Source organism: Anomalospiza imberbis, chromosome 23, assembly GCF_031753505.1.
Source record: "Anomalospiza imberbis isolate Cuckoo-Finch-1a 21T00152 chromosome 23, ASM3175350v1, whole genome shotgun sequence".
Taxonomy (NCBI): domain Eukaryota; kingdom Metazoa; phylum Chordata; class Aves; order Passeriformes; family Viduidae; genus Anomalospiza; species Anomalospiza imberbis.
Window position 1 is genome coordinate 542950 of NC_089703.1, and position 271238 is coordinate 814187.

The 271238-nt window shown below is 52.0% G+C and overlaps 4 protein-coding genes and 2 long non-coding RNA genes across 13 annotated transcripts; 5 read left to right on the forward strand and 1 right to left on the reverse strand.

Moving 5' to 3' along the window:
* Nucleotides 1-19255: 19255 nt before the first annotated feature.
* LOC137461803 (uncharacterized) lies at nt 19256-21978 on the reverse strand. Its single transcript, XR_010993489.1, has 2 exons — nt 21605-21978; nt 19256-20646 (listed from the first exon to the last, which is right to left on the reverse strand). It is a non-coding gene; the product is annotated as an uncharacterized lncRNA (long non-coding RNA).
* Nucleotides 21979-43261: 21283 nt separating this feature from the next.
* Nucleotides 43262-45337, forward strand: C1QA (complement C1q A chain). 2 transcript variants are annotated; one of them, XM_068171361.1, is made up of 3 exons: nt 43262-43382; nt 44084-44272; nt 44393-45337. In XM_068171361.1, the coding sequence occupies exons 2-3, from the start codon at nt 44110-44112 to the stop codon at nt 44959-44961; spliced, it is 732 nt and encodes a 243-aa protein (XP_068027462.1). In that variant the 5' UTR covers nt 43262-43382; nt 44084-44109; the 3' UTR covers nt 44962-45337. The 2 variants fall into 2 exon arrangements, with proteins under 2 accessions (XP_068027462.1, XP_068027461.1); XM_068171360.1 differs by lacking the exon at nt 43262-43382 and having other exon boundaries at nt 43952-44272.
* Nucleotides 45338-46348: 1011 nt separating this feature from the next.
* Nucleotides 46349-48492, forward strand: C1QC (complement C1q C chain). The gene is made up of 3 exons (XM_068171800.1): nt 46349-46504; nt 47128-47317; nt 47534-48492. Exons 1-3 carry the CDS (start codon nt 46484-46486, stop codon nt 48088-48090), a joined length of 768 nt encoding a protein of 255 aa, XP_068027901.1. The 5' UTR covers nt 46349-46483; the 3' UTR covers nt 48091-48492.
* An 896-nt stretch (nt 48493-49388) lies between these two features.
* C1QB (complement C1q B chain) lies at nt 49389-51864 on the forward strand. Its single transcript, XM_068171801.1, has 3 exons — nt 49389-49525; nt 50692-50851; nt 51160-51864. The coding sequence occupies exons 1-3, from the start codon at nt 49508-49510 to the stop codon at nt 51726-51728; spliced, it is 747 nt and encodes a 248-aa protein (XP_068027902.1). The 5' UTR covers nt 49389-49507; the 3' UTR covers nt 51729-51864.
* Nucleotides 51865-53534: 1670 nt separating this feature from the next.
* Nucleotides 53535-206128, forward strand: EPHB2 (EPH receptor B2). Of its 7 annotated transcripts, none has more exons than XM_068212811.1 (16): nt 53535-53607; nt 117037-117101; nt 121365-122049; nt 161347-161502; nt 161842-162177; nt 181929-182053; nt 189087-189249; nt 189831-189939; nt 190087-190202; nt 192241-192363; nt 192738-192985; nt 193642-193857; nt 196465-196614; nt 200602-200795; nt 201620-201775; nt 204832-206128. In XM_068212811.1, exons 1-16 carry the CDS (start codon nt 53568-53570, stop codon nt 204938-204940), a joined length of 2991 nt encoding a protein of 996 aa, XP_068068912.1. In that variant the 5' UTR covers nt 53535-53567; the 3' UTR covers nt 204941-206128. The 7 variants fall into 7 exon arrangements, with proteins under 7 accessions (XP_068068912.1, XP_068068913.1, XP_068068915.1 ...); XM_068212812.1 differs by having other exon boundaries at nt 53536-53607; nt 190090-190202; XM_068212814.1 differs by having other exon boundaries at nt 53546-53607; nt 190087-190154.
* A 30491-nt stretch (nt 206129-236619) lies between these two features.
* Nucleotides 236620-240948, forward strand: LOC137461779 (uncharacterized). The gene is made up of 2 exons (XR_010993480.1): nt 236620-237090; nt 240781-240948. It is a non-coding gene; the product is annotated as an uncharacterized lncRNA (long non-coding RNA).
* The last annotated feature ends 30290 nt before the right edge of the window (nt 240949-271238 follow it).

A 271238-nucleotide genomic window follows, 5' to 3' on the forward strand; every position in this document is an offset into this window, starting at 1 on the left:
TGCATTGGCAAAGCTCGTGCCTCAGTGTCTTCCTGATGTAGGACTGACCTGCTCTAGGGAGAAGGTGTCTTCCCTGCCACTGACCCGCTGGCACCGCAGAGCTGGGGGAAGCTGCCTGACAGTGCCCTTGGTGCCAAAATGAGTCAATAGTTTTGGATGGAAAGCTCTGGGAGCCTAGGAGGTGGCTTCTGCCTGAAAGCAGGCTGCAGTCCCAGGGAGACAGCAGTATTGTACAGGGGGCCCCAGATTTTTCACTGGTACATGCCTGCACTCTACTCTTGGAGCTTCCACCACATATCTGTTCACAGCAAGGAGCCTGATTGGCCCTGGAGCACAGCTCGAGGGCTCAGGACACCTGGCTGGTGGCCAAGACCGACCCTGGGGAGGGCAGGACCCACCAGCTGCCACTGAACTGCAGGAGGATCTCTGCTGGGTTTTGTGCTCCTGACAGAGGCTTGGAGTAGCGGTGAAAGTAAGGCAGGGTTGGAATGGGGGTGTGATGGATTTCTCCTCAAGCTGGGTCTTCTGCGCTCTCAGAGAACCTATCACACCCGAGATAGCTCAGCTACCTCGAATGGCATAAAATTAGCAGGATGGCTTCTGAGGTAGTGGTAAAAACAGAAAAAGGTTTAATAAAAGACAAAATAACAAAGCTCTTACAAAGAAAAACTGAGCCAGGGGCAAGAGGTTCTTGCTCCTGCTAAAACAAACCTCAAAAGTGATTATTTCCTTTGTTCTCTTCCTTTTCTACTGAATTAGTTAGGTGGGACATTTTGGCCTCTGTCCAATCAGACAGCCCCAGGTCTGAGGTGAAGTCCCAAAAGTCCTATGAGGTGTCTTTGTACCAAACTGGGAGAGAAACTGCTGGGCTTTTTGCCTTTTTAAGCAGACAAAGAATAATTTGGTCACTCCATAAACATGAGGCACATTCCGACAGTGGTGGGATGGATGAAGTGTCCTGCAGACAACCACGGGTTGCTCTGGGCCAGCACCAGTGATATTTACACCACAATCAGCTACTTCTCCACGCAATCTCCATGGCATCCCTGAGCCACGTGGAAGGATGAGATACGACAGGAAACATCCTCAAGTTGGGCCAGAGAGGTTTAGGTTGGATATTAGGAACAATTTCTTCCCTGAAGGGGTGCTGAGGCATTGGCACAGGTTTCCCAGGGCAGTGGTGGACTCAGCATCCTTGGTGGGATTTAAAAGATGTGTGAATGAGGCACCTGGGGACATGATTTAGTGGTGGAGTTGGTAGTGCTGGGTTAATGGCTGGACTTGATGGTCTTAGAGGGCTTTTCCAACGTCCATGATTCCGTGATTCTATGAAAGGCCAAAGTAGAAAGTACTGCTGGGAGTTGGAAACCTGGCACAGGAAAGGGAAAGGCAGCAGGCTCTCCCAATGACAGGCTCTCGCAGTGACAGGCTCACCAGCTGCCACCAGCTGCTGTACTGGTCTGGGCATGCTGAGGAGAAGCACCAGAAATGGGCCAAGTGGAGCTAAAATGGGAGTTTCCTGTCTTGTTCCTCTGTGCCTTCTGTCAGAGCGCCAAGAGGAGTGGGGATGGCTCCCTGCCCATTTGTCAAACTTCCAGCTTGTGTGTTCTTTAATCCTGCTTTATCTCTTCCTGCTTATCAGCTTTCATCATGGGTTCATCAGCCTTCCCTGCTTGCCTCCCTCCATCATTCCTGCTGGGAGTTTGCAGCCAAGTCCCCCCACAGCTACTCACACACAGAAACTGCTCTGCTGCTGCACAGTAGAAACTTTGGACTCGTGGAAACTCTAAGGTTGGCAAAGCCCTCCAAGATCATCAAGTCCAACCACTAAACCCAGCACTTCCAGGGCCACCACTAAACCCTGTACCCAAGTACCACATCTGTAAGGTTTTTGAAAACTTTCAGGGGTGGTGACTCCACCACTGCCCTGGGCAGCCTGTGCCAATGCCTGACAGCCCCTTCATGAAGAAATTTTCGCTAATATCCAACCAGAACTTCCCCTGGCACAGGTACCTTGGAGCAGAGCCTGACCCCCACCTGGCTCCAAGCTCCTTTCGGGTAGATGCAGAGAGTGATGAGACCCCCTAAGCCTCCTTTTTTCTAAACTGAGCACCCGAGCTCCCTCAGCTGTTTCTATTCAGGCTTGTGCTCCAGTCCTTCGCCAGCTCCATTGCCCTGCTCTGGATATGCTCCAGCACCTCAGTCCAGCTCCTGCCATGGGCTGAGGGTCCTGCCTGCAATCTGCCTCAGCAGCACCAGCAGTGACCCTGTGCCTGCTGATGGGATCTGTGCCCCACACCCCACCTCACATCAGGAGGGTCCCCCACAGTCTCTTCCAGACAAGGGTAAAGCCCCTAAAGAGATGCTTTAGGGAGGCAAACAGACCTCAGTCATTGTCTGTCATAGGTGCTGCCTTCTTTTCACCTTGCTAGCCATGATCTGCTTGGACTTCTTTGGGCTCTCACCCACCTCTAGCAGCACTGAGGAGCAACTGCCCAAATCCAGGGGCCAGGAAAAGCCTTTAACAGCCAAACAGCCACAGACTCCCATGCAACCCACTTGCTTTGCTGGCCTGCAGAAGCCAGAACCTGAATTGGGTGAGCACTGACTCAAGCTTAACTGGGACATCACTGACTCGCTGGCAAGTCCCTCCCACAGCCCCAGCCCACGTGTGGTTCAGCCCTTGGCTCCCCTCTCCCCTGGCCATTCCTCATGGTCCTGGGGCTCTCCCCATGCCAGGCAGGGCTCTCCTACCTTTTGCACCACGCTTTATGTTGCCAAAGTGGAGCAAAGCATGAAATATGAATGAGGCACCGTGGCCTGTCGCGTGCTGCTGGGTTGGACCCGGATTCAATAAGGCCTGATGTTTCTTTCATGAGTGAGAAGCCTTTTCCTCTCTGGAGCTCTGTTCTGTGAGCTCGGAGCTCAGTCACGGAAGCAGCCGGCTGATTAACCACCCGCTGCTGCCGCCGGCTGCTCCTGCTGCATGCAGCCCGCCCCTGCTCCCTGCTGCCCCTGGCCCTGCCACCACTCTTCCCTGCGGTCTCCTGCAGCTCTGGAGTGAGCTGGCATCTGCCTGCCTCCCTCTCCCTAAGCTGGCATTCCCTGGGCTCATTCCCACGCCAAAAGCAGAGGGGTTTTTCACCACGTGCTGGGACTGGGCATGGTTGGACATGGAGCAGCACTGCTCAGGAAGGGGTGGTTGGACCCTTCCTGGTGTGGAGGATGCAGTTCAAGGTGTGCAACCAGACCTGCACCAAGGACACAGTTCCTGCTTCTGCTCCAGGGACACAGGGTCGTCTCCCAAACAAGCTGATAAATGCTCTCTCTTCAGTAAGATCCTGATGATTTTCCTAATGACCAGGCCTGGCTCTGGAGAATTCCACTAGGCTATTTCAGGCAGCTAATTGTACCTAGCAAGGACATTCCTACTGTTCAAATTTTCACTTATCTGGGACAACGTGAGTGCTAGCAGCTTCCCAGAGCTGCTCTGAGGGGCTGAGAGAAGGGGACACAGCAGAGATTGCAGTGCTCTTGTGCCTCTCTCTGTCCCTGTGCTTTCCCAGGGTAACCTTGGAGCTGGTGTGTACCTTCAGTTTTGAAACTGTGCATCCCAACTCACGTCAGCTTTTCTTGTGCAGGAGCAGCCATTCCTTCCTAGCTCCATCCACACACATGAGAACATGGCTCATGCATGGCAGGACCTTGGTAGTCTTCTTCCCAGGCAATCAACTGCAGTAGGAATCCAAGGCACCAGAATTTTGCACAAATGTAAATCGCTCAATTCTCTGAAAAGGGATGGGTAATTTTGCAGGTGAGGTGAAAACCTTCCTCTGCCTTTTGACCCCCTGAATGGCACCTGTGCTGTTAATTGTGTGCACATGTAAAATTTCCAAGGCAGTGCTGGTGAGGGCCAAAAGATCTGCACTGGTGAAGATTTTCAGCTCAAGGGCAGTCTTGATCTAGTTTTGAAGTAACCGTGCTTGGAGCTGGGGGCTGGACTGTGGATCTCCAGGGAGCCCTTCCAACAAAAATCTTTTAGTCCTGTTTCACGACATCCCTAGCACCACAAACCCCCTGGAGTGTGTGATTTGGTTCTTTCTCTGCTGGAACAATCCAGTCCATCCTCTCTAGAGTTTATTTGCTCTGGGAAAAGCTCTGGCCTTTCTTACAGGTTGACTCATTGGCCTTCAACAAGTGCCATTCAGAGACTGCCAGTTGGCTCCAGGGATGGTTCTCAGTCTACCTACGTGTGCTGTGACAATTGGGTGCAGCTCAAGATGTGGCAGTAGCACCTTTAACATGGGGGACCATGTCCCCCAGCTCTCCATGCCCTCAGCCAAGGGCACAGGGCTTTCCATGACCTCCTGCCCACACTCTGAGGGGAGGTGATGTGCTGGAGCAGGAATGACCTCCAACACACTACAGCTCCAAGCCAGTCTGCTGGAATAAATGGAGCGATGACAGGATGAGAGCTGAGATGAGCAGCCTAAATGCACTGACCCACTTCTTCCCCCAACTCCCACTGCCTCCCCTGGCTTGGCAGGGCGGGCTTTGGGAGCATGTCACCAGTTTGGGGGAGCCTGGCTGTGCACAGGGCTGCAGCCCCGGCTGCCTCCCTGCCCGGCAGGTGGGCTGCCTGCGGAGATGCCGCTTCCAGCCCCTTTCCGCTGCTCTGCCTCAGCCCCGCGCGGGGCGATCCCGCAGCCCCGGGGAGCACTTGACACGCGATTCCTCTCGCACAGGCAGCGCTTTACACGCTATTGCTGCCACAACACAGCGAGCGGCCAGGGGCTTCTCTGACACACACACGCTCGCCCTGCATCTCCCAGGGCTTGTCATCCTCCCAGCCAGCATCCCGCAGCCAGCGGGGGCTGCTCGGGCAGCGCAAGGGGCTGTGCTGGGCAGGGAGCAGTGGCAGAGCAGGTTCAGCACTCTGCCTCTCACCCCTCACTGCCTACCTGCCCCGGGCCACTGGTGAAGCCTTCATGGCTTTCCTTCTGCAGCATCTCCTGGACTGGTGTCACTGGTGGGAGAAGATTGTCCCAGCCATAGCAATCCCACCTTACCAGTATGGTTTAGATTCTATTTCAATTTGAATGTGTGAGTCTTAGGTCTTGTGGCCAGGCTATAGGGTCTGTCTGTCTTCTTCCAGCTGCAGCTGACAGCGGCTGGCATTGCTCTGGGCTAAGAACCATTGGGTACAGTGGTCCTGCCCTGAAAGCTGCAGCTCCTCGTGGTCCCTCACCCATTCTCCCAGACCCAGCCTCGGGGGTGACAAGACTCTGTCACAGGGTGTTCCCAAATCCAAGGCTATTTTTCCATCTCCTGCATTTCAGCTTGGGGCCATTTACATGCACAGAGGGCTCACTGTGTGTTGTTTTGTTTTGTTTTGTTTTGTTTTTTTTTCTCTATGCATTTGTGGTGCAGTTCATTTGCATGTGCTGGCCATGCACCACACTCAGCCAGGGCTCCCCAGCAAGCTCAATTTGGGGCTCAGAATTCTGGGGAAGAGAGACCCCCCTGCAGACAGAGTGACTCTGCCAGAGGGCCACCTCTCCATGCTACAAGTGCTGGAAGTAAAGCACAGCAGACACACTGGTGAGGCAATACCAGCAGCAGACACCCAAGCACAGGAGATGCCCCAGAGGTTCCATCTAGGTAGGAAATTCAGGGGTTTGGAACAGGGAATGTTCTAACCAGAGGGGAAGCACTATCCAATGTGGCTGATGTTTGTGTACCAAAGGAGAAACAGCTGGTGTGTGCAAGGGGGTGACCGGAGGGGGGACCTTTGGTTACCCGTATCCAGGCTACCAGAGTAGAGATGTTCACCCTGGGACATGCAGGACACTCCCTCTGTGCCCTGCAGTGGTCAGAGGGGATGTCTGGCCAGCCCCACACAGGCTGTGGCTGCAGAGGATCTCACCTCTCCTCTCCTCTCCTCTCCTCTCCTCTCCTCTCCTCTCCTCTCCTCTCCTCTCCTCTCCTCTCCTCTCCTCTCCTCTCCTCTCCTCTCCTCTCCTCTCCTCTCCTCTCCTCTCCTCTCCTCTCCTCTCCTCTCCTCTCCTCTCCTCTCCTCTCCTCTCCTCTCCTCTCCTCTCCTCTCCTCTCCTCTCCTCTCCTCTCCTCTCCTCTCCTCTCCTCTCCTCTCCTCTCCTCTCCAAGGTTCGGACTCCATCTGCTGTAACAAAAGTGGAATTTCTGTAGCTTGCACCGAGCTCCATGTGCTGGGGGAATACGCAGCGCTGAGCAGGCAGAAACAAGAACAGGCAGAGATGAACTGGGCTGTGGATGCAGCCTTGGGAAGCCCGGGAATTTCCCAGGAAGACTGAAACTTCCACTCAGCTTGATTAGAAAGAGTGCCTGGAGCGTTCTAAGTCAGCAGCAAGAGGGCAGAGACCACTCGGGTTGGTCCGTCCAGCTCCGCCCATGTGCATCAGAGCACTTTGCAGCACCCCTGTGACAGATGAACATTTTCTGTGCAGATGCCCGGTGCCCGGCACTGTGGGGCAGAGCAGCTGCCACCCCAGTGTGCTGACTGGGAGTGCCCCATCAGGGCTGCAGGTCTATGGGTCCTGCATGCACGGTGGAGGCTGCACTGGAACATGCACAGGGCACGGCTGCAGGGCTTTACTTGCAAAAAGCTGCTGTCCCTTTTCCCAGCATTCTGCCCGGGGAAATTAGGGGCCACGTCTCCAGACGGGACACACCTGCTCCTCTGCCCACACCCCAGGGCTCTGTCCCTCCCTGTCCATGCCCCGCACACCCTGCATGTCAGGAGTCTGTAGCCAGTTGTGTTTGCTGCAGAGAGAGGGGGAACAGAGCTGGATGTGGCTCTGACACCCCGTCTGTCCCCTTCTCCCTGCTTCCTGGAGCTGCCTGCTCCTGCCTCCACTGGCAGGGACATGTGGGCAGCTCCTGCCCATTTGTGTGTGAGGAAAGAGAAAATCCAGACCGGTGATTTTCTCTGGGGGGCTGAGCACAGATCAATCTCACTCTGTGCTCTGAAGCCTAAAGGACACCTTGAAAACTTCTTTTGTCAGGAAAGAAGCTGATTCCTCACTCCCCGAGGCTCCTTGGGGACTTCCCAATAGATTTCCAGCCTCTGAAAGAGCATCTTCCCTATGCCCCCTTCCCCAGGCACCCATGGCTGTCACCGAGCCCGAGCAGGGGATCCCCGGGCTGGGCTGGCATGCAGGGAGCACCATTGTCATGGATCTGTTTCTTCACTGGGTCATTGAGTCTCTGTTTTCTGTGGCCCCTGCCCAGGTGACCTCATATCCCCAGGCTGGGGATGTGCCCAGGGAGAGTTTCACTCAAGTCCTCCAGGTGCTGGCAGAGGCAGTTGGGTCCTGGGCGCTCTGCCCCTGTTTGGCTCAACAGCCAGGATGGAGCCCGCAGGTGGATGCAGGAGTGGGGAGAACTTTGCAGATCAGAGCATTGCAGCATCCTGTCAGCTGGGGCCAGACCCCCACAACGGCTGCATTCAGGAGGCTTCCATGAAACAGGAGTGTGTCCCTCTCCTCCCTTTCCACTGTGGCAGCTCCCTCCACCCCTCTTGGCTCCTCCAGCTCCCACGCCTGGCTGTGTACAGCAGAGTGGGCAGGAATCCCCATGCAGAGGGGGAGCAGAGTGTGGGAGTGGGGGGAAGGAGTCAGCAGACACCTCCCAGCCCCCACATCCCCTTGCCCTCACCACCAGCTGCTTCTGGCAGCCCTAAAGTAGGGATGAAAGGTTAACGGGACAAATCTTCATGGAGGTGACAAGCAGCACTTGGGACTTCTCCAAAACAGCCATGACAGCTCCTTGCCCCCTACCCTATGGCAGACATAGGTCACCCCAGCCCTTACTTTGCATCAGGTGGGAGAGCTCACCACAGGCATGGGAATGTCCCCATGTCCCATCAGCTCCAGGCAGGGCACCTCGCTTTGATACTGTAATTTAGCAACACAAAAACAGTTGCATTATGAAATTAAACATACAAGGAGCTCTCCTTAAGCTGGGGAAATTATTTCCACATCATTTCAAATTTTCTGCTCTATTAATTTCCCTCTAGTCTGTCATTTTCTTCATTTGTCCCACAGCTCCTGGGGTCCAGCAGAGCCAGCACTAGGCGTGATGCTTAGTCCCTTCTCCTCAGGCTAAATCATGGTGGCTGGCTGGGCTCTCTGGTTCCCTGGAAGCTCAGCTAAGTCCTGGATTTGCAGGCCAGTGCTGCCTTGGGATAATGGATGCTCCTGTAGCTCAGCATCAGCTCCAGGCCTTCCAAAGGCACCGGGACATGGCGCTGCCTTGGTGCCTGCCTGCACCAGGAACCCCCAACAGTGTGTCCCCCCACAGCAGCTCCCACCTTTGCTGCAGGCTGCAGGGTGCTGAGAGAGCCTGGACTAGGATGGCCAGGACTGGCCTTCCCACAGGGGTGCTGGCAGTGCTGAGAGCCGCTGCCACCTCTTGTCCTCTCCTAATACTCAGTCTGGTGGCACAGAGAGCTGGAGGTGGCAAGGGGATTCAGCCTGCAGGGAGCAATTTTGCTCCTAAGATCATGGAACAGTTAATGTTGGAAAAGCCCTTTAAGATCACCGATTCCAAGCATTCCCCCAACACTGCTAGGTTCTCCACTAAACCACATCCCCAAGTGCCACATGGTTTTTGAACACTTCCAGAGACTGTGGCTCCACCACTGCCCTGGGCAGCCTGTGCCAATACCTGACCAACATTTCAGTGAAGAAATTTTCCTGCCTAAACATCCCCTGGTGCAACTTGGGGCCATTTCCCCTTGTCTTGTCATTTGTAACCTGGATGATCTTGGAATCCTGCATATTCAGCTGGGCACAGGGCAGAGCACCCTGAAAATAAACTAACTTGCCTCAGCTCATCCCAGCTCTGGTCCCAGGGCAATTCAGGAGCACAGCTCTGTGCTTTGCCTCTCTCCTCAGCCCTAGGGTTCACGTACAGCCATTGATCATCACATGTTTGCTTGACAGCGTGAGCCCTTAAAACTGGGAATCAATCTGAAAAAGTTTGACTTCAGCTCTTGCATTGCATCCAAGCTCCAGCCCCTGGTCTGGTTTGCAAGATCTTCTTGGTAATCAAGAGGTACCCTGGCTTCTCACCTCTGCCTGCACTCTGGCCCAGGATGGCAGCCTGCAGCAGCCCAGGGCTGGCCCTGTCACCATCACTGTCTGCTTTGGCCATGTCCCAGCTACTTTCAAGGGCTTCTCTGGGGAGTGGGGAGGTCCCAGCTGCTCTGCAAAGGGCCATGGCACTGAGGTTTGGGGACTGGAAAAATTCTGGAGGCGTTGCAATCAGAGGTTGGTGCTGCAGAGATGTGTGTGTGGTAACCTGCTAGCATGCAGCCCCAAATCCTCCTTTTGGGGCACCACACCGTCCCAGCACCCAGGAAGCACAAGGTAGGAAAGGTCCTGTGCTGCAGCAGGAGGGGTTTGCTGTCCTGTGTCACTGACTTGGGTGTTGCAGGGAGCTTGCTATTTGTAGTCCATCTTCTTCCTACATGTGTTTATTTATCCAGCCACTGATTAGCCTGGAGGGGGTGAGCACTGAGGGGATTTCTGGCTGTGCTTGGGTGCAGCACTCTGCTCACACCCTACAGAGACCCTTCCATAGAGCCCCCAAAGCCAGAGACAATGCAAGTGCCCCACACATTGACATTTTCATCCTTCTGCCCCACTTCCAAGCTGCTCTGCCCAAGTGATCACAAATGGTAACTTCTGCTCTTCAACAGCAACGTGCCTTGAACAGCCCCTGCAGCACTGACACTGCACTGCCTTTCCATCCACAGCCAGCACTGAGGGATGGGTGCTGACAGGGCTGGGCTTGGCTTCTTCAGCCTGCTGACGCTCTTGTGTAGAAAGTAAAGGAATGTATTTCTCTCATGTCCTTATGGGATCAGAGGGTGACCAGTTTCAGCTCTTTTCAATGAGAGGCTGAATAATACCACACCTGCCCTGCAGCCTCTGTGTTATTAGTGACGGTGCCAGGACAGCAGTGGGCAGGGGGAGCCCTTTGCCTTTCCACAGGCTGATACCTGTGTTGGAGCTGAGGGTGGTCATGGGGGATGTTCAGCACATGTAAATCTTCTTCAAAGTTGTTTCCAGGTGCTGCCCTGGAGCTGGTCTCTTCCAAGTGTTGCTCAAAGGAATGTTTTCGGAGACCCCCCCTTAGTACCCACACTCCCTGGGCAGCCAGAGGAGAGCAGTGAGGCAGAGGCAGGTCAGATGCCTATCCTCAAGTGGCTCCTGCCTCCTGTCAAAGGAACATGACCTGAGAAGGTTGTTCCTGTAACCTGTCCTCAGACTGGTCCCAGGGCTGGAGTAGGGTTCCCACCCAGCACCCCCCATGACTCACACTCTTACAGAATTTCATATGCTGGTATGTAGGACAACAATTTCCCACTCCCCAAGGTGTTTTCTGGGCACCTGGCAGCAGGGCTGTCTCTGCTCTTTGCCCCTCCACCCGATCTGTTGTGTCCTGTCACTGCAGATGTTACACCTGGAGCTAGAGCTGGTGATAGCCAGGCAGAGAGGGTGGAGCAGAGCTGGTGAGCAGGGGACCTGTACTCCTGCTCAGCCCTGCCTGCTCCTCACCTGCTCCAGCTCAGCTGAGCTGGGTGTCTTTGATCCCAATGCCAGGTGTTGCAAGTCCCACCTGCCCCCTGGGGCCTGGGCTGGCTGTCCAGTCCTGTCCCCTCCGTGTCCTTGCTCATTCCTGCCATCTCAGAGCTGCCCACACTGGCTCCTGGCTCCAGTGCTCAGATCCTTCCTGCCCTCATTGCTCAAAGTGACTCTTGCAGACCTCTTGTTTCAGGATTGGGGTGGAGGCAGCCTGGGCTCTGCCCTGTGCTGCAGATGAGCACTGGATGCTCTTCAGCATCAGGGGCTGCATTAATCCCCCTCCTCCCCAGTCTTTTTGCATTTACTTCCCCCTGGTGGTCCCTCATTAGCATCCCACTGCTGTCCTCCAGCTGCTCTCCCTGTTTACATCATTTCCAAGACTATGGTAGGACTTTATGAATCATTTATCTTAAGCAGCAATTACTGTACAAACAAATCATAAATACTGTGTCGATCAGCCAGCTCTGAACACCCGAGACAAAGAGAGAGGCATAAACATCACAGGAAATGGACTGGGAGAAGAACTGTCCCAATTACAGGAGCCCACTCATCTTCTCCCCCCTCACACAGGCAATTTCAGGGATGCCTGGGGTACCTGGGCTGAGCTGGATTCCAAGGATTTTAACCAAGGGCAGAAGGCAGGAACTGTCTGGCTGGAACAAGGCAGCAATAAATAGGCAAAGTGTCCATCCCAGATATTAGGAACTAGGATGTTAGGATAGATATTAGGATATTAGGATTAGATATTGGGAAGAAATTCTCCCTTCTGAGGGTCATGAGGCCCTGACACAGGTTGCTCAGAGAAGCTGTGGCTGCCCCTGGATCCCTGGCAGTGTCCAAGGCCAGGCTGGATGGGGCTTGGAGCAACCTGGGACAGTGGAAAGTGTCCCTGCCCATGGCAGGGGATGGAAAGAGATCAGCTTTAAGGTTCTTTCTAATCCACACCATTCTGGGATTCTATGGTTGGTCCTGTAGCCCAGGGCATGCAGCTGAGCATGATGTCATGCCATATATTAATATAATACATATATATATGTGTGTGTGTGTGTGTATGTATATATATGTATGTGTATATGTTTAATACAAATATAATATATAAATATATACGGCATCTATATATAGCTATATCCTGGAGTTTTTGCAGGGCACCCCAGGAGAAGGGTCAGCAGCAGATGCTTGAGAGGGGTGTCAGGCAGCCTTGTCCTGAACATCCCCACCTGCCTTCTGCAGTGGTGACTGAGCCTCAGGAGGCTGCGAGACACCTTTGGCTGCCCAGGCTGAGCAGCTCCTGCAGCACCATCTCAGGGAGAGGACTCTTGTGCCTGGATGGGTCCCTGCAGGGCCAAGGGGCATTGGAGACTTTGGAAGTTTCTGGGCAGGATCTGAGGAGGACAATGCTCCAGCATGGTGCATTCCAGGGAATCTTGCAAGGAGCAGAAATGCCAAGCTGTATGCGAAAGAAGGCTTTATGCAGGAGGGTAAACATCACAACCCTCAGCATCTGGTCAGTGGGGAAAACTTCAAACTGGAAACAAAGCCAATTCCATCATAGCTGCAAGTCCTGCCAGGATAAATGGTGTTTGCACAATCTCAATTACTGCAGGTACTTTGGGATATAGTATACAAGCTTTCCTGGTGACAACTGTCATGGCATCATTGCTCTGCCCTACCCAGCACCTGGCAGGCACAACCCAATCCAAGCCCTGGGAGAGCACCTGAGTGCCCTAAACCATCTCTGGGAGCAGTAAGAGCCCTGTGGGGAAGGTACCCTAAGTCAGGCTGCCTTGGGCTTTGCTGGGAGTAGGACCGGTTGCCAGGAGATGGGCCAGCCCTTAGGACTGATCAGCCTTGTCCTGACCATGCTGAATGAACTAAGGAGTGCATGAAAATCATAGAATCATAGAGTTGTTAAGGTTGGAAAAGGCATTTAAGATCAAGTCCCACCATCAACCCAGAACCACCACGATGCTCACCACTGAACCTCAAGTCTCACATCCACATATTTTTTGAACTCTTGCAGGGATAGTGAAACCACCACTGCTCTGGGCAGCCTGTTCCAATGCTTCACAGCCCTTTCTGTGAAAAAAAATTCCCTTATATCCAATCTAAACCTCCCTTGGCACAGCTTGAGGCCATTTCTTTTCATCCCATCCCTTGTTCTCTGGGATCAGAGCCCATCCCTATCCTGGCTGCAGCCTCCTAACAGGGAGTTGTAGAGGACGAGAAGGTCCCTCCTGCGCCTCCTCTTCTCCAGGGGTGCAGGGGGCAGGTTCAAACAAGTGAAGCATCTCCGTGCAAGGCAGGGAGCGAGGAGCTTTGCCTTCCTTCCAAGGAACAGACATGGGGCTGGGAGCGTTGAACCCCTGGAGAAAGGCTGGCACCAGGGCCAGGTGTGAAATACAAAGCTGTGTTTCGTGCCAGGTAAATAAAGGCAACCTGTGTAGTTGTGGTTATGAAATGTGTGGAACACGTCCATGGGACAGCTATAAGGATGAGTTCTAATAAACAACTGAGGAAAGCATGGAAGAAGGCTTTTGAATCAATTTTTAATGTGCAAATAACAATTATAAGTCTTAAGTTGTTCTGTAATAAGAACTTTTGAATTATAACTTTAGAATGTTGCTTAGTATTAAGGATATTAAACTATAGTTCTAGAATGTATAAGTCTTAAGCTGCTTTGTAATAAGGACTTTTGAATTATAACCTTAGAATGTTGCTTAGTACTGAGGATTTTAAACTGTAGCTTTAGAATGTACAAAGGATTTAAACAGAAAGGCAAGTGACCCTATCTCAAGCTCCTGGAGAAGGAAGATGGACATCAAGATTGCTGATTAGTGACTTCAAAAGGGGAAGTTGGACATCACTACCATAGATTAATGATCCTAGAAAATAGAACTTGGACACCACCATCTGGACACACATCCTGGGATACACAATAAGGTATAGAAATTGGAAAGGAACCAAATATCACCATCATAGATTTATGATCCTGGAGTACAGAATTGTGATATTAAAGGTAGAAATGGAAACTGTCGAGAGCTCACGTAGAAACTGGGAAAAGATTATGAATATGCATGAATATGATCGATAAATACCACCAACTGGTGTGCAGTCGGAGGGGAAACCCCCCACCACTGTACCCAGCATTGTCTTTGCTCATACGCTACCATATTAATTAATAAATTGAATTGCTGCTTGAGCTATTGGCTGAGTCAAGTGTCTCATTCCTAACACAGGGGGAAAGGCAGCCTGTTGGAATGTGTGATATTTTAAATGATCCCGAGATTGTAAAGTCTCTGTCTTTCAGCCCCACTGCCAAAGAAGTTGTAATTCGTCTGTGCTGGTTTTCAAGGATGTTTATTCTTTCCTATTTACAATATTTTTTCTCTGACCTGCAGCAGGTCTGTCCTGCAGGACAGTGTGCGGGGCTCTGCCCCTCAGTGGGATGTTACAAACATTATATACTAGAAACTACGTGTGCTATATTTACAATAACATGCCAATATTCATCACCCATGTTGAACAGTGTGTCCCCAGCCCAAACCAACAGAAAAATGCCAACACCACAGTGAACCATGGAGGGCATGAAGAAGAAGGACAAGGCACGCCCGATTTCCTCCATCTTGGCCCCTTTGAACCCCTTACCTAGAATCCTAAAATTCTACTTTCGCACCCGTGCCGCACTAATGCATGCTGTAAGACTGAAAAATGTTTTGCGTGGACAGAGATCAGAGGCAGTGTCTCTCGGGGCTGTGTACAGGGGGGTTCCTGACCCCCTGCCAGGGTCCCAGCCCTTCCAGGGCAGCCAGAGGGATGCCCTGGATTCCCACAGCAGCCCAGCGGGCTGCCGGAGGTGGCTGTCCCTCCCGGCGAGCCCCGGTGCCGTGCGAGCAGCCCGAGCGTGCGGCAGGGCGGCTCCGCGGCTGCGGGCCGGGCGCGGGGCTCAGCGGAGCTGAAAGCGGCCGCGTCCCGCAGCCCGGCCCGGCACACGCCGGCCTCTCCCTGCAGCCCCCTCGGGGAGCGGCCGCCCTCGCAGGGCCCCGCTGAGGCTGAGGCTGCGGTTTGCAGCGGTGAGAGTCACGCAAAAGCTTTTTTAGTGACTCCTTCAAAGCCGGCGTGTGCGAGGCCGGGGTCACCGCGAGGCCGTTCCCCAGCGCTTCTCCGAAAGCTCTTGCTCCAAACACACAGAGCTGTTTTCAAACGCATTGAAACGAATCACGTCTACTCCACAGACAAACTTTTCTCCTCCTCATTCTCCTTTGAAGAGTCTCACAACATGTTGGACTTATCGAGACTAATCTTAGAGAAAAACAGGAAAAAAATATGCAAACTACAAATTCAGGCCCCTGAAGACTAAAGCACTAAGAGCGCTTCTGAGGAGTGCAGATGCAGCGAGGCTGCCTTATCTTGGAGTCAGCGCTGAAGTGGAGAGCCACGTAACGAGGGACTATTTCCCATCTGCTGCATAAATCTAAAGTTACTTCAGGCAGAATGAGGAATCAGAAGATACTTCAAAGGCATTTGAGCTCTGTATCTGTGTCAAACCGCAGCTCTAAGCACCCTGCGTTGCCCTCCTATTAAAGATGAACTTTTGTACTCTGTTAGACATCTTAAAAAGCATAAAACATAAGTTCATTTGCTTTTCAAGTACTCCCATCCCCACTCCCCGCTCAGCTCCCTTGCAAAACAGAATATTTGCGAACAAACAGCCCCAGTTTTGCTGCAGAGGTTTCATCTTTCCTGGCAGGATGGGAGGGGTTGGCTGGGTGAGCTGCAGCTTTCCAGCACCGAGGGGAAATGTCAACGTGCTGTCAGTTCACAATGGGACCAGGCACTGCTTCCCACAGACATGTCCTCAGCATCCTCTGGGCTGGAATTGTCGTGCCAGGGGAGATGCAGCTCTGCCCTGTCAGAGATGGGGGAGTTGCACGGGAGGAGAGCAAACAGGACTGACTGTCAAGATAACCCTTTTACTTGTGGAATTTGTGGCTTTATCAGCATCTTTTGCAGAACGAGATGAAATGTGAAGGGTTTTCAGCTGTGAAAATTAATTGCTTCATTCTAAGCTGGCACCAAGCCCCATGGGCTCAGGTCCTCAGGAGATGCCATGGCATCCCTGCACATGTCAGTGACCATGCTGCTCCACAGGACTCCACAAACACTGTGGGAGATGCTGGCTGGGTGATGGGAAAGGGAGAAGAGAACAAAAGGCCCCTAAGTGGAATCAATTCATGGCACTGAAACAAAAAAAAAAAAAAAGGGCTTTGCTGTTTCCACAATCCACAGTGTATTTGCCAGCAGCTCAGCTCCCAGGGTCCTGTCCTGTTCTTTACAGGGCATTTCCTGACAGGGCTGTGGGTCTGCTGCTTTAATGAGCCCCAGCCTTGTTACCGATGGGGCAGCAGGGAGCAAGGGTGGTCCCAAAGAAGTGGAGAGGGCGGGTGAGGCAAGGCCAAGCAAAGCCTTCAGAACCTCCAGGATCTGAAGGGAATATTTGTCAGGAGCAGTGAGGAGGAAGAGTATGAGAAGAGAAGGAGAAAGTGTTAGGAAGAAAGAGAAGAAGGCATGGGCAGGGCGTTGTACAGCGAGATCAGAGGAGGGCAGCACAGTGGGAGTAATTAGGGGTTTGTGATTCAGGTGCAAGACAAAAGGAGGGGAACGTCCACAGGGGTTGGGGGAACAGAGAACAAGGAGAATTCAGAGCCTGGCAGCAGATGGACAGGAGGGGGTGAGTGCAAAGGCAGGAAGGGAACAGCCAGAGGAGCTGCAAAGGAAGGCACAGGTACAGCAGACTTGAAAATGGCTGTGACAGTAAATTTCTGCCTTAGAGAAGGTGGAGTTCCTGGCAAAGCCCGCAGAGGTGAGATGGGGCATTGGATAAGGCAAACCAGGTGTCTGGGACACAGCCAGACAGAAACATCACTGTTTAGGAGAGCAGAGAGGCTGAGTGGGGATGGGGTAGAGCTGACAGAAGGGATGAGAATCAGGAGTACAAAAGATACAGGATTTCAAATTAGGAATTAAAGTAACATTCACAACCATGACTTAAAAGACATGGAGCTGCTGTTCACGTGAGTGCACAAAGTCAGGGAAGGGGGCAGGACTAGGGCAGGTTTGTACTGGCCATTGGGGATGCCCAAATTTTGGAACACCTCCTGTGCCACTCTGGCACCTTGTCCTGGCCAGCTCAGGGTCTGTGAGCACAACAGGGACAGGAAGATTATTTCTGGCCTGTGTCCCAGTGAGTGTGCCCTGGCTCCAGGGAAGATCAGGATCCATAAAGAAGGTTCTTGAGGGGTCTCTTCCAGCCTGTGAGTAGTTGTCCTGTGCCAGCAGCAGCTTAGATCAGATCGGACCCCTCTCATGTGGAGCCCTGCAAACATCTTTGTCAGTCTGGGATGGTGCTGGTGCATCCCAGTGTCACCTGGAGGGGAGCAGAGGCTCCGCAGGTTTGGCAAGCTCCATCAAACCCAAGGCTGAACAGATCAGCCCTTCTCTCCTGATAGCAGTTTACGATCCCTTCTCTAATTTTCATTATCTGCAGCAAAGGAACAATTCAGGGAATCAATTTTCTAGCAAACTCACTGGCTGGATTTGGCTGGACTGCTGCCTGCTCATGGTGTGTGTTTTCCCAGTCCCTTTCCAGCTCATGGTGGGGCACTGAGCAGGCTATGGCTGCCTGCCCAACCTGTCCCTCATGCAGCAGTTCAATCCAGGACCAGCATGGAGCCAACAGGCTCTGCCTGGGCTGGGCCTGCTGCTGCACACTGCAGGTGGCCACAGCAGCACAGCTCTTGGCAGGACAGGGACCCCCAGAGCCAGCACCTCACCTTTGGCAAATCCGTCCTCCAGAAACACATCCCTTCCCAATTCCAGCTGACAGCCCTTCATCATCCCACACCTGGCAGGACTGCACAGATCTCCAAAGCATCCCTCTCCCTCAGCCTATCTTCCCAACCCTCCCATCTCTCTTTGTGTACCTGGTCTGCCTCTCCCACCATCCCACCTCTCTCCTTTGGCCCTGTTTCTGTTGTAAGAAACCAGTTTTTGGTGCCAAGGCCAGAACTGCCTGTGCTGTTCAGGTCACTGGGGCTGTAGAAAAGTTTCCTTATTGCTCTCAATATTTTCCCTCATTAATTTCCTTTCTCTTTGCTACTGGACAGTTTCAAGGTACAATCGGGGAGCTTCATGTAGCTCCGAGATTCTTTCAGTGGAGCCTGTTATTGCATTCAGCTTGGGCTTCCTTTCCACCTGAATGACTTTGTGTCTGGGGCATGGACTCAGAGTCATTTTATCTCCATGCCAATCACTATTTTGCCTTTCTTAGCAGCTTTTCATATTCTCTTTCACATGTGAACATTCTCAATAGATTTGTATTGCTGCCTCAGCTTTCACCATCTCCTTTGGTTATTACAAACATACTACCAAGCCTGGGACCCTGCCAGAATTCCTGGGCCTGATGCTGAGCTCTCCCATCATGAAACTGGACATCTCATTCCAGTTCTGGTTTTCTCTCCTTCAAGCTCGTTATCAGTCCACAGGGCTGAGCCATGGCCCCTTAGCACAGGAGTCTCTTCTGCGGTACCTTGGCACAGAGATCCAAAGACGTGGTGTTGTCCACCTAGTCCTCCACATTCCTTTTCACCACTTCAAAGATCTCTCCAAGGTCTGAGAGACCTGATTCCCCTCTAGAGAAAATCTCAGGCATTTTCTTAATAAATTCTGTTCATCAAGGTGTCTATTCTGTTCCTCACTGCAGTTGCCCCAGTTGCTTGGGGTGACACTGAGGCCTGCTGGTGATAAGCTGTCTAGGTGGCCACAGAGAATTCTGTATGGTTCAGTGTCACAGGTCACCTTCAACACCCATTTGAGGTTACACATTGGAGCTTGTAGCTGATTTGATTCTTCTGGAATTCTTGTCTGAGTCCCACATAGTCCTGACTGTCTGGGACACATCAGGCACATTCTGCTCCAACACCTCCTCTGACACTTCTCTGAGGCAGTTTCTTGTGTTTATCCCTTGGAAAAGCCCTTGTGGTGCAGGAATCTCCTTGATCAGAGGGTGTTCAGAACACCATGCAAAGGTTTAACTTTATTTTTCTGTGGAGCCATGTGCTCCCACTGTACTCTACTAGAATGTGACCAAGGAAAGGTGACACTCCTGACTGCCTGACCTCCTAATATTGTGGGGGGAATTGTATTCTTAGCTGCTGAGTTGCTCTTAAAATATTTAATTCCATTTATAATGGTTTGACACTTAATTTGCCCAGGTCTGGCCACAATTTTCTTTTCTGCATTCAGACCTTATTTTCTTTTAATTTCTGTGAAACTGGTTCACTCTGCATTTTAAGCATGGTGGATGTTTCAAACCAGCAATGCTGTGGTGCAGTGTTTAAAAGAGCTTTTCTTCTCCTTAACATAGAGCAGTGCAGAAGTTTTGCAGGTTTTTAAACACTCCTTCCATTTATAGGTTTATAAAGCAGCCTGGTGCTGCCCTAAAAGTGTGGTTTATCATATTGAAAGATAGCAGAGGCAGTTATGGACTAACAACCATGACCAAGACCCCAAAATGGATTTACCTCATTTGAGAGGCTTTTCCATTAATTTGTTTCACTCCAGGCAAATTATATGTGCCTCTCAAATCAGGCTTAGTGAAGATCTTAGTCACAAACAATTGGTCTCAAACCTCAGAGATCAAGGGTAGTTGATATCTCTTTTTTCCTCTAATCTAATTTGATTCCCAATAGTCTGTGGCTAATGCGGGCACACAATGCAGCAGACAGAGCGTTTGCAGCAGACACAGGGACGTACAAGGCGCTGTTAAGATCTTACTCACATCATTATCTCCAGCTCTGGCGCTTGGCAGCAGTGCTGGGAGGATTTGGGGAGTGGAGGAGCACAGGGACCTTGGCCTGACACAACCAGGCTCTAGAAAGGAGATCACCATCTCTTAAATATGGAAAGGGATTATCCGATTTCAGAGACAATTCTGTTAGCATATGAAATCTGCATAAACTGCCTGTAACCACGGTGACATGGAAAATTAAGAGATTCACAAACACACAAAGGGGAATGGGTTCCCAAGCAGGGAGAATGGGACAAAGAGGTTTGGGATTAATTCCAAAGCAAAGGGTCAAGGAAGGAGTCAACCTGGTCTGCATCACACACAGAATAACAGCATCCCCTGGAGAGGCTCAAAGGGATGGTCCATCACTGCCTGCCAGCATCTCTTTGTCAGTTCCTGCTGGCCACCTGCAGGGCCAGAAACCATCTTTTCCTTTATCATTTTTTTTTTCTTTCCCCTAACACAGTCTCTTGCTTCTCTTCCCTGCCAGAGCACTGAAACAGCTGGAATGATGCACAGGTTAAGATCAGTTAGGCCTGACACATCTGTCACTGTAACTGAGGTGTGAATGAAACTCCCCCAGCCAGAGATGCTGTTATTTTCCCTCGGTACTATAGGTTTTGTACACTTTCTCCTGGGATTAACTGGAGTTTTCCACAGAGAAATTGCCTGCTGTCAGTTCTCTTCCTTGATACCTGTCAAGCTTTGCAAAAATATCTTCCTTTCCTTAGTATTTTACAAGTCCAAGTGCAGTGAATGTGCTTTTGGGCAGACATCCATGAGGAGTAGCCTAGTCTGGTGGAAGGTGTCCCTGCCCATTATAGGGGGTGGGAGGAGATGATCTCTAAGGTCCCTTCCAACACAAACCATTTTGGTATTCTGTGACTGCCATGACTGCGGAGAACTGGGCTTAGCTCAGGAAGTCCAGCCTCTCCTTGACCCCTGGTTTCTTGTGTCTTGACCCCTTGTTCTCTTCTGAGAGGGTAGTTTTTGGTGTAGGAACCTCTGAGGGCAAAGGATGACTTTTGGGGGCCTGGATGAGGCAATCAGGGATGAATAGGTGGACAATGAGAGAGGAGAAGTCACATCCACAGGTGGAATAGGGTGGAGCTGCAGCCAGTGTTCTTAGGGATAGTTTCTGCAATCCAAAATGTGGAAGATGTTTAAGGCCTAAAGAAGACGAAACATCAGAGAACTGCAGGACTTGGCTGGGCACACTGAAACTCCAGCCAGCTCTTCCCTGCATCCCACATCTTCATGAGACACCAAAATAAACCCACAAGACCAGGAAGGATCCCCTTGCCAAAGGAAAATTTAGAGATTAGGGTGACCCAAAAACTCATTCTGTCTGAAAGGGTCTGCACCAAGAGTAGGACAAGACCACAGATTGTACCCTGGAGACTGATGGAAGCCAGGGAACTCCTGAACCTTTCTCCTCACTCATGGGAGTGGTTCAGGCATGGAGCCGCTGCGGTGGGAAGGCTCCCAGAGCAGCTTTGTGCCTGCAAAGGCTCCTTTGACAGACAAGTGCTGGGAGGGGGCTGGGGCAGGTCCTTGGCACTGGTGGAAGGGGAAGGCTGTGTTGAAATTCAGCGCAGCACACCTGAGTGCTTCTTCTTAAATTCTCAATTTAGCAGCACCCACATCCCAGCAAATTATATGAAAACCAGAGAGAGCTGTTCTGCAAGGGGAATATTGATGGGCTCTCGGGACATAGGGACCCATGCATCAGCCCTCCTGCAGGGATTCCCTGTACACCCTGAAACACAGGCAATTCAAAGCACGGAGAATGATAAAATCACAGAATTCCATACAGGTTTAGGTCAGAAGGGACCTTAAAGATCATCTCACTCCAACCTCTTGCCATGGTCAGGGACACTGCAAACATGACAGCACCCACTAGTACACAATGGGAAGAAATCCTCCAGCTTCCAAGGAGTGCCTGGCAGTGGAGCAGCAGGACTCAGCACCTGTGTCTGGGCCAGGAAGTCCCATCTGTGACTGATGGATGGTGGCCATGGCACAGCTCTCCTGAGAGCACCAGCTCTTCTGGGGTCTGCTGTGTTCACCTTCATGGGTAAGGCATTCTTTTCTCTGAGCAGTGGAGTAACTTCATACAAATCCTGACCAAGTGTCCACTCTCAGTTACAGCTGTCTCCTACAAGAGTCCTAGGGGACACAGGCCACAGGACACTCCTGGCCACCATGTCAGCACAGGCTGCAGATGTGACTTGCTGCTGTCCTGGCTCACAGCAGGGCATTGCTGAGTATAAAATCATAAAGAATCACAGAGTCAATAAGGTTGGAAAAGCCCTCTAAGGTCGAGTCCAACCCTTAACTCAGCATTTATGTGTTCACCAATAAATCACATCCCCAGGAGCCACATCCACATGGTTTTTGAACACTTTCAGGGGTGGTGACTCCACCACTGCCTTGGGCAACCTGTGCCAGTGCCTGAAAAACCTTTCTTAGAGCCAACCTAAACCTCCCCTGGCACAATTTGAGGCCATTCCTTCTCCTCCTGTCCCTGCTCCCTGGGAGCAGAGCCCGCCCCCTCCAGCTGCTCCCTCCTGTCAGGGAGTTGTGCAGAGCCAGAAAGTCCCTCCCCAGCCTCTTTTTCTCCGGGATGAGCTCCCTCAACTCTCTCCATGGGTCCTGGTGCTCCAGACCCTTCCCCAGCTCTGTTCCCATCTCTGGACACAATCTAGCAGACAGAGCTTTTGCTGGGAGAGCTGACAGCACCCCAGAAAAGCACTTTCCACATACAGCAGAAATAAGGGGAGTGTGATAAATACTCCAGCCTTTAAAGAGGATCCAGAGATGAGTTGGCTCTGGGGACAGGTGGTTCAGTCCATGTGTCATGGAGCATGCCAAAGACTACAGGAGGCTCTCAGAAACCATGTGAGAAACGCTCTGGCTCTTCTCAGCCTTGCTCACAGTCAGAGGCCTTAACAGAAGATGTGTCACACCACTGCCTTTCAGGTGCTTCCTGGTGTTTGTGTCCCAGCACAAACACTGCAGAGCCTGGGGGAATGACAAACAGCCCCCACCCTGGGAGAAGTGGAGTGGTCTCTCATGGAATCTATCCTGGAGAGGCCAAACACCCAGGACGAATGCAATGGCACAGTGAGAGTGATCCCTCTGCCTTTTTCTGCTCCAGGATACACTGCTCAGCCCACTGCAAAGTCTCCACGGGACCCCAGCAGTCATGGAGGGCCCAGATCTGCATGAGGACTAGCCTGTCTCATTTGATTACGAGCAGATGGAGGATGCATGCAAGAGAGAGATAATTAATTAATTGCAACTTTCCCAGCCTCCAGACTTTGGTTTCTATTGATCTTAGTTTTATCTGGAGTAATAGAGACAATTAGGAGGGAACACAGCAGCAGAAGTTAATTACCAATGGAATGGAAACTGTGTCTTTCAATTTATTAAAGTTTTATCACAAAGCAGCTCTGCTGCAGAAGCACAGGCAGAGGCAGCCTCTCTCCCCACATCTTCTGTGTCCTGCAGAGCACTCCCCGCTCCTGACATCAATAATAAATTACAAACTCATCCTGCCCTGTGCAGGGTCCCAGGGAGCCGAGCCCCGAGGGGAGCCGAGCCCCGAGGGGAGCAGCGGGCTGTGGGACAGGCTGCCGGGGACAAGGCACGGCTGCTCCTGTCCCGCAGCCCTGCAGGCACAGCCCCCGTGCTGGAAGAGATGCTGCAGGCAGAGGAGGCAGCACACACAGCTGGGGGAGACCGGCCACCTCCGAGAGCGTCACTGCTCACGGCAGGGTCGATGTGAAAAACGCTTATTTTATGATTGGCTTTTTGCAAATATTAAAATGAATGTTATATGTGTAATGTTAGAAAGTTGTGCTGTATTAATTCTCTTAAGTAGTGTGTTAGATATAGTTTTAGGTTGCAACATAATGTTAAAATAGGAACTCTGCGATGTAGGACTTTTTTACTAGCCCAAGCAAGTGATAAGATAATCAAAAAACTCTTTGCAGAGGTAACAGTGACAGGACAAAGAGTTACAGCCTCCTTATCAGAAAAGACAAACATTCTTCCACCTTCTCTCTGTTTTCATGGAACCACCAGGATTAAGCGGAAGGAGTTGACAAAAAACAGAGAAATTCTTAATTTGCAAGGATTTTATGCATCATGTATGAGATGTATGAATATGCAAAACTATTGCTTTTAAGGTTATTCCTTTGTTCACAAGGAATGGTTTTCGTGACTTAGTGTCTGCAGGCATCCAGACGTCTGTAATTCTTTGCTTTTTATTGTCTTGTAATTGTCCTAACTCTAAATTTTTATTACTCTAATCGTATTACTATTTTTATAACCATTTTATTATTATTAAACTTTTAAAATTTTAAAAACCATGTGATTGGCGTTTTTCACAGTCGAGATGTGCTCTTGGTGTTTCCAGAGCCTCAGGGACACATCCCTGTCGTGTCCTGGTCCTAGCTCCAGATAGCTTTGGGCCGGTAGCAACTATGTCAGAAGTCCAACAGGGCGACTTTGAAGAGAGAGACAAGTGTCCAGTCTAGTGGCTCAGGAACTAAACACTTTAATAAGTGGAAAATAACAAATGGGAAGATGAGTGAGCGACGTGGAAGCACACTGGCAAAGGCTGTCTGAAGCTGGGGGTCCAGGGTCCTGCAGGGGTCCATAGAGGTTAGGGAGATGGGTGGAGGTAAGGCAGGGTCTAAGAGTAAGGCCCAGTAAGAAAGGAGATGGAAAACATTGCAGGGGTGTGTCAACCAATCAAGGGCATCGAGGTAACTGGGAGCAAATCAACTGGGAGAGAGCAGAGAACTTTCTAGTACAAATTTGCATAAAACAACTGGGGAATTCTGGGGCAGACTTTTGTGGTTTTCTATAGGTCTGAGGGGTTTTCCCATGGCCTTATTTCTAACTCACCTTCATCTTGGGCCGAGTCAACCCCAACACATCCCCCTTCTAAACTTACAGAATCATGGAATCCCCAAATGGTTTGCATTGGAAAGGGACCTTAAATGTCATCTCATTGCACTCCACCTTGGCACAGGGACACCTTCCACCAGACCAGGCTACTCAGAGCCCTTAACAATTGGCTCTCAGCTGGGCAGGGCTGCAGCCAGAAGGGGTCCTACCTCTGCCCCTTAGTGCCATCATTCCACTGACCTCTTTCCCTCGGCAGGTGGCTGGGATGTCAGTTGGGGATCAGGGATGGTCCTCCGTTCCTTCTCTCCCACCTTTATCCCACCCTCCCCTCTGCTCTCTCCTTGGTGTCTGGACTCAATGATCTCAGAGGTCTTTTCCAGCCTGAATGATTCTGTGATTCTCCTGCACATCCTGGCCCAAGTCCAGCTGAGAAATGCCAGCCCACATTCCCTGAGAGACCCTCTGAACCTCTGCAGTTGAGGTCACTGAGCACTGGGTCACTCAGAACCCTGGTGAGGGGCTCTCAGAGAGGCTGTGACTCAAAGGCAGTTCCTGCTGCTGTGTGGGCATTGGCAGGGCAGGACTGCTGTGACAGTCCCCTGTGACTCACTGTCCCCATGCACACAGCAGTGAGTATCCCCAGAGCTGGCCTGGGGATTGCAGAGCAGCACCTGGCTCAGAGGCTGAGTTCACTCTGCTTTTCCACAAAACACAGGAGAAAATTATTTGTTCGTTGTCACACATGTCTCTGGAGGTGGTGGCACAAGTGATGGGACATAAGGGCTCTGGCTTGGACCCATTTTCTGTAGCACCACCCTACAAAAAGCTGTGCCTCTCCTCATCTCCATGCCTGTCTGCTGCCTGCTGGAAGTGCTCCCTCCAGCCTGCTGCCCCCACAATGCCCTTGAGGCATCCCCACAGACATCCAGCAAATTCCCACACCTTGTCTCCAGGGCATTAAAGGCAGTGAGTTTAAATTGTTGAGGTCAGTTGACTTCTTCAGCCTGGAGGAGGCTGAAGTCAGACCTCATTGGGGTCTGCAGCTTCCTCCCAGGGGGAAGTGAAAGGGCAGCTCCAATCTCTGCTCTGGTAGCCAGTGAAATGACCCAGGGAATGGCTGGAGCTCTGTCAGAGAGGTTTAGGCTGGACATCAGGAAAAGGGTCCTCCCCCAGAGGGTGTTGGGCACTGCCCAGGCTCCCCAGGGAATGGGCACAGCCCCGAGGCTGCCACATCCCCAGAAGCATTTGGACAGCACTGCCAGGCACAGGATGGGATTGCTGGGATGTGTGTGCAGGGCCAGGAGTTGGACTGGATGATCCTTGTGAGTCCCTTCCAGCTCAGGATATTCCATGATTCTTTTAAATGAGTTTCTACTGCTGGTGCAGGAGCAGTAATTAGATTTCTGGTTTGTTCTTGTTTCTCTTTCCAGCCACTCCAAAGACTGTGTTTGCCTTGCACTCCCCTGTAGAGCTGGAGGACAGCCCTCACTGCTGGCTCAGTCCAACCCAACCTGGCCCACATAGCCTTGCCCAAACTGGAGGTCTCAGCAGAAAACTTTCTTTCGTCCTTTATGCACACAAGGTTGCTCACGTCCTGGAGTGGACCCAGTCAGTAACCTCTCTTCTGATGAAAAATGTCTGTTTAATTGCATTTATTTAATTTGGTTCATTTTCTTTAAGATTCTTTTTTGAAGCATAATGTCAAAAGATTTTGACACGGCATCACTGACTGCTTCACTGGGGTCACAGGTTTAGGATTCATGGTTCCAGTCCTAATGTGAGGTGACACTGCACTGGACTGCAAAGGGAAAGGGCACTCTGGAATGTCTCCTGTCTGATGGCTGAGTGTGCATGCTATTAGAAATTAGGCAGTTGTGGGTCTGACCAGTACTTGAATAGGATACAGGTTTTAAATCCCTTGTATGGTAGGCACAAGCCAATTAGTCATGCTTAAATACTTGGGAGATTGCTGGAGCCCCAAGCCTCAGTGAGCTGTGAGGCTCAGCCCTGATCTGCCACTGAACTGATTTGGAGGGAAGGAGGGAAGGAGGTATTTTCTCAAGGTGAAATGGATGTTCTTGGAGGATATGTGGATTTAAAACAGGTAGATGCTTGGCAGATTGACTCCTCAGCCTTGATTAGCCCTGCTCTGGCATTCCCAGGTGAATCAAAAAATCTACTATCACAGAGATTTGCAAAATGTAACTTTCTGTGGCAGCTCAACCGGTTTGGGTGCTCATACACTCACAGAATCCCAGATTAGTTTGGGTTGGAAGGGACCTTAAAGCTCATCCAGTTCCAGCCGTGCCATGGGCAGGGACACCTTCCACTATCCCAGGTTGCCCCAAGCCCCATCCAGGCTGGCCTTGGACACTGCCAGCGAGGTGCAGTGTGATGCTGCGATGCAGCCTGTAGGAAAGAGAGCCAAAGTGGAGGCAGGGCAGAGGTAAGGCCACCCAGGCCAAATCCTTGGCAGCTTTTGCACCAAATTCCCATCATCCCCACTCCCTCCCAGCGTGGGCCCTGGCTGCGTGCCCCAGGTGGGCAGGTCCAGCCTGGATATGTGTCCCTTACATCCACTTCTGCCAGCCTTTCCCAGGGGAATCTGCTCAGCAGTCTTGTCCCTCCCAGCCCAGCCAGACTGGGGCATCTCTCATTTTCATCACTCAGCACATCCTCCTGCTCACCCACAAGTCCTAAATTCAATCTGATTTCAGTCTGATTACTTTCCCCTCCACTTGAGAGAATTAATTAATATCCGCTCTACTTCATTTTTTTTCCCCAATCGATAAAAGGAGGAAGGAAAAGGTGGTGTACCTGTCATTAATCATCATTAAATTAGTAACTCCAGAATTAGCTTGCCATGAAAGCTTGTGCAGCAGCAGAGCTGTGCTGTATCCCCATGCAGAGAGACCTGGAGCTCTGCTCAGGCAGCAAGAAACAGGACAGAGAGGAGAGACCTACACGTGGGAGTCACAGAAGGGAAGGGATGCAGATCCTCTTTGGTGGCAGAGGAGGGACTCCACCACAGCAAAGCACCTCTATGTGGACAGATGCTTGCAGCTCCAGGTGCCTCAAGCCAACACTCGGGCCAAGCTAGAGCTTGCCAGTCACTGATCAGTGTCACCCACATCTCCCTGGAGGTGGCATCCTGATCCTAAGTGCTGGCTCCAGGCCCAAACAGCCAGATTGATGGCTTCCCTGCACCCAGCACAGCACGTGGATTCCAGCTGCACAGGGAAGATAAACGGTGAGGAAGGGGTTTCCCTGCATGGCCTGCATCCCTCCACCCATCCAGCCGCGGGGATCAAGAGATGCTGTCCCCTGCCCTTCCTCCCTGCCCTCGCTCCTGCCTCTTTGGTCTCCCCTCACCCATCCTGTCCACTCTCTGCTCTGACCTAGAGCAGTAATCATAGAATCCCAGACTACTTTGGGTTGGAAGGGATCTTAAAGCTCATCCCATTCCACCCCTGCCACAGGCAGGGACACCTTCCCTATCCCAGGCTGCTCCAAGCCCTGTCCAACCTGGTCTTGGACACTTCCAGGGATCCAGGGGCAGCCCAGCTGCTCTGGGCACCCTGTGCCAGGGCCTCTCCACCCTTTCAGGGAAAAATTCCTTCCCAGTATCTCATCTTTTCCTGTCTTCTAGCTGTAGGAAGCCATTCCCTCTTGTCCTGGCATTCCAGGCGCTTGTCCCCAGTCCCTCTCCGTCACTCCTGGAGCCCCTTTAGGCACTGGAAAGGCTCTCAGCTCTCCCTGGAGCCTTCTCTTCTCCAGGTGAACACCCCCAGCACTCCCAGCCTAGCTCCAGAGCAGAGGGTCTCCAGCCCCTGAACATCTTTGTGGCCTTTCTCTAGGCCTTTCTCCTTCTCCAACAGGTCCATATCCTCCTTTTACTGGGAACCACAGAACCCCTGGAACTGTTATGGTGGCAGCACGTGGAGCAGGAGTAGTGGGAGGAGTAGGAGTTCACATCACCTGTGGCAGTGGGTGAGCAGCACACAGAGGTTTGTAGGAGCAAATGGATCTGAAGATGAGAATATCTGTATTTACATGGTGTGTTTTGTTCCCCTGGGCACATTCTAGTTTCAGGTCCTTGAGCCTCTTCCTGACCATGTTTCGATACCATTATATGAAGGAGTGCTCTGATTGTGCTGTGGATGAGGTGATGGTAGTGATGGGACAGCTGGGCAGCGGGTCTCAGATCACACCTCTGTGGAGCTGGTGTCTAAGTGACACCTCAGGCAATACCTGGCATCTGCCTGGGTCTGGAGGGTCTGTCTTTATGACAAAATCACTCATGCCTGACCTTCACCAGCCCATCTGCCTGCAGCACCCGGCACAGCACCAGAAACATCCTCTGCTGGACACTGAGAAAGCATCAGCCACATCACATCTTTCTGGGACTCAGTCAGACACGAGGACAGGGAGGTCATTCCCCTCTATGGCACCTCTTACACGCATTTGCCGTGGTGGCCACACCAACGGCACCTCTGTGAGGTGTGCTGTCCTGCAGTCCCCTACCAAGGGCCCTGCTCTCCAGGACACAGGCTGTCTGGCAGGTGTGACCTCTGCTCCCCACGTGTGACCTTGCCTTTGGCCCTGTTGAAATGCCTGTTTGTGAAAAGGAGCACACGTCTGGCTCTCCGCTGTAGATAATGGATCACAATGCTGAGCATGCGGCACAGCCCCCTCCAGCAGCCCCTGCCGTGCTGAGGAGACACCCTCACTGCTGCTATGCCTCAAAGCATTTCATTAGTACCTCAGCAAAGGCCAGAAAAACAAAGCAAATATTCCAATCAATCCGTGCTGTGGGAAGGGTTTGTCATCCTTACAGCCCGGCTCTGCTGGGTCCAGAGCACCTCCTTGTGCCCAGTGCTGCTGCAGCTGCAGGTCTGAGCCTTTCTGACCAACTTCCCTCCTATTTGAGACCCCTCTCTTGTGGCCCATGCATGTTCCCAAAGCCCTGTGTCTATGGGGCTGCAGGTTTAAGCCCCAGTGGAATGCAGGATGTTTCCCACTCCTTCCTCCTTCTCCTCCCTTCCTCAGGGTTTGGGAGGGATGGCTGGGCTTGGCTGGGATGTGCTGTCCCTTCCCTGTGACAGCTCTGGTGTCACTTAACCCACCCTGCTCCTGCTGGGCACCACCACTTGAGAAAACCTTCCAGATACTCCTCCCCTTTCATGCGCAGTGCTGGTGTTGCTGCTGGCAATGGGGGACCAGGCTGGATCATCCCCAGTGCTGCTGGGGTGATACTCCAGGCAAAAAGGGCAAAGCATAGAGCACATGGAGGTGGCCTCCATGGCCGGCCTGGAGAGGGTGGGCATGGACACCCTGCTGCTACTATCCAAAATCCCACCCCTCACCAAATTCCAGTGTCAGGAATCCTGCATCCTTGGGAAGCCATTAAATTTTCTCTCCAAAGCTTCTCCATCAAGGCTTGCTGCCAGGGCAGTCAGGGATCAGGCAGGAAGACAAGCTGTAGGTCAGCTGCCAAAATACCTGCACCAAACACTCTCAGTGTCATGGGCACATTTCCCCTGCACACGTTTTTTGTTAAAAATACAAAACCCCTCTCTATTTTGAGTTACAATCCTCAGTGACAAGTGCAGAGAATGGTAAGTGTTGTATCTGTGCTTGGGAGTGGGTGCCTGTCTGTGCTATACCTGCATTTATAGAGTGTTTGTGTGCCTGGGTGCTACAGCTCCTCCCACGCCTCCTGTTCCCATCACGTATGTGTAGCCGTCCTGCTGCGCCCTGCACTAGTCCCTTAGTCAAGGCACAAGGGATTGGGGTAGCACAGGACCGGGATGCATCTGTGGTACCAGGATGCCCTACCTATGTAGTGGGAACCTCCATGCAGCCTCCACAAGATGGGCACTGGACTGGGGGGCACTGGGGTATTATAGAACCCTTTTTTAATGTGGTGCAATCTGTGCAATGAGAGCTGAAGGGGGCTGTGAATGCTGGAGATGATCTGAGGTGTTCTATGAATTGTCCATGAGCCATCCTTGCCTACAGGGTCACAATGACTCCACCTCTGTGCCCAGTAACTGCAAACTGTGGGATGTGAAGGCCACCATCCCTGCCAGGGTCCCAGTCAAACCAATACCATCCCACTCTGTCTTTGCAGGCCAAGCCTGGACCTGCACTCACAAAGCTCCTTCCCACAAGCCCCTTGCACCAAAGTGGCTAAAGCAGCTGAATTTGCCACAATTGAATGTATTCTTCCAATGAATGTGAGCATGAATTAATAATGGCACTTTGAAGGCTCTCTCTGTGCTTGCTGCATCCCTCCTGCTGCACTCCTGGCTCAGAGCTGCTGAGGAGCTGCATCCACGCTGATTCATTTTGCACTAATAACAGCCTTCCCCTAAGATGGATGAACAGCACGCTGAAGCTTCTGCTGGCAAAATAATGCATCTCCAAATGAACTGCTAAAAATGGTTAACAAAAGGCTATTTCCAGCTCCTCCACCCAGCTGGAGCTGGCTCTCCTCTCTGGCTGGTACTGTCTGCATCTGTCATAGGAGTTACTGGGCAGGGAAGGGAGGCAGGGATGGGCGCAGGCAGCAGGTGAGGAGGTTTGGGAGAGAAAAGGGGCTGCAGGCAGGTGCCTCAGTGTTCACGCATCAGGCACAGAGGGGACACAGGCTGGGAGATGTGTGCAGCTGTCATAGGCACCACCTCATCCTCCAGCTCCTCCTTGGCCACTGGCCCATTAGTGCTGCCAGGTCCTGGGTCTGCAAGGAAAGCAAGTCCCAGCAGGGCCTTTTCCCAGTGCGGCTGCTCACTCACACGGGGGTCCTTTACTTCTGGCTGACAGAGTAAGCACTTGTCAGACACTTCTCTAATCTCAGGTATGAAAAACCTTCCCCCCCTGGCTCCCTCACTCCCGGATCTGTCATGTGAGCCAGCTGTGCACAAGGAAATCACTTTGAATGCAGATGATTTATCTGTCCTCAATCTGATCCAAATACACCCCCTGAGCACGATCAGGCAGCAGCTGCTCCTCCTCCCACAGCCTGGTTCCAGGACACTGTTTGCATTTTGCAGGGATCACAGAATTCAAGACTGGTTTGGGCTTAAAGCTCATCCAGTCCCACTCCCTGCCATGGTCAGGGACACCTTCCACTATCCCAGGCTGCTCCAAGCCTCATCCAGCCATGCCTTGGACACTCCCAGGGAACCAGGGGCAGCCACAGCTGCTCTGGGCACCCTCTGCCAGGGCCTCACCACCCTCACAGCCAGGAATTCCCTCCCAATATCCCATCTATCTCTGCCCTCTGGCAGTGGGAAGCCATCCCCCCTTGTCCTATCACTCCATCCCTTGTCCCAAGTCCCTCTCCAACATTCTTGGAGCTCCTTCAGGCACAGGAAGGGGCTCTACGTTCTTCACTTCTCCAGACTGAACAGCCTGATCCATGATGATCCCATGTTCCTCTGATGACATCATCCCATGGAGGACCATTTAGGACTGCAGCCTTCCCGCAGGGTTCTGGGGGTGCACACAGCAGGGCCCCCTGAGAGCACAGGAAAGTGCAAATATGTCATGAACAGTAATGAAAAGGAAGATGTCTGGTTAAGGCAGGTACCTCAGAGTGCTCCCCTGCAGCCTGCGGTCTGGCCAGCGTTCCCTTGGGTAGATTTCACAGTCATGGTTCCCATCTGTCTCACCCTGCAGCCACCCTGTAGAGCTGGATGAGAAAGCAGCAGGAGGATAAATTTAGATTAAATATTGGGAAGAAATTCTTCCTTGTGAGGGTGGGCAGGCCCTGGCACAGGGTGCCCAGAGCAGCTGTGGCTGCCCCTGGATCCCTGGCTGTGTCCAAGGCCAGGTTGGACAGGGCTTGGAGCAGCCTGGGATAGGGAAGGTGTCCTTGCCCATGGCAGGGGGTGGAATGGGATGAGCTTTAAGTTTGTCTCCAGCCCCAACCAGTCTGGGATTCTGTGACTGTCTGATAGCTCTGCTGAGGATGTGGCTGGGGCACAAAGGCACAGCAGAAATGCTACCTCAGAGGTGCCAGAGAGACTGCGTATTCAGCAGTGCAGCCCTGGGGGCTTGAAAATGGCCACTGGAAAACAGATTTGATTCGAAATTAATCAGCAACTGAAGCAAAGTGTGATATTTAATAAAGGGTGAGGAGCTGCAGCAGAGCCTGGGGACCAGGCTGTCAGAGCCACAGCCCTGAGGCCCAGCATGAGGGAAGGGGCCCCATCCCCACCCAACCAAAGGATGGGGTTGACAGAAGGTCACAGCTGCTGCTCAGGACACATCTGGACCCCAGAGCCACCTGGGAAATGCTGCCACCCTACATGACATCCATAGTCGAGTGTCCCTAAGTCTCCCAGAAATTTAGCAACACTTCTCAGCATCACCCTGGCAGTGCTGGTAAGCCACATGCTCTGCCCCAAACCTATTCCAGCTTCAGATCAGGTCTGAATTAAAAAACATTATTGATTTTGGATTGTCACTCCCAGCTTTTGATGTCTAAGCTGATGCTAGCCTTTTAATAATGTTTTTGAGGTTCTTCCTTCACCAGATGGGAAAAAATATACCTCTTTTAGGCAGAAACCGAGTATTGTGCTAAATGTCATCACTCAGGGAAGTGGAGCCTTTAAAAATACATTTTTATCAGAGTTCCTGAAAGCAAGGGAGCATCCCTTCCTGATTCTTGTCTGGGAGAAGGGAATGGCCAGAGTGGGAGCAAGGATTTTGCTGTTGAGGAGCCAGGTGTCAGTGAAAACTCAAGCAGGTGCCACTGCAGCTCTGCAGACAGCGCTGTCTCACCTCCAGCTCCAAACTGCAGCGTAACTGGGATGCTGAGAGAGGCTTTGCGTGTCACACACGGAGCTGGTGCGATCCCAGAGGAGCAGCAGGATGCTCGTCTCCTGGAAGAACAACATCATGGGCAGAGTTTCTTGGTGATCTCTCCAAAAAGATTACTTTTTGCCCTTCCTGCCTGTACACCCAGAGATGCAGCACTTCAGGGTTGGCAGCAGGGACACAGCAGAGACAAGTGTGGGTAGTTCCTTTGCTGATTCTCAGTCTCTTATTCACTAAATTGTTGGCTTTTTGTTAGTGGGAGCACATCATGCTGGGTCCAGCAACTGAGGGACGTGAGATTGCTGCAACTGCCTGTCCCCAGGTCTATCAGTAGTGAGGCTAAAGATGTGTACAGCACACACCTGTACTGCTGTACACCTCTATATCTGTGTAAGTGAACACCTGGACACCTGCCTGGCCACGCAGCTCACAGACAGACAATCGGAGTACCCACATGAACATCCACAGCACCAAACAGCCTCATCCTGCTGCTCCTGGGGTTGAGCAGGATGCAGGTCTGATAGAGAGAATATAAATACACACACACATGCATGTATGTGCAACACTGATCCCTCCAGCAGCTGGGCTCAGACACCCAGTTTATCCATAATAAGTCAAAATGTGCTCTTCCCCCCATCCCATGTTGGGTGTCACACCCCAGGGCAGCAACATCTTTGGTCCAAAAGGTGACCCTGGGAGCTACTTCCAGTGATGATTTTCACACCTCCGCACTGGAACCGATGACTCTGCTGGGACAGCTCTGGAAAGGGCCATGGACAAGGTGGTTGTTCCCCCGGAGTCTGGGCCCCACCCGTTACTGTGTCTCTGTGCCCACCATGACTTCTGGGTATTTGGTAGGCAGATGGTTCTCCTTTGGGGAGTATTGGGGGAGCCCCAGGGCAGTGTTTGAGCTCCCCCTCCTGCCACTGTCTCTTCCTGCACCTTTGTGGATGTGCAAACAAGCTTTTATCACATCCTCTGGTCTCTAAATTGATAGTTATCTCTACCCTAATTCCCAGGAGCTTTGGCAGAAATCCTGCAGCACGCAGAGAGCAAGTCCAGGGGGCAGTCTCCACGTTCAGACTCAGCAGCAGTTTTTTTGGCAATGCAGGAGAGTCCTTCCCCCCTTAATTCACATTTCCATGACCATCTGCACAGTTCCATGTGTGCATCTGATGGAAGGTCTTCCCTCAGCATCTCAGCACTGGGAAATGTTCCTGGTGCCACCTCAAGTGCGATGGCACTGAATACTCTTTGTGCCCCCTGCAGGAATGTGGACAGATCTTTGCAGGGGTCTGAAGTGCAATTTCTTGCCCACTTTGCCCAGTTCTTCCCTCCAGTGGTTTGCAAAGCCTGTTTTCCACCAGCTCTGGCTATTGGCACACTCTGCTGCAGTGGCTGCACACCCAGAACACAGAGTTTATATTCAGGGGAGTTGCCCTGTCTGGAGCAAGAATTGTCACTCATTTACATTCTCATCAAGCACTTAAAACCTTCCAGAATGGTGCCCGGCCTGGATGTCGAGGCAGCAGGCAAAGGGACAGGTCCTTGTCCCTGTCCCCGCTGTACAGGCAGGGATGACAAGAAGGGTGACAGAGCTGCCATCAATCACAGGGCCTGAGCAAAGGCTTCCGAGGATTTAAATCATTAATTAGGATTAATGAAATGCACTTTGGCAGTTTATTTAAGTGCATGTTTTGAACCTGAAACCTGGTCGTTAATTAGTGAGGGAGACAATTTGAAAGGCTCAGTAAATTCCCTCTTAAGCCCTGGTGAGGCACATCCAGCTGCAAGTGCAAGGATTTGGCTCTACCCAGGGGATGCTACATCAGAGCAGCGTAGGAGACACTTGAGAAGAGACACACATCCCAGTAATATGGGCTTTTAGGGAATTAGGGAGATTCATCCAGGACTGAGAATGGAAGGCACAAACTGTAATCTCCTTGTATCATTGTAGCAAATGAGAGGCTTCATTTGACTTCTTCAAGTAAATTAAATTGAAAAAATTCAGGCATTATTGAAAGGATTAGAGCTCCTTAGAGATCCCACTGCCCAGCCCTGAATCCTCATCATGAAGGCTAATGCAATCAAATATGTCCCATTACAGGATGAACCTGACCTGGAAATAAAAGTGCAGTCTTTTTGTCAGTGAAATGCCACATGAAGCCCAGCTGTAGGGTCCTGCATGTATCACCTTGTGCTTGGCCTCATGCTGGGACCTCTGTGTCCACCAGATCAGATCATGGAATCATAGAGTCCCAGACTGGTTTGGGTTGGAAGGGATCTTAAAGCTCATCCCATTCCACCCCCTGCCATGGGCAGGGACACCTTCCACTGTCCCAGGCTGCCCCAAACCCCATCCAGCCTGGCAGTGGGCACTGCCAGGGATCCAGGGGCAGCCACAGCTGCTCTGGGCACCCTGTGCCAGGGCCTCCCCACACTCACAGGGAAGAATTCCTTCCCGATATCCAGAGGACCAGGACCCATTGTCCAGAGGTAGCCAACTTCCAGGATGCTCTGTGGTTCCCCACTCTGGTGACATACACAGCCACAGGATCACAGTTATCTTCTGCCACCAGTGCAAACTTCCCTCAGGATATAGAGTGTGGAGCTGTTTCGGGAATTTGGACCACCCACTGGGTGGTGTTTAGCAAAACCTGGGGTGTTTAGCAAAACAGTATTCAGAGTGACCTTCCCCACAGTGCAATAAACCAGACACACTTGCAGTAACTTGCATCAATTACAGGGAAGTCAGTAATTAATTAGAGGCTGTGATTCTTCCCATCCCTCATTGGAGCTCTGAAATTAAAAGTCCAGGTAAAGGATAACTTCAGGCCAAGGAGTCAGTGCTGGCGCTCCCACACAATTGCCCCCACATGAAGAGTCAGGAGCAGCCTCTGAGGTGTTGATTGATTTGCTTCTGACTTGGCAGCAAGGACATAGATTTGACCTCTGCATGCGGGAGAGGACTTGGACAAGAGTGAATCCTGAGTGGCTCATGCCACTGCAAGTGCAAGTGTCTGTCCAAGCTGAGAAGGTGCTGTGTCCTTGTGGGAAGCAGTGGAGGTGGCTGAGGAGGGTGAGCTCCTAGTAGAAGCAGAGAGGTTGGGATGTGTCCATGGAGGGCAGGGAGCTGTTGAGCTGATGGAAGTGCCTCAGAGGATGTCAGAAGTGTGTGGGCCACGCCAGGACTGAGGATCCAGGTACTGCTGCCCTCTGCTTGGGGAACAGAGCCACCAGAATCAGAGCTGCTGAAAGCCTGTGTTCATCAGACCAGGGTCTTCAAATCCCAGAATGGCTTGGACTGAAAGCAACGTTAAAGACCACCTCATTCCAACCCCCTGCCATGGGCAGAGACTCCCTCCACTCGAGGTGTGTGGCTTTCAGAGCACAGGAGCGGGGAGGCAGTGTGGCCTCCAGCCTAATGCAGGCTGAACACCTCCCTGCCTGGGAAACATCCATCCCAGCTGTGCTCAGCACTGCTGGGAAATTCTTTAGGATGGCTGACGGAGTCTGCAGCACACGCTGGGGCCCTGCTGGCCACGGGCAGAGGCAATCAGAGCCTCAGGATCAGCAATCAGCCGCCCTCCAAATTGGGCAGCCGACACAAGCGAGCCTGGGAGTTCACATCGATCCAGCAGCCAAGGGCAGGTAGAGGGGAGCTGAGTTCCCAGAAAAGCCCCTGTGGAAAGTGAGTTTGAACAGAAATGAGGTGTAATTGGCTGCAGCCAGCACAGACCTCCAGCTGCCATGACCCAGTTAACACTGATGTTCCCCTGCAGGAAACTTCCACTGCATTTCCAAGGCCTGATGTCAGGGAAAGCAGGTCACAGCATGGAGATAAGTCTGGGAAGGGGGCATGATCCTCCAGTAGCTTTACAGATCTGTCTGGGCACAGGGTGCAGGGAAGATCTGTGCTCCTCCCAGCCAGTGGGGGAAGCCCAGTGGGGAAGCACAACATTGCCACAAACCGGTGTCTGATGGTTCCCAGTCCATTGAGATGAGCACATCCCTACCTGGTGGAGAGATTCCTGATGGTCTCACCATGGCCTAAAGGCCCCAAAGAGTCCAAACCCCACAGAACCAGAACTGAGGCAGCAAAACTTACAGCCCAGAGAGTGGCATCCTGTGCCTCCCCTCCAGTATGGCCATCACATGGGGTTTGAAGGGAATCCCACCATGTCCAGGATGTGTCTCAGAGCCTCATCTCCTGAACCCGCACCATAAAGCCAAGAGGGAAAGGAAGGACAAGAATTGGTTTGTTTGGGGTTTTTTTGGTTGTTGGGGGGGATTGGAGTTTTTTTGTTGTTGTTGTTTTTTTGGAGGTTTTTTTTGTTTTGTTTTGTTTTTGTTTTGTTTTTTTTCCCTTGTAAAAATGGCACTTCAAGCTATTTTTAAACCTTTAGGGGTGTTTAGGAGCTACCATGGTCTCTCCTTAAAGGGTGAACAGGCTCCAGACTCATTGCTGGAGTAGGGAAAGGGTTAGGGTGGGAATCAGTGGGCACTGGGCTGAATGTGAACAAAGCACAGATGAGCTAAACTGCTGCACTGGGGAGAGTGTGGCCAATTAAATGGAAATTGTTCATCCTTATGATCAGCAGCGGGGAGACCACCTCACTGTCAGCCAGAGGAAGGGGACAGTGAGGTGGGAGCTGATCTCTGCTGCAGCTGCTTGGGAATAATTGCAAGGAAACAGAGCCAAACACATCTCAGTGACACCAAATGACATAATTAGGGATGGTGGGCACACAGGGGGCCTTCAGAGATTTGGGATGGACATCAGGAAACATTTCTTTGCCTGAGTGTGGTCCAGCTCTAAGACAGGTCACTGGAGCAATGGCGATTTCTGTCCTTGGGAGATTTCCAGACTCAGGCAGGCAAAGCCACATCCTCCCTGATCTAATGCTGGAATAGTCCTGCCATGAGCAGGGAGCTGGACTGGGGATCCCTGAGGTCCCTTCTGCAGCTCTACTGGGATCCACAGCACACTGCTATTGGACATCACTGCTCTCTGCTGGGACTTTGTTCCAGGTATACCCTGACATGGAAGGGTACAGCCTCTTCTCCCCTGATGTTGCAAAGGTCCAGGTTGGCTCCCTGATCCCATGCCAGCTGTGCCCACTGCCTGCAGGAAGGCCTAGGGCACTTTAATGCCTTACTTACCTGGTGTGATCTTTCTTACTGACCTTGGGATGGACAGAATCTCATCCTGGATGCATTCATTGACTTTTGATGGAGGTGGGAAGATGCCAAACACGATCCATGGTGGCAATCAAATCAGCATCCTATACAAGAGTCCTGAGGCTCCATGCAGCCTGTAGTCCTGTAAACACTTTCCCCACACTGGGCTCTTCAGAGACCAGCATAAGCAGCCTTTGGTCCTCAGCCATGCCCTACCATTCCCCAAAGCCTTTTGCTTCCTCTGTTTGCCCTTCTCCCCTGGGGAAGGGGCCAGCCCTGCCAGGACAGCCCAGCTCTGCAGGGCAGGGACTCCTGCTGCTCACCCTGGGGCTCCTGGTGTGTTGTCAGCACAGCTCAGGGCACCCTGCTCTGACACCATCTTATTTATGGCACATCCTTCCTGTCTTCTCCCTGCTATTATTGCCTGAAATGCTGTAATTTAGATTCCGGCTGTGTTTGATTGCAAACTCCCCCAATCTACAAATTTCAGTGACAAGCACTAGAGCAGCTCATTTACATGCCAAAGTGATCAATCTGGAACTGCTTGTTACACCAGAGAATAAATAAATAACGGATACATTAAAGAATGGGGAACAATCAGCCAAATTAACCAATAGATGTCGAATAATGACAAGCCCTGACATCCTCAACAGGGAACAAGAGAGAGAAAGATGGGACAAGCTTTCCCAGCATTGCCCACGGCTGCTCAGCACTCATCTATCTCCTCTTGTCCCATGAGCCAGCAGAGATGTGCATCAATGACAGGAGACAGCCAGCAAGGGCTGGAGCCTGAAATCCTGGCTCTTAAACCACATACCTGTGTTTCTTCCTCACACCTGCTCTGTGCAAGCATCCATCATAGGAATAACTCATCCCCTGGGACAGCAATTAAAAACATTTCAGGCGCATGGCAGTGTGCCACACAGTGATACACAGTGTGGCAAACGGCTTTGCAGCCAGATTTTCACCTGACATCTCATGAAATCCTTCCAGGGCACCATCTTTCTTCACAAGTCCCTGACAGGAGGATGGATCTAGGTGGGAGTCGGTTTCTTTTCCCAGGTAACAAGTGACAGGACGAGAGGAAATGTTCTCAAGTTGTGCCAGGGGAGATTTAGGCTGGATATTAGGGAAAATTCCTTCACTGAAAGGGCTGTCAGACACTGGCACAACTGCCCAGGGCAGTGGTGGTGTCACCATCCCTGGAGGGATTTAAGAGATATGGATGTGGCATTTGGGGGCCTGGTTCAGTGATGGCCCTGGCATTAACCTGCTGGGTTAATGTTTGGACTCCAAGATCTTAGAGGGTTTTTCCAAACTTTATGCTTCCATAACTCTCTGATTCTATTTGGGACAGCCCAGCTCAACAGCTGCAACATCCATCTGAGTGGTTACTCAGGCACCATTAAGCCACCAGTGGCTGCAGAAAGGTGGATGCTGTGAGCTGTCCTCACCTCCCAGTGGGTGCAGGTGACTGACTGGGATGCTGGTGACTGGCAGCAGAGGCATGTGTGCTACCTGCCAGCACTGCTGATCTCCATCATTGCCTTCCATTCAGGACAGGTAAGTGCCAGCTGCCTGATTCATCCTCCTCTGGCAGCTCCTGCCTGTCAGCTTGGCACCCCAGGGATCCCCAGCAGGGAAGGCAGCGCAGCAGCTTCTCTCCCTGTTGTCTGCTGTCAGCAACTTGTGTGTGCCTGCAGGCACTGGGGACGAGGCTGTGCAGGGGGCACTTCCCTTCCACGAAGAGCTGCAGGGCTGGGAGGGCACGGACCCATCTCGCCTGGCATCCCCAGCTGGGAGAGCAGAAAGAGGAGAAGGAACTGCCCCATGCTGAAAGGAGGAGGGGTGCTCGGGGTAAAAAATCACCTGGAGCAGAGTTCTTAGGTATGCAGCAGTGCCAAGAGGCCGTAACAGGTGCCCTAAATCATGTGGATGCTCACCTGAGTGCTCAGGTTCCCCAAGTACCAAGGCACCATCCTCTTTGGGGATGATTTTGTGACACCTGGAGCTCTATGGAACATCTACGTCCACTGGCTATTCCAAGTAATCTCTGCATTGGGCCCGGCCCCATTCCGTGTCATCTGGGTCCCCTACATGGCCTCAGCCCCTGCTCCATGCTGGAGCCTGGCCGTGGTGCTGCTGGGGGGCTGCGCTGGACCCGCCCCACAGGGAGAAGCCAGCAGGGCTGTACGGGCCCCGCACCTCCCGCCCAGCCTGGTCCCACCGAGCAAACCCCCCTTGTCCCGCAGTGCCCGGGAGGGCCAAACCGCCCGCAGCCTGGGGAAGGGGTGTTTGAGGCCGCTGGGGAAGATGGGTTCTCCCGGCTCCAGGTGCGGCCGGGGGTGCCCGGCAGAGGTGTCGGAGCGGGGCTCGTGCGGCCGGGCGTGCCGCCGGAGCCCCGGGCCCCGGGCCCATCCCGGGCCCATCCCGGGCCCATCCCGCCGGGCCGGGCCGGGCCGGGCCGGGCCGCGCTGCGGGCGGCGGCGCCGCGGTGGCCGAGGCAGCAGCGCCACCTGGCGGCGCGTCCCCTCGCTGCCGCGCCGGCCGCGCCCCCCTGCGCCCGGCGGCGGCCGTGAGGAGCGGGGGGCGCCGGGCCCCGCCGGGCCCCGCCGGGCCGGGGCGTTCGGAGCCCGCAGCTGCGGCCTGCAGGAGCCGCCGGCATGGCGCCGAGCAATGCTCGTGCTGGCTCCCTGCGGCCGGCGCCTCTGGAGCCGCGGCTGTCACTGCAGACGGCTTCCCGCTGCCAGAGGGCAGGGTCACATTGGATGCAGGGGACGAATCTTCCCTCTGAGGGTGGGGAGGGCCTGGCACAGGTTGCCCACACAAGCTGTGGCTGCCCCATCCCTGGAAGTGTCCGAGGCCAGGTTGGACATGGAAAGTGTCTCTGCCCATGTCAGGGGGTGGAACGAGATGAGCTTTAAGGTCCCTTCGAACCCAAACCAGTCTGGGATGTCTCAACTGCAGATCCAGAGGAGGAGTTGCTCAGAGGATGGGAGAGGAAGGCTTAGCTTGACCACAGCAACTCTGAAAGTCAAGTGAGTGGGGCTAAACACTTCTCAGAAATCTCAAGGACCTGGGGGAGGGAACACCTGGACCGACACCAGCTTCCAGGAGATGCTGGAAACCCACAGCCAGCCCCTGTAATTGAACATTTAAATGGGATTAAGGGGACAGCAGAAGACAAAAGACACAGAGCATGAGGACACAGCCATCAATCAATGCTGGATGAAATGATGGAGTGCTGTAATTTGGGCTGTTTATTAAGAAAGGGCAATAGGACAGAAATACAATTACTGTCCAGAAACACCATTTGGTGGAATGTAGGTACTTTCCAACTCACCTGTCATCTTGTCTTGACATGGTGACAGGTCAGGTTGATAGGGTAACTCTGCTGATAAAATCAGATCACATTTCTTCTGGGCATCTGGTTTATTGTGGGGTAACATTTTGATTTAAAATGTGTAATAAATTGCATTAAGCAGGCATCTAGTCAATGAATTAAAGACCAGCTCAGTGACAGATCTCTGTTGGCAAAGGTCTCTGGACTGAGTTTTGGTGATTGCCTTTTTCAGCTGTTTTGGAAATGATACAACACCTCCCTTGGGAAAGAAGGAAGCAAAAGGCGGAGGGGATAGGGGGTTTGTCAACCCCTCTTGACTTCGGAGTCACCCTAATCCCAGGTCTGCTTACCATCCTGTTTCCTTGGATATCCTCCCCTGAGCCCCAGCTCCAGGTCAGGGCAGCTGCCACAGGACTCCTAAAAGGACTCTCAAGGGGACATGGATGAGAACGCCCCTCCTCACTGCCCACTGTGTCCCCCATGGGGTGGCCTGGGTGGTCCCCAGGGTCCCAAGGATGTTCACCTGCTAGAGTCACTGTGGCACCTCCCATCCCCATGTGATGGGGTCTGGGGACTGGTGGCATTTTAGGGATCTTTTTCAGCAGAGCTGAATGTGCCCCCCTGGACTCATTCCCTGGACTGAGTGATAGGAGGTGCTGGTATTTCACTTGACAGGTTACAAGGCCACATACAGCTCCTGGGGTTGCCCAGATCTGGCTGGTGCAAGGCACGGCTACCCAAAGGGAACTGAGAGCATCGTCAGTGCCAGATATCCTCATTTTTTCCCACTCTACTCTACACACCAAGTCCCCAAAGCACTGAAGTGAGGGCAGCAGGAAGGAGATCATTGGGCCACGGACTATCCTGAGTTGGAAGAAACCCCCAAGGATCATCAGTCCCACTCCTGGCCCTGCACAGACACTCCAACAATCCCACCCTGTACCTCAGAGCATTGGCTAAACACTCCTGGAGTTCTGGCAGCCTCGGGGTCATGACTGTTCCCTGGGGAGCCTGGGCAGTGCCAAACCACACTCTGGGGGATGAACTTTTCCCTAATACCCAACCAAAATACTCAAGGCCCAGATGGGCCACACAGGCACTGATGATCCCTTTGCTGGATCCTGCTCCATCCAAGTGCAGTGCCAAGGTGGGCATCTGGAGGGGTCAGCACCCAGCAGCACCATGACAAAGTGACAGACACTGCCCATCATCCAGAGCAGAAGCCTTCAAGGGTGATCTCCTGCCCTGAGCATCCCTTGGGAGGCTGTGATACCTGGTGCTCCCATCACCTGTCCCCTCCTGCCATCTCAGCAGCCTGTGGGCATCCTCCAGTCATGTTGCTTTGTGCCTAGTCACCACCAGCCCCTGCTGCTGGGCCAGGCTGGGCACCCAGTGGTGCTGCACTCTTCCTGACCAAGCTGTTTCCAGTAAAACCAGAGTCAAGCATGGAAAGGGGAACAAGTTTCTTTCTCTTAGCGAGAAAGTGAAACTCAGTACATCCCTTCTCCAACCAGGCAAACTGCAGTGCATGCAAGTTCATCCTTCCCACCCCTCTCCTCTTCCTCCCTACTCCCAGAGAAGAGCTTCTAGCAAACGGAGCTGCCCACACTGCCCTGTCTTCAGCCTCTGCACCAAGGTAATTCACCACAAACAGCTGGGGACACTCTCCTCTTCTGCTACCATTTTCTAGTCCTTGCTCCCTGTCCTCCTTTGTTCTTCACTTCCCCCTCCACAAGGGTTCAAAGTAGAAAAACAGGGAGAAGCTGATATGGGGGGAAGAGGAATCTGCAGGAATCTGTCCTTGCTCTGTGTGATTGTGGACATCACTGGGCTCTGCAGTCTTGTCCCATGCTGAGAACCTCAGGTTTTGGGATAGATCCATGTCCTCCCTCCCAGCTCTGCACGTTGGAGGTTTGGATCCCATTTGCTGTTTTTCCCTTTCCTGTTTATCACTGTAGTGTGTCTTTACATCCTTTCCTCCCTTGTGCTCTCTATCCCATGGGACCACTGCCCTACACAGAAGTTCTTCTCCCCCCAAACTGGAATAAAAATCCTCTACAGGCATCTGAGGTGCCCCTACCCATGCCCAGGACGTGGAGGAAAGGGTTTGTGCCATGGTCCATGTTCTGGGCTTTTCAGTCCCAGAGTTCTGCCATGGGCATGCTAGAGATTTTCAGTGCCATCCGTGATCTCAGATCACACAGCCTCAAAACCCTTCCCTTCATGTGGTGTGTGGTTATCCATACTGGACAATTCAGTAGATCTTTGAATGCACCTGATGAGGGCATCTGTGTATCTGTGACCAAGGTTCATTTGTGTGTTTGCCTCCATCCCCAATTCATCCCTGTGCTGTAGGAAGCAGGATGCAACCTGGAGTCTTGCTGGCAGCCAGCACCCTGGCAGCAGTGCTGGGCATGGCCCTGCTGGAGGATGGAGTGTGTAGGGCACCGGATGGCAAGAATGGCTCCCCTGGCGTCCCTGGCCGGGATGGGAGGCCAGGGCAGAAAGGTGATGTGGGAGAGCCAGGTAAGAGGAAGCCAGGGATGTTGGGGGCCTGGGAGCCTCTTGGTAGGAGCATCCCAGGCTGTGGGAGCAGCTCAGGAGATGCCAGATGTGCGTGAACTCCTTCTCCCCACTTCTCCCCAGGGAGACCAGCGCTGAGCCCGAGCATCAACGGATCCAAAGGGGATGCAGGTGAACCAGGGCCTCCTGGCAAACCAGGCATGCGTGGCCTACCTGGCATTCCTGGCCTCAGGGGGATGCCAGGGGTGCCAGGGCCACCGGGGCAGAAAGGGCAAGCTGGCGATGTTTTGGAGCATCCGCATCCCGCCTTCTCCGCCTCCAGGCTGTCCCCGCCACGCGCAGGCACCACGGTGGTGTTTGACAGGATCATCACCAACCAGGAGAACTCCTACAACCCTCAGACCGGGAAGTTCACCTGCAGCATTCCTGGCCTCTACTACTTCACCTTCCAGGTGGTGTCTAGCGGAGACCTGTGTCTGAGCATCACCAAGAACGGGCTGAGCGTGGTCAGCTTCTGTGACGACAACAGCCACGGCATCCTGCAGGTGAACTCAGGCAGCAGCGTGCTCAGCCTGGCTGCGGGTGACCAGGTGTCCCTGACCACCGACCCCGCCCGGGGCAGCTCCATTTACAGCGGCTTCGAGGCCGACAGCGTCTTCAGCGGGTTCCTGGTGTCCCCAGAGATGGCCTGAGGGAGTCCCACAGCGCCGAGGGGTGTGTGCCTGCCTGGCTGCTCCCCTCTGGGTGTGTGGGATGCTTTAGTGCCACAGCGCATGGGGATCATTCCAAATTGAGCAGCCAGAAGTGTTCTGTGCTTCCACCAGTGTCACAGCTGGCCAAGCTGTGGGTCACCACTGCAGCACTCACCTCCATGCTGAGCCTACCTGCACTGTCCTGGAGGCTGTGGACTCTCATCCCTTTCTCCTCCTGGGCACTCAAGCTCCACTCCCAGTTGTCACCAGCTGTGGCTCTTTGCTCCTGAGTGGGAAATCACTGCCTGCTGCTGCTTCTGCTCCACTAACACTGCAAAAGCCTTCCTGGCACTGGCACACATCCTGTCACAACCTCCCCATCAGTATAAATAAATACTTCTACCACTATTCCTTGGGTTTTCTTTTCTACTCATGCATCTTCCCCAAACTATCAATGTCCTGGTCCCCTTCCCAAGATGACAGGGAGAGAAGTGATTCCAGCTTGTCCCTGGTGCTGCAAAGGCAGAAGGACAGGGAGGAATGGAGTGTCCAATCAGAGCGGACACTTCCAGGAGGAATAAGAAACATCTGGGACAGGGCTATGTGTGTCCTTCTCTGCTGAGCCCAAGGTAGCTGTCCTGCAGGGGAAAACACAGTCAGCAGATCCTGCACCTCACCCACATGGTCCCAAGTTGGCACCCAAACTCTCACAGGAAGGCAAAAAGCAGGTGTGGTCCTCTGGCATTACAGCAAGGAGGGACAGGGACATTGGGACACAGATGGAGTTGTGGGGTGATGGTGGTGGAGCTGCCATCAGATGCCGTACTCTAAGACTCCTCCTCAGAGGAGCTGCTCCACAAACACTGGGCACTCAAATATCCCCATTCCTGGAGCAATCAGGAGGAGGCTGGGTCACCTGCAAGGAGCAGCACCCCAGTAAGGGATCTTGGGGCCTGCGAGTCCAGCAGCCAGCAGAACTTGGTGGAGCATGGTGAAAGGTGCAGATCAGAAACTCAGAAAGGGAAACATTTTCCAGTCCTATTTAGGGGTGCAGCATCTTCCATGAGAGCCAGGCAGTGACCTTGCAGCAGCCCTTGAGTGCCACAGGCATCTCCAGCCCACTGGAGCAGGCATGAGGCTCTGCTCCCAAGATCCCCTTCTGCTCAGAAACAAGGGAAATAAGAGGCAAAGCATGGAATTTGGGGAGGGCTATTCCCTGCAGTGGCTTGGGGGATTCTGCTACATCTCTTGGAGCTGTGTCCCACCTCTGTCCTTCCAGCCTTTCCTGTTGCAGTGGCACCAGTACAGGTTTCGCTGGACAGCCAAGAAAGTGCTGTCTCAGCAGAAAGCATCAGGGAGGAGGATGTGAAATTTGGCAGGGAACAGCTTGGGTTCTGTGTTCGCAAGGGCCCTTTACCCTTTCCTAACACTGTGACTTCCTCCACGAGGGTGTCAGGGAGCCGCACCCACCGCGCTGTGCTGGCAGTGACCACGCGCCCAGCGGGATCGCAGCGTGGGTCCCATGCCCTGGTCCCCACCAGAGGTAAGAGGTGCTGCAGGATCCCTGTCTCAAGGGTGGGACTGGGGGTCCAGCAGCATGGCACACTGCTGGGGAGGGGGAGAATGAGAGGAGGATGTGGATGAGAGAGGAGGAGGAGAGGAGGGAGGCAGAGGCACTGACAGCTGCGCATGTGTGATGGAGACAGGATGCACCAGCTGATGGAAGGGTTGATCCTGATGGACAGAGCCAGGACAGTCAGGCTGCTGCTGGAGGAGGAGGGAGATAGCTGCATGCAGGGAGTTCCAACCTCAGTGCAGCACGGCATGACAGTCTGCAGTAGTGTATGCATCTCCAGGGTTTGGGGACACTGGACTCAGAGGGCTTGGGGCTGGCCATGGGTACCTCAGACCTCATGGCTCCATCTGGACTGAAAATCCAGCTCATGCTGTGCCATCAGGGGCTGCCCTGGTGTGGGAGATGAGCCTGAGCCCATCTCCACATATCCACCTCCCCACTGTCCTGCAGTGTGTAGAGGTGGGACACTGAGGACACACCCATGGCATCCAGGTGTTCCTGGTATATCTAGGCTCCTTTTCTCCATGTCCTGCAAGCCACCTTGCTGTGGCCACTCACTCCAGCACTTTCTTTCACTTTTCATGCTACAGAACACCAAAATGGAGAAGAGATTCTGGGAGCAGCTCTATCTGGCCCTCACCCTCCTCCTTCTGAATCTGGGCTCTGCTGTGACTGTTGAAAACCCTCACAGCTGCTATGGAGCTCCAGGCCTGCCAGGCATGCCGGGTATGCCAGGCAGGGATGGCCGGGATGGGCTGAAGGGAGCCAAAGGGGAACCAGGTGAGTGAGCAAGGAGGAAAACCACATGGGCTCTTGCAGCGGGGCACTGAGTCCTCAATGGCTGGTCTGCCTTGGTTTGCAGGATGTGGAGAGCATCCTCTGTAGTCAGGTGGAAGAGGCAACAGCGCTCTCCTGACCAAAAGGAGGGGCTAGAGAAGCCTCTCCCCACATCCTGCCATTGACACTGACTCCCTTTCATGCCCCACCACCCCACAGGTATCCCAGCTTCTTCTACACAGCTAGGGCCCAAGGGCATGAAAGGTGAACCAGGCCCCCCTGGCCCTCCAGGCAAGCCTGGCCTCCCTGGGGTCCCTGGTGCAATGGGAATCCCTGGCGAGGCGGGTGATGCTGGCCCCCCGGGAATACCAGGCAGCTCCCAGCAGAAGCAGCAGTCAGCATTCTCAGTGACGAGGCAGACCAGCCAGTACCCCTTGAAGAATGTCCCCGTGGTTTTCAACAACGTCATCACCAACACCAACCATGACTACAACACTACCACAGGCAAGTTCACCTGCAGGCTCCCCGGGGTCTACTACTTCGTCTTCCACAGCTCACACACAGCCAACCTCTGCGTCATGCTGCACAAAAACCAGAGGAGGATGGCCAGCTTCTGCGACCACAAGACCAACACCATGCAGGTCAGCTCAGGGGGGTCGCTGCTCCACCTGGCTGCTGCAGACGAGGTCTGGCTGGGAGTGAATGACTACAACGGCATGGTGGGCATTGCCAACTCTGACAGCATCTTCTCAGGCTTCCTGCTCTTCCCAGACTAGAGGATCAGCAGAGCTCACCCCAGCACCCCGACGCCTTCTACCTGCCCTGAACACACTGCTCGCTGCTGGGCTCCTCCTGATGCTCCCAGTTTCTCCACAGGGAGGGCATCAATCCCAGCAGCCAGACCCCCCTCTCAGTCTGGAGTCTGAGCACTGGTAGCTGCTGCACAGGGGGAACAGGCACATCTGGTACATCTGCACCCAGAGTGATGGTGCTGAGCTCCTGGTCTTGCTGGCACTGCCACGTGCATCCCCCTTGCTAACCCCACATTACCTCAGAGATCTCTCTGTGTTTTTCCCCCTGGCTGCCTCAGGTTCAGCCAGGTGTCCTGGCATAGGCTGCAGCAACCCCTTTACCATGACCTGGCTGTGGAAAGTGTCAATAAAACCTTCCCCAGTGCACCCGGTGTAGTGTGTTGATTCCTCCATGTCCTACCTCTCTGTGGTGTGCACAAACGTGCGTGGGGCATCTGGACATCTGCGTGGCATCAGCATGTCCCCAAGCCTCACTGGCATCAGAGACCACCACACACCACCCACATCTGGCTTTGCACAGGGGGTGGGACCCCTGGCTGCTGCAGGAACAGGGTGGTTCCTGTGTCCCCACACCACCCCTATCCAGAGGGCACCAAGACTCATCCCAGAAGGGCCCTGATACTCCCCGTCCCTCCAAAGCTTTACAGGGGCACAGGCTGCAAAGGAAATCCCAACACCATGGCTGGGACATCCCTGGGGTCCCTACCAGGATGGGGCAGGGGAAGCACTCTGGCTTTCCTGAGCCAGACCATAGAAGCTCATGGTTGTGGAGGCTGCAGAGCCCACCAAAACCCAGCAGGAATTTCTCCTGGTGTCACACACTGAAGGGTGGAACAGGCAGTCACCTCTCTGAACATCCTGTACTTCACTTCCACAAGGCAGTAGCCAAAGCAGGGAATGCTTTTCCCACAGTAAAATCACTGCCCATGCACAATATTCAGGAGAGTCAGGGGCATGCACTCAAGGTGCTGAGACCCTGCAGCATCCCCTGGGCCTGCAGAGCTGGAAGCGTGCGGAGCAGCCTGAGGGGTGCTGGCTGAGTGCATGCACTTCTCTGCAGCTCTGGGGTTACCTTAAACTCATCTGGAGCTCCCGAGAGTATTCCTCATAGCAAGCACCCCTGAGCAGGACCCAGGGACCCTGCAGGGCAGAGCTGTGGGCGGAGAGGCTCAGGGGGTTATCTGGGGATGGCTTGTCCTGCTCAGCTGACAACAACATTCATGGAGGATCTGAAACTGCCATTGAAAAAGGACAGGAGCTAAAGATAAAAAGAGGATGTGTCCCAGATCCTTTCACAATAACCCTTGCAGCAAACTTCTGCTTCTCCTCTTGGGCATTTCTGAGAAGGACACCGGGGTGTCCTGCTCCATCTCCCCACCTGATGAACAAGGAGATCAAGGTAAGAGCAAGACTGAGCCCAAGGTTCCTCTGCAGGCAGGAGCACGTGGGGAGCCCAGCTCTGGCAGGGTGACAGTCACCTGCATCGCTGGCACTTCCCTGTGGCCTGGGGCACAAGAGAAACTGGGGGTGGAGGTGCTGGGCCGGGGGTGGTGGAGGTCCCTGATGGGACCCTGACCCCTCCTGCTCCACCCAGAAGAAGGATATCACAAAAGTAGAGATGGCAGAGTTCCAGAAAGGTTATCAGGGACTGAAAGGTGCCCTGGAGGTGCTCTCCTGCCCTGAGAAGCTCTTGTTTTCTGGTGGCTGGGAGCCTGTGGATCGGTCCTTGTACATGCCACACCCAAATCAGAATGGCTGTGGCTGGAGGATCCAACTCACCAATCTTTTGTCCTGCTGGCACCAGAGCTTCAGCGCTGGGAAAATCCACCTGAGGTGGGGGAGTTGTGGCTGGGGTGCTGTGATGTCCAGATACAGCCCCCAAATGCCCAGTGCTTATCCACATGCGCCCACACCAGGATCTGGGGGGAATGAGCTGGGCATGGAGGGCAGGAAGAAGGTAAGGCCCCAGGGATGGAAGCCCAGATAATTGTCCCAGTGAGGGCTTGTTAGATACAGAAATGCCTCTGGCATTGAGCAGCTGTGTGACAAGACACAAGGGGAACCTGTAGGATGAAGAAGGGAGGTTTGGGGCCTCGTTGCCATCTTCAAGGACTAGCACTGTCCCTTAGACATGCTGGTGGAAGGCAAGGCCTGTTCCCTTGCAGATGACAAAAGTGCTCTGACTGGGTAAGGATTTTACCCTGCAAGTATGGTCCTGAGATGAGATGGGGAATTTCTCCCACAAGGCAGCAGCATGGCCATGTTGGACATCAGACCTCTGAGATAACCTGTCCCAAATATTCATGTGGCTAAAGCTGTGAGCACTTGTAAACTGGGGATTTAAGAATGATGAGAGACTGCAAGCCCTGCCTTGCCCAAGGGTTATGGTCCTTTGCTCCAGGGCCAGCAGGAGAGTGGATTTGGTTCTGCAGTAGGATGCTTTCCCTCCCTGATGGTATTACCCAGACTTGCTTGCAGTCACCATCTTTCAGAGCAGCTCAGAGTGCCTTCCTCAGCCCTCCCACCACCCAGGAAAGCCCCCAACACTGTTCCATGCTCCCACAGATGTGGATCGTGTGGGCCATGCTGATCTGCCTGGCTGGAGGGCAGCCTGCCAGTGCCACGCTCTGCAGGACCTACGGCACCATCCCAGGCATCCCAGGACTACCAGGACAGCCAGGCAGCGATGGCAGGGATGGGGAGAACGGCCCAAAGGGTGAGCAAGGTAAGGAAGAGGCTGCAAGTGGGTAAAACACTGTCTTGTGGATTACAAGAGCAGGGAAAGACAGTGCCAGGCACGTGGTCCTGGGAAAGCAAGCCTTTTCCACCAGTTCTTTGAGGTCTCGTCAGGTGGGGATGATGGAGCACCCCAAGGAACCTGGGGAAGGAGGGGGATGACAGCAAAGTGTGTCATACCTGCCTGTTGGGCAGTAACAGGTGTCCACACAGCACAGGTGTCCTTGCTCGTGCTCCCTCTCTGCAGACAAATGGGGCTTGGCTGTGACCACAATGACTCTTCCTCCTCTTTCCTAGGACCCTCTGGCCAGAGTGGAGCAGAGAGAGGGGAGAAGGGAGTCCCAGGACTACCGGGACCGCCTGGGAAGGTCGGTCCCATTGGCATCCCAGGTCCAGTGGGTGTACCAGGTAACAGGGGAATGCCTGGCCCTGTGGGAGAACCTGGTGACTACAAGGTCACCTTCAAGTCCGCATTCTCTGCTGCCAGGAGCATCAGCTCCTACCCCCGCCGGGAGCAGCCCATCCGCTTCGACCGTATCATCACCAACAAGAACGGGCACTACGAGAACCGCTACGGCCGCTTCACCTGCCGCATGCCCGGCATCTACTACTTCACCTACCACGTCACCTCCCGGGGCAACCTGTGCCTCAACATCAAAAAGGGCCAGGGTGCCAGCAGGGGTGACAGGGTGGTGACCTTCTGTGACTTCGTGCAGAACAGTTTCCAGGTCACCACGGGTGGTGTGGTCCTCAAGATGGCCATGAATGAGTCTGTCTGGCTGGAACCAACAGAGAAGAACTCCTTGGTGGGGCTGGAAGGGTCTGACAGCATCTTCTCTGGCTTCCTCATCTTCCCTGAGGCTTAGCCCACTGGAGCCGTGTCTGTGGCCAAGCCCTGCAGTCCCTGCAGAGCTGAGGACTCCCCTGGAAACTCTTTGCTCCCAAATTGGTGCTTGAAGCACACTGCTGCCATTCTTGCACAATAAATGACAACTCTTCGCACTATTGGTCCCCTTCTGGATAGGATTTACCTTTTTCCTCACAAATAATTTTCACACAACCAGGGCACTAGTTCTCGCCCTCTTGGGTGCAGCCCAGGCTCATTAGCATCTCATTACTGCTGAATAGAGCCAGACAAGTCATGCAGTTCCTGCTGCAGACCAGGCCGAGTATCTCCATCCAGAGCCACCCAAAGGGTCCCAGCCCAGGGTTAGGAAAACATGGAGAGGCAGCTCAGCCTTTAGCAGGGGGCAGGACAATGACACAATGACATAGTGGGAAAATTTGGGCCACTGGGTACTGGTGGTAGGTGGGGAGATGCTGGAGAGTCCTGGCAGTGGCAGGATCTGGGGACACCAACCTCTCTCAGACTTTTTTGTTTGGAGTGGTTGTGGTGACAGAAATACCCACAGAAGGTTGTCAAATCTTGTGACAAGGCAGGGCAGGTCAGCATGGGCCAAACAACTGGATACCATGATGGGGGTGGTGGGGAGGACACCCCCAGTACAGCCTCCAAATCCCAGCACAGAACTGTGCTCCACGCCCTGGAGCACAGCCAAGCCCTCCCGGCCTGCTCCTTATCAATGGCAGAGCTGTGGACCCAGGAATGTCCAGATGAATTAAAGCTGAGGAGCCCAGGGACAGCCCTGGCCCCGGGGCAGGTGCCAGCCCAGCATTGCACCCGTGTGGGTGGGTTGCCTGCAGCCCCCAGCCCATCTCGTGGGTCTGGACACGGGACATTCAGGAATTTTTTGTGGGAGTCTGGGATTTGAAAGGGTCTGGATGGAAAGGATGATGATAAAAGGTCTTGGGGAGGTGAGTGTGCTATAGGCAGGATTTAATGGAGCGTCACCCCTGAGGTCTCCAGGTTTGCTCATGAGTCCAGGCCCCCAGCTTTGGGCTGCTCAGGTGTCCGCCCCAGCGCAGGACAGTGACTGAGGCTGTTGTGACCCGCTCGGAGGCTCCCGTCCAGGGCGATTTGCCGGCAGGTGGCACTGGAGACTGGCTCAGCCCTCACCTGGCAGCGGCAGCATCCTCGCTCCACCGGCTGGGCGGGCACAGCTCCGAGGGACGGGGCAGCACGAGGGGCTCAGCTATGCCCAAAAGGTCTGAGGAGGCAGCGGGCAGGATTAGCCCAGTCATATCTTCTCCTCCTCCTCCTCCTTCTCCTCCTCCTCCTCCTCCTCCTCCTCCTCACCACCTCGGAGCTTTATCCTTCCTGCAGCAAGATCTGTGGCTTCCGTCCCCCGGGGTGCAGCCACCCGTGTCCCCAGACTCTGCTGCTCTCAGAAGGTCTGAGCACAGGTGTTGGGTGTTGCGTTCTGAATTCCCCCGGTGCCAGAGCACTGGATTGCCTTTACAGTGCAGCCACCAAACCTGCGGTGTTTCACAGCTGGAGATGCAGCATCACAGATAAAACTGAGCTGGGCAAGGCAGGTGGGGTTAAAAAGCTGGTGTTTGATGCCCAAAAGAGAGCTGGTAGCATACACTGCCTGAGCCTCCTGAACCCTCAGCACGTAGGAGACGTGCCAAGGAACAGAGATACACTGGAGGTCAGGGCTGCCACTCCAAAAGCCCTGAAGGCTGGGAAATGAGCTGGCAGAAACCCACTGATAGAGACAAATGCAATGTTCTTCTGGCATGGGACAATTGCATGTCAGAGGACAGGCACTGGCAGCAGAAAGCTCTGCAGGAAGGGACCTGGGATGTTGTTGGACACCAAGGTGAAGCTTTGTGCCTTTCCAGGTAACAGATATAATAATTTTTGATTTTTGAAAAGGTGTAAGGAAAAAAGCTAGTGTTATCTTTAAAATAGATGTCTGACCAGTACGAGCCAAAAGAGTTCTGGGGGCTTGGCTGTGCCTGGGCAATGTCAGAGGCCAGTGCAGGTACCAGCAGCTATAAGTGTAGCTCACGGTGCTTACACAGCTGGGAAACAGAGGTGCAGAGGGAACTGCTTCCCAGAGGTGCAGAGGGCATAATTTCCTCCCGTGGGTCTCAGCCAGCACCCAGCAATGCCACCTCTGGCAGTGGCCCCATGGGATGGAAGCTGCCTGCTCCCCTGAGGCTGCCACTAGACTCACAGCCCCTGGGTATCCAAAATGGATGAGGAAAAGGGCCCAGAGAGTGCTGGAGCTGTTGTTGGTCCATGAAACACCACCCTTCAGTTCTTCCCAGGCAGCTCAGGGAGGACAGCACATTTCTGACCCTGTAGGAAGCCCCAAAGCCGCAGCCTGCACCCCCTCAGCTGGAGAGGCCCCTTCCTCTCAAGCTGTTACAGCACTAACTGAAGCCACAGCCAAAATGTCCCTTGCCATGGCTCGCGGCACAGAAGCTGGGATTACTTCCTCCTGTGCACAGCAATCAGTCCCTCTGCTGAACACTCTGTGCTGCTCAGGGCCACATTGGGAAAACCCAAAAGCACCTGGGTGGTTGGGTGCTGTACTGGCAGTCCCACCTGTCCTGCCTGGTGTTCCCAGGAGCAGCAGGACCAACCTAGCCCTGCTCCTGAATCTCCTGCCCTGCTCTTTGGGCCGGGATTGATTATTCCATGGAAACAGGGCAATCTTGGAACAACACAACCATTAAGAGGAGAGCTGGAGAGAAACTTGTGCAGGGTCAGGTGCTGTGGGTGGTAAGGGTGGGTCAGGGATGCACCATGGTCACTGGCACTCAGGAAAGGGTCAATTTGCATATTTAATTAATTCCTTACACCTTCCCCATATGTGCCTGAGCCCAGTGCTTCAAGCTGGCATGGCTGCACTGGGGAATAAACCTGCAGGATCTGTCTTCACCCAGGATGGGCAGAGCTGGCCTGGGGCTCTGGGCAGGCTCCTGCTGTGTGTGCTCACTCACCCCTCTGTGCAATTCCCCCTGCCCTGTGCACGCTCCATGCACTCTGTGTGTGCTCCGCAGCTGTCCCCTGACACGCACATTCTGCTCCTTGTCACTCCCTTTGGGGTTTATTTTCAAGGCAGCTGCAGTCCCTCCCCAGGGCCCAGCCACAGCCTTCCCTTCACCAGGCGGTGCTGTGACCCTCACCTGCAGCGTCAGGCTGCCACCAAGAGCAGGGCTGTGCCCAGGCTGAGGCTACCAGATGCTCAGCAGATGCTGAAGTTAGGGCAGGAGGAGTTTCAAGGTGACTTCAGGAGTTTTAGGAATGTCAGTGTTTTGCCAAGAAGCCATGGGGTGCTTTGGTGTGTCGGTGTTGGAGGCCACTTGAACGGGACAGGGAGGGAACCAAGAGTACAGCCATGGGCAAAGACACCAACAGAGCTGTCAGGGAGTTAAAATAAAATCTTCCTGCTCCCAGGCACACAGCAATAGGGACCCGCAAGAAAATCACATGGAGGTTTCTCCTGCATTATCTAACTGGGGGTTTGGAGGTTTTCTCTGTGCCAAAGCTCCAGTCTTGGCATAAGCAGGACTGGAAGGATCCGATGTGGTGGAAAATGGGTGTGCCTGTCAGTGTTCATGGAAATGAAGCTGAGCTGGAGGACTCAAAGCACAACCATGCTGTTTGTCAGTGAGATGGAGCTAGGGATGTCAGTGCCACGGTCTGGTCTAACATCACCAGCAAACATCATGGAGCTTGCAGGGGTGTTGATCTGTTTGCACTGAGCCCAGGAGTTCCCAGTACCTGCTATAACCAAGGAAGAGCCCTTCCTAAACCATCCTTGTTTGGTCTTGTATTGTAAAATGCAGGCGAACCCAGTGGGAAGGAATGCCGATGTCCAACTCCAGTTCAGAAGGCTGAATGATTTCTTTATTATAACTATGCTATAATACATTCATATACTATATAAAGGAAGATACTAAAACTACAAACCTACTTTCTCTAACTACCATATCTAACTACTCACAGCTTGTGACCCTGTTCTCAAGAGTCCAGACACAGGTGGGTTGGATTGGCCATCAGGCTCAAACAATCCTCACCAGAATCCAATCAAGCAAACAATTCTCCAAACACATTCCACATAGGAAAAACAAGGAGCAGAAATGTAAATTGTTTTCTCTTTCTCTCTGTGCACCTCTATGAAAAATCCTGAGAGAGAAAGAAATGAGCTTGTCACAGTCTTGCTCCTTGCTGGCAGCACCAGCCACAGCCAGGGTGCCTGACAGGGCCTCCTCGATCAGCTTCCCATGCCAGCCCCTCCAAACAGCTCTTCTCCCATGTAGCTCATGCCACTGCTCCTCAGCGCAGGGAGGCTTTTCCCTTGGCAGCAGCTCCCTCCTGAACAGCCCATAAGCACTTCCTTCCCTTCAGCCTCACAGCCCTGAGCCAGAGTTGCTGCTGCCAGGCTGGCAGCTGCTCTCCACCATCTCCTCTGCCCTTGGGCCAGGTTGTGGAGTGAAACACTGGGGGATTTTTTTGTGTTCTTCCTTCTCTCCCCTTCTCCAAACCATAATATCCATCAGGAGCCATATGGGAATCCCTGCATGGGTTCAGTGCTGTGCCAAGGTGCTGGAAGGCTCTGGGCAGAGGCATTACTGGGACAGGGCACTGGGTTGTGCCTGCTGCGATGTCACAGGCATCACAAGGGGACACAGCAGCAAATCGCGGCTTAGGTGGTACTGAGGTCACACACAGTGACACATTGTCACCAGGGCGGGAGCTCCCTGCATGGGTCCCCTGGGTGCACTGGCTCCACTGGAGGGTGATCCCAACCCCAGGGAGACTCCTGTGGAGTTTGATACAGCAGAAACCAGTCTGGGACAGGGAAGGGAGTTCAAACATCAGCTCCAACCCCAAATCTCATATCAGGGCTGCTGTTAAGTTTGCTCCCCCCATCCTCACCCAGGCTTGCATTTGAATTCGAATGGGAAGGAGCAATTGCTTCTTTTGCCTGGAGCAACACAGCCTGGCTTCTCTCCCACTTAGAGGTGCGAAGGGAATTCCTGCTTTTCCTGGCCCTCTGCAGGGACCGGGAGCTGGGAGGCTCTGCGCTGGCTGGCCACCAAGGAGTTAAATCTCAGCCCTTTTTTTTCTGCTCTGCCTCCTTATGAGGAACAGCCTTCGCGGGGCTGCAGAAAGGCTCTTTCTTTCCCCAGCAGATCTCTGGGAATGAAAAGTCTGTGTTCCAGATATTAAATTACTCATAAAATAGTTGGCGTGTCCCTGAGGCGGCTCCGTACACCCCCCCAGCCCCCGCCGCCGCTCTGACGGGCTGCTGATGTGCATCTGCATGTCACCTCCTGCTACAAGGTCAATCTCTCCAATTTAAAGCAGCAGCGTTGGAAAGCAAACCAGATTTCAGCCGGAATTAGCTTCAAATGGAGCATTCAGGGGACTCGTGCTGGGAGGGGAGCGCAGGAGAGGAAAGACCACAGAACCAGGGTGGGGTGGGGGCGATCCTGGGGCTGCAGCCCCCCGTGGTGGGGCACCCCACGCACCCCGGGCTCTATCGAGGGGCTTGGATGCTTCCAGGGCTGGACCAGGGGGACAGAGATGCTCCCGGGGTTGGATCCGGAGGCGTAGGAATGCTGCCTGGGGATGAGCCCCGGGAATGCTGCCTGGGGATGCTGCCGGGGATTCCTAATGCTGTGGAGAGGGGTGGATGCAGGCGGGGGTGGGAGGAAGGGCTCAATCCCTGCTTTCGCAGCTTTGGCAGCCTCGGCAGGTGCCCCTGGGTATCAGGGAGCACCCCTCGGACAGTCGGACAGCCCCCCTGGTCCCCCGGACTTGCGCGGCCACCGGTGACCTACAATCGGGCGAGGTTGCAAGGAAGGGCAGCGGGGCCGAGGTTTCCATGGGGATGTGCGGGATGAGAAGCCTGGCCTGGTTCAGCTCCAGGCACAGATCGCCTGGACGTCGGGGCTCGGCTCCTTCCGCTCTGCTTGCCGCTGCCTCCCGCCCTCTTGCGCCCGGCTCCGAGCAGCATCTCCCCGGTACCGCCCCGGCGCAGCGGCGGGAGGGGATGCGGGAGGGGAGGCGGGAGGGGAGGCAGAGGGGATGCGGGACGGACGGGTGGGACCACGGCCTGGGCCTGCCTGGCCCCGTGCCTGTCCTTAACCCCTTGAGGGATGCACCGCAATGAACTCAGATTTGTCCCCCACCCATTAAGACCAGGAGCCATGCGGGATGCTCTGCTGCGTTGAGGATCTTCTGTCACTCTGGGAATGCTCTGATGCGATTGAGATCCTCTGTCATTCTGGGAATGCTGTGCCGTGATGGGGATGCTTTGCCATGATGGGCATCCTCTGCTGTGACGTAGGATCAGGCTCTTGGCAAAATCCCCAAACCAACGCTGAAGTTGTGACAACGCAGGTCTGGGACAGCCTCGTACAGCCCTGCTCTCCTCTCCAAAGATTTTCTCCAAGAAAAAGGAAAGGCAAACGTTTTTTTCTTCTGCTACTGGCTCCTGGCAGTATCCAGGAACAAATCAGTGACTGGGTACAAATCAGTGACACACCCACACTCTCCCCCGAATGCCTCAGTTTCCCCACAGGGGGAACAGCCCTGCTTTGTTCCATACCCTGTCCTGTCTGCCTCGCTGGAGCCGTGTGTGGGTTTCAGCCTCGGTTTGCTGTACAGGCTGAGGCTGAGTTGAGCCTCCAGCCCCATCCCGTCACAAAGGATCCATGTCACCCTGTTCTTCTGAGAGTTTTAAAGTTCTTCTAAAAGTTTCTTATGCCTTCTGATATTTACATATTTTTACTGAGTTTTCTCATGCTATTCATATAAACAATGATTGTTTCACATTCTTCTTTATAAGTAGAGAGAATTGATGGACTGTTGGTTTGACCAGTGTGGTTAGAGAGGTAACAGTTTCACCCTCCAATCCACTGTCACTTTTACTATTGTATATATAGTGGAGTCAATAAATAAAGTTTACTTTTTTAAGTTCTTTCCTTTTGCATCTAACCTACTTGTGTGAGTTATTTCGTGTCACAGTGTAGCAGATCCATGTGCCTCACACAAGGCAGGCTGGAGGCTCACATGAATTATCACACAGGGCATAGGCACCAACAGAAAACACACAAACACTGTGCAGAGCACACACAACACGCTTCCAGCAGTCAGGGCCAGAGCCATGCACCGGGTGGGCAGCCAGTACCCGTGTGGAAGAGGCCAGGATTGCACTCAACAGCCTCACTCTGCCCTAAAATCTTGCATTTACATACAGAGGGGGGAAAATATCAAGTAAGGCAGCTTGAAGCCAACAGCACAGCAAGACACTGCCATGTGCAGAAGAAGGGTCCACAGGGAAATGCATGCAGCATGCATGGACACATACTGGAATTCCCATCTGGTTTGTAAACAAGGAATATCTGTGAGCCTGCTGTCCTGGCTTCCTCAGAAAGAGCAGGGACTGGAGCTCTGGGGTGAGGGCTCAGGTGGCAGCTCCCCAGGGGCTGTGTGGTACTGCCCAGTGCTCCCTCCTCTTCCCATGAAGTGCCAGGAAAGCTTTTGTCTGGAAATGCTGGCATGTGTAGTCATCAAGGTGACAGGCACAGCAATGGGTCATCAGTGCCATTTCCAGGGGAGCCAGGAGAGAGCTGGACAATGCTGCACGTCCCTGGGAGGGAGCTGGACAGCCCTGCCCTTCCCTGAGTGAGTGACTCTTGGGGATGCACCCCTGCCATGGGCTGCATGGCCAGATGTCCTCTGCTGTGTGAGGTGACCCTGTGTCACACATCCAGTCCTGCAGCCTGAGGGTGTCCGTGAGGGCTGGGCAGAGAGTCAGGCTCTGGGAACATGAGGGCTTTGTGCGGAGTTTTGGCTCCTGGAGATCTCCAGGAGATACTTGGCACCAGCAGTGGGAAGCCCCAGCAGCCACTGAGATTGGACTCTGCTCCCGTTATGAAACCTGAGCTCTGCAGAGCTCCAGGGTGGTCCTGCCACTGCTGTCACCAGCTACCTGCAGAGGAGCATGGTCCCTCGGGATGTGGGGGAAGAACATGGGTCACCCTGGGCACCTCCTCCCTGGAGAAAGGCAAGGATCAGCTGGCCCTCCCCAGCACTAGATGGTCTCCTGGGGTGGGCTGGATGGCCAGGAGTAAATGGATTTCTCCTTTTGACATCCATATGGATCCACCACAGTTGTCCAACTCTGTCCGCAGGCTCAGGATGAGTTCAGCCAGTTCTGTCTCAGTCCTTCAATCTCCCCCTCCATTGCACAGGTCCCTCAGGCTGCTGGAGAGCAAGGAGCTGAAACTGTCGGTGTTTGTTCAGACCTGTGTCCTTACTGAGCAGAAAAAGAGAGGAAAGAAAAGCCTTTTTGAAGGAGAAACTAATGCCAGGAGAGTTTGGGAAATGCTGTAGCAACTCTTCCTTCCCAGCTCCAACATGCAGCCACCAATGCCTGTCCCAAAAGGCCGTGGAAAGGGACACTCCTGGCATTTGCCAGGCTGAGACCTCAGAGGACGATAGAGAGCATGACTGAGAAGAAAGAGGTGACCTGAAGGTTATCCAGGAGGCTTGTTCTCCTTCTTTGCACAGGCCTCTTCCTCATCCTATGGCCCACAAAGGATGTGATCTCTCAAGTTTTGTGTGGTTCTATCTCCATTTTTTTCCTGCATTTTCCCTCGTTTTCTTTCACCTCTCATAAAATCCAGTACAGGAACATTGGATGTACCTGAACATTGTGCACTGGTGACCCCAAGGACCTCTACCAGAGCACTCCAGCACCCTGAGCTCAGGAAGATGGAAGCATCACCAATTTATTCTTAACCCGTTTTGGTCTCTGTGACTCTGGATTCAATGTATTTAATTTTAAAAGCTGTTTGTGTGCTGGGTTTTACTCAGTTTTTCTCTCCCAGCATTAAAAGGTGGGTGGGCTTTTCATTGATCCTGGCTTTGCTGTGGCATCTCTTTTGTATAGGAGTGCTCAGAGGGACTGGAGTTACTGTCAGAGGAGACAGGGAATGTCCTCCTGGCTTTCCTTTTGCAATTTTCATCCTCCAGCTGAAGATCACCCTCCAGCCCAATGGGCTGGGTTCAGCTGCACATCTGGCTGCTCACAGTGTGGCACAGGCTCTGGGCACAAGCTGTGAGAATCCATGGAGGTTACAGATGTTCTGTCTCTGTGCAGGACCACCAAAGCCACCTCCTGCATCTGTATTTCTGGTGTCTTTGTCCTGCTGTCAGCATGGTCCTGAAGTTCTCACTCCCTGATGCATCCTCAGGTGCATCCTTCCTGCATGCCCTGTCAGATAATCACCAAATGATTTGGGCTGGAGGAGAACTGTTCCACCCCTGCCGTGGGCAGGGACACCTTCTGCCATACCAGATTGCTTCCAAGCCCTGCCTTGGACAATCCCAGGAAAGGGGCAGCCACTGCTGCTCTGGATACCCTGTACCAGGGAAGCCAAGGTGATCTGCTGCAGAAGAGGCTGTGCAAGAGAGGATTTGGGCCCATGGTCCCTTTTGGCTTGGGACAACATCCATCAGCAGTTTATGGTCCAGCAGTGTGGGTGCTCTGGTGTGCAGTGAACCATACGAAATGTCTCTGAAATGCTGGAGTGGAGACATTAATGACTATGCTCTCTAGAGTGGGTTTTCCAGGGTCTGGTGAAGTATGGAAACTCTTCCTGACATCTTAATACACTTTGGTTAAACAGTGAGCAGCCCAGGCTGTTATTTAGCCTTGGCCACCCTGTCACCCCCCCTGTCAGGATCACCATAGGTCCTGGGGGGCCACCTTAGCTGGGCTGCAAGCATCCCTGGAGCCATATTCTGTGCTTCAGGGTCACTGCCTGTGGCTGCTGCTGCGAGCACTCTGCCTGCACTGGAAATATTCCCAGGCCTGCCACGTGTGTCACATACGTGCCTCCGAGCAGCTGGCAGCACGCATGGGGACGTGTTGGAGCACAGACCCAGAGAGGATGAGAGCGGTGTGCTGCTGAATACCTCCATTTCCAGCCCAGAAAATCCGGGAAGAGGCCCAGGGAGCAGCACCCGTTTCGGGGTGGGCTGGTTGACATCTCGGGGCTGCCGAGGCTGCTGTGCAGCTTGTTTGTGCTTCCCTCTTCACTGGGGGCTGTCTGCTGCCATACAAAGGGCAAAACGCCGCAGCGGGAGGTGCCTCGCTCAAGCCAGGAAAATCCAGCCGACGTTTTCCTCCTTGCCTGGCTTTACCACTAGATGTCATTGGAAAAGCAGCATTGCCAGCCCTGTTCAGCTCTCCGGGATGGGATTTTGGGGGGTAGCAGGTCCTTCACCCACTCCTGGACGCTAAGCATCTTCCCAGCCTCTTCCTCCGTGCCTTTGTCTGTCTGCAGAGCCTCTGGAAAAACCATCGTCGGGGATTCAGGGTTCAATGGACATTGAAATGCAACTGAAACCTTTTTTCCCAGCGCCTGGCTAAGCCGCCCGCTCGGACCCTCCCAGGAGGGAGCCGCACGTCACCCGCTCTCAAAGGGGCGACGCTGTCACGCCGGGACCCGCGGCACCTACAGCAATATGGTCCTCTCAAACAAGTCGGACAAACAAGGCCTTTATAGGCACTTTCTTTTCTTCTGGAGTGGAAGAGAGAGGAGCCGGGGGAGAACTCGGGGGCGTCCCACCGCAGTGGAGCAGCACACAAAGGCTCGCAATGAAAGGGGCACCAGCAAATCCTCTTAGGGGCTTCACTGTGTGCACATTCACATCCCGGCCCCATCTGCCGGGGGGATCCCCGGGAGCGAGGGGGGAGAGGGGCTCTCCCTGCCCCGCGCCGCCAAAGCAAGCAAAGCGCATTCAGGGAGGGAGAAAGGGATGAAAAGGAAGAAAGGCCGAGCCATGCCCGTGGTGCAGAGGCGGTGGGGGGGGGAATGCAGCTCTGCCGGGGATGGGGGCTGGCTTATGGGGGAGGGGGGGAGAGCTGGTGCGGGCTGTGGGAGTCCTGAACATCCCTGGGTCCCCAGGGATGAGATGGGAGGGTGGGCAGGGAGAGAGCCTGGTGCCTCTGGGCAGGAGAGCCATGCTGGCACCCTGGGCACAGAGGAATCTTCCTCGGAGGTTCCTTCACCAGTGGAGACCTACTGGGAACTGGTGGGGCTGCAGGAGCATGGAGGTGACCTGGACAGGTGGGCAGCCAATGAGCTCATAATGGTGCTTGATCCCACATGAGCTGAGTTAAGCCAGGACCAGAGTTTCTTCCTAAGACAGGGGAATGGCAGGGATATTTTAGTCTGGCCTGGAGGAAACACCTGTCCCTTCCCGGTAGGAGGTGCTGGCTCAGTAAATAACATACATTGATACCCAGTTCTTGGTGCTGCAGGATGCCAAATGTCCTGTCTCCCATGGGTTTGCCTCTTCTTTTTCCTGCCCAACCTGCAGCCTTTGTGCATTGGTGAGCACAAGGATGTGTCTAAACCAGGTCAGTCTACAGCAGAAATTCTCTCCTTGCTCCCCCCAGTTCAGAGCTGCCAGGCTGAGGTGCTCAGACCTGGTTTAGCAGATCCAAAAGGTTAGGTCAGTATGGTGGCATTTTTTGGACAGCTGATCCAGAGGAGATGGGAGCCCTGCCTAGTCTCAGACACAGCAAGGACAGAGCCCAGACAATTTAAGTCTAGCCTAACCCACCAGGGGGATGACTGATGTGCTTGTCTAGTGATGCCAGGGATTTGCACACTGCAGCACTGTGGGGGGAGCGGGGAGGATGGGATGTTCTCTCTCATTTGGGTGAAGGATTTCATTACTGCAGCCAAGACAGCTTGTCTCTCCTTCCAGCCTGGAGCAGGTCCAGTACAGGGAGTGGTCCTTGCTCTCCAGTGGCCTGGCTCCAGAAGCCCTTCCAATTCTGCTGTGAGGTGGTTTGGTCATGCACTGGGAGATCATCTCTTTCCTGCAGCTGGGTGGGGGTGTAATGGAAGGAGTACAAAATGCTGGAGAGGCAAAGAGGATCAGGGTGTCCCAGGTCTCTTCAGGAGTGGGGCTGAGCTTGGGATGTGGCTGCTTTGGGCAGTCCCATTAGGGTCCCTCAGGCTTTAGAAGCATGTGGCTGAAGAAACTGTGCAGGACTGAAGCAGTGCCAGCCAATTCCTACCTGGGGAGCTCCAAAGCAGCTCCCAAGCCATGTAATGGGGTTGGATAGCAGCAGGCACATCCATTTTCTGGAGGCTGCTGCTCCCTGCTGCATGCAGAGATGACTCAGGAGCAGGTCAGGTAACTCCTGGTGCCAAGCTGGTGATGAAGGTCAGACAGTCTGTGTGAGGTCCTGCAAGGTGAGACAGTGTGAGACACGAAACAGCGACAGGCCCAGGGAGAGGAGGGTGCAGGGCACCGCCTCTCCAGAGGCCACCACAGGCCACCCACACCAGTGTGTTGAGTGATGCCGTGGGAAGGGCTGCACAGCATATCACCTGAGCTTCTGGTGACATCTCAGGCTCTGGGACTACCCACGCACCCAGCCAGGTGCCAGCTGGCTCCCCAGTACAGCCCAGGCCCTTCCAGTTATGGCAGGAAAGGACTGTGGGAAGGGCTCAGGGGTTTGGCTGCTGCGTGTGACCATCAGATAACTCTGAGCTGTGGCTGGCCTGGCTGCATTTGGAAGAGCCAGCTGGAGCAGTTCTTGCACAGGCAGGGAACAAGTTGTGTTTGTCCCGCCTGGATATTCCAAAAATTTTGTGAGGTGCGTGGGAGAAAGGAGGGGTGCAAGAACATCATCAATGACTCCACTGGGGATCCAGCATTAGTGCAGGGATCAGGGAGGGAATGTTGAAAAAGCAAATGAGGAACATGTGGAGGACATGGCACTACCTCACAGTCTCTGACTGACCATTTCTGCTCCAGTCACTTGTCCCAGCCACCACTTTCTCATCAGCAGGGAGGGCTTGTGATGCCCCAAGGAATGCAACAAACATGCTCGTGAAAAATTGCTGGCATGGACTTACTTTCCAATGTACACAGGTGTCCACATGCATCATGGCCTCGGCTTCCAGGGAAGCATTCTCATAACAGAGCTGCAGGACTGTGAGGACTAATGCCCCGGAGAAGGTGCTGGTCAGGCACAGCAGTGCCCAATGCACACTGGACAATGCTCTGTGCACCAGGAGATCTTCTCTGACAAGGGCAATGTGAGGTGCTTCAGAGTGAGATACAGCTTTTGACATAAACCACTGCCAAGGGAGCTTTTATAGAATCACAGGACAGTTTGAGTTCAATGGAACCTTAATGGTCATCTTGTTCCATCTCCTCTGCCATGAGCAGAGACACTTTCTACGAGATGAGGTTGCTCCAAGCCCCATCCCACTTCCTGCCCATCACCCAGCTAGGAGCACTTGACACATGGGAAAAAAGATTCAACACTCATCCAGGCTCTGGGTTGGGTATTTTTGCCTCTGGTGGAAGGCAGCATATGTGATTATTAATTTCTATTATTCTGAAGACAGTGCTTTGAGCGTCTTCAGTCCCCACCAAACGCAGACACATTTTGTTGATCCTGTGAAGCTCATATCCTGTGGCAGGGAGCTTCTGGGCAATCACTCAGTGTGTGAAAGTGGATCCCTCACAAAAAAGACCAGAGATTGCATCAGAAGACCTCAAACATCCCCTGTTGGAGGCCAGCAGAGCCTCTCTGAGAGCAATAAACACTGCTGACATTTTGCCGTGTGTGATTCCAGCAGGATGTGGGAGGCTGAGTGGGACCGGCGTGCCAGGTGCTGTGCTGGCGGACACACACAGGGCAGGATCTGCTTCCCCCGGGCGGGATGCGAGCAGGGCACTCCGATCCACGATCCACGCCGGGTGCCAAGCGCCGAGTGCCTGATGCTTCCCTTCAGCCCCCCTCTCCCCTCAGCCTCGCAGCAGCCTCTGCCTCGCCCTCCTCTCGGCAGTGTCGCTCCTTGCAGCCGCACGTATTTCTCCTCTTGGCTCTCCTCCCCTTCCTTCGGCAGGCCTGGAGCTGCTGGGAGGAGCAGCTCCTTCCCGGAGCTCCTAAAGGTGGGTGGGATGGGCTTCTGCTGGCAGCCACAGAGGTCTCTGGGCTGCAGAGGGATTCTCTCCTTGCACTCCTGCATCCGTGCAGAGCTGGGGTGAAGGGACAGGATCCTGCAGGACCGGAGCCCGGAATGGGAGAGCTGTAATTGCAATCCCAGTGGTTTCCACGCTGCCTCCGAGACGGACTTGCGGCAGCTCCCGGAGATTTCTGGCACTGGCCATGTCCCTGTTGGCAGCGCTCCTCCCGCTCCGGGGCCGCTGTTTGCTTATCTAGAGCCATGATTTAACACAGACGCAGGAACTCACACACTCTCTCCCAGTCTCTTTCAAATTACTTTATTGCTTCCTGTCAACCAGCCGAGCATATCCTGTTAATATACAATCCCCAACGAGCCGTTTTCACAGCGTAATCCCCCTCGGGCAGATAACACGGCTCAGCTCCCGCAGGATGCCTGGCTCTGTCTGAGGATGCAGGTTCCCAGCACTGGGCAGGTATTTTCCAGCAAAGTGGGGCTGCTGCCATTGTTGTTGTTGTTAAAGATAAACCCCAGTGCTGAGAGAGACACCGGCTTGCTGCCAGTCCTGTGTTATTCCCTGTGTTACTCCATCCCCTAGTGACCTTGCTCAGCCAACACCAAGTGCTGTCCCATGCTGGATGGCAGTGAGGGTTCTGGTGCTGGACCCTTTCTCCCAGCTCCCCCATCCCTGCTCCTGGGATCTGTCCTGCTCCAGAGATACATCTTTATCCACCTGCTGCAGTGGGACAGCAATAGAACCACAAAATCATTAAGATGAGAAAAGACTTCCAAGATCATCAAGTCCAACTTTTGGCTGAATACCAACACTTATCCATATCCATATTGCTTCAGGGACTGAAGCATATCCATATCCATATCCATATTGCTGTAGGTTGTTCCTCTTGCTGCTGCACAACCTGTGTCCCAGGGAAGGTCAGTTCAGGACATACCCATAAATCCTGGAGGTGGCGGTGGGAACATATATGGGGTCTCTGGTCCAACCTCCTGCAGTGTCATCGGCACTAGGTCAGGGTGGATGTGGCAGGTCCTGGAAACCCTCTGGGGGATTTCCTGCAACCCCAGGTTTTCTTACATTGAGTGAGCGTTGGAGCTGACAGTGTTCTACCATCTGCTATGAGGTCCTGTGGACATCTCAGCACCACTTGGAATGTCCAACGCAGGACATCTGCCACCAGTGGCTGTTTTAGGGAACCTGCTGTGTTTCTCCTACACATTTCTGATCCCCCCTACTCAGGTCCCTTGCTAAGACATCTATGCGTCCTGACGCTGCATTTGTAGAACATTCACGCTTCTATGCCCCACCTGGTCTCCTCCAGCCTCCTCATGGGCTTGCTCCCTAACCCTGATGTCCATCTGATGTGCCAGCTGAGCCTGTGACAACAGCAGAACACTAAGAAAATCCCTTTCAGAGAATATCACTGTGATTTTTGGCTCTGTGGTGTGGAAGTGTCCTGAAGACCAGGTCACTGTGGAGCCTGTGCATCCTCTCTGTCCTTGTGCCAGGTGGCCCTGCTGCTCCTGGGCTGCCTGTTCTCCACAGAGGCACAAGGACAGATGGAGGTGGCTTTGCTGTGGAGGGACGAACACCAGGGCTACTGAGTGTGCGTGCAGCTGGGCTTTTGAGCTCCTCCAAAGGCAAACAAAATGGGCAGATGATAAATTTGGCTTCAAGATTCACCCTGCTCCTCTCAGCGCTGCAGACACTGCAAGGCACAGTAGCTCAGGCCCAGAAGACAGCATCCCTTCTCCCTGGGAGCAGAGACCTGTGCTCAACCTCCCTGACAGGATTCACTGCATCTTCTGTGGACATTTCTTCAGCAAACGCTGGGATTTCAGGACTCTCAGGGCTGCTCCCACTTGGCCCCTGGTTGCCAGCTAAAAGCCACTGTTGCTGTCTCTCCCTTGCCATCCTCCACTGGCCCAAGGAAAGGGAACACGGGTAGCCATGTGATGCAGCTGTAGCATGACATATGGCTGTATTTTTGTGGTTCGGTTTCCCAGGTTTTCCCTCGCTCCTGCCCTCAGTACAGTTTTATTGTCTGAAGTTGTTCCTGGAAGTTGAGGACAGTCTTGGTGCTGGTTGTTGGTTTTACTACCAGCTGGATCCTGCCCTCAAGTACTTGTGATTCTCTCTACACTTAACACCTCATTAGCTGGAACATCCACTTACAGAGCACAGCTTTGCTGTCTGAAAAGAAGGAAAATCCTGTTTGACTCAGACGTTACACAGATCACTTATCTCAGAGACATCTGAACAGCCAGGCTTGGAAGTTGAGTCCAAATTAAAAACCAGTTGAGAAGAAGTATCTGTCCTCCCAGGTAAATCAGGGGCTGATTTATTTCCTCCCCAGTATTCCTGCTGAGCCACGCATTCAGCACAGCACCAGCCCAACACATCCATATCCCAAGGCTGGAAGGCTCTGTGCTTGCTGTGCTCCCAAGGCTAGAGCACCCATGAGCATCCCTCAGCTCCCCTTAGAGCTGGCTCCTTCTCCCCTCCTGCTCCCTCTCACAGGGCCCTGTGCCTGCTCCCTCAGCTCCTGCTGAAGTCCCCACCCCAGCACTGGCATAACAACTCCAGCTCTCCAGAAAGAACAAAACACACCTTGAGAAAGAAAAAAGCAAAGTGAACCCAAATTAAAAATCTCTTGGGTGCATGAATGCAACTGGCAGGGATGTGCTGGAGGTCCCCATCCTGCACTGGTGCCATGTTGATGGCAGGGAGCCCCTGCAGTGGTTCAGTGCAGAGGTTGGTGTAGCCCATGGGACAAGTCTCCAGCATCCACAACATCTCCCGAGGGGCCAAGAAAGATTTTAACAGAAGAAAGAGGACAGGCTGGAGGACTGTAGGAGTCCAGGAAGATCTGTGCCGATGACTTTCCAGCTATTTTAATTTCCATGGATTTCCCAGTGTGTTCTAAATTCCTGGATCTCCATTCCAAGGACTTTTCCAGCCTACACTTGAATCCCTGTGAGTTTTGTGTCCCCAGCTCTGCTGAGGAGGTCAACAGCTCACCTTCCATCCGTGTGAAGAATCACCTTCTTTTGCCGCAGTGTCCACCAGCAGTCTTCCTGGTGCTTCCCTGCTGGCTCCGACACCGCGGCTGCAGGGGCCGCCCTTCTGAGCTCAGGAGTGCAGAAGGGATGCTAAGGGTTGTGAGCCCTTTCCTCGGAAGGCACTGCTGGCGATGGTGAGGGAACCGAGAGGAGACAATCCAGGTTGTATAAATCCAAGGTTTATTGGTAGCTCCGGGGAGCTCCTGGCCTCAGGGGTACAACGCTGGAAAACCTCGAGGAGACCGGAGCAGCCCCTTTTCTTAGGGAGTGGAAACAAGGCAGGGGTTTGGCTGTCCACCAACGGGTGGATAGAGGGGAGTGGGACATGAAGTAATTGACAAGCAGGACAACATATCGGGGAGCTGAGGAGGGGATGGCCCCTGGCCCTTGGTCAATCACTTGACGCCATTCATGGAAGCTTCTAGAGAGAGGGGCTGGAGAGTCGAGTGACAGACAAGGTGCCAGGGAGGGGATATGGGGATTGCCAAGGAAATTTCTAGTGATTTGGTGGGAGTGGGGATGGGATTGACATTTAGGGAAGGAGAGACCATTTGGGATGAAACCACAAATGAGGGAAAAACAGGGACAAACCAAATAGCACAATATAACATCCTTTGATCCCAAAACCCAATCTTTTAGACCCTGGCCCTGGACCTCACACAAGAGTCATTTGATGGCTTTGATTTATTCCTGGGAGATGACAGAGAAGGGAGCAGTCTTGTCACTCTGAAAGTGAAGTTATGGATGTTTCCCCTATGGCATCACTTATCCTTTGTCACCTCCTTACTCACCCCTATTCCTGCCACTTCTGGGGCTGTTGGACGTGACAGCTCAGACCCTGCAGGACAGGCTGGTGACCTCCCTCTGCTTACTTCTCTCTGCAACCATCTTTTATGCAACTAAAATGACAAGGAACTGCCTTGACTCTCCCAGGCTTCCTGCTTTCCTTAAAAAACTTTCATCAAAGAACTTAAAGGAAAGCTTTTGGAACCCCCAGCAGATGCCAGGAACAGATGGCACTGACCGTGTGTTCGGCCACTCTGGAGGGCTCTGAAGGGTTGTCAAGCAGGATTCCCCTTTGGAGAGGCCCCATGGACTTTCCTCTGGCAGACAGCACTTATCCAGGGGTCTTCAGCTGCCCTCTAATACATGGGTTTTATGTCTCCCAGGGACTTTTCATATGGCCACCACAGCGCCCCTCAAGGCACACCATCCCCTCCTGGTGCCAGGACAGGATGGTGAGGGCTCAGCCCTAATGCTGTGCTCCTGGTCCCTGCAGGAGCAGGGACACCTCAGTGAGTGCAGGAGGAATCAGCAGTGCCAGGTGCTTATGAGAATCCCCAAAGGAGCACTCAAGGAGAAATTCCACAGGGACCAAGCAGGATGCTGATTCCAGCAGGCCAGCGGGATCCCAGCAGCTGCAAGGACCAAGTCTTGGGGGGTAATCTGCAAAGAGCCTCCTCAATGGGCCACACTGCAGGGCTGGATGAAAGGATGACCTTTGTGACCATCACTGTCCCCTGTGCCTGGTGTTCCTGGCAGGGACCTGTGCCACAGCCTCACCACCATCACTGCTCCATCCTGGTGGTGCCGTGCCAGGGTGCCAGCAGTCACCTGAGCACGCTTTGGCTGGCAGGTCCCTCGTGTTGCCAGGTCAGCAACCCAAAGGGCAGCTGGACAGGCTGTTCCAGGGGCAGCTGTGCTCCATCCACGTCGGTTAACTGGGCAGTGCTTCCTCCCACTCCCTGCCAGAGCCACAGGCAGACATGAAGCAGGTCCTGCTCCTGTGCCATGGCCAGCACTCCTCAAGCCCTGAAGGGATGTGTCCCCTGCCTCTGCCCAGCCCCAAAATGACCCCCTAACCCTCCTCACATTTTGAGTACAAGCCCCTGCCTCTCCCTCCTTGAAGATGTGTCCACCATCTCCACAGTGCTAGTGCATCATAAGTGCTGCCTGTCCCTTCCCACCATGCTCCTGCCCCCATGGCCAAGTGCTTCTTCACCACACCACATCTTCATCCCTCAGATGTCCCTGGGCAAGAGAGCTGGGGGTGTTCAGCCTGGAGAGGAGAAGGCTCCAGGGAGACCTTACTGACACACAGTACCTGAAAGGGGACTGGGGGAAACCTGGAGAGGGATTTGGACAAGGCATGTCCAGGACAAGGAGGGATGCCTTCACACTGAAAGGGTTAGATGGGATATTGGGAAGAAATTATTCCCTGTGAGGGTGGTAAGGACCTGGCATAAGATGCCCAGAGAAGCTGTAGCTGCCCTATCCCTGGAAATGTCCAAAGCCAGGTTGGATAGGGCTTGGAGCAACCTGGGACGGTGGAAGGTGTCCCTGCCCATGTCAGGGGGTGGGATGGGATGTGGTTTAAGGACTCTTCCAATCCAACCCATTCTATAATTCCATGATTCTATGATACCTTGCTGCTAGAGATTATTATTCTCATTAATCTTCAATAAAATAAAAGGTAAATCAGTCAATATCAGAAGCAGGAGCCTGTGCATGCATTTGCTATCACTCTACAGGAATTGTTCCAGTCCAGTCCCATTTCAGCCCAGACCTTAATGATATGGATCTTCCTAGACCCGAAGGGAGAATGGGAAATGCAAATCATAGAGCATGAGCCCCGCTCCTGCTGACTCCTGACCTTTCATCTCCAGACCCTGGCGGGGGCGGGGGGTTGCCTGCACACTGCTTTCTCTGTGCTACCTCATCTCCTGTAGCCTGCTTCCCTTTGGAAATACCTGGACAGAGTCATAGAGTCATAGATTGTTTGGGTTGGAAGGAATCCTAGAGATCTCCCAGTTGCAACCCCGCTGCCATGGACAGGGACATCTTCCACTCAGGGCTCCCCCATTCAACCTGGCTGTGACAACCCCTGTGTTTTCCAGGCTCTGCTGTGGAAGGAGGTGTGGTTGCCTCCTTCAGGTCTGTCTTTCTGCAGCACCTCTGAGGAGGAAAGAGCAGTTTCACACCAGACCATTGCCTCTGATCCTGTATTTGCCTTCTCATAAACCTCTGCTAGCTCAGAGCACCAGGGGATTTTGCTCAGGAGTGCCTTCAAAGTAACACATAATGTTGCATTTTTTCATAGTGTCCATAAGCATTTGCAAAGCTCCTGTGTTTAACACCAGCACTGACTAAACCCAGGTAGTTTTCTCCCCGGTTTCCCCAGTTTCCTATTAAATGCCATTTCAGCATTCTCAATTTCAAGGATGCCACCCTGTAATTTTATAGTATTAAACACAGACCTGAGTTTGACTTTTCAGCTTTTCCACCTTCCTTTGAACAACTTTAAAACTATTTTCTGGAAAACTTCTGGACCTTGGGTTCCGTGCCACAAAACAGCTTGGGTTACATCCTTTTCTTTTACAAACCTTTACAAATGACAGCAATTAAATCGAGCATCCTTTTATGTCATTACCCTGTCAGTAGGTAATGCCTGGCAGTTTTTCATCACAGGTTATCTCCTGGGCAGATTTATTCTCTAACATTGTTATTTCTGGCTATAACCAAGGACTAAAATGAAAATATTTTCCAGAATACAAACCCCATCTTCTGCCAGTCATGCTTCATGGCTGTAAAGTATTTTGGATTAAGTTTCTATATATAACATGACATTCTGGTGAAGGTTCCATCTTTTCTTTGGTGTACATCTAAATAGCCTTTTAATTTTTTTCTTTTTTTTTTTTTTTTTTTTTTTTTTTTTTTTTTTTTTGGGAAACACAGAGTAATAGTTTATATACTTGATTGTCACATTTCTCTACATTCTGGAAAACCAGTGGTACTCAAAGGTTGGATTTGATGATCTTGGAGATCTCTTCCAACCTTAATGATTATATAAGTCTATAAATCAGGAAATCCTTGTTTTTATTTAAAAATAAATATATAATATATGGCTTTATTTAAATTTGCCTTCTTTTAAAATGTTTTTTCCTTCCTGCCTCTCTATGGTCCTGCTTATTTACCAAAACAAAATTTTCAAGAAGACTTGACATCTTTGCAGTTCCCAAGAAGGTATTTTTATGAACTTTATTTTTCCAAAAGTTACTTTTAATTCTGAACCTGGGTTTAAATTAGCTGTTGAACAAAATATCCCAAATTTCCTGCTCAATTTTACAGTTCTAAATCTATTTTGAATGCTTCAAAAGTGCCTCTTCTCTTTAATTTGTTCCCATGGCTACCATTCAAAAGTTTCATTCATTTTCTGAGCGTAGAACTCTCCAAATCGTTACTGCAATCTACCAGCTGACTTTTCCTTCTTAATCTAGTTGAAGGCTCTAAACCTTCAGACCATAGACATTGCAACAGCAAGAGAAGCAGGGTTACCTTCCACTCCTTGATCCTGGATCCTCACCGCAGCCCCTCCCCGCAGAGCTTTCCTCGCTTGGAGCTTCCCTGTGGCTCTGCCTCGTTCCTGGGCATCCCAGCGCAGGACGATGCCCGGCTGCCCAGTGCCATCCTCTGACCTTCCTCCTCTCTGTTTCACCCGCCCTGGTCCCAGGGAGCTCAGGGTTCATGCCCACAGGAATCCCTCATGTAGAGAGCTCAGAAATGCCGAAGAGAGAGCTGAAGGCGAGAGGGAGCCGCTGGTTCCCCCTCCTCCGGTCCCTGCAACAGGATAAACAGGTTGAGTGAGGTGGGGCTGTCCAGTGTCACGTTTCAGCACGAGCCATCCAGGGCCAGGTACCCTCACCAAGCGTACAGGGATGTAAAAGGTTAATCTTTATTAACCTCTGTGCAGAGAAACCTCCCCACCGTGTCCCCGGTGGCGTGGGAAGGGTGGGGGCTGCAGCCAATGCCGGGTGGCTGGTGTAACTGGTAAAGGTGCTGGTTTGCACTGGGATGATGCGGGAGAGGTCTGAGATCCCTGCAAACTGTCGATTTATGGTACAGATCAGAGCGGGTATGTTGAGCTGAAAGGTGCAGGGCAGCACCGAGGGCTCAGCCTGGAGGTGGGGAGCTCCTGCTGCTCTCACCCTTCCTCCTGAAGGAGCAGACCTGACTGTCCCCAGCCTGCAGAGCACTTGGGGTGACTGGGAAAGGCAAGGAAGGACAGAGGGAGGCCCTTGGTGGTGACAGGCTGCAATCACAGATATCCATGGGGTTTCTGGCTGTTCACACACCCTTCATAGAGGTTAGAAAAATCCCCTGTTGGGAACAGTTCCTCCATCCCTGCTGAGCTGGGGAACATTAAATAGGTGATAATAAGCGGTCCCTGAGTGGGAGGGCCTGCTCTGCTCTGGAAAGTGCCACTCCAGACAATTTATCATTCAAACAAAGAGGGGGAAAAGGGTTAAACACTGCCTGGCCTCCGCAGCCAGTGGTGGCTTTGGTTATCTGCAGCATGGCTGAGGGGTTACATGGTGCCTGTACATGTTTGGGGATCAGGAGTTAAGTGTTTAAATGATAAGCGATATCTTAAAAACATAAGTTTAGCAATGAATCTTTACCGACAATACTATAGTATTAGTTAATAGGTGGAATTAACCACTGGCCCGGGACCAAGCCCGTCACAGCCACAGCCAGAGCAGCTGAAGCTGCTTTTCACTTGGGTTTTGCTTTTACTGGATTTTCTGCTGCAGAGAGACTCCAATTTCTGTAAAAATATGCTTGTGTTTTCCTCCTCCCAACCTGCCCCTGTGAGCTCGAGGTTCCTTGGAGCCCAAGGGATTCAGCCAGGACCTGGAAAGCTTTCCTCTTGCATGCAGAGGTGTGACCAAGCGTGTCGATTCAGGACCAAGGGTGCTGATTCTCTGCAGGACATCTCTCAGTGGCCCTGGATATCCCTGGGCTCCCTGTCTGCTCTTGGTGGGACTTTACAGGCAGATTTACTCTAGATGCCAGCATGGGACTCACTCTCCATCACTCCCATCCCACATAAACCTCCCTCTCCCTCAGCTGGGGCATTGAGACTGACCAAGTAGCTTCCTTGGACCAAAGAAGCATCTCCTGAATCTTTCTGGTAGCTGAGGCTCCTTGCAGTCCCCAAAGACCACTGCACTGATCCTTGAGTCTCTGCCTGACAGCTCTGTATCACCACTTGCTGCTTTCCTTTGTGCCTCCCTTGACTCCCAAGTGTCACCTGCTGCACCTCTTTAACCTCACAGAGGGCGAGAGGGAGCCACCTCCTCCAGGTGTGATGAGCCAAGGGCTTCCATGCAAATTACCTTTTTCTTTCTGTATCAGGAACTGAAAATGCAGCATTAAATGAGTCACCATCAATCCTGTTTTAATGTCCCCCTAGATGTCATCTCTCCTGGCCCTCTCAACTTGGGAACCATCTTTTGATGTAAACCAAAATGTGGGTGCAGCTGGAAGGGTGGTTGTCCCATTTTTGTGACCCCCATCAAGGCTGTACCTGATGCTCTCTGCAGCAGGGCTTGAGTGTCCTGTGGCAATGCTGCCCAAGGGTTACTTGTGGGCAGCAAGGACCAGCAAAACCAGTGTAACTTGACCTCCAAGCTGGCCACATCCAAGCTGCCTGATGGTGGCCATGTCCATGTGACACAGTTCCAAGGGCACTTGTCACCAGATGGCAGCAAGGAGAGCATCAGCTCACAGTGTGGCTGAGGACAGCAGTGAAGACACGCAGTGCTCCCTGGTCCATGGCCAGCCTCCACCAAAGCCACTAAATCTGGTGCAGAGAAGGACATTGGAGGAGGTCTGGAGTCACTTGTCATGGCATGGTGCTTTGTGGCATTGCTGGTCTGCTCAGATATTGTGGCATGGTGACCAGAGGAGCTTGTGAGATTCACGTCAGAAAGTGGATACTGGTGACAGTGCCTGCACCGGGAACAGCAACTTCATGAGGGTGGCAGTGGAACCTTGGCAGGCCTTCCCATGGATGCCAAAAAATGCAACTGTCATAGAAAGCCCTTCCTGGGAGCAGAGTGAAGGTGTGAGGTGGGACCAGTGCTCACAGTTCATGACTGGCCATGAAAAGCGTCTTCAGGGCACAAACCAGACTCCAAGGAGGATGTAAAAGCTTCACAGTCGGTGCAGCAGCCAAACAAGTCTGCGTCCATCTCCATCAGCAACAGTCTAAGAGGAAGCCCAAAAGAGAAGAGAGAAGGTCTCCAGTGACTGTTCCCTTGGGACAACATTCCCACTGTGTCTGGCAGTGCAGTCCTGGAGAGCTTCAAGGAAATCCTGAGGGTCTGGGTGGGCACTGATAAACACACAGTTTGCTGCTCTTGGACTCCAGGCTTCCATTTTGGAGAATTGCTGGATTCTCGGGGACTTGGAGGACACAACAGCCCTGGGATCCAGGAGGATTGAAATGAGGATATGATGAGTTTGGAAATGGTGAGTGCTTTCAGACATCTGATGGGAAATGCTGGCTGCTCCAGAGCAGCAGGGAGCGAGGGGAGGCTGGGAGTGGGGGAGCCTGGTACAGTGTTGGAATGGTAGGTACCTACTGGGGATCCTTGAGATTCTTGCCCTGGAGAAGAACACATCTGAAGGAAGGAGAAGCAAGGCCACTGGCTGTCCCAGCCTTCAGCCTCCTTCCTCAATCCAAGAGTGACCCCAAAAGAGCTTCCAATGATGAAAGCTTCTCCACACATGATGGCGCTGGATCACAGGGTTCTCATGTTGGATGTGGGGTCAACCTGGATGAGCAGTAACATCTGCAGTGACAGGAACTCCCAAAGCAGACCAGAGCCTGCAGTTGGCCGCACTGAACTGGGGAAGACCATGTGGCTCGTGCATGTGTCCAACACCATCACGGAGCTGTGACCTCCACTCACCACTCCTGTGGAATCATTTCCTGTGGTGGGTCAAGGCAGAGAACCTAAGGTGCTCAAGCTGCTGATCCATCAAAGGGATAAGGAAGAGCACAGTGGAGCCTAGACTGTTTTTTCCATGTCCTTCCATGGTGAGTTGAGGGACAGGAATCCATCCTCGAAGTCCAGTGGGTCTTTGGCTCCTGGCCTATGAACCTGGCACAGCTTGTGTAGAGATCCATGTGCAGGATGTGACCTCCCTAGGAAGATCTTCCAGGACACAAGTGCTTACTTCAGGATGCACCTGAACCTTCTGCCCAACCAGCAATAATTGGGACACAGCTATGGGGGGTGAGCAGGGGGCACTGCTGGGTACAACGTGGATACTACAGAGGTGAGGAGGAGATGTCAGGTGGCAGGGGGACCTCCCGGGGTAAAGAGTCCCGGCAGCAGCCACATGTCACAGATTCACCGAATAGTTTGGGTTGGAAGGGACCTTAAAGACCATCTGGTCCCAACCTCCCCACCATGCCCCGAAGAAGGTGTGGATCATAAGGTGCCCACAGGGTAGATGTGGTTCCCAGGCATCGGGAAAGTTGGGGCCTGTTGAGTGCTGCGATGCAGAATTGGAGCTGGGTCTCACCTTGCACTTTCTAGGAAGGTCCTGCTTGACCCCAGCAGTGTCAATGGGGCTCGTGACCAAGTCACAACTGCTCCACAATGGGAAGTGGGGGGGATTCCTGTTCTCTCCTGGGTGGCTCCAGGGGGATGGGGGAGGAGAAGGGTGCGGGGGCTCAGGGCTGCTCACAACAAGCCTCGGATTTACCAACTCGTTGGATTTTTGTTCCTATTTATTTATTTATTTATTTATTTTAATCCTGCCGTACGCGTCCCGTTCGATCTCCTCACCGCCCTGGACCCCCGGTGGGCAGCTGCGGGGGCTCAGCCTCGCGGGAGAGATGCCCGGGCCGTGGCCTCGGGCGGTGCGAAGGGCGCGGCGGCGGGGACATCCCCCCGGGACCCCCCGCCCCTCCGCCCCCCTCGCCGGTGCCGGCGGCGCAGCGAGCCCCGGCGAGGCGGATTTGGGCTGAAATCACGGCTTTCTCTGGATGATCGACAGCTCCGGGAGAAACCATCGGCGGGCCGGGGGGAGCCGCCGCCCGCTCGCCGCCCGCCGCCCGCCGCCCGCCGCCGGCCGCCGCCGCCCCCCCCGCCGCCGGCCCCGCTCCGGCCGCCCCCGCCGCCCCCGCGAGCAGCGCGGCCCCGGGGCGGGGCGGGGCGGGCGGCGCGGGGCGTCCCCCGCGCGGCGGCGGCGGTGGCTCGGCCCGGCCGCGGCGGCGGGGCCGGCGGAGCGCTCCGTGCCCGCGGCCGTGCCCGCGCCGGCGGCGGCCCCAGCGAGGGGCTCTGGGCTCTGGGCTCTGCGCTCCGCCGCCTCCATGGAGCGCCGGCCGCGCCGCCTCTGATGCCCGGCCCGGCGCGCACCATGGGGCCGCTGTGGCTCTGCTGCCTGCCCCTCGCCCTCCTGCCCCTGCTCGCCGCCGTGGAAGGTAAGGGGGGCGCGCGGGGGGCGGGAGCCCTGCGGGAAGGGCGAGCCCCCTCCGGGTTTTCCCCGGTTTTTGGGGGATGGCACTTTGCCCCCTGCCCCCCTCCCCGCCGCACGCCCTTCGGAGGGTGGGCGAAGTTTGGGGAAGTGCTATCCCCAGCTGGAGATGTCGCCGCCGGAGCCCGGTGTGTCCTGTATGCCCCCCCCACCCCGCCCCCAGACCCTCCCGATGGCTGGCTGCCCTTCTCCCCGCCGGAGTGGGCATCCCTGGGTACCGCGGAGGTTCCCCCAGGGATGCCCGGGATTCACCGCCCCGTGCCCGCTGCTGCTCTCGGGAGATTCTTTGGGGTGCCCCTCCGCCAGGCCTTACCGGCGTTCTGGAGCTGGTGGCCGGCTCCCCTTTGGCGCCGTGGCGTTCCCGGCTTCCCCAGGAGGAGCCGAGCTCCCCGCCAAGGTCCTCGGTGCTCAGACAAAGCAGCGTGAGGCGGCAGGTGGGGAGCTCCAGGGCTGGGTGTGCGGGGACGGCGCTGGGTGGGAGCCCCACGGTGGGGTCTGTGCAAGGGGAGAGTCGTTCTCCTGCTCCCCAGCCATCCCAGCCATTCCTGCCTGCTCCCACCCGCCCGCTGCATGGACACCCTGGGAAGTGCCAGAGAGCTGGGTTGGGCAGGGGCGAGGGCCAGGTGTCAGGCCAAAAACCGGCTCGTCCTGGAGCGGCATGGTCCAGGGATGCCTGTCCATTGTGGAAGGGTGATGTTGGAGGGGCTGGGCGGCTCCGCTGTTCCTCCGGCTCCGTTGGGCTGGTGGGGGCCAGGCTGGGTGGCAACTGCTGGCCCTGTGTGTGCTGGGCGATGGGAGCCACTCGGACGGTGTTTGTCTGGAACATGGATGAGGCACCATTTATTAAGTTGGAGTTTTGGGAGATGACTCATGGGTTGGCCAGCTATACATCGTGATATTTACAATATGGGAGCTTGGCATAAATAGGACTATTTACGTTGCAGCGGAGAGTGCTCGCCAGCTCTGCTATTCAAATGAGCCCAGCATGGTTTTAATTATGGGGGGGAAGGGTTGGGGTGAGGAGCGTGTTTGTGAGAGCATACGTGTCCATGCAGGATGTCTGGCCCCGTCCGCTGGTGGCCTTGACACTTCCAGCGGGGTCTGGGCTTGGCCAGCGGGGCCCATGCACACTTGACCATGACAAGCTGGTTCTGCCGAGTATGGTGTGCCGGGTGCCTTGGGCGGGGATGGGGTGACACCTCCACCCCTCCTGCTCCTCCTGCTGCCCAAGAGGTGCTGTGGGTCAGTGCCTGGCTCCCAGGGCTCCCGTGCGTGTTCCTGAAATATGAGCGACTTTCCCACCATCATGGCAGGAGCGGCAGGCACTGGACACATGAGTGCTAAGGGATGGGGAATGTATCTAGGAACGAGGGGCTGGCCAGTGCAGGTGGGGTGTTTCACCCACCCGAGATGATCGCTCTAAGGTGTGCTCCTCCACGGATGGAGACGTTCTCCGGGAGATGGTCAGTGGGCTTCCAGCGGCCATTCCCAGCTGGGGCTGACTGTGTTGGTTTGGGTTTGGCGTGGTCTCCCCATGCCCCTGCAGTTGCCTCTTGCCCTGTGTGTGTGTGAGTGTGTGTGTGTGTGTGTGTCTGTGTCGTGGGGCTGTGATGGTCATTCTCAGTGTTGGTGTAGGCAGCCAGATCCCTAATCTAGCCTCCCAGGAAAAGGCTTCTGGAGAGCTGGCAAGGTGAAGATGTGGGATGCAGCTCCTTGGGCGTGCCTCTGCTCCTTCCTTTCTGGAACTGCCTCTTCCCACTGCTTCCAAAGTGCCTGGGTGTTGTGTCCACCTGCACCTCTGAATGCTCTGCGTCCCTTTGGTGTGGACAGATGGACCCAACAGTAGCTGCTGGCCATGGAGGTAGTGGCTGGACCCACCATGTTCCCACAGCTGCAGGGAACCTCCACGGTCGCGATGCCCTCCATCACCAGCCCCAGCATATTCCAGGGCCAAAATGGGGGTAGAAAGGCTTGTTCAGGGGAAAACCACAATTCTGGAGAATCCTGCCTCTTGAGTCCTGTTTTCGGCTCTGTCACAGAGAGCATTTCTGTACTGCTGGTAATTTCACTTGTCTCCTCTGTGCCTCAGTTTTCCTAATTACAAGGCGTAAAATAATCCAAGCATCTTTCCCAAGGGAGCCGCGAGGTTTTGTTAATGAACATGACAAAGTGCTTTGGGATCCGTGGTTGAAAGCGCAGCCTTAGTCAGTGCGGCTGTGTGTGGGGTGTTTATTTATCTACATGCTTTATATTTCTCTGTGCGCTATATATTCACTTGCATTTAACAAACCTTAATTAGAAACAAAGCCGATAGGGAAGGAAATATAAACAGGAGTGTGCATGGAAATTGGAAGTTGATTGCTCACTGGCCAGCAGAACGCATGGTTCGGGCTCGGGAGGGAAGGCTGTTTGGTTAAAACCGCCTCTGTTAAAAGGAAATGTAAAAAGAACGTGAAACATAAATCAGTATGGAAAACAGGGAGGTGGATGACAACATACATAAAGCAGAGGTTAGGAATTGCCTATAGTTGTGAAGGCGGTTGGAAGGTAATGTGTCTGCAGCTGAGAAAGTTCAGGCTGCTCAAAGGAAAGTTTTTTGTGTGTTTTTCAAAAAAATAAAAAAAAAAAAAAAACAAAACCCAAACCAGAAAGTCAAGAACAAAGGAGTCCTGGAAGGGTCTGGATCCCACACCAGTTGGTAACGCCGCTATTGCTAACGGCCCCGCTTTGTATTCCTGCTGCGTAGGCTGCGCGCCGATCGCAGGACTGACGCTCCCGAGGTATTTTGGGGGGAGCTGGAAAGGACACGGAGGTATTTTAAAATCAACAGCCTGGCTAACTCACGTGCAAGGAGGAAAAACCAACCCGATGGCGTTCTTCACCCCAGTGGAGTTAACTTTTCACAAACCTTGCGGTGCTGGCAAGCTTCCCGAGGACTGGAGGAGAGCCAGCCCTGTGCCAAAAATGCAAAAGGAGACACGAGATGGCCCTGCTATCAGTGAGGGTGTGGGCAGCACAGAGCCAGCAGCACGGAGGCAGCGACAGGCTCCAATGGGCGATGGAGAATTGCCCGGCACGAGTTTTGCAAAGAAACAGAATCGGGGGTGAGGGGACTCAATTTTGAGCATCAACCTTGCTGAACAATCCTAGTCCTGAGGCCAGTCTTGGGCTTGGAGAGGGATGCTGGGGCAGGAGGGCTGTATTGGCTCCTGGGTTGGGTATTCCCAGGGCATGCTGTGGCTGAGGTGCTGGACACGGACATCCCTGCCCATGCTCCAAGCAAGCTGGAAACACGACTTCAGTGCTTCTGCATATTTAATAGTGAGTTATAATATATGTAATATTTACGGCACTCTCAGACACATGGTGGGATTGTTAGGGGGTCCTATGCAGGGCCAGGATTTGGACTGGATGATCCTTGTGGGTCCCTTCCAGCTTGGGATATTCTGTGATTCTGTAGTATACAGTATATTTAATTTCACTTCTGCTGTAACATATTGCAATGCTAAAACATAGTCTCTTCTCCTGTACCTATGTTGAGCACCTCCACATGGGGTGTGAGGAGATGCCAGGGACAAAGGGCTGGTTTGGGCCTTTGTGTATCCATCTTTTTGGTGTCCATAGAGGAAGACTTGAGCCATCCCTTCAGGGTTACAGTCACACCAGAGCATTGTTTTGACCTTGGTGCTCCATGGAGATGGATGGTCCAGGTGTGCCAGGACCATGGGAGCTCCAGGAGCCTCCCAGCAAGCCTGGCATGCTCCGGAGGGATGCAGCAGAACAGCAGGTCCAGGGAAAAACACAGCATCTGTCAAGAGCTGATCCGTCCTGCGAGCTTGAGCTCCAGATCTGCAAACACTCTCCTCAGAGCGGGAGGGGAGCAAATGTTCTGGGACAAGTGGGACTGAGGAGCAGAGCAGAGCCTGTGGTTTTGGCCTGGCCCTGTGCCACCCATCTCCCTCCTGCTGCTTTCCCCTCCCCTCCATTTCCTGGGTTAATTTTTGACAAGGCACATTCCTTGCACCCACCTGCCCTTTGCATTATAGGGGCAGCAAAAGGGAAGGCTCCTTTTGGAGCCCAAATAAATCGGTGCCTCCTTTAAACATGCATGTTGCTGCCCTTACTGCTCTGTTCTGTGGCTTTTCCAGGCAGGAGCAGCAGTCCTCTCAATACCTGCTGACTTTCCAGCTTCTCTGGGTGCCGAAACATAGGGAGAAGATGTTGGAGGGAACAGGATCTCAGGGTTGTTGTGGCCACTGATGTCCCCCAGCCCCTCGTGTCACCCCGCAGAGGGTGTGAAGGGAAAGTGGCTGTGCCTCAGGGATGCTGTGAGGGGTTTGGGGCTGTCCCCAGGGACGGGAGCAGCCGTCCCCTTGGAGACAGGCTAAGGACCTGCCTGCACTAGTCAGGGCCCTTTGTGTGCACATACCTGAGCTGCTGGAAAGAGGGGTGGGCACTCAGGAAACTGCCCGAGGAGCTGGGTAAACAGTGGAGGCTGTGACAGCTCCTGAGACGCGATTGCTTTGGTGCAAGGGATGAAAGAGAGCCTGACCCCCCACTCCTGCCCCAAAATGTGCCGGCTCCCCACACACCAGCCCTGCTGGGATAGGAATGAGGGTGGCTCTGGCTGGGAGTGGGGTTCCCATCCTGCCAAAATCCCATTTTTACCGAGGAAGAGCCCCGTCAGTTCCCACCCTTGTTTGTAACCCCTCCCGTACCTGGATCTGGTTTATAGAGAGATCGGGGCGAAGCACAGCTGCCAACTGGATCTCGTTGGGATGGGGGGAGTGGGGAGATGCTCAGAGGCAAAAGTTCAGCCGTTAGATAAGGGAAAGGATGGGGCCTCCAGTGATAAGGGGCTGAGTGCGGCATGGGCTGGGTGGGAGGGAGGGAGAGGCAGCACGGGGCGTTTCGAGGCACTCTGCCCGGCCTGTACCCAGGGATGCAGGGAGCACTGGGGATCACTGGGAATGCTGAAGGTGGGCAGGGACCCCTTGAAGGCCAGGTGACAGCAGGAGGGAGGGTGAGGAAGGAGAGGTGCCTGGGGATGTGCAGGGATATATTGCTAATGTCTTTATGTCAATGTCAGATGTTTCTGGAATGTGCTGGATGGATGGCAAGTTGTGCCAGGGTGCAGACACGGGTGGCTGTGCAGGGCATGCCAGCCCCCTGAGATAATCAGGATAAAGGGGAAGGAGTAAGTGAGGATCATGCTGTTCGCCCCTCCCTGAATTTCCTTGCTTGGGTTGAAGGGAGCAGTATCAGGTCTGACAGGAAGTGTGGCACTGATTGCCAAGCATTAAAGGAAGATGGAGCAGGCCACGAGGGCAGAAAACACAACTGTAACTGGGGCTGGTCTGGGCCTCCCTAAATGTCACATTCAGAAATGATAGTTTTAGTGGCTGAGAACAGATGTGGTTCTTTGGAGAGCTCACAGGAGGAAGAACTCTGGATTTAGACCGGAGCAACCACACGCAAGACATCAGATCTGCTCCACGGGAACAGATTCAGTCTCCCAGTGGGCAAGAGGAGAGGCTGGGGAGCTCCAAAAGTTGGTGAAGCTTTCTCAGCTGATCCAATAAATTATCTTCTTTCCACATTACCTCTCTCAGAGTCAGACCATGACATCCATAAAGCAACCAGCACTTAAAAACACCACATAGTAATGGTCTCTGAGTAAAGCAAAGTTAAGGAGCTGACTTTGTGAAGGGAGAAGCTAAAATAGGAAAATACTTGCCCGTGATGTAGGAAATTAAATTAAACCTCAGAATAAATTCGTGCAGCCACTTAACAGGAGTTTCCTAAAAATAACCAAAAACCAACCAAACTTGATTAAATGGCAAATTGGAGGAGGTCATTGGAGGTAAAAAAATGTTCTTCACAGAGTGCAAGTGGTATCTAAAAGGAGAAAATAAAAAATCAGAAACTGTGGTCTGGTGAATGTAAAGCAGTATAAGGCAGGCTGAGAGGAGTTTGAAAAATAACTTAAGAAATTGTTTGTCCCCCAAGTTTCCCCTCAACAAATGGGCATTGGGAAGTTAAATGTGCAGGATGGAACCTTTGGGGTGGAGGGGGATGACTTCAGTGTCACCCCAGGTGGCCAAAGGGACTCCTGCCAAGGAGCTTTGCTTCCCAGGGCAGGGCTGGGAGACTGTTCTGAAGCGATGGCAGGAGAACTCGTACTTTAAAATAAGTCAATAAAATGAATATTTGAGCCAGAGTAAATGGGACGAGCATCCTTTAAGAAGATCTCCCTGGGTGATCCAGGAGACTCCAGAGCAGTAATTTTAGAGGAAGGGCTCTCTTATGGATTAAAATCTGCTTAAAGAAGGGGAAACAAAGAGTCAGTTTTCCCACTGGACAGGGTCAGCGTGAGGCTTGTGCTGGTGATGTATTCATAAAGCAGAGAGGGCTGGGAATGGGAAGGCGAGGAGTGTTTGCAGATTATACAAAATTATTCAGGATGATAAAAACAACAGTTGTCTTGAAAATATTGCAAAAGGCTCTCATGACACTGGATAGCTGGGCTATAAAGTGGCAGATTAAATGTAGTCAGGGATGAATGAAAAGGGATTCACATGGAAAAAATTACCCTAAACCCATGCATGCACAGTGGCAGTCTTTAAATTACTTATTAGCATTTTGAGAAAGAGATCTTAAAGTCATTGTGGATGGCTCTTTGAAAGCATCAGCTCTGAACTGGGAAAGACTGGGAAAGGGTGTGAAGATGCTTGTACAGGAGAAGTTCAGGGGAGAGGGGCTCCGGGAAAGATGCAGCTTGGGGAGGGAGGAGGCACAGAGGTGCCTTGGACTGTGGGAGGTGCAAAGAAGAGGGTGCAGAAAGGGTGATGATCCTTTATTTTATATGTTTTCCTTCTCTCTGGAGTTCTCAAGCAGAAGGTTTCCCACCAGGAGCAATGGAGGGTGGAGGCAGGGCGGGGTGAAGCCCAGCCCTCCCCATCCTGGCTACCAGGGGCATTGGGTACCCTAGATTCTGGTGTGCTCCTTGAGCATCCTGGTGCACTGCAGGAGGTGGGATGGAAACCAGGAATCCTTTTGGCTCAGCCTCCCGTGGCAGATGTGGTATTTGAAAGGAAACAGGGAAAGATGCCTTCTCTGGGCTCTTACACTGAATGTCCAGGCTCAGTGGGATCTGGCTGGCCCCCAGCTCCCAGTTTGGCTTTCAAGATCTGCAGCTTCTAAAGCAAAGTGCTGGGGAGGTCCACATCGCTCTGGGTGCTCGTGGCCCTGAACCCATTTTGTCTGGGGACACCTTTAACCTTCCACAGACTCTTGATTTTGGCCGGATGGCCAAGGAAGGTCCCTTGGAAAATGCTTGTTGGTGCTTGCCTTTGCAGAAACTCCTCAGAGTTTCAGAGGCCAAGAGCATCTGGTTGGAACTGGGGAGGAGAGGAACTTCCCTGAGCCCTGGGTTCACCTTGGAGGGCTCTTGGCTGGGTTAGGGGAGCTGCTTGGGCCCTTGCCTGGCAGCTGAGGGGGTTGGGGGTGGCGCATGTGGCCGCGTGGGTGAACCTTCCTGGGCAGAGGGGACCCCTCGAGCTGTGTGAACCTCCCTGGGCAGAGGGGACACCTCGAGTCATGTGGATGTCCCTGGCCAGAGGGGACACCTTCAGCTGCTGTGGGCTGGTGCTCCCAGGGCCAGACAAAGGGAACAATGGCCTCGGCTGCTGGGCTCCTGGGTAGCCTGCGGCTGGCTCCAAGCCCCCAGCCCAGGAGAGGAGGGGCAGGCAATAGGTCTGGAATCCCCTCTGCTCCCACCCAGGCTTTGGGGACATGGGGACACCCAGCTGCATCAGGCTGAAGGACAGACTGTGCCCCTGGTGATGCACAGGCTGGGCAGCTCGCTGGCCGTGCCCAGCTGGGCTCTGTCTGTCCAGCAGCAGACTGAGGTGAGTCCTGCTCCATGGGAGGTGTCATCCCAGCTCCCCAAAGTGTGTGGAGCCCTGCTGGAGCCTGGTGAGCTCTGGTTGCATGTCCATGGAGGGACCCGTGTTGGGAGGCTTCTGCAGCACTGCTCTGCTGAGAAGCAGAGGAGAGGAGAACCTGGGGGGGTAAGGATGATCAGAAAGGAGGCTGGACCCTCCAGATCTCTTGTCAGGACCCTCCGTGAGCCTGAACAACTTCAACAGAGGGATACAAGAGGCAGAAGGCATCTCCATCCTGTGTAGTCCTCATGCACAGGCTGTGGGTGAGAAGCAGTGGTGAGACAGTGCAGGTTCTGCCTATCCCAGAGTCTCTCAGGGCAGGGGAGGACTGATTGGAGCACTCTGCCTTGGAGCAGGGGACATGGAGTCCCTGGATGCTCCTTGGTCTCCAGAGGAGATCCTGCTCTTTGAGCCTCCCAGGAGGCCACTAGTCCCTGCAAAGTGGCCATTGAACCCACACACTTTGGGCTGCTTAAGGCTGGAGGGTGGGACAGGATGTGTCTTGGGACAAACCAGGCAGGAACGGGCTACTGAAGTGTCTCCAGGTATGTGGTTGGTTTCACCCTAAACAGGTGTGGGTGTGGATGTGTGTGTCCTGCCAGGACCCATATCTGCCTGCTTCCACTGCTCTCCACTCCCAGGCAGATGCTGGTGGCCCTGGCAGGTACTCCTGGATGGAGCTGGCATCATCGTTCCCTGCTGTTGGCTCCCATCACTTGCTGGTCAATGTTCCCAGGTGATGCCTCTCTGAGTTTGGCTTCAAGCCTTTCTCATGAGATCCATCTTTCTTGAAAGCTTTGCCTTGGCAGTAGACTTTTGGGTGGGAATGATGTCCCAGAAGGGGGGCTTGGTCCTAGAATCATAGAATCATTGGCTGGTTTGGGTTGGAAGGGACCTTAAAGCTCATTCAGTTCCACTCCTGCCATGGGCAGGGACACCTTCCTCTAGACCTGGTTGCTCCAAGCCCTGTCCAGCCTGGCCTAGAACAATGCCAGGGATCCAGGGGCAGCCACAGCTGCTCTGGGCACCCTCTGCCAGGGCCTTCACACCTTCACAGGGACCAATTCCTTCCCAATATCCCATCCCTCCCTCCCCTCTGGCAGTGGGAAGCCATTCCCTGTGTCCTGTCCCTCCATCCCTTGACCAAAGTCCTTCTCCAGCTCTCTTGGAGCCCCTTTAGGCACTGGAAGGCTGCAGTAAAGTCACCATGAAATTATGAGATGCATCCAAAACACCTGTTTGTGGTCTTGAAGAGCTGGGAGTGCTCTGGTCTGACAAATGCCTGTGCAGCTGGTTTGAGGCAAGGTGTGGCAGAAAGTCTGCTGAGGATCAGGACTGGGCCACCCAAATGAGCTGGGTGCTGTGGAATGGAGGTCAAAGAAGCCCTGGGCCACCACAAGTAGGTTTTTGCTGGCCAGGCACACCACATGCTGGGAGTGAGCTGGGCTGGAGCACGTGAGGGTCACATCTCACCGTGCCGAGGTTACGATCGCGTTTCATGATTTGCTTTGCTTGTAATCCTGTTTCCAGGCTCCACAACTGCGACGCGGAAACCTTTACGGTGAGCCTCACTTCATAAATCTTGGCCCTGTTTTGCTTTTAAGCCTGTCTGGTATCAGAGGATAAAGGGAGCAGGAGAAAAGCGTGACCTGGGGGCAGCATGGATGGAGTGAAACAAGATGTCCGGGCTTGATAGAGCCTGCAGGGATGGGGGCTGGCCAGGCTGCAGGGACTTAACTGCGGCATGCCAGCCTTGGGAGGCATTTCCTGTGGATCTCTTCTGAGGGATCTCTCCTGCAGGATCCCACTATCTCCAAGGCTGACTGCAGAGTGCCTTTGAAGGTGTCTGAGCACTGGTTCCGTGTCTCCAGCCTTTGTATGCATATTGTGACACCTTTGTGGTAAATGGGAGCAGGCCTATGGCTCCCTGGGCATTGCTCTGGGAGGGAAAGCGAGCTGGGGATGTTACATTTTCATTGTCTGGGGAGCAACTGAAATATTTTCATTGCCTGGACGTGGGGAATGGCCCGTGGCAGGGTATTGATCAGCCAGTGCTGGAGTGTGCTGAGAGGTGAGATGGAGGTGTCAACTCCCCCAAGCTGGCTGCTGGCATGGGGCACTGAGGGGTTGCATCAGGCAGAGCAGAGCAGAGCAGCCCCACCAGGGCTAGCTTCCAGCCATGGAAACAGCTGCAAATGCATGATTAGGCAAATGCATGGATGGGCAAATGCATTCCCCAGGCAGAGCCTGGAGCTGCCCTGTCCATGCCCTGTCCATTCCCTGGAAGTGTTTAAGGCCAAGCTGGACAGGACTTGGAGCAATCTGGTCTGGTGGAAGGTGTCCCTGCCCATGGCAGGGCTTGAGAGGAGATGGTCTTTAAAGTCCTTTCCAGCCCAAACCGTCCTGTGATTCGATGAAGCTTGGAGAAAGCCCCACTCCTTCTGCTTGCCTTGCAGGGGTGATGGATTGTCCCAGAGGCTCTGGAAGGGTAAACTCAGGCGTGGGTGTGATGCTGTGTGGAAATCCCTTGACACAGACTCACAGCAGGGCAGCGGGGCTGCCATGGGCTAGAGGGGACAGAGTGCCCAGCGCCTCCTGGACTTGTCCCCATCCCCTGTCACCTTTGTTGAACCTCTGAGAGTTTGGACAGCTGCAGAGCAGTCGGGAGCAGGACAGGCACAGGGAAGGTGCTAATTAGGATGTTGGCAGCATTAGCAGGGGTTGGTGTTTGGCTGGTGGGAGGTGTTGAAGAGGCAGCGTGGGCTCTGCTCCATGTCACGCTCGGTACAAAGCTCAGGGCAGCAGGCTGCTCACAAGTCTGCAGGGGGGACAAGGCCAGCTCGGGGCTGATGGAGCCATCCAGGGGTAGGGGGGTGCTGCTTTGTGCCTACCTGGGGCAGCTGGGTGACAGCCTGATGTGGCTTTGTCCTGGGGCTGCTGGGTGCATCCCCAGTGATGGGGAGCTACCTCCTCCGTGTGGCTGCGCTGCTGCTGCACAGAACCAGCCCTGATACACCTGCTTTTCTCCTCCTTTTGGCTTCTCACCTTTCTTTTTCTATGGTTGTAGGTGAAATAGAGAGTAGAGGAGCTGCTCACATTGCTTTTGGTTTTTTTTTAATCTGGTATCAGACTTATGCCATCACATTGAATAGCTGCCATGAGATTTTGGTATGACTGACACCTGTTCTGGCTTTAGTGCAGCAGCTTTTGATGCAAACAGATCCTCTGGAAATGCTGAGTTTACTGTCAGCTGCTCCCATGTCTCGCCTAGTTCCTGTTCCCAGCTTTGGCTAAACCTTGCATCACTCGGGAGGTTGCTGATGCTCTGAGCAGTGGCTAGGTAGGTCTCTTGAGCTCCACTGGTTTATGGTTTGTGGAACAGGCAGAAGGTGCAGGCCCATGCAATTGAGGTGTTGCCAGGCTGGTCCCTCTGGGCTGCTGAGCAAGTGGCTGTCCCTGTCCAACAGGACATGGCTCATGGGTGTGCACATGGCAGGAAAATGGGCACAAGCCAAAAGCTGAGCGAGCCAACTCGACCGTTGCGGCATGCCCTTTCATCCCTGGCTGTTCCGGGAGCCCATCCTTCCTTATCTGGGGGGTTGGGGGTGAAGTTCAATCTTTACAGGCTGGGTCCCACGGTGCTGCTTTGCTTCTCCCAGTTTCTGTTGGTCCCTGCATAAGAAAAGGTGGGGCTGCAGGATGGGAGCTGAATTTTGGACTGGGAAGTAAGGGATGTGTAAGGGCACACTGCCAGGGGCTGTGGTAGGTTTGGGAGCAGCACATTTGGGACCAACAGGAGGAACCATTGGAGCCCAGGCGTCCCCGTGGCGTCTTGGATGGGATGGCAGGGGCTGCCCATGGGGTTTTGTGCTGGGGTAGACCAAGCAGGTCATCCTCCAGCAGAAACCTTGCCCTGTAATTTGGGTGGCCTAAATATGACCTGAGCTCCTGCTTGTGGGTGCTGAACTCTTGGAAAGCTGACCTGGTGTTTTACTGTGTTTGGGAGGTCCTCAGTGTGTGGGCTACATAGGGAAAAGGGAAAAAAATGGGATTTGTGAGGTCAGCCCTGGGTGTGTCATCCACCAGTCCTGAACTGCTCAGTGGCCAGAGGGGTGGAGAAGAGCTCAGCCCTCCATGGGCCTCCTGGGGATGCCAGCAGGTCGTGGAGCTGTGGTGACGTGCCCACCCCATGTGTCACCATCAAGGTGCCCATTTCCCTGGTGGCGTGTCGGGGTCTGTGCTGAAGGAAGAGCCCTGTGAGTGCACAGGCTCAGGTGAAACACCTGAAAACGCTTTGGAATCTCCTTCCCTTTAGTGGCAGGAATGTGCTATACACTTGTCCAGGGCTAAAATAAAACTGCTGCCTAAGTCCCATCTGAGAGAAAAAGCCTGGGGAGAACACATTCCTCTCCTGGCTGTTGTGGTGGGGATGCTCAGTGAGGGGTTCTGAGGTGCTGGTGGTTTTTGTTCAGTGAAGAAGTCACTGGTCAACTGTTGTGCTTGGCATGCTCCAGAGCTGTAATTCTCGAGAGGGCTGTGGGCTAATGTGGGTGGTGAGAGCCCACCTAGGGTGGGTGTGTGGTGGCTGTGAGGAAGACAATGCATCATATCAGAGAAGTGTCATGAGGGTAAACAGACAAACTGATGGATGAGTCAACAGACCCAAAAAATAGAAACAAGAAAAAGGCAAACCTGGCTTCTCTTCCAATTCTATAAAAATAAAATGAAACAAACTTCATGCTTACATTGCCTGAAGAAATCCCACCCACCAGCAGCACTGGGGAGACCCTGCTGGTCCAACATCAAGTGATCACACTCTGATAATGCACATCCTCCATACCATCATCATCATCAATGTGTTACAGCTCTGCCCTTGCTCCAGCCCCCAGGCTTTTCCCTTCCAGCTAAGAAGAGGGTCTGGAGCAGGGCCTGGCTTTGCTATACCTGACTGTCCTCCAGCGTGGGGTTCATGTGACCCTTTGCCAAGCCTGGGCTGGGATTTCCCACCCTTCAAATCTCTACACCTCCAAATCTTTGTTTCCCTCTCAGACAGTTAAATTTGCACACCCTTCAGGTGGTTTGGCCCGGGTGGGCTCGGTTTCCTGGGTCAGTGTCTGCTGGAACATTTGGATGTCCTCTCCCAGGGAGGACTTTGCCCGTGCTGCGGACTGTGGTCTTAGCTACAGCCATGGAGCGTCAGTCTGGTAGAGCCAGCGGGTGATCCACAACTTGGAACATCTCAGTTTAGTGAGGCTGGCTCAAAATCAAGTGTTTTAACCAAGCAGGAAATGTTGCTGTGGGATTCCTCCAGTGTTTTAGGAGGGTGGTGGAGGGCTCCGTGCTCATCCTGGGGCTGCTGCTGGGAGAGGAAGACACTGAACCCCACTGCTGAGAGCGTGGTTTTGTTGCATCTCCTGCACCCACACCAAGTCCTGCAGGGGTGGTTACCCTTTGCCATGCTCTGGGCTGCAGTCAGAGTAAATATTCACTAGAGATGTTTCGTTTTGGTGTGTCAGGCTCACAAGGCCAGGGGAGATGTGAGCGGGGATCCCCAAAGCGGGGCTCGCCAGCCTTTAGTACTTGGAGTACTTCTGCTGCCTGCATTTGCAGAGCTCTGGTGGGGATGAGACATGGCTGGTCTCCATGGTTTTATGTGGCATGGGACTGTGCCAGCAGTTTAATCACAGCTGAACCCTCACAGAGCAGCATAAAAAATGTTGTAGTTGGGATTAGGTTACCCATCCTTCCTATAAAAGACTCTATAAACAGTCCATCAAGCCCCAGCATTCCTGTGTTGGCTGTGAGGTCCTTCGCACTTAATGGGTCTGACATTTGCTTTGACTAAACCTTTTTTGGGGGAGGCAGTGATATAAAGCAGCCCCCAAAGAATGGGTTTTTGCTTGCTTTAGTGGGGGAACCCAACTGGGCTGGCTTGGCAGAGGCGGTGTTGGATGTCAGAGGATTTGGCTGGGAAGGCAGCGGGTGAGAAGCAGCCCAGAAGGCAGTGACAACAGCAGCTCCTCCCTCCCTTCACTGAGGACTTTCTCTGTAGGGATTTGCTCTTCTGGGGTCTGAGGATTTTCCTTTATCTTGGGGCAGGCAAGGACCTGGGACTCCCTCTCCCATCTCCCAGCACACTTCAGACCTGTCTTGTCTCTGCTGTAGCTGAGTAATGCTCCAGAGTTAAAGGTCCCTAAACCTTTTAAAAAACCTAAAGCTCGGTCTGGGGACTAAGTGGTCTCTTTCTAGCTTCAGGTGTGCTCCCACCTTCACCTTCCTCACCATGTCCTTCATGTATGATGCCAACTATGGAAGGGCTCCTAGTTTAACACCATCCATGGACTTTCTTGATGTGCTTTTGAGTTTTGTTCATAATCTGGGGAGCCAAAGGGGCAGGGAATCGATGGATGCCCAGGTAGGAGACTTAGGTGGTGCTGAGGATGTTCCTTATCCTGGTTGCTGCATTGTTGAGGCAGGTGTGCACACCTTGGTCATTCCTTGGGGCTGTTGATTCATGGGGATAATGTAGATGCTCCTGCCTGGGACAGTCACTTCTCTCCTGGAAACCTTAAAGCCATAGTTATGCTCCAGCTCTCCCAGCAATGTAGGGAAGGAAAGGCCCTAATCCTCCTGGCTGCCAGGAGGTCCCAGCTGTGGTGGCAGTCCTGTGGCTGACACCTGCCTGCTTGGAAAGGGGCTGAAGCCATCCGGTTGTTCCGTACACAGCGAACGTCTGTCGGGTGGGAACTGCATCCGTGCTGCGGTGCCAGAGCTGGGCACGAGGGGCTGTCCCTGATCAGTGCCACCATGTCACTGGGACCATCTGGAGCTTTTCCTGCCTGTCTGGTGCTTACATCTGTTGAGCCACACCAGCTCCAGGGCAGTTGCTGGAGGAGATCAGGCTTTCTGATGCTTTTCACCACTGAGTTTAATTAATTTTAAGGTTTTTACTCCCCTAAATTTTCTTTGAAGATGATTTGAACAGTTTAATCATTATCACAAAAATGGGATTTCTAACGTAAGCTGGAAGCAACCCCCTCTTCACTATCCTGCTGAGGGCAATTCAGCTCACCTGCCTAGCTGGCTGATCTCAGTCATAAGCCTGTCCTCAGAGGCCCTTTTCTCTCTGTTACAATCTGGAGAAAATTAACAACTGCATTAAAGTGGGAGCATTATTTTTTCATAGCAAATGCCAAAGAAGGTGAATCCCATATCCTTCACTTGAGAATGCTCTGCAAGGCTGCAAGGGCATTACCCACCTGAGCAGTGGTTTCCTTCATCCCTCTCCATCATGCTGACTAAGGCAGAAATGAATCCAGGGCTGGTTCCCATGGAGCCCACCGAGGTCCAGCACTGGGAACTATTGCTTGGAACCTGACACCTAATCAGTTCTTAATGCCATTTGTAGCATATTTTTTGATCTGGAGTGCAGGCAGTGGCTGGCACAGTGGCTCTGTTCCCCAGGCTGCCCTCACATCTCCTGATTCCAGCACTCAGACACTCCCCTGCCTCGTACATAGCTCCTCTCACCAATCAGACTTGTAATCTCAGTGAAGAATGAAATCAGATTTGTTTGACAAGACCTGTTTCTTGTAGAAGTATGTTGACTGGTGCTAATTATACTCCTGTTCTTTAATTCTTTATGATTGGAATTACATCAGCTTTTTCATTATTTCCCCAGAAGTGATTTCAAACCGAGCGAGACCTTGAGTGCCTGCCATTCCCTCACGTTGTAATCCTGGTGCATCCACTAGACGTGATCCTTCTGCTCTGAGATGCTCTGCATTAGTGTCTTCAAGGACTTCCCAGTTTTCTTCTTCTCCAGGCATCCCCTCATGGGCTCTTGTTTCTTAATCTTTGGAGTCTCTTGGGTCTGTCACTGTGAAATGTGCTGGATTTTCTTAGTTCTCTCTCTTTTGTTGTGCTTTAACCCCAGCTGGCAGCTTATCCCCACACCGGTTTAATACACAGATAGCATTCCCTGGCACAGGCTGCCCAGGGCAGTGGTGTAGTTGCCACGCCTAGCAGTGCTCAAAGGCATGTGCATGTGGCACTTGGGGACATGGGTTAGTGGGGAACTTGGCAGAACTGAATTAGTGGTTGGAGTCAATGATCTTGGAAGGCTTTTCCAACCCTGGTGATTCTCTGATCCCTTAGTCTGTGGGCCATCCCTTTAAGGTGTCCATAAAATGCCCACAATTGCCCAGAAAGTGTCCGCTGAGTTCATGAGGTCTATGACTTTGAGCTCTGTCTATTGTGGTGGTCCCTCAGACAGGAGAGGTAGCAGAGGGGATGGTGATGCTCTCTGGAAACAGTGCTGGAAAGATCTACCCAGGTTTATTCCACTGCCCAGTTAATCCTGCAAACTTTGACCAGTACGGGAACCAGGCTGTGAAGTTTTCTTGTGGTTTTCTCCCAGTTTGATTGTGGCTTGTCCTAGAATTTGATTTTTCATGTCTGTTGTGGAGGTGTCACAGAGGATTTTGATGTGGTCATGGTTTCTTGGGTTTGTTTATGGAAGCGTCATCACTGAAATGGCCAGAAATGAAGATAAACTATGGCTGGGGCTTCTCCCACCTCCACAAGGCCACTGTCTGTGGAGAAAACAGCCGAGTTTGGGCACCATGTGGCCCTGCTGCATCTGTTCCAAAGTCTTAGTTATTTGCTAAATGCTTGCAAACGTGTGTGATTTTTAAGGAATTGCAGCCAGACTTTCCCTGGCTCGTTAGTTATGTATGAGCTAAGGAATCCTGGTTACTCAGGGGAGGAAGCAGCCCTGTCCTCTGGAGGGCTGCGGAATAACATCCCACTTTCCTAATAAAGACACAAACTGGCTGACCACGGCCACCCTTCACACACCAGGAACTGCAGTGAGGGAAGTTCTGACTGTGCCTGGAGTAAAAAAAACCTGTTAATCACCCTGGCAGTGGAGCAGGACTGAAGCAGGACTCAAGTCAGTGACAGCACGTCGAGCCCTGGCCTGTCTCAATGCTTTTCTCTATGTTTCTATGAATTTTAACATTTTTACTTAGCATTTTTTCTGTGTGCTGAAAAGAACATCATCGTAACTTTTTCTTGTCTTCAGACGTGGGTTTTCCAGAGGTTTCTTTTATTCACTTCCTGCCAGTCACAATAAAATATGGATTGTGCTTATTCTACTTCTATTTCTCATGGATTGCCTTTTGTGTGTGTGGCTGTCACAAACACTTTGATCCTCTGAGGCTGGTTTTGGTTGAAGTTGTTGTTTTCCTAGATTGCCTTTATATATATAATAGTTTAAACTTTTCTTACAGAATCATAGAATGGTTTGGCTTGGAAGGGACCTTAAAGATCGAGTCCCAAACCCCTCTGGTTTGCATTTGTACTTTTTGCTCCCGTTTCCTGGTTGACTCTGATTGTAAATTTGATGAGATTTTGGAAATTGATACATTTCAATGAACAGGCAAAGCCGTTTCAGGTTTGGCTTGTTCTCCCTTTGGCCCACACACACTGCGGTCATCAGTGCTGAGGCAACTCCATGCTTCCAGTCCAGTGATTCAGCCCTCATTCCGTGTCATTATGAGGTCCAGAATTGGATACCTCAGGGTCTTTAATGCGCTCTGTGCATTAAAATTATGTAACGAGCCCGTCCTCACCGCTGGCAGGGTGTGATACAGCGGAGCAGTGACAGATATTGACAGGTACCAGTGTCTCCAGGCAGGGGAGAGGCAGAAATGTGCTGGTGAGAGCTGGGTCACGGGCACTGTGTCATCACGTGTTGGCTTTCCATCACATGTGTCATTGCACGTCGTGACAGGCATGGCCTGAGCATGTTTATGATTTATATTGGTGCAGTGGGGGCTCAGCTGAACCAGTGTGAACTGGGGGGTCTTCTCCAGCATCCTCTACTGCTGAACTTCCCAGTTCATGGAATCACAGAATCACTGAGGTTGGAAAAGCCCTTCAGATCACCAGACTCAATCGTTAACCCAGCTCTGCCATATTCACCACTAACCCATGTCCCTTAGTGCCACATCCACATGGTTTGTGAACACTTCTGGGGTGGTGACTCCACCACTGCCCTGGGCAGCTGTTGCCAATGCGTGATCACTCTTTCCATAAAGAAATTTTCCCAATATCCAACCTGACCCTCCCCTGGCACAGCTTGAGGCCATTCCCTCTCCTCCTGTCCCTGCTCCCTGGGAGCAGAGCCCAACTCTCACCTGGCTGTCCTCTCCTGTCAGGAGTTGTGCAGAGCCAGAAGGTCCCTCCTGAGCCTCCTCTTCTCCAGGCTGAGCCCCTTTCCCAAGCCTGTAGTGTAGAGCAGTCCCAGCTGATGGATTGATGTACCAGTGATGGCGAGGGTGGATCCCATCCTTTGCAGGGAGCTGGAGGACACATGGTGTGGGGAGGTGGCAGTGCAATCTGTGGCAGCTCAGGCCAGGCATGCTGGTCACCCTGCACTCACCTCTCTTGGCTCTCACCATCGTCCTCCTCAGGAGCCCTGCCCAGATTTCCTGGTGAAATGGAGAGGGGAGTCCAGGACTTCCTCAGCCTCGGGTGAGGCACAGTATCAGGTGAGCTAATAGGATGTTTTGGGACTGAGGAAAGACCACTGATGGTGGATTTGAGAGGACATGCAATGACCTTTGTTAGCAGGAATCATGTCCTGCTTAGCTGCTGGAGAAGGACCCACTGCCCTGGTAAAACCAGCCTTCACCTGTGAAGGTGGCACCTGTCGGATATTTGCAGATGTCTCTTGGTTTTGGGCTGTGCAAGCCCTGCTGTCTCAATGCATTGCTCCCTCCTTAGAGGGAGAGGTCTTTTGGCACCACTGGAGGGTGGCTGAGTGTCTGGATTTTTGGGATGGAATGCCAAGGGACAGACTCGCTTGTGTCCCTGAGCCTGGTGTTAATCTAGGGAGTCCCTGCCTTCCTCCTGCCTTGCTGGCTTCATGCATCTGCTGGGTTTTTGCTCCAAAACACAATAAAGAGGAAGCAATGCTATATTTCCCCCCACCAAAGTTCTGATATTCAGCAGATGAACATCCTGCATTATGCTGAGGAGAGGTGTTGTTCGTGGGTTGTGGGGGCTCCCGCATCCTCAGGTGGCTCATGGGGAGATGTGTAGGAATGAGGTTCCCAGCCTGTGTTCCCAGACAGCCTTCCTGGGGGCAAAATGTAGATCTGCAGTTGTAGTTCCATTTTCCAGAAAAGGGGAGCACTGGGTGTTTGAATGAGATAGTGGCTGGGATATAGTAGTGATTTGGGATTCTGCTGTCTCTCTCTCACCTTTTAGAAGAACAAGATTTATCAGTTCCATCTGTGATCAGAGCAGATGTCCAGCTCCCGTTCCCTGTCCCCAAGGTCCCCCTGTCCCCAAGGTTGCCCTGCCCCCAGCTGTAGCAGTGATCAAGGTGATTTGGATCTAGGAAGCCATTCCTGGAAACCTCCGGTGCTGGAGATCCCCCAGGTCCCTGGTGGCCAGACTCAAGGCTGGACAGCCCTCCTGGGGAAGCAATGTCCTAAATGATCTGTTAATATCCAACCTGAACACCCCAAGTCACGATTTATATTTTAAAATGGTCTCTTGTGGGTCAAGATGTCCACCCTGGAGTGACTTGCTGTTCTCTTTTTATGGGATGAGTCACTGTTCTTGTTTTATGGGATGAGATCCCTTCTTCGTACTGAGTGTGGGTGAGGGCTGTGTTTTCCCTTCATTACTTCCAGCTTTTTCCTTTACGAAATTGCATCTCTCTGGGAATGGCCATGCTCAGGGTTTTAACCATGTTTTTGGTTCTCATTCTACCCCAGGTGTTGATGGTACACAAATAACTTGGCCTGAATGTGCCAATCCCATTTGACCGTGGATCCCCATTGCCCCAGAGATCCTGTCTCCAAAGGCTGGGGAAAGCAGCACGTGGGAGGAGGTGGGAAAGGAGCTAATCCATAAGTTTATTTGTCTGTAAGGCATGGCTCACAACCTTTCTGTGTGCACAAACTGGAAATGTCTGCACACATCCAGAATTCCTCACCATAATGCTACACTAAACACTGGAAGCGTCAGAGGTTCGGTTCACAGGGGCATGGAGTGATAGGACAAGGGGGAATGGCTTCCCATTGCCAGAAGGAAGGATTAGGTTGGATACTGGGAAGAAATTCTTCAGGGTGAATGTGGTGAGGCCCTGGCACAGGTTGCCCAGAGCAGCTGGGGCTGCCCCTGGATTCCTGGAAGTGTCCAAGGCCAGGCTGGATGGGGCTTGGAGCACCCTGGGACAGTGGAAGGTGTCTCTGCCCATGGCAGGGGGTGGAACGGGATGAGCTTTAAGGTTCCTCCCAACCCAAATGATTCTGGGATTCTATAATTCTTTTTTTCTTGGAGCAGTGATTTGCAATCCTATCCCAGCTTCCAAAATCTCCTGACTCAGATGGGGGTGATTATTTGCAGGTAGCAGAGCTGCCTCCTCCCACATTCCAAAGCATCTCGCACATGGAGGATGCGGCTGTGAATGATGACCAGGTGTGGGAGCAGGACCATCCCAGATCTGGGAATGCTCCCCCCATCCCTGCTGTTACAGCATGGTCTTTAACAGCCCTTTCCTTGTGAAATCAGAAGGATTGCGGGCTGTGAAATACAAATGATTTGTACTAAATGCTGTGTAATGGATTCCACTTGCAGCCTTTGGAGACTGTGTGTTTCCAATAAAAGCCTCTGGAGTGAGGCAGGGGCTCCCAGCTGGCAGGGGTCAGGGTGGTGTGGAGGGTGGGCCCAGCCTGCATGGTCCCCACGAGGCTCTTGGGCATCTGGGCTGTCTCCTGTGAGGTGGAGCTGCTGGCTTGGAAACAGTCAGCTCTGGAAACCCACAGGGTTGGGAACCAAGGGGAAAAATAAATTCACAGAAAGGCTCTCCTAGGGGACTGTACTTTCTCTGTGCTGCCAGTGGAGATGTGGGGTTCACAGAATCGTGGAATCATGAAATTTCCTGAGCTGGAAGGGACCCACAAGAACATTGAGTACAACTCCTGGCCCTGCTTAGGACACCCCAGCAATTCCCACCCTGTGCCTGGAGCTCTGGTAGCCTTGGGGCTGTGTCTATTCCCTGGGGAGCCTGGTCAGTGCCCCAGAACACTCTGGGGAAAGAATTTCCCTGATACCCAACCTACACCTCCCTGACACAGCCTCAGCCATTCCCTCGGGTTCAGATGTGGGGTTTGGGGGAACAGGGCAGCAGCAGGACGTGTTCTGCATCATCATGGGACACAAAGCTGCCCTGAGGATACAGCTGCAGCTCAGGCTGGCCCTAAGGAAGGGGATTCCATGGAGATGTGGGATACGCAGGGCTTCAGCCTGGAGAAAAGCACGTGGGCAGTACCTGGTGCTTTCAAACCAGGGAACAGATGAGTCACCACCCCAAGAGCTGTTGCAGAGGTAAGCAGGGGGTTCACACCTTTAATGTGCAGTTCTGCAGCATTAGGAGTAAGGAGGGGTTCCCACCATGCTCCAGCAAGAGATGAATTTACAGGTGTGTCCTTGAGGGGCTTCAAATTGGCTGGTCAGAGGAAAATACTCCAAGTTTCCCCATCTGCAGTGAGTACCAGTATTGGGAGAGCAGTAAAGGCTGGAGGGGATGGATTGGTTACACCTGAGGGAATTCGGCACATCAGGGAACAGAAGTGGGTCTGAGTATGGCCACACTGCATCTTGAGCACAGTGTGGTCCTTAGCTGTGGGGCAATTCCAGGGCAACCAGGAAATCTCTGGCTCTGAAAACACCTTGGAAATGGGATACTCCTGGAGTGCAAGAGCTGATCAGGTCCTTGACTGGTGAGCCAGGACATACCTGCATGTTCTGCCCTTGTGATACCGAGGCCAGCCCTGGGGGCCTCTGGATCTGCTTCTGGTGTCCACAGCCAAAGGAGAATCAAAATGAAAATAAACCAGTTTAGTGGTCATGACTCAAGGTGGAATCCTGCCCGTTGTTGGCCTTGTTCAGGAGATTGAGGAGTGTCTGCTGCCTTGTCTGCTGGTAGCGGCCTGGAGGAAGGATTGTTAATGGAGAAGGTGTGTTTAATTAGACAGGGCAGGACTCTGTGGCTTGGAAGCTGGACTAATTCAGCCTGGTAGAGGAGCATATTTTTAATAACGTGTCTAATTAACTGTACAGCAGATCACCCAGGGGTGGAGTTGATTCACTATTGCTCAAATCTGTAGATCAAAGCTGCCTGATTTCTCATAAACTGGTTTTGACCCCCGGGGCTCTTCCCTCTGGCTAATGCTCCTCCATCTCCAGCCATGCCAGGCACGTTCTGGCCAGGCAGCCTGGGTCACACCCTCTGCCATGGGCAGGGACACCTTCCACTAAACCAGGTTGCTCCAAGCCCTGTCCAACCTGGCCTTGAATACTTCAAGTGGAAGGCTGGAGATACCTGGCACAAGCTGCTGATCTGGGTTATCCTTCTGTCACCTTCCAACCACATGGATCTTGGCCATTGTGGAATCACTGGCACTTACCAGTGCTGCTCCTGGTCCCTCCCCATGGGCACAAACTGGGGCTGGGTCTTTCCATGCTGAGTATTTTAACAGCAGTATTGGCTGCTTCCTTCTGAAAATTCACCCTTGCCTGAATAACCACGGGGAAATCCTTGCACCAGAGCTGGGCAGGGTTGGAGCAGATGTTCCCCCCTGACCTGTGTGACTTCAGGATCGATGGAGCTGGGAAGTAGCCTTTGTTCCCCTGTCCTTGTGGCTGCTGCTGGCCAGGACAGCCAGACCTGCTGCCAACAGCTCCTGGCCACAGGGGTTTGGGACCTGCTGCCCCTGCCTGGGTGGGTCAGTGCCGGCGCTTCCCTCCCCTGTAGCACAGAGGGGGTAAAGTTGTTTTGTTTATGTATGTTTGGGGGTGCTCAGAGTGGTGTTTTTCAGGATCTGATGTTTCTCTGCTCTGCAGGGAGCAGAAACATCTTGGTTTTTGTGGGACTGGCCAAAGCAAGTGCGTCCCTCAGCACTGAGTGGGAATTTGCCAGCCTTGTGCCATCCCTGTAGGGAATGCTGGGGGGGCTCTGCTTCCAGGCACCACCTGCTCAGTTCCATCCCAGGTGCTACTCCACAGTACCCACCTGGATGGTGGTGGCAGAGCTCTTTGGGTGTCCCCTCCTGTCACCTTTGTTTCTGTAGTGCAACATCTTCTTTGGGAGCTTTGTCACAAGAGTGACCTTGAGCAAATCCATGATATCTGCAGGCAAAAAAAAGTTACCAGGGATGAAAGGCACCAGAGGTCTGATGCTCTTGTTTCACAGCCTCCCAGCTGCTGTGTGCTGGAAGCCAGCTGGCTCTCCAGAGCCATCACAGCTGACTCCTGCAGGGATGCTCCCCTGGCCCTCCACCTCTGCCATCACTCCATGGCTGCTTTCCCAGGCTCCTGGGTGCAGGGTTTGCTCCCTGCACACTGTCCCTGGGATCCGGCCCAGCCTGGGGACATCATGGCACGGGGACAGTGAGTGTGTGGAGCTGAGGCTTGGCATGGCCGTGTTGTGATACAGGGAGTATTAAAGTGTGTGCTGTGCTTGGAGTGGGACAGCTTAAAGGTTTCACCAAGTTCCTTGAATCAGAGAATCCCAGAATGGTTTGGATTGGATGGAATATTAAAGCTCATCTCATTCCATTCCCTTGCCATGGGAAGGGACACCAGAACTACATTAAGAGTTAATTATTTTCTCTGAGCAAAGTAAACAAAGGCTCAGCCAAGGGATTTTTATCCATCTATAAATCCTGGGCAGTGTGAGAGGGTGGAGGGGGCCAGCAGCCCAGAGCATCCCACTGGCCCTGGCGCCTCAGTTCTCAGGCTAAATCAGGAGACACAGAGGGCTGCAGTCCCCTGCAGGAGGGAGGGGTGCTGCTCATGGATCAAGGAGGTGATTTTCACCCCATGGACATGTTTTCCGCTGCCCAGGCTGCTGCAGTGCCATGGGGTGCAGACATAGAGTCCCAGAATGTTTTGGATTGGAAGGGACCTTAAAGCTCATCCAGGCCCACCCCCTGCCATGGGCAGGGACATCTTCCACTATCCCAGGGTGCTCCAAGCCCTGTCCACTCCTGTGCTCCAGTGGCCTTGGATACTTCCAGGGATGGGGCAGCCACAGCTTCTCCGGGCACCCTGTGCTAGGGCCTCCCCACCCTCTTAGGGAAGAATTTCTTCTCAGTATCTAATTAAATCAATCCTGCTGGCAGGGCTGGGACTGGCTGGTACCCCCTTCTCTGCCTACCAAGCACATGGGGTTTGAGGAGCCTTGCCCTGTGCATTTTGGGGTGTGTTACAGCAAGAGGCACCTCCTGTAGGCCTGGCAGCACTGGCAGCCCCAGGCTGTGCTCACCTTGTCAGCACCCTGTCCTGGGGACAGGTGACCCAAGGGTCACATCTGAGCTGTGGTGACACTGCAGCTTCTGGGTTGTCCTCGGCACTGCTGGCTCATCAATGTTTTTGGGGTGTGCTGTGGTACCAGTGATGCCCACACAGGGAGCTGAGTGCAGCCTCCTGCTCTGCCTGGTCTTGAGTACATCAGTGTGGCCACTCAGCCCAAGCTGCACATGATCCTGCCACAAATGCCCTGTGCATCCCTGTGCTCCAGCATCTCTGACAGCAGTGCAGGGTGCTGGGGTTCCCATGGCTTGGCCACCATGGCTGGCTCAGCAGCAGCAGGATGCTCCCAGGGGCTCCAGATCCTAGAAGCACGGGAGAGGATGGGGGCGCTGGGGGCCAGAGGATTGAGTGTGGTGCTAGGAAATGGGGGAAGAGCAGTGTCCTCTTCTTTTATTGCTCCCTGAGATTTGGGTGCATCCCTGGGTACTCAAGCACATCCCACAGGTCCCAGTGTGTCCCTGAGCAGTGGATGGGGCATCAGCCCTGGAGAGATCCCTTCCATCACACTTGTGGGGTTCAGGGATTGCCAGGAGTGCAGCAGCAAGGGGAGGATAAACTTGCTGCTCCCTCACGTGTTTCCCTCCTGCAGACATTGATTTATAAAGGCTGTTTCATGCTGAGTAGGGAATTTGGGGGATGGGGCATTCACTGCACAGCACTTTTCACCTGATTTCCCATGTCAAGGCTGATGTCAGGTAATGCCTCGGTCACCCTGTAAACTAAATTTTGGAAGTGTGGTACTTTTGTGAGGCTCAGGCAGCAAACACTAAATTCTGCAAAGCTGTTAGAGGTTGTCTGGGAGTCCTTTGCATCCTCAGAAGGTGCAGGGATGCTCTCTCTTGGCAGGGTGGGGAGGGAGCAGCGATGCAACTGGAAGATCCTTCCAGGGTCCCCAAGATGCATCCGTGCAGAGTACTGGGGGTTTGGGGTGCCAGGGAGACGCTGCAGACACAACCTGGCTCAAGGACACGTCACAGCAGGAGCTGCAGGTGCTGGGTGTGTCTCTGGGCACAGGCAGTGTCCTGTGCTGGCAGGTCCCAGTGGTGCTGATGGTGGCAGGGGACAGGGTGCTCTAGGCTCACTGATCCACAGCCTGTTCCAGGGCAGGCAGTGCCAGGGGCTCTGTGCCTCAGTTCCACTGACAGCCTCTGGAGAAGAGCAATCTCTCCTCCTGGCAGAGGTGTGGCTTTTAGCCACAGTGAGAAAAGGCAGTGAAAGAGGAACCTTCTCCACTGAGGAATGAAAGAAGGATCTTGCACAGTGGCCCCGGTCTGTCCTTCCCCACCTCGGCTCCTGCCCGTAGGACACTCCGGATGGCCTGTCCTTGCTGTCCTGTTTCTGTGCTATTGGGGGTGGCCCCAGCTATGCAGAGGAGCCAAAGATTCATGGTTCATCTGATACCTCTGCTGCCTGATACTCAAAGCTTGTTCGGGGTGGGGGGTCCATTGCTGCACCTCCCCAAAGCATTTGAGATGCAGAGCAGGGATGTTCCAGTGCAGCCTGGAAGGTGTGAACCACCTGGAAATTGGCCTGCAGAGCTCTCAGCACTGGATCTGCCCTCCCTGATGCTCATTCTGCTATCCTGTATCCTGCCTAATGCCCTGGTCATCTCTCTGGTTTTACCTGGCAGTGTGTTGGCTGAGTTGTCGGGGTGACTGCTGTGGCTTTCACAGAGCTGTTTGGCTGTTTCTCCTCCCAGGATTTGGTGATCATTCCTGGGGGACCAGGATGGATTCTACAGCAGTGCTTGCACAGCCACCGTGGCCTCTCTGCAGGCAGCACTTGGTGCTTTAGGATCCTCCTGGACCAGGAAGGGTTTGCTGAGCAGCTGGATGTGTCCACATCATTTGGCAGCGAGTCCTTGAGCACTGGGACTTCATCCCAGCGCCCCAGCTGCCCCATTTTTGTGGTGGAGATGGGGTTGAACCCAGACCCCTGAGCTTTATTCCACCAGCTCTATGGGATGCTACAAAATCTTTCCCCACCCTGGGAGTGCCCTGTCCCTGCTTGATGCACGGCACAAGGTGTTGGAAGGGGAGAGGGCAGCTCTTGGTCCCTTGCCCGGCAGGTCTCTAGGGCTGACCACAGCACGTTGCTGCTGGAGAGCAAATGGTTGTCTTGGAGCTGATGTGGCCATCAGGAAACAACTCCAGAATTGCTGTCCTGACCCCACCACCTCACAGCCCTTGCTCCTGGGTGGAGCAGGGTGGGCAGCTGCCCATGGCAGTGGGATGCTGCCAGCCAAGGGTCTCAGGTGTGTCTGTCTCTGGGCATCTCCTGGGTACTGCAGGTCCCAGCTGCTCATCCTTCCTGGCTGTGCCATTGTTTTAGTTGGGGTGTCTGTGTTTGCTGGCTTCACATTTGAGCATCCCCATGGACTTGCCTTTCCACGCTCTGGTTATGTTTGATTTTGGTGTATTTAAAATTTCATTTTTTTCCCTCCTTTCTGTCTCCTGGCAGTCAGTTTTTTCATTGATACATCCTTTTGCAACTGTCTGCATCTTAGAGCTGCTAATTCGCTGCTGCCAACTTCCCCTGGGTTTAATTTATACAATATGTTTATTTTTACTGCAATTTTTTCCTTTTATTCCAAGCCAAGATAATTTTGAACTCAAGACGCCTTCTTTTATGATCGCAGATTTATGAGATTTTGGCAAAGCCGCCATAAGCTGTAATTACTCTTCATTGTTTTTGTTTACATTTCCCCCCTGATCAATTTTTGCTAATAATCCCTTTCAACTTGTGGAAATTGCCCTTTTTCCACCTCCGGGTGTGTTTCTTTTGATGCATGCAAAAATCCCTTCCCACAGCCGTGGAACCGGATTAGGGCTGTCTGTACCTGTACGAGTGCTCATCCTCTGCTCACGGCTGAGCTTTGCTCACATCCATTGTTCTCTGAAGGAAATGAGGCTCCACAAGCCCTGGGGTCTCCAGGACTCCATCCCAGTGGCAGCCTGGAATCTGGCGTGTCCTCTCCTCCAGCTCCAAGAGCCGCACAGCTGGTTCACAAGCTGCTGCCGCCTTGTCCAGGCTGGCCTGAAGAGATGCAGGTGCATCCCAGAGTGGACATTCCTCTCTCCTGTGCTAGTCCCTGGTCCCCAGCTTCTTGCTGCAGCCTCTGTGGGTCATGGCAGAGGGGCTTCTCTCTCCTTGTGATGCCACAGCCCATCTCCTGCCTGCTCCAGAGCTGCTTTTTCCAGTGGAAGGCAGCTGCTGGATGGATGGATGGATGGATGGATGGATGGATGGGAGGGAGGGAGGGAGGGAGGGATGCAGCACATCCTTTGCCCAAGCAGGACCACTAGCACCCACCAGCAGAGCATCCCTCAGTTCAACCCACTGCTTTTGAGGGTGAATGAGTGTGTAAGAGGAGAGGAGGGAAGCCCTCGCCATTGGGGAGGTGTTGAAGATGGGGTTTTCCCAAGGAAGGAAACATATGCCTCTCACTAAAAATTCCCACCACCTGCAGCTGCTGGCTCCTCTGGCACTTTATCTGCCACGGTGGGGTTGAAGGGAATGCAGGGTTTGCATTCCTGGCAAACCCCTGGAGATAGAAAAGGATGGCAGGGGGGAGATGCTTTGGCCTTGGGAGGGACTGGAGGGAAGCCAAGCTCCTTGAAGGAGTTTTGGGCTTTTCCTGCATCAATCCTGGGGAGAAGCTTACTCTCCCAGGAGCCTAAGCTGAAGCCCCCTGCTGCCCAGGGGATCCCTCCCATGCTTGACAAAAGGCAGCAGCTCCTCCCAAGCCATTCCTGCTTGGAACTGCCAACCAGAAGCATGTTTCCAGCTTGTGAGTAACAACAGGCAAAAGTAGGAATGTCAGGTAGATCCACAGAGCCAATGTGTGTGACAGAGGGCATCCTTGCTCACCCCATGCAAGGGGCAGGAGCATCCACAGGCTCTGGTGTTTGGGTGCCTGGGTTGATGTGGCACAAGCCCAGAGGCGTTTGATGCTTGTTTGCTGGGGAACCCTAATGCTGGGTCCCTGGTGCAGGTGTAGCCTGATGCCTGTAGCACTGCCTGTCCATGCCTGTCCCTGTGTGTCCCTGCACTGCCATCACCTCCCCACAGCCATCCTGGGCTCTGACATGCACTTCTTGCAGGGGGTGGCTGGAGTGAGGGATGTTTGGAGCAGCTGGATGGGCTGCAGGCAGGGGCTGGCTCCAGGTGCTGGCAGCAGCTTTGGGCATCCCTCTGCTCTGGGATGCCTGCTGTTGCTCTGCAGAGAGCCGGTCACAGAGGAAGTTGCCCAAGTCAATCTGAGAAGCTTGGCTGCACCAGGGACTCATCCTGCTCTTTAATTCTTCTTCACTGGCCCCTGGTCCTGCTTCCCCCCACTGGTGGCTCTGGGTAGCCTGGGCAGGGCTGTGGGGCACAGCTGTGTGTCACTGCAGGGCAGTGGGACTTCTGCTGCAGCTTTGGCTGCTTGGAGATAACATCTTTCCCTGTAAATGTTATTATCCTGTATATGTTTAGGCCGGGGGGGGGGGGTGTCACCATCTGTGTTTTCCAATAAAAGCAAATTAAAATTGAAGCCCATTAAGGATAGCTCAGTTGGGATTGTGAGCAGGACTCTGGAGCCTGCTGGGAGCGAGTTGCTTGCAGCCTGTGCCACCAAGCAGGGTGACAAAACCTCATTTAGTATCAGCGGTGCTGGGAAGTGGCACTGGCTGTGCTCACTGTCCCCACTGTGGCTGGGGGTGGCCCCAAGGGAAGGTGGGACAGAGCTGGCCACAAAGCCCTGCCCTGGGTTTGTGTCAGCCCTCCTGGTCCCCTCCATGCTCTTCACATCAGATGATGGGCCGGGGTTAGTGAGGAAAGAGATGATGTTGTCCAAGAGCCAAGTGTGTGCTCCCTACCCAGTGGTGCGGTTCAGCCTCCAGGCTTCCTGCTGCATCCCAGATCTCCTGAGGTCACCTTGCCCCTGTGCCTGGGGACACAGGACAGTGGGTTTGGGAATAGAGGATGCTGTGTCTAGGATACAGGAGAGTGGCTGTGGGTATCAAAGGGGACTGGGCAGTGCTGCCCTGCACCCTGGGCATTACACCCTGTACCAGGCCGCAGGGCACGGTGGTGGGAGCAGGTTATGTTATATATGTTATATATTATGTTATACAACAGCTTTCTGCCAGGATGCTGCAGCCAGGAGCTGCACATGGCACCTGCTCCTGCACACCAGTGACAGTGGCTATGTGTTTGGGCACCAGTGGTGACACCAGTGTCCATCCCCCTGGGGTGGCTGTGCCACACTCAGCTGGACCAGGGCACTGCGTGGTGGAGGCTAATGGTTCCTTTGGGGCTGGGGTACCTCTAGAAGGAGCTTCTGGGCATGGGATTCCAACCTCCCAGAGCACCCCTGTATCCATCCCCAAGAGAGGAAGAGAGACCTGGAGGCTCTCAGAAGGAACATGGCTGCGTTCCATCCTGGGCTTACTGGGGAATTCAGTCTCTGCTGGGCCTGGATGAGACTGGATGCAACAGTTTACTTCCCTCAGGGTATCTCACAGCCGATGGGGTCAGTGCCACCACAGAGAGCCATCAGCAGTGACAGTAGCAGTGGCTGTTAAAGGCCTTCATCTGTGTCTCCTCTGTGTGGCTCCTGCATTCCCAGCAGCAGCAGGAGGGCCTCTGCTTGCTGGCATTTGGCATCTGCATTGTCTTCTCCCAGCAGCCTGCCCTTGCCTGAACTCAGACCACCTACAAGTCCCAGCTTCTTTCGGGACAGATGCTGCCAGTGGGTCCCTGGTGCAGCTGGAGCAGCTTCCCAGAGAGCTCTGGTGGGGTTTTCCTGTTTCTGCCGACCTGTGGAGCAGCTGGTGTGGGGAAACCGGGACAGACAGGATGCATCTGCAGCCATGAGTGGGATAATGTGGCAGCTGGATGGAGAGTGGTTCTGCCTCACATCCAGCCTCACCTGCTTCTTCAGCAGGGGCTGAGAGGTCACAAAATCAGAATTCCCTTCTGAGACCTGGAGCTGTCATTCTCCCAGCCAGGCAGGTGAGAGGGACAATCCTGGATGGGTCAGTTGAGAGCCTGGAAAGCAGGACACGTGCTGGGGTGACCTGCAGGACCCCATGGGCTGTTGAGTTTGGCTTCTCCTTGCTTCGAGTTTTCCAGCAGTGGAGCACCCTGCAGGGTACTGCTTGCATAGCTGGGCCTTCACGGGGAGAGGAGGAGCTGGGAAGAGGGTCTGGAAGCTGCTGGACTTGGGCCATGGCCGTGCTCAGCCCTGGCTCACCCAGTGGCATTGCCATGGTTCCCATGGCCAGGTGCAGCTCTGCTCCAAGCCCAGCTTTCCATGTTTTCTGGTCTAGCAAGGCTGGGAGCTAAAGACCAGCGGTTTCTTTCTGCACAGCAATATCAGCCCTGGGTTTGGTCCCCTGAGAATGGTCCAGACAAGGTGTGGGCAATCAGAGTAAGAGAGGGATTTTGGTGGGAATGGGAAAGCATAGCCCAGCTCATGGCATTTCCCTCATGGAAATGCAGGGGGAGTTTCACCTGGGATTGCTGAAATGCTGTGCCAAGGGCAGGGCATTGAGGCCATCCCCATGTTTGACACCGGTCCTGACCCCTAGTGTCACAAGCAGCTGAGCACCACCCAGTAACTGGGTGAGAGTGACCCAGCAGGTTCTGCTGAGCCCCACCAGCTTCCATCCCCTGCTCCCCTGCTGGCTCTGGGGCTGGCTCCTGTCTCACAGGGCTTGCAGGAGCTGTGACTGATGTCCTAGGGAACTGAGGAGCCAGGAAGGCTCCCTGACTCCCTCAAACTGAGGACATCTTTCCCCTGCCAGTGCTGTGTGGTATCTCTGGGGTCAGCTCTCCCTGCTCTGTGGATCCTGCTTGGCAGGTCAGAGGCACTCTGTGCAATGGAGATGATGGACATCATCCTAATCCTTAGGTCTCTGAGCCTGGCTGGACCTGATTTTTCAGGGAAAGGCACTGAATGACCAGGTGCCTCAGTGCTGCGTTCCTGGCATGACCTCGGGATGGCCTTCGGGGCTCCGGGAGCGGGGTGTGGCGGGGTCCCCATCCTAGCTCAGTCAGCCTCCTCTTTTCCCTCCCTATCAATCACTCTCCCTCTTGGAGTCCAAGTGGATCCCTGAGTGAAGTATCCCAAGTATCCCGTAGCTGCCGGCTCACAATGCAGTGAGCTGTTCCCGCGCCAGCGGCTCGGCCGGGGGGGGATTGGGTTTCAGCTTGTTCCGCTGGCCCCCGGCCAGGCAAAGCAAAGCTCAGGGCTGCAGGGAAGGGCCACTGGGTTTGCTCAGCCCCTCTCAGCTCATGCTGGCAAAAATATCATCATCAGGCTCCAGTAAAGCACAGGAGGCAGAGAGGGGCCTTTCAACTTGGGGAAGGGTAGAGATCTGTGGTGAGGGCTCCTCGGGCAGGGACAGACGGGTTTCTCATTAGCCATCCCCCTGCCCCGGGATGTGGTAGCTGTGCCTGAGGCCAGGATGGGTACGTGGTTCCATACGTGGTTCCAGAAGCACGTGTTCCTGCATGGAGGAGCTCATCCTGACCTGTGGTGTCTCCAGTGCAGATCCTGGTCTTGCTCCACTTGGCTGGGCTCTAACACTGTGTGTCCCTCCAGCCTGGAGCTGATGAGGTGTTTTAGGTGGGCTTCCAGGTCATGTAAGGGACATGGTGACAAGGAATGATCTCCCACTGTCTCTGCCTTAGGATGACTTTGCTCCCAACCCCTCTGCACGGGCTGGAAGCTTCTTGCCTGCTTTGCACGTCCAGCACTGGCCACAGCTGATGTGGTCATGGGTTCACGAGAAGCTTGCTCCCTGTGTTGATAATGTTGGACCAGGGTTACAATCCCGGCAAGTGTCCTACCCTGAGAGAGGGGCTTTCGTGAGGAGTGAAAGGGGAAGGGAAAAAGTTGTGGGTGGAAAAATGAGGGTGGAGGCTCCAGCTATCTGTGGGGCTATTTATTTGTCCAGCTGTTTCTTTATCTGGATGAGCTTGGAGCCTGCGAATGTGAAGCATTTGCCAGGACTTCTGAGAAACTCAGGTCCGGATACTCCAAATTGGTCTGAATTGGCAAAACTCCATGCAAGTAATTTTTCCGGATGGAGAGAAGTGTGTGTGCAACATGCACAGCTCCTCTGTTAATCCCTTTCACCTCCAGCCTCTTCCACTGTCCCTTGGTCCTGCCACCCTCCATCCCCACTCCTGGCCAGCCCCGTCCTGCTACCACCAGGACACAGCATGATCCCAGACTTGTCGCCCCCTCCCAGTTCTGTCCACCAGTCTCATTCCTGATCTGGCCAGATGGGAAAAGCTGGTGTACCTGAGAACCCTACACTCATCTCACTTGTGGCTGAGCAGCAAGAAGGCCATGTGGAAGCACAGAAACCCCCACCCAGGTAATGTCACAGCATGACACTGTCTTAGCGTGGCTTTGAGCATCTGGAAGTGGTGGGGTGGGGGTGATGATGTGACTGGAGATGCCAAGTGTCCTTCCAGAGCCACGGTGTGCCCTCGGAGGAGGCAGCAGTGCCGGCACAGCCCCCAGTGCTGGGGGAAGCTGCTCAGAGAAAACATCTTCAAAGTGAAAAGGATGGGCACTGGTCTCCGAGTGTCCCATGGGGAGCAGCGTGGTTCCCAGTGGGAAGCGGGCCAGAGCTGCGTCTGCTGGTGTGGAGCAGCTGCAGATTTATTTATAATGCCGTGGGCAGCATGTGAAGCTGCAGATAAACAGGTGGGAGGGGAGAACAGAAGCAACAACATTGAGGAGACACTGCTGTGGAGGGAGCGCTGCACTGAGCTGCAGCTATCGCAGCCACCAGAGGTGGGCCAGGGGCCAAGATCCCACTCCTGCCACTCCCCCATGGCTTTGCTCCATGTCCTGGGTGCCACGGGGATCTTTATGGGGCTGAAAAGGCATCAGCCTCTCACCCTATTATCTGGTGCTGCCAAACCAGCAGGATGGCACCATGAAAGTGGCTGTGACAATGAGTAAAGTTGCCAAGGTGGTGGTCAAGGCATTAACAGTTGGGCTTGGGGTTGCCCATCCTGGAATTGGTCTGTGTTTTTTGTCCCCAGCAGAGGAGCTGGTCCTGTTATGTGCCCATGTGCTCGTATGAGCACGGGGCAGCCCCAGGTAGGACCAGGGAAGCTGCTGGGAGAGATATGGCTGTGTCAGCCCCCCATGGGTCACCATGGGCACAGAAGAGGCAGGGGCAGGGCAGCCCAGTGGAACCTGCAGGTGGAGGAGCTGCCTCAGTAGGATGATGGCTTCCCATGCCTTGGGGCTTCCCACACTTTGTGTGGAGCTCGCACCTGTGGCAGAACTTTGTCGAAATGATGTCCCTGGGCCTGGAGTCACCTGTCACTCAGAAGTGTCCATGAGCATCTAGCAGGTTGCCTAGAGAGTCTGCCCAGACTCCTCCTCCCTGGAAGTGTCCAAGGCCAGGTTGGACAGGGCTTGGAGCAACCTGGGATAATGGCAGGTGTCTCTGCCCATGGCAGGGGGTGGAATGAGATCAGCTTTAAGGTCCCATTCAAATCAAACTGCTCTGGGATTCTGTGATTCAACCAAGATCCTCACAGAGCTGCTGTCATTGCAAAGCCTCTCTTGGTGATTTTTGAGCAGTCTTGGGATTTCAAAGAGGTCCCAGCTGACTGGAAGTCAGCAAACATTGTCCTAATTTTCAAGAAGGGCAAGAAGGAGGACCCTAGACACTAGAGGCCTGTCAGTTTCACTTCACTGGCTGGTAAAATCAATGGAGAGCATTATTCTGAGAAGTACTGAGAAACACTTGGAGGACAACGTAGTCATTGGTCTCAGCCAGCATGGCTTCATGAGGGGAAGTCCTGCTTATCAAACCTGATTTCCTTCTATGACAGGGTAAACCCACCTGGTTGATCAAGGGAAGCCAGGAGATGGAATCTTTTTTGATTTCAGCAAAGCTTTTGATACTATCTCTCACAGGATCCTCCTGGACAACCTGTCCAGCCCCCAGCTAGATAAACATATCACGTGATGGGTGAGAAACTGGTCAGGCACAATGGGTGACAGTGACTGGGATGACATCAGACTGGTGAGCTGTCACTGCAGGGCCTTGTCATTGCCCTGCGCTCTTCAGCATCCAATGACTTGGACACAGGACTGGAAGGAATATGAGGCAAGTTCACAGAAGATACAAAACTGGGAGGAGCTGCTGCCTCCCTCAAAGGCAGGGAGGCCCTGCAGAGAGACCTCGACAAAATAGAGGACTGGGCCATCACCAACCATGTGAAGTTCAACAAGGGAAAGTGCCAGATTCTTTACCAGTGATGGGGCAACCCTGGATGTGTGGGTGGACTAGGGAACAAGAGGCTGGAAAGCAGCTGCAGCAAGGGACCTGTGGTCCTGGTCAATGGCCAGCTGGATCTGAGTCAGCAGTGCCCTGGCAGCCAGGAGGGCCACCTGTGTCCTGGGGGACATCAGAGACAGCATCGGCAGCCAGGCAAGGGAGGGGATTGTCTCGCTGTGCTGTGCAGTGGGGCAGCCTCACCTCGAGTCCTGGAGCAGATTTGGGCACCACAATATTAAAAACACATTAAGCAATTAGAGCGCATCCAATCCAAAGGAGGCCATGAAGATGGGGAAGGGTCTGGAGGGAAAGTCATATGAAGAGATGCTGAGGTCACTTGGTCTGTTCAGCCTGGAGGAGACTAGAAGAGACCTCGTTGTGCTCTTCAACATCCTCCTGAAGGGCAGCAGAGGAGCAGGTACCAATCTCTTCACTCTGATGAGCAGTGATAGGACTTGAGGAAATGGCTGGAGCTAAGTCAGAGGAGATTTAGGTTGGATATTAGAAGAATTTTCAGCCAGAGGTTGGTTGGGCACTGAACAGGCTCCCCAGGGCAGTGGTCACAAGTCTGTCTGAGTTCAAGGAGTGTTTCGACAACACTCTGAGGCACAGGCTGGGGTTGTTGGGGTTCCCTGTGCAAGGCCAGGAGTTGGACTCGGTGATCCTTGTGGGTCCCTTCCAGCTCAGCCTATTCTATGGTTCTGTAATTCTAGGTTAGACAGGGCCTGGAGCAACCTGGGGCAGTGGAAGGTGCCCCTGCCCATGGAGCTAGATGAGCTTTAAGGTCCCTCCCAAACCAATCCATTTTGTGGTTTTACAGTTCTGATTCACACCCACTTGTGCTGACCCTGCAGGGTCACCATGCTTCACAGGGGCCAGTTGTTGCCAATTTTCTGTAATTCAGGCACTCTCTTCTCAGTGTAACCCCGTCTCCAAAAGGATTTCAGCCTGGGCATCAACTTAGTGCAAAACTGTTCCAAAAGGGGCACGTTGGAGTGTTACGGCTGTGTGCGATGGGGACCACAGCCCTGGGACCCCCTGCACAATGAAGGGTGATAAACAGGAGCCTCAAACAGGAACCTGGTTTAGGGAGGAAGAAGAAGGAAGCTGAGCTAATTTAGCTGTCTTGGAGATGGATCATTTGCCACCCGTGAGCACCACAAGAGAGAAAGGTTTTGGACTGCAGAGTCTTTGTAGAAGGAAAAGGAAATCCAATAGCTGGCAGCTAAATGGTGTAAATCCAGACTAAAATTAATGGAATATCTGGTGTTTTTTATGGGAAGATAATTTGCCATTGGAAAAACGTGCTTAAAACCTGCAAATTTCTTCTCCTCCTTCTCTCTGGGCCAGCCAGAGTGGATGCAGAGCTCCAAGGGGATCCTTCAGCTGAGGATAAGGGGCTGGGAGCAGAGGTGTACTGAGCACCACATTTCCACTGCACCGAGTTTTCATTAAATAAAAGGCTTTTTAAAATGCAAAATGCTTCAAAACATGAAGTTTATTTGGGGAATTATTTGTAATGACTTAGAGTATATCTTCTTTTCCATTTTAGTCACTGCTATTAATGTACTTACTATGCACCACTGTCATTGATAGTTAAGATAAAGTAACAAATTCAGGGAGTTTTTAAAGCTTCTTGCTAGTACTGTGTGAAAAATGTTGTTTTCCTTTCAGATCAAACACCACTGCTGTTTTAATGAAAAAGCAAGATTCTCTGATAAAGTAAACACTATTATTGCCCTATGTAAACAAATAATCAGTTTAAAAAGAAATTTCATAAATCTGATCCACAACATTTCGGGATTAGCTGTTTTCCAGAGCTCTTCCTAGTGGGAAAAATTGAAAAGAACTATTTTTTGCTTTTTGCTCTTGGAATAAAACCAAATTTCGAAATCCTGGTTTCCTGTGAACTGGAAACCGCTGGCTCGAACCAGGAGTAATGAACAAGCCACAGTCTGAGGAGGATTTACTGCCAGGAGTAGGTGCAGGGAGCACAGTGCTGCCGAGGCACTTTTTGGGGTGCCAGTGGGGAACAGGAGGTCACATGCATGGAGCATTTGTCAGCTCTGCATCCAGGCCTGGCTCTTCAGTGATGGATCTGCTCAAGGCTGAGCTTTTCTTCCTTTGTTTTTGTTCAATGGAGTGAAAGTGGAGAAGGTAGAGATGCTTTTGGGGGGTTTGTGGCAGCATGCTTGTTTTTCTGGTGGGGAGAAGGACAGCAAAAGGACATGATTACATCCAGTAACTCTCCATTCCCATTCTGGGACTACCCTTGGCAGTGTCCAAAGCCAGGTTGGATGGGGCTTGTAGCAACCTGGGATAGTGGTAGGTGTCCCTGCTCATGGCAGGAGGGTGGGACTGGATGGTCTTGAAGGTCCCTCCCAACCCCAACCATTCTGGGACTCCAAGTGTGTATGGGATGGACGCTTCCCAGCGTCCCTGCAAGCGCAGTTGGCAGATTCACATTGTCCCTGAAGAGCAGAGGGACAGAATTTCCCCTCTGGGCATGACCACGGTCTCAGCACAGAATCACTGGCCATGTGCTGCCCTGTGCAGCCTGTCCCACCACGCTCCCCTCATGTCCAGTCTCAGTGTTTTGAGGCCTTTGGGCAGAATTTCTCGATTGCATTTCCTAAACTCAGGAATATTGTCCTATTTTCTTAAACTGTCAGCCTTGGGTGTGGTGCAGAAAAATCCCTGTATTGCCATGAGCATGTGGCTGCAGACCTGGAGGAACAGAGAGTTACCCAGACTCTGGAAGCCACTCATGGAAGTGTCCAAAACAGACTTTTGAACACTCCCTGGGAGGTGTTAAAGAAGTGTGTAGATGTGGTGCTTAGAGACATGGTTTAGTGCTGAACATGGCAGTGCTGCAGTAATGGTTGGACTCAATATTAGATGGCTTTTGGAACCATGATTCCATGATTCCAAGTGTCTGTCCCATTTATTTCTGATGGGGCTGGCTGGCACATTCACCTGCTCATGTTGGCACAGGTATTGGGGTACCATAACCTGAGCACCCCTCCTTGTGCCATCAGTGGAGTTAAACCAACCTACAGCTATTTGGGATGAAAAGAATTCCAGTGCTGGAAGTATCCTGAGCTGCAGTAAGGGTGAGGAGGCTTTGCTGTTGCGTGGCTTAGGAGGACTTGTCTGTGCTGGCCAGTGGAAACATCACCTGATCTATTTCAACCCAAATCATCTGGAAAACCAGCTTTAACAGTGGTTTAATTTTTTAGTACTTTTAAGTCCTAAAAGTGCTGTTCCTTCCTACATCCTACTGCATCTCTGAGGATTCTCCATATTGTGCAAAGTGCTGAGAAAAAATATCCTGCTTTTGGCAAAGGAAACTAGAAGGAGATGGAGGATCCCTGCTCAGGCTGCTCCTCATCTGCAGGGATAGAAGTGGGCTGGGGTGCCTGGATTTAGGATTGAGAGGAGGAAAATGCAGCATGGCTGATGATGGAAGAGTCCCCATTCATAGCAGGAGACATTGCCTGTTCTGGGCACCTTGAGGTCCCACCTCAAATCCTGGGGTCAGTTTTGGGTCCTGAATGAAAATTAAGACATGGAGGAGCTGGAGCATTTCCATAGAAGGGAATGGAGCTGGGGAATGGTCTGGTGCACCAGGAGTGGCTGAGGGAGGTGGGGGGCTCAGCCTGGAGAAAAGGAGGCTCAGGGGGACCTTCTGGCTCTGCACCCTGACAGGAGGGGGCAGCCAGGTGGGGGTTGGGCTCTGCTTCCAAGGAGCAAGATACAGGACAAGAGGAAACAGCCTCAAGCTGTGCCAGGGGAGGTTTAGATTGGATATTAGGGAAAATTCCTTCATGGAAAGGATGGTCAGGCATTGGCCCAGGGCAGTGGTAAAATCACGATACCTGGAGATGTTAAAAAAATGTGTGGATGTGGCTCTTGTGAACATGGTTTAATGGTGAACATTGTTTTGGTGCTGGGCTGATGGTTACACTTGATGATCTTGGAAGTTATTTCCAACCTTAACATTTTTTGATTCCATGATTCTGCATGGGGCCCAGGGAGCAGTGGGCAGTGGGTGGGGAGCAGTTGGGTGGAGGGACCAGTATCTGGGTCCCCTGGCTGAGATGTGGCCAAAAGGCTCAGTGTGGGATGGGCTCCAGCCCTGCAGCCCTGGGCTAGCTCCTCTCCATCTCTTTCCCTGTCTCCATCTTGAGTCCTTTCAGCAGCATCCAGTGACTCCTTGTTTCCCCTTCCTTCCACAGAGACACTGATGGACTCCACCACGGCGACAGCAGAGCTGGGCTGGACCGTGCATCCTCCGTCAGGGGTAAGGCATCACCTAATGGGGACCTGGGGCTGCTCTGGGGTCTCTTCTGCATGTGAATGCGGCAGGCTTGACAGGCAGGAAAAGTCAGGCACTGATGCAAAGTGCCTTGGCCATGTGGGAAGAGCACAAAAGGAGGTGACAGTTGAGGTTTCCAGTAGTTTTCTAGGAGATGATACTCCAAAAAATACCCCAGTGTTTGTGGGATGTAGTTCCCACCCCACAGAGTCACGCAGTGTGGTGCTAGAGGAATCATAGTCTCCATAGGGCTGGCATGCAGCCACCTAAAAATGAGGAGAGGAAGGAACAATATGCCAAGGCCACCATCATCTGTCCCCAGTGTCTCCCTTGTTATTCCATTGCCTGTCACTTGTAGCAGATTGAGGGCATTAGGCTCAGGTCCTGAAAGGAATGTCCAGTATCCCTGGCATCCCATGGAGAGATGGGATGGAGTTTACTGGCTCAGCAGAACTATCTGTCTTCTTTACCAGGGCCAGGTGTACCCTGAAACACATTCAAAGACCACCCTGAAGAAGCCCCTTTAAAGAAGAGCTTGGGCAAGGCAGTGCATCAGGTTCATCCCCCAGAGGGTGCTGGGCACTGCCCAGGCTCCCCAGGGAATGGTCACTGCCCCAAGGCTGCCAGAGCACCAGGAGCATTTGGACAATGCTCTCAGGGATGCACAGGGTGGGATTGCTGGGGTGTCCTGGGCAGGGTCAGGAGTTGGACTCAATGATCCTGGTGGGTCCCTTCCAACTCAGAACATTCTGTGATTCTGTGATTTCTGCACCCTTCTGCTCATGGGAGAAAACCAGAGTGGAGCCACCTCTGTGTGCCACGTGAGGTATCACGGTGCTTCAGAGCATCCTGTCCACCTCTGGCTGCAGTTACCAGCAGTAGCCACAGTGTCCAACCCCACCCAGACCTGTTGTCTTGCACTTGGGTAGCCCAATCCAGCTTGGCCAAAGCCTGAAGATGCTTCTCGTGCCCGTGCATGGCAGTGGTGGCTCAGGCTCCGTCCTACCTTCCATCCACCCTCTGCAGGGGCTGGATGAAGACGTTTCTGTGGACCTCACCCCCAGGCTGACAGCATGCCCTCGATCTGAGCCGACTTGGCAGAAGAAAAGAAACAGCCAAGAAAAGCCTTGTGTGGGGAGATTAAACCGAGCCGGAGCAGCGCGGCCGCGGTGTCGCGCCAGGCACGGGCGCTGTGGGCCGGGCCCATCACCATGATAAAGGGCAGAGCTGCCCCAGCCCCGCCAGTGCCCGCCGAGGGGGATGACGGGCACACAATGTGGGGGAGAAGAGGTCAAGTCTTTTTCTCTCCTGGCCCAGCCTTTCTTGTCTGCGGTGTTTCCATATGTGAAGCACGCCCTGCTCCCTCTCCCCAGCCCGGCCGTAATGAGGCCGGGGCCTGCTGGAAGCCGTCTCCCCGGGTTATTGTGCTGCTGCCTTCTTTTGAGCTCCCGGCATGTTAATTAGAGAGCCAAGAGAAAGGGAGAGGCTTCTAATTAAGCGTCGAGGAAGCGCAGGGGCTGGTGCACAGGGGTGACTTTCCCATCTGGGAAAAGGGAAGTCTGGAGCCAGCCACTTGCTGTGGTAGGGATGTGGGAGGATGCTGGGGGTCCCGAGCCTGGCCCCCAGGGTGCTGCCAGGTCCCCCATCAGGGTGGAGATGCCTATCTGGACATAGTGCAATGCAGTGCCAGTGGTTGGTGGGATCACCTCCTGTCTCCACCTCTGGGCAGGGCCCTCTGGCGGGGTATGGACACATCGTGTCCTGCTCTGTGCTCATCATGGGTGACAATTCTGCGGTACCTTCATGGCCTCATGTCCACAAGCAGGACAAGGCAGTGCATCCCACTCAGAGGTGACTGGCCAGGCTGGGTGCAGCCAGCATCACCTGGAAGACAGAAGCTGCTGTGTGCTCCTTTTTGGGGATTATTAGAGACCCCAAAGCCCAAACAGTTGCGTTATGTCTGGCTCTGAAACTCTTGTGCCATTCATGTATGTCCCCAAACCCTGCCTCCAGCATCTCCTGTTCATCCCAAGTCCTGGAGACCCTTCATTCTGCCATGTGCTGCTCCTGCCTGACCAAGGCTGAGCTCCCTGGGCTTGTCTCCTTACCCTCCCCTGGGGCTGGGCAGGTGTGGGTGGGGGGTCCCTTGGTCTTGGTAGCTGCCAAGGTGGGTGTCTGGAGTGGTCCAGGTGAGGGAGATCCGAATCAGAGGCAGGGCAAGGGAAGGAATTGCTTCCGCATGCCTTGTCCTTGATTCCCTCACTCCCCTCCCAACCAGTGCCCTGAAAAGCAGGGAGATCCTGCAATTTTCCACTAACACACCAAATTTATTTCTGGAAAACAAAGCAAATGTTCCGGCTGTGTTTTGCGAGGATGCTCTTCTTGTCCCCCAGCCCTGGCAGCAGATTTACAGCTACTGCCAAACTGAAGTGGTTGGAGCTGTTGGGGATCCTCCCTGACAGCCTTCTGTTGGGCTGTGTGCCTTGATGTGTGAGGAGCAATCTGTCTCCCATCTCCTGAGCCTCTCTCCCCAGTCCTGGGTCCCCTTGTGAGGCCATTTACAACCTGAGGGGCTGGGGGTGCTCTGCTCCTGCAGGATTTTCCCTGGATTTGGTCCTGGCACTGGTGCTGGATCTGGGCTGTGCTGCTGCCTTGCCTTGGTTGTGGTCCTGCATCCAGGGCAGGGTCGTGCTTAGGGTGTAACATCCATGGGAAACAGCTCAGCTTCCACTTGAGAGCAATTTTATGCACAAATTCAGAAGGAGCAGTTCCAGCTGGCCAGGACTGTGTCACATGCCAGCAGGACTCTGGTCCCTGTTGCCAGCATCACACAGGTGGCCTAGGTGGGTATGGGACTGCAGGGAGGTGCTCTGCACTCTGGCAGGGGCTGGGCAGGGGGAGATGCTCCGTGAGCTGGGGGTTCTCCTCGCACAAAGACCTTTCCCTGTTGGTGCTCCCCGCAGAGGAGCAGTGGCCAGTTACAGGCTGCAGCTCATGTCCTGCATCTCCCTCTCTGAAATGTCCCCATCCTACACAGAATGGAGACAACAAGCGCTGGAGGATTTGGGAAAAAAACACCCTGGGAAAAGGGCAGAGAGCTGGAGAAGGCCAGGTGATGTCACAGCAGCCCTGAGCTCAGTGGGGACCCAAGGGGACAGCTGGAACTGTGTCAAGGGGGTTTAGACTGGATGGTAGGAAAAGGTTCTTCCCCCAGAGGTGGTTGGGCACTGAACAGGCTCCCCAGGGAATGGTCACAGCCCCAAGGCTGCCAGAGCTCCAGGAGCCTTTGGACACCACTCTCAAGCACAGGGTGGGGATTGTTGGGGTGACTGTACAGGGCCATGAGGTTGACTTCATGATCTTTGTGGGTCCCTTCCAGCTCAGGATATTCTCTGTAACTCTACAGAACGTCCTCCAGAGCTGGCAGAGTCAGTCAGCTGGGGAGAGCTAGGCACAGCTTCCCATGGGGAAATCTGTCAGCTCTGAGCTGTCTTGCTGAGAAGGATGTTGCTGTCATGGCATAACTCGTAGGCATGTCTGCATCCCATAGATCCAGTTCAGGACAGCTGGGGTTGGGACCTGAACACACCTGCTGGAGGAGCCCCAAAGCATTGACCGTCGAAGGGGCAAGGATGAGGGCTCCAGTGGGACTTACCCAGCACCTCCCTTTTTGGGAACACAGCAGGATTGGCCATGGTCCCATCATGCCCTGGGAAGAGGCACTGGCTGCAGCCAGGCAGGAGGTTTTATGGCTTTGAGGAAGCAGGTCCTGTTTGCCATGTCTGTGGCACTGGTGGGAATCCCTGTGCTTAAAGGCACTGTGTTCTTTGCCAGAGGCACAGCTGTGCAGTGCAGCCATGGGCACAGTCCCTACTGAAACCATTTCTGCAGAGCAGTGGCCTTGCTGTCTCTCCAGCAGCAGAGAGGCTTGACCCTGAATCCAGGCATGGAGCATGGTGCTAGTGGCAGCGAGGTGGCCCTGAGAGGCCCCTTTGTCCACACAGTGTGGAGCCTGCCTGGGGCATGGTGTGGGTCGGGCTCTGCCCAGGCAGGTACAGGGCACCTGCAGGGGGGTGCTGGGATGAGGTGCTAGGCACTCTGGGACAGCCTATGGGATGGGGTGGGCATGGAAAGGGGCAGCTGGTGCTGGCAGAGCCTACGTGGCACACAGTGGGGATGGGAGGAGGTGAGGAGGGTGGAGAGCACCTGTTCAGAGCAGCCCCTTGACTGTCTGTGTCCTGCCCGCAGTGGGAAGAGGTGAGTGGGTACGATGAGAACATGAACACGATCCGCACCTACCAGGTGTGCAACGTCTTTGAATCCAGCCAGAACAACTGGCTCCGGACCAAGTACATCCGCAGGCGAGGAGCACACCGCATCCACGTGGAGATGAAATTTTCTGTCCGGGACTGCAGCAGCATCCCCAATGTCCCAGGCTCCTGTAAGGAGACTTTTAACCTGTACTATTTCGAGTCAGACTTTGACTCGGCCACCAAGACTTTTCCTAACTGGATGGAGAATCCTTGGATGAAGGTGGACACAATTGCTGCTGATGAGAGCTTCTCACAGGTGGACTTAGGTGGACGGGTGATGAAGATCAACACTGAGGTGCGCAGTTTTGGACCTGTCTCCAAGAATGGTTTCTACCTGGCCTTCCAGGACTATGGGGGCTGCATGTCCCTGATTGCCGTCCGTGTCTTCTACCGCAAATGTCCCCGTGTGATCCAGAACGGGGCCGTCTTCCAAGAAACCCTGTCGGGAGCAGAGAGCACCTCGCTGGTGGCAGCCAGGGGCACGTGCATTGCCAATGCCGAGGAGGTGGACGTGCCCATCAAGCTGTACTGCAACGGTGACGGCGAGTGGCTGGTGCCCATCGGCCGCTGCATGTGCCGGGCCGGCTACGAGTCGGTGGAGAACGGGACCGTCTGCAGAGGTAACCACGGCCCGCGGGTTCTCCTCTGCTGCTGGGGTCACTTGGGATTTGCATCTGGGATCTGCATGAACCGTCTGGGAGGGACCTCCTTGGGCAGGGGTGGCAGAGGGGCATGTGTGGGGGCTGACTCCTTCCCCAGCTCCTCACTTCCTGCCCCAGGCTCATCCGTCCATTGCAGACACTGTGCATGACCTCTGGGTCCCCAGGGCTACTGGGTTCAGAGCTGGCACCTGTTGCTGGTGCCGTCCATGTTCTCCAGGTTTTGGAGGCACACGTGTGGTGCATGTCACCAATCTGCAGTTGCCTTCCAAAATACTGGGGCTGTTATGCTGTTGGTTTTGCTGTGTGCTTTGGCATGGGCTGAATCTCTTCTTGGATGAGGGGAGTGGGAGTGCAGGGTCCCAAAAGGGTGCAGTGGGAGGGAGCAAGTTGTCTACAGTGTTTTCTTGGTGAGGTGCAAATGGCCCAGGGTGGGACACGGTCATGGCCTGTTCAGAGCTACCTGGTCCCTGCACTCCTCAACAACTAGAGGTTTCCTACCCTATAAATGTTCTGCCTCTGTAGATGTTCTCCTGCCCCTGTGGATGTTCAAAGCAGACTCCATGAGTGCCTGCTGAGCTCAGATGAGCACCATGGAGCCAGCGTGGTCCCAGGCCAGCAAGAGGCTCAGCTCAGCACCCCCCTCCCTGAACTGATGTCTGTGCTCCTGTCCAGTCATACATGGGCTCAGGAAGGTTGAGAAGAGAGCTCCTAGGGCTGCTGGGAGGGAGGTGGGGACCCCAGAGCTGTGTGATGGGCACCTGCAGCTGTGCCATGCGTGGAGCAAACCACAGAGTTTGGCAAACAGGATCTTTCTCCCCTGTCCTGGCTGAATGTCCAAATCTCTCAGTGGTTCCGATAGGATTGGCACACTCCAAGCAGAGCCAGGGCTTCTGAGATCCATCGGTGGCCACTGCAGAGCCAAGAGAGAAGCTGTGTCTCCTCTCTTCTGGCTGTGAAGAGTTGGCCAGGTAGAACCAAGCATGAAGAAGGTGCTGGTAGTGGGAGACAGACACACTGGAGAGGGGAATGGACAATGTGATTGTGCTCAGAAGGGACTGCAGGCTGTATGGTCCCCTTGGAGAGGGCTCCATGGCTGCTGCTGGTGGATGGGCTGCTCATGCACCAAAATTCAGGTCCTGGTGTGCTGGGGGATCATTTAATATCCATTATTTCAGCTACTCCACACTTAGCCACTGAACACCTCTTCCCACCGAGCTCGGGCAGATCAAGTGTCTTACAGCCTTAGCAGGGATGGGGATGGGGACAGCAAGGAAGTACTGCTGGAAACTGAGCCCGGCTAATCCCTGCCTCGAAGGGCAGACGGGGGTTTTACAACTCCCAAGTGAAGCATCTGTAGCAACACCAGAAAGCCCCAGTGATTCATGGCAGGTTTTCCACCTCAGCCTGGTTTTTCCCGGAGCAGACCCAGCCCTGCACAGTGCTTTGCCGTGATGCAGCCGGGGTTTCTTGGGGAGCTCCCCGGTGGCACTGCGAGCCCAGCCTGGTGTCCCCTCGCTTGCCCCGGGGCTCCCAGGACCCCTCCTGCAGAGCCCCGTCCCCGCAGGGCAGGGGGGAGCAGAGCAGGCAGGAGCGGGGGCCGAGGCGGAGGGAGGAGCAGGAGGGAAAGGCCGGTCCCTCTTTGTCTGGGCAGCAGCAGCAGCAGGATTTTGGGAGGTCCGGTACCTCGGCAGCTGTTTCTGCAGCCGGTGCTGGCGTGCGCCGGCCCCGCGCTCCCCGCCCTCGTTAATCACGCGGTGGCCGCAGCCCATCGTCTCCGTGGGGCAGCTGGCTCCGGGGCTGCCTCCCTTCCCCCTTCCTTTCTCCTTCCCCTTCCCTTTTTCTTTTGCTTTTCCCTTCCTCTTCCCCTCCTTTTCTCTTTCCTCTTCTCTTTCCCTTTTCTCCTCTTCTTTCCGTTCTCCTCACCTTTCCCCTTCTCCTTTCCCTTTCTCTTCCCCTTCCATCTCCCCTTCCCCTCCTTCTTCCCCTTTCCTTCCCCTTCCTATTCACCTTTTCTTCTCCTTCCTATTCCTTTCTCTCCCTCTTCTTTTCTTTCCCTTTTCCTTTGGTCTTTGCCTTTGCCTTCCTCGTTCCTTCTCTCCCTTCCCCTTCTCATGTGGGGTGGAATCAGGGTTGGATGGGACCCCAGGATTGTGCCCCTCCATTTTTGCCGGGCAGCCCCCAGAAGAGGAGTGGGGACTGGGAGGAGAGCCAGTCACAGAGTTGGCAGGACAGCCATGGAATCCCCGTCCTCTCCCAGCCCTCCCAGTGAGCCCCACAAAGGGCTGGGAAGGGGCTGGTCGCCCCAGCTCTGCTCGGGAAGGACCTGCGGGATGTATCCCTGCATCCCTGCCCTCCTTCCCCCGGGTTCCTGCCCCTGGTCCCTGCGGAGGCAGCGGAGGAGCCGCCTGGCTTGGGGGACTCACTCCTACATGTGGCTGGCAGGTTTGCTCGTGTTTCCAGGGGTGGGAGGGAATCTGGGCCCCTTTCCAGAAGAAAAACAATAGCAAATCTGAGCTGGCTTTGGGGGCGAAGCTCTCTCACACACTCAGGCGCCCAAACAGGACGTGGCAGAGAGCATGGGGGGACACGGTCCTGCCCCACCAAAGGGTGCAGGTGAAGAAGGGCATCCCAAGGAATGGACAACCCCTCTGTGCAGCTGGAAGGAGTTGCTCATTTCCTCCACTGGGTTTTTCATCTGGCTAATAGCGCGCCAGCCTGCTCGCGGCAGTGTGCACAAGGGATATTTATGGAGGAAGTTCATGCATCTAACAGCTTAAGCTCTTCTAAGCTCTCAGCCCCAGCACAAAAGGATTTGGGGGCAGTTAACAATTCTGTGTGGTTAAGAGATTTTCATTTCGCTGGGCCTGGCTCGCCGCTCCTTCAGGGCCCTGCGAGGGGCTGGCTGCCCGCTGCTCTGCGCTGCTCTCCGCTCGCTCCCCAGCTCCTCGCTGGCGAGGGGCTGCACACACGCGTCTCCCCCAGCCCCGTCCTCCCCGCTTCACCTTCTGCTCCCTGCCTGCTTTTCTCCTTCCATCTCCCTGTTCTTTGTCTGCGCCTCCCCCCTCGCCTCCCCTCCCCGTCCCTCCCATGCAGCACATTGAGCGCGTTTCTCCCTCTGCCTCCCGTATCCATTGGCTCCGCTCAGCCACGGCGGAGGCAGAGCCATTGTGCTGCCGGGCCGGCTGGACAGCGGATGGACGCTGCCTGCACGGCCTGTGCCTGCTCAGGGACAGCAGCTGATGGCTGCTGCTCCCAGCAGTTCAGCCCTTCATCCCTTCTGCAGCTCCTCTCCTTCGCAGCAGGGGATCTCTGGTCCCTGCATTCTCTTTGTTGTGCTCCTGCAGCACTGAGCACCGGGAGTCCTAGTCTTGCTGGGGTGACAAGGGGTGGTTTTGCCCTGCAGAAGCTGGTGGTGACACTCGCTGTCAGACACATGTGGTGTCATCCCTTAGGGTCACAGGCCTTTCTGAGGAGGACAGGAGCTGGTGACCTGATGGGAAGAGGAGAAACCAAGTCAGATTCAGGCTGGCAGCTGTCTTCTCCTTGGCTCTCTTCTCTGTTCTCCGCCCCTCTGCTCTGCTTTTGTGAGACCCTCCGGCAATGCTACCTCCAGCTTTGGGGTCCCCAACATCAGGAGGACGTGGAGCTGCTGGAGTGAGTCCAGAGGAGACCACAGAGATTATATAAGGACTAGAGCCCCTCTGCTCTGCAGCCAGGCTGGGAGAGCTGGGGGTGTTCACCTGGAGAAGACTCCAGGGAGACATCAAAGCCCCTTCCAGTGCCTAAAGGGACTCCAGGAGAGCTGGAAATGGACTTTGGACAAGGGATGGAGGGACAGGACAAGGGGGAATGGCTTCAAGTGGACAGAGGGCAGGGATAGATGGGCTATTCAGAAGGCATTCCTGGCTGTGAGGCTGGTGAGGCCTTGGCACAGGTTGCCCAGAGAAGCTGTGGCTGCTCCATCCCTGGAAGTGTCCAAGGCCAGGTTGGACAGGCCTTGGAGGAACCTGGGATAGTGGAAGGTGTCCCTGCCCATGGCAGGAGGTGGGACTGGATGAGCTTTAAGGTCCCTTCAACCTAAACCATTCTGGGATTCTCTGATTTTGCAGCTTAAGGTGGAGCTGGCCCCCTGCCCCGAGGGGAGCCCCAGAGCTCAGCAAGGTCCCTTTCCCTGCCATGATTTTGATGTCCAGGGCAGCAGATCTGCCACCACCCCACCAGGTGTGGGTGATGTGGGCTCAGGCGTGACAAGCACGTGTGACAAGGACCCTGATCCATCCCTCTAGCACAGAGGGTGGGAAGCAGCCAAGCTGTACTTGGGATTTGGAGGGGGCCAAGTATGTGCTGAGGGCTGAGAGCAGCTTCCCAATGTGCTGGAGCAGGGCCTGTCCAAGCTGTCTCACAGTCACGGCCCATGAGGACGTGATGTTTTCATGATAAAAGGCTATTTATGGCTCTGTGCCTGTTTTGGGTCTGGGCCTCCTGTGATAGTGCTGGACCCAGCCAATACATTGTAAGGCTCTAGGGGTAATCGAGTTCTTCCAGGAAGCATTCCTGGTTAACTGGAGCAGATACAGCCAATTGTTCTGGAAATGTTTCCAGAGACAGAGAACTGCCCGTTAAATGCTTCCAGAGGCTGTCCCTGCCTTCTTACTCTGCTGGGCCTGGCACTCCCACCTCAGAGAGCTTCATCCATCGCCACACCCCTGTGCTCCTTGTGCCTGTTTAAGGGTAATCTTTGGCCCCTGCTCCTCTGGTAAGGTATTCAGCCAACATTTTTGGCTCTTCCCAGCCCTTGGCGCTGCTTTAGCCTTTCCCTTGGCAGATCCAGTTCCCCACGCTCATGGCGATCAGCTGCATGCCAGAGGGGATGCTGAGATTCCCTCTGCCTGCATCCCCCCTTTGTTTAACCATTTTATGGGTGCTTTTGAAGGTTCCTTTCCTTTCTTGTGGGACTGGGAGAACTGGGACTGCATCCTTGTCCCTGTAGGTGTGATTTGACACGTTTGTACTGAAATGCACGTTCCTTGCTTGTGCCCAGTTCCCCAGGGCGTTGGGATTGCTGGATCGGGAACCCATCATTCTCAGTATTTACCACACCACAGCTTCCATGTCAACAGCTAACTTTATTGGGAACACTTTGGGCTTTCTCCTGGGTCATTGATAAAAATGTTAAACAGCCCAGAGGCATTGAACCACATTTGTTGGCTGCAGCAGAAACAGCCCCGCTCGGATCTCCGGCCGCGCCGTGTCTGCCTGCCAAGTTTTAATTCATCGAGGATGTCCCATGGTGTCGGTGGAGTCACTGATTTCAGAATCAAAATATCCCATGTGTTAGCCAGGGAAAGGCTCTGCAGAGGTTTGGGTGTGTGATATTAATGCCATTACCCCCCCAGTCAATCTTGTAATTGCATCAAAAACCCATACAAGGCTAATTTGCCTTAATCTGTTTTCCCTAAGTGCACACAGGTTGGCACTACTATCCCTCCCTTCCTTTAATACCTCGCTGACCTAGTCCCAGAGCTCTCACAGCCTTATTTGACTGGTACTGATGTTGCAACCCTAAAATAGCCACAACTGCCTCATTTAGCAAATAGCTTTTTCCTCCATCTCTGAAACACCCTGTTGCCTCACAGTGTGTGGAAAGTGAGCGTTGAGTGTGCCCCAGTCCATCACCTATACCCCCTTAGGTAGGTGCTGCCCTGACAGGCTGATTTAGCAATGTTTAACTTTAGTGGCTGCTATTTAACATCTTGAGTTACTGCTGGAATGGAAAGTATTCCACCATCATCCTCAAAGATGATTACATCACCTGGCTCCTTCCCAAGTACAAAACAGGAATTTGTCTGCCTTTTCTACAGGCTTGTTGACAATTTGAATGCTCCCAGCCGGCTGGGGCTCGGTGGCATTGTTGGATACTGCTTTTGGGGCTTCTCCCTCTCCTCCCTCTCTGTCTGGGAAGCAAGAATACAGCGTCTTTCTTTCCATGGCTTTGATTCTTCTTGCTGACCTCTCCATGTTGTCAGTCCAATTAGGGTGGTGGTGGAGACTGCAGCTGCTCACTGGGAGCCACTCCACACCTGCCTGGTGCTTGTCCTCTGCACATTTCTTTTGGAGTTTGGGCTTTGGGAGGTTGGAATGGGACCCAGGGGAGCTTGGCAGAGCAAGGGGATGTCAGACCGGGGGGTTGAGGTATTGATTTGCTGGTGATGTGATGCCCCAAGAGATGCTGATCTCACAGGGAGGATCACACATGGTCCAGGAGTGAGGCAAAAGATGTGCTACCAGAGGAGGGAGATGGACCACTCAGCTTAAATAGGAAATGCAGCTTCTGAGGAGCTACACCTTCTTGGCAAACAAAGGAAATGAGAGTTCCTTTCTCATTTTGCTTTCAAGACAAAGAATGGACTGAGAGCTTCCACATAAGTATTTTCTCTACAGAGAAAGGGAGGAGATGGGGTTTTCCAGGACATGAGAGTGGATTTTGAGCAGCAGGAGGTTGCAGAGCTCTCCCAGCCCCGCTGCGATGGTGTAGGAAAGACCTCGGCAGGATGCACGAGATGGCCTGGGAGCAGCCCATGGGAGCCCAGTGAACAGCATCTTCTCATTTATCAGCGTGGGCAGGTCACGAATCCCTTGGGTTGGAGGAAAGGATGAAGATATCAGGTCCAGCAAAACCCAGTAGGAGTTTACTGATGGAAATGATGGCCATTCCTCAGAGAAACATGGTGGAGTTGTGCATTGACACTATCTGCCACAGCTGCTGCTTCCCAGACCCTTTGCCCCAGCTCCTTCATCCATCTGCTCAGGGTCTCACCATGATTTGTGTTGGAAGGGACCTTGAAGATCACACAGAACTGCAGGGATGGTCTCTGCCCCCCCTTCCCATTCTAGGATGGGCTGCTCCCTCCATCCCATTGTGCTGGGATCAGCGAGGAGATGTGGGGAGGGGAGTGAAAGCATTCCTGGGGGTAGTGTCCCCTCTTGTCCCCTCTGTCCCTCTGGGGCACAGGGACACTCCGTAACACAGGTGCTTTCCTGGAGCTGATGTGTACCCAGGAGAAAATCTCCCCCTAACTTATTTTTACAGATGAAACAGCATTTTGGATCAAACACCACATTCCTGGTGCTGCTACACCCATGTGAGCAGGGAATAGCAGCTCTGGCAGCATCGTGTGCTGACGCCGGTGGGAGAGCAGCATTTATTCCTCTCTCTCCTTCGTTGGCCTCCCTTTCCCCCCTCCCCCCACTTTTTTTTTTTTCCTGAGAAAAGTGGTAAACATTAATAGGAGCTGGAATGAATAGCTGGGATTCAGGCCCAGGATTCCAGGATTTTAACTCATTAATGCCATAAAATAAAGGGAATGTGGGTTTTTGCCATTAGTTTTTTCCTTTGATTGAATTCTCTCAGAGATCTTGGGGGGAAGAAGGAGGATTTTTCCTTGAATTCCTCATGGTACTGAATTTTTATAGGGCAAGAGGAGAATATTCTTCATCATATATAACTTGAGGAAAATTGGAGAAAATACTGCTTTTGAGTATTTTTTTCATTTTCATTTGAAATTTTTCAGCAAGTTGGGCCAAAGCCAAGAGATTGTGTTGTCCATTGAATTTTGGGAAATACTCTCCAACATTCTCTGTGCTGAAGTAAAGTTTGTCTGACGTCAGATGAGTCAGATGTGCTCAGTTAGAGCACAGCTCTTTGATTTTAGCCACACTAGGTAAAAACCTTACAGAGAATTTAATCTATAAACCATGATTAGCTTAATTAGCTCCAAGGAAACTTGTTATTGTTCCCCTTATGCCTTAGAAACGTAATCTATCACTGGGAAGTGTACAGAAAAGTCCCCATAAAGGTCGGGAAATTGAATCAAAGTGTTCATAGCTCATACAATGGCTCTGTTAACACAGACCAAACTTCAAACGAGGTTTAATTAGGTTTGGCCAAGGAAAATACACTTTTACTGTCATGTTTTGAAGGAGACCTTAAGATTGGTGATGCTGCTCTATGATGCCCAGTTCTTGTGTGGGTGGTTGGAACTTAAAACACCTTCTGCCTCCCCCTCCAGACCCTTCCCCATCCTTGAGGACCTTCTTTGGATGCTTCCCAAGAGCTTAAACAGAAGAGGCTCTGAAGCACATCCTTGACTTGTCCCTGCTGTGAGCTCCAGCAGGAGTTTTCCTCCCATGGGGCAGCAGCCCCCTGTCCACCTGGCTTGAATGCTTTTGCTGGAGTCCAGGTAGTGGGGAAACTGGCTGTAGTACCAGAGAAACCGGCAGTTTGCAGGATGGCAGGTCTTGAAGACTAGAAAATGGGGAACAGAGAATAGCATGAGCGGGAAATTAGAAGTTATTGGGTCTGGAAAGCAGCCTGGGAGTGGGGAGGCAGGAAAAGGTTGTGGTCAGACCTGGAGCCACCAGCTCTGTGCGTTGGCACCCAAAAGGGGACCTGTGTGAACACATTGTGACAACCTGTGAAGCCTTTCCAGGTTTCTGCAGCAAGATCTTCAAAAACTGAGATCTCTTCTTCTCCTCAGCATGTTGAAATGACACCTGCCAGGGAGCTGGCATCTTCACGGAGTCCTTTGAGGTAACCCAGAGATTTTGGCTTTGCTCCTTGTGTTAGACACCAGAGAGACCTTAGCAGAAACTGATGTTTTCACTTGGCCAGTGGGAGTCTTGATGCTTGAGTGTATGGTTCTGCTCCCCAGGCACTTGGACTGGCCCCCAGCTCCATGAAGGGCTGCGGGTTCCACAGTGATGCTGCAGCAGCAGCCGGGGATGGGATCCCTGCACTGTGAAGTGAGGGCCCCCTTGGAGATCACAGGCTGGAAATAGCTTCTATGACCAGGAGCAAATTCAAAGTGCATTTTGAGGAAATATCTTCAGGATTTGGGCACTGACAGTTTTCAGTGATGACAGCCTCCTACTTTTAGAGTCTATTGGCACTTTCAGACTATTGGCACTTCTGGAGCTCACAGAGACCCTGTGTTCAAACCATTGTTAAGGCTGAAACCACAGCCAGCAATTTCCAAAACATTATGATCCCAAGAGTCCTTTTGTGGGGTCTGTTGTTCTGTTGTCAGGCCTCACCCCCTGGCTGGGGTGGCCCGAAAGTTGGAAAAGTCTCTCCTCCAACCCGTGTCTCCAAAGAAAGACTCAGTAGTCTTCAGCCATCCGGTCTCAAGGTAGTTTATTGTGTGTTATCTAAAATATTTCTCCCTGAGCTGCTGCGGTCTGTTCAGCAGTCAGGCAAGGGCACACTCCGACACCCAGGGGGCTAGTGCCTTCTTTTATATCATACATTACATATTAGATGTTTATAGTTTTTCCTCAATGCCCATCACCTATATTGAATGGTGACTTTCTACTCTAAACCAGTCTGTGAGTGCCAACATCACCAAGAACATGGAGGTTAGGAAGAAGAAAGAAAGAGGACAGGGCACACCCAAGTCCCTCCATCTTAGAACTTCTGACCCCCATGTACAAAACTCAGACCCCTCTGTACAAGGCCTAAACCCCCCTGTACAGCACTCAAAAATTCTTCCTCTCATTTTGTGACTACTTCTACTACAATATATAAACTTTTGTGATTTCTTGTTCTTCCTGCAAAGTTGGTAAATTGTTCCATGGATCAGGTCCAAAGCCACAGGGGTCTGCGGCTGCATTCCAGGGTCTCAAATGCTTCTGACCTGGGCCCGGAACATCCAAGAGTGTCCAAGGGACATTCTGGGTTCTGACATCCTTTGGTTGTTACACCCACAGCTGGACAGGAACAGGAGCAGAGTGAACAATAAATGATCATGTGAGAAAGGGTTTGTCATTCAAACTACCAAAATGCCCAAATCCTCCAGGTTTGTCAGAGTTACAGTGGAAGTGGAACCTGAAGTGAAGCCTGTGGAGCAGACTAACACTCCTGCTTTGCTCCCCATGGCATTTCTCCCAGCCTGGATGGCTTTGGAAAAGATTGTAGTGGCTTCTGAAGTGGCTGCAGGAACAGCAGACAGCACTCTCCATGGAATGCCCCAGATCTGCCTTTTTATGGCCCAGGCTCTCCGGGAGGCTCCAGGGGGAGGGAGGAAGGGGCTGTGCAGCATCAGGGCCATGCTGGCTCTTGGGCAGCAGGGAGGGGTTGCCATCACACTGTTCCTCTTTGTGCCTGCCCCTCAGGACAGCCCTTCCTGGACAGGGTGTCTGCATCCCCCTGGGACATGTGGAATGGATGGATGGGGGCGGGTGCTGCAGGCAGTGCCCGAAGTGTGGAACAGGCAGGATGTGGGTCATTGCTGGGCATCAGACCCCTAACCTGGAATTTCTGAGGGGCTGGTCTCTCTCCTGAGACATTTCAGTGGAAACCAACTGTTTTTCCCGAGCCTTTCTCTGCCCTTTCCCCTCCCCTTCCTTTTACCTTATCCCTCATCTCATGTACTGGTGACAGTTCTGCAATGTCTGTCCATATTGCTGTCACCACAGAGGATCCCAGAGGATTAATTTGGCAGATTCCCTGTTCACTCCCACCTAGGTGGTTTGGGATCCTACAGAACCACCTTTGGCTCTCAGAGATCTCAAGGAAGGAGGAGGAGGAGGAGGAGGAGAAGGTGATTCCTCAGGCTGTGTGGGCAGTGGATGCTGGAGCTGCTCCCTCGTGCCAGCCATCACCCAGAGGATTCCCAGAGCTGAAGGCAGGAAGCTCAGGAGGGTTTATCCCAGTGGAAATACTGCTGCAGACCTTTCCTTGCAGCACGGTGAGCAAAATTAATTTTGAGCCTTCAGTGCATCTGTGCAGCCTCATTAATAAAATAGAATGAGGAAAAGCAGGGAAAACAGGAATAGAAGAATTTGGGGAATGACTCATTCACAGAGAAGCTTCTCATCCCCCTTTCCCTGCAGTGCACCCCAATGATGGATTAAAGCCTGCCTTCCTTTGCCCTTGCAGGTCTGTTTGTCCTGGTATGGGCACAGTGAGCACTGCCATCCTGTCACCTGCACGGGTACCGTCACCTGCCTCAGCTCCCACATGGATCCAGGCAGGAATGGTGGTGTTTTACTCTCAATTTACACCCTGGGAGTGAACCTGTGGCACCAAATGAAAAGTAAGAGACGAGGGAGGCGTTGTAGGAAAAGTAATCTTGAGGTTTTCTCCACTTTGCTTTCCAATCCAGGCCTGAGGACCTTCCTGGAGCATGTCCAGAGACAAGAATAGAGCTGGGGAAAGGTCTGGAGCATGAGTGGCTGAGGGAGCTGGAAAGGGGCTCAGCCTGGAGAAAAAGAGGATCAGGAGGGACCTTCGGGCTCTGCAGAACTGCCTGACAGGAGGGGGCAGCCAGGTGGGGTCAGGCTCTGCTTCCAGGGAATGAAGGACAGGACAAGAGGAAACAGACTCAAGTTGAGCCAGGGCAGATTTAGTTGGATATTAGGGAAATTTCTTTATGGAAAGGGTGGTGAAGCATTGGCACAGACTGCCCAGGGCAGTTGTGGAGTCCCCATCCCTAGAGGTGCTTAAACAACAGCTGGATGTGGCACCTGGGAACATGTTTGGTGGTGGATCTGACAGTGCTGGGTTAATGATTGGGCTCGATGATCTTGGAGGGCTTTTCCAACTGCAGGGATTCTATAAAAGGAAATGGCAGGAGGCTCTGGTTCACCCTCAGTGAGTGCTCACTCTGGCTGGAGTTCCTGCTTTCCAAAGGGGATTATGAAGCAGGAGAGGAATGTTACTCTGCCTGGTGCTCATTCACGTTGTCACCATGTGTACAGCTAATCTGAAAACAGAGTGACAAATCTGAGCGTGTGTATCTTCATGATACCCTATAATTAGAATTGGTCTTATTTTTTTTTTTCCTTCTTCTTGAAAATTTTGCTGTCTGGCACAGATGGAAGTGATCCCAGTTTGTTTTTGTGTCTCTTGAATTAGGGCATGGCTGCTCTTTCCAGGATTTCCCAGGCAAAAATATTCACATAGGGACCTGCCCAACATTCAGGGTGGGTCCTCTGGGACATGATTTTGGGGTATTTGGCTCTCTGCACCTTTGCAGGAGTTGTGGTGGGGATTTATCCTTGTCCAAGGGCTGGTTGTCCAGCACTTCCAGGTGCAAGGCAGACATGGAGCGGGTGAGGGCATGGCATGAAGGGGACACGTGGGAAAACAGTTGGAGCAGAGTGTGCAGAGCTGAGCAGAGGGTTCAGACTGAATCCAGGTGCAGGTTTGCTGCTCAGTCCTGCCTAAAGAATCCTGGGATGGTTTGGGTTGAAGGGACCTTAAACAACCTCATGCAGTGCTCCCCCTGCCATGGGAAGGGACACCTTGCCTTGGTAATCTCCAAGACACCTTCCCCTGTCCCAGGCTGCTCCAAGCCCCATGCAGCCTGGCCTTGGACACTGCCAGGGATGGGGCAGCTGCAGCTTCTCTGGGTAAACAAGAAGAGGGGCAGTGATGTTTCTCTGGCAGCAGAATTCCTCCCTCCATCCCAGCTTTCCTGACCCCAGGGCTCAGAAGGGCTGTGGGGGAGCTCAGGAGGGGGTTGCAAAGCCAGGGGTGGGGTAGCAGGACATGTGGGACCACCAAAGCTGTGCCAGACTGACTGCTTCAAACATTTTGGGGGTGTCCCCCCCATGATGGGGTTTCCATGGAAACCAGAGTAGTGATTTCCTGCACGCTGATGTGCTGGAAGGCCAAAAGCAAAGGTGGGAGGGAGGAAGCAGAGGATGGTGGGCAACAGGCCCTCCCTGGGGAGCCTCAGCCCCTAAGGATGGAGGAAAGGAGGGAAGGAGGACATTTTGCTACCCTGAGCTGTGGTACTGTGAGCTTCAGGAGACATTGTGATGTCCCTGGTGGTCAGAGCATGGCTGGGAGTGGGGGCTAGTCCTGGAAAGGGCTTTGTGGGGGCAGCATCCATGCAGGTGGGGGCCTGGTGTGTGTCAGCTCAGGCTGTGGGCTGGGCTTTGGAGCCCAATGTGAGCTTGCAAGGGTGCAGCACCATGACAGAACTCCAAGCCAGCCCAGGGAGATCACTAATAAGCAGGATTCATTAATTAGCCCAGGAGGAGTGGCAGCAGCAGCACTCTTGGTGTCTGGCCTGGCTGTGTGCAGCAGGGGGGACCGGGGCAGACCGGGACAGGGCTGAGAGCCCAGCAGGGCTGAGATGACAGCCCTGGACAAAGCCACGTGCAGCCAGGTCCACCAGGAGGGTGGGATGCCTCAGGCAGCTGCTGGGTCCCCACACAGGCACATCTGGCCCACATCTGGTGCCAAGCTCAAGGTTTGTAGGGGTCCCAGGTATTAAATCCTGTTGGCTGCCTGCATCCTCCTTGGCGTGCAGGTGTGCCCTTCTCTCGTGCCCTGCGGGTGTGTGGCATTGCCCTGGCCCTGCTGCACCGGCACCCCGGGGCTGATGTCCCCACGTCCCCACTGCCACCCGCCGCCTTTGAACCCCTGGCCGGGTTGTGGCTGCAGCGGCTCTGAGTGCTGGAGCTGCTAGCAGACTGGAAATGTCTTTTGTCAAAGCTTGAGATGCCTCCAACCTCCTTTAATTAAAGACAATTACTGCTTTCAGCCCCTCTTCACAGCTCAGCTGGGTTGTTTGCAAACACACAGCTGCGGGAGGCTCTGTGCCCCTCTCCGAGTCCCGCTTCCCTGGAGACGCACAGAGGTTTCTTTATGATCAGCCTTAGGCTGGCGAGCAGCTGAGGGAGAGGAGGGGGCGTCCCGGGCTCCTGGGGTGGCTCGTGGTGCAGCCTGGAGCAGCCCTGCCTGCTCCTGTCCAGCTTTTTCTGCCAAACCTTCCATCTGGTGGGGACAGCGGCTGCTGCCAGAGGCGCGGAGGGAGCGCGGGGGGGAAAGTGGGAATGGACGTGTTCGGGCTGCCGAGAAGGTGCCTCTTGCCCGGCTGCAGAGCAGACCCGCAGCTCTGAATTCATGCTTTTCAATAGCTCTGCTGAGTTAGCCATGACTCTGCATTGCCTTCCTGCAGCAGCTGCCCAAATCTGGGCTTCCTCACCCAAAACGCGCTCGGAAAAAAATAAATGTGAACCCTCCTGTAAGCAGTAACCCCCTTTCTGTGCTTGAATAGCTCAGAGGCAGCCAAACGGAGCTCAACCAAACTTTCCAAAACAGTCAGGGCTGGCAGGAGAACAAGCAGCATCCACTGCAGCCCTCTGGGATGCTGTTTCCAAAAATACAAGCCCGGCGCGTGAGGCTGTCTCGGAGCCCTGGCTCTCGTGCAGCCCCTGCCTCGCACCGGGGCCAAGCCTGAGCGCTGCCAAGGCCGTGGCTTCTCCCTTTCCAGGTGCTAATGGTGTCCTCGGGGACAGGTCGGGGAGGGAGAGGCGGGCAGGGAGGGCTCTGCCTGCCTTGGAAGCGTTTGGTTGTTAAATGCAAATGGTAAGTGCTCAGCCTTGGGGCTCAGGGGAGCCAAGATCCTTTTTGAGCCTCTAACAGCCTGACACTGCTCTGTCTTCTCAAATTCATTTTGCAGCTCTGATTCCCTGGAGAGCACTAATCACTGGGCTGAGCATGAAGGGAAACATACCCCTCAAATGGGAAGCCCAGAAGCTCTTTCCCCTTAGACAGCCTCTCTGTGGACATCTTTGATCTGTTTTGAGGTGGTTTCTTATTGCACAGAAGGCTCTGGGAGGCCAGCAGAGGATTGGAGCAGCCTCCTAGGACAGGTTTAAATGCTCGTGCAGGCACTGTGATTTAGCACAGGGGGTGGGTGGGCAGGGCTAGGCACACAGTGCAGGGGCAAGGACCAGGGCTCCAGAGATCCTGCTCCTGTGGTCATGTCTGAGATGCTGAGGTGACAAGGACACAGTCCACGCTCCATAATGTGACATCACAGGGTGCTGAGGGCCACAATCTGGTCCATAGTGTGACATCATGGGAAACCGGGGCTCCAGGGACAGAGTTCATGGTTCATAGTGGGACATCATGGGATGCTGAGGTTCCAGGGACACAGTCCAGGTTCCTCAGTGCAGTCTCTGTAGTGCTGAGGGTCCTGCTGCTCTCCTGAGGAGATGGCATCTCTCTCTTGCCCCGCAGTCTCTCTGTTTGGCAGCCCTGTCACATTCAGTTCCAGGTGTTGGCATTGTTGACGTGGTTCACCAGGAGCTGTGCGTGGGGCTGGAGCGTGGACATCCAGCAGCTTGTGTCTCCTGGGAAGCTGTTGGCTGCAGCTCTTGGTAGAGAGGGGGTGCCAAGCAGTTGGTCTGGGCAGACCCAGAAACATCCAGGAGGTGTCCAAGGGAGAGGTCCCCATGTGTTGGGCAGGACGATGTGTGAGGGATAAACATGATCTTTCCAGGAGCACTGTGGTGTTGGTTGGTCTGCAGAGCTCTGTACTGGCCAGACAGTAGAGAAATGAGGGGTGGATGAGTGATGATTCCTCGTGTCCCCTGCCATGCTGTTCATATTTCCAGTGCCCAGGGTGCCTGTGGCAGTAAGTTATGCAATTTAATTATTCACCATGTTAAAAAATATGTCCTTGCACACTGTATGAAATTGCAAGCAATCTATTCCCATTCATGTCCCCCATATTCCTGATGGCATTATATCCCTCCCTGAGTGGCCTCTTTTCACATGGAAGCTCTGAGTTGATTGACTCTCCATATGGAGGCTGCTCTGTGTCCCTGATCATTTTTATCAGCTCCCTCACGCCCTTGTCTCGGGGTGACCGCTGCTGCCAGCACGTTCGAGCCGTGGCTCCACGCATGGCTTAATGACATTCCTGCTCTGCACTGGGCTCCTTTCTTCATAATTCCTTACATTTTCTCATTTTTTTTGATGATGGATGAGCTTTGAACTGATGTTTTCAGAGCATTATCTCTAGTGCTGCCGAGATCCCCTCCCTGCATGTTAATAGCTAATTTAGTGCCCATCATTGTGTTTGTATAATTAGGGCTCTTTTCCCCCAAGTGCATTCGTTTCCTTTTGTCACTGCTGAATTTCATTTGCCGTGTTCTTGCCCAGTCATTCGGCACCTGGAGATCCTCCTGTCACTCAGTGCCAGTGACTGCAGCCCTGGCAAACCTGGCTGATTTGGGGACACCAGGAGCTGTCCCGTGTCACTCGTCACCCCTTGCCCCAGCCCGTGGGGTGCTCAGGGCAGCCCCTTGTTCAGCATCATCAGGACTGACATCTTTGGCATCCACCTCAGTCTGTGCCTGTGTGGGGATGCCATCCATGCTTTGTGCAGTGGGGTCACCCTTGGTGGGCCTGATGGATGCCACTGGGAGAGGAGGGGACCGAGGGGACACTCATCGCAGTTACAACTTCCTCATGAGGGCAGAGGAGATGCAGGCACTGACAGGACTGAGGAAATGGCCTGAAGCTGTGTCAAGGGTTTTAGGTTGGATATCAGGGAAAGGTTCTTCCCCAGAGAGTGATGGGCACTGCCCAGGCTCTCCAGGGAATGGGCACGGCCCCGAGGCTGCCAGAGCTGCAGGAGCATTTGGACACTGTTCCAGGGATGCCCAGGGTGGGATTGCTGGGGTGCCTGTGCAGGGGCAGGAGGTTGGCTTGATGATCATTGTGAGTCCATTCCAGCATAGCATATTCTGTGATTTTCAGGCTGGATGGGGATTTTTGGATGAGTTGACCTCTGTTTCAAATCTCAGTGCTCTTGGGCTGCCAGAGGCCTTTATCTTGTGTCTCAGGAGGCTCTTTCCCAACTCCTGAGCAGCAGGGTTGGATCACATGCTGTGTGGAATGGTGGAGGGATGTGGCTTGAACTGCTGCTGCTTTGGCTGGAGCTTGGCCCAAGCTGATTTCAGTGCAGTGGAGGGAACCTGGGGAAGGAAACCCAAGAAGGGATCTCAGCACAGCCACAGCTCTGTGTGGGGCCGTTAAAAAGGGAAGGAGCCAGGCCCCCGCTGATGGTCCCACGTCCTGTAGGAAGGAATAGCAGCCACAAGATGCAGCTTGAGAAGCTCAGGATGGGCTTTGGAAAAGCAGAGAATTTCCCAGAGATGTTGAACATCACCTTCCTCAGGGATTTCCAAGGCTTGGCTGCAGACAGCTGCACTGAGCCCTTAGGACTGAGCCTTTCTGTGAGCTGGAGAGTGGCCTGGAGACTTCAGAGGTGCCTTCCCACCATCCCTGCTGGGCTGCCATGGGTGCTTCTGTGCCAGGACCATGATGCCAACTTCACCTGAGCACCACATCTGCTCTGGAGGTAGAGCAAGCTCTGGTAGGGTGCCGGGGCCAGGCTGAGCTCTTTGGATTTCTTCTCAAGTAAAAAGTGGTGAAATTAGGGGAAAAAGCTCAAATTGTGCCATAAGGTTCACATTGGATATTAGGAAAGATTTCATCACTGCAAGTGTTGTCAAACAGGAAGAGGCTTCCCAGGACAGTGCTGGTGTGGCACCTGGGGACATGGTTTAAGTGGTGGACATGGCAGTGCTGGGTTGGACTCAATGATCTCAGAGAACTTTTCCAACCTGAACTATTCTGTGATTCTAAATACGATCTTCAGGTGCATGAGGGGACAGAGTGGCTCAGCATGGGTCAGCAGTACCCAGACCTGCTGAAACTGGTAGGGAGTGGAAAATCTCTGCTGATAAAACAGTGAGAAGCAAGGGAGGAAGTTTGGGAGGTCATGCCAAGCCAGATCTCAGATGAAGAATTTAAATGCAAAATTTGCCTGTCCTGTAGCCTGAGGTCAGAAAAATGCCTCCAGGTGAGCAGAAATGCCTCCAGGTGAGCAGAAATGCCTCCAGGGGAGCAGAGCGCCCTGCTCTGCAAGGTTCAAGTGGGACATGAAAAATAAACTTGGAGGATGCTGCAGGGAAAGACAAATTGGTTCCAAGAGCCATGGAAAATGCCCTTCCATTGGGGACTGAAAAGCTCAGGAGCTCGGTGACTTCTCATAATGAAGATTAGGTGAGATGATTACCAAGAGGAAAGCCCAGCCTCTAAAGGGCTTTTAATCTGCCAAAGGAAGGGATAACAAGAACTGGTAGGGTTAAACTGAAGCTAAGCAAATTAAAAAAAATAGGCATGTGTTTCTAAGTGATTAACCACTAGAGCAAGCTAATGAGATGAGGGACTTCTCCACATTTTGGAGCATGTCAGACAAGATGGTTCATTGCTTGGTGTTGGGCTTTAGCTGAGGACCAGCCAGCAGGGTATCAAAGAGCACCTGGATGAGGGGCAGGACCCTGAACCCCAAATCTGTGCAAGGCTGGGGAGGGCCCAGCCCCAGGGGTGCTGAGAAGACCCAGCAGTGTCTGTGAGAGTGTGGGCAGTGTCCTCTCTGCCCTGGTCCTGCTGGCAGCACCCACTGAGGGGACCTTTGTGCAGATACTGCCAACAGCCCTTCCCATGCCTCCCCATCACGTTGACGTCGCAGGCACTGGGCTGCCCAGCCGGTGATACTGGTGGAGAAGGAGGGAGGTGTCCATAAACAGGTGCGACAGCCTTGGCAGCAATGGTTCCTGCCTCTGGTGTCAGGGTGGAGAGATGCCCCCTCCACTGCCTCCTGGGCTGCGGGAGGGCCTGAGGACAGCAAGTGCATCCTTCCCATCATGGACTGGTTTGGGTTGGAAGGGACCTTAAGGCTCATCTCGTTCCTTGCTCTGGTGCCATCTGTAATGCAGACCCACAGCAACATCCCAGGACAGCCCTTGCTTCCCCCCCAAGCCCTGCTGCTGCATCCCTGTCCTCGCTCCAGCCAACCCCACCACAATTCTCCGTGTCCCATCCGGCACCCAGGAGCTGGCAGGGTGGGATGGGGCAGAGGCCGAAGGCTCCTGCGAGCCCCAGGCGCCTCCTGTCACACGTGCTGCCCGGTGACAGTCCAGCCTGGCCCCTCGGGACGCTGCAGCTCCAGCGGCTCAGCGCCCGCCCCGGGAGCCCCGGGCTCAGCCGGGCTGAGAGCTCTGCTCCTGACCCCGCCCTGCTCAGGGAAGAGCAGCAGCACTGGGCTGATTTGCCTTCATTAACCAGATTAGCTGCTTTAATCTGCTGGAAGTGAGAGTTGCTCAGCCCCGCCTGGGAGCGCCGAGCAGGGGATGGATGGATGGATGTCAGTGGGAGCGGGGTGGAGGCAGCAGGGAGCCTCTGCCTGCTGCTCTCACTGCTTCGCCTTGCAGGGACAGATTTACCCCTTCTCCTCCCGCCCTTTCTCCACCCCTTTCCTTTGTGCAGATGAAAAAGCATTCGAGGGATTATGCTGTTCCAGTGCTGTCCCTCCATGGATTCCCCCATGGATAGATCCCAAGCCTGAGTGTTCGACCACCCTCGGCTTTTCTGCATCAGACAAAGAGGTGTGGGGTAATGGGTCAAATCCCTCCCTTGTTGGATCAATTATTTCAATCTCCCCATCAAAAAAATACCCTTTCTTGCCCAGCTGGGTCTGTGGTCAGCAGGGTGGTGCCCTCAGGGCAGCATAGGTGCCTGCACATGCAGGAAATGTTCCTCAGCTGGGCAGGACCCCATGCCAGGACCAGGAGCTCTGTGCTTTAAGTTTGTCCCCAAGTGGGGACAGGTGTTTTCATCACCACTTTACAAACCACTGGTGGACCAAGTGTGCTCCAACCTGGAGGATGAAGGCTGCTCTCTACATCTATCTCCAGACAGAAACCACCTCTCCAGATAAAAATCACCTCTCCTATATGTTTCATTGCTGTTCCCTGTTTCCCCTCCAGAGAGGGGGAGCAGGATTGCCCAGGACTGATCCCAATCCACTTTGGGTTATGGAATACCCTTGAAGGATATGAATTCCTGCCCACCAAAAGTGAAGGTTGCAGTTTCCAAACTGGGAATATGATTGAAAAGAAAAGCTTGGGAGCATTGTGAACGTGTCCTGGGTTTGAGATTTGTCTTTCTCTTGTGCCATCTGTGGTTTTTCTAGAGGAAGCCAGGGATGAATGGAAGGTGTTCCTGCCCATGGCAGGGGAGTTGGAATCTTTAAGGTTCCATCCAACCCAACCCATCCTGTGTTTCCTGTGGCTTTAAGGGACGCAAGGAGTCAGGGGCTAAGCTGGGATGCAAAAGCCAAATACCAACCCTGAGATCCAGCCCTCCACTCTGCCCCTGCTCTGCAGCACTGCTTTTCATTTCTTGGTGCACTCCAGCTCTTTTTTGCCCAAGGAGAAAAGGATCATGCAAATGATTTGCCCCAAGGGATTCCTGGAAGCTGTTTAAGCCAGCAAATGCTGCCTTCTCCCCAGCTGTGCCAGGCAACTCCATGTGCTCATGAATTTCCCCTCCCCTAAGTGCAGGAAGGGGCTGACAGATGTTAACACACGATCAGTGTCTCAGGAGAGAGGAATTAAAGCCACACTGGACCCTTCGAAGACACACATTAGTGTCAGAAATTTCTAATCAATCAGCTGGGAGCCTCCTGGGGTCAGAAGCCTCTTTGAAATTCAAATGGAGAATGGCTCCTAATGGATTTTATTTTGATTGCTATAAATTGATTAGCATTAAGATAAACAAGTTTTGTTTCTTTCTGAAAGCTCTAAATACGCTCTGGGGGAGGAGAGCAGTGGAGTCTGATTGCTTCCCATTAGGACCCTCTTGGCTCCCACCCATCACCAGTTTGCACGGCCACAGGAGACACCTTTTTGCTCCAGAGCTGGCTAAAACACAGAATCACAGCATGGTTTGGGTTGGAAGGGACCTTAAATCTCATCTGGTTCCCCTCACTGCCATGGGCAGGGACACCCTCCAGTAGCCCGGGGTACTGATGTTGGATGCATCATCCAAAGAGATTCTCGTGGTGCTGGAGTAGGATACAGGTTAGAGGAGGTGTGAGCACTCTCCTGGGTTTTTCAATATGAGATGTGAAGGTGTAGCTTGGTTCTGGGTGTGTGGTGGGGAATGTGGCTGTATTTGAGGGATGTGCAAGGTGTGGGGGCTGGTACAGCTGGAGTATCTTTGGGAGATGCTCCATTGCAGCTGCATTTCCTCTGGGTGACAGCTCAACACTGTGACTGTCACCAGGCACAGGAGCACTCTTGTGTCCCTATAACCCTGCTAGGGGCTGTGAGGGGCAGGCAGGCCCTATGGCTGGGGTGATACCAGGCAGCCAAAGAGCTCACAGGGGGCTGAAGTCAGTAGGCTGGGGGTGCAGTGGTGTGCATGGTACCCATGGCTCATGCTGCACTGTGAGAGGGAGCAGGCTGAGAGCTACTGGTGGGCTCCCTCAGCCCCTGTGTGAGCTCCCATCAGCCTCTGTTATCCCTACAACCTGTGTGTTATCCCTACAACCTGTGTGTGTGTATCCCTACACCCCTGTGTGTGTTATCCCTACAACCTGTGTGTGTGTATCCCTACACCCCTGTGTGTGTTATCCCTACAACCTGTGTGTGTTATCCCTACACCCCTGTGTGTGTATCCCTACAACCTGTGTGTGTTATCCCTACAACCTGTGTATGTTATCCCTACAACCTGTGTGTGTTATCCCTACAACCCTGAGTGTGTTATCCCTACAACCCTGTGTGTGTTATCCCTACACCCCTGAGTGTGTTATCCCTACACCCCTGCGTGTGTTATCCCTACACCCCTGTGTGTGTGTTATCCCTACACCCCTGTGTGTGTATCCCTACAACCTGTGTGTGTTATCCCTACACCCCTGTGTGTGTATCCCTACAACCTGTGTGTGTGTATCCCTACAACCTGTGTGTGTTATCCCTACAACCTGTGTGTGTATCCCTACAACCTGTGTGTGTTATCCCTACAACCTGTGTGTGTATCCCTACAACCTTGAGTGTGTTATCCCTACACCCCTGTGTGTGTGTGTATCCCTACACCCCTGTGTGTGTATCCCTACAACCTGTGTGTGTTATCCCTACAACCTGTGTGTGTATCCCTACACCCCTGTGCTTCCCATAACCTGTCTATGCTTCCTACTACTCCTGTGTGCCCATACAGCCCTGTTGTGCCCCATACAGCCCTGCTGTGCCCATACAGCCCTGCTGTGACCCATACAGCCCTGCTGTGCCCCACAGAGCCCTGCTGTGCCCCATACAGCCCTGCTGTGCCCATACAGCCCTGCTGTGCCCCATACAGCCCTGCTGTGCCCCATACAGCCCTGCTGTGCCCATACAGCCCTGCTGTGCCCATAGAGCCCTGCTGTGCCCCACAGAGCCCTGCTGTGCCCATACAGCCCTGCTGTGCCCCATACAGCCCTGCTGTGCCCCATACAGCCCTGCTGTGCCCCATACAGCCCTGCTGTGCCCATAGAGCCCTGCTGTGCCCCACAGAGCCCTGCTGTGCCCATGCAGCCCTGCTGTGCCCCACAGAGCCCTGCTGTGCCCATACAGCCCTGCTGTGCCCAGAGCCCTGCTGTGCCCCATAGAGTCCTGCTGTGCCCCACAGAGCCCTGCTGTGCCCATACAGCCCTGCTGTGCCCATACAGCCCTGCTGTGCCCCATACAGCCCTGCTGTGCCCATACAGCCCTGCTGTGCCCCATACAGCCCTGCTGTGCCCATGCAGCCCTGCTGTGGCCCATACAGCCCTGCTGTGCCCATACAGTCACCATGCAGGCTCTCTACAACCATGTATGGCATTCCTACAACCACATGTAGAGTTCTTACAACTGTGTTTGGAGTTCCTACAGCCATGTGCAGAGTCCTTACAACTGTGTTTGGAGTTCCTACAGCCATGTGCAGAGTCCTTACAACCATGTGTGGCATTCCTACAAGCACGTATGGAGTTCCTGCAGTGTGTGCTCTCTGCAGTGTGTGCTCTCTGCAATGTGTGCTCTCTGCAGCTCCCTGTAACCTTTCGTGTGCCCTGGAACCTTCTGCCTGCTTCAAGCTCCTGTATTTAGATTCCTCCAGCCCTCGTGTACTCCACACATTCCGTGTGTTCTCCCAGCAGTTGCTATGCGTGTTCCCTGTACCCAGGCTCTACTCCCTGGAGCACCAGCTGTGCTCCCTGCAATCCTGAGTGTTATCCCTACCAAGGATCTCTCTGGTTTTCCAATCTCCTTCAGCCTTTCTCTTTGTGTCTCAGCTTTGGCCACAATGGTGGGATGGGAGCATGTCCAGGGAAGGAAATTGAATGAGAAAGGGACTGGAGCACCAGGAGCAGCTGAGGGAGCTGGGAAAGGGGCTCAGCCTGGAGAAAAGGAGGCCCAGTGGGGACCTTCTCATGCTGCACAACTCCTGATAGGAGGGGACACCTGGGGGAGGTCAGGCTCTGCTCCCAGAGAATGTTTCCTCTTCCCAGGAGTAGATGAAATGGCCTCAAACTGCTCTGGGGAAAATTCAGGTTGGATATTGGAAAAAATTCCTTCATGATAAGGGTGATCATGCATTGGTACAGGCTACCCAGGGCAGTGATGGAGTCACCACCCCTGGAAGTGTTGAAAAACGGTGTGGATGTGGCACCTGGGGACATGGGTTAGTGGTGAACATGGCAGATCTGGGTTGACTGTTAAACTCTATGATCTTAGAGGGTTTTTCCAACCTGAACAATTCCATAATTCTATCTCCTAGTACCTTTTCAAGGTTTAGGATGAGGAGAAACAAGGTCTGTCCATCTTGTGGAAGTCAGTGGGTGCCAGTTTTAGGGACTGCTGTGGGTGGGTGCTGGGCACCACTCGGCTTCCTGACAGTGGCACGAGGGATGGTGTCCATGAGGGACATGGCCACAGCTCACAGGGGGTGCTGGGGTGTCCTGCAGTGCATGGTGGTGTGGGGGGACCTCCTGGCCATGGGGCACAGTGTGGGGACAGCACATTGGTGGCTGTGTCTCTGTGCTGGCTGGGGGTGAGGGTATCAGTGTTGAGGGTGACACTGTTGTTGGTGACAGTGTCTCTGACAAGGCAGGATGTGCCCCTGGAGGAGGTGACCCAGTGATCCCATGTGCTCTGCTGCACGTGAAGCCCAGAAGATCAGCAGTTCATATTTCTGTACTGAGCAGGGAGCTGACATTAATGAACAGCTAATTAACATCACAGGGCTTGATGGTTGCAGTGTCAGCGTCCCTAATTAGTCTCGCACTAATCTACTTTAATTAACTGTCCCTGTCGTGGTTTTAATTTAATTTTCAGCTCTAGACCAGCGAGAGCAGTCCTGGGAGCATCTGGGTTCCAGTACCATGGCACTGCTTGTGCTGGGATGGACTGGAGGGCAGTGGTGGCCAGCACAGGGGCCCTGCTGTGCTCTGTGTGCTGCTGCTTGCCGGGATGAGCAGTGCCCAGGGCATAGCCCCAGCCCAGCGTGTGCCCCCCAGACAGGCTGTGTGGGCTGGCCCAGGGCCCGTGGGCAGGCTCAGGGACACACCATGAGCTGCCTGCAGCCCTCTCCTGCTGCTGGTTTGTGCATGCAGCCTGTTCCATGGTGTGTCCCGGCTCTGGGGCACAGGGAGAGGCAGGGGTTCCCTGGAACAGCTGTGCCTGCTTGGATTTGCTTCTCATTGCCTGGAGGGACCAGTCAGAGAATCACAGAGTGGTTTGGGTTGGAAGGGACCTTAAAGCCCATCCCATTCCATTCCCTGCCATGGGCAGGGACACCTTCCTGATCTAAACCTCGTTTGAATACATCCAGGGAAGGTGAATCCACCACTGCCCAGGGCAGCCTGGTCCAATACCCTTTCCGTGAAGGAATTTTTCCCAATCTCCAATCGAAGCCTTCCTTGGCATGACTTGATGCCATTTCCTCTTGTCCCATCACTTGTTACTGGGAGAAGAGTCCCACCCCTACCTTCCAACCACCTCCTTACAAGCAGTTGTTGAGAACAGTGAGGTGCTCCCCTAGTAATAAGGCAATTCCTTGTTCACATCCCTGCACTGCAGCACGTTCTTGCTGGGATGAAGGATGAGGATGTGTCAGGTTGGGGAGTTTCAGGGGTTTGCACTCTGCTGGTGAGGATTACAGCAGGAGAGGGCTGGGATATGCATCCCATGCTCCAGCTTGGCTCTGCTCTCCTCTCTCTGCTCCAGTCCCACATCCTTCATCAATCAGAGCTCAAATCTTCCCAAACAGGAGTGTCTCCCCACGGGACCTTCTCAGGGCTGGGTTAATCTGTACGAGCAAGTGGGGCCTTGCAAACGGGAGCTGGCGCTTGGCACTGTCCCAGGGAGCTGTGCAGTGCTGGGCTGGGCTTGCCCATCTGGATTAGTGGGGCTCTGCCATCTGTCCTGCTCCCAGCTCTGCCTGGAACTGCTCCAGGAGCCTTGTGCTTTGAAGAAAACCCTTCTCCAACCACAGCCCCTTTTCCAAATATCCCAGCTGCTTCCCACCGAGGCAGCGTGGATGCCTTCCCCTTCTCCTCTGCAGACAGAGGAAATCCTGGTGTCAGCCCCAGACGTGCCATGGGCTCTGGGAGTGGCTAACCTTGGGGAAGGGCAGTGAAGGTCCCTGCAGAGTGACTGCTGGGACCCCTCTTAGCCAAGTGAGCTTGATGCTTGGGCAGTCTGGGGATTAAGAGGCCCAAGTCTCTCTGTGTTTTCACACGGCTGCAGAGGGAATTGTTGGTTGTGCCACGCTGCCTGTGCAAGTTCTCACATCACATCCAGGACTGACCCAAGGTGCTGGGCACTCTCTGCCTTCAAAGGATCCCAGAATGGTTTGGGTAGAAAAGGACCTTAAAGCCCATCTCATTCAAACCCCTACCATGGGCAGGGACACCTTCCACTGTCCCAAGTTGCTCCAAGCCCCATCCAGCCTGGTCTTGGGCACTGCCAGGGATCCAGGGGCAGCCCCAGCTGCTCTGGGCAGACTGTGCCAGGGCCTCCCCACCTTCCCAGGGACCAATTCCTTCCCTCTATTCCATCCCTTCCTGCCCTCTGACAGTGGGAAGCCATTCCCTGTGTCCTGTTCCTCCATCCATTGTCCCCAGTCCCTCTCCAGCTCTCCTGGGGTCCCTTTAGGCACTGGAAGGGGCTCTAAGGTCTCCCCAGAGCCTTCTCTTTTCCAGGTGAACCCCCCCAGCTCTCTCAGCCTGGCTCCAGCCTTTGGATTTATTCCAGAAGCTCCACATCCTTCCTGTGCTGGGGACTCCAGGGCTGGAGGCAGCATTTAGTGGGGGTCTCACCAGAGCAGAGTAGAGGGTCCTCTCCATCTGAGATCCATTGCTCAGCTCCATGTAGGGCTCTCACACTCAGCGTGGTGTCTGCAGCTCCCTTGCTGTTTCCCACCCTGCTTTCTCTGTGACACACAATGCCAAGCACCACGTTGTGCAGATTGTGACTGGGAGGATGCTCCGAGTGTCTGAGTCCCCTCTGAGCCAAGCAACACCAAGAAAATCTATCAGGGGACTTTACTTCATGTCACTTGTTGTACTTTTCACCCCTGGCCAGGAGAGCTCAGCACTCCTTGGCCAGGAGAGCTGAGCACTCTTGCCCTTGGAGCTCCTTTGGCATGGGATGATCTATGATCCATGTGTCTGCCTCCCCACAGTGGCCTCACAAGGCCGGATTTCATCAACACCAGCAGCCGAACACAGAGTTTCCTTGGCTGAGCCTTAAAGCTCTTGGGTCCCAGTTATCTAATCCTGCTCTGGGAGCCCATAGCTGATATTCCTCCTACTTAGGAAGGAATGGAAAATTTTAGGGAAGTGTTGGTTATGAAAGAATCCCTCTCTATGCATACTCTACATGATTAAATATCCCTTCCCTTCTGTGGCACAGTGGATGATTTTCCCATATTTTGGGGACAGGCCTATCTCTTGACTGTGGCTTCATTTTTCTTGTGTTCTTGATTTCCGTCTTGTTGCTGTTAATCTTAAGGGCCCTGTTCTTTCCACTGCTTTTACCAACTGCTGTATTTTCTGCTGACTAATTTAAAGCCACTGCTACCAGTTCATGACTTTTTAAGATGCACTTTTACTGCTTCACTGTCATTTTTGGTTCAGAATTAATTTTTATTGTAAAAATATGAATTGCCTTTTTCCTGGGGGCAGCAGCAACTTTATTTGAGGCTATTTTGGTTATTATTCACAGTGGTTCATTTGTACTCTCTGTCCTTGATGGCCTTGTTGGCATCTCTGGGAACCTGTTCCGTGCTCATGCCGGGGCTGGCAGCCAGCCCTCGAGCGCAGTGGGAGAGCCCTGGAAACCTGGGAAGCAGGGAAGACCCTGATTTACAGAGAGGTACTTCTAAATGCACAGAGGCAGGGGCTACTTCAACCTTCACACAGCTGACACTAGCCAGCATCTCCCAACCTTCTCTTTAAGTGACCTCACATCTTTTCCAGCTCAAGTTCCTTGCACTGCCTTCCAGTGGGAGTAGAAAAGTCTGGGGGTTTGGAAGTATGAAATCTGGTGGAAGAAAGCTTTCAGATGTGGAAGGTGCATTTTGATGGATGTAGGCAAAACCCACCCAAATAATGGAAATTATGGGCTGTTGAAAATTGCCTCTTCCCATCTGTTTTCTGGCATGCTTGGCTCTCAGATCCCTCCATTAAGCACTGCTCCTGATGGATTTAGAGAGATAATTATTTGCTGATGTTTTTCCCTCATCAGAGCATCCTTTTAGAGAAAGTTATCAGTGGAATGGGGGCCTGGGGACCGAGGGCTCAGCCTCCTCCCTCTGATGTTGATCCCTCACAGCCCTCAGTGCTGCACGAGCACTACAGCCCAATGACACATGGAGTGCACAGGGAATGTAGACAGTGGGAATTGCTCCTGGGTGTTTGTTCAGCCATGAATTGTGGCAGTCATTACACTCATGCAACACAGGGAGGCTTTATAAAAGATTTCCTAGGAAATAATGTCTAAAATCCCTAATTTAGCTTTCCTTACATGCACGTCCCTGGCACAGGGTGATTTTGACATGGCCACACTGGTGGTTCTCATGTGCAGGATGGCTCAGGCTGCTCTTTGGGAAGAGTTGCAGTTGACAGTGGTTTTCTCACACTGCATTGTACAACCCCACATTGTTTTTCCTGTTTTCTGTCAAAAAATCATGTGCTGATTACAGCGATTTGTCTTCTTTCCATGGATTTCCTTGGTCAAGGGGTTAGAGCACAAGTCTCATGAGGAGAGGCTGAGGGAGCTGGCAGGGCTCAACCTGGAGAAAAGGAGGCTCAAAGGGGACCTTCTCACTCTGCACAGCTCCCTGACAGGAGGGGGCATCCAGGTAAGGACTGGGCTCTGCTCCCACGGAATGAGGGACAGGGCAAGGGGAAATGGCCTCAAGCTGTGTGCCAGGGGAGGTTTACATTGGATACTAGGGAAAAATTCTTCACAGAAAGGATGATCAGACATTGGCACAGGCTGCCCAGGGTAGTGGTAGAATCACCAATCCCTGAAATTGTTCAGTGAATCTGTGGATGTGGCACTTGGTGGCGGCCCTGGCGGTGCTGGGTTGACACTTGGACTCGAGGATCTCAGAAGGCTTTTCCAGCCCTAATGATCCCAGCCATGAGGGGCCTGTTTCAGTGGAGCCCCAGCTCTCTTAGCAGATCGGGTGCCTGCAGACACAGCGATTTTGGGTAATCCTTGCAGTTCACTTTGCAAGAACAAACACAGTGTTCCAATTTCGGCTCACTGCCGGATGGAGCTGCTGCAGCTCAGGTTGCTGGGGAAGCCCTGAAAACGTCTGAGCACCAGAAGTGTGGCTGTTGGGACGTGAGGGAATCCAAGGTGGCAGGGCCAGATGGAGTTGTGGAGCAGAGCTGGAGTTGCAGGCTGGCACTGCAGTCCCTGAGCCGTGGTGACGACAGCACCGAGGGGCTCTGCTGTGGGGAAGGGACCTCTCTTCAACTGGGATTGCTTTAGCAAAGGGAAAAGGGAATTTTTTCCCAGTCTGCTCCTACAAACAATTCCTGGACCTTGAGAAGTGGAAGCTCAATTGGTTGTAGGCAGCTGGAGTGACAGAAAAGCAGCTCAGTTCCCAGGGGGTGGCTGTGACCATCTCTGAGGATGTGGATCCCTGTGCTTCTGGTCCTCCTTCCAGTGTTTGACCTCCCTCATGGTGAAAAACATTCTTGTGTCAGGCTGGAATTTTCCATGTGCCAGCTAGAGTCTTGCCCTCCTTCTGAGGTCTGGCTCCACCTTCCTTCCACCCTGCAGGCAGCAGCAAGGTCTCTCCTTTGCCTTCTCTTTTCCAGGCTCCATCCTCAGCCTCTCCTTGCCCACCATGAACTCCAGCATCCTGGTGGCCTTTCCTGGAGTCCTTTCTTGTACTGGGGAGCCCAAACTGGAACAGCTCTTCATTGCCAGTGCACTTGGAAGCTTTTTTGGAGGATGGCTGATTCTCCTTGGGTTTTGCCTTTCAAAGGCCTCCTTCAGAGCATTTTGGGAAGCACAGGTGGATAGTGTTTGCTGTTCCCAGGCCGTGCTGCCTCCACACAGCTTCTCTACTCACTGCAGGCCAGGAAGGAAAGGTTCTGTGCAGCTCCCCCAGTGACTTAACCCACCATAATGCCCATTTTTAATCACTCTTCTGCCAGTTCCACTCAGCACCGAGGGCTGACACAGAGCAGTGTTGTCATCTGGAAAGTGGCTGCTGGCACCAAACCAACTGGCACTTTGAACTTGTCCCAACTGGGTGCTAAGGAGCATTAAAGTGTGATGATTAAACATGTCCACTTCCATTCCAAGGGTTCCTGGCCATCCCCAGCTCCACCTGGAAAAGCTGTTGTGCCCTGGGGAGGGCACTGCTGGAGATGGGGAGGGGAGCATGGGGTGGGAGGGCTGCTGGTGCTGGGGGAAGCCAAGGCAGAGCAGTTTGGGAATAGTGCCATTGGCTGCACGCTGGAGTGGGACTGCTGGGTCAGGTGGGGATTCCTTCAGAGACCCCCATCTCAGGCTCTGAAACTGCTCCTCCAACGTCTGAGACAAGGGAGTGAAGACGAGACAGGTACAAACATTGAGCAGCCCCAGATGTACTTGGAGTACCTGGAGGGGGAGGAACAAATGTGTCCCGGGTCTGGTCCTGGCTCTGCTCACATCTGGGAGTGTGCAGACACTGCCTGGTCTGTGTCTGCTCTGGTGCCCCCGGTCTGGGTCTGGTCCTGGGCGCTCTGTGCCTGTCCCCTGCAGCCCCACAGTGCCAGGCTGTGCCTCCAGATTGGCATCAGGACCAAGAGGGCTGGGGACACTTGAAGGGCTCTTGTCCAGGAAAAGCTCCCTTTTTGCTTTCCTGTTTCCTTTAGGATTAAAATCGTTCTCCTTGGGCTGGAAACATGGAATGTTAGTCAAGTTTACGAGGGCTTTTAGAGAGGCTTTTAGAAAGAACATCCTATCCCTTCTTTTATAGGGCTGAGATAAGATTATCTTTGTTTTAACACCAATTAAAGCAGGAAGGGTTTATAGGATTAGGGGTTTTCCATCAGTGCAACTTTGATGTCACCACTTGCCTGCTTGGTTTGTTCCTTTCCCTGCATTAAATCCTTGGGAAGTGTTCCTGTGATGGTTAACATCGCCTCCCTCCCGAGGCACAGCTCTCCCAGGCAGAAGCTTTGGGAAACAATTAAACAAGACCAAACAAAGTAACAAAACATGAAGATCCTAAATCCTTCGGGGGACCTCTTGGAGAAAGCTGGCTCAGAATAGTGACTGCGTGAGTCTGCAGTGCTTCAGTTTTTACATCAAGAGCAAAGGGATGTGCTGCTGGCCTGAGCTGCATGTTTAAGAATATAAAATCGTAGACTCCCAGAATGGTTTGGGTTGGAAAGGACCTTAAAGCCCATCCCATTCCACCTCTGCCATGGGCAGGGACACCTTCCACTACCCCATGGTTGCTCCAAGCCCTGTCCAACCTGGCCTTGGACAGGCCTTGCCAGGGATCCAGGGGCAGCTACAGCTTCTCTGGACACCCTGTGCCAGGGCCTCCCCACCTCCCAATATCCTATCTAACCCTGCCCTCTGGCAGTGGAAAGCCATTCCCTGTGTCCTGTCCCTCCATCCCTTGTCCCAAGTCCCTCTCCAGCCCTCCTAAAGGTAATCTCCTGATTACCTTTAGGAGGGCTGGAGAGGGATTACCTAAAGGTAATCTCCTGATTACCTTTAGGCTCTGGAAGGGGCTCTGAGGTCTCCCTGGAGCCTTCTCTTCTCAAGGTGAGCACCCCCAGCTCTCCCAGCCTGGCTCTGGAGGGGCTCCAGCCCTCAGAGCTTCTCTGTCTTTCTCTGGCCTCAGTCCAGCAGCTGCATGTCCTTCCTGTGCTGGGACCCCAGAGATGAAAGCAGTGTCCCAGTACTCCCCTGCTCCATGCAAGTGACCCCAGGGCTCCCAGGCAATGCTGCTGTCCAGCCCCTGGAGCTCTGGTTCATTCTATGTGTGCCAAGCTTCCCAGACAAGGTTTGGAGCTTGACACTGTGCAGGCCCTGGCAGTGTCCTGCTGCCCCCATGCCTGGCACTGGGACTGCTCCTGGGCCAGCATCACCTGGCATTCCTGGGGTGGGGAGTGTCCTGCTTCAGGAGAGCACTGAGCTACTGAGCTTGGCCTTGGAGCAGCTCCATCCTGGGCTGCTCTTCAGGTGTCTGCACGAGCCAGGAGTTTGAAGGCATCTGCTGCCACCAGCACTGTGCTCCTGAGCTCTGAACTCACTCCCTGGTTTCAGCTTCCCACAGAGGCTTCTGGAAGTGTGCAGTGAGCTGAGCCTCTGGGCTGCAGCCACTCCTGGTCTACAGTGGCATGATGGACACACAGATCCACGTCTCCTTGGGATAGAACTGGAGAATCCTGAAATCATTAAGGTTGGAAAAACTCGCTAAGATTGAATCCAATCATTAAGCCAGCACTTTCAGGGCCTCCACTAACCCATGTTCCCAGCTGCCACACTCATGTGTTTTTTGAGCACTTCCAAGAATCGTGACTGCACCACTGCACTGGGCAGACTATGCCAATACCTGACCATACTTTCCATAACAAAATTTTCTTTAATATTCAATCTAAACCTCCTCTGGTACAATTTGAAGCTATTTCCTCTTGGTTTTTTGCTTGTTTCCTGGGAGAGGAGACTGACCCCAAACAGGGACAGGGAAGTCCTCTTCTCCCCTTGTGTGTGGATGGCCCTGACAGGATAAATGCTGGATTATGGTCTTCTCCATCTGTACTCTGAGGATGTTGGCGACATCCCAGTCCCACATGCTCAGGCAGGGATAGAAAACTTTACATTTCTCTTTAAGAACCGTGGCAGGCTGGGGAGGCTGAACCAGGCTGACCCGGCAGGTGTGAAATTCCAGGCGTTTCTCTCTGACAGCGAATCCCATCAGCACTGATGGATGTGCCCTCCCCCCAGCAGGACTGGGGACTCACAGGTGTGTTGCCCACAGGTGTGCTGGGCTCACCAGATGCCTGAACTTGGGAGCAGTGCTGGAAGGGAGGTGACCTTGTGAACCCTGGGAACCTGCAGGGGGGAATTTGCTGGGAAGCCCCTGGTATGAAGCTTCTCCCAGGTGAGAACTCAGCTCTGCTGCTGGAGCACAGCAGTGGGAGAGAGCTGCCAGGGCTGGGTCAGACTGGTCCTGCCCAAGGCTGGGGATGCTCTCAGGAAAGCAGGGAACTGTACCTGCCTGGGTTTGGTGTGTGATGAGCACTATTGGTTTGTCCCATAGTGTCCAAAGGCTGGTTCTTGATCCTTGGCCCTTGGCCTGGGTCTGTGGAGCTTTGGACAAAGGAAGGCCTGGCCAGAGGTCAGGGTGTATTTGGCCCTTGCAAGACCTTCCAATGTGGTCTGTTTTGGGGAGCTCCCAGAGCAGGGCCCTGCCCTGTCCTGTCCTCTCCAAACCTCTGTGACACCCCAGCACTAAGGTCCTGTCACAGCCCCATGCTGTCCCAGCACTGCCCCTCTACCCGGGAACCAAGGGACACAGGAGATGATGCTGAGAACAAGATGTGAGCTCTTAAACCACCATGAGCTGTGGACAGGCAGGGCACACGTGGAAGTCCTTGGCAGGGCACTTTTGAGGGAGCTGTGTCTGAAGGAGCCTGGGATGGAGCTGGGGGCAGCTGAGGTGGCTGGTGGGGAGCATTGTTGCAGGAATTGTTGTGGGGTTTGGGTTGCTGGCACCTCCAGCTGTGAGGCCAGAGCAGCAGTGCCTGTGGGCAGGTGATGGGACCCAGGTGATCTCCTGGAGCTGCTGGTGAGGTGCAGGGTGCCCAGTCAGTGGTGACGAGTCTATAGGCCAGGAGGATGCTTTTGCAGCCTGTGCTGTCTGGCTTCCATTCCCATCCCATGGAGAATGATGAGGTTAAACAGGAACATTTGCATTGGGACCATTCCCTTTATTGACAATTCTGTAATCCACATCATGGAGGTTCCCCTCCAGTTAATCTCATTTAACCCTGTTTTCCCTCCTGTATTTCCCTCCCCTGCTTTCCAAATGCTGTCAGAGCTGTTGGCAGTGACAGCACCTGGCAAAGGCATTAATTGCTTATCTGAGGATGAGGTAACAGTGCAGGCTGCTAATTAAATTTATCCCTAAGGAAACTGGAGGACCCGTGTGGCCCCGGGAAGGGAGAGTGCAGAGAGCTGGCACCTACAGGTCCCAGCTCCTCGCTCTTTCCGAGCTAGCAGCCAGCTCCAGCACCCAAAGGGCTCAGGTGTCACCACCTGCCTCCTCAAGGGCTGACTGACTCCTCTTCCCTGCAGCACTCTGCAGGATGGGGACACCAGGGCAGAATTGGAAGTGATCCAAAGGCAGTGTTGCTGCTTTGGGTTGTCCAAAGGCCACCCTTTCACTAAGAGGACAAACCCCATCAGGTGAGGGACGGGGAACAGGAACAAGCAAAGAAGGGACAAATTTACAAGTGAGACAAGGTGATACCTGTTTGGATGCAGAATTGAAAACAAGGGTCAAGGTGCAAGGGACAGAATGGAGCAGAATATGGGAAAAGTGACAATGTCATTGCAGCACCCACCTCATCTTCCAAACAGGGTATGGTTGATGGAAGGAAAAAGGGGGAAATTCAGAGCTGGTTTGACATAATAGTTCTGCACAGAACATCATAAATGGCTTTAAACTGGAACAGAGTAGATTTAGATGGGATATTGGGAAGGAATTCTTCCCTGTGAGGGTGGGGAGGCCCTGGTACAGGGTGCCCAAAGAAGCTGTGGCTGCTCCATCCCTGTCAGTGTCCAAGGCCAGGTTGGACAGGGCCTGGGGCAGCCTGGGACAGTGGAAGGTAATTGAAGCTGAGATGAGCTTTAAGGTCCCTTTGAACCCAAACTGTCCTGCCATTCCATGATTCCATGAAATACCCCACACACCACAACAGCAGAGAGCCAGAAGTGCTGATCAAGGAGGGTCTGGGGTCTCATGTCCAATGTCCATTTGCACTGGGGGTGCCACCAGTATGAGCTCAAGGCAGCCATGGAATTCTGCTCGACCTACCCCAAAGATGGAACTCTACCACCCTTCTCCCAGGTCAGCACCATCTTTTGGAGAAGTAGCTTTTCATAATGTCCTGTCTGAACTTGTGGTCCTTGTCCTGTGTGGCAGAGTCTGGTGCCTGAGAAGTGTTTGAGCCTATCTTCATCAGGTGCAGTTAGATCCCCCTCTACCCCAGTATCCCCAGTTCCCCCATCCAGCTCTTCCCACCTCTCCTACACCCTGTGCCCCAGGCATGACCTTCTTGGTGACTCTCCACTGGACTCTCCTGCTTCTCCATATCACCCTTGAATTGGGCAACCCCAGCCTAACCATGGCAGCATCCCCAGTGCCTGGCAAGGGAAAGGAAAACACCTCCCCCTGTGTCCTGGCCATGCTCCTCGTGGCTTGGCCCAGGACATTGTTTTCCTCATTCTCCATAAGAGCATATCTGTGGGACTCATTTTATGTGGGGTCAGAGTGGGAGCAGCACTGTGGTGTGGGGCCAAGGCACTCACCTAGGGTTTGTGGGGTGATGAGTGTGCCAGGGGGAGCAGGGAGGGCTGTGGGGCTGGGACCCCAAGAGCATGGAGGAGGAGTCCCAAAAGCATGGAGAGGAACCCTCAAACCCACAGAGGAGGGCAGGAGGCAGGATGTGGCCAAGGGGACCAGCCCTGGCTCCTGCAGCAGCAGGGAAGCTGCAAAGCCAGCCCCCAGCCCCGGCCCCGCAGGGAGAAAGGAGCCAGTGGGGAGATAAGGCTGGGGATTTAAGGCTCCTGGCAGATCCTGACAGCCAGGGCTGCCTGGTTTCCATCAGCCTTTAAAAATGCCTCGCTGGAGTTCAGGGATCCTTGCTGCCAGGAGAAACAGGGCCAGGCAGAGGGGGCGAGACGAATCCTTCCTTCCTCAGAGCCCTCACCATGGGCTGAAGGTGCCATTTAAGAACTTTTATTGCAGGAGGGAGCTGTTTGCTCAGAGCTGTTTCCAGGAGGGGCTTGGGGTGGACTCTGAAGGCCAGGGCAGTTTGGGATGCAGGGGAGCCTGGTGGGAGCCTGGTTGGAGCCTGCCCAGCACTGGATTAATTAAACATTTGCTTAGAGAGAGGCAGTGAGACATGAAGGAAACAGGGAGCCCCTGTGTGGCCCCTCCTGCACATTTGGCCAAAGGCTTTTCCCTGAGCCACAGGATGCCTTTCCCTGCTGAGCTGCCCGGGGACAGGAGGGCTGGAAGCTTGGTGCCAGCAGCAGAGGTGGCCTGGCCTCCCACATCCTGGTGTCGTCCTCTGCAGGGAAGGCAGGATCCTTGTGGGTCTCCTCCAGCGCAGTTTATTCCATGATTCCCAAAGCACGTGCCTTCCCAGGCACCTTTCCATGCCCTGGGAGTGAGTGAGTGGGAAACAAGGACCCCCGGTGCTGCTCAGCATTCCCAGCCTTGCTGGAGAGAGCCACAGCCAGCACTGCAGGCTGCCTCAGAGCCATACCCCAGCGAGGCAGCCATCCATGGACCTGTGCAGCAGCCAGGCAGCTAAAGGTCCCTGTGAGCCCCTGTTAGCATCCCATCCGTGCTGGAGGTGGGGGAAACTGCTGCAGTGATGGGGCCAGAGCCACCGGCACCGAAATCGCCCTCCAGCGATGAAGGATGCTTGGATAAAGTAGAAATTTCTGTGCTTTCACTGTTTCAATTCCCTCTTTCCAAGCAGGAATTTCTAGGGATGTCCTTGCTGCAAGCCTAAGGAAAAGCAGCAATGTCCCAAAACTGCTGTCACCTCCCAGGGCAGAAAACTGGGGTGTCCTCATGACTGTGTCAGGCTGGACATGAGGAAAAGGTTCTTCCTCCAGAGGGTGCTGGGCACTGCCCAGGCTCCCCAGGGAATGGGCACAGCCCTGAGGCTGACAGAGCTCCAGGAGCCTTTGGATACCGCTCTGAGGCACAGGGTGGGACTGTTGGGGTGTCTGCGCAGGGCCAGGAGTGGAACTGATGATCCCTCTGGGTCCCTTCCAGCTCAGGATATTCCATGATTCCGTGATGCTTCCAGTACATGGTGAGAGCATTCCCATGGTTCAGGCAGGAGGGATTTTGGCCCCTGTGTGAAGATTTCACTTTTGATTTGCTGTTAATGTTGGAAATAAGAAATAAAGAAAATCTGTTTTCTCACCCAGGGGAAGACCTGGAGGGAGCAGATCAGATTTGAAGTCAATGTTCATTTATTTTACTTCTGGAGGTTGTCATTACTGGAGAAAAATAAATCAACAATAAAAAAGGACTTTTCATCAAATTTCAAAGATTTTCCTGTCTTTACACATGATTTCAGAACATTTCACTTCGGAGAAGTTCTGATTTTTCCAGGATTGTTTTATCCCATGCAGGACCTGCTGGGGAGGAAGGGACTTGCCAAAACTTTTGGCTGTGTTTTGGTGGCTCATGCAAAGAGTTTCAGTGTTCCAGCTTGGTATTTTTGAGGAACAACCACTGAGCCTCAGTTGTTATCCCTCTCCAGCCATTGACCTGTGTCAGGGCCAATGTGGGGAATGTTTTTATCCCTTGGAGTAGTTACTACACTCCACAGCTTGGGCACTTTTGGGATGTCTCTCTGTGTTGATGCAGAAGAAGCGCTATAAGAAAGTATCTGTTTTTAAAATAAACCTCAGGAAGGTGAAAGAGGCCCCTGTCTGAAACTATCCTTGCTGGAATGACCCTGCATTTTGCCTGGGCTGTCAGATGAGAGCAATTTTTTCTCTTGGTCTTTTGTGAGTCTCAAATATTGGTATTAGTGCAGGAAGCCTGTTATCATGTCCCCATCGCTTCTGGGGAATGCAGAACTGCCCAGCCATCACCACTCCCAACAGCTTAACACCCTCTGAGATGGGCTGGTCCCAAGGGAAGTGGGTCAGGAATGGAATCGAATAGGTGAGGGGTCGATGGAAAGATGCAGGAACATGAGGAGGATCCTATTTTTCAACAGCTCCTTTGACCATAAGAGGAAGGAGGGACAGTGCAAGCAGGAAGGCTGATGGAATTTCTCTGTAGAGCTTTTCTCACTGGAAACTGAGGATAATTCTGGAGGAAAGGAGATGACAACTGAAGAAAAAAAACCAGCCTTCTTTTCTTCCTTTTTTCCCAAATAAGAAATAGCTACTTCTTAGCAATGGCTCTTGCTCACAGCAACCCCAGTGAATGCTTTTTCCAGGCTGTTTTCTGATCTGCCTCACTCCTGGGAGCCTTGGCAGGTGACTCAGGGAGAAGTTTGTTAAACTTGTTTCAGCACAGGAACCACCTGCCTCCCCCAGGCTCTTCAGGCTGTGTAAGAATTCACAGCAACAGAAAGTTACAACAGGAGTAACCACAGAGGAGCGGTCTGAGCCGAGCCTTTCTTGGGGCATTGGTGATCCCTGGGCTTGGAAGGGACTTTCTGATGCTGAAAGCTTTTATCCATGAGTGCTGAATCTGTAAGTGCTGGATCACTGTGTGGTCCAGCCTTCACCGCTGTCTGCTGTAGGCACCACACACCCCCATGTCCCCCTCACCCCCCTGTGGGGCTGGACACACGTGGGGTTGAGTGGCTGCTGCTTATGGAGCATCTTCTTCACCTGTGAGGGCTCAGAGGCTGGAGGGAGAGCCCAGCCCGCTGTTACTGCTCAGCAGAACCAACAATTTGTTTGAGTCATAAAATCATTAAGGTTGGGAATGCCCCTAGGATCATCAACCCAGCACTTCCATGTCCCCAAGTGCCACATTTACAAGTGCTGACATCTGCAAAGTCATGAAGACAAAACTCTGTGGAGAGTTGCAAAAGGACCCTAAGAGACAGCATGACCAGGGAATGAGAAGGCAATTGGAATTCGAAAGACTTGAGGTGATACAAATGGGAGAAAACAACCCCAGGTTATGGAATGGTGGAATCACAGAATGGTTTGGGTTTGGAGGTGCCTGAAAGACCATTTGCCATGGGCAGGGGCATCTTCCAGTAGACCAATTCACACACACCGGCACAGAGATGAGCTAGGACCTGGCCTGATGTCCCTCACAACTCAGATCTTGGGGCTTTCACAGTCGGTGATTAAAAAATAATGTGAGCATTGCTGAAAAAATAAGAGAACAAACTAGTGAATGTTGTTATGCAGTGTGGAGCATGACAGAGATTTGGACAGCTCTAGAGGTTGTGGACAAGGCAGATGGTGATTGAGTGTCCATCAGCAATGGAAATGTGGGCTGGCATCAAGAATGGCAGCTTGGCTTTGAAGCAGAGAGCAGCAGTTTCTTCCTGCAGCGTGTGGTTACCGCACAGGGCTCTTTACGGGTAAAACAGGTGCAGGACATTTGCAGGGAATAAAAAATGAGTGGGTAACATAGTGGAAGAAGCACTCACATGGGGTCTTGAGTGAAGGAGCTGCATCTTAGAAGGGAGTGGGGAAGTGTTGTGGGCAACACATGCACCCAGTTCATGCCCTGCTCCTTGGGTGGTCATGGAATCATGGAATATCCTGACTTGGAAGAGACCCACAGGGATCAAATCCAGCCCTTGGCCCTGCACAGACACCCCAACAATCCCACCCTGGGCATCCCTGGGAGCATTGTCCAAATGCTCCTGGAGCTTTGGCAGCCTCAGGGCCGTGCCCATTCCGTGGGGAGCCTGGGCAATGCCCTGGCACCCTCAGGGGGAAGAACCTTTCCCTGATCTCCAGCCTAAACCCCCCTGACAGTCACTGTTGGGGAGAAGATTCTGGTGTCCATGGTCTGACCTGGTACAGCCACTCACATCTTCTTATGTGGCAGTGGCTAAAAATTCCCTCTGCACTCCTGCAATCCCTGTTCTGCACTCATGGTTGGGGGCTGGGGACAGAGGTGTCAACATGGGGACCCATCTCTGCAGGTGCCTCCTCAGGGCCTTCCAACCAGCTGCTCCTTCTCTACTGTGTTCACCTGCAGTTGTCAGGATTTCCTTTGGAGTCTGCAGAGCCCCAGGGATTGTTTTGGCAGCAGTGCTGGGCTCCAGGCATGCCCCCAGCCCCCTTCTCACTGCTCACCACTGCTCTCTTCTCTTCCAGGCTGCCCCTCGGGAACATTCAAGGCCAGCCAGGGGGATGAAGGGTGTGTCCACTGCCCCATCAACAGCCGGACAACCTCGGAAGGGGCCACAAATTGCGTGTGCCGAAATGGATATTACCGGGCAGACGCCGACCCCGTGGACATGCCATGCACCAGTACGTGGGTCTGGGCAACTGGGAGGGGACCACGTGGTGGGGAAAGGAGATGATCCTCAGTCAAAGCACTGAGGGATGCTTGACAAAGGTGTCTGTCCCAGTGGGGTTTTGAAGGACACTACACGAAGTAACTGGTAAATTTTGCCAGGACTTTCACACAATCAAATTGGCCTGGGGTAAGAAGTTTCATTCCCACTCTTACCTTTGGATGCCGAGGTTGCTGCACACATCCCTGACACCAAGAGAAGCACCCAGCTCGGCTCACACAGAGTCCTGACCAGGGATGGGGAGGAGGAGGGGTGCAGCCGTCTCACACCTTCCTGTCTGTTCCCTTTCCAGCCATCCCGTCCGCCCCCCAGGCCGTGATCTCCAGCGTGAACGAGACGTCGCTGATGCTGGAGTGGAGCCCTCCGCGGGACTCGGGGGGCCGGGAGGACCTGGTGTACAACATCATCTGCAAGAGCTGCGGGGCGGGCCGCGGGGCCTGCACGCGCTGCGGCGACAACGTGCAGTTCGCCCCGCGCCAGCTGGGCCTCACCGAGCCCCGCATCTACATCAGCGACCTGCTGGCACACACCCAGTACACCTTCGAGATCCAGGCCGTCAACGGCGTCACCGACCAGAGCCCCTTCTCCCCGCAGTTCGCCTCCGTGAACATCACCACCAACCAGGCCGGTAAGGCCCGGAGCCGCCTCCCATCTGAGCTCGCACACCGGGGTGCGGTGGGCTGGGGTGATGCCTTGTGAAGGCTGATCTAGAACAGAGACTAGACGGAGCTAAAGAATAAAGCAGGGATTTATTAAAAGGCCTCAAATAGATCCACCTTGGGCAGCACAACCCAAAATGGTCACAAAATGCACGACCGGTCACAGGGTCTCACACTTTTATAAGCTCTGCTCCATTTGCATATTGGGGTTCATTGTCCCATTCCAGCTTTAGCCCATGAAGTCCCATCCTTCTTGTTTTCTCTCTTCATTCCACCTTGTTTGTGCTCTTGGGCCTGAGATTTGGATCATTTGTGCTTGGTCCCCAGCTGGAGAAGGAATTGTTTTGTCTACCTGTTGTGTGGAGAGAGCTTACTATCCCCTAATATGATGCCTAGACTTACACATTAAAGCAGAATAGAATCTGAAAAATATAAAAGCTAAAACCTGAGGCATCAGGGGTGGGCAGCGTCTCTGGGCAGTGCTGGCTGAGCCTCTGTGGGCTGGAAGGGGACAAGAGGTGGGGATGAATTGTTAAATTTTTACTCTGTCTCAGGGTAAGGTGTTGCTTATTCCATAATGTTGGTAGTGATGAGTGCCTGGCAGTTCCTGAGTGAATCTCAAGCTCTGAGTGTCAAAATATCCCTTATTTCAGTTAAAAGCTGAAGCGTGCCCCAAGGCAGAGCTGCCTCCCCATCATGGCAGCAGAACAGCTGGTGGCACTGTCCCCTGGTGTCACAGCATCACTCTGCAGCACTGGGTGTGCCTGGGCCTGAGGCTGTTGTCTCAAACATCATTGCAGCTCCACCAGAGTGTTGCAGACACACTCCTGGTTCCTGGGGAGGGAAGGTGAGGTGGCTCCAGCGTTTTGATAGGAGCTGCAGTCTCTGCTTGGACTGTAGAGAGAGCCAGGACAGACTGAGGAGAGCTGCACAGGAGAGGGGCTGGGAGATGAATATTTGGGATAACAGCCTGGGAATCTGCTCCAGTTCCCATGCCACTGCAGAGTCACTTGGTGAAGCAGCTGAAGCACAGAGCTGGGAGGGTTTCAGTCGGGGTCTCCAGTTCCGTGCAGGGTGGCTTTGCTGGGGGGAGGGATGGCCAGAGTGGCTGGTAGTGCTAGTCCTGGGAGGGTCCCCCAGCAGCCCTCTGGCAGCTGTGCCAGGGGCAGCGAGCCCCACTGAGCTGCTGGCCAGAGACTGCCATTCCAGCCCACCTGGAAGCCATCTGGAGCTGGGCACAGGCCGGGGCTGGGGCTTGGCTTAGTGGGATTGAGGTGGAAGGATGCCAGTGAGGCACAGCCCTGCTTGGGGGCAGGAGAGATTCTGGTCCCTCTGAAGCTGCCCTGGACACGCTGGACACCCATGGCTGAATTTGGCAGGCATGGGTGAATTGCCTGGAGGCCATGGTGTGTTCTGGCTGCCAGGGATGGTGGATGGGGTAAAACAGCAGTGGGGCAGGTGGGCATTGCTTGGGCATCACTTCCAGCGTGTGAGGACAGAGAGAACCTGCAAAAATGCCTGGGTGAATTATTATGGTGCCCACTGATCTGGAGTTAGCTCAGGAGTGGGGCCAGGGTGTTTTTGAAGCCCTGAAGGCAGGTCTGCCCCAGGGAGGAGAGGGGAACGGGTCTGGATGACAAGTTTCCTTTACCTGATGGAGATGGGGTGGCTGTAATGCTACCTGGAGCTGGGAAGGGACTCTGCACTCTCCCACCGTGGTCCTGTACTATGGATTAATCATTTGATGCTGGTATTTCATACTTGCATTTCTCTGCTGTGCTTGAACCTTCATGTATCACCCGTGGCTGCTCCCACCTGGGCAAAACCAGTGAGCTGAGTCGAAGGCAAATCCTTTTCAGTCCCCTGCATCCTCCTCCTTGTGTTTTCCTGGTTTGACACTCCTTTATTATCGGGGCTCACACTTCTCAGCCTGTGTGATGTCTCTCTTAATGTATCTATTCATTAGCACTAAACACTAACTGTCTGCTTGCTAATTCCTCTGTAATTAGAGGCTCTGGATTCTTCTGCTTACTCTGGAGCTGCCTGGCAGCCTTGATGTAGATCATTAGCAGTTGGTAACAGAAGCTGCAGACACAAAGGCAGAGCTGGGATAGGAAAATGGGGGGTGTTGGGGAAGAGGAGAGGGAGCAGAGGGAGGATGAACCTCTCTCTGCCTCAGCTCTGGATGGAGGAGCCAGCTGGAGCTCCATCGTTTAATGTTTGATGGGGTTGTGCTCCTGCTACAGCTGGACAAAACAAAGTGCCCACCATCCCTCGGGGTCCTGCAGCTCTGCAGGAAGCAAGGAAAATCCCCCTGGTTCCCCAGAGGGCACAGGGTGAGTGCTGGGGACCCTCTGTGCTGCAGGACTGAGGAGAGATGCCCCATCACCAGCAGCATCCAAAACCTTCAGGCGTCACCAGTTCTTCAGCACCCACATTTTATAAGGACATGGAGTGCCAGGACAAGGGGGGATGGCTCCCCACTGCCAGAGGGCAGGGTTAGATGGAATATTGGGAATGAATTCTTCCCTGAGAGGGTGAGGAGGCCTTGGCACGGGTTGCCCAGAGCAGCTGTGTCTGCGCCATCCCTGAAATTGCCCAAAACCAGGTTGGATGTGGCTTGGAGCATCCTGGGATAGTAGAAGCTGTTCCAGCCCATGGCAAGGGATGATGAGCTTTTATATCCCTTGCAATCCAAACCATTCTGGGATCCCAGGAAAAATCTTCTGTGAGAGTAAGCAAACAACCCCTGTAGAGCAGCCAGAGGGAAGGAGGGTCCTGAGTGTGGCCAGGTGGGTGGCACATGCTGGGTGATGGTTGGATGACCATCATCCCCTAGCCGTGACCCCTTCCAGCAAACTGGATCCCCTTAAACATGATCCACCTGCCTTCCTGGGCAATACCTTCTGTCACCTCTGAGCCCGGGCTGGGTTTTCTCTCTGCTCTTCTCAGCAGGCTCTCCTCGACCTCCAGCTCCACACTGTGCATCTCCAGCTCACCTGCACTCCTGCTTCTCACACCCTGCAGCTAAGCAGTACCTCATTCCCCAAAGCTCAGCATCCCTTCAGGAGTGAAATCCAGGACTCTCCATGTGCCACAGTCCTGTCTGCAGGGACTGTGACAGAGCCTGGGTGCCATCAAAAGTCTTTTCCCAGCCATTCCTCAACAAATGGTCTGTGCCAAGAGGGGGGCTGAGAGCCATGCCAGCATCCCAAGGGGTCAAGGAGCTGAGCCTGGCCCAGGGCTCTGGATAACAACACTTGACTAATTGAGAGCTTTGCCAGGCACCAGCTCTTGCTGGCAGCCCCTGCCTACTAATTTGTGGCCTTTCTTTGGGGAGGGGTGGGGAGTGGGGAGAGTCTTGGTGCTGTGAGGATTTGCAGGCTCCGTCCACACCGTGGACAGGCTGAGTGCCCTGGGAAAGCTGAAGGAAAGGGCTCCATGGTCAGGGATGAGTTAATAGCAGTGGGACAGGCACTTCTTGGTAACTGACTTTTGTGACCTGAGGAGGGAGGAAGAAGTCTTGGGCTCTGGAGTATCCAGAGACAAATTCAAGACCTCCCAGTGGTGGGGGTAAGAGAGCATCCAGGCTCTTGGGAATGTGTCCCTTTTGTGAGCAACTCTTGTCACAGGGGATAAGGAGGGAGGATTAATGCTGATGTCAGAGGCTCTTGGCTGCAAACTGAGCCACAGAGAGCCATAAATGGCCCTTACAGAAGGAATACAAGGAGTGTGTGGTGAAGGAAACCAATCCACTGTCCCAATAAACCCATCAGGATGATTTCTCTCCCTCTATAGATCCAGAAAAGTTGTTATGATTACTTGCATTATTATTCTGGATGGCATTTTACAGCAGTATGTCACAACATGGTGATATGGGTTAGTGGACAAAGTGGCATTCAGTCAAAGGTTGGACTTGATGATCTTGGAGGTGTTTTCCAGTCTTCCATGATTCTCTAGGTGTCTTGGCCAGGAAGATGTGCAGCTCACAGCTCTGTCCCAGGCGCATGCCAGGCATCAGTAGGGTTTGAATTTCAGTGGCTCTCACAGCCCAGGTTGTGTCCCAGCCACGCAGGGTCTTTTGGGGAGGCTGTCCCAACAGGATTTGGAGGAGCCCATGAGCTCAAGGACAGGTGACAACGATCCAAAGCAAGGACATGGGCCATGGCCCTGCTCTGCTGGGGGTCTCCTAGCACTGGACTGAGCCCAGCCTGATCCTGTTACAGACCTTGAGGAATTCATCTATGAGTGATGGAGCACAGGCAAGACAGATCCCAGGCTGTGCAGCGCACCAGAGAGGAGGATTTTTTCCCCTCACCTTCAATCAAAACAATTCCCTTGCAGCCATGGTCCTGGAGCTCTGCTGGCAAAGGCAGCAGGGGGCATGGTGAGGTTGGGGAGCAGGCGAGGTGAAGGGATGAGGTGGGTAGGACCAGACCTTCTCACCAGCCATCCCAGCCTGCTGTTTGCTTGTCACATTGGTGATGCTGCTGGCTAGACAGGGACAGGAGAGTTGTACAGCCTGGGGCACAGGGAGTCTTGCTTTTCTCTTCTCACTTTCACTGTGCATCAGAAAATGTGTCTGGCTCCCTTCTTGTGAGGGAGGCACAGGAGAGCCCGTGCTGCTCCAGACACGAACAGGAGTAGTGGCTCCTCCTGTTCTTTCCCGTGCTGCTCAGCTGGGCCCTGCTGCAGCCAAGAGTTATTGTCTGTGAAACCAGAACCTGGGAAAGTGCAGAAATTGCCTCAGAGGGCTGGAAAGAGCTTTCCAGGGCTTCAAAGCTCTGAGTATTTGTTTATAATAGAATCCCAGAATGGTTTGGGTTGAAAGGGACTTTAAATATTACCCAGTCCCACCCCCTGGCATGGGCAGGGCCACCTTCCACTAGCACAGGTTGCTCCAAGCCCAATCCAAGCTGGCCTTGAACTTCAACAAGATTTTTGACACTCCACTTTCCTTCCAGAATAAAAGGCAGAAGGTTGTAACATTTGAGTATCTCACATTCCTCATCCAAATTCCCATTACAGCAGGGCTGCTGCCAGCAGTACATAAGTGAAGTCATGGCTTTGGGTAGACAGTGCTTGGGTATCTCCAAAGGCAGAGCTCTTCCCATGGTCCCACTGACTTGTCCCAGATCTGCACCACCCTTCTGGGGAGGGAACTTCTTCCAGTGTCCTACCTGACCCTTCCAAGCTATGATTTATGGCCATTGCTCTTCATTTGACTAAGTTTCAAATGTTCTAGCCCAGAGATGTTTTAGATCAGCCTGAATGCCTGTTCAAATCCCAGAATCCCAAAATCCAGTTTGTGCTGGAGGGACCTTAAAGCTCCACTCATTCTAGCCCCTCTCATGGGCAGGGACATCTTCCACTAGACCAGGCTGCTCCAAGCCCTGTCCAGCCTGGCCTAGGATACTTCTAGGGATGGGAATTTCCCTCCAATTCATTCCTGGATTTAGCTAAAACACCTTTCAGAAAGAGAACTAGTCTTGAACCATCAAGAGACAGGCAGCCCATCAGGTCCTTGTACACGTGCCTGTGTAGATCGCTGCCTTTTTTCCCAATGAAATTACCGATTTGAAATCAAGAAAATACAGGAGACCCTGTCTGTCAGGACACCAGTAAAACCTTTGATTTGGGAAACTGAAAGCTGGAAGTGGTTCTGTGAAGTCTGTCCAGGAACTGCATAAATGGGAGACCACAATGACCTGAGTGGGGAAGCCTCAGCTGAGCTGAGGTGACTGAGGTCCATCAGAAGTACTTTCATACTTCTTGATGTTTCAAGACCTGGTAGGGTACTTCTTGTGAAGAAAACTGACACAAAAGGGGGAAAAGCAGAAATTTCCTGAGCTTTAGAGCCATCTCACACATGGAGGAACTAGGACAAAGCCTGTTTCTCTGTGTGACAGAGCAAGCTGGAGGATCTGCTGGACTAATGTCCTGAGATCACTTAAATCCCAGGTTTCATTTTTTGGAGACTTCCCTGGATGTGTTTCTGTGATGATTTGGCCTGGTCCCATGCTCCAAACCTCCTGAAACCTTGACATCTTCATGGCTGTTTCTCTAACCCCAGTTAAGGTCCAGACCTTGCTTTCCATGGACCCGTGTCATCATCCTGGTTCCATCATCTATCTTCTCTCCCTCTTCATTCACCCATCCTCACACTGATGGCCACCAAAACGTGATGTGGCTTGGCTTTTGCTGCCCTCCTCCCCTCTCTTGTTGCTCCAACCTGTTGCCTTCACTGTATCACCCCAGCCTGCAGCAGCTGGCAGCGAGTGCCCAGGAGAGATCCTGCCATGCCCAAATCCCTTCTCCTCTGCCCCTGGAGACTGTCTGCAGCAGATGGCAGGAGCTTTGTCAGCTGCTGGCTCTTAAGGAGCCTCTTCCCACTTCTGTGGTGGGCAGCTGGGGGGATGTTGGCAGAGCAGGGGATGGGCTGCACTGCTGGAGCTTCCCGAGCAGATGCCCTTCCCTGCCCGCCACCATCTCTGTGGGGTCCTCCTCCTGCTGACTCCCAGGCTTCCCTGTTGCATAAATTACACCATGAGTTCGAGGATCATTTTTCCCACACCTGCCTGGGGCTTCAGAATCTTATTCCAGTGCATCTGGAGCTGACTTTGGTCAGAAAACAACAGTCTGTCCATGATGGATGGGGTGGAAAGTCCCTTCTGCTGAACCAGGGGCTCCCCCAGAGTGCCACCATCCCTGCTCTGTGCTGTGCTGGGAGCTGATGGAAGGCTCCAGGGTTCTCCTCTCCCTCCTGTGTTCCAGATGGCTGATTTATCTCTCCTGCTGCCCTTGGCAAACACAGCCCTGGGGCAGTGCCCTGGGGCAGGTGGGAAGGCTGGCTGTTATAGCAAAGGGATTACTGCAGCCTCCTGGCCTGGTGTCCCTCAGTCCTTCTTGGGGTCCCTGGGGGTTACTGGGGTCCCTGGGGGAAGGGATGAGTCTCTGCGTGCCCCTGTGCAAGCAGGACAATGCTCACAGTGCCTGGCCCTCCACAGGCTGGTCCGTGGCCATTCCTGCCCTGGCAGGGGTGCAGGAGGCAGCTGCATTGCTGGGGCTGGGCAGAGAATGCTCTTCCCAAGAAAAAATGATATTTCCAAAATTTTCCCCTACACACAGGGAACCTGGTGGTGATTGCCATGCAAGAGATCAAGGGAAAAAGTTCAGTCACAAATTAGCAAGACTTTCTGATGCTCCAAGGGCTGGAGCCCCCCTCCAGAGCAAGGCTGGGAGTCACTTTGACAAGAGAAGGCTCCAGGGAGAGCTCAGAGCCCCTTCCAGAGCCTAAAGGGGCCCCAGGAGAGCTGGAGAGGGACTTGGGACAAAGGATGGAGGGACAGGACACAGGGAATGGCTTCCCACTGCCAAAGGGCAGGGATAGATGGGATATTGGAAGGGTTTATTCCTTGTGAGGGTGGGGAGGCCCTTGGCACAGGGTGCCCAGAGCAGCTGTGGCTGCCCCTGGATCCCTGGCACTGTTCAAGGCCAGGTTGGATGGGGCTTGGAGCAACTTGGGACAGTGGAAGGTGTCCCTGCCCATGGCAGGGGGTGGAAAGGTCCCTTCCAACCTGAACCATTCTGTGATTCCATGGGTGCTCTGCAGCAGACATCACTCTTTCAAGGACTATAGCTCTATGCTTTCTATGTTTGAAATTTTGAAGTCAGGTTGTTCCTAAGGGCAGTTATCATTGCAATTAATTGGCACTTTTTGGGGAAAGTACCGTTTTATGGAAAATCTGGGGGGCAGGTTGGAGGTGGGGGGGTCTGGCTCCCACCATGTTCCTGCTTCCCAACAGCCTTTTGCTGGGGACGTGCCATGATCTGGAGCAGATGAGTTTTCCACGTGCAGAGGGGTCCAGGAGGTGGGGACACCCTTGGCACCTTGTGACGCCAAAGCTGTTCCAGCAGCAGTGTGGGGGGTGCCAGGAGCCTCTGGAGCAGCTCCTCTGTGTGGGAACAAAGCCCTGCAGGCCGGGTGCCACATGCAAATGGAACTGCAAACCCCGCTGAACAAAGAGCTCAAACACAGCCAAACCCTCTGCTGCCTGGGCCAAGCCGATGGGCCTGTGGCATTAGCAACTGCTGTAAAGTCTGTAATCTACACCAAAGCCTGCCTTGATTTAAGTGGGGCCGCAGCCAGGACCAGCTTTGGGCTGCTTTGCCATGTTTTTAAGATTTTCCAGCGTTTGTAGTTACAGACTCAAGGAGCTGCAGGCTGCGCCCACTGGGAAGTTTTCCAGACACTTGACACAGCGTGGGTACCAGTCTGATGGGGCCACCTTGCCAAGAACCTCGGGAACAAAAACCTCACACACTGTGAAACACCAATTTTCCAGAGCTCCAGCAAGTCCAGGAATATCCCAGACCTGAGAAGTTTTACTCCTTTAAGGGCAAATGTTGCTTAATAAAGAGCTGCCATTCCTTGCTTTCGTCAGCTTCTGCTGGAGACAATTGGTTCCAAAAGTGTGTGGCTCCTGAACATGGCATCACAGGGGCAGAAATGGGAAAGGAACTGGGGGGACAAATGTTGTAATACTCCAAGGAATAGTGAACCCTTTTAGCAGGAGAGTCACAGACACACAAGTGCTGGTGCAGGGGCTTCTGGAGGTCTCCAAGCCTAATCTCCCATGCAAAGTAGGGTCACCAGGGAGGGCAGGACAGGAGAATCCTCCCTTCTTCCCTTCCTCATCCAGGTATTCCTCACTGTGGTGCAATCAGTGCTCGTGTTGGAGGAAGGCATCTGTGTTCAAATGCATTCTCCAAGAGGGCCCATTGTGTGAAAGCCTGTGATGCTTAAATGATGCTTACCCAGAAAAGCAAAAAATGAGGGAGCTTTTAACCAGAGAAACTGATTTTCAGTTCAATACCTGGATACGTTTGGACTCTGAGCTGAACAGGAGCACAAAAAACAGGGGCCTTGGGGTCAATGGTAGGACCTGGAGTGGGGACAGCTGGACCATTGTACAGTGACAGTCACCTGCTGGGGACTGTGTGGGACTGGGGTGCTGTGGGGCAAGGAGAGAGGTCTGGTTTGGATAAGGTGTCCTGTGGGTGAGACAGAGGTGCGAGACATCCTGTGGGAATGTGGGGGTCAATTGTCCTGTCTGTCCCCTCTGCCCATGCTGGAGAAACAGAGCTCAGCCCCACCCCTGTGCCTATTCCTGAAGCCTTGCACAGAAGCCCTGTGTGCTCCTGCCACTTCAAACACAGCTTTCCAGACTGCTGGAGCCTGCATCCCCAGCCTAGAGTCTCCAAGCCCTGTGGATTGAAGGTCAGGACAGCCCTTGCTGGCTGATCACAGCACCGTCCTGGCTGATGCACAGCATCACCTCCAGCCTCACTGCACAGGGTGTGGGAACACTGTCCTGGGGAATGCCTTGCTCTGGACCCACAGGGAACCCTGTTCCCCACTTGTTGGAGCTACCTGGATTACCCACTCAGACTGAGTGAAGGCAGTGAGAGGGAAGCTTGCCCCCTTCCCCCAAGGTTTTCCAAGTCTCCCCCTTCACCACAGTGGCAGGACAGTCACAGGCATCCCCTGCCAGATGCTCTGACAAAAATTCTGCTCTGACAGAACCTTCTCCCCCACATCTCCCCATTCCCTGCCCTGTCCCGTGGCCTCTGGACTGGCTGGTGCCTTGCAGCATCATGGTGCATTTCCCTGCCACTCTGTCTTGAGCCGCGGGTCAGGCAGTTAATCCTGACCCCAATCACAGCCGCTGCTGCACGGGGTAATTGAAAATGCCAGAATTCCCTGCTGACCTTCCTATAATAAAAGCAGTTCCCCCCATCCAGTAACCTGACACTCCAGGGACTGAGATCTGTCAGGAGGGCTCCGAGGAGATGCTGGAAAGCTCCCAGCTGTTCACCTCGCTTTTTCCCCTGGGTGATTTCAAAGTGTTGCCAGGGAGAGGCCACGGGCTGGGCTGGCTTTGCTCTCTCTGAATTGTGAGTGTTTTCCAGAGCAAATGTTGACTCTGTCTGACATGACATGGGTTAGTGGAATTAAAGTGATCAGAGATAGGGGGTTTGCTGCCTGTAACCTGATTCTCCCAGCTAAGCCAGCAGAGGAACGGGACGCTTTGATTTTACCGGGCTCTCGACAGCTCTGCCCCACTAGCAAGGAGTAGGGACTCAGCCTTGGGACTGGCAGGTGACGGGGGGCTGGCTGCAGAGTGGCAGGAAGATTGCATGACAACCTTTCAAATGGGTCTAAAGATGATGAAGGAGAAGCTGTGGAAAGATCCTGGTGTCCCCCCCCGCAGGTTGGAGCCACACAGTCTCACCAGACACTCCAAGAAGATGCTGCCAGCGGAGTCTGAGCCCCTGGGGCTGCTACCTGCAGTGCTGCCCTGGCTGATGGCAGTGTCTTTTCCCATTTTATTCCCTTTACAGCAGTGGTCCTGCTTCCCAGCCTGCACACTGTGACCTTCCACAGGTCACAGCAGCACCAAGGCTGCAGAGTGGCCCTGGAGTGCCATGGACATTTGTCCAGTGTGAAGCTGCATGTGGGCTTGGCTCCTTGGGAGCCAGACCTCCTAAAAACCACTGGCAGTCGTGGTGGCTCAAGCATCAGGACCTGACACTGAAAATTGGCCTCTGCTATCAAAGTCTATTAGACAAGGATGCCCTGATGGGTCCTTTGGGATGGGATGAACCAGAATACACTGACTCATAAAATCACAGAATCCCAGACTGGGTTGGGTTGACAGGGACCTTGAAGATCATTTTATTCCATCCCCTCCCATGGGCAGGGACACCTTCCATTATCCCAGGCTGCTCCAAGCCCTGTCCAACCTGGCCTTGGACTCTTCCAGGGATGAGGCAAACAGAGGTGGAATAGGAGGGAGGTGAGCTCAGGATGTTGAAAAAGCAGGTCTGGGAGAAAGGCACTGCTCCCAGATGGAAGCTCTTGTTGAATAAAAGAGGAAGATGTCCTAGGAGATGTCCTGGGGCTCCTGGAACTGCTCAGAGTTGTGGTGTTATGGGATGGATTGGAGGGACAAACACATGAGCTGCCTAAGAACCCTCAAATCAACTCAGAGGCATAGAAGCAAGGAGGAAAATTGGCCTATTTCTTTCTCATTGCCCCAAAACAATTCTTCATTGTGTGATGCTCTCCTGCTGTTTTTTGTCAGCTTTCTCCTAATGAGTGTCCCTGAGCTTTAGAGAGAGTTTTACCAATTACATGAATTTTGGATGCATCGAGAATCTCTCACCCAACTCCCAGCAGAACTGGGATGATAGGAAATGCAGGAACAGCTTCCTCCCATCCCTGAGCTGGGAGGCACAGCCAAAAATACCCAGTGGAAGTGCCCAGGGGAGAGGCAAGAGCAGCTCTGCAGGGCTGAGCTGAGGCAGGGAAGTGTCACCTTGGACACACTCAGAGGAATATCAAACCTCAACAAGGAGGTGGATACTATCTCTGGAGAAATGGATCCTGGGTACTGAACTCAGTTTGAGGTTTGTGTTTGAAAAGGAGGTTAACAAAAAATTGGAAAAGGTAGAGGAGGGAGTCATCAGGCTGATAAATGTGTGAAGTGCTCAGGAAACTACTGGGAAAACAGACAGGAATCACAGAATCATTGCCTGGTTTGTGTTGCAAGGGACCTTAAAGATCTTCCACTTCCAACACTCCACAGACAAAAAGGAAATATTTTTATTATCTTTCAGCTCTTCCATGATGACAATAGTCTTTTTCTAGACTCCTCCTTCATTTAGCTACAAAACCCAGAAAAGTTCCTGCAGTTGGAAACTGAAGTCCCTAACTTTAACCTGAAAATAAAAGGTGCATTTTCAAAGAGAGCTTGAGGGAAACCTCCCCAGAGGCATAGTGGGCTCAGCATCATCTGAAGTCCTCAAAGGAAGCAGGGGGTGTGTCTGTAGCATACTCAGGGGGTCAACCACAAGTGTTTCAGCTATTTTTAGCTCTGCCTGGGTTTGTGCAGATGTTCAGACCTGGGTGTTATGGAGCTTTTCCCAATTCTCTGCTAAATTTCTGTGCTCTTGTGCTGTCTCATCATGCTGCCCTGGGTTTGATGTGACCTTCTTCAGGTTTTCCTGTGATTAAAAAGTGATTGTTTCTCTTGGAAAACTCACATTTTGTTCCTTCCTGTTTTCTTCCATTTCCTTCTTTCCCTTAATACTTTTCATCATTTCCAGCAAGTCCCAAAGAAGCAACTATTTGTATGAAAGTCAGATTCTGGCTATGCCAAGCCTGGGGCTTCGTGGTGCAACTAACACCCCCCTTTGTCCCTGCAGGAGATGAGGCAAATCCTCACTTACAGAACCCAAAGCCTCTTGTGGAGGATCAGTGCAGGTTAAGCTGCCTTTGTGTGATGGATCTGTGCCACCTGGGGTTGGTTTTCCTTAGCACAGGCTGCTGAAGTCGCCTAGAGGTACTGCTCTGGAGCCATGGAGCTCACTGGTTCTGTGCCCTGGGAGGTGTTACCCTCATGTCACAGCATCCTCAGGGAGCAGCTGTCACAGAGAAGCCTGGACATGCTTTCAGCCAAAGATGTAAAGCTGTAAAGAGAGATGTGCCTGGTTGGGATCTTTAGCAAAAGCTCTTTCAAAAAAAAAGCAAGCTCTTTCATAAAAGTGGCTTCAGCTTCATAATCAGGGCCCAGACCATCACTTGTGATCTCTTCTCCCTTTTTTCTTTTTTTTTTTCCTTTAGAAAACATTTTTTAAATTCTGAATGTGCCTCAGCTACAGTGCCTGGGAGGCAGGACCTGGTGGGGCTCGTTTACAGGGATGTGGCAGAGAAGGAATGTGTTTTAAGAACAAACACTGGGATTTTATCTAGAGCTAATCAGATGGACTAAGGGGTGCTGATACAGAGGGGCTGCTGAGGGAAGCTCCATCCTTGGAGGATTAAAGATTCACCGAATACAGCTTCCCTTCCCTGGTGTGGTGTTGGACCATAAGCTCTGAGAGTCCCATCCCAGCAGCATTGCTGGGATTTGGTGCTCCAGGGAACTGAAGGGGGCAGTGGGAGAGGAGGGCTCAGTCCCGTCAGCCTTCACAGCTCTTCTCTACTCTGTGGGGAGGCACCTGAGCCTCTTGGGTCATCCCTTTCCTCAGCATAGTCTGTGGAAAGGAATGGAATATAGAATATTTCAGCTGGAACGACCTACAACGATCATCTAGTCCAGCTGCTTCCCCTAGACATGGATAATGAACTTGGGAGAGGCCAGAGCAGCACAGCCTGGGCTGTGTCTGTCCTGCTGGTACTCACTCCACACCACAGCTCTGGGACCAAGCCAAGAGGACAAGCTGCATTTCCCTGGCTGTTACCCTTTGGTTAGATTAGAGCATCAGGATAGCCTGACACGGGCTAGATCCACCTCGTGGTACCAGAAGCGTTGTCCTGTGTGAGGCTAAAGCTGCTACACTAATTTTGAGAAGGTCAAAAACAGCCTGGTGGCTTTGGTGCTTCCCTTGCCAAACCCCACTGGGACCACACATTTCTTCCCCAATGGGTATTTGAGCCTTCCTGGGAGACAGTCAGTCAAGCAGGAGTAAAAATCCCAGTATTTCCAGAAGGATGCCTTCATGGAAAATATGCTGTGTAGTGGGATTTGAGACATGCCTGGCTATGTCCACTTTGTGACATTGAGCCAGCCTGGTTTGAAAGGACAATGTCTTGAGGTGTCTTCAAATCCCAGAATGGTTTGGGTTGGAAAGGACCTTAAAGCCCATCCTGTTCCATTCCCTGCCATGGGCAGGGACACCTTCCACTGTCCCAGGCTGCTCCAAGCCCTGTCCAGCCTGGTCTTGGATGCTGCCAGGGATCCAGGGGCAGCCACAGCTTCTCTGGGCACACTGTGCCAGGGCCTCACCACCCTCACAGGGAACAATTCCTTCCCTCTATTCCATCCCTCCCTGCCCTCTGGCAGTGGGAAGCCATTCCCTGTGCCCTGTCCCTCCATCCCTTGTCTCCAGTCCCTCTCCAGCTCTTCTTGAGCCCCTCTAGGCTCTGGAAGGGGCTCTGAGCTCTCCCTGGAGCCTTTTCTTCTCCAGGCTGAACACCCCCCAGCTCTCCCAGCCTGGCTCCAGAACAGAGGGGCTCCAGTCCTTGGAGCATCTCCATGGCCTCCTCTGGACTTGTTCCAACTCCTCCATGTCCCTTCTGTGCTGGGACCGCAGGGCTGGAGGCAGAATTGCAGGTGGTTCTCTCCAGAAATCCCCTCCCTGGACCTGCTGCCCACGCTGTGGGATCAGCCCAGGACACAGATGGTCTTCTGCCATTCCAGCCCTGGCAAAGCTCAGGGGTGATCCCTTCAGGGAGGTGATGGCTGTGCAGCTGTGCTGGCAAGACCTGAGGATGGGGGGACCTCCTGAACCCCATCCTTCCCAAGTGTTTCCAGTTCCTGAGCTCAGGCAGCGCCCCCACGTCGATCCTGCAGAGGTGGCCCAAGCCACAGAAGCCTGCTCAGCTCCTGCATTAAGATAAACTGCCAAAAGGCCAAGCCCAGCCTGGGCAGGGTCTGCCTGTGACCAGTGTTGTGTGGCCGTGCAGGGGCTCGGGGTGGTGACCACGGAAGTGTCACTGGCATCCCTCCCGTGCCTCTGCCCCAGAGGGGTCACCGTGTGGGACATGCTGGCTTTGTACATTAGTGGATTTTCATTAAGCTTGTTTTACACTCCAGTGGTGGTTTTGGTGTGGTTTATTTCTCCAGCCATTCGGGGAAGCCACAGGGCTCCACTCTGAGGAATCTGAGGAATCTGAGGCTATCCCTGATCAAGAGGATGCAGAAAGTGCCTTTCAAGGACTGCAGTGGTTGGGCTTGCCTCAGTGCCCCGTGCTGATCATGCCAAGGGTGTGGGTTTGGTCCCCATCTGGACCATTCGCTTCAGAGATTAACTCAGTGATCTTTGTGGATCCTTTCCAACTCAGAATATTCTGTGAAATCTGTGCAATCAAATGACATTGAGGCTTAAGGGATTCAGTCAGGAGCAGTGTTTCCATCAGCTGTGGAATGAAGGAAGGTCTGTTTGGTTTTTGCACTTTTGGGACACACCTACCCCTGGAGACCCCATCGGGATAAATCCACCTCTGTTCACACCTTCATGGTGACATCACAGGGTGATCAAGGCTCTGAGAGTGGGGACTGTCCATATCTGACCTCCTCTGTGTGTCATAGGGCACAGTCAGCTCCCTGGGCATCATGTCAGAATCCAGCTGAAGCTGTTCCTGCTGACTGGACCTGGGAAAGTCACTCTGAGTCTGGTTGGCTCCTCTAAACTGGTTTCAAGCTCAGCCCATCCCTGATTCACAGGACTGGGAGCCTCTCTGTGCACCCCAGGCCCTCACCTGGCATAAAGGGTGTGACAAAGGACCATGTTTTGTGGCACTGCAGAGTGCTGTGCTCTGTTAGCAAAAAGTCCAGGAGAGGGATTGTTTCCATCTGCTCGGCAGTCTCGGGACCACACCTGGGGTCCTGTGTCCTCTCTGGGACTCCCAGGATCACAGTCATGGACAAACTGGAGCAGGTCCAGCAGGACAATGAGGTTAGCCTGAGGCTGGGGCTGGAGGATGAGAGGAGGTGAGGGCAGCTGAGAGCTGGGTCTGGTCAGCCTGGAGAGGAGGAGGCTGAGAGGCATCGAGGGAGAGAGCGGTGGAAACATCCACAAGACACAGCCAGCAAAATCTCAGTGGAATGTGAGGGAAAGTTTCGGCCCCAAAGAGTAAGGCAGCTGGGAGCTGGTGCTCAGAGAGCCTATGGGAGCCCCATCCATGGGGATTAGATTCACTAGGTCTCATCTGGACATAGTCCTGAGCAAAATGATCTGATTTTGAAATTATTCTGCCAGCCCGTGGGACCAGAAACATCCAGAGGTCACTTCCAACCTAGACCTTCCTGTGACTTCATTGCTGTGCACTCCCCTGGTGTCTGTGATAAGAGGAGCAGTACTGAGGACATGCAATGGGGAGGTTCCTGCTCTTCCGGAGCCACTCCCTTGCCCCAGGTGTAGGAAAGGCGCTGCTGAGGTTGCTGTAGTCATTCATCTCACCTGCCTCCTCCCACCATGCAGCAAATTTGCCTCATTAAGCTCGTTAGATGAGCCCCACCTCATCCATTTGGGTCTTTTGCTGAGCCAAACAAGAGCAGGTTCACCAGGTACCAGCAGCACATGAGTCACACATGTCCTGCTGTAGCTGTTGTCTTGTCCATCTCTCTCAGGAGAGGCAGGAGATGCCTTGGAGAAGTCCTATACTCCCAGGCTGGGGTGCAGTGCATGGAACTGGAAGAACATCCCAGAGACCTCACTCCTACCAGGAGGGACCTGGAGCCAAGGAGCTTCTCCAGCTGCAAGGCCACTGAACCTGTGCCTGAATCATGGGATGTTGCCACATCCTGGTGTTGTGGGACAGCCCTGGCTGTACATGGCCCCTGTCCTGGAAAAGCCCAGTGTGTAAATGTGGGATCAGTTCCCAGAGCAGGTGGTGGAGACACCACGGGCTGTGTGCTTCCCTCAGACCAGCGCCATCCCTGCCACATGGCGTCTGCAGCACGGCCACATCTTCCTTCTAAGCCTGGTCTCCAGAGACAGAGATGTTTGTCTTGAAAATTGCAGATGTCCTACAGAATCTGTTTCAACAAGGAAGCAGTGAGTTCTGGCAAGAGCTGACAGGCTCCAGAAACATTACCTGTGTTTTATCTTCACGCCAGCATGAGAAACTATTCCCAGGAGTTTGGAAAGATGTGGCCTGAAGCAGTGGGATGGGGATGTCAAGGCGGGAGGGGAGCAGTGCCATGGAGCGAGGGGAGGGCTGAGGTGACACAGAGGGTTTCATACTGTTGGGCATGCTTTGCTTAAGCAAAGCTTACTGGGCTTTGCTTAAGCAGAAATGGATGGAAGGACTGGCCTCAGGATCTATTGGAATCATGGTGTGGTTTGGGTTGGAAGGGCCTTTAAAGATTATCTTGTCTCACCCCCTACCATGGGCAGGGACACCTTCCACCAGACCAGGTTGCTCCAAGCCCCATCCAGCCTGGCCTGGGACACTTCCAGGAATGGAAGTTCTGTGCTGTCCTTCTAGTTTTGCTCTCCAGGACAAAACTGGAGCTCAACAACACTGCTAAGGCTAATCCACATCACACCTTCCTTCAGGAGCGGGGAAACCCAGGCAGGTGAAGGAAAATGGTGCAGCAGTGTGGTGGCAGATCTTGTGTTACCCAAACCCAACCCCTGGGTGTCTTGGCACCCAGACATTGAGCATCCTGGGAGCTGCAGTGCTCTGAGCCAGAAAAGCAGCAGTGAAGAGGCAGACGGTGGATCAGAAAAATGGCTTTTGTTGGTGTGCTGGAGAGGAGTTGCTCAGTGGTAATTTATTGTGATGTGCAGGAACATGCTGGGGCCATGCTCATCCAAGCACTGCAGTCCTGCCACTGCAACCCCAGCTGGCACAGCTCCTGTCACTGCCCCTGATGCCAAGGGGAGCCAGCCTGGAGCTGGGTGAGAGGTGCCTTCCTCTGGGTGCTGCTCCTCCAGGCTGTTTCTCATTGGCCAAATGAGTTGTTCCATGAAATATCGTAAGGGTTGGACTTGGGAAAAGCCCATCTGAGTGCAAACCTCTCTGCATCCATTTGGCCTAGCATGCAAGTGTTGGGGAAGCTTTCATGCTACCACTCTCCAGTCCTCTCCCGCCCCTGAGGCCTCCCCTGTGCCCTGAAGCTGCTGCAGTGGTGAGCTGTGCTGGCAGATGTGCCAGGGCTAACGCTCACAGCAGCTGGAGCTCTCCAGGGCTGGGCTGGCACTGGGGAGGTCTGGGCAGCCCTGCACTGAGGTGGATGTGCTGGCAGTGCCAGCAGCAGGCTGGGCACGGGGAGGGCTCGTCTCACTGCCCTGGGATGCGGGGAGAGGAGGCAGCGCAGGCAGCCGTGGGTGTCAGCCCCGCAGCAGGGGTAGGGGGTGTCGGCTGCTCTGCTGTCAGCACCTAGAATCAGACAATATCCCAACTTGGAACGGACCCACAAGGATCATCGAGTCCCACTCCTGGCCCTGCACACACACCCCAACAATCCCATCCTGTGCATCCCTGAGAGCGTTGTCCGAATGCTCCTGGAGCTCTGGCAGTCTCGGGGCCATGCCCATTCCCTGGAGAGCCTGGGCAGTGCCCAGCACCCTCTGGGGAAGAACCTTTCCCTGATCTCAGCCTAAATCCCCCTGACACAGCTCCAGCTGTTCCCAGGTGCTGTCCCTGCCCACAGAACAGAGATGGGAGCTGCCCTCAGGAGAAGCTGCAGGCTCTGATGAGTTTCCTGACCTGCAGGACTGGAAGCAGCCCGGGCTCTTGCCTCACCTGCCCGCTCCCCAGCATGCCGGGCCAGAGCTGGTCAGTTTTCCAGGGAGGCCTCAGCTCCACGCTGCGGTGCCTGCCCCTTGGGCTCGTCAGCACAGCTCCCCAGGCAGCTTCCCCAGGGCAGGCACGGCCGGGCCCGTGCAGTGCCCACCTGGCCAAGAGTCCGGCCATGGCTGTGGCAGCTGGACACCCCCTGCCCTGGGGCAGCTGGACACCACTGTCCTGGGGCAGCTGGACACCCCCTGCCCTGGGGCAGCTGGACACCACTGTCCTGGGGCAGCTGGACACCACTGTCGTGGGGCAGCTGGAAACCCCTTGTCCTGCAGTGGCTGGACACCCCCTGTCCCGGGGCAGCTGGACACCCCCTGTCCCGGGGCAGCTGGACACCCCCTGTCCTGGGGCAGCTGGACACCCCCTGTCCCGCAGTGGCTGGACACCCCCTGTCCCGCAGTGGCTGGACACCCCCTGTCCCAGGGCAGCTGGACACCCCCTGTCCCGCAGTGGCTGGACACCCCCTGTCCTGGGGCAGCTGGACACCACTGTCCTGGGACAGCTGGAAACCCCTTGTCCTGCAGTGGGTGGACACCCCCTGTCCCGCAGTGGCTGGACACCCCCTGTCCTGGGGCAGCTGGACACCCCCTGTCCCGCAGTGGGTGGACACCCCCTGTCCTGGGGCAGCTGGACACCCCCTGTCCTGGGGCAACTGGACACCCCCTGTCCTGGGGCAGCTGGACACCCCCTGTCCCGCAGTGGCTGGACACCCCCTGTCCTGGGGCAGCTGGACACCCCCTGTCCTGGGGCAGCTGGACACCCCCTGTCCCGCAGTGGCTGCCCGCTGCCTGCGGGCTGGCAGGGCCCTTTGTGCTCGCTGCGATGAGCGGGCCGCGGGCGGGCGGCTCTCCATTGTCAGCGTGTCAGGTCAGCTTTGTGTTGCCTGCTCAGGCTGCTGGATGCGCCTCCCGTGATTGGCATGTGCAGCTTGCAGCCCCAGCCTGCCTGAGCCTTGGGAAGCTGCTCTATGCAAATGAAAAAGCAAAAACCACCTATTTCCCTATGGCAGGCAGGGAGGAGTGCATGGTATGGGGCTGGTGGGGCGTTTTCTGGTGGAACAATGCTGTGCCTGCTCCAACCGTGGGCTCCTTTTGCCATTTGTCTGCTTGAAACGTTGTCCTACATGTTTTCTAACTACCAATTCAGCAGAACCATTTTTTTCTCCCCTCACTGCTCTCTACAAACAGCAAACTCCAGGCTCTCCTGACCTCTGGACAGCTCTCCCAGTGTAGGAAGTGAATTCCAGAGCTCCAAACAGCAATAACCCTCCTGCCCACCTCCTGCCGGGGTGAGGGTCCTACCTGTGCAGATGTCTGACTGTCCGTCCTCCCCCTCTCTCTCTTCCAGCCCCTTCTGCCGTGTCCATCATGCACCAGGTGAGCCGCACCGTGGACAGCATCACCCTCTCCTGGTCCCAGCCTGACCAGCCCAATGGAGTCATCCTGGACTATGAGCTGCAGTATTATGAGAAGGTACTGAGGGACCTTCATGGGGTTCACCCACAGCTTTTGGGGAGAGGAGGGGGTGCAGAGCTTCTCTTAAGGGGGTACAGTGGTTGTTCAGGAGTAAACTTCTCTTGCTGCATTTGGCCATGTGGGTGACAGTGACCATCAGTCCTTGGGGTCCAGTGATGGTTCCCGTGGTCCAAGTGTAGAAAATCCACTGGTCATTCTCCTGTCACCTCCACAGAACTGGTGGCAAGTGGACCCATTGCAGGGAGAGCAGGGTAGCCAAGGTCCAGGGTCTATTTTTTCCTTTTCATTTGCTGGGGTATCAGTAGGAATTGGGAATGACAGGGAACATCCAGTCCCAGGCTGGAGCACACTCAGTGAGTGTCCAGTCCTGGAGATTTTCTGGAGTGCTGTCCACAGGTGCATTTACACCAAAGGTGAGTTTGGCATCTCTTCAGCATCCTGAGCCCAGATGTTGTACAGGGAGAAGGTGTCCCATGCTCCCATGGAAGTCCATGCTGCACTATGGAGTCAGTGTGAACGGGTCCTGCAGCTCTGGCTCTTTCATCCCTGAGGAACCTGCTCCTTCCATAACCTCCCTGTCCAGGCAGACAGAAGGATTTCAGTCTGGACTGTGCCAGGGTGTCCAGCCCACCAGTGGCTGCTCAGAGACCTGAGGACCATGTGGAGGTTGGTCCCAGGACCTACCAGGCCCTGCCAGGCTGAACTTCATCTGTGCAGCCCAGGAGAGATGGAGAGCAGGAGACTTCTCCTTCCAGGAATCTGCCCCCTTGCACAAGAGCTTATAAACTATACATTATAAATTGCAAACTAACTAATTAAAAAGCTTTATGATTAAATGGAACTGAAAATATTTTTCCCAGCAGTTGCCGGAAGAAATGATTAATCCCCCCCACTGCCTGCCTGTGACCTATTTTCTCATCACCAAGAGCCAGAGGGAGAATGGGGAGGAGGGGGTGCTCCTTTGTAAGCTGTTAAATAGGTCCTGACCTATATTGCATAAATCACAGCCATTTATTTTGACCCTTGGAAATTATCCCAGAATATGTGGCAAGATGGATGGGTAGATAACAAGACAGATCTGGGAAGCAAGAAGAGTCCTTTCCCTGGGGACCCTCAGTGTAGAGGCAGAAGATCTCAGGGAGTAGATTCTCTTCCTCTTACTTTATCTTAGTCTCTCACCCTCTTTCTTTCTTCCCTCTCCTCTGTTTTCTGAGGGAGACTGTATATATATGTATATATATATATATATATATATATGTATATGTATATGTATATGTATATATACATATATACATATGTATATAAAAATAAAAGGAATTTTTGTGTAAAAAATGGTGCTGCTGCTGGTGGCCAGTCTTTGCAGGCAGCCACATCTGCCTGTCCCATTGTCAGAGCTAGGGCACAGCATGTCCCTGATGATGGGGACAAGTGGCCCCACTCTCAGGCAGTGCTGTTCATGGAGCCCTAAGCCTGGCACAGAGGGCAGAGCTGGGCTGGAGTTCTCCCTGTCCTGGTGTTTCAGAGAACCATGGAAGCATCCCAGAATGGTTTTGGTTGGAAGGGACCTTAAAGCTCATCCAGTCCCATCCCCTGCCATGGGCAGGGACACCTTCCACTATCCCAAGTTGCTCCAAGCCCCATCCAGCCTGGCCATGGACACTTCCAGGGATCCAGGGGCAGCCACAGCTGCTCTGGGCAGCCTGTGCCAGGGCTTTGGCCCTGCTATGCCCTCCTCCTGCTTCCCATCAATCCTGCAGTTGGATGTGGTGTGTGACACATACCAGGTGTGTTCTCACTCCACTGCCAGTCTGTGCAGAGGTGATTTCCTTCCAAATATTTCATTACAAACTGTCCCATGTGCTTCTGAATGCTCAGAAAAGATCTCTGGAGCTGATTAAGATTTTTCTGGTGGAATTTTTTTTCCTCCAGTAGAAAATTATATTTTATTTTCATGAAAACAGCTCAAATGAAGAATAGCACCATACACATTGTGTATAAAAAGCACCTTGGCTCTTCATTTTTAATAGATTCTCTTCTATATAAAGACATTAAATAAAAAAATGAAGAAATTATTTTAGCGTTGACAGAAAAGCACTGTTCACAATACCTGAAACAAAGGTGTATTTTTGTTTCCCTTTCACAGATTATTTATAACACTTCTATTCTTAGATGCCATTAAAAATGCCTGTACAAAGGCAACATTATGAGTTTCTTTCACGTGGAGTTGGAGCAAATCCGTGCAGATTGTTGCACAAACAATGCCTGACGTGGCTGCTCCCTGTAGCCCTCGCCTTAATGTGTTTTTTTTTTCACTTCCAAGAGGCACCTGCCATTGTTTGTCTTATGTAAAAAGTCTGTGTTGTCTTCATTTAGAAAGGGCGTAGCAGTTTTTATCCAAAGTTGCCAAACTCATCCCAGAGTGTGGGAACTGGAGACCCACTGCAGTGTCAGGCACAGCAAAGAGTAATTAGCCCTCCTCGTGATGCAAAATGACTGGGTTTGATGATGCTCAAAGTCACCCATTTTGTAATTGTTTGAAGACATTCAGCCCAATTTGGTCACCAGTGCAAGATTTTAGTAGGCAGAGGAGCCCTTTGATGTCTCCAACCAGAGCTGGCTGGGGGATGAAGGGCGGGGGAGAGGACCTGTGAAGTTGGATATGGAAGTGGAGGTAGAAGTAGAGCTCTCCTGGTGCCCAGGAGCTTCTGGCCAGAGCCCAGCACCCCAGGACAGGTCCCTAGGACTTGGACCAAGGATGCTGGAGGTGCTGGTTCCAGGCTCACTCAGGACATCCCTGCCCATGTCAGGGGTTTGGAAAAAGATGGCCTTTAAGGTCCCTTCCAACCCAAACCATCCTGGGGTTCCATGAATCTCTGACATTTTGGAGTCTGTCCTGCAGTGCTGCACACCAGAATCCCTGAGCCTGGAGCCAAAGCTGCTGCCTGGTGTTTCTCATCTGTTGTGAGGTGGGGCTGCCCCTTCACCCAATGCTGCCCAAATCCTTGGAGGGGTCTCTGTCCCAAGAAAACTGGGAGTTCAAGGACATGCAGAGGAAACCCTGCCAGGGTGCCCTGGGATACCCTACTTGCAGTTCCCAGTCCCTGCCCAGGGCCACACTGGGAGTGGACACTGTCCAGGACTCAGTGGGTTTGGGAGAGGTACTCAAACACTCAGAGAATAATTAAAGTTGGAAAAGCCCTCCAAGATCAGTCAGTCCAACCTTCACCCAACACTTGATGCACACCAAGCCACATTGCCAAGTGCAGCATCTCATTTCTTGAGCACTTCCAGGGATGGGGACTCCAGCACTGCCGTGGGCAGCCTGTGCCAATGCCTGAAAACCCTTTTCATGAAGAAATGTTTCCTTATATCTAGCTTGCACTTCCCTTGGCATAACTTGAGGCCATTTCTCCTTGTCCCACTTGATGGGATACCTGCTGGGTGCACAAATCTTCTTGGGCTGTCCCCACAAGTGGTGGATCCCTGTGAGAGTCTAGGTGCCGTGGATGCCACAGATGCAGCCCCAGTGTGGCTGGCAAGACCCTGCTCCCACACATGGGCATCCTGAAATGCGGCAGTGTGATGGTTTGGCTCCTGGCCCTGGTGTGGCTTTGTCCTGCTGTTTTTGCCCCCAGGGCCATGGCAGATGTTACTGTGCAGGCTCATAGGAACTCTGCCAAATTCAGTCAGTTGACATCTTTTTCTGGCTTTTTCACTTTCAATATTTTTTTTAATGCGACTTTTTACAAGCAATTTTTGTAAATCCTTTGGGTGCCTCACAGCCTACCCATGTTTCAAGAGACTCTTTCTTTGTTGATCAGACTTTGGTTTCAGCATCAGTTTGACTCGTGGGAGGGGGAACCAGATGAAGACTTCAAACCAGTGTGTTATTTTGAATTAGGATTTCCAAATTCAAAACAAAATCAGCAGGGAAAAAAAAAACCTCAAACACCACAAACCTCTGCTTGGATTTGGGCTTTAAACCACCTGGGATGCACTTGGCCTGCTGGAGGAGTCCAGAGAGGTGAAAGGGGAGAAGTGTTTGAAGTGAATGTGCAGGTTCTGGAGAGGTGATGCCAAGGAGAAAGAACAGGTTTGATAAGGGAGAGTGGAGAGGTGTACATGGTTTTTCCTTGTGGTCTGGGTTTAGAGAGGAGCACATCACAAACACACCTTCCTCAGCCAGGCAGACATCCATTTCCCAGGCTATCAACCACCTTGGCCATTACATTCCATTTAAAGTCCTCCAGGACCAGGGATGAGGTTCTCCAAAAGAGTTGGACAAATGGTTTTAAAACAACTATGTTGTTAGTGCCCTCCAAGGGCCTGGGAGGATTCATCCAAGCCCTTGAGCTCTAAAACTGTAAACATTTCCTGGCCTATTTCTCTTCTTGCCTGCCTGGGAAAAGTCCAAGGGAGTGCTGAGGCCTGATCAGACAAACAAGGCCATGAGTTTTCTGTGTGCTCATCTTTCCTTGGTCTGTGTGTATCTGTAATTGAGTTTTTCACTGTCATCAATCTAATTACCAGAGACCCCAGTGACAATCAGGAACCTTCAGCATCAAGTCCAGATGCATAAAACAGATATTGTAGTTTTTAGAAGGAAAAAGTGTTCCTGAATAGTGTTAACAGTGGAGGTCTCCCAGGTGTTTCACAGAATCATAGGATGGTTGGGCTGGAAGTGATCTCAAAGCTCATCTCATTCCACCCCCTGCCATGGACAGGGACACCTTCCATAGCCCAGGCTGCTCCAAGTCCCATCCAGCCTGGCCTTGGACACTGCCAGGGATCCAGGGGCAGCCACAGCTTCTCTGGGCACCTGTGCCAGGGCCTCATCACAGAGAGAAATTTCTCCCCAGTATCTCATCTAAGCCTGCTCTCTGTCAGTCTAAAGCCATTCCCCCTTGTCCTGTTCCTCCATGCCCCACATATAATGCAGAGCTCCCCTGCACTCCCTGCAGAGGCATTTGCCATCAACATCTCCATCCCTTGGGTGTGGCCACGCACTTGAAGAAACACATTCCTGCCGGGCCCCTCTCTTACCACCACCCACACCAGAGCACTGCTCAACCAACAGCTTGAGACACGAAATTAACTCCATTCAAGGCCAGGTTGGATGGTGGGGGGAGGCCCTGGCACAGGTTGCCCAGAGAAGCTGTGGCTGCCTCATCCCTGGAAGCGTCCAAGGCCAGGCTGGATGCTTGGTCTAGTGGAAGGTGTCCCTGCCTGTGGCAGGGAGTGGAACTGGATGAGCTTTAAGGTCCCCTTCCAACTGAAACTGTTCCATGATTCTATAACCACAAGATCCCTGACAGGAAGGTGCAGCCAGGTGGGTGTCAGTGTCTTCTTCCAGGGAAAAAGCAAAAGGACAAGAGGACATAGTCTCAAGCTGTGCCAGGGCAGGTTCAGGTTGGACAGTAGGAAGAATTTCTTCATGGAAAGGGTGCTCAGACATTAGAAGGGGCTGCCCAAAGAGGTAGTGGAATCCCCACCCCAGAGGTGTTCAGGAAATTACTGGACATGGCACTCAGTGCTCTGGGCTGGTGACAAGGTGGGGATCAGTCAAAGGTTGGATTTGATTTTGAAGGAATTTTCTGACCTTAATGATTCTGTGGGATCTTCCTTCTGCCTGATTGCCCCTTCGTTACCCTCTGTCCTTCAGCACTCTACTGCAGAAGTTGGTGAGGAGGTGCTTTCTCTTTTCTGGGAGTTTCACGCTGACCTCTTGTTCCCATGGCAAAAGCAGAAATGTCTCCATGCCTCCATCTCCATCTCCGTGTCATTTCAGAGCTGGGACAGAGTTCAGTCCCAGGGTCACACCCTCAGTCACACTTAAGGAGTTCCCCAAACCTCATGTCTCACTTTCTGCCAGTCCCTGCCAGAGTCTCCCGAGGTGACCCCTCCTCCATGAGGGTGCAGAGGGAGTCCTGTGCAGTGACTTGAAGTCAGCAGATCTCAAGGACTCACTGGGAGCTTGCCAGCTCAGATTTTGAGCTGTTGCACCTCTGTTCCATCTGGTGATCTGCCTGGGCGGCCTGACCTGCCAGACCCGAGGTGCAGCCAGGTGGATGAGCACCTTCAGTGTCACTACAGCCATTGGATTCCAAAATCTGTGCCTGCACCTCCTTTTCTTGGGTGCTTGCTCACAGCTGGGCTTTCCTAGGAGCTCTCTGTTTTCCAGAAGCATTGTGCTGTTGGCATTGCTGTTTTGCTCTGACTTTGAGGACTTCATGGCAGCCAGGCTCCTGGCCACCTTTCTCTGGCCACATTCAGGACCCTCTGTCATCCTCCTCTGTTGACTCCATGTCCCTGGGAGACAGAGATTACCTCTTCTCTTGTACGAGGAAATTCTGCCCACCCACCAGTGCTTCTGGATGAAGGGCACAATTCCTAAGGGCAGTGATGGAACCATCACCTACGCCTCTGTGTGACTGCTCCAGTCCTCAGCTACAAAACTGCAGACAAGGAGCAGAACAAAAGTTTGGAAATAGTCTCATTATCAGTTTGAAATATGCTCTTGGGGTTCCCAGCCTTGGAAACTTGGCTGTGGCTCCTGGAGAAGCAGGCTCTGGGCAGTGGGGTGGAAGCAGAACTTCTCCTGAGGTCCAAAACCCAGTGTTCAGGTGGGCTTTACCTCCTGGCAAAGGGAGATGGGAGTTGGGGAAGAGCACATGGACTGTGATGAGGCTGGATAAGGCACAGCAGGAGGGGGTGGGGGAGGAGGAAAGTGCTAAGAGAAAGGCACAGAAGAGGGAAGAAGTTCCCATCTCCATTGACCTCAAGGCTTAGAGAAGCAGCGTGAGTTTTGTAGCTACTGCCTTGTTTAGAGCCTTTCCTGAGAGGTGGTGAATAGCCCAGGAATATTCATACTCACATCCCTGAGTCTGTGTCTCCCTGCCAGGAGGAAAGACCTCTTTGTTCAGACCTTGGTGGTCTCTCCACCCTGATCTCCTGCCCTTCCTCCTTCCAGAAGCACAACACCTGATTCTGGACTGGTTTTTCTGATGACGGGTTTGTGTTTTCTTGGCAGGATCTGAGTGAGTTGAACTCGACCACAGTGAAGAGCCCCACCAACACTGTGGCAGTGCAGAACCTCAAGGCTGGCACCATCTACGTGTTCCAGGTGCGGGCGCGCACCGTGGCCGGCTATGGCCGCTACAGTGGGAAGATGTATTTCCAGACCATGACTGAAGGTGAGTCTGCAGCTGCTCTGTAAAGGTGATTCAGGGTCTGGAGAGATGTGGAGATAGACAAGCAGCTGGCTCCTTGCTCTCAGTCCCTTCCAGGGTGTGTTGACAAATCCTATTCAAGACCCAGAGAGAGGCCTGGGTGCTTGCTCCATGCAGGGAAGGCTCCGGTTTCTGCCCAGCTTTTCCATTGTGGGGATGTGTCTGTTCAGCTGGATGCAGAGGAAGCAAAATTTATGTTTTCTACCTGCACAACTGCTGATGACAAACACAGAGCCATGTCTTATTTTTCTAAATTTGTGCTGCTAAATAATACAGACCAAGCCAGTTTTCTGGCCCTGGGCCCAAGGACAAGGCACAGCACGCATCCACAGGACTAAACCTTCCTCCCAAAAGGAATAGCTCCATCCAGCCTTCCTTCTGGGACACATCCCCCAACCAGGGGAGAGTCCTGACTGTCCCGGACCGAAGCCATGCCAGGAATCAAACATGGCCCGTGCTCAGGGCCATCCTCTGACTTCGATGACCTTGTGAGGGATGGCGCATCCCGAGCCACGGTAACCTGTTGCCTTTTCCCTGTGTGCCAGCCGAGTACCAGACCAGCGTGCAGGAGAAGCTGCCGCTCATCATCGGCTCCTCGGCGGCAGGGCTGGTGTTCCTCATCGCCGTGGTGGTCATCGGCATCGTGTGCAGCAGGTAGGGCAGGCTGAGACACGCCCAGGGCCGGGCGGGGCGCGGGCACTGGGGACAGGGGATGGCACCGAGAGGGGACAGAGGTGCCCCCGCAGCGCAGCCCCAGCCCCGAGGGGCCCATGCTGTGCTCAGCTCTCCCTTCCCTTCCAGAAGACGGGGCTTCGAGCGGGCTGACTCGGAGTACACGGACAAGCTGCAGCACTACACCAGTGGCCACAGTACGTACCGGGGGCCCCCCCCGGCCCTGGGGGGCCGCTCGCTGCTCGGTTCGTGCTCCTGTTCTCTTGGGGCTTGCGGGGAGGGCTCTGGGCAGGGTGTGCATGTGTGTGTGGGTAGGGCAGCTCCGGATCCCCCCAGCCCCTGACCCCTGCCCTGCTCTCAACCTTGCACGCTGTCAGGTGCCTGAGCATGTCCTCCAGGCCTCTGTGACAACCAACACCCCCTGAAGCATCACTGTCTTCTGTGCTGCAGCATCTGCCACCACACTACGTCTTGCTCCTCCAGCTCCTGAGTTTTGCCCATCTCCTGGGCAGCAGTGAGACCCCTTCCCTGGCCTGTCCCTGTCCTGCAAAGTGCTGTCCCCCTGCAGGAACCCACAGACCTTTGCCAGAGCCCATCCCAGTGCTCCCAGATTCCCAGCAGATATATCTATATATAGGTATATAATACAATACCTACCATGCCCTCTCTTGTAGCCTTCCTCTCCCAACATCCCTGTGCAAGGCACTCCCTCACAGCCAGCATTCCTGCTCAGCCTCACTGCACACCCTGCCTCACCCCAGTGCATCCTTCTTTCCCCATCCCTGGAAGTGTCCAGGGTTAGGTTGGACGGGGCTTGGAGCAACCTGGGATAGTGGCAGGTGTCCCTGCCCATGGCAGGGGGTGGAATGTGATGGGGTCATTTAAGATTCCTTTCAACCCAAACCATTCCATGATTCTGTGATTAACCCCTGCCTTCATGTCCCTGAAATTCCTTTCTCCCCCCTCACTAGAGACCTGTTGCTGTAATCTTGCTTTATCCCAATCTCAGTTGTGATTTTCCTCATGTTCTGCTTGCAGCTTCAGGATTTCTGCCCTTTTAATACCTTATTCCTGTACAAATCCTGGCCTTGCTCAGAGCATGGAAAACACCAGTAGTGTTTCCACTCAGGACTCACTGTTGCTCCTGCTTTTACCTGGGAAACATGTCCCAAAAGGCAGAGCTGCAGCCCTGTGCCCCAGCAGCCTGTGCTGGCTGCCTCACTATCACTTACCAGGAAAAATGACACTTTTCAGGAGACATTATGTAAATGCAGCTCTCAGTTGTTTGTCAGTCTGGGCTGCAAACACACATTCACACATTCTCCCGGGGCCTGGTGTGGGACGTGACAGCTCCATGCTGGGATGGGTGTAATCGCTGTGCCTGCACCACTTGGAACAGGCCTGGTTGCACGGGATGCAGCAGGGCTGATACAGCCTGGGTGCCTTTTAGCCCCTTCCTCACCCAACACACCTGGCCAGGGCTCAGTGCCTGCTCAGTCCCCAGCAGTGATTGCCATGCAGACACTGCAGCAAATTGCCAAGGCCCAGGGAGCCTGTGAGCCCTGCAGAACCCCCTGAATACCACCAGCATCCTGGAGCTGGGAGTCAGAGTCTGGTGCTGTGTGGGGCTCCTTATTTAGGGAGCTGTGAGCTCTGCTCTCCAAATAGCCCATTTTGGAGTGAGCCAGGGCCCAGAAAATGAGTACAGAAAGGGGAAAAGCACAGGTGAGGGCTGTCCCACAGCGCAGGTGGCTGGGATGTTGGAAGCAGCGGTCCAGCCTCACCGGGTGCCTTGGCCACTGCCTTTCCCATGACACGTCACTGTGTCCCCTGCTCGGCCTAGCAAGAGGAACCTGTCTTTTGTGATTTTCCTAGTCCCACTACTTCTCCTGGGGCTCCCAAGAGGGCAGGGGTGCCGTGGGCAGGGGTGCCAGACAGAAGAACAGGGCAGACTGGACTGTCCCTCCTGCTTGCACAGCTTCTGGGAGGGTCACAGATCCCCCACGGAGGAGTCTGCAGTTTCTAATCCAGGCTCACAGTGTAGCTCCCTACTGCCCCAACAATGACCTGTGGAACAGAGTTCATTAAAATCAGTTTTAACAGTCATGTGAAACATGGCTCTGCATGTTCGTTCTCAAACTGTTTTTCTCTGTCTGCTTCATGCCTTGATTATGCAGCTTGCTGAGGTAAAAAGACGGTCACTCAAATAGTTTTCTCTTTTCCTTGATGCCAACCATTCCAGTTGCATCCATCTGTCTGACTCTCTCCCTCCCCTTTACGCAGTGACTCCAGGGATGAAGATTTATATCGATCCTTTCACCTACGAAGATCCCAATGAGGCTGTCAGGGAATTTGCAAAAGAAATCGATATCTCTTGTGTCAAAATCGAGCAGGTGATAGGGGCAGGTAGGTGACCTGAGAATGGCTGGCTGGCCCTCAGCAGCACAGGCTCCTTCATGGTGCCAGGATTTGGGAGGATTTAGCCTGATGCCACTAGGACTGATGCCGCTAAGATCTTACTTAGCCCCAGGCTGGACTAGAAGGAGAAGGGGAGTCCAGTGTGGGAGAAGCAAGACCATCAGTTCCCAAGTGCATATAATCCCACGTGCAGTGCTCCTCACAGATGAGTGCAGCTGGAGGGTTGGAGAGGGAGGGAACATGGATCAGGAAGAGGGTGCTCAGCTCAGGGGCAGGCAGGGTGGGCACAGCTGGGGCCAAGGGTCCCTTGGGAGGCACAGCAGAAGTGGGGGATGCTCAAAGGCCCTATCTTGTGTTCACAGGGGAGTTTGGTGAGGTGTGCAGTGGGCATCTCAAGCTTCCAGGCAAAAGAGAGATCTTTGTAGCCATCAAGACCCTCAAGTCTGGCTACACGGAGAAGCAGAGGCGAGACTTCCTGAGTGAGGCCAGCATCATGGGGCAGTTCGACCACCCCAACGTCATCCACCTGGAGGGGGTGGTCACCAAGAGCTCTCCAGTCATGATCATCACTGAGTTCATGGAGAATGGCTCGCTGGACTCCTTCCTGCGGGTATGAGATTGGGGAGTGCACAGCTTTAGAGGCTGTGCTAGCACAGAGGGGATTTGGGGGGAAGGTTCCCTTTCCAGTGGCCTTCCCTGCCTGGTGTTCCCTGTCACTGGGGCAGCTGCTGCACAGTCCAGAAGTCTGTGTTTTGGGAACAGAGCTGGGGGTGACAGCACCAGGGCTGTCATTTCTATTGTGTCTGTCCACTCATCCTAGCGAGAGACTGCCTCTCAGGTGCCTGCCTGCTCACAGGTGCACATCCAGACTGAGCCATGGATACCCATGGAGGGACAGTCTGACACAGCTTTAACCCAGCAGGACCCCATCTCCAGCTGCTCTGTCTAAATATTTCTAACTTTGGGTTTGAAGTGGGTAATTGACTCTGGTGAAGGGAAGTAACCTGCTCAATAGGAATAGATTGTCCCTTCTGAGCTCTCCTGTGCAGGTGGGTGCATTTTGGGGTGACAGAGCTGCCATAGTGGTGCCCGTGGGATGTGTGAGGTGACTCCCAACCCCTGTGAGCTCTGCACTCCCCACCCTCCCTGGGAGGGAATGTACTCGTGGCATATCTTGCCATGGGTGTGGAAAGAGGCTCCTGGCTTTTGCCTGGCCACAAGGGGCTGTGAATCTGCTCCTGTCACCTATGTCCGTGTGTCCTTCAGCAAAACGACGGGCAGTTTACGGTGATCCAGCTGGTGGGGATGCTGCGGGGCATCGCCGCGGGCATGAAGTACCTGGCAGACATGAACTACGTGCACCGGGACCTGGCCGCCCGCAACATCCTGGTCAACAGCAACCTGGTGTGCAAGGTGTCTGACTTCGGCCTCTCCCGCTTCCTGGAGGACGACACCTCCGACCCCACCTACACCAGTGCTCTGGTAATGCTGCTCTTCAGCCAGGGAGGGGCAGGGGGTGAGGGAAGGAGTGGGAGAGGGCAGGAGGGACCTCCCCCTTGACAGCAGGGAGCACTTTTTCAGGGTGTCAGCAGTGGAAAGGTCCCAAAGGTCCTGTCATTCCTGTGGATAGTTGAGCCTTCCTCATGTCTGCTAACACACACAAGTCATTGAAAAGCCCTTGGATGGGATCATGCTCTGCACCCTCCCCATATGATTCACCTGTGATCCTTTGAGATGCGACGCTGCCCTGACAGATTTGTTGCCAGGGCAGCAAGTCTGGGTTTTTTACCATCACTGTCCAGTCATGCTACCCTGCTGTCCTTCCTCATGTCATCTCACTGGCTCAGCCCCAAGAAGGACAGACTGAAGTGTAGGAAGTGTGGGTGGGTGCCAGATACTTGATACTGATCTTCCAATTTAAACAGAAAAACACTCCTAAAAATGACTTCATGTTCATGTAACAATTTCCCAGGAACACCTTGCTGCCATAGACGTGAGCGCCACCAAGAACTTGTGGCTCATCTCAGGCTGCAGAAGGTGCTCCAGGACCAGAGGATTATTTGGTTTTGCTCAGTGAGAGCTCAGCTAGGAGTTCTCATTAATACCACACAGAAAAGCTCTGCATAGTGCATCAGGATCAATGCCCATGACAGGAATTCTTGGAAATCAGTGTGGATAGAGCTGGGGCATGACCTGTAGGAAATCACCTCTCCTGGGTCTTTTGAAGCTGGCAGTGATGAGATGCCTGGCATAGCTCTTACTAAATTTTATCAGTAGCTAAATACCTAACAAACACCTAAAAATGTGTGGATTTATTCTCATCTGTGTAGCTTCAGACATCAACCCGTCCATCTCACACAGCCATCAATGTTTTTTACAAACACTAATAGCATTTATTTTTCATATGTCCCTTACAGCCAATTAAACTTCCCTTTGTTAACTAAATACATGGTGTTTACTGCTGTTCTCTATCCCTGGTTTTATGCCTGTAGCTTTTCACTCTAATAATAAATTCATCATCCCTAATTTAATCTCCTTGAACTGCAGCCACTGTAGCAGGGTATTTATTATCCATAATGACAGATTATGTGCACCTACTGTATCAGAAGTATCTTCCTCTGCAAAATGATTTTTATCATCATTCTCCCAGTGACCTTGTGTCCATGGGTGAGCAGAAGCCACAAGCTTTGGCCTGAGGTTTGTGCTGGACCTTAGGAAAGTCTTCACAATGGTGAAGCTCCAGGTCAGACCCCACAGAGACGGGAGGTTTCACTGAAGTGAGTTCCCACAAGAATCCTCCAAAGTCTAATTTCTACTTTAGGACTTCTTTTTAGCCATTTTTAAAGTCCACTCTTTGCCAGGAGTTCTGTCAGGAGCCTGCCTGATGGAGAGGACATCCTCTTTGGCATGGATTGCTTCATCTTCCCCTTTTGTGGAAAACATAATATTTTGTCTGAGGTTTGTGGCTGCGAGAAGATTAAGGAACATTATCTTTTTTCATTATTCTGGCATATACTGGGGCTGAGTACTATGAAGTCCTGGGAGACCCTTAATAAGACATGGCAGTTGTTCATTGACAAAATATAATGTTTTTTAATCTTCTCACAGCCACAAAACACAGACACTTCTGCTTATTTTTTCAGCACAGAGGAAGATTTTCCCTTCAGAAGGTCCCTTGAGTAGATGGCTCAAGTCCAAAGACCCTGGTAGAAAATCAGGAGGCAGGAAGGGCTTAAGCAGAGCCTTCAATCCCTGAGTCCACATTTGTGTGTGCCACTCCGTGATTAACTCCTCAGTTGGAGTCAAGAATCCTGATTTCTCCAGAGCTGGATGACAGACACCCCAGTGCCCACCCAGTCTTATCCCATTTCCCACCAGTGACCCCCTATCCCATACTGAAGGATCAGAACCTGCTGGATCAGGTGTAGATCCACAGACAGACTGGGACAACAGGACTCAGCTCAGAAATGGTCTATTGCTGACTTCAAAGAGTGAAAGCTGTAGAAGGCTGAAGAGGAAGATGTTCTAATTCCCTTTATTCTGCTCTGGAGGTAGTCAGGTGACAGCAAAAGGATGGAGGGAGATCAGTTTGGGTTTTTTAATTCCTGGCATTCACTTTCTACCAAAGACCCTCTTAGCACCATGGGCATTTTGCCATGCTGAGGATCACTGGAGCAGGAGGCAGGGGGAAGGAGCTGACTTTGGTTAAGATGATGACAAGTAGACTGAGGGGACACCTCTAAGTGACCTTCAGGGCAGTAATGAAGAGACAGAGCCAAACTCTTTGCAGTGGCACCAGATGATACAATAAGGGATCATAGACAAAAACATGGCTGGGGTGGTTCAAGGTGAGCAAAAGGAAAAGCTCCTTGCTCAGGAGGGTGGTGGGACAGGTCACCAAATGGGAGAATCATCATCATTGAAGGCTTCCAGCGTGGCTGGACAATCCACTTCCACCCTGAGGGATAGTCAGTCCCATGCTTCCTTCCATCTGGGATTTTACTGGAATATCACAGGCAAATATTGTGGACACTGCTATTTTTCAGTTGCTCCTGCTCTCTCTGTTACCATCCCGTTTTTGTCCTGCAGGGTGGGAAGATCCCGATCCGATGGACGGCACCTGAGGCCATTCAGTACCGAAAGTTCACCTCGGCCAGCGACGTGTGGAGCTATGGAATTGTCATGTGGGAGGTGATGTCCTATGGAGAGCGGCCCTACTGGGACATGACCAACCAGGATGTGAGTTCTTGGCAAACCAGGGCCAGAAACACTGCAGCAGGGAGCATTGCAAGGCCAAAGCGTGTCCGCAGCCTGTCCCAGCCTGTGGCATGTCCAGAGCCTTCTCTGTTGTCGCAGATGTGACCACGGTCAACACCTTTGGAAGCAGTAATGAGAATAATTTGGGGATTTATTCTGGCCCCATGGTGCTGCTGTGGCAGAGATTTGGGATGGCATAGCACCCACTGCACAGGGTTAAGAGGAGCACCCCGGGGGTGTTGGCAGGTGCCAAGAAAGGGAAGGAGCAGGTGGGTGGAAAAGGAGATGTCCCTGAGCTGAGAGCCTCTGGAGTAGATCTTTATCTGCTGGGATCATAGACATTCCAGGAAAATCTGTTACAAAGCCACACAATGGCTTGGGTTGGAAGAGACCTCTAAAGATCATCTCCTTCCAACTCCCTGCCATAGCCAAGGACATCTTCCACTACATGGTCATTAAATCTCCCATGGGAAGCTTGGACTGTGGTCTGTAAGAAGCCAAGTAACTTAGACACAGCTAGAAACCAAAACCACAAGGTACATCAGAACATGGGCAACTTTAAATATTTCATTCCTCTGCTCTAATTCAGGTCAAACAGTTACATGCACTCCTTGCTCTGGGGATGTTTCCTGCAAGGGTGGCCCCTGGCTGCAGTCCCTGCCCTCAGCTCAGCAATGCCATTTCCATTCTCCTTGGTCCTCTTGGTGTGGTACCTGGGGCTCAAAGCCCATCTGGCTGGTGGCAGTGAGTGCTGTGAAGAGGCTGCACCTGGAGGTGTGTGTCAGAAGGCTACTTATAACTCTGTCTCTCAGAACAGCTGCCCTTCCTCATGTCATGAATACTCAGGATGTAACACCAAGGTCCTGGTGGACCTAGGGGATGCAGAAAGCTCGTCCTGGCTCTTGCAGTATCTGCTTGGCTTCCAATGTGTGTCTCAGAGCAGCCTCTGAGGAGTCCCTTGGAAGCCTCCAGAATGCACTTCATCTCTACCATCCTGTGGGGCTCCTAAGGCCTTGCCTTACAGGGAGAGAGCAAGAGCCAAGCTCCCTATCCCTCCTGTCTCCTCCCTGACTCCTGTCCCTCCTCCTGTACCTATAGCAGATCAGACCTTTTCCATCTCAATAGATCTCCATCGGTGCCACATCAGGTTTCTCCAGAGTGGGACTATTTCCTCCCTAATGCCTGGTGGGAAATGTATTAATATGAATTCCTAAACCTGGAGCAGGGGGATGATACCTTAAAACCTTTGGCTATTCACAGCCTTGTCCCAGCCTCTGCCACACCAGGAAAATGTTTCCATCAGTTCTTGGAGGCAGAGGGATGGGACTTAGGGATCTGCCTTTCTCAGCAAGGACAATTCCCTGCTAAGCCATTGTTGTCACCTCAGTTTCAAGTATGTCCTGCACCAGATGTTCCTGTACCTTCCCTGTCCCTTGTCCTTCTCCCGGAGCTCTTCCTTCGCTGGTTTCTCCTGCCGTGGCTGCGCTGCCGCAGCGGCACTGGTTGCCGTGCCGGGGATGGCAGAGCTGTGCCTGTGCCTGGCACCTCCTGCTGCGCCTCGCTGTCCCCAGCCCCTGCTCCACTGCTCGTGCCGCAGGACACGGTGCCCCAGAAGCTGTCACCACTTAAGCACAGCTGGTCCTGCTGTGGAGGAGCGTGGCGGATATTGAGGGCAGATTACCCTCCTGACCCTGGGGTGTGAGCGCCTGGGGCGGCGGCTGGGAGAGGACATGGAGAGAGCTGGGGCTGCCTCTGGGACGTGGCTGATGGCAGCAGGACTCGCTGGGAACTGAGAGGAGTGCTTGGTGCTTGCATGGTGCTGGGCCTCACCCTGCGCCTCCCCTGCCGCTGGCCTGGGCAGACCTGAACCCAGGGAGCTGGGCTGGGGCTCAGCACCCCTTGGGAGGTTCCCTGAGCTGCACAAAGCACATCAGTAGCCATGGAATCCTTGAGGCTGAAAAAGGCTCTGAGGTCATTGAGTCCAGCCATCAACACAGCACTGACACATTCACCCTAAACATGTCCCCAAGTGCCACATCCACACACCTTTTGAAGCCTTCCAGGGATGGTAACTCCGCCACTTCCCTGCACAGCCCATTTCAATGCTTGACAACCCTTTCCATGAAGAATTTTTTCCATCCAATCTAAACTTTCCCTGGTACAACTTCAGGCCATTTACTCTAATCCTGCCACTTGTTACCTGGGAGAAGAGACCAACACTCCCTGGCTCCACCCTCCCGTCAGTGATTTGTAGAGGAGTTACCTCTGGTCAGACCTTTACGGGACCCACAGGGCCACCACCATGTCCAGCCAGGGCAGCAGAACTGGGGGAGGACTCCTCCATCTGGCAAATTTTGGCAGCAGCAGTGCCAGCCCTGTGTCTCACGTCAGCCTGCCCAGCACCTTGGCCACACACAACAGTGCCTGCAGCACCTCCCAACCCATTCTCTACCTGGAGCCACAGACCATCTCAAGCCTTGCCAGATGCCCATCTCACACTCTGGATTGTTTGGCATGGATCAGCCACCAGCTCTTCCCTGCTTCTCTCCCATTCCCATTCCCATTCCCATTCCCATTCCCAGTATCCTTAATTTTCTCTATGTAGTCTTCCTACTCAACAATATGTCCACCACCACGAGTATGTCTAGACTTCCCCAGGATGGGGGCACAGCCCTAGGGAATCCCACCAAGAAGATCTCTGTCTTTGGAATTGTGCAAGACACAGCTGGACAAAGCCATGGCAGCCTTGATCCCATGGTGAGAATAGCCAGAGACATTGAGGTTCTTCCTCAGGATCCCTGAGGGAGGTTCTGGCACTCTTCCTTCCCTAGTCCATCATTCCCATGGAGACTTCATCTTTTCAAGATCTGCTCCTGATTTCTGCAGTATCCTCAGTTCTTTTTTTTGTCCTTACTTCTGGGTTTTGTTGCCATGCACGAGCCCATCTCTGGTGTTCAAGGCTCCTTCTGCTCATCCTTCAGTGCCTGTGCTGTGTGTGGCCAAGGAGGCAGGAGAATCTTGCCTGTACATGCCTCTGTCAGAGGAACAGATGTTCCTGGAAGAAGTGGAGCAGCTTCATCCTCGTTTGTCACCCAGGAGAGGATTGAGGGCTGCAGGTGTAGAGCAGCAGGAAAGTGGAGTTCCCCTTGAAGAAAATCCTCCAGCCCTTGTTCCATTCCAGAAGATCCTCCAGTCCTTGGTCCAGCCCTTGTGGACATTGCAAGACCAGACATTTTCCCAGATTGTGTGGAGCAGTAAGAAGAGACCAAAGCCTTTTTGGATGAGCCTGGAGCTGTAATGTGGCTTTGGCAAGCTGTGCTACAGCTCCTCTGTGCACACTGCAACCAAGTTCTCCTGAGCCTGGCTCTGCTGACTGGGGTCTGAGTCCTCCCCATGGTGTTTTGCACTTGCACAGGCCTGCAGAATGATCCAGCTGTTTCTGCTGACTGAGCACACCCAGGCCATGGCACAGCCCTGTCACCTGGATGAGCTGGTTTGTGTCAGGAGCACAAAACACCACTGGGGGATAGAAAACACAGGGACAGGCCCATGTCTGTAACTCACCACCCTTCTCTGGATGGGGATGTTTCCCAGCAAGCTGTTTTGCTATTTGCAAGGGAAGCATGATCCCTTCTCTCTGACTCCCCTGCCTGCAGCTGTGGGATCACACATCCTGTCAGAGCAACAGGGGTGCTCCTTTCCCCAGATCAGGAGACTGTTCATGACAATCAGCCACCCAGGCTGAATGGCTGAGCAAAGCTGGTGGCACCTCCCAGGACACCTCACACCTCACCTGACCTGCTGAGGGCTGGAAGTTACAGTGTGAGGTGGGGATGAGAAAGGAAGGCAGCAGTGAGTACAGGCTGCAGGATCAGTCATGTCACTCACCCTCAGGATCCAAGAAAAGGCACATTAGAAATTAAATAGGTTTTATCACAGCTGTATTGATGCCTCTTTCTCTTCCTGCAGGTGATAAATGCCATCGAGCAGGACTATCGGCTGCCACCACCCATGGACTGCCCAAATGCCCTTCACCAGCTGATGCTTGACTGTTGGCAGAAGGATCGGAACCACAGACCCAAATTTGGGCAAATTGTCAACACCTTGGATAAAATGATCCGAAATCCGAACAGCCTGAAAGCCATGGCACCTCTCTCCTCTGGGTATGTGTCTCTGTCCTCCTCTTGTCCTTTGGCTCCTCTGAACAGGTCTGGTGTCCTCTGGGTCCTGGTGGCACCATCCCTGCACCTCTCAGGAGCTACTTTAGAGCTTGGCCTGTGTTTGATCCCTTTTAGGGAGAGCATTAAAAGATCATAGAATCACAATTTGGGTTGGAAGAGACCTTGAAGCTCATCTCATTCCACCCCCTGCCATGGGCAGGGTCACCTTCCACTATCCCAGGTTGCTCCAAGCCCCATCCAAGCTGGCCTTGGACACTTCCAGCCTTGGGGCATCCACAGAGCAGGGATACAGATGTCAAGGTCCCGCTCCTTGTGCAGCTCTGGTGAGCACAGGCAGCTCTTGGACAGTGCACTCTGCACACAGAGGAGCTCCTTGGTTTCATGTATGTGGGGATGCTGGGGTGGTGGGATTGTTCTGGTATTCCAGTCCCACTGCACTGGAAGCAGATAAAGCCCTGTGAGGCAGTGTGGAGCTTCCCTGGGCTGGGTGGGTTGCACCAGCTTGTGGGAAGCACTGCTGCTATACGAGAATGAGCTTTCTCCCCATGAGCAGCCAGGATTTAAAGCTGCATCCCATCATCTCTGATGCCTCCTGCCTCTCCTGCATGAACTGATCCAGAAAGGCTTCCCTGTTGCTCTGCATAGTCCTTCCCTTGGCAGAACAGTGATTTCTGGGTGGAATTCCACAATACAGGGCAGTGCCTGCGCTGTGAATGATGCTGATCCTGTGCCTCCAGCTGCTGGAGGGTGCAGGAACAGTTGTGCTTGTGGCTCTTGGTCTGTCATTGCCCATTTTTGTGTTTCAGGATGAACCTCCCCCTCCTTGACCGCACAATCCCGGATTACACCAGCTTCAACACTGTGGATGAATGGCTGGATGCCATCAAGATGAGCCAGTACAAGGAGAGCTTTGCCAGTGCTGGTTTCACCACCTTTGATGTAGTATCTCAGATGACTGTAGAGTAAGTGCCCAGGCTTTGAGTCCCAAAGCACAAGAGAAAGTCCCAGCAGTTTTGCAGCAATTGGTATTGAATTAGATTTTATTTTCATATGATGTAGTTTTACTTGTATAGAATTGTTGCTTTGTGGAGCCATTTCTAATCTGTTCAGTTTCCAGACTATATGTCTGTCACTCTGCACCTGCAGAATTCCTCTCCCCACTACCACTTTGTGAAAATGAACACCCCCACCAAGGGTGTCCAAACCCCTACATGGGACAAACAGATTTCAGGCTGGCATCAGACAATTCTTCAGAGCACTTCTGAACTCTGCACTCCTCTTGGTTGGCTGATGTGTTGATGGAGACAAGCACAGTGCAAAGTTTTGCCTAAGAAAGGCGGAATCACAGAGTGGTTACAGTCGAAAAGGACCACTGGAGGTCACCCAGCCCAACCTTCCTGCTCAGCTTCTAGAGCTCCTCACGCAGGATTATGTCTGTGGAAAGAGATTTCACACCCTCTCTGGGAAGTCTGTTCCACCCACACAGTAAAGAAGTTCTTCCTCATGTTCTGGTGGATCTGGCACCGATTTCTTCCCATTGCCTCTCATCCTGTTGCTCTGCCACATGGAGCAGAGCTCCAGCCTCTGCCATGTCCCCTCATCACACACCCCGATAAGATCTCCTTGTGGGGGGTGGTTTCAAGTTTGTGCTGCATCCACTAAAAATGTCCTGCATCTACAAAAATCATCCTGCAGTGACAATTGACAAGTGACAATCAGCACCCCTGATTCTTAGCAAGTTCCTCAGAGAAATCAGGCAGCTGAAATCCCACTTCTGGTGGGTTTTGAAATCCCTTGGGGCTGGCTGGGACTTTGATGCCTCTGCTGAAAGATTTGTGGCTGTCTGCAGGTATTTGTAGAAACCCTCAGAAAGGGCCAAGCATTAGAGCCATCTGTAAGGGCTGCAGTGTCTCTGAGCCTGATGGCCAGGAAGGTTTCTTGATTCGTGCTTAAATCTTAAATCTAACAGTGAGTCAGAATCCATTCACTTAAAGAGCCACTGTGCCTTTCTCTGGCTTTTTGTTCTTATTTGCTGCTGGGAAGTTCCCATGGCAGTTCTGACTGTTTTGGGACATCTGTGGTGCAATCCCAAGGCCCTGGGGATGATTTTAGCACAGTTTTGGCTGTGGTTTTACAACAGAAAAAGAGAGAGTCCATGAAATCTGAAGGGTAGGGAAGAACTTTGACCAAAGAGAGGTATCAGACTACAACCCACCCCTGCCTGAGTTCTGCTATTTGCAATATCTGACAGCAAGCAGGATGCAGACAATCCAGCTAATGCTGGCTGTTCTTTCCCAGACATCCTCAGTGTCCCTTAAATGCCAATTCTCCCAGTCCCTTCCCATGTCCCTCAAGTCCTCTCCAAGAGCCTTCACCACAATTCCAAGGGCATCCTCAGCTCATGTCCCACTAGTTTTGGCAAACTTCCATTCCACATTCCTCACCTGCTTGTCTGGGTGTACAATTGAGAGGACAGTCCAAGTCCTTTTTCCTTGGAAAATTGTGGTGTAAGAGGACTTGACACCACCCCCTGATATTCACTGGCCTTTGCAGAAGTTGATAGAAATGTCAGTGGAGCTGCTGGTTCATCCAAATTTGGAGAGCCAGCAAAGTGTGAATGTTTCCTGAAATCTGGATTTGGTTACTCAGTTCACCAAACCCACATGGTCTCAACACTGACCTTCTGGAAAGGGTTCTACTGGTTTGTCTGCAGGCTGGGACACCTGGGACACCGAATTGTCTTTCAGGAGTCACAGAACCATTTGAGTTGGAAGGGACCTTAAAGCTCATCTTAAAGCCATGGGCTTTAAGACACTTTCCACTGTCCCAGCTTGCTCCAAGCCCTATCTAGCCTGGCCTTGGACACTTCCAGGGAAGGGGCAGCCACAGCTTCTCTGGACATCCTGAGCCAGGGCCTCCCCACCCTCTGAGCAAAGAATTGCTTCCCAATATCCAATCAGGTATTTAATGTCCAGGGCAGAAGGCTTGGAATCACAGAGTTGTGCAGAGCCACAGTCTTATTCTGGTTTAAAGACATGAGTGAGGAGTTTTTCCACCCTTTGGAGCTCCTCTTTACCCTTCTTTGCCCAATAACCTCCACTCTAAACATGGCAAAGGTTTTGCCGCTCTTCCCCTTAAACGTCTGTTCCTAACACTCAAGGACAAAAGGCACCTGCAATTCCTTCAAGTCAGGTTTGGGTCACGTGGCCTCCCATCTTCCGATGGGAAGAAGAAGATCTAAAGATTTCATGACTGAGATTTATTCAACAAGGGAGAGCTGAGAGCAAACTCAGCTGGAGACACAGATAGGATCAATTTAGAGCCACACTCATGCTCTTGGCATGACTTTTATTTCTCTCAGATGTCTAAATCTATAAAAAATAGAAGCTGACCAAAAATAAGATTGCAATGATTTAACAAAAGGCTAAGTGCAAAAATTGATCACTTCATGGTCTTTTCTTTCCTTTTCGCAAAGGAAAAGCATCAAGAACAGCATCATCTGCATATGGGGGTCAGATCTACACTGAGGAGGGGCAGCACATCCCTGTCCTATGTCTCCAGGGGTAGAAAAAATGGGTTAGTGTGTCACAAAATTAAAGAAAATCCAAAATCCTAAACAGTACATGGGCAAAAAATTTAAGACACATTGACTCACAAGCAGAGAGCAGAGCCTGTGGCATTTGGTTTCACGCTCTCTGTTGAGGTTCAGGACTCTGAGGGTGCTGCAGTTGGGTTGAAAGTGCAAAGATTGGACAATAAGCAAGAAAAAGTGAAAGAGGAGAGGTTCCACAAGGTTTGCATCTGTTTGTTGAATTCATGAAAGAAATCTGTGGATACTTCAGCTCTCTAAATTCCGTTTTCATGGACTCATAGAATCAGGGAATCATAGAATCACAGAATCGCAGAATGGTTTGGGTTGAAAGGGGCCTTAAAGATAATTTTAAATACCATCTATGATCTTGTTCTGCTGTGAGAAAATACCTCCTGATATTTGTGTTTGTTTCCTTTCCTCCCAAAGGGACATTCTGCGAGTCGGGGTCACTTTAGCAGGACACCAGAAGAAAATTCTGAACAGTATCCAGGTGATGAGAGCACAGATGAACCAAATCCAGTCTGTGGAGGTTTGATAGCTGCCTGTCCTCCTGCTCCTCCTCCTCGAGGCCCTGCTCCCCTTTGCCCCTGTATGTCCAAGCTCCAGTTCCTGAGTGTTCTCCATGGACCAGAGACAGGCAGCTGCTCTGAGGATCACGGCAGCAGGAGGGAACACCCTGTCCTCAACAATGAGAAGTCGCCAAGAGCTTCTAGAATTTAAGCAATGGAAAAAGGGAACAAAAAAAAGGACAACTATTTTGAAAAAAACAAAAAAACAAAAAAACAAAAAACGAACAAACTACAAAATATTTTTAAATAATAGTAAAGCAATTGCATTCTTGAAAAGGGCTCCAAGACCAATGGGAGTCTCCAAAGGAAGAGAAAAGAACAGCTTCATGTTTCCTCTTGCACAAGGCTGCTGCAGCTGGACCCAGGCACCTCTGGAGCAGTGGGACTTCTCCAGGAAGAGGAATGCAAGGAAAGGCCACGAGAAGCACATCTCTTCCTCCCGTGGGCTCTGGGAATGCCATGAGCCAGGCCCTTCCCCAGAGCCCCTGTGAGCAGATCAAACGGGGAGAGCTGAAGCTCTTTGGTGCTGTGAAACCAAGTGCATCTCAGAAACTGATGGACTCCTTCAAAAGCTGAAGACTTTTTTTTTAAAAAAAAAAAAACAAAACCACAACAAATAAACTAAGACTAGAGGAGGCTGTTTCCGACAAATGAGAAGGAATCTGTAACGCCTGGGGGGGTGGGGATGGGGAAAACCAATCCTTTTTACATCTCTTATTTTCTCTTGTCATGGAACAGTTTTGTGAGTGACAGTTTCCTAAGGGTCCGTCCATCCACCCTCCAATGGCATCATGTCTCATACATATCATTGCTCAAGACTTTTAGTGATGTCCTTTCTAAGATGCCAATGATCTTTTCCCAGAAGACTTCCCAAGTACAGTATGTAGTAGTTTTTGATTACAAATGCTGACGTGTACCTTTATTTTTCGGTTGTCATTGTTGGGAGATTTGTCCTTTTACATTGTTTTGTTAACACCAGTTTGTGAGTTTGGGGTTGGAAATTTTCGGTTGGTTGGGGGTTTGTTTTTTTTTAATGAAAGGAAATGACATCTCCAAGCATCATATCATCCAAGAACTTAGATCCCTTCTCTGTGGAAGGAAAAATTGCAGCTTATTGACCATATGCCAGGAGAAAAAGGTTTTTTATATGCACATTTCCTCCCGTTTGCTTATTTGTTCTTTCCAATTGGTCGTGGCACGACAGATGTTTGTGGCTGTTGGGCTTCCAGGTGTTTGCCAAAGTGAAATGGCCACCAGCTCAACTCGGGGGTGAGCAGCATCACAGGGGGGTTGGGAGGGAAATGGGAGGGTGGATGGGTTTTGTGAGGGAATGATGACTCCACAGCTGGCTTCAGAGCCCTTTGGAAGTGTCTGGCTGCTGAGGAAGGTGTTGGATTGGTGCATGGGAAAGGCAGGGCAAGCCCAGTCCTCTCAGAGGAGCTCTGGCACAGCATTTTGGAGTGGGGTTTGTGTTATCTCCAGATGGGGATGGGTCCCTGCAGGTGGCAGGCTGTGCAGATGGGCTCTGTGCCTTGGGGACCCTGTCCCTTCGTTGGGTGATGCAGCTTCAGGCTCAGCCCCTCACGTCAGAGAGAGCCCGGGACAGCAAAAGCTCCAATCCCAGCTCTTCAGAGGCAGAATGCTGTGGGTGAAGCTGAATGGTCAATCAATGGGTTTGTAAATAACTGCAAAAAAATTCTTTAGTTACTGACCAGGTCTTTGGGATGTGTGAATGCCACCAGCTAAGTGCAGGGAGGTGCAGATGAGAATCTGGTTGTTCTCCGTGCCCAGCACCATCCTTGCATCCTTTGAAGCATTCCACACATGGCATTTTCCCAACCATCTCCTGGTCATGGCCTCAGGACTGGTGTTCACAAGCTCTTGTCTGCCACTGCCATGTCATTCCTGGGCTCCTCTTGTTTTTGGCAGCAAGGAGTGTTGAAGGCACGTTCACTGGGAGCGGCATGGCTGTATTTTCCAGGAGCTGAATCCAAGAGGAAGTGTGTCTGCTGTGGATGAAAATCCCGAGCTGTCTAGACCTCTGTGGCCAGACACCATCTCCCCAGACTGCTTGTAAAATATGAGGTCTTTTATTAAATACTTCTAGCATTTTCTACTGCCAGACCAGATCCAACAACAAAGCCCTTGCAAGTGGCATCAGAGCAGTCCCTGCAAACAAAACTTCTCTCCTGAGCTCTTGCCCTGTCCCAGGGTTTGGTGCTCCAGCAGCAGGGGCTTTCAGTGGAGGAATTGTCCCTCCAGCCCCTGTTAATCCAAAATCTCTAGTGCAGTATTGTGTTTGTGTTTGCATCCAGCCCAGCCCTGGTTTTGCAGCTCTGGACTTGCCTGTAGTGATGGCAGCTAGGAGGTGTGTGCTGGGTGCCAGGGTCCTGTCCTGAGCTCATTGCCCACAGGGCATCCCCTGTGACAGCCCCAGCACGGCTGGCAGGGGGCACAGAGTGGTGTGGAGCGAGGGGCAGTGGGCTGTAGGCATGGGGTGTACAGGTGGTACCTGGATGGGCAGCTCTGCCCTAAATCCAGCCTGGTTTAGCCTGTGTATCCAAAGGGATACTGGAAATGCCTTTGCATCCAAAAAGCTCATGCTCCTGGTCAGGTGATGGGCTCAGCTTTGAAAGGACATAAAAAAATGGAGTTGACTAAACCACAGGAAGTGTTTGCAGAGGGCACACAGGGAAACCAGGAGCTCCCAGGTGTGCCCAGTCCCAGTGTGATGTGGGAGCCTCCCCTGGTGTGTCTGTCCCACACTGTGGCCACTGTGCTTTGACAAGGAGCACTTGTCACTGTGTCCCAAAGGCATGTGAAGCTCTCTGATGGCAGTGCAGGGTGAGGGCAGGATGGTGCTGTGCCAGCTGTCCAGCCACAGCCAGGAGTGACCTCGTGCCCCAGAGCTCTGCCAGGAGAGCTCTGCCTACAAAACTCAGCAGCAGATTCCTGTGGGGCAGCCATGTGGAAGGAGCACATGATGCCCCTCACTTGTCCTCCCCAGACAATTCCTGACTGTTCTCTGCCACCCCCTACATTCCTGCAGACACTAAGGAGGATCAATGCCTGGGCAGCCTCCCTACAGAGCCACCCAGGCCTTGGAAGGGCACTTCAGGTCTTCTTCATCTGGAGACATTTTGTCTCAATGCACCGAATCTCTTCGCTGGCTGCTTCAGACACATCTACCTGACAGACCCAGCCCACTGTGAAGGACAGGCCCCAGTGCCACAGCCCCCAGAGCTGTGGCAGCCATCTGCAGGACAGAGAAAGCCCATCCTTGTCTTTTCTTCTGACCAAAAATCTCATGGTGGTGGTGGTACTAAAAGTAACACCTTCCCATCTGTTTATAGCAGACATGGCTGTGACATCTGTGTTTGGCTGTGTAGGACTAATGGAGAGCTGGACTAAAATAGGCATGGTCCAGAAAACACTGCAGTTTTCTGCATCCTTCAGCTCTCCTGGGAGCACGAGGAACCGAGTTCCTGTCAAGTGCTTTGGTTGTAAACGCCTCTGGCACACGCTGCAGAGTGAGGGCAGAGGCACTGGAGTGACAATAACATATTTATTTCATGGGTCTCCAATGTACTGCTGCAAAATGGGAGTCTAGTGGAAAACTCGGCGTGTTCCAAGGGGAAAAGACACTTGCTAACATTGACACTGTGAAATGCTGTTGTGCATGTGCATGTGTGCATGTGTGGGTACGTAACAAAAATCATCACATGGAGCTTTTCAGGCAGCTTGTTGCAATTTTCACATTTCCTCTTTACCTTTCAAGCTACCTCCCAGCCCTTCCCTTCTCCCATTCCCACTTCCTGCTGAGGATCAGCCTGTGGAGGGCATTTGGTGGGAATGCTGAGCAGGTTGGATGTTCTCAGTTGGTTGGACGGTGATAAGTTCAAATCTTGCAGAGCATCACAGGGCAGAGCAGAGAAAGCAAAGCATATGTAGACAGTAAAAAGTTAAAATATGTTTCGTAGGTCACTTCCAGCTGTTGCCACCAGCCCATTTGCTGGAATTACAGCCCAGGGGTGTGAAGGAGAAAGGAAGAACAGACCTGTAAGACACAGCACTGCCATGAGGAATCACTTGTCCTAGTGGCTGTGGAGACACAAAACAGGGCACTGTGAGCTGCACATCCCCTCCCTAAAGGATCTGCTCTCCTCCCCAGTAAACCCTCAGAACTGCCTTTCATGAATTAGTGGGTTTTGTGCTTTTCAGCAGCTGAGGAGATTCTCCCCTCCCTAACATCCTCACTGCCGAGCAGCAGCTTCCAAAGGCAGCAATCCATGTTGGGGCTTCCATGTGATCCAGATAAACGTGGCTGTCCCAGGGTTTCCCACTGCTGCAGGGCTCCTTTAGTGCTCTAATCCCAGGGAGGACTGGGATCCATCCCATGGCTCCACTGCAGTTGTACAGCAGGGTCAGCTCACGGGCACCACGCCAGGGTGAGGGAGGGCCATGTGCAGGGCAGGGGCTGGAGGACCTGGGGACACAGCAGAGCTTCATCCTTGTGAGCTTTGCCTTGCAAGATCAGCCTCACAGGGACTGCTGGCTCCTGTTAGCCCTTTCCCCAAACCAGGATCCTGCTCTCTTCACTGGCTAATGAGCACTACCTAGAGCTGCTCCCTCCTGGCCTGGCCGGAGCTGAGGAGAGGGACCTTCATCAGCATCAGCTGCTGGCTGGACGACAGGGCTTTTCCCACACTCCCTGAAGCTGTTCTTGGAATTTGGGTTAAAGGAAAGGTTCTTTCCCAGGAATCATCACCCTGGCTGTGGATTAGCAGTGGCCTGTAGAGAGAATCTCTTGGAGGGTTTGAGCAGCTGAGGAAACTTCTTGTTATATTTGCCAGGCTGATTTATATTAATCCTGGAGTCAGGGCTTGAACTCTGCTGCATCGTTAACAGTTGTATCCTCTGATGATGCAATAAATCTGGGACTGCCTTGGATGTACAACAGAGTACTGGAAGTGTCACTGCTGTCTGGTTTGGTTTAGTGGAGTTTATTGTTTTAATGTAAATCATATTCTTTCCTGCATGTCTAACTCGAGGCTGATTTAATGTAGGTCTTTTTCCATCCTCAAAAATGTTACATATTTGCAAGTTCTTCACATACAGGATTCAACTTTTTTTATCTACAGTCACGTTTTGGCCTTTTTTATTTAAACTTGTTCAGGACGTCTTTGCTTCTTGGAATTCTTTGCCCTTCCCAGGACACAACCTTGGCCTGTGTTTGCTTCCATATGTGTTCCAATCTTCCACTGCTCTCCTAGAAAACTCCCTGCACTCTCCAGATATTTCCTGGAATTTACCTCCTTGCTGTCCCTGTGTAAACTCCTGCCAACTCTACTGACAAATGTTATTTGCAGAAATTTGGGACTGGAAGCAAGAAGTCGTCTCTCCCCACAAATATTTTCCTGAATCTGCATTCCTGCTCTCTTAAAACTCAATCAGCAGTATCTCTCCCATTTTTCTCCTTCTTAAATTCTGCAAGAAATTCTTCTGTGAGCTCTGCAGGAGTGCAGCAGCAGTGCCACTCTGCCTCCTTGTCTGATTCCACTGGGACATCCCAGTGCCCCCATTGCCACCCTGCAAACAAACCACAACTCAGCCTTGCGTGCCTCATTTTTTATCAGGAATTCCATTTTGCCTTCATGAAAAAAAAGAACAACAAACACTTGGCTGATCCATTTCCAGCTCTTTTGTTCCAGTAAACTTCAGGAATTTTTCACTTGCCTCAACTGTAGCTTCAACTTCTACCTCTGGCGTTGGTCTGGAGCTCTTGTACAGATGTCATGCCATATCCTTTGCCATAAATTTTGTCTTTAAGAGCCAAACAGCTGTGTTAAGAAAAACTAATGGAAGGGGTTCAAGGAGGAGTCCTGCCCATGGCAGGGAGTTGGAACAAGATGATCTTTAAGGTCCTTTCCAACCCAAACCATCCCAGGATTCCATGAGGACCGGGGGAAGTTACTCTACCTGAGTATGAAGCTGGCAGTCAGATCCCCCTTTTCCCCAAATTGCCTTTGGTCTGCACTTCCAGCTCACTGACTCCAGGCTGAGTGGGCTGTGCTGGGAGATGAGGTTGATAAAATCACCAGTCTGGGACAGATGGTGTGGCAAACCCACAGCCTGGCTTGGCCTTTGCTGGTGGAGAATAAATGTGAAATCTCTGCTATCAAATATTGGCATTCAGGAGCCTTCACACAAGGTTACAAGCCAGTGAATTTTTGATGTGCTGGCTCTGCAAATGGAGGTGCTTTTGTTCTCCTCCACTCAAAAGGGATACAAAGAAATGAAGAAATAAATGTACAGATAGGTGCAGCCAGATCAGGGCTTCTGTAACAGCCAGAAGTCTGTGGGAGGTATAAAAGATAAATAGATTTTGATTCTTGGTTCTGACAGAGGTAAACAACAATGATAAAAATTTCATGCCCTTAAATCAGGAAAGATGTGAGAAAGGTGAAAAAGCAGCAGTCACTGTTTCTGACAGTAACATCTCGAAGGCAGGGGAAGCAGAATATTCCTTGGCACAGAGCACAGTGGTTGGAGGGTGGAACTCATGGCTGGAACATGGATACCCACCACTAGATGGATTGATATGAAAAGGAGAGATGACTTTAAGCTAGAGGAGGGTAAGTTTAGATTGGATTTTAGGAAGAAATTCTTCCCTGTGAGGGTGGGGAAGCCCTGGCACAGGGTGCCCAGAGCAGCTGTGGCTGCCCTTGGATCCTTGGAATTGTCCAGTGCCAGGTTGGATGGGATTTGGAACAACCTGGGATAGTGGAAGGTGTCCCTGCCCATGGTAGGGGGTGGGACTGGATGGGCTTTAAGATTCTTTCCAACCCAAAATGTTCTGGGATTCAAAAGGTGACTGGACAAACTTTTAAAATACTAATCTTGACACAAAAATACCTCTTCCAGTTTCTCTGGGTCACAGATGTCTGGGGGTACAGGGTGTATAATAGGATTCCTGTAAAAATTGTTTTATTCAATTGTATTCTTGGGACTGACACATTCTACATCTCTTAAAGCCCAAACACTCCATCAAGCATCTTTGATTTTCCAGTTTCACTCTTTCTGGGGAAGGATTTCTGTGTGGAGCCAGAGGGCTTCCCATGTCAGAGGAAACCAATTGCTTCCTCGTCCCAGTTTCTTGTGTATCCCAAGGCATCCCTGGGGCTCAGGAGTGCAGTGGGACATGAGTGCCTCAAACAACTGGAAAAGCACAAAAAGAGAGATTGACTGGGTGATCCATCATGTGTTGGATGTGGAGCTCTCTGTGGAAGCATTCTTACCTCAAACCTTCTTCCATGACCCGGTGTCATGAAAGAAGTGCATTAGGAGGGCTGGGTATGAGAGGTCCCTGTCCTTCCCTTCCTCTGCTCTAGAGAGGTTTCTGACAGTGAGATTTGTCCCTCTGCATTGGCTGGCTCTGCCTTGTGACCTGCTGGTTGTTTGGGAATCTGACCACGAGTCCAAATGGATATGTAAGAGCTGCCTCAAAAGTTAAAATGCAGGAAAGGAGACTGGGACAAGCTTCTAAAATGGGCAAAAAGCTCTTGGTGCAATGGAGCAATTCAGGGCTGGGCTGGGGGAGTGCAGGGAAGTCCCAGAGGGGTCCCAGAGCAGGCATTGAGTGTTGAGGGCTCCAGGTTAAGATGCAGGCAGGGATTAAGTGCAAGGTTTGGTTTTGAGTGCTGGTCCAGCTCTGAAGATGAATTTGTTCTTTATGTCTTGGGGACAACTTAGATCCGGACATTAAAACCCTTCATTGCTCAGTCTGCCTTGATGGCTTGAGTGAAAAGGTCTTTGGCACGGGCAGGGATTTTTATCCCTCTGCAGAGCAGCCCAGGAATGTGGGAGAAGGGTCAGGCTGGAGCTGAAGGGTCCTTGTGTATTCCTGGCCTTCGCAGACCCTTGTGAGCTGTAGGGGCCAGGGAAGGGGCAGGTTTGGTGCACCGGTGCTTGTTGCTTGGCCCCACCTGGGCTCTGGTCTCCAGGGGGAATGGATGGGTTTATGAGCTCTCTGATGGTTCTTTTTTCCTCTAAAAATCCCAGCTTCTGTGTCTAGGATCCCAGGAGTATTGGCATCATAGGAAAATCCCTGCTTTTAGTGAAGGACAGTCCAGCCCTCATGTGAGGTGGCCAAGGTTCAGGGCTGTGGGTTTCATGTTGGCCATTCTCTGAAGTACAGAGAAACAAAGTTCAGATTGCAGGAGTTCCCAAAATCCTCCAGGGTTCTGGAGTGAGGACTTGCTCAGGGTGAGGCTGTCAGGTATGGCTGGGTCCCTCAGGTCTGTAGAAGCACTCACCATCCATCCTTCAAGCTCCAGAGTTTTCTTTCAAGCTGTTCAACAGTGGAGGCAAGTGAAACAGCCCAGCTCCCCCTGCCCGGGATCGGCCATGGGCAGAGGGACAGACAAGTGTGGCCATTCCTGTCCAATCCAAGAGTGGGACCTGAGCAGTGAAAAACCTGGTTTGAGCAGGGGAGGAAGGAAAGCCTCCTTGGAGGGTAAGAGAGTTGGAGACACTAAGTAGGAGCTGCAGTCTGTGGATGCCCTGACAAGGAGAGCAATCCCTGGTGCCATGCTGTGGATCACTCCTGGATCACCCAGGTTCTCCTGCCCGGGGTCCTGGCTTTGCTTCTCCCCTCTTCAGGATGATCCTCCAAGACCCCACATCACAGCACATCCCCTGCCATCCTGCTGGAGATGGAGGGGGAGAAATCAAGGATCAGAGCTGGGGACTTGTATCTGCTTCTTCTTTTGTGGATCCACAGCCCCCTGCATTGGAGATTTCTGTTGGGTGCCCTCCTCCAGTGACTTCTCTATTTATTTTTCAGCCCATGACTCTTGCACCCTTTTGTCATTGCTTGTCCTTCACCTTCAGCTCTCTCTCTCTCTCTCTGCTGTTTCTCTGCCCTCTGTCCCCTCCCCAGTATGGAAGGGCTGGGTGGTTTGTTCAGGTTTGGGCCATCACCAGGGGTTCCCTTCCTTGCAGCTGGCTCAGCACGTCTCTGTTTAGCTACATCTCTTCCCATTACAAAATCTCCCCTTTGCCTCCCTTTCTTTCTGGAAGCATCCACCTCACATCACAGATCTTCCTGGATAAAGCAGGAGAAAGTCGTATGAAGGCAGATCTGGTGTGTCAGGATCCTGGCCAGTGTTCCCTAGGACAGTTCAGGGAAAGGCTCCAACCCTGCCTCTTGCCATAGGAGAAGGAGCACATCCATCAGCGTTAGAACATGATTTGTATTTCCAGGTTTGTTTTGGAAGGGCTTTGCTGACCTTGTGTCACTCCCTGCCATGCTGTTTGGATTGATGTGAACTCAGTCTGCCCAGGGAGTGCTTTGAGGCCCTGGTTTAAGTTTGGGGAGCCTGGGGGTGTTCCAGCCCCTGAAGCCAGAGCTGAGTCACAGTTCTTGCCGGATAAATGAGCCTGGTGCTTCCAAGCACGTCCCAAATAAAGGCAGGACCCTTCTCACTTCCCCAAGCTGTGGTCTGAGAGCACTGGGGAGCAGGAAACAGGAGTTTGAGAGCTCAGAGATCTCTCAGGATGAGCTGGGCACAGGTATCCAAACACCCTTCCTGTGCCATCATCTACCCATGGGCTTCTGAGGAACTGAAGAGCCAATGTAGCTGTCTGTGCTCCCCTTCCAAAAGATTCCTTGCAGGGAAGATTTTTTCCTAGCTCAGATACCAAATCCCAAGAAGGTCCCAGAGGGAAGGGGGGGGTGACAGTGAGGTGGCAGGTGGCAGTGAGGTAGCAGGGGAGATGTGGCAGGGAATTGTCCATCAGGGCATTGGCTCCTGTGATCTGCTCATGGGGTCCTCCCACAGGACATGATGTGACAGCATCTGTTGGGAAATGTCCTTCCCTGGAAGATTTGTGGAGGAGCTGCTGATGGCACAGGGAAGGTTTGCAGGGAGAGGAGGCTTTGCCAGTCTCTGACGTTGTGGTCATGGCTCTGGAAGGAACTGCAGAATGGAATGGGGTGAATCCTTCGGACACCCAAAGACAAGAGTGTCAACACTGTGTCCTGTCCTCCCCTGCCACCAGTCCCAGGATCCATCAGCTGGGCTCCAGGGTGGCCCCAGCCCTGGCTTCCTGCTCTTTCTGTGTGTTGGCCGTGACCCTGAGGACAACAGAACACTTTTCATGACAGTATTTGTATTTTTTTAATTGTGAATGGGGAGATCATGTGCAGGTCCTTGTTACACAGGGATGTGTCTTCCATTCAGCCCAGGGCTTCCCTGGCTTTGTCAGATGTCTTTCGATGTTACTGAGAATAAATAAATAAATAAATAAATCAGATGTATTTATAAAGGAAACAGAAACCTGCTGCTCCAATGCCTTTGTAGGAGTATTTTTAACAAAACATTTTTTCAAAATAAATGTGAATTGTAAAGTTTGAAGCATTTGCTTGTGGCTCTCTTTTCTAGGTGCTTTATCCAGCTGTTCCCCTTCCCAATAATCGTGCTTGGGTGTAAATATGAAGGTAAAGAAACAAGAGAGATATTGATTACTTAAAAGGAGAAAACATGCCCATAACTTGTTTAGTGCCTGGTAAATGACTGCAAGATAAACAGATACCATTGTTACTCTGCTTAAACCATTTATTCTGAATAATTAACCCTCAAGTGTAGCAATAAATTACCCACCCTGTTTGTCACTAAATTGTTCTCTAGTTAAAATATGCTGCAAATTTATACGTGCACATGTTTGAGTATTTTAGCTTAGAACTTCAGTGATGATCTTCCTTTTCTTCATTATTCATGGAGGTATCAATGCCCAATGGATTGACAAGCAATTGTAAAGAGGAGAAGGAAATTCAAGGCATTTCAGTGTCTAAGCAACCAACCCCCAGCTTGAACTCTGTGTTGGGAGTAAATCACAGCTGTTTTCATGGGAATCTTGATCCCTTGACAATTCTGTGTGTAAAAACAAAACAAAACAAAAAAACCCAACAACAACAACAAAATTTTAAAAAGGAAAATGACCTATATAAGGGTTTATTGTAAATGAGTGAAAAGATCAAGTCCTATGGAAATTAATTTGATTTTATTTTAATTACTATGCACAAATTCTTCTCTGCAGTGATCTTTCAACCCTGAAAGAGCCCCCATCAAGAGAACAAGGTGTAGCTCGGATGATTGATATAAATAATGCAGTGAACAGTCTGCACAGACCATTGGCTGTCATAATCCAACATTCAGCTGCAATAAAGAGTTTGACTCATAGGAAGAGAACATCAATAATTTAGTTTATAGTCACCGATCCGTGTGTCTGGTTCTGTCACCCTCCTACTTCTTTTCCAAAGGGAAAAGGAATTTCTGCCTGGATTTGTCAGGAGAAGCTTGGGTTTGATTTTGCAATTGAGACAAATATTTCTGCAGTCATAAGACACTTCTGTACAGCTGGAGCTGGAGGTCCTCCTGGATCTCTGGGTCAGGGCCTGAACCTGCCAGCTCTGATCTCTGCTCAGGATCAGCCCACACAGCCCCAAAATGTCAGCAGGAAAGATGGATGGGAAGCCGTGGCCTGAAACCAGTGAGCCCAGCAAGGCTTTTATTTGGTTGTGAACCAGCCCCAGTCCTTCTGGCACCACACAGCTGCGAGCAGCTGAGCAGGGCATACGTTTTTCCTTTTTCATGGGGTCCTGGAAAGGCCCTAAAGGTGTCTGGGGAGGGAGGGAGCCTTATTTCCTGCAGGGACAGCTCTTCTCAAGAGCCCTTGGTGAGCAGCAAGGGGTACAAGTCACAGGAGCAGGAGGACTGGGAAAAAAGGATCCCTGAGAGGGACCAGGTCATTCTGACCTGTAGAGAAGTGGGTGCAGCTGGTGTTTACCCATCCTGACACTGACCCCGAGTCCACAAGCAGAACAAGCACAAAGGAGGGTCTAGGAAGGCAGTAAAGGCACTCATTGCCTTAAACTAAATTAAAGCTCACCTCCCACCCTACTGGCCACTTCAGTTTATGAGGGAACATGTTGTCTTCATCTGGAGTAAGACCTGATCTCTGCTGGAAATCTATTGAACAGATGATGGGGTCAGGATCAGCTCCCAAGGACTTCTCTGGGCACACCTGAAATGCTTCCCAAGGAAGCCACATATTCAGCAGTAGTGGTGCCAGGTTGGCCTGGGGCAGGCAATTCCTCCTGGCTCTCTCTTTGGCCCATGAGCCCTCTCAGCTCCCCATTTCTCTTCCCAGCCCTAGGGGAGCACCTGGTCACTCCCTCTCCCCAGGTGCCTTTGTAGAGTCCAGTGCTGCGAGGCCCTGCACGCCTTCCTCCATCTGCACCGAGTGGGGAAAGAACCTGCAAACCATTCAGGGAGGCTCCTGAGCCCAGAACTATTTGGCAAACCTGATAGAAGTGACACTTCGCGGGATATTCTGGGAGGTGGAACACTTGTACTCAAAGCTGGTAATAAAACCAGAGCAATGGATCTTTCATGTAGCTACAGGCAAAATATCTGGCACAGAGATCGAGGGGTGTTTGGACAAAGCTCTTGGGCACAGGGTGGGATCATTGGCTTGTCTTGTGCAGGATCAGGAGCTGGGCTCTGTGATCCTTGTGGGTCCATCCCAGCTCTGAAGATTCCATGATTCCGTGGTTCTGTGACACTGGGGAGGGGATTTGCTGCTGTCCAAATGTGAAACTGGTCTTGTCTGGGCTGTTTCCAGACTGATTCCTTGTTCTCAGAGCAAGCTGTTAAAAAAGGAATCTCACCTGGATATTCTGGTGTAAAAACTAACTTCCCAAGCTGCAAGCTTTTCCTTTCCTGTTCCAGGAAGGGAAGGTGACAGCACAGTGCTGTTCTGGCCCCTACCATCCATTTCCCCAGTAACTGATCTGCTTTGAAAAGAGTACCAACAGCAGCCCCAAATCCCCCCAAGCTTCTCTGCTACACCCCAGGAAGACACAGCAGTGAGTGCTCAGTAGTTAAGAATTCCTTCTCATCACACTGATGCAAGTCAGGCAGAACTCAGTGGGAATCAGTGGAAAAACGCTGAGAGGAAACTGCTGTGTAATCAGAATCTATCCTGGGAGTGTAGGGCTGCAATTCCCAGAAGTTACGGAGACTTAAAGAGTGAATTTGAAAGGGATCCAGCTCTAGATCTCAGCAAGAGACCCACAGGTGAGCTCAGGCCCCAGGGGACTGTCATGATCCCCAAAACTGTGCAGTCTTTTGAGCAGCCAGATTTCTGCCCAGGAGAGCCTTGATTTGCCAGACTTCAGCTCCACCCAGTATGAAGCCTGGTGGCCACTGCTGGGGTCAGTTTTACCTTTCATAACCAAGTCCCCCCTGAGGGTCAGCCTTCAGTTTGGAGTGGTTTTCCTGTACTCCCAATTGAGTTCCCAGTCATGGGGATCTGGTGATGACTTTGCTCTCACCTGCAACGCCAGCAGTGAACCCTCAAATGCTGGTATTTGTGCTGAGATGTGGAATCACAGAATAACCACGGAATCAGAGAATGCCAGACTGGTTTTAAGTTGGAAAGGAACTTCAAAGTCCGTCTTGTTCCTCTCCCTGCCACGACCATCCACTGCCCCAGGTTGTTCCAAGCCCCGTCCAGCCCGGCCTTGGACACTTCCAGGACTGGGGCAGCCACCACCTCCCTGGGCACCTCTCTCAGTATTTTCCCAGCTCCACAGTTCCCAGAAAAAATCCCAATAATGCTCCTGGTGGGTTTCCCAGGCCCCCTCTGCACCAGCTGCTGTGGTTGATGCTCACTGTGACATCAGTTCCTGCCAGGCCAAGGTTTTCACAGCCTCTTTCAGGGTCCTCTCTGTGCAAAAGGAAGTGTGGGAGGTCAGTTCCATTTTGGAACTCTTGGCTCTGAAGTTACACCAATATCTGCAGTTCTGGGTAGCAGAAAGGATTTCCCCCTTGCTGCAGATGCATCATCCTGACTGAATATTTTATGTTTACTTACCCATTTCACTCCTGTGGGTCTGTATGGAATATCTGTCTCTGATTTCATGTCAGCATTCCTTTAATTTACTGCTGAAAGTAACGATTCCTGTGTTGTTTGGCCGATAAATATCCTTTCTGGTGTGTTTGTGTCTTACACTGCCTTAGACCCTGCATGAAATTTTAATTTCTCTTTGCTTAGCTCTGGGTTTGCTTTCTCCCTCAGCACAATGCAGTGAAGCCTTTGTAGCTCTGCTCGTTCACAGAGCATTGATGTTGACTTCCCATGCAATTTCCTGCTTATTTGTGTTCCTCTGCCAGTTTTTTTCCTTATCTGGTGCAAGTCAGAGCTGTAAAAGAAAATATGTCTGCCTTTTTGGAATGTGCTGGTGTCATAAATGTATAAAATCTGATATTTTGAGGCACTGCTTCTATTGTGCTTTCTTTCCTTGGCTTTTTCTGGTCTGCAGACTCCTGTATAATAGCTGATTTTCCAATGATTATTAGATACAGGGCATTTTTCTTAAGGCAGTTTATCCATTGTCTGCAGTGTTCCTTCTTTGCATATTTATCTCCCCTCTTGTATATTTTCTTATTTGCTTTTCACAGTTTTGACACTTTTGTGCTGCATGGAGTCCCAGACTGGTTTGGGTTGGAAGGGACCCTAAAGATCACTCAGTCTCACCCCTGCCATGGCAGGGACACCTTCCACTGTCCCAGGCTGCTCCCAGCCCTGTCCAGCCTGGCCTTGGGCACTGCCAGGGATCCAGGGGCAGCCACAGCTGCTCTGGGCACCTGTGCCAGGGCCTGCCCACCCTCAGAGGAATAGGAATTCCTTTCTAACATCCAATATTTTCACGCTTTCTCCTGTTCCCTCTGGGTCTGCCCCCCTTTATCTTGTGCTCACCAGCCTCCATCATCCCCCTGCCACCAAGAGAAGTCATTGAGAGCCTCAATTCTTCTCATCAAGGCCTTGGTTGTTTTCATCAAGGCTTTTTTATCATTTATTCTTTGCTTTCAGGGCATTCAGCAGCCAAACCAAATACCAGGAGCATCTTGGCTCATTGTTGGGCCATTTCCACCCCGAGCTCACCCTTTTTGTGCTGTTTTTGCTCAGAGACAGACCAAGAGCACATGAATTCCCTACAGCCTCCAGCAGCCTTAGGAGCTGTAACTACTTTCCAATGCACGTTTGGTGGCAAAACACGACGAAAGCTTTGACTCCCCAGGTCTTCCCAGGCATATTTGCAAGGGAATCTGCAATTTCCTTCTCCTGAAGATGAATTCCCACATGTTCCCAGGCATCCCAGTGCTGTGAGAGCGGGCCAGTCGTGGCTTTGTGCAGGTGAGTCTGGGAGCCCCAGTGGGGACATCCCCCCCTCCCTGGGGCTGCAGCACCCCCTCAGAAATGGCCCTATCCCAACTCCAACCAGAGATTCTGAGGCTTCATTCCTTGGCCATCAGCCTTCACATAAATAGAGATAAATATTATTCTTTAGAGGGACTCAAATGAAGAATTGCTGTGTTCTATCAAACCACCTCCTTCCACACTATCACTGAATATTAGCACTGAATTTGGACTTTTTCCCTTGTTTTTTTAAAGTTTCTAGCCAAGCTGTTTCACAGCTCTGACAATTATTAATTTTATTTTATTTTCTGTTGTATCAAACTTCTTTTAGTCATTGCATATTTATTTTAGTAAGAATTTTAACGGTATTGGTTTGCATCCTCCTCTCTTAGTCTTTTATGCCATGTTTTGTTTAACATTTTAATGTCTAAATAAGGTTCTTTCTTGTGATCTTAATGGAAAATCCATCAAAGTATGAAATGCAGCTCAACTTAAGTGAAGATCCAGGCTCACTACAAACACAGTAAAATCAAACCACAGCTCTTCGGATTTGTTGATAAAAATCAATTAAAAGTGTATTTCAGGTCAATCTAATAGATATAAACTGCCAGGATGAGATAACATAGATAATAGGATGTTGTGGTTCTCAATTAATCAGATCAGGCCACATGTATGAAAGTGTCACATTTATGCTGGTTAGTACATTATTCATGAGAATTTATGAAGCTGAGAATGCTCTCAATGGGAGGATTTGCAGAGAGGGAAATAAATGCAGTGTCAGTGGTCGTGCAGCAGAAAGGGAATAATCAATTGTTCATTTTCCAAACCAAGGGGAGGGGGCAGGATGCTCAAATCAAAATGAAATTTTGTTTTGTTGGCTGGATTTTGGGGTTTTTTTTTGTTGAGGAAAAAAAAAAAAAAACAAAAAACCAAAAAACAAAAACACCATGCACACCGTCTCTGAGGAATTTAAAGAAGCTGAAAAGGATCCTTTTTGCTTCCACAAATTCATGTATCCCATGAGTAAGAGTAGAATAAAATAAAAATTCCAAGTGTAGTTACTTCTTGTTGTTTTCCAAATGTAAATATCATCTGTAAAATACAGATGTTATTCTGAAGGAAAGGTAAGATCATTTCATGTGAAAATGTCACAAGTCACTGGTCTGACTGGTCAGGCAGATGATTCTCTGTGCAATGGCTGGTGGAGGATTGGTTGGACTTCAAAAAATTCTCTTTTTTCTGGTTGAAAAGATTCACCACACAATGCTATTTTTTACTGATTTCCATTCTTCCTGAGCTCTTCCTTTTTCCTTTGCAAATGTGTTTTTAGCAGCAAATCTGGACACATATGGATGTGTATGTGCTGGGGGCGTGTCAATAATTTCATTTACTGAGTGCAACAAGCCCCCAGTCCTGCACCCCCAGCCCGCAATTCTGGGAGACTGCTGGGGGGAAACAAAGGGTGAAATTGCCATTAGAAAAAAAAAGCAATGGGGATTTATAGAGAATAAATAATGTCATAAATCCAGGGATGGTGTAGAAAATGGCAGTGGAATATTACAAAGAAAACATGCTCCGAACCCTGGTAACAGCCAGCGAGTCTCAGTGAGCTGTGGCGTGACAATAAATCCACACAGACAGCACAGCCTGCTGGAGTGAAAATGGCAGGAGGGACTAAATATGGGAAACCCTTTTGTTCAGATTAAAATGTCCTTTTAATAGCTATTTATTGGGGAGAGGGAAAAGAGGAGGAAGATTAAGTAATAATTAATTTCTTTCACTGGAAAGATGTAAACCTAATTCGTTTTTTCACTGGTACATGGAAAGAAAGTGTGAGTTTGCACTTGGTTTTCAATAAACAATGTCTAAAATATCTGAAGATAGGAAATAATTATTTGTGTACATTTCTGGTTTTTTCTGCTGTTTGGAGATGTTGCTTTGACTTTATTTCCTCCTTAACTTAAATTATGCAACTTTTCAAAACACCAAAAAAGGTGTTGCATTCTGCATCACTTAGAAAGAAGCTGGTTTTCCCTCTTGGAAATCTCCTGCTCAGTTGTTTTGCCACTCTCAATCAGATATAATGATTTAAGGTGTGTTGCTCTTTATATCAAAATATTAAGTTTATTCAAAGCTCTGTGTTACCTTTCCTGTGCCTTCTGCTCTACTTTCCTATCCAAGTACAGCATCTCCATTTCAGTATTTTGCTTGTTGCATATCTGCCAGATAATTTTCTCATAATTTAGTGCTCCACACTGAGCCTCAGCTTTCTTTCTGCTGCATTTGTATCCATTTCCCTTTTTTCCACTGCCTGTCTTCATTATGGAGCTGTGAATGTCAGCTGGGTATCCCAGCCTGATTCTGTGAATGTGCTGCTGGCCCCTCTCCCACAGCAGATCCTTGTCAGAGCTGCCTGGTCTAGACTGACGCAAAGCTCGGGATAAGGGGGGTTTTAATGACCCCACACGATTTCTGATCACATCCTCAGGCCAGCACTTCGATACTCCCACAGGAAACATTGCCTGGAGCTCTTCCTGCCCCTTCTACAGACACTCTCCCTCTGAGAGCTGTGGAGGTGGTGCCTGACTCCCAGAGAGTGGAATATTCACACCTTGTGGGTAAGATTTCCCTGTTGAGTTTCATGTTCCCCATCCAGGTATATTTTGACAAGACTTGGGAGATGGGTCTGGCAACAAGGCAGCAACGGGAGGCTCTCACCAGCTGGGACAGTTTCTTTCCTCCTTTCCCTCTCCCCCCTGTATTCTCACACAGGCTTATGGGAGGGAATTTGTTGTGCAAAGAGCAAATGTGCATTTTCAGCAGCAAGAGTAGGAGCTGTTGCTGGCAGTGAGTGCGTGGAAGCAGTGAAGGGGTCCCTCACCAAACAGTCCAAGCAGTGGTACAGAAATGGGGGATGCAGTAATTTCAGCTTCCTCCAAGTTCCATGTGATGGTGCTTCACCCACATTGTTTAACATGTGTCGTGTTTGAAAGGAATAGAAGAGTCTGTCTAGGGATTGAAGACTAGGAACCTATGGGTATTCTCAGTTCAGTCAGAGGGAAAAAGAGACATTTCTAACCAGGCTGGGGCTGGGAGAGAGTTAGAAAGGAATGTAAATAATTATCTCTCTTGTTGTTCACATTGTTTATAGATCTGTTCTGTCACCGTGTGTCATTCAGAGCACACCAATGGTGTGAGATGTTTTTACTTTAAGACCAATGAAATTGGTCTGCACGATGTTCTCTATAGATTTGAAATAAATGGGAGTTTTTCTTCTTCTGATCTTGGAGTCCTTCTGTTCCCATCCTGCCTCAACGGTGACAAGGAACCCTTTAGCTTTCTTCAAATTAACATCTCTCACAGTCTGTTTTAGACTTGAGGCTGTCAGAGTGATCTCATCCTCCAAGACCATGGTCAACATTCTCCTGGGCTTTCCTCCGCCCCCCTAGCACTTTCTGTGACTGGAATCTCTGCCCTGCTGGGGTGTCTGTGCTGTAGGATTAGAGGGGTTTGAGTTGGAAGGGACCTTAAAGATCATCATTTCCACTCCATCCACAGCCTTGTGGGCGGCAGTTTTGTCTGAGAGTCTCTTCGGTCTCCCACCACAGACAGCACTGGGCCTGAGAGCCTGAACTTCTTCCTTGCACAAGTTGTGGGTTATCCCAGACAGAATTCCTGGGATAGCAGCATAAGTGCTCCAGAGAATTTTCTTTGCACAGGTATTGGCAGCAGCAGCTGCTCGACACCCTGGGTGCCAACGTTGTCTGCAGTGGGAGACTTTGGAGACTCTCAGACAAAACTGCTGCAGGGATGTGGCCCACGGAGCCATGGATGGAATGGGAGTGATGATCTTTAAGGACCCCTCAGACCACTCTGTGATTCCACACCACAGAGACCCCAGCGGGGCACAGATTCTGGACACAGACAGTGCCAGGGTGGCTGAGGGGAGCACAGGAGGATGTTGACCATGGACTGGTCTTGCACTGAGGATCAGATGACTCTGGCAGCCTCAAGTCAAGAAAAGACAGTGGGAAATGTTATTTTGAAGAGAACAAAAGGCTTCCAAGTCTTTAATCCCTAGCGAGGGTTGGGGTCCCTCCCACCCACTTCCTCCTGCTGCTCCTACCAGGAAGCTTTTTCCATCAGCCTTTGCCTTGGACAAAGTGTACACACCCGCTGCTCTGTACAAAAGGTAGGAAAACCCAATGATTGATGATTCCAGTGGATTTTTCCACCCAACATGTGTTGGGGAAAGCATTTCAGGAAAATAAAACCACAACAAATCAAGGTCACAAGAGAGTTCGCCAATTCAAACTGCTCAGTGGCCTGGATTTATGATTTTTTTTCTTTTCCAATTAAATTCACCTTCCCTAAGTGGGGATTTCACACCCCTCGTGTTAAGTAAATTGGTGTCTGGATTTTTATGAGCTTTGGCAGGAAAAAGTAGCCAGTCAACCAAGAAAAATCCCGAGCTTTTAGATTGGGGCATCCAGGATTTCAGGCTCACATCTGAACCAAAGGAATGCTTGTGAGACGCCCTTTGATGAGTAAAGACAATCATTTTGATGCAATTTATAATTAAATATTGTTGTGTATCTCCGTTCTTCCAGAACCTCCCCCTGCCACTGGAGTTTCATGGGGGTTATTTATGCATCGGTGATGTATTCTGAATGCCTCACTAACATTGACGGATATTACACTTGATGTTTTTCCTTATGTCCCTTTGGTGGTGCAAATGTGAGAAAGGGCAATGAACTTTCAATGACTCTCTTGTAAAAAAAAAAATTTTTTTCATCGGGTTCAAAAGTTCAGCGCGTCAAGAGAAATCATCTTCTTGGCGCCATTGCGTGAGGGGCGGGCGAATTTTGGGGAGATTTTTGTCTTACAGTAAGAGATAATTATTCTGGGGTGCAAGTTTGGTAATTGTCACCACCAATTTCACATGACTTTGTTGATGAATTATTTGTCATGTTCTTATCATCCTCCATGACCCACGGGGTGGGTTTGCCATGCTCAGAGTCGCTTGCGTTGAAGGACAAAGAGCTCTTGGTGCGCCATTCATTGCGGTAAGAGCGCCTCGGGGTCCCTCAGTCTGCACTTTGCTGAGGTTGGTAGAGTCAAAACAACAAAGTCTTTGCCTTGACAGCAGCGGGCATGATGGAAGGAAGCATGGAGAAAAAGCATAGCAAAAAATCCCAACAATTCCGTCCTTCTCTGTAAATTCTTGCTGAACTCGGGGCTTGAGTCTTTCCAAAGGCAGAGTTACCTCAAAGCACACTCATCGGGAGGAACTGAAGAGCAATTATGTCTAAAAATAAATGTGTTGGCAGGAAAAGTCCATTCTGGAAATAAGCCATCATTTTGGGTGGCCAAATAAAACCTCAAGCAGCTTCTGTGCATGGAGAGAAAAAAAAACCCAACAAAAAACCCAAATGCCAACTGCAGTGTAGTTAATAGGATCAGCTTTTTATAGAGGGTGGCTTCTCTGGAGGATGGGCCATGGACTTAAGTAGAACCATAGAATCCCAGTTTGAGCTGGAAAGGGACTTTAAATCCCATCTTGTTCCACCCCCTGCCATGGGCAGGGACACCTGTCACTATCCCAGGTTGCCCCAACCCCATCCAGCCTGGCCTTGGACACCTGGACACTTCCAGGGATGGAGCAATCCCCACCACGCTGTGCAAATCTGGGCAGAGAACTGCTGATGGTCATTTTGATCATCATCTAGTCCCATTATGGGACCTCAGCAACAAACCCGAGGCCCCTCCCCAGCCAAGGACATTTTTTCCATGAACCACTCCATGTGCAGGGTGTAGCAGGGTGGTTTCGTGTCGTGATATCTGCCAGGGCAATGTTGCCCCACTGCCCAATACCTGTTGGACAAGGGAATGTGGAGGTCAGTATTGGGGCAGAAGTGTCCTTCCCACTCCATCCTGTTCTCCTCCTGACTGCTCCTGGCTTTGGAACCCCTGCCTCTGACCTTTGATGAGTCCTGATGAAAATGGCTGAAGGAGGATTGTTCATGACAGGAGCATCCTGGAAAGCCTTTGGCAGCAATTGTATTGTCCTGTATGCACAACAGCTCCAAAGGCACTCTGCTTCTGGCTCAAATAAAACATGCAGCTGATGCCACATCTGAGCACCCTCAAAACCTTGAAGTAACTGGCAGAGACAACCATCTGCCCCTGCATGAGGGGCTGGGAGTGAGGCTCATCCCACACCACCACAGATGTGTTTGCAGGCACATGCATTTATTTCAAAGGGGAAGGTAAAGCCAGATGCCCTTGAGAAGCCTTCTCCACTTGCTCAGGTCTGTCCATGCACTGTAACATCGCAGAGTATGAATCAGGCCAGCTCCCTGTTCCGATAGGGTTGGATTCTCTCAGTCTTGCTGAAAGGTCACAGGTCCTGCCGAGGGAGCTATGGATTTTGTGTGAGATGTCTGCCAAGAGCTTGATCCCATTGCAGATGAGGCAAACCATGGCCTGGGCAACATCAAGAGGGCTCTGCCCAGCTGATTAAGGGAAAGTAACTTCCTCTCAGTTTTAGGAACTGTCTCCAGCTTCCAGACGGATGTGGAGAAAAAAAGAGAGGCCAGAGGGTGATGAAAAAGGGTCAGACCCACGTTCCAGGTCCACAGGCAGGCACAGAGTTGGGTTGGGTTAACAAGGGGGACTCCGAGGAGCAGCTGCAGTAACCCCAAGGCTGTTACAGAGAGGATGGAGCCCAGTTCTCAGTGCTGCTAAACAACACAGCAAGGGGCAGTAGGCAAATATTGCTGGTGAGGGGGTTCACTTTGGACACCAGTAGCAGTCCACTCCACTGCACTGCAGGTGGGGCCTCACCCCCATGACAGGTGAAAACTTTGATCATCAAAATCTTCTTTTGGCTACTCATAAATCTGGTGTGACAAAACTTTGTCCTGCCATTCCCTTCCAACACTTTGACTCCCATTCTGATCCCCTCTTTCTCCCTGAAAACTCCAGAAAGCCACATTTGTGCCAAATTTACCATTTCATCCCATCTTCTCTTTTGCACTTCTCTTTTTACCTTCCCCAGTACCATCCTATGCAAATACCCGGACCTTGTAGCTCTAATTTGGCTACCTCTCCAGTCTGTGGTCTATTCTTCAATCAGATCTTCTTTAACACACCAGCAGTATCCTCTGGACCCAGATGAATGTGCCTTGACCACTGTACTGGAAATAGGGATTTCTGCTGGGCTCTTTGCAGTATCATCCACATGTCACAGAGTTCTGCCTGGGAGCTCAGCAGCTTCCTTGTGTTCATCTAAATCATTCTCTCTCTTGTGAGTGTTTTTGACTGCACAGGAAGAGACTGTGCTGCTCCTTAGGGATAACATATTCCTAAATTTCTACTTCCAGGTCATAATACCTGCAAACAAACCCTCCTTCAGTGACAGCAACAGGGACACCCACAGTAACAGGGATGTTGTTTGGGCAACACCTCAGCTCCTGTCAGATCCCCAAGAACATCTCTGCAGCCAGGCAGACCTGAGTCTTCCCCAGGACAAAGGGTGGCTCCTGCTCTCTTCTCTGTGTTTGCTCTCTTTGTGATGTGTCTCAGAGAGCCCTCCCAGCCCTTTCTGAGCTCGACGAGTTGCACTTGGATCTGGCACAGGTCACAGGCTCCAGCATGGCATCGTGTGACTCCTCAGGAGCCTTCATGTCTCCCTTGATATGAATCTTTTTGCAACAACGTTCACTGGAGGGTCTGCAGGTATCTGCTGGTACCCAAGTGTTTCAGGGAAAAGGGCACTGGTTGGATGCTGCTTCTGTGTTTTCTGGTGCTGCTTCATTTGGAGCATTTGACTTCCACAGTGACTCTCCCTACATAAGCTGGTGTTACTCCTTCCTTGACTCCATCATGGACAGACTTCAGGACAGCCCAAACACACAGTGTTAGCAGGACTGTCCTTGCCACAGCTGGCCACAAAAACACAGATTGAGTAGATGTTCCAGAGTGACTCTGGGACACATGCACCCCATTGGACTCCTCTATCTGCTTTGGCTTGGGCAGAAGAATCCCACAATCTTATCACAGAATCATGAAATGGTTTGAGTAGGAAGGGAACTTAAAGGTCATTCTTAGCTGGCACTTCCTCTCCACCTGCACCATTCCAGGTGAGACAGCCCCTGTCCACAAATCCTCACACCCCCTGGGAGAGCTCTCTGTCCCAGTTCTTTGCAGTGTAGGAAAAACTTGATCTTCTCCATCGTACCACCAATCAAACCACTCATCTAGGACTGCATGAACTCCATGGAAAAATTTAGATGTGGGAATCTTTGGCTTCAGGAGCCAAGATTTCTCTGGAATGTTGTCTGTTATGGCTGAGCAAGAGATTTCACAAGGGTATCAACAAGTGGTATGTGGAGACAGCTGTCTGTTTGCATCCCTGGCACATTTGGGAAAGCTTTTCCTGGGAGATAGGTTCAGCTGATGGTGGTACTGCACTGGCTCAGCAGAGCAGCAGATTGCCTCTGTTTGGAAAGTGGGAAACTCACTCCCAACACTTACTGAGACATTTGCAAAACGATAGCGCTCATCTTCATAAACTGAGCTCTGAAGGATTTTTGGCTGGAATGAGCCAGTTGCAGGGAATGCGAGTGCCAGTGAGGGAGATGGATTTTAAATTTTTGAGCAGCAGAGTGATTGGGCCAAAAAAACCCCAAACAAAACAAAACAAAACCAAAACAAAACAAAAATATTTTGAAGACTGCATTTGCCAGCACTGAAGTTTAGCAGTTTTGGAGCAACTTTTTTTGGTTGCTGTTCAGGGGCCAGCTCTGTCCCTGGTCATTTTTTTTTCTTCTTGGTTAGTGCTCCGTGACTGATGAGGATCTCAGTAAAACACAAATTGATTTGCTTGGCTTTCATGGTCACCTCTGGACTGTAATTACTCAGGCAGGAAAAATTAATTAGTCCAGTGTGGGCCGACTGCTGCTCTCCAAGCGTTGCTGAAGCTTAATTGGAGAGCTCCAGAGAAAGGTGCTGATTCACACCATGGCACGATGGGGTGGGGATTTTTCCAGGGACAGAGGGTGGAGGGGTGAAGGGGGCTGAAGGTCAAGAGGAGATATGTTGTCTTGCTCCACCATCAGCAGCTGGACTTTCTTTCCTCTCCTCAGCTGTGATAATGAGCCTGTTAAAGCCAATTTGTCTCTTTCAAACAACAGCTGAAACAAGAGACTGTGGATTTGGTAATAAAATATTTGCATGGATCTTTCTGGAGAATGCAAGGCTCACTAGGAAAATAAAAACAGGACGACTCAGTAGGAGTTGATCTCTGAGACTCTTATTAATCTCTTACCACTGTGATTAATTAGTGATTAATCTCTTACCACTTTCCATGATGATGCCATTTGTGAGGATGGTGTAGCACTGACATCTCTTAGAATCACAGAATGATTTGGGTTGAAAGGGACCTTAAAGTTCATCTCCTTCCAACCCCCTTCCATGGGCAGGGACATCTTCCACTGTCCCAGGCTGCTCCAAGCCCTGTCCAGCCTGGCCTTGGGCACTGCCAGGGATCCAGGGGCAGCCACAGCTTCTCTGGGCACCCTGTGTCAGGGCTTGCCCACCTTCACAAGGAAGAATTCCTTAGCAATATCCCATCTAAATCTGCCCTTTATCAGCATAAAGGTATTTCCCCTTAATGGCTTTTGAGACTTACTCTGCTGTGGTTGGGACTGTGCAGACATGAGCTGCTGGCACAAATTCCCAGTGGTTCATGACGAGCTCATGGCAATGGGAATGGCTTTGCTGTTGCTGAATTATTTTCATTTTTAGCATCTGTCTGCTCCTCTCTGTTTCACAATTGTTTGGTGCAATCTGATGCAGCAAGGTCGCCTTTAGCTGTGCAGTGAAAGAAATATTGGAGGTGCTGGTTTGTGGAGGATCACACAGTGAAACGTTGCTCAGCCTCACTTGAAAACTGGCGTGGGAGACTGCTGAATTTCATTTCCCCATCTTTTTCTCAGGCAAAGACAGTTTTTCAGACAGTTTTCAATGATTACTGCAGCTTGGCTGTGGGCTTGCTTCACTTCCCTGGTGTTCCTACCCAACAGCAAACATCAGCACAGTGAGAGCCAAACAGGATTTTCTCATAGCTGATCAGCCCTGCTCACAGATTTGCTAATTAAATGAAGTCTTGTTAGCAAAAAATCCTCTACTAAGCTCTAAATATTTCCATTTTGGGTTTTGCTTAGGAGGATCTGAGGCTTGCTGCACTAAATCTCTGGTGAGGACGTGGTGCACCCCTGCCTGGGTTCATGATCATGGCACAGAGCCTGGCATGCTGCTCATTAGTGCAGCAGACACCTACATCACCTTTACTGCTCCTGTTCGCTCAGAAATTTATTGTCTCAGAAGCACAGTTTTATTGAGAAAAGATAGAAATCCTGTTTTTCTGGCCAGCTCCACATCTATTTTACTGCTCCCAGGCTGACTCCTCATGCTGCCATAGGTAACAGGGCTTGTGTCCCTCTACATTAAAGTAATTGCCAAGTGGGAGGAGGGGGTCACTCCTGGTTTGTCATTCTCAACATTTCTGAACTTCAAATCATAATCATTTTAATCCAGAGACCAAATCTACCCCTGGCTGCCCATTTGCAGTTCAGATCTCCCACCAAAGCCTTATATTTTCCAAATGAGAATTTATCTTTAGCTAACCAGTGTCACCATATCTTCTTCTTCTGCCCACTCCTTCTGAAGGTGGGGAAAAAAGCTTAAAATTCAGCAAAACCCTGAGAAGATGAGAAAAGTCCCTGAAAAAGGTAGGTGTGGTTTGATATACATCAATTCAACATGCTGTTCTTTCCAGGTAATCTTGGTGACAGCACTGTAGAAGAGACCTGGGAAGCAGTAATGCATCCTAAGGTGCATGAACACATTGCTGCTGGAAGAGAACATGGGGGAAAAAGCATTTATGTATCACAAAATCATGGAGCCATAGAATCCCACCGTGGTTTGGGTTGGAAAAGCACTTAAAATCCATCTCATTTCACTCCCAGCTATGGGCAGGGCCACCTCCCACTATCCCAGCTTTCTCCAAGCTCCATCCAGCCTGGCCTTGGACAATTCCAGGGATCCAGGGGCAGCCCCAGCTGCTCTGGGTAAATATCCCTCTGCCTTTCTTTCAGTGTGTGCAGTGATCATGGTGTTGTGCTCAGAAAGGGAAGGATCACAGTGGGAATGATCCTGCTAGTTTAGAGAGCTGGGGGGGGAGGCAGACCAGTTGGATAGAGAACTGCAAGGGGGAAAAAAGGATTTGAGATGTTTATCCAGAGAAGAGCTGATTTACACAAATAGCCTTGCTTCCAAACCCATTATGGATAGGACAGAAACAACTCAGTTTCATTTGCATAACAGGATTTAGGTCAGAGTCAGCAGGGAGATTGTGGAAAATTATGATGTAGAGATTAGATGAATATTTATCTGAGGAGATGAATGTGCAGAGCTGGACCAACAGGCTGCAGATCCCTGCAAATTCCTGCTCTTTGATTCTGGGGCTCACCAACCCCTTGTAGGCTGGAACAGGAGCCCTGGGGTGGCCTGGGAAAGGAAATGCTCCCAGGGATGTGTTGGTTTTTTCTTTGCCTTTTGCCAGTGACCTTCAGCTTCATTCCTGAGCAAAGTCTGTCAGTCCTACAGGATTTCCCAGGCAAGTTTGTGTTACTTGGGCATCACCCACATAATAAAACTCTTCTCTTGTGGAGGGGGATCCACCCATATTTCATCTGACGGAGATGGGCCCCTTTTCTGTCTTATAATGATCCAGCTGGGTCACCAGATTGACCTCAGTTCTGCTCTGGTTCCATTGTTTGAGTGCCTGAAATTTTTATATGAAAAGAGCTTTTCATTCCAAATCATTTGTGCAGAATGAAACTATTTCTTGAAGAAAAGTTCATTATCATTTAAACACTCTGCTTTTCACAAACTTACTGGTATCTAAAATTGATATTTTAATCAAAGCATTACTAAACATCTATCAAACTAATTTAAATAATTACTGCTTTGCTGTCTTTACAGTAGACACAATTTTCTGTAAGCAAATGCAAATGAGCAAAGAGTGAATATTTCAAAAATGGTTTTATTAGCTTTAGAAGAAATCTGCCTTTAAATCTGATAGATTGTGTAGAACAAGGAGCATATGTTGGATCCAGTTAATGGAAAGCATTTCATAATCTCGATAAAGAGTAATTTTCCCATTTTTGCCAGTTTCCCTCTATCTAAAGCATTTTTTACATTAAGAACTTGATAATGGCCTAACCACCTTGTACCTCTTTCTAGTAGATAAAATGCCTTTCTATTATTGTGAGCATTTTCACTCAAACATTTGCTCCTGCTTCGTGACACTAAATGTGACTCAAGAGGGAAAAGCATTTTCTCCAGGTTGATGGGTTGAGCAGAGCAGCTCCTGTAGCAGTTTCACAGCGATGGTGAATTATAAAAGCTTCAGAAAATGCTCCAGTATCAAAATGAATGGTTTTTATTCCATCTTTGCCAACAGCTCCACCAGGAGCTCTGCTTCCCTGGTATCATGTGTGTCACAGAGGACGACTGAGCCACAGGACTATGATTCATTAAAAAAAGCACTAATTGTTCCACATGAGGCAGGTGAGCAGGAGGACGAAGGGATGCAGAGGGAAGGGACACCAAACCATCTGTATCCCACAAGGCACAGGTATTGCAGGATTACTGCCAGGTTCCCTCAAGGAGGAGCTCACAGGATCATAGAGTCATTAAGGCTGGAAAAGACCTCTAAGATCAGCAAATACTGCCAGCACCACCACAAAACCATGTCCCCAAGTGCCACACCCCTTTTGAACACTTCCAGGGGTGGTGACTCCAGAATGGCCCTGGGCAGCCTGTGCCAGTGCCTGACAGCCCATTCCAATGAGAAAAATTTCCCTAATATTCCATATAAACCTTCCCTGGCCCAGCCTGAGGCCGTTCCCTCTCCTCCTGTCCCTGTTCCCTGGGAGCAGAGCCCGACCCCCTGGCTGCCCCCTCCTGTCAGGAGCTGTGCAGAGCCACAAGGTCCCCCCTGAGCCTCCTTTTCTCCAGGAGCTCCCTCAGGTGCTCCTGGTGTCCCAGTCCCCTTCCCAGCTCCATTCCCTTCTCTGGACACGCTCCAGCCCCTCAATGTCTTTCCTATCACGAGGAGCTCAGAACTGACCGAGGATTCGAGGCAGGACCTCACCAGTGCCCAGCACAGGGGACAATCACTGCCCTGGTCCTGCTGCCACCCCATGGCTGGGACCTTCCAGGTGCCCTTGGCCTTCTTGGCAAATGCTGTTGTAATATTTTAGCCACGTAATGAAGACCATGCTGCAAGAACACCCGGGTGCTTCACTGACTGCTCTGAGACCTCTGCAGCTGCTGAAGGAGCTGGGAAATTCTCTGTGATTCTGATCCCAACATTTGCCACTGGGGTATGATGAATTGGCCACTGGATTTTAGGCGAATGCTGACTTTACACCCATGTTATTCTTAAAATGGGAAGGTTCTCCTAATTTCAGTCCAAACTGGCTTGTGATCCACCTCCAGCCATCACTGCAGACCCACCCCTCAGTTCCCACTGATACATACATGGGATTTATATTCTGTCACATGAGCATTCCCCCCTGGAGGAATTATGAACACAAGGGACACAACAGCCTGGTGGAAGGTGTCTCTCCCTGTGGAAGGCGGTGAAATGAGATGGCCTTTAAGGTCCTTCCAACCAAAACCATTCTGGGATTCTTTAACTGTACAAGAAGTCTCGAATGAGTGTCAGAGCTGGTTGGTCCAGTGTTAAAAATAAAAAGCCACATGCAACCTATAAATGCTTAAAACTTTTCCACCTTCCTTATAGTTCATGAATTTTTATTTCTTAACTCTTGGCCCCCTATTTTACAGTAAGTATCAAACAAGACAGCCTTGGTTGAGACACTCTAAAGACACGGGTCTGCTCTGTGTTCCTGAATGTCTCCTCATTCAAAAGGTGACCCATTTCAAAGAGTGAGATCTAGTTCTTCTGCCTGTCTTGGTAGCAGTTCCCAGTTTGTGTCACATTCCAGTAATGAAGCTCAGACCCAATTTTTATTCTTTGTTCACCATCCCATACTAAAGAGATTTCCCTTTGCAGTCAACTATGCCCTAAGAGGAGTTTTCTCTCCGGAGATCTCTCCCAGGAGACTTTTCCCCACGAGTCCATGTCCTGTTGGATTCAAAGTGTCTTTGAGCACCACCATTCCCCTCTGTGGTAATTCCCTCTTCAATGGGAACACTTGCAGACTCCTTTTATTCACTTTCAGCTCCAGAGCCCAAATCCATGGCTAATTTATTAGGATATCACAGAAAGTAAGAGGGATTTAGTTCATGTATGTTCTATGCATGGCAGCACTGATCCTACAAGGAAATGCTGCTAAATTATCCAGAAACAATTTAGCTTTGTTAAATTATCTTGTACTTTATGTATTTCTCCCCGCTCCCCTGGCTTTATCTGTTCTTGTTCCATAACTTTGACTTCCAGCTAAGAGCCTACACTTGTCTGAACCATGCTTCACCCTGTTCTTGACAGAGGTGTTTTATCTGTTACCCCACTTTTGGGACTATCCCTGATTTCCATTATCCATGGTCCTCACTCGATCTGTTATTCAGTCAGTGCTGTTACTGGTCCAGGTAGAAATCAGTGTTTTATTTTTCACTTGAATCAGCCCAAATTGTGCCTTCTCCTCAGATGACATCACACCTCATGACCCACCCTAATTTACCTGGGATTTCTGTTAATGCCCTTGATATCACCTTGGTGCTGCTGTTAGTCGTGGTAAATAAGATTTTCAGGCTTGCCAACAGGTAACTTCTGAACTATTTTTGTCTCAAGTGTGCAACTGTCCTAATTTTCTCTTGGCTCCTCTTGGTTTCTATGGCTTAAGTGCCATTTACTATTATTAATTTTAATTTCCTATGTGAGGTGGGTTTTTAGTCATTCTAACTTTCTTTTTCAGTTTGTAACCTCTCAAACATTCATCTTCTCACTGCTCTCTCTCCCTTTTGAATTTTGTATTTTAAGTACCTGTGCCTTCTCTGCTCACAGATCCCAGAGCTGCTTAGTCAGACTCAATAATTCATTTCCTTAGATTTCAAAGTTTGCCTTTCTGAGCTTCCAAACCTGTTATAGACCTACTTTTACCCATTTTGAAAGTTAAAGTGAGAAAAGGCATCTCAAGATCGCACTTTATTCAAATTTTACTACTTTTATAACCACACAGGAATGAGGTTTAAAGCAGTGTTATACTTGACTTTTGCAAAGAAATCCATCACCTAAAATATCTGAGCCAATATAAGCAGTAATTACCTTTCAATCCATTTTTGAAATGTTAAAGGCTCCCATAATTCCCATCAATGCCCATGCATTTGATAACTGTAGGGGACTAATCATGATTAGGTTGGAGCTCGGGGTGCAGAGGAGGCTGTTGAGACTTTCCTGCCCTGTCCAGCCTCCCCCCTGGACATGTTGTGCCCCTGCCATAGCTCAATATTTCATTTCCCCAGACTCTTCTTGCTGACACAAGGCACCACATCCTTCCATCCACTGGTTTCCAGCATCCCTGAGGTTCCCATTACCTGTGAGCCTTCCACAGATCTGTTCCAGCCTTTCACCTGCCACAATCCTGTGCCAGGTGCTGTAGAATGACCCTGCTTACAGGGAGGTTGGCCCAGAGGACCCCACTGTGGTCCTTCCCGCTCTGGGGTTCAGAGCAGTGACTGCTGCAAAGTCCTGTACAAGAGCAGCTCAAAGTGTCCCTCAGAGTTGGGTCTTTCTTACATTGTCAGCAAGTGTCACTTCTAACAGTCCTGGGCTGTTGGCTTCACTTATCGACATTGGCTCTTGTGCTGGGGGTCCATCAGCCCCTCATTCCCACCTTCGCCATCACCTGAGGCCTCGTTCTGCCCATTTACCTCCAGGAAACAGAGAATCCTACAAGATATTAAATGGTTTGAGTTGAAGGCACCTTAAAGTCCACCCAGTGCCACCCCCTGATATGACAGGGACACCTTCCACTGTCCCAGGTCACCCCAAGCCCTGGACACTGCCAGGGATCCAGAGCAGCCACAGCTGCTCAGGGCAACAGCAGGGCCTCATGGGGCCCAGGAGACTATTTCGAGGCCCTGGAATCTCTTGGCCCAAGGCTCTGATGTGACACAGCAGGGCCTCATGGGGCACAGGCAATCTCAAGGAGGTTGTGGAACCTCATGAAACTGAGTCTGAAATTTGAAACCCATGGAACGCAGGAGACTACTGCATGAGATAGTGAGGTTATGGAACCCAATGGAACCAAAGCTCAGACGTGACACAGTGGGGCCTCATGGAACCCAGCAGACCACAATGACACTGTGGAGTCTCAAGGAACCAAAATGCTAAAGTGACACATCGGGGGCCCTTATGGAACCGAGAACCATAGTGAGGGTATGGAATCCCAAGGAACCAGGGCTCTAAATGGACACCACAGGCGCTCATGGAACCCAGGAGATGCCGTGAGGTTCTGCTCAGTCAGGGAACCAAGGCTCTTCTGTGTCACAGGGCAGCCTTATGGAACCCAGGAGACATGGTGAGGCCACGCAATCTCTTGGAACAAAGGCTCTAATGTGACACAGCACAGCCTCTTGGAGCCCAGGAGACCTCTGTGAGCTTATGGAACCCAGTGGAACCAGGGATCTAATGTGACTCAGAGAAGCCTCGTTGAACCAAAGATACCATAGTGAGGGTATGGAACCTCATGGAACCAATGCTCCAGGGTGATGCAGTTGGGCCTCGTGGAACTCAGGAGGCCCTGCTGAGGTACTGGAACCTCATGAAAGCAAGGTGTTCTACTCTCATGAGTGCCAGGGCCTCCTCACCTTCACAGGCAAAGATTTCTGCTCAATATCCCATCTAACTCTGGCCTCTGGCAGTGGGAAGCCATTCACCCTTGTTCTGGAACTTGAGGCCCTTGTCCCAAGTCCTTCTCCTGCTCTGGAAGGACTCTAAAGTCTCTCTTCACTTCTCCATGCTGGACACCCCAGCATTCCCAGCCTTTCCTCACAAGAGGGGTGTTCCCCCTCTCCAACCATCCATCCTCCCTGAAAGACAACTTCCATACCTTAAATTGCCATTGGCTTTAGAAGATCATACAAAATTAAAGAACTTTTATCTTTTCATACTCTTCTCGCTTGGAACAGGGAAGGATTTTCCTCAGCTTTCTAGCAAAGCTCTGAAATGCTGTGGGATCTTTTGCAATTTCATGGTCTGTTATAGTCTTATTTCCAGTACAGAAGCCACCATGAATAGTGTCAAAGAACCAGAAACATGACCATGAAAATGGTATTTTGATGTAGAATGGATATAAGAAATGTTCATCTTTTCCAGTCAGAATTAGCAAAAATAAACATTCTAAGCCCTAAAATGCCAGAATCATGGCCAGAGAATGAGGAGAATTGGCATTTTTTTCAAAGCTGGGATGTTGTCCATTCCCCTGATGCCTTGTGAAGGCTGACTTAGAACAGAGACTAGACGGAGCTAAAGAATAAAGTAGGGATTTATTAGGAGGCCTCAGCAGATCCAACTTGGGCAGCACAAGAGCCCAGCCCGGGCTACACCCAAGATGAACCAAAATGGTCACAAAATGCACGACCGCATACGGGGTCTCTCACTTTTATAAGTTCTGGTGCATTTGCATATTGGAGTTAATTGTCCAATTACAGCTTTAGCCCATGAAGTCCCATCCTTCTTGTTTTTCTCTCTTCAGCCCACGTTGTTTGTGCTCTTGGGCCTGAGATTTGGGTCAGTTGTCCTTGGTCCCAAGCTAGAGAAGGAATTGTTTTGTCTCCCTGCTCTGTGAAGAGAGCTCACCATCTCTTTGTATGAAGGCCAGACCCACACACTAAAGTAGCACAGAATCTGAAAAATATAAAAGCTAAAAACTGAGGCATCACCCCCAGCAGGGTGGGCAGAGCACAGGAGACCTGGATGGTTTCAGCTCACAGCTGAAAGCCTGAATGACTGACAGGAAGCTCTTCTTCCCTCTGTGCCTTGGTTTCTTTTCCCACTCTCCCTTTCTCCCTGTCTCTCTACATCCCTGTTTCTCAAACTGGTTTGGACGTGTCCGTGCAGCACCATCACAACGTGGTTCCAGGCTCCTCCAAGGCATCCCCACGCCACAAACAACAAGCAGTGATCGTGAGTGTAATTTCTACAGTCAAACTGCTGCAGCCTTACATCATTAGCTGTGCCCTGAGAAAAAAACCCTTTTAATCACTCTGATGTATCAACTGTGCCTTCCCTCACTGTCACTGGAGATCTGACTAACTCCTTCATGCTGCTTGATTAGAAGCACCATGGCAGGCACTGTGACTCCTGGTGCTAGGGCAGCAGGGCAGTGTCTCACCACGTCTCCTGTGGTCCAACCCTCAAGAGCAGAATGTCTGAAAATCTACCACCTGTAGAAGGCTTTGTTCCCTCATTCTTGCCTCCCAGGTTGCTCCATTCTCTTGGTTCCCTCTCAGCTGAATCATGGTTTGGTTCTGCAATTTTGTTACTTCTCCAGAAGTAACTTCCTCAAGTGCTCTTGAGGAAGTTACCAGTCTCTTTATCCTATTTAAAGTCCTCTTTATCATCTAATATTGGGGTCATTCTGGTATCAGTCACACTGCAGACAAAGTTCTCACATGAAACTTTCTGTAAAAACATCACTGCAAAGGGGTAGGAACAGCAGGTACTTCATGCAATCACATAAACTTCTGGTTTCTGTAAATCCCTGTCATTGCAGCCTGCCAAGACCAGTGGGCAACCAAACTCTGGCCAGACACCGGCACAGAGGTTCAGCAAGGCTGTGGGATCTCTGTAACTGCGGGTGGCCAAAACATGACTGGACAGGACTTGAGCAGCAGGATGGATCTTCAAAGACCTGCTCAGACTATGGGGTGACCACGAGATCTCCACGAGTTCTTTCCAACCCTGGATTTGTCTATTATTAGACAATGAAATGAAAATAGATTGACCATTTGTCATTGTTCCTGTCTCAGGAAACATCTGACACCTGGGAATGGTTATTACAGTGCTGACAATCTTCATGGAGAAGGCAGGGGCCTCATATTTACACTCTTTCAATGGAAAGAATTCTGAGGTACATCTGTCATTTCCTAGTTCCTCCCTGTGAGGTTGGGGAGGCCCTGGCACAGATTGCTCAGAGAAGCTGTGGCTGCTCTATCCCTGAAAGTGCCCAAGGCCCAGCTGGACAGGGCTTGGAGGAACCTGGGATAGTGGAAGATGTCCCTGCCCATGGCAGGGGGAGGAATGGGATGAACTTTAAGGTCCCTTCCAACTCAAACCATTCTGGAATTCTTTTTTTGTTGCTTTGGTTTTGTTGCATTTTTTTCCCCAGGAATTCCAAAAGTTGCACAACACTCACCTGGATGGGACAGCTGAAATAATCCAGACTCATTGAGCTTTTGTTATTTGCCACAAAAGATGCTGTACTTCAACATCTCACCATCTCCAGTGAAGGTAAAAGGAAACACTCACATACCAGCCCCTCTTTGAATCCTGCTTTTCTCCATGAGTGACCAGAGTGCAGATAACCACTCATCTTCTTTCCTCTTTTCCCAATATTCAGAACATTTTGTTTGCTTAGGTGAACCCACGAAAAACTGCACTATCCAGGACATTTCTGTGTGTGTGTCTTTCAATTTTTTTAATGTGTGAATTCATGGACAGTCCTCATTCCCCAGAGCTCCAGAAGCCAGAAGGGGACATCAAACTTAGTGACTGACATGACTTTTGCTGAGCAGGGATATTCCAGGCCAGAATAACATCAGGTTGTTGGATCTGGCAAGCAGACTGGAAAAAAAATCCTCCTTGTTCTTATCCTTTTTCAGGTAAAATCTCTGTGGTTTGTTGTTGGTTTTGCTTTTAAGAGAAGTTTCTTTGGGTGTTTATGAAAAAGGACCAAGAAAATCCATTTGAAAATTATGGACAATTCAGAGCCTTGTTACAAAAGACAGTTGGATGTTTGGCATTTCCTATATTTTAAATTAATCTTTTCCATTGACAATATAATTAACTTTGGTTTTAATATTTAATTAAAGACCATAAAAAACAATGCCGAGAAAACCTCTGCTCCTCTGGGGAGCAAACTTTCACTGCAGTTCTTTGATTTGTATCTTTTAATGAAATCAGTTATTATTACTCATTTCCCTCTCTCCTATACCTATTTATTTTCCTTATGTTTTTTATGAGGAACCTTATAAAAAGCATTTTCAAAATCCAAGGAAATGACACACACTTGGGTCACCTTGCCCTCAGATTTTATTAACTTTTCCAGGTTAACAAGACACGCTTCTCCCTTCAGCAGCTCTGATGGTTTGACCCAATCAAGCTACTCTGGGTTTATCTAAATGCTGGATTATTTGATTCTTAATTAGACTGTTTCTCTGAGACTGCAGTTCCTGACACCAATGGGCAACTTTCTAATCTTCTTGGTAATTGCTCCAGGTTCAGATACAAGGACTGATGCAAAGTCCACTGGAAAAGCAGCCTCAGGAACTACTTGCAAACCCTTCTGGAAATATCTTTTGCTCCTGGTTAGCAGCTCCTTTCACAGCTCAATAGCTTTGTGTTTAGTGGTTGAAAGATCTTTCAAGGTCAGATTCATCTTTTTGGGGAAAAAAACCCAAAATTAAAAACAAAACAAAACAAAACAAAAACAAACCAGGACAAGAGCAACAAAAAACCCCAAACCAACCAACCAAAAACCCACACAAAAAGAGCTGAAACAATCAACACAGACCTCAAAAAACCCAGAAAGTTCTGCTTGCAAAGGACAATTAAAATTTTTATTATTCCCCCTATGGACTGGGTGACTGTTTTCCATGTTCCTCTTCCCTTCCCTCTCTCCAGGTGCACCTTTTGTTCACAGAAGTCTCTTCCTTGTCCTGCTGTGCAAAATTCACAGGGGTTTGGGGACTAAATAGCCAAAGAAGGAGACCAAACCCCTTGCACACTCAACCAGTCAGGGGATGGGATACAGCTTTCTCTGTGTGTTTTCCCACATGGAAGGTTTGCTGTCCTGTGCATTTGCTGTTTTCTGGAATTTGCAGAGTCATGGAATCACTGAGGTTGGAAAAGCCTAAGATCAAGTCCATTGCCCCAGCACTGCCATGGTCACTGTTAAAGGTCCCCAAGTGCCACAATTACAATTTTTTTGTACCTTTCCAGGGATGGTGACTCCGCCATTGCCCTGGGCAGCCTGTGCCAATGCCTGACCACTCTTTCCATGAAAAAAAAATTCCTATTATCAAATGTGAACCTCCTCTGGCACAACTTGGGGTCACTTCCTCTTGTCCTGCCCCTTGTTATCTGGGGTGGGTCCTCATCCTAAGTGAGACAGGAGCAACATGTGCAGAACCCAGATGTTCCATGAACCAAGTGATTTCCAAGCACTTTTCCATTTCCCATTTCAACAATTTTATGCTCAAAGCTGTGGATAAGCAGTCTGAAAACATAAAAAAGAAGTAGCCGAAGGTATTACTTTCATAAATTGCTGAGTGTAGAGCTCTGCAGAACCAGGCACAATGGGCAGCAGGTGCAGTTGGAACAACTCTGGACCCAGAGGTTTTGGTTGCAAGTTTCAATTTCTGGCTCAGTTCCGGGTGTGTCACATTCCAAGCAGGATTTCCTGGCCAGAGGTGTCTGTCTGTGACAGGCTGCTTTGCTGGATCAGAGGCTCACCACTGCTCTGACAGGCTCAGATGTTGGTGTTACGCTCATAATCTCTTGTAATGAAAATTGCAGAGGGATGTTTGGTAATGGTGGAAAAGGGTGAGGAACATAAGTTGAGCAAGGAAGGGGATCTGTGCAGGAGAGAAGAGCACCACAAGAATGTCCCGAGAAGCTGTTGCATCCCTGGAATTATCCAAGGCCAGGTTGGATCAACGAACTTTGGAGCAGCCTGGGAAAGTGGAAGGTGTCCCTGGCCATAGCAGGGAATGAAATGAGAAGAGCTTTGCTGTCCCTTCCAACCCAAACCACTCTGGGATTCTGTGGCTCTAAGGAGGAGAAGACATTAGGGAACAAGACAGCCACTGGCCTTAGAGCACAAATTCCATCTTTCAGTACAGGAATAGGGGGATTGGAGTTCTGGGATCCACAGGGATGTGTTCCACATTTTGCACAAAGTGCTGCAATGGCTTCTCTGGATTTGGGCTGAGCTTCATCATCTACAATAGGCTGCAAAGACAATTCCTTTGTGCGGCAGGGAAAGGGAATGTGCTCCAGAAACCCTGCGAGGGCGGGGGGATTGTGCAGGAGTTCCCCACCTCATTTTCTCATTAGATGCGGACATTCATTATTCTCAATGTGAAGAATGTTTGGGGGATGGGGAGGACACCATTGCTGGAATTGTGCTTTCTCCCAGACCCTCAAATACCTCATGCTGCTCGTGCTTCACTTTACTTTCTTTAACCTCGGGGTATTTCTCCTCTTTATGAGTGTTTTGTGTTTTCCTGTCTTCTCTCCTTGCATCCAACAATGATTTTATTGCTCCTTGAGCATCTTTCTCCACTCCCTCTCCTCCTTCCCCGTGTTTTCCCTCCCTTCCTTGCGGCCGGCCAGCATTGCCTTGATCAGTGAAATGACAACATGTCACCAACCCCACAAACTGCTGAGCTCCCGAGTGGCCAGAGCAGCTCTGGAGCACAGCTGCAGACCAAGGGGAGACCACCCATGGCTCACATTTGTAAACTGATGTCGCAGTTCCTCACTCCCCAGCCTGTGATGCTGCCAAGAGCAATCTCATCTCTTAGGCACCCATCCATTTCCTCTCTTCCCAGACCCTCAAGGTATCTGAGTCAAACCACCCCCCTCTATCCTGCCCCATCTGTCTGTCCCACATTCCGCTTTCCTCAGGGCCCATCTTTTCTTTTCAGCAACAGTAGCTCCTGCTGCTCGAGTCTCCAGCTCCCAGGGACTGGGGCTGAACTACTGAAAAAGAAAAGCCCTAAATAATAGGAGGAGGGGGTTATACCTGACAATCTCTGAGAAGGAGACACTTAACTGAACAGAAAATTGATAAAGGGCTTTAAGGTCCTCAGTGAAAAATCCACAGCTGCAATCAATAGAGCAAAGAAGCTTTTCAAGTACATTATAAACCAAAATTCTGGTAATGATACAGATCCAATGTGAGGTGAGAATTGCTCAATAAGGATGAAAAAAAGTGTGTGTGCACAAATGTTTTGTGGTGTATTTTGGGAAAAAGCAGATTAAAGAACACTATGTCGTTGATGAGATTATTATTGGCAAAGAGGATTGTTTGTCTCTAACAGGGAGTTCTTAGAGAGCTGATTTTGAATTAATAGCCTTGGTGGTAGAAAAACTTCCTGCATGTGATATTACTGGAATCTTCATAACTTTTGATTTTGGCCAGGTTGGGTGGGGCTTGAAGCAACCTGGGACAGGGGAAGGTGTCCCTGTCCATGGCAGGGGTGGAAAAGGATGAGGTTTGATGCCTCTTCCAACCCAAACCAGTCTAGGATTCTATGATTTAAACCAAGTTAGCATTTCAAAGTTTAATTCTCCAATAAAAGCTGTGTAGGATTTTCTGCTGGACATCCCTGTGGTCAGTTCTGGAAGAACTTGTGGTCAGTTCTTCAGATAACTGAAGCCAAGCTGGATGTTACAGCTCAGACCTGTGGTGGGTGAACTACTGTCTGGAGTGGTAATTAATTGATTACACACTGATGAGCAGATACAGACAGAAAGGAACAAATAACATTTGACAAAGTCTAGTGAAAATGTTTTTATGTAGGCAGACTTACACCTCTGGTAAGAAGCAGTGGACACCAGTGTGCTGGTCCCAGTAAATGGCCAAACTCCTGCCCAGCTGCTCACTCATTGCTCCCTGCAGCAGGAGGAGAGAGGGTTAGGAAGATCAGGAATGAGAAAATTCATAGGTTGAAATAAAGATGGAAGACCTCTTACCAAATATCATGGAAATCATCCTAGAAATCATCCTAGAAATCATCCTAGAAATCATCCTAGAAATCATCCTAGAAATCATGGAATGGTTTGGGTTGGAAGGGACCTCAAAGATAATCAAGGAGGGATGGCCCCCACTAGATCTGGTCACTCAGGGTCCCATCGTTGTGGACTAAATAGACTCAGCTTGGGAAAATTATTTTAGTGCCAAATTATACATAAAAAGATACAAATATATATTTTTAAAACATTTTAAAGTATTGTTTCTGGTAGTTGGAATCAGAAAGATAATTATTAACACAGAAAGGGAAACAACCTTTCCTCCTCCTTTCCTTGGCTGACCTCATTCCAAGTCCTGTTCTGCCCCTGCTGTTGCCACCAAAGGTCTCATCCAAGGCCTTCACTACAGAACAGGCAGCACAGCACAGGGCTGCACTTGGGATGTAGAAGCTCCTTTCTCTCTCATTCTCTTCCTCTGCTCTGGCCTGGCTCCTCCACAGGCAGCGCTTCCTGCCAGGAACCTCCATCTGCTCCAGGGCAGGTCCTGCACAGACTGCAGGGATCCCCTGGTCTCCCATGGAGTTCTCCCCATCAAAACCTTGCCACAAACACCCCACAGGCACCTGTTCACGGGGGGTCTGTCTTTTTAAACAGCGATTTGGGATCCAAGTGGGGAAAAGAGGTTTCTTTTTATGTTTCTGCAATGCTCTTTTGAGGGCACAGAGAAACAAAAAGGTTGTCGTGGGTTCATTTGCTTTGGCCCAGATTGCAAATTATCCTAAGTCTAGTCTAAATCTGTTTTGATTTCCTGGTACTAGACCCATCCATCAATGCAGACAAGTCTTGTCCACTGTTATTAATGTTCAACTCCTTCTTCCTCCACCCTCATCCCTCATCATGACAATGCTTTTCTGGCTAAATTCATGATGGACTCCTGCTCTGTGGTGTGCAGTACTTCCCAAATTGAGGAGCAGCAGCCCAGTACCAGGGATGGAATTTCCAGGGGTGAGATGGGGGGAGCTGCACACACTGGAGGGAAAATGGAAAGACCAGGCTCAGAGAGAAGGGCTTGTGTCAAGGATGATGCCGAGCACAGGGATGTCCACGGCCCCGTGCTGCAGATGACAATGACACAGGTTGTGTGGAGTTTTCTTCCACATGAGTTCACGTGTCTATCCAAGAGCAGCACTTAGGCAACTTGTGAAATTGGGATTTGGAGCATGAAACTTATTCCTATGTTTAGACACTTAGACCTCTGTCTTCTTATAAAACACGTACGGCTGTGTCGTGTCCTGCAATGAGAACACCTGCTTGTGAGACAAAGGGCAAATCCTACATCCCTGCTGGGATCTGGAGGGATCACTGCAATTATTTGGGAAAGGGAGAACAGAAGTACCTCCCCCCACCACCCTCACTCTCTGCAAGCATTTAAAATTGGAAAAGAAGCATCAATACATTGTGTGCGTGTTTTGAAACTGAGCATAAAATCCACATGTTATGGAACAAGCAGGTGGGAAATCTCTTCTGTGAGACCTGCTGGGAAAAAAAACTATGCCTTGAGGTTCTGCTCTGACTGTTTAGGTGTTTTACATCTGACATTTACTGGGTAAGGAAAAATACCACAACATCCAAAGGGCAGAGACTCAACAACAGATCTCTTGGATGCACTTGACTCAGTTCTGTGCTCTAGGCTGAGAGCAAGACATGTTCTGCATTTCCAGATCTGTGCCCAGCAGCACCAGCTCCCCAGTTTGGGTCCAGGGAAGCTGAGAGTGTAGCTGAGAGCTGCCACGGGATCTCCATGTGTGGCTGCTCACTTGTCCGGGGCCGGGCTCTACTGCAGCTCAGAGAGGCTCTGGACGGTGTGCAGTGAAGGAAACCGGGGCTTCAGGGAACCAATACCTGAAACCTCCAGGAAGGGAGAAGAAACAAAAACATGGTAAGTACATTAAAGTATCATTTCAGGTCTTAGTGTCCAAAGGAGGCCACGAGGATGGGGAAGGGTGGAGGAAAAGCCCACAGGAGCATCTGAGTGCACTTGGTCTGTTCAGCCTGGAGAAGACTGAAGGGAGATTCATCGCAGGTTGTCCCAGATTGAGAAGCAAGATGTGATCTATTGCCATCTGTGTAGCAGTTGTCTTCTGTTAAGTGAGCAGTTTCCTTATCTCTTCCACAACCAATCCTCTCTCAGGGGAGACATCTGCTGATCATGGGCTATTGAATGTCACTGCATGACTGATAAGAACGGTAACATCCCACTGTGAGGTGCTCCGCCCAGAGGGAGGAGCCAAGCATTCCTACCAGGATATAATCTTGAGTTTCTGGAACACCAGCACAGCTTTTCCTGCACTGGATTTCCCAGAGGAACAGCTGCCTCTTCCACTGCAGGAAGACTGCACCCTTTTCTACAGAATCACTGCTCCAACAGAACCACACCTGACACTCCAGGAGGACTGCAGCCATAATTCCCAATTGGACTGTGGCCAACACCCTGACTAACAGGGTGTCAGGTTGTGTTTTGACTCTGTCAGTGTTGTTTAGGTTCACTGCAGTGTTTATCTTTTTTTTTCCCTAATAAAGAACTGTTATTCCTGCTCCCATTTCTTTTTTCTGAGAGCCCCCCTTAATTTCAAATTTATAACAATTAGGAGGGAAGGTGTTTGCATTTTTCCATTTCAGGGGAGGCTCCTGCCTTCCTTAGCAGACACCTGTCTTTCCAAACCAAGACACAGGTACAGCTTCCTCTGAGGGGAAGAGGACAGACAGGGATCTCTGCTCTGGTGACAGTGACAGGACTGAGGGAACGGCCTGAAGCTCTGTCAGGGAAGGTTTAGGTGGATATCAGGGAAAGGTTCATCCCCCAGAGGGTGCTGGGCACTGCCCAGGCTCCCCATGGAATGGGCACGGCCCTGAGGCTGCCAGAGCTCCAGGAGCTTTTGGACAAGGCTTTGAGGCACAGGGTGGGACTGTTGGGGTGTCTGTGCAGGGTCAGAAGTTAGACTCAATGATTCCAGTGGATTCCTTCCATTTCAGGACATTCCACAATTCTATCACCTCCTGTTAACACAAGAAAATGCCTCTGCTCAGCTGCTTTCAGGAAGGTTTATCTTAAAGGTTAATCTTGAGCAAGGTCATGGCATGAATATAAAACAGGGCATTGTGGTTTGGATCCATCTGTTGGCTTTTGAACTTCCCTACCTCTTCACATGTCACATGGTATGGAATAACAATGGAAATTGCCAGCTTTCATGTGGAAGGAAGTAAAGCAGCCTCAGCTCCAGCTCCAAGCCCAGCCCCAGCTCCAGACTTAGCCCCTCTCCCTGTCCCTGTTCCAGTCCCAGTCTCAACTCCAGACCCAGCCTCATCCTTAGCTCCAGCCATAGTTCCAGCCCCAGTCCTACTCCCAGTCCCTGTCCCATTCCCAGTCCTACTCCCAGTCCCAATCCTAGCCCCAGCTCCAGACCCAGTCTCAGTCCCAGCCCCAGTCCCAGTGGCACTCCCGCTCCCAGTCCCACTCCCAGTCCCAATCCCAGCCCCAATCCCAGCCCCAATCCCAACCCCAGTCCCAGTAGTCCCAGCCTAAGCCCCAGCCCTGGCTCTCTCTGCTCCCTCCTGGGCTGCTTTAAAGGCTCCTTGGAGGCGCTGCCTCAGCTCTGTGACTTTATGAATGTGACACATCACTCAATAGCGTCGACCAAAAGCCACTCTGTTGCCATGGTAACTGCATCCTTAGCCCAGTTCCTGGGGCTCCTCAGGACTGTTTGATATTCACCTTGACACCTTCGCAAAGACCTTGGGGAAGCACATTAAGTGTGAGAACCCCTCATATTCCTGGGCCAAGGGGATTCCTGCCAGCCATGCCCATGGTCCCAGTGTGGGAGAGGGGCTCCCACCCCTGATTCCTGTCCATCCCCCCTTCCCTCTCTCCCTCCATGGCTGATGAGCTGCAAAGCCAAACCTGAGAAGAGCCTCGTGTCCTCTCTGATCAGAAATGCTGAATTCTCAGAGCTCTGCCCAGGCCTCTGCTGGAATATTGACCCCAGCCAACACGATTTTCCTGTGTTATGAGCCCTGCATATGACTGGCTCTCCTTACTTTGAGCATTCCTTCTTTCTTGTTCAGTTGTTCTTTTCCCCTCATTTTCTGGGTTAGGCATTAAATTTTCTGATTCTCTGTCCTTCCCAGGGAATTCTTCTGGTAACTTTTCCTTACACATTCTTTCACCCTGCTCTTGTGTGTGTCTCTCCACTGGCTGATCCACTGCCCACACTGTCCCAGTTCCCTAACTCCTGACAGCTCATGGGACTGGCAATTCCATACACTGCTGCTGGATCATGTCCCTGGCTCTTTACACCCATCACATTAGGATCACGGGCAATCATAAGGGTAAAAAAAAAAAAGAGCTTTAATAACTGGTGAGATGCTCAGGCAAATTGTGGCTGTCTTGTGCAGGGCCAGAAGCTGGACTTGATGATCCTTGTAATTCCTTTCCAGCTCAGGATATTCTAAATTTGATGATTCTAAACTTTCAGGAGACATGGTCAGTGGGAATGAAGAATAAATTTGTTTGTAGCCATTCCCCAGCCTTTTCCAACAGTTATTACTGATGGCACCTGTGTCCTTCAGCTCCATCTCATCCTGCCAGGAGTCTCTCCAGCACTCCTGCCTATAGATAATTTGGGTTTCCCTAGTGCTGTGCCCCCACTGGAGATTTCCACAGATCTGCTTCAAAAACCAGTCCCAGAGTGAGTGAGAGCCAGAGCTTTGCTGTAAGGCAGAGATACTCTGGAAGGAGGAAGACTTTGTGTTGCTAGGAGTATCTTCTTTTCTTAGTGGTGGCCCTGGCAGTGCTGGGATAATGGATGGACTCAATGGTCTTAGAGAGCTTTTTCCATGTAAATTATTCTGTGATTCTGTGAAAGATCTCATCCTATTTCCTGTTTCCTCTTCACTTGGATGTGAGATCTCCATAAAAAGGCTCTAAACCACAAGGAATCTACAGCAGGAAGCTGCAGAAGGGAGGATTAGGTTGGATATTAGTGAAAATTTAATCACAGAAAGGGTGGTCAGGCATTGGCACAGGCTGCCCAGGGCAGTGGGGAAGTGATCAAAAACTTGTGGGTATGGCACTTGGGGACATCATCTAGTGATGGCCCTGGCCATGCTGTGGGAAGGGTTGGACCCTGTGATCTCAAAGGACTTTTCCAACTTTAATGATGCCATGATTCTATGAAAGGCAGAGGAGTTTCTGTTCCCAGGTTTGGAGCACAGCAGTGATGCCAAAGAGGGTTTTTGATTATGCCTTGTTTGGAGATCTGGAGTCCTGTGTGCCCAGCAGCCACTCCTTGTTATCTCCTGGAGCAGAAGGATGTTATCCCATTTGTTCCCCGGCATGCAGAAACTGGGAAACTGAGGCACATGACACATGAATAGCACAAACAGCTCTGTGTTGTCCACACTGCTGTGGAGGAGCTGGATCAGGCTGGGGACCATGGATGGGGGGCAGGGGGTGTTTGATGATTCCCAAGTGCTCCCTCGTGCTCTGGGCTGGTGCTGGGAGAGGAACAATTTAAGCTCAGCACGGAGGAGATGGGGCTGCCCTAAGCTGGCCTCACGGCCAGTCTCTCAGTCTCCTCCTGTGATGTTTGGGCTACTATAAAGGTTTGCAGTTTGCTGGGAAATTATCAAGGAAACCTTTTTTATAGGAAATGCTATTTGAGCATTTGAGCACAAGAATCCCGTGCTTTTGATGGTGATCTCCCCAGGAAGGTGGCCAAGGGCAGGAGAGCCTCCTCTGCTCTGTGGCTGTGGCAGCTGAAGCAGCAGGGGTGGCCAGGCTGGAGCCTGTTTTCCAGCTCTGGAAAAGGGAATATACATGAGCTTCCCTCCCAACCCTCCCGTCCTGCTGCCAGCCCACTGCTGTCCCCTCTGCTTTCTGCCTCTGAAAGGTTTCCAACCATGCTGGAATTTACTCATATTTCACCCATCCCAGGACTGTGTTCCTGTACCCTCCTGCCTAGTGGCACTGCGAATTCCCAGCCTGCCAGCAAAGCACTCACAAGGGAGCTCTGCATCAGCCCCATCAGAACACCCTCCTGGCAGGTGGGGCACTGTCCTGGGGAAGAGCAACTCTGGATTTGGGGATCACATACAGCTTTTTGGTGTTCTTTCACATATTCTCCCCACTGCACATTTCTACAAGGCACTGGGTGTTGTACCCACCTCCAGCTCAGCTTAAGTGAGGCACAGAGCCAAACCCTGGCACCAGAGAACTCCAGCTTCAGGGGGATGTCTAAAATCCAGGCAGACAAGAATTTAAGCCATCTTTGTGCTTACAGCTGGCAGGTTGTGCCACCCCCACACTCCCCGTGAGGCTACTGTGACTCCCATCCCACATAACTCACTTTCTTGGGTCACAGACACACAGAATCATAGAATGGTTTGCATTGGAAGGGATCTTAAAGCTCATTTTGTTCTACCCCTTGCCACAGGCAGGAACACTTTCCACTATCCCAGGTTGCTCCAAGCCCCATCCAGCCTGGCCTTGGACCCTTCCAGGGATCCAGGGGCAGCCACAGCTTCTCTGGGCAACCTGTGCCAGGGCCTCCCCACCCTCACAGGGAGGAATTTTTTCCCAATATCCCATCTATTCCTGCCCTCTGGCAGCGGGAAGACATTCCCCCTTGTCCTATCAATATATGCCCTTGTCCCAAGTCCCTCTCCAGCTCTCTTGTTTCTTCACAGACCCTGAGGACAGGAAAGTGCCTGTCCTTGCTCCGTGCTGTCCCTGACAGCCTGGAGATGGATCCCAGCACAGAGCCCCTGCAGGGATCAGCCTGAGGAAACCCTTTGCTGATGGCTGCATGGACTCTGTAATCTGCACCCATGGTGGGGTAGCCCTGGGAATGCCAACAGCAGTGGGACCACAACAGCCACAGACAGGATGGGGAAATCAGTGCTTGGCTTCTGCCCTGGAGAAGGAAGGTCTGGGTGGGCTGGGAAATTCCTGCCAAACCCTTCTCTAGTGATCATTACTTTTGGAACACTTGGTGTACCTCTGAGAGTATTTGATCTCCCCTGATAGCAGCAGGTTACCAGGAGACACTGTCGGGGTTGTGGGGGGGTTGAGCAGGGAGGGAGGCAGGCTGTGAGCACTGAGGTGTCTCTGCTGCCAGGACCGGTTTGGGCTGGGATGAGATGTGAGATTGGGATGTGCTGTCACAGGGCTTGATCCGCGGCCAAGACAAGTTTGGAGCAATTGCTCAAGGGCAAATCTGAGCAAACAGAGCCAGTCTGGATGCAGACCAGTCTCTGGGGCTGTACCTGGGGACCCAGAGGCCGTGTTCCTGCAGGTGGGAACACCAGGATGCTGGAGGCAGTTTGTGATGAGCAAAGGAGGTGATAACATTCCCCCACCCCCTGGAAGCTTGCGGACACTGTTCTGCTCCCACATCACATCCAGCAATGCCTCACAGCCTCGGAGATACCCGATTTTAAACCCAGACCCTTCAGACAGACTCTGAGGATCCCCACTCCTGAGCCCCCAGCAGCTGCTTGATGTGTGCAGACACAAGAACTGGCCCAAGATGGCACAGAAAGACAGAATATTCTTATCATCTCCCCTTCCAACCTTTGCTTTCAGTCCATCTGCTCCCTCTTTTGGCATGACTGCTGGAACCAGAGGAAGACACGGATGTTCTTCCCAGCATGGACTATCCTATTAGGTGGGAAAACAGGGTCAGGCAAAGGTGTGCTGTGTAGGCAGAACTAGGGGTGGTCCCTGCATGATGTGGCAATTCCTGCTGGCACAGGAACCTTGGCAAGAACCACTGGGAGAGTTCAGGAGAGGAATGCAAGCAGCTCATCTTGTAGGAAACAGGGAATCTTGTTCCCAGAGGGCGATCACCTGGTACCTTCCTTTGGCTGAACTTGTATAAGAAATGACCAAGACTGGTGCAATCCTTCCACTCCTGCCAGCCCAGGGCCACACACCTGTAACAAAACAGGAGCTCTGGAGCAGTGCTGCGTCACACCTCCAGCCAGGCACACTTGGGGTGACACATGGTGGTGAACCAGCTGGGAGCAAGATCTGGGAAGGTACATTTGCAGGGCCTGAGGAGTACAGCATGCCCTAAACCTTGGCTTTGAGTTTCTTGGATTCATAGAAAGGTGGAAAAACCCTATGGGGACCTTTAACATCCTGATCGGTCCCCAGGGCTAACTTCAAAGTCAAAGCAGGTTGGTCAGAGAAGCTGTGGTTGCCCCATCCCTGGAAGTGTCCAAGGCCAGGTTGGATGGAGCCTGAACCAACCTTCATGTAGGGGGTGCCATGGCAAGTGGGTTGAAACTGTATAACCTTTAAGGTCCCTTCCAGTCCAAGCCTTTTTCTGATTCTGTGATTTCTCAACACCTTGTGCAGTTGAATTTTGAAAATTCCCAGGGCCAGAGATTTTTGATCAAACCTTTGCCACAGACCTTCCCCAGCCAGGCCAAGCAGCCCCAGTTCCCTCCCACACCACACACTCAGCACTTTGGGATGTTTCACTGACCCTCCATTGGAATTTGCAGGCTTTCCTGGCCTCCCCAGAGTGTCCTCAAACTGCCCACAGTTCTCCAGCTGCAGCCCCAGGAATGCTGAGCAGGTGGGAACAATCCCATCCTTCCAGCTGTGCTCTCGCTGACACAGCTGGGGCTGTGCTGCCCTTTGGGGGTCCGGGGGAAGGGGCATCTTCATTGCACATGAATCTATTTTTGTGATCTGCGTTGGTGCAGGTGAGGATACATGTGCAGCCCATCAGCATTCCCAGTGCATCTCCCACCCAGGAAACATCCCGTGGAAGGGCTGTCCCCAGGGCTGGACTGATGCTCAGGGGGGCAGACTGGAGGACATCGCCCAGAAGAAAAACAGTGATCTGAAGGAGGTCAGATCACTCTCTGTAAATATTTTGGGGGACTCAGACTGCCTGGAGAGCAGATGTTTTAAGCAATTGGATGGCAGTGGTGCAAGGAAAGATAGAGATGGATTCACAGACTAAGTTTAGACTGAAAACTTGAGGTGGTGGAAGGTACAGTGGTTGTAACAGCCTGGAGAAAACCTCCACTTTCATGTCAGGAGGGAGGAAAATTCTGAAAAGGTTAAAAAACAGGATGGCAAATTCCAAAGAAATCTACCTGAAAGCAAGGTGGTACCCTGGAGAGTTTGGGCACGGTTATCATGGGTGAGTGGGAGCTGGCAGGATTTATTGACAGACAGCCAGATACTTAACAGAACCCAGTGTGCCCCATTTGGCCCAAATTACTCACACCTTTCACACCAGAAGTGTGAGCCCCTGGATTACTTGGTCTTCTTGGAGCTGCATCACGTTCCTGTGGGCTCAAGGGACACAGCACAAATATGGGAATTTGGAGTTTAACAGTTTTCTCTGATCCTGTAACGTGGGAGTTTAAGGCAAGAAAAATGAAAGGGATATTCCATGGGTCACTGAGGTGATTCTGGCCAGTTCCCCAGCTGGAATTTGTAGATTCATATTGGGGGCAAATAGGAGAAGAATGAGAAAATCAAAGGCACATCTCCAAAGCTACATGAAAAAAATATATATAAAAGGAAAGCATTTCATCCATCTGCTTGCATTTTCCTTGGTGCTTCTTTCCCAGTGCTTTGATAAGCAAGACTCTTAAAGAAATGCTGTGGAAGAAATTCCCTTCCCCCAACAATCACTTTCCCTTATCAATTCCCCCCAAATGAAAAGATTCTTTAAAAAAAATAGCAGAAAGAAAGGAAAGAAAGGAGAAAAGCCGCAAAGGTTTCTGTGATTTAACAAGGCCATTGTAGGATATATGAAAGAAACTGAGGAACCCACGGGCTGACTTTGATGTGGAGCCTTTCAGAACCTGAGCAGGGAGAAACAGCCCTGACCCAGGCATGAAAGGGGTGAGCAGGGCTCGTCACACCAGAGCCAGGACTCCGTCTGCTAGGTTCCCACCGTGCCGCCAGCTCCAAACGTGGCTTTGCTGGCGCAGTCCCCTGGCTCCATCCCGGCTGGAGGATGGGCTGGGTGGTGCGAGAGCAGGGAGCTGCCGGAGCCCCCGGCCCTCCCCACGCCCCGCAGCCCTGCGCAGGGAGGGAGGCCGAGGGACCTGCTGGGTGGGCCTGAGCTGCAGAGCCTCCTCCGGCAGCAGAGCAGCCGGGAATGGTCCCAGTCCATGGGAACAGCTAGGATGGTCCTGATCCATGGGAACAGCTGGGATGATCCTGATCCATGGGAGCAGCCGGGAATGGTCCTGTTCCATAAGAACAGCCAGAATGGTCCCGATCCATCGGAACAGCCAGAATGGCCCCGATCCACAGGAACAGCCGGAATGGTCCCAATCCTTCGGAACAGCCGGAATGGCCCCGATCTACAGGAACAGCCAGAATGGTCCCGATCCACAGGAACAGCTGGGAATGGTCCCGATCCATGGGAGCAGCCCCGCAGTGGGCAGGGGCTGCTCACAGCGAGGTGTGGTACTCACAGGATGCACACGGGATTGTGGTACTCAAGGGATGCATACAGGGATTGTGGTACTCAAGGGATGCATACAGGGATTGTGGTACTCAAGGGATGCACACAGGGAGGTGTGGTACTCACAGGATGCACATGGGGAGGTGTGGTACCCACAAGATACAATGCACACAGGAGGTGTGGTACTCACAGGGTGCACATGGAAGTTGTGGTACTCACAGGATGCACACAGGGAGGTGCATACCTTTCACTGTACACATTGAGTTGCATTACTCAGAATGCACTGCACACAGTGAGGTGCAATATTACAGGTTGCACTGCGTGCAGCAAGGTACATTACTCACAGGATTCACTGCATGCAGTGGGGTGCATTACTCACAGGATACACTGCACACAGTGAGATGCATCACTCTGAGTTTCCATTGCACACAGTGGGTGACATTACTTATAGTAACACAGTGGGCTGCATTACTCACAGGATGCATTACTCACAGGCTGCACTGCAAGCAGTGGGCTGCATTACTCACAGGATGCATTACCCATGGGATGCACTGCATGCAGTGGGCTGCATTACTCATGGGGTGCATTACTCCTGGGATGCACTGCATGCAGTGGGCTGCATTACTCCCAGGATGCACTGCATGCAGTGGGCTGCATTACTCCCAGGATGCATTGAGCTGCAAGGCAGGTAACTCATGGGTTACACTGCACAAATGAATGCATTTCTCACAGGATGTACCCATGGAGTGAGAGGGAAGGACCCCACTGCGGGTGACCACAGGGACCCTGGCAGGTGGTGCCCAGCCCCCTGGAGCCAGTGCTGGCCATGGCACAGTGCCCATGGCTGGTGGGACCTGTGGAGGGAGGGGGAATGACAGCGGGCACTGCTGTACTCCTGGCAGACACATCCCTTCCCAGAGCTCGGCCCCTTTGCTCATGGGAACACACAAAAGGGACATGGACACGCTGGGGAGTCCAGCAAAAAGCCCTGAAGATGTTGAAGGGACTGGAGGCTCTTCGTGGAGAAAGGCTGCGAGAGCTGGGCTGTTCCAGCTGGAGAAGGCTCAGGGGGATATTGCCAGTGTGTGGGAACACCTGGAGGGAGGGTGCAGAACAGATGCAGCCTGAGGTGGGATGAACTGGGACTATCCTCCTCCAGCAGTGCTCAGAGCGTGAGACCAGGTCACAGAACAGTGTCCAGAAAATCCCCCAGGGAAGGAGAGGAGCGCTGGGAAATCTCAACAGAACCTGGGGCTTGAGCTCACTCTTCTGGAGCTGAACTGTTGACTTGGAAGGAAATGTTTTATTCCTAGTCTTCCCTGAGGAGTCTAATTTTCAGACGAGTGATATGGGTAGACCACCCTTCAGTCCAACTTCCAACCCTGCTATCCTGCAGGAACACTCCAGATGGCCACACAACTCCCACCAAGACCAAGCGTGGAGGCCTTGGGGTGGATGCAAGAACAGAATAAAACCATTCTTTAAACCCCCTCTCAGCATCTGCAGTTTATGCGTATTTTTTAAAAATATAGGTGGTATTTATTATTGTATTAGCCCACCTATTGGTGTTTTGAACCCAAGAAAACTTGCAGCACAAAGGCACCCTGTGGTATTGAGTTCTGCAGCTGAACTAGTCAGGTGTGGCCCTGGGCCACTCAGGGTTGCTGAGATGAGCCCCAACCAGCCCAGTACATGGGGCTAGGCTGGCAAAGCCTCAGAGAAACAGCAGAAAATCACAGAATCTCAGACTGGTTGGGGCAGGGAGGAATCTCTGGAAATCATTTGGATCTCTGGAGGTCATTTAGCCCAATGTCCCCTGCTAAAGCAGGGCACCTAGTTGCCCCAGACAATTTCCAGATTACTTTTGGTTATCTCCAAGGATGGAGATTCCACATCTTCCCTGGGCAACCTGTTCAGTGCAAAGTGCCAAGTCCTTGTCATTGGCAGGGAGAAATCCGGAGTGGGAACACCAGCTGTGCCCAGGTGCAGCTCTGGCTGCATTTAATCCCATGGGGGCTTTAATCCCATGGCTGCAGTGCAGGTTAGACTGGACCTGTGTCATGCAAGTGCCTCTGGCTGTGAGTAATCCCAGGAATACAAAATCCCAGGCACAGCTCCAGGAGTCTGTATGTGACACCAGGATCAGTCACTGCCCACTTCCACCTCGCTGCCCAAAGCCACCAGCTGTGGGGTTTGGGTAACCACTGGCACCAAGGTGATGGGGATAAGTGGGAACAACACTGGGATAAAAATGTGGCAGCGAGGCATCCCCAGGAGTCCCCAATGACAGGGGAGTTCAAAAGTTCAGGACCTTAATTACAACGACCATGTGTGGCCCTGCCTTTGTTGGGGACCTGGTGGCTGAAGTGCCACTCAAGCAGGGGCTGGTGCCTGTGCCAGCAGCCCTGGCAGCAGGGAGAGAGTAGGAGCACTGAGAGCCAGGGCAGCAAGGCACAGCTGCCCACTAAAAACCCCTCTTCAGTCCTTTGGGGATGAAATTCCCCCAGGCTGCAGGTCTGTCTCCAGGGGAAGAGCTGGAGTAGCAGGGGCTTTGCATGAAAATGTGTCAGGAAACACAGGGATAGAAGATTTCACCGGCACGAGCAGGAAGCCACAGGGGAAATTTGCTGAGATAAGTGCCTGATTTTCAGGTACTTACACAGAATTTCTGTGGTGCCTCTAGCAGTGACTTTAACTTACAGTTTGATTACGTGAGAGACAGCAAGGCTGGAAATAACACATTCATAGAAACATAGGATGGTTTGGGTTGGAAGGGACCTTAAAGCCCATCCAGTTCTGCCCCCTGCCATGGGCAGGGACACCTTCCACTATCCCAGGGTGCTCCAAGCCCCATCCAGCCTTGTCTTAGACACTTTCAAGGATGGGGCAGCCACAGCTTCTCTGGGCAACTCCTTATAAAAGTAAAACCAAAGAAATCATCAGTGCAAGTGCAGTATTTTCCTGAGCTGTGAACAGACAGTTGTGGGAAGTACCAGCCTCTGCAGCAGCCAAGCAGAGCCAGGGTTGAGCCATGAGAAGGACCCCAGGATGCTCTGATAGCTCAGCAGCCTCTGCACGCACAGAAAGCTCCAGTAAACTTGAATATTGATTACCAATTTACAAATGACCAAAGGACATGGGCTGAAAGCCAGTGCTGGCAAAATGTCTGCTTCTCAGCTACCACAGCTTCCTCACATTCCCCATGAGACGATTGCTTCCCACCCCTCATTCCCAGACCTTGGCAGCACTGGGATGTGCTGGGCAGCTCCAGACTCTGTGTGCATGGTGAATTGTTTGTGAGGTACATTTTCCATCCACATTGAGTCCCTTGCAGAGGGGGTGCTTATAAATAAACTCCTCGCAGCTCTGAGGCATCCAACAGCAAATCCCCCCCTTTTCCACATTGTCTAGAGTTTGGTAAGCCAGCACAAAACTTTATTTCCTTAACAAATGATTTTGTATGATCTAAGGTGCCCTGGGTCTGAAATTCACCTGTCACAAGAAGAAAACCCACAATTATGTCACCCTCCTGTCTGCAGCATGCAATTTATCCAGCAAATTGATCTCCTTTTGTCTTAGGCTGCTGCTTGCCAAAGTGCCTTTGGAACTGGTTTCCTATGGGAAATGGCTTGATGAGTTTGTTAGGAGAACAGTTTCCTCTGCTGAGTGAGCTGATTCCTGTCTAAATCTTTTCCCTTGACTGAGACAGATTTTATTAAGCCATAAGGCACTTGTGAGCTCGGTGATGAATATTAGAACTCGTGCAGAGCAGCAAGGGGTGGGAGGGACTCGATGCAAGAAACACAGTGGGGCCTGGGGGAATATTCAGGGTTAAACAGAGGTTTAAAGGGCCTGTACAGGAGGGAGGGGATCTTGAAGTTCTGTGCAAACACAATGCAGCTGGACTATGACCAGAAAGGGTCAGCAGCAATCACAGACAGTGGAGGCTCCAGCCCCTCTGCTGCCATTAGTGGTGCTGTTAAAATTCCCACAGATTCCCAGCTGACCCCAAACCCTTATCGATTGACTCCAAAAGTAATTGAGACCACATCAAAATGTTTCTGAGCAGCTTTTCTGGACTGCCTGGGAAACAAATCGCCTGGACCGGAGCAATCAGCTGGCCCTGGTGGGGCATTTAGGTAATCCCAGGTGTGAATGGATGCTGCTCCTTCCTCAGCACCGATCTCTTTATTGCTGCAAACAGGAATTATTTGTCTCCCCTGCTCCCTGGTGCTGAGCCCTGGCTGGCAGCACTGATGGCTGGATGAGATATTCACCTGTTCCCAATTGCAGGTCATTGTTCTGAGCCTCCTGGTCTTGGTTAACAGCTGAATTTTGATCTGTTGACCGTCCCCCCTCCCCCACTTTCCCTAACCCCCTCCCCTCCAGGGATTTGTTCTCCCTTTGTCTCACAGTGGTGGTGAGCAGTAGGATGTCTCACCATCATCTCACCTCTGGAGGAAATGGTATCTTTTATTTTTCACTGTTGCTGAACTAAGGATCAGGATTTGTGATGGGAACTTGTTTAGACATACTTTTTTACACTCTGTTTTTCTTCACTGTTTTCCCTGGCTCTTGCATGATCCTCTTGGCTGGGACTGCAGTGTTGGGAAAGAGGGAAGTGTTTCACAATAAGGAACATCTGAGTCAGTGGGAAAGACTGAGGTGGCCTTTATCAGAATGCTCTGACCTGTCCTGAAAATGCAGTTCCCAGATGCCTCAAGCCCAGGTGAAAGCACCGTGTGACAGGTCAGTGTTTTCCCACTCCAGGTGTGAAGCTCAGCACAGAGATAGAAATCAGTGTTGGCTTCCATTAAACTGGGTGAGCAGCTGGTGACCAACTGTGGTCAGCCATCACTGTGTGTCAAAAATCACCCAGCACAGAGAAAACAGGTATTTGGGGCTGAAGCACAGAATCAGAAAATCACAGAATCCCAGACTGGTTTGGTTGGAAGGGACCTCAAAGTTAATCTCATTCCAATCCCTTGCCATGGGCCAGGACACCTTCCACTGTCCAACCTGGCCTTGGACACTGCCTGGGGTGCAGGGGCTGCTCTGGGCACCTGTGCCAGGATAGGGAACATTTGAGGTGGCATTCCCAGGGTGCAGCCAGACTGACATTGCTGATATTGTCTGATTATATCCTCCAGCCCCCTCAGTACTGTGCACCACTGGGGGAGGATTTAGTGACATAACTGGGGCTCAGCTCTCTTGATTGCCACCATTGAGGGCTTCCCACAGCAGCTTCTTCCTCCTTCAGAGATCACTGTGCTCCTTGTTCTGGCTTCTGGGATTATTCCACAAGTAAGGAGTAAATCCAGAGAAAGAAGGGGGACAAGAGGTGAGAGCTGGAACTCCTCTCCTATGACGAGAGGCTGGGAGAGCTGGGGGTGTTCAGCCTGGAGAAGAGAAGCTCCAGGGAGAGCTCAGAGACCCTGTTAGACACTAAAGGGGCTCCAGGAGAGCTGGAGATGGACTTGGGACAAGGGATGGAGGGACAGGACACAGGGAATGGCTTCAAATGGACAGAGGGAAGGGCTAGGTGGGATATGGGGAAGGAATTCTTGGCTGTGAGGGTGGTGAGGCCCTGGCGCAGAGTGAAGCTGTGGCTGCCCCTGGATCCCTGGAAGTTTCCAAGGCCAGGCTGGCCAGGACTTGGAGCACCCTGGGCTAGTGGAAGGTATCCCTGCCCATGGCAGGGGGTGGATGAGAAGGGCTTTAAGTCCCTTCCCACCCAAACCATTCTGTCATTCCATGGATTCTGTGAGTTCCTTCCATCAGTGCTGGTCTGGCAAAGGCGTTTTCCACGTCAGGTCCTCCTGGGCAGCCTCTGGCCACAGCCACTGGGCTCATCCAGGAATGTCTCTTAGTGCTGCCCTGCTGGGAGGAGGCCTTGGCTGCTGGTTGGACATTGCTCTGTGCCCAGTACCACATGTGGGGCACTGGAATTCTCTCTCTGGAGGGGACGGGGTGTAGTTGGAGCCTCTGGACAGGATATTTGGGTGGGATACCATAGTCTGTCCCTGCAGCTGAACACCCTTCACTTGTTGGTTCCCTCTGACCCTGAGGGGAGAAAGGAAGGCACAGGAGAGCAGGAATCAAAGCTGGATTTGACGGTAATTTAATCACAGCACTGCCAAATCTCCTACCACCATCAGCTCCCTTGCCCTTTTTGTACAAGTGAAACAAAGCAGAACATGCAGGATCTTGCAGGAAGGAGGGCTCAGATGCCCAAAATTGTGTGCTCAGGGGTGCGGAGGGAGGATTGTATGGATCCCCATGGCCCCACTTCATCCCCAGGGAATGCCAAGCCATCCTAGAATCCCAAGACAGGGCTTCTCTGGTGATGGACACTGTGGTGAGGGCACACATAAAGCCCTGCTGACCTGGGGTGAGCAGACCCAGCTCCCCAGGGAGCTGAGCACTGCTGGAGCTTTGGGAAGTGCAATTAAACACCTCCAGGTCTGTGACTTACAGCCTTTGGCCCCTTCACAAGCTGCCAACTTATCACAGAAAATGATGTGTCATCCTCAGGTCTCAACTTGTCCCTTCCTGCTGCCTGCAGACACAGATTTTTGGCAGTGTTTCCCTCCTTCACAGGCCCTCTGTCTCTCTCCCTGCTCCCCAAGTCCTTGTTTCCCATCTCTCCCATAAGGCACTTGCCGTCTGCAGAGAAAGGCAAAGAGGAGTTTGGAATCAGGAATTTTTTCCTCTTTTTATTTTTTTTTCTTCCCCTAGGGACTGAGTCCTTCCCCCTGTGCTGCCAGGGAGCTGCAGACCAGACAGCCAGGCCTTTTCCTAGCCCCTGGGAAGCTCTGGGGCTGCTCACCCCTCACTTTGCACAGAAAACAGCTGCAGAAATACATTTCCTTGAGATTCACATGCAAGCTGTGACAACACCCCATGGTTCATGGAAGAGGGACAGAGCTCCTTATGCAGGAAATCTCTCCATTCAGGCATGCAAAGTAGCCCAGAGGAGCTTTTGCAGGAATGCAGGAAAAAGGTTCTGTCCCACAAGAGAAGAGTCCGGATTGACTGTGGTGAGTGTACCAAAACTCAGTGAGAAACTGTCAGGAAGCAGAAAAGGGTCAAAGGGTCTGATTTAATTCAGCTTTCCAGGGAAGGTGATCCTGCCCCCCTGCATCCTCACATGCACATGTACAAACACCAGGATGTGGTGCATGGGTGGGGCACACTGCAATAAGCTGTTATCCCAAATCCATTTTCCACACTAATGCAGGCCACGCAGGGAGGTATTGTAAGGACACAGCAGCTGACACTCTTTCCAAATGCAGCACAGAAAGGGTGTCAGCTGCTGTGTCCTTCCACTCCCTCCCTGGCTGCTCCTGATTGTCAAGGATAAGAGGTTTTTGGGCAGTAGTTTTGACCCAGAAGTCAACATTTATTGCAGTGTGATCTCCTGCTTTGGACTTTTTCTTGCCTCACCCTCAGTAAGTCTTAAGTGAGATTGATTTCTGTTGCCTGTGTTTCCTTGTTTGGGGCCCCTGGTGGATCTGGTGTATTTGTTGGGATAACATGATGAGAAATAGCACAGATGCTGTGGTGCTTGGCTGCCAGAGCTGCTGTGGGACAGGTTTCTGCTGCCAAGTCACCTGGGCCTTGGGCTTTGTACAAGCAACGCTCTTCTCTTGTGCTGTCACTCACGTCCCTTCAGTAAGCCTGTGCTTTCCTGGAGACAACCCACACAACTCTGTGAGCCAAGGGAGGATGAACACCACGGGTGGTGGTGGATCTCACAGAATCAGGGAAGTATTAATGCTGGAAAAGATCTCCAAGATCATTAAGTCCAACCTTCACATGACTTAACTCCCATGGCCACCAAACCACAGCACAAAGGTCTACTGGATCTTTGAACACTTCCAGGGATGGTGACTCCACCACTGCCCTGGGCAGCCTGTGCCAATGCCTGAGCACCCTTTTAGTGAAGGATTTTTCCTTAGTATCCAACCATTTCCTCTTGTTCCTTGGGAACAGAGCCCAACCAACCCCCCACCCCAGCTGTTCTCTCCTGCCAGGGAGTTGTGGTGACCCAGAAGATCCTCCCTGAGCCTCTTTCACTCCAGGCTGAACAACCCCAGAAGGAAATATTTAACTTGAAGAGCAGCCTCACTTTTTCTTGGCTCACCTGTGAGCCCCCAGACCACACCAGGGGAATCCCTGCTCAGCCCCTGCCCGGCTGGATTTCTCATGTGCCAGAGTTTCGTGAGATGCTTCTGGTTCTCTGTGACTTTCGGGAAGAACTTTGACAAAGGCTTTTGAAAGACTCAGTAAATTGCATCCTTCAAAACTGCTTTGCTGACGCACTTAAAGCAGGCAGAGGAACACAATTTTCCTTTAAAGAGGACATGCTGGGTTCTCTGTCTTATGTGCCATAACCAGTAATGAAAGTCAAGCACATCCCCTGCACACTCCCAGGCTTGTTTAACCCTTCTTGCTGCACTGCCTGCTGTGAGTTACACAAAGAATGACAGCAAACTGCTGAAAACCTGAGCAAATCTGCAGGTGAAATGAGAAAAAAAGGCCAAATCCAAAAACGTCTGATTCCAGAGAAGTAGGAGGAATGGCTTTTGAGGAGTGAGTAGAGCTTTTCTTCTTGGCTTGAGGTCATATTTACAGTTTGCCCTCCTAGAGTTTTAAAAACAGCAGAGTAAATTTCTAATTAAAAGATAAAGCTTGACTGACTCTAAACATCAGCTATATATTGTTTGTAGCTAAAACTTGAGTATTTAACAATAGGATCAGTAGATAACTGATCCATCAGGATCATCCCCAGTCCATCCTCAGCTTCTCCAAGAGCCTGAGCTCTCCTTGCTCAGAACTCCCTGTGCCAAGTCCCCTGGCTCAGAAGGAAATCCTAGCTCAAAGGGCCTTGTCTGGGCTCACTCCCTGACTGGGGTGACCCTGAAAGGTGGAAAAGTCTCTCCTCCAACCCGTGTCTCCAAAGAAAGACTCAGTAGTCTTCAGCCGTCCGGTCTCAAGGTAGTTTATTGTGTGTTATCTAAAAGATTTCTCCCTGAGCTGCTGTGGTCCGTTCAGCAGTCAGGCAAGGGCACATTCCGACACCCAGGGGGCTGGTGCCTTCTTTTATATCATACATTACATATTTGATGTTTATAGTTTTTCCTCAATGCCCATCACCTATATTGAATGGTGACTTTCTACTCTAAACCAGTCTGTGAATGCCAACATCACCAAGAACATGGAGGTTAGGAAGGAGAAAGAAAGAGGACAGGGCACACCCAAGTCTCTCCATCTTAGAACTTCTGACCCCCATGTACAAAACTCAGACCCCTCTGTACAAGGCCTAAACCCCCCTGTACAGCACTCAAAAACTCTTCCTCTCACTTTGTGACTACTTCTACAATAATATCTAAACTTTTGTGATTTCTTGTTCTTCCTGCAAAGTTGGTAAATTGTTCCATGGGTCAGGTTCAAAGCCACAGGGGTCTGCGGCTGCACTCCAGGGTCTCAAATGCTTCTGACCTGGGCCCGGAACATCCAAGAGTGTCTGAGGGACATTCTGGGTTCCAACAGGGCCTCACCTATTTCTGCTGGCATTTATTTATATGCCAAGTTTGGAGCAATCTTTAGGTATTCCTCAGGAGTTTGATTACATAACTCAGGTACTTGATTAGATTTGTGGTTTACAGTTAATAGTGAACACAGCTACAAATAATGAAGTATTTCACCTGTGACTTAAAAAAACACGAAAATACCATCTCCTGGCATGGCAACAATGTTATATAAGGGGAGAAATGAGAGAACATCCCCATCTCTGTCCCACTGACTCCACAGAGTCCTCTCCTGGTCGCTGAAGGAGATTTTCCCTCTCACAGGTTGTCATGAACAAGCCTCCTGCCTTCTCCCTGCTGCACATCAATCAGTGTAAGGATGTTCTGCCCTGCACTGAGATGGCAAACAACTGGGATAATGCCTCACCAGAGAGAACAGATCCACACAGGAATGCATTCCAGCTTCCCAAACCCTGGCCAGCCACGGCTGAGTAAAACCATCCCCCCAGACCTGGCCGTGCCCGGGGTCACTCCAGAGGGAAGGGCAGGGGGATGCCTGGCAAACCCATCTCCTTCCAGGACAAGCAATCCCAAAAGCAGGGAGCCCAGAGCCACAGCCCATGTTCCAGTGGTCCCAGGAGGGGAAGAGTCAGACTCCAGCCAGGAAGTGCATCCAACAGGTGGGGACTCAGTGAAGTGGAAGGGAAGCAGTGGAATGGAAGGAACTGGAGTAACTTGAAGGTGGTAGAACAGAAGACTAATTTCAGGAAAGACGTGGGACCATGGACTATATAATCATGGAATGTCCTGCGCTGGAAAGGACCCACAAGGATCCTCCAGTCCAACTCCTGGCCCTGCACACACACCCCAGCAATCCCACCCTGGGCATCCCTGGGAGCTTTGTCCAAAGGCTCCTGGAGCTCTGTCAGCCTCGGGGCTGTGCCCATTCCCTGGAGAGCCTGGGCAGTGCCCAGCACCCTCTGGGGGATGAACCTTTCCCTGATATCCAACCTAAACCCCCCTGAGACAGCCTAGACACCACTGAGTCAAAACAGTGGAAAATCTTGGGTTAAAGACTGTGCCATGGACAATCCCTAAGGAAGGGCAGTGGGTACAGTGGGACTGGAGTTGATTTACTTCAGGTGACAATCTGAGTACCCCAGGGCTGAGCAGTAGCCTGGGCTACTTCAGTATCTCCACGTGCTCTCTGGGTGACAATTCAGGTGCAGCCTCATTATGTTTGTATGCAACACCAGAGATGAGGAAGCATTCCTGGCACAGGAATGGCAGAGCTTTAGCCCAGAAGAACCTCAACAAACTTCAGATCTGGGCCAACAGGAACCTCTCAAAGTGCTCCGGGCCAGGGCAGGGTAACCCTGGTCAGCAGTGTAGCCTGGGAAGGAATGGCTCAGCCTGCTGGGAAGGACCAGGAGGACAGATGGAACATGAGTCAACAGTGCACTCTCATGGCAAATCAGGGAAACCACAAACTGGGCTTCACGAGGACTGGGACCAGAATGGAGGAGTTACCAGTTCCTCTCCTCAGTGCTGGGATCCCCTGTTCTTGTCCATCCCCCAAGCCCCCTTCTCCACCCAGAACCAGACGGTGTGACAGAAACACACAGGAGATGTGACAGGGGCTCGCTGAGGTGTCAGGGGATGGCTGCGGTGTCAGGGCTCTGACTCATGGCCCTGGACAGGTGGAAGGAGTTGGTTTGTGCTGTCACACAAAGATGTTGTTGAGGGGCTGGAGATCACAGACCACAAACTGTTGGAGGGCACTTAGAGAATGACACCAAGGAGACAACAAGGTGGGATATGAGGGAAAAATGCCAACAAAGCACTAGCTCTCACTCCATCAGGTCCCAGAGTGACCACATTTCCCAAAATATCTGCTGTTCCCCAAAGTCACAGTGCTCCCTGCAGAAAGAGCATTCCCAGACCATGGTCTTCCACTCAACTCCCTCATCTGTACAGCAAAGAGCTATCAGGATAATTTTCCTCAACATTTAATTGTGTGGAATTCTGTTTACCTAAAACTTCTCACCAAGCAGATGTCAGCATTGAGACCCATTCCTCCAGGAAAGGAAATGAAAAGTGGAGCATATTAAGATCAGTCTATGAGGCATCAGTGTTGTGCAAATTGGACAGTTAAAGGTACAGTTTGGGATATTGCCCACTTTGTGCACAACTGAGGGAATAATTTAGGATAACAATTTTCATATAGTGTAAAAAAAGAAGAATAGATCACTGTGGTAGCTGAGGGTGGAAGGGAGGTGGGAAAAGCAATAGAAATGGAAGAAAATGAATTAACTAGTAGCTGAATTTTTCACATTTGTGTATCTGCAAAAAAAGAAAAATTAAAGTAGAAAATTTGACTCATTCAAAGCAGACAATGTTTTGCTTGTTCTTAAAGGCATCTCAGGGAATGAATGCAAACTGAGAGGGAGATGTATGCAAATTCATGCAAATTCATCTGCAAATCAGCACATACCATCAGTCTCTTGGCACGTTCCCAGCATCTGTGTGCCGGAGCCGGAGGGACTGAGGAGGGACTGAGCAGGATGAGGGGCAGTGGAAGTGTTGTGGTCCCTCCCAGCAGGACCCAGGGCCCTGGGACAAGGCTGGCTGCACTGGGGCTGTTTTCCTGCTGCCCTTTTCTCCCTCCTGCACTATCAGCATCTCCTCCCTCTGTCCAGGGACACATGGGAAAGCTGGAGCACAGGAACAAGGCAGGGACTGACACCTGCAGTTCGATTTGCTGGCCATCATCCTTCTTCCTCCATTAATTTTACCTCTGAGTGAACAGAAATCTTCTGTATTTTGGCTTCTGCAAGCCCTGCTCAGAAGTGTCTGTGATTGTATCCTCACACTCATGTTTCCTTGTCCTTTAGACTTCTCTGTATTTAAGGATTCACCTCTTCTGTTTGCCAGCATCGTTCCTCACACCCACGCAAAGAAATGTTCATAGTTGTTTATTCTTTGCTTTTCTTTCCAGATCACTTTTTAAAAAATATTCTGTCAGAATAAAACATTTATGAGTGTTCTTCATTATGGACTTCATCCTTATCTCCTGAGACCAGTGTTCCTTACTGACATCCAAACAGTAGGACTAAATTATTTCTTTCTTCCAAAGGAAAAGAGCAATTTATTGTGAGCTTTTGGGGTGTTTTGTAGGGTTTTTGTTTTTTTTTTTTTCCCTTTCCTTCTGCTTTGTTGAAACAGCTTTGTATGAACTGTTCTGGGAAAGTAAAGTATTAAAATGTATTAAGTTACTCATCATTTACCAATACATCAAATCCACCAAGACACATTTTTTGGGCAGTGTCTGTCAGTGCCAACACCAGCTTTGAAGGCCATCTGAACATCTTCCCAATTCTTTCCACCATCCCACCCTTACCTGTTGTGCTCCTCACCTGCAGAATTTTGTCTATTAGGACAGGGAAAGGGACTGGAAGTAGCACAGGGCAGAAACCAAGATTTGTATTTGCAGTCAAATGTTGGACTTGACAATCCTGGAGGTCTTTTCAAACCTTAATAATTCTGTGGTTCTATAAAATAATAAGAACATTTTTAGGGCTATATTTTTATATGTATTTCATATTTTTAGGACTATATTTTTAATAAATATGCTGTCATGCATTTAGGAGCTCCACAAATAAAGGAATAATGTGCAGCTGGGTTCATGTGTAGAATCAAATGTCAGAAGAGTTGGTCCAGAGAGATTTTTGAGTCTCTGTCCTTGGAGGTTTTTGAGGCAGTACTGGCAAAAGCCCTGAGAGGTCCTTTCTGACCTCATATCTGACCTTGCTTTGAGCTGAAGGTTGGAGCAGAGACATCCTCAAGTCCCTCCAACAAATTACCCCATAAATTTGTGAATTTGAATATTTCCCCAGGCAAGCTGTACTTGAGCTGATGGAATGTGTAATTTGAAGGTGTATTCCCCACGTCTCAGAGATTTGATCCGACACTGTTCCTCTGCCACAAGCCAATGGACAATCATCCTCAAAAATCCCAGTGGGCCCAAAAATCCCAATCCCCCCACAGTGTTGTTAGGGAGACTTTGTGCTTTGGATAGCACAGCCATGAACCCCAGTCCTGTGTCACCTGGCACACGAGGCTGCTCATGGATGCCAAGGGAAGGTGTCAGCCAGGATCTCCTGGTGGCTCGCACGTGGCTTGGACCAAATTATTTTTAAGTCTGCCCCATCTTTGGAAATGCCTCTGAGTTCCCAAATGAAGAGCCACAATCCTCCCCATTCCTGCCCCACCCTGAGAAATCGATGTAGCCTGGAAGTGCCTGGAAGTGGAGTCCAGATCCAGCCCCACTGCATTGTCTGTCATGGAATCACAGACTGCTCTGGGCTGGAAAGAACCCTGCTTCCAACCCCACTGCATGGGCAGGGCTGCCAACCACTAGACCAGCTTGCCCACATGTATGATCCAGGTGCAGCTATTTTTGGATGATGGAGGGTCACAAATATATCAGTGATTTTTGAATTAAAGGGTCCTATTCCTTCACCTCCCCTTCCCCTGTACTGGTTTTGTTCAAAACAGCACAGCTTTCATTTAAACCAGTTGTCAGCTTCTTTCATCTGGTAGTTTCTGGGATATTATTTCCAAACCCTGGAAGTGTCCAAGGCCAGGTTGGATGGGGCTTGGAGCAACCTGGTCTAGTGGAAGTTGTCCTTGCCCTGGGCAGGGTGTGGAATGCTTTAGGATCCCTCCCAACCCAAACAACTCTGACTTTAGGATTTGGTGATATTTAAAGTTACCTCCTAACCCAACCTGTGATTCCATGACCTCCAGCCAGATTCTGTGGAAGCCCCAGCTGTAAGTGCTGCAGACAGCTGGGAAGGTCTGTCCTCCATGGTTGAGGATTAGCCTGTGACTGGGCTCCTGCACTCAGTTTCCTGTATTTCTGATATTTTTAACACGTGCAAACAATAAACAGCTTGGTGTGGACAGGTTGGAGTTACACTTTCCCTGTTAGACAGGTGAAGCACAAGGAATCAGTAGGAGTCTCACAAACACTCCATATGCTGTTTCTGAGGGTTTGGACATGTTAACAACACCTCTACTGCCTTAGGAGAGAAAGGATAACCCTGTTGAGGCTGTGAGTGCCAGGACAGCCCAGTGTGGTCAGTGGCACCTTGTGACAGGCTGCAGAGGAGCCCAGCACAGCTCTAAGACCTCAGGAGTTGATCTTCACATCTCAACACTTCAGGCACCCTGAGTTCATGGCTTGTTTCCTTCCCATATGCCACAAACAGAGCAAACTCAAGAGAAATAATAAAAAAAAAATCAATATGACCATATTTACCATAAATGAGAGCAAATGCAAGAAAAATTATTTTTTAAAAAAAGTGGAAAGGGCCATATTTACCATAAATCAAGATGATTCCATTAGTCATAGAATTCCAGAATGGTTTGGATTGGAAGGAATCTTAAAGCTCGTCTTGTTCCACCCCCACTTCCACTAGAGCAGGTTCCTCCACGCTCTCTCCAGCCTCACCTTAGAAACTTATGTATAGTGAAGGTTACTCTGAAGCTTAGGATACAGCTCAAACAGAGCCAAGGCTGCTCCTAAGTGCTGCCTATTCCTGGCTATATTTTGGGAGCTGTGGGAAGTATCCCAGGGTCTCAGTCATGCTGCTTGACCAGCTTGCAGTGGAACTGCTGCTCAGAGGTTTTCCCTATTTTTGGTAAGTGTTTGTGCCCCCACATCAGCAGCACAAGGGATCTCTGGGCACCCAGCCTGCTCCTGCCCTGGCCCTGGCCCATGGAAAGCCTGGTGTAAAATCAAGTCCATGGCACTGGGCTGTGGAGCCCCACCTGTGGGGGAGCAGGGGACCCTCCTCTCCTCCTTGCCTCAGTTTCACCCCTGTCCAGGAGGATGGACATGGAAAAGTGGTGCTCCCACTCTTACTGGGCTGGGAGCCAGGAATGCCACTGCTGGCATTCAGGCCATCACCTGGACAGGACAATAAGATTTTAAGTCTTGTCCCTGAAGGCCAGATTAATGGGACACAGCAGTCATTGGCTCTCCCATTCAGCAATTCATCTTCCTTAAGGAGCCTTCCAAAGAGCCTAAGTGAAGCAACACCAATTCATAGAGTCACAGAATGCCCTGAGTTGGGAGGCATCCACAAGGATCGTTGAGTCCAACTCCTGCCCTACAGGACACCCCCAGGAATCTCACCATGCTGTCAGAAGACCAGAAGACTGTGGGTTTCCAAGACCTTACAGGAAACAGCCTTAGGTAGCCTGGCATGACCTCAGAGCTGACACTTGTCTGAGTTGTAGGTTCCTGACCTCAGTACATCCTTTCATCCTTCCATCCTTCCATCCTTCCATTCTGAAGGACATCCTAGGAAAAAAATAAATGAAAAAGCCCAGGCACTGCTCATGGAGGTGCAGCGTCTCCCCCATGCTGTTCCAGGACATGAGTAAGTTCATCCTACCTTTTGAAGCAAAAGGAATTTTCTTGTCTGGACTTAAAAGACCATTTCTTTAATAATCCCACACCTGGCACTGGCAGCATTTGTCCAGAGCAGCAGCTGTAAATCTGCTGTGACAGCTCAGCACAAGGGGGAGGCCTTGTCTTACCTTCCACTGCTCCAGGGGTGCTCAGCACACACCTCAGGGTGCTGGGATTTCCTAGAGTGGGTCTGGAAGCTGAAACCCCTTACAGAAAGGTGGACAAGCACAGGAGATACTGGGGGAACTGGGATCAAGGAAGAGTGGGGAAGGTGGGATGACAAACAAGAGGAGAGGATGCCTCCCCTTGTCAGTGGCAGGAGCTGCTCCACTGGCTGAATTGCCCTTGTTTCATCCTCTTTCCTCTCTGCTTTGTGGGTTAACTATTGGGATCTGCAGTGTGCCAGTTCCAGAGACAGTGGATCCCCCCAGGTGCACTCATGGTCTGTTCTGGCCCTGGGAC

Bases quoted from the DNA above. Each gene is read 5' to 3' on its own strand.
- C1QA (XM_068171361.1), top strand. From the start codon at position 44,110: ATGCAACCTGGAGTCTTGCTGGCAGCCAGCACCCTGGCAGCAGTGCTG. The intron at 44,273-44,392 runs GTAAGAGGAAGC...ACTTCTCCCCAG, and splicing joins AGGTGATGTGGGAGAGCCAG to GGAGACCAGCGCTGAGCCCG.
- EPHB2 (XM_068212813.1), top strand. From the start codon at position 78,016: ATGCCCGGCCCGGCGCGCACCATGGGGCCGCTGTGGCTCTGCTGCCTG. The intron at 193,858-196,464 runs GTAATGCTGCTC...TTTGTCCTGCAG, and splicing joins CCACCTACACCAGTGCTCTG to GGTGGGAAGATCCCGATCCG. The intron at 196,615-200,601 runs GTGAGTTCTTGG...CTCTTCCTGCAG, and splicing joins GGGACATGACCAACCAGGAT to GTGATAAATGCCATCGAGCA.
- C1QC (XM_068171800.1), top strand. From the start codon at position 46,484: ATGCCCTGGTCCCCACCAGAG. The intron at 46,505-47,127 runs GTAAGAGGTGCT...TTCATGCTACAG, and splicing joins TGCCCTGGTCCCCACCAGAG to AACACCAAAATGGAGAAGAG. The intron at 47,318-47,533 runs GTGAGTGAGCAA...ACCACCCCACAG, and splicing joins GGGAGCCAAAGGGGAACCAG to GTATCCCAGCTTCTTCTACA.
- C1QB (XM_068171801.1), top strand. The intron at 50,852-51,159 runs GTAAGGAAGAGG...CCTCTTTCCTAG, and splicing joins CGGCCCAAAGGGTGAGCAAG to GACCCTCTGGCCAGAGTGGA.